The 288,358-nt window shown below is 36.5% G+C and overlaps 4 protein-coding genes across 5 annotated transcripts; 1 reads left to right on the forward strand and 3 right to left on the reverse strand.

Annotated features, from left to right (window-relative positions):
- The first annotated feature begins 33,706 nt into the window (after positions 1-33,706).
- Positions 33,707-61,377, forward strand: LOC139687996 (sialin-like). 2 transcript variants are annotated; one of them, XM_071585386.1, is made up of 10 exons: positions 33,707-34,077; positions 45,875-46,068; positions 47,965-48,207; positions 48,302-48,389; positions 49,508-49,722; positions 53,143-53,292; positions 54,842-54,971; positions 56,863-57,018; positions 59,432-59,517; positions 60,600-61,377. In XM_071585386.1, exons 1-10 carry the CDS (start codon positions 34,053-34,055, stop codon positions 60,786-60,788), a joined length of 1,476 nt encoding a protein of 491 aa, XP_071441487.1. In that variant the 5' UTR covers positions 33,707-34,052; the 3' UTR covers positions 60,789-61,377. The 2 variants fall into 2 exon arrangements, with proteins under 2 accessions (XP_071441487.1, XP_071441488.1); XM_071585387.1 differs by lacking the exon at positions 33,707-34,077 and adding an exon at positions 44,605-44,633.
- Positions 60,984-65,991, reverse strand: LOC139687997 (uncharacterized). The gene is made up of 4 exons (XM_071585388.1): positions 65,508-65,991; positions 65,161-65,410; positions 62,115-62,312; positions 60,984-61,322 (listed from the first exon to the last, which is right to left on the reverse strand). Exons 1-4 carry the CDS (start codon positions 65,597-65,599, stop codon positions 60,984-60,986), a joined length of 879 nt encoding a protein of 292 aa, XP_071441489.1. The 5' UTR covers positions 65,600-65,991.
- Positions 65,992-73,971: 7,980 nt separating this feature from the next.
- Sgt1 (suppressor of G2 allele of skp1) lies at positions 73,972-82,356 on the reverse strand. Its single transcript, XM_071584643.1, has 6 exons — positions 82,292-82,356; positions 82,010-82,204; positions 81,766-81,873; positions 78,687-78,777; positions 75,274-75,479; positions 73,972-74,633 (listed from the first exon to the last, which is right to left on the reverse strand). The coding sequence occupies exons 2-6, from the start codon at positions 82,181-82,183 to the stop codon at positions 74,526-74,528; spliced, it is 687 nt and encodes a 228-aa protein (XP_071440744.1). The 5' UTR covers positions 82,184-82,204; positions 82,292-82,356; the 3' UTR covers positions 73,972-74,525.
- A 4,676-nt stretch (positions 82,357-87,032) lies between these two features.
- htt (huntingtin) lies at positions 87,033-175,757 on the reverse strand. The gene is made up of 53 exons (XM_071585390.1): positions 175,550-175,757; positions 175,070-175,253; positions 174,839-174,963; positions 174,280-174,436; positions 173,387-173,528; positions 173,044-173,279; positions 171,887-172,046; positions 166,793-166,981; positions 162,649-162,740; positions 161,797-162,079; positions 161,174-161,376; positions 157,998-158,153; positions 155,482-155,684; positions 154,174-154,465; positions 153,001-153,113; positions 152,055-152,215; positions 149,520-149,617; positions 148,097-148,466; positions 146,240-146,361; positions 145,511-145,696; positions 144,520-144,812; positions 140,770-140,905; positions 140,274-140,434; positions 133,767-133,915; positions 132,811-132,977; positions 131,125-131,415; positions 128,735-129,018; positions 127,076-127,215; positions 123,786-124,029; positions 123,187-123,277; positions 120,643-120,828; positions 119,205-119,536; positions 118,928-119,080; positions 118,238-118,388; positions 115,626-115,772; positions 112,926-113,225; positions 112,537-112,795; positions 110,570-110,708; positions 105,449-105,625; positions 104,735-104,858; positions 102,716-102,849; positions 102,068-102,202; positions 101,843-101,955; positions 101,624-101,733; positions 99,886-100,104; positions 98,606-98,985; positions 97,375-97,696; positions 96,114-96,261; positions 95,019-95,151; positions 94,343-94,505; positions 93,257-93,417; positions 91,777-91,864; positions 87,033-89,472 (listed from the first exon to the last, which is right to left on the reverse strand). Exons 1-53 carry the CDS (start codon positions 175,633-175,635, stop codon positions 89,368-89,370), a joined length of 9,693 nt encoding a protein of 3,230 aa, XP_071441491.1. The 5' UTR covers positions 175,636-175,757; the 3' UTR covers positions 87,033-89,367.
- Positions 175,758-288,358: the final 112,601 nt, after the last annotated feature.

The raw sequence follows: 288,358 nt of genomic DNA on the forward strand, positions 1-288,358 counted from the left end.
ATGCTTCTAGCTTTGCGAGTAGTTTACTATGAGGTACTTTGTCGAAGGCTTTCTAAATATCTAGAAAAATTGCGTCCACTGGAACATTTCTCTCTCCCAAAGTAAGAACATAATGAACTAAACGCGCAAGTTGTCTCACAGAATCTACCTTTTCGGTAACCATGCTGATTTTTCAATAATAGCTCCTGATTATCGAGGTGTCTCACTAGATTGAACTAGCGACTATATGTTCCACAACCTTGCATGAAATGGATGTGAGGGGAATTAGGTCTGTAATTGCTCGGTTCCTCCTTTTCTCCGTTTTAAAATATTGGCGTTACGTTAGCTGTTTTCCAATCTCTGGGAACCTTGCGAGTCTGTAGAAATCAGCGACTTCATAAATATTATTTCTTGATACGGCGCTATTTCCGAAGTTAGATCCTTAAATATACGAGCGGGTATTTGATCTAGCCCGGAGGATTTATTAGGCTTGATATTTTTCAGCGAACGTTCTATTCCATTATTTGTGATTTCAATTTTATGCATCGGTTGACCGGAACGATTTGGCAAGCTACCGGAGTTAATCTGTGAGATATTGGTGAAGACGCTTTAAAAGAAGGAATTCAATAAGTTAGCCTATTCCAAACGGCTGGTTACTCTTTCCCCTTTATCTTTTTTGAGTGAATTAACAGTTGACTAATTTCCCTGAATTTCTCTGACGTATGACCAAAATGCTTTCGGATTCTCTTTCAAATTTTCCGCTTATCTTTTCCTTTTGAATTCACTTAACGCTTTCCGAAATTCATTCTTAGCATTCGCCCTGGATATCTTATTCTTTTATCTTATAAGTGATCTCATTCTTTTTGTCGCTACAGAATTCACTATAATATTTTTCAACTTGGCGTGACATAGCCTTTAACGTCATAATGCCTTCCTAACATCCGCGTTGTACCATCTAGGTTCCCCGTTTTCTTTTATAAATTTACTGGGAATGAACTTGTTGATTGCTGAGCGCGTGAACTCAAGGAAGTGATTCCACGTATCCTCAGTATTTCGGTGATTATTATCTTTCTTAAAACTAGCAAATTGATTCTGTAGCACGCACTTTAGGCTACTTGCAGTCCCCTTCTTTTAAACAAGTAAATTTTTCTTTTAGGCTTCTTATATTGGACACCGTGGAGCGAAAACTTAGCATTTACTGCCCTAGGGTCACTAAATCCTTCTATAGTTTCTGTAGTTAAGACTTTTTCGGGAAATTCTTAGCTAACAAGTCAAAAATATTATCGCCCCTAGTATAATAACATTGTCCGTGTCATGTTCGGGTAAAAATTAGTCTAGTGTCTATTCACCCCTGCCTCAGAGCCTAGCGGTGGCTTGCAGGGGACATAGATGAACTCGCTGAACTCCCTTAAAAAAATTATTACTTCTCGAGCCTGAAGTCCTCTGTTTTATGTATCATATTCATAAGTAGGTAAGTATCAATCCCATTTACGCATCCCAATTTCTCAGAGCCTCCTTCGCCGCTAAGTTAGACGTCCAATTTCTGACTCTTACAACATTTTCAATAACTCCTTATCTTGAAACTTACTGCTGTACATAAGCAGTGATGAACTAAAATCTTATGATTCTGATATTTGTAGCGAACTAAAACAAATGTTTCTGGATCAGAGATAGTTAGTGTATAGCATCACTTTAATAATGAAAAAAGAAATACATTCACAAGAAGCTTGATCAGAATCCCGATTGATATCTTGGTGTCATCAATTTTCGATTGCGCCGTGAGATGTCACTCAAACGTCATTCCCGTAGTTCGAGTGAGCGAATCACTATTTTTTTAACTGTAGTAGAAGTATTATTGACAAGCGTTAATTAAAAACATTTGTCCATTTTGTTAATGCCGCAACTATTGGCCTGAGGCAGCCATGGTATTGGGCCACCACACCTTATATTGCTAATAATTTCTAAAAACCTCAGGATGAAGTGTTATACAATCTTTTGGCGAAAGACCTTCAAGGGAGGAAGAACGGAGAGAGAAAGCGAGTTCTCTCCACTCATTGAAATTCCTTCGGGGTGTGGAGGATACATATGCGCTGCACACACAAGCGGTCCGCGCCATAGCGTCACCACAGGTAATGCTTGTACATCCGCATTTGAGTGGGCCGGAGTTCCCGGGCTGGATGTGCTCAAGTAAGAAAAAGCTGCGCCGTGCAATAAATAACATTCGTGTAATATTTTTATTCTTGTTTTAGACCGATTGCTCGTTTCTCTCTGGTGCAAATCAACATCGTTGAAGATTATCGTCCTGGTGGAAGATGGCTGTTTTTACTATTCTTGTTATATTCTTTTGGTTAATGTGACTGTTACATCCTATTATTCATACATGTATTGATGTTATCTACGTATCCTATCTATGCTCCTTATATCCTCATTTCTTATCCTGTTCTTTAATGTTTTGAAACATCCTTTAATATCAAATATTTAAAAAAAATCGATTAACATTCACTCTTGTTGACTTTTATTACCAACTTGTGGCTCTGTGGCATAACATTTCTGGGAAATACAGGGAAATTTATGATAAAAATAATGCATGTATGGCTTTCTATACAAATCATTGCGATGGTGCCATGTTGCCAAGGATGTCTTAAATTCTTCAAATTACATTCAAGTTCAAGGTCGTTTTGCACATGTACTGGTTCTTCGACGAAGGAGAATTTTCCGCACAATTCTCGGTGACCGCAACCCATACGGAAATCGTAATTCAACGTGACCTTGATCGACGAGATTTTGAGCTTCGCACTTGCGTTATCTGCAGGGTTATCTTCGGAAATGTTTACAAGTGAATTCTTAACATTATCCCGACTAGTAATATTCTAAGCATAGCTCCAAAACTGTATTATTGTACCTAATAACTTTTCTTAGCTTACGCTCGTTATTTGAATTTTTGTAAATATGTAAAATCATTTGGTAAAAATATAATTAAGCCAAGTCTATTCAGCAGAAAACGCCGCGCAATGTTGGCACACAGTAGATTATACAATATTTTATCAAAGTCTCCGTATTAGTACACTGCCGATTATTTCGAAACGAAAAAGTGAATGACTTCCAATTGCCGCGGGAGTCCAAACACAAGTTTTTCTAGGCCCGACTCTCCCTCACTTTTTCGGATGCCACTGTTTCGATCGTCCACAATACTTTTCATTGCGCTTGAAATCTTCATCTTGATTGTGTTTTACTGCTTTTTTCAGAGTTAAATAAAACATTTACCATTACTTAGGCTCGAGAATAAAGGACATTGAAACATGATGCTGGTGGCGGAGGTGGTGAGGAGGAAATGGGCAGATGAAGTGAGAAATGAGGATTTCAAAAAAATACCAGAAAAAGGAGGGAAGCATTGAGTTCTGTCCGGAAAAAGAAGAACCAGATGGATTGGACACATTGTGATATATTTGTTAGCGATAAAATAAAAGGGAAAACAGGAGGAAAGGTTTCTTGAGGAAGATCATAGGGCAAATGCGCAGACCATATGAATGACGTGGGAAGGTGTAAGTTAGTTATGTAAGAGAAATTGCATTGAATAGGAAAGAATGGAGGGCTGCCAAACTAACTTCGAGCTGAATGACTAATGAATGAATGCATCTGGGTATTTGAAATCAATGAATTGCTCTTTTGCATTTCTCAGTATTAAGTTTCTTATATAAGTCCTGTATTTCTCGTCTGCCTATTCACATTTAGCTCCCTCCACAAAGGTAAACCAGCACGGTCTTTCACATCAGTTCACATTGACAAGAATATACTTCCAAAATGAAAGAACTAAAAGGATGGAATAAATGCAAAAGTATCGTTTTTAAATGACTGCTATGTTTTTAAGACATCTTAATCTTTCCAGCACATCCAAGTAGTAGGCAGTGTTAACAGTCTGTCCTTGAGGAACAAACTCCTTATGGACCACTCCTTTACTGTCCAAAAAGACAATGAGATTTGTTTTCACTTTAGATTAGCTCATTCTTGCCTTTTTGGGCTTGCGGGACTGGTCGGTGTTCCACTCAGTATTTAAAAGAGCTTGGCGCACACTTTCCTCATCGTTAAATCTTCAGTAATAATACGAAACACAAAAGTAGGCGACAAGTTCAGTTCATTGGCAACCATCTTGATACTAAATCGACGGTCAGAGTTCAACAATTGTCGAACACGTGCCACATAGTTGTCGGTTTTGCTGGCCGCCCACAGCGTTGTTAGTTGTGAACCTCTTCGCGGCCCTCTTCAAAGGCCTTCAACAACCTCGAAACTTATGAGGAGGACAGGGCAGAGTCCCCGTAAGCGTCACGAATCATTTAGTTAGTCTCCTAAAGAGAATTTTTCAGTTTAGCAATAAACTTAGTAATCGCGTAACGCTGCTCGATCGTCCATTCCATTTTTTTCGTGACACGGTCGGTGCGCAGAGGTCTCCAATGACCGACGTCCTGCCGCTTCCACCGCTTGGAGAGCGCTGAAACCGATTTCTCGGCAAAGCTTAGCGTCCGTTCCACCTGCTACAAGTGGTCGATCCGACTCCGACCAAAAGGAGCGGTGCGGCAAATTTAATTGCATTACTTTCGGAACGCACCATTTTTGATAACATATATATATTTATATATGTATATAGCATATATATAGAGAGAGAAATACGGAGATTTTATGGCTTTTCCATCGCTGTTTTCTCCGTTTTCTTATATTTTCTGATCTATTTTCACGTTCCCAACATATTCCTTTCCATTTTTTATTTCGTAGTATTATCTCATTTTGACTTCATTCCTCACACCTTATATTTCACTTAACTGTCCCCTTTTTGCCTTAACCAAATGCAGACATTGTATATTTGTATCCCTACCTGACCAACTCACTTTCTCCACCCAACACAAAACTCGAATCTCGAAAAAAATAATTTTTTTCACATTCTCTTTCCTCTTATCCTCGTCAGTCGATGCTGATCTCCCCATTAAAGCTTCAACTACCTAATTATTTGTCACCTCTCCTCTCAGGATCTTAAGTACGTGTGCTCGTACCCCTCCCTTAACGTAAATGGTTATTTTCACATTCCAAATGCCTTCCTAATACTCATTTTTGATCTTTGAGGTAGAGGTGCCCCATGTATCAGCTACACATAATAAAATTAAACTACTGAGACTTTTGGTATTTAACAAGCGAATGTGCTTTATCTGAATTTTCCATGTACACGAAAATAGCGTTCCTCTCTCAAAAATGAATTTGTAATTTCTCCTGCTCAATCAAAACATAATAATATATTCAACAGATTCAGGCGATTTGTAAAGGAAGATCGTCATTTTGAGAAAAACTAGATTTGCACTTTTCCACTGATTTACTTAATCTTTAGAAAATTGCAAATTTCATTTTTCTCATAAAATATAATAAAATCGAGCCGTGAGTTGTTAATATTATTTTTGTATGAGTAACTAACAAAAAATTAGAATTCAGTGGAAATCACAAATGATGTAAATTTAAAACGGAAATATAAAACATAGTGTGACATTGATAACAGTTGTTAGATCATACATTACGTCATGCTGATGATGATTGTGCAAGATCTGAATTTAGGCTGCAATGAAGAGTCAAGGAGTATATATATCTGCATTCAATCAACGAAGGATAAAATTATTCAACGAAGTTCAGCGGCAGCGTAAACTGTACGAGTTGGCCCGCAAGGGAGACACGTCAGTACTGTCAAAGGGGAATTAAAACTAGAGCAAAAGTCAACTGAAATTAGGAGTACTGAGTTAATGGATGGCGAAATAATTTTGCTATGCCTTAGTCGTCAACCTTATTTGCCTTGGAGCCCTCTGTGACATCAAGGACAATAATGAGTCCACGTTTTCATTACTACAGCACGTGAAAACTTATGAAGAGTCGTTTATTATACTTTATTATATATTATATTATTCAAATTATAATTTCCTATTTTGTAAATTTCAATTGGAACAAGTGGATTTTATATTAGTCTGATAAATTATGGAGGGCGTTAAAAAAGGAGAATTGGATATTTTTCCTTTGGACCAGTTATCCTGAAGGGAAGGTACTGGAAATTTTGTGGGTCTACAATCCGTCTTGGATGTGTTTAATACAATGTTTTCGTTTACTAAGTTCAATGAAGAAAATTTACCGAGAAATTCAATAGTGCAATAATAATGTGTCCAGATGTCTGGACCTGAACAATAAACTTACCATGGGCATGTAGTAAACTAACCGTTAACTTGGCCTCTATGTCTAATCACTACGGAAGCCGTGCAGATACTCTCATCAAAATGCGAGTTGCATCTTTGCATTGTTGCGTAGAATGCGTAAACAGCATATTCTGACAAGCACGCATGATTCAAGAAGCTACATCTGTGTGCGTTCTTTTGGTGGTCGACTGCAAATTAGTGTTAAGGTTTAAGTGCCTATTGACTCCATCCATTCATCGGAGACCATTACGTAAGATTACCTACCAGTAAGTAACATATCCCAGTAGATTCGGGGGCACAGTAGCCATATACCGGATATTTAATTAGAACTATCAATCAAAAGACATTCCATGGATCATGAGGGCAACCGTAATTGTAGCTTTGCTCGCATCTCCGCGGCATCGTATTTGACTCCCATCATCCGTGGGAAACAAGAAGTTGGTAAATTCCCATTCCAAAATTGAACAGTTTTTCCCTACTTAACTGCAATGTAATAAGCAGTACTAAAACAGCAGCCTGAATACCATCTATTATTTTTCCATTCGCCTCGCAACCTTCTTCCTGGGTCGGAATGAAATTGAAAGGTCTCGTCAGTTGTTTTCCTATGCTCACTTAGATATTTACCGAGTTATTCCTGGACTCCTCATCTTAAGATCAATAACCCACAGGATACACCGAAAACTTTTTTATTCATTTGGATACCAATATTGAAAATATGTATATATTATAAGAGACTATACATAGAGTAGCAATCGAAAATGTTTTGGCTTTAATTTTGAAGAAGGTCGTTTATAACGTGCGGAAGTGATCGGATAATGGTGTTTCCAGCCAGGTGTTTCCACATTTAAAATGAAATTCTATTTGTCCAGGGTTTGTTTGCGTACAAGGTTGGCAACTTAAGACGAAAAAATTCATTCGAAGTCGATTCTTGGCGAATCCATCCTTGGGTGGCGAAGCGGGACAGAGGCAGATGCGCAGGAAGGAGGAAGGGGGAGGGATGGGACCTCGGCTGGCAAATTGGGAGTCCGTGTATCACCGCGGGTGAAAGGAAACAGGTGGCCGGGGAAGAGGTGAAGAAGATAGAGGGAGGGGACGCGACACGTGTCCCTCCTTATCCGTCTCTATTCCGTATTCTCAGCCGGGAAAAAAATAAAGGGCGAACTCGACGTGAACGTCCAACCTGAAGACGCTCCTTTATAACGCAAACAACGTCGGTTATTCAACGTAAAAAGGGAAACTTAGTATTATTTAGTTGATCATCCACCTAATCATAAAGAGCGATTCCTTACGTTGGATGTGAAGCTCAAAGATGAAAATGCCAAAATATTCATAGTTTTGTCATGCGTCACGTATTTGAAATTTTAACTAGTTTGCAGCACCTGCAACTACCTACTGAGTGTAGCCATGACGCTCTGCAGTTTGGTTCATTGATGATTTTTTTCTCTTTTTTACGTACATTTTTTTACACTTATATAAGAGAAAACCCACAACTGGATGAGCACAGGCGCCATTTTTTCATAGCGGTATGTCCGAAATCAAACAAATAAAATCGAAGAGTCTTTGTAATTCTGCATGCAAATTTGATTTTAATGATCATCTCAATCATTCATTTAATCATCATTCATTTAATGACTCTCATGATGCTAATACGGTTTTATGACCAGCGAATTATCCCGAAGGACCTCGTGACATTCAACCCTTTGTGTATGTTTCCCTTTGCCCATCTCGAGACCATAAAAATCAAAAATAAGTTGTAAATTTGACAAAGGAATTGTAAAAGTTCAATATTTTTATAAAAGATTTCGCCACCATGAGTTATCAGAAAAAAATACAATGCATTATGAAAGAAAACGCTATCCCGTAATGAATGGCATGATTAATTGCTCCAGCATGAATGCATTGGGTGGACACAAAGACCACTTTTTTGGACAATTCAACTTTAATAATATTCGATTTTCCTCATGTAAAAAATCTCATAGCCGTACAGTGCAAATAATTAAATCAGTCTAATGACCACAGAAGATTAACTTAAAAATCAATCGATTGCATTTACAATTGAATTTTATTATTTTGCTGAAGTGTGCTTTTATGTTTATGGATGACGTGGAGGAAGTGATTAGAACATATTTTTGACGAATACCGTTCGAATTGTTCCGCTTTTTATGTGCCTATTCAGCGAATGATTTCCTCCTCTGCATACATGCACGCATAAGTATAATTGAAATAATCGGCCCCGTGGTGCTTACAGTTCAATTGATTCATTTTAAAAGCTCGTTACCTAGGCAGAAAATACTCTATATGTATTAAGCACGAATCTATCAGGATTAAACGGAGGAGAAACCCAAGCCAAAGGCTTTCTGTTGGAATATCAACAATAGTTTGAGCGCTTTCAAGATGTGGATATTAAGAAGAATGGAGAGTGAAGATCAAAAAGAAGTGCTAGGAATGGCAAGCGAATAGAAAAGGTTGCTGGAAGAATTTGAAGCAGGCAAAAAAATTGGAGGAAGGAGTGTGAGGGTCAGTGGAATGTCGAAGACCTTGATAAAAGGGAGATGACAAGCGAGTTAGAGGGAGAAGAAGAAAAGAATTTTCGATGGTACGAAGGGACTTGGGCAGTATGTGGATTTGGAAAATGCTTTAGTGTGATGAAAGTTATATACATGCCTAACAGTGGTCTAATCCTTAGAAGACCACAGAATTGTGCAACAAAATTCATGATCCACTAAAACCTCTCTCTTACCTGTCGACTATTATTGATAATAAAAATGTTAATTACGGGGATCCCACATGACTTATATTTAGGCAGGTCTATCCAAAGTTCTATGCGAGAGATTCGCAACATTATTTGTGAGAATATATATTGATTTATATATATATGTATAATAAATATTGATTTGGCAGAAAAGAATAGGAATGCACACAGAAAATGCAGCAGGAAGTACCGATACTAAACAGCATATTTTTTTAATTGGCTACAAAAATTTCATTCTCGTAAAAACGATAAGAATAAAATAAATAGAATTAAAATATGGCTGCAAATTTAGTTCTTTGCGTATTCAACAATACACTATTACTCAAGCATATTATACTAATACACATTATATTAATACACTATTATACAAGAATACACTACAAAGTGTATTTAACTCTCGACTATTACACAACAGTATTATACTAATACCTATTATTATATTGATACACTATCATACAAAAATCCCCTACAAAGCTTATTCAACAATACACTATTGCACGCTACATACAACAATACACATTGTTGAATCGTTCAAGCACCAATTGGCGGAAGCAGCGCGCGTCCGTTTTTGGTAAATTTGGACCTTTTTATGAGGATAAACCGTTACTTAATAAACAAGTGAGCGTTTTTCAATGACCAGAGTTAGCATAGCATGAAGATCGTATGCAAAAAGTACATGGGTAAGGTTTGCAATCTTAATGGAGAACGAATTTTATTAGTATATACATAAATTCTGTGCACGATGGCATTTCAGGGTGGTCAACATCTGATTCAGAATGACACCCCAATGTCTAGGATGCTGTAATTAATTCAGGTTAGGCAGTTGTAACTTATGACAAGTAATGTTTTACATTATATATAATACTTGTGACTGTTATCAATTGTAGCATGCCAAGAAAATGAGAAAAAAATCGACAATTCGTCAACATTAGTAGTATTTTAAAAAGCAGCGGTGATGTGACTTGCAAGACAAAGTTTGCACTGATAAAAGTAGCAGACACTCTCAATATACATTAATTTTACGCAATAGGAGCATAGAATTCAAGAAAAAAGACAAGAGGAACTACTAATTAACTGGTAGACTGCAGTTCAAATGCTGCTAGTGGAAGAGTGACCATTATTGAGGCCTTGCGAAACAAAACCCTTCTTTAATCAAGTGATTGATAATCGGAATTTTTGAGCTGTGCGCTAAAGGCTTCAGAGAGGACGCACAGATTGAAAACGGAAAAACAACTGTCGAGAATCACGGCGTTTTGGGGCGGGAAACTCCTCGGACGAGAACGCTGTACTAGTATAATTGTTTATATGGATGGAGAGGGATAAAGGTGAAGTGCCATGCCCACGACGAGGGACACAGGGACACAGGAAAGATTTGTTCACACCATTCAGAAGCGCGCTACGGCGATACTAAGAGCATCCGCTTTGAAAAGGAAATCAAGAAAACTGCCTTCTCCGCATTTCGCCCCGCCTCTTTTCCGATAGATAAGAACTTCCATGGTAAGAAACTTCACGTGTTCAGATCCATTCCTGCGTAGTCGGATACAGTCGATGGACGTTTTTTATACACAGTTGTTTAAATGTTGACACTCGCCGCGTCGACATTGATATTTATTCGAGATTGATGATTCTTGACTAGTTGTTTGTGGTCATTGTACTCCACTATCGTGAACTATACACGGTTCAGGGGATTAGTGATATAGGTATGGCCTAATAAATGAAAACTGTTGGAGGGAAATGGGACAGCTAAGAAAGATAACGAGGCTCTAAAAATGCTATCTCAGTGATTTATTGCTAATTATGTAGTGAATACATTTGTGTATCCTTTCCCTCAAAGGGAAAATTAGAATGAAATGAAGTTGGATGAAGATAAATGAAATTGGAAGAGTAGACCTATTTCAGCAGTATCCGAGGTTTCGTTCTATTCCAATGAGTACATACATTGGAGAGTGGAATAAGTTATCTCCTTGTACAAGTGCCCCTAAACGATACCTCTCGTTAGTCTTCTACTATAATTTTACATTCTAAAGTAAAAATTGATGATCTTCATACTAATTGGATGATGGAAACTGCATTAACTTCGCATTAACGGAGAGAAATGCACGAAAAGATGTCGGCATCTTACACTGAAATGATAAAGGTTTCACCACACAACAGAATCGTCCAGGTCCCGTAAATTTATCTCTGCCTATACATTCACCCACATCGTTATCTTTCCAACCAATATTGCAACTTTAAATCGAACAGTGTATTCTCATTTTCGTTTTACTGTTTACCAACCTAGGAAAAACCACTAAGTGCCCTTTACCAATATTTCTTGGTGACACACGATGCTCAGCTCTTCATTACATTATAAATAAATGAAAGGACTAACTTTGTAGTTCCACACGAAAAAGTAGTTCGTGTAGTTCCACACGTTTTCGTGTGGAACGACAAAGTTAGTCCTTTCATTTATTTATAATGAATCGGTTCCATAAAGTTACGCCAGAAACCATTAATTCTTCATTACATGTTTCAACAGAATATTTTAATTAATCAGAATTGCTACAGAATTCTTTCTACTTTTCAACATTTCAACAGAATCTCTAAATTCAAAATATATAAGCATCTTAAGGAAGCATTCTAAATGAAGCTTTAGATGTATCCTCACGGCCACACAAATCCTCAATCCGTGTGGCCTCACAATGCTTCTGGTTTTCGGATCTAGTTCGTTTTAATCATAGTTTGATATCTATTATCGCGGATCCAAATCTATTTTTCCGTTGCCTCAAGTTGTCTGTTACATCTAGGTGGAAACCAACTGGCCAAAGTATTGTCTTCAATAAAATCAAGTCAGCTCAATCAACTAAAGCAGTCTTAACCTTTCCATCAGAAGAGTCTTACCGGACATTTCCTCGCCAAATCTCTCTTCGCGGTGATTTCGACAGCTTCGCCGAACTTTTGAAAAAAATGATCAGTCTTTTACAATGTAACACGTAATCTTGATGTCAAATTTCTAACATTTTATAAAATTTTTGATGTGCTCTTCTCGTTGAATTAAATGGAAAGTTTGACGAGGCCGACGGATTCAGTGGGGAACGGATGACACGACATGCCTACACGGACAGGATCAAGGCACTCTGCGGGTGTGGGAGTTGTGGAGGGAGGAAGGTTTCCGCGTAGAATTTTGTGCAGATTGGATGGTTATTCATAGACGGTGAGAGGGTATTGGAGAAGTTTGAGAAAAAGAGGGCTGTTTGCAGGGCGGTTGAAAGATTTATACGTCATTATTTCAGCCTCAATTTCGAAGATGAAGGTGCTGCAGGGGTTCAGCATTGTCTTAGGATCGGATGAGGGGAGTGGCGTGTGTGGAGAAGGAAAATGTTATGTGCGGTGATTAGAAGGCATGACGGATAGGAAATTTTCAGAAATGAAGTTTTGAGAATTTTGCTGAAGAATATCGTGTGATGATTGGGAACGGTAAGTGCAACGAGCACGGATCGAGTGATCGGGGAATCGCACGCGAGTGTTTGTGTATGCATGCGTAGTTGGGTAGTATTGTATTAGAGTGCAATACTTTAGTTCTCGTTTATATCATGTATTTTATTGTTTTCATAAAATAATATTATATATAATATTATTTTGTATAGATTATTTAATATTTTCTTGATTCAATTATCTTTTTTTCTATGAAAACAATAAAATAGAGAATATAATTGCTGGCCTTCATTAGTAAAACCCTCGCGTGACTCGCCAAATAGACTGAAAAAAAACAGTTCTTTACAAAAAAAGGAGAGCCTCATTAGTTATTAATGGGATTCTCGTGATTTCATCCAAACTCCAATGAGGAAATGGCGAAAACCATCCTCGTATTATGAAGCAAAAAGATTGGCAGATAAACACGTAACAGACACGGAAGGTTTGGAAGAATTTTAGGGGTTTGTTTCTCTTTCATTTTTCGTTACATAAGCGGATAGAAGGGTAGAGAGTATCGGAAAAGAAAACAAGTTTAGGGTTACGTAATTTACGATCGATCCCAAGGTGTTTAGGAAAAGTGGGTATGTGAGTCGTCCATTATAACCACTTTTTCGGCTCCTGTTTTATTCAAAATCCTCGTCGCGAAGTTTATCCCAACGAACAAATTTTACGATTTAAAATGTTGACCACAATGTAATCGTCTTAACGGGTCGTTCAGACAAGACTGACCAATGGAGAATTTATGAGATGGGGATAATTTTTGCGACGGGAAAGAGCTGGCGTATCTCGCTGTTGTGGCAAGACTCCCACCGCCCGATCGTGAAAGCCTATTCACGAGAGTTACGAATTAATCGTCTGATAGTTCCAACGTGCGCAAGCCTTAAGGACCTCCGAAATCACGTCACGTAACAATCGAGCCCTCTACCTACCCGATCTCCCACCCACGAGAGACGGCGACTCGAATAAACTTCGACCCTCAAACCCGCTCCACACTAAACCGACAAGGACTGGTCGTCGGGAGAAGGTGGGGGAGGGAGTTGGTAGCCTGGCTAGGTGAAAGGAAGAGCCTACTACAACGTAGTTTGAGAGTACCGTCAAATTTCCTATAACTAATTCCTTCTCTCCTCTTTTCAGACTCTGGAAATACAATAACAAACGCTATCGATGATTTTCTTGTGTCCTCTATCTCTCGAGAGAAAAGCCATGACGCCGCCGCAAAGAAGGACAAAGAGGCGGATCCCGGATGAGTGGGTTTAAGGATTATAGGACATATTTTTGTCGTCCATGTTGTTTGCTCAAGGCAATGGAGCATTTGGATAGGTTTCGAGGGTATGGGGCTACTTTCTAGTGTGGTGATTAAATCCTTGTGTACTTTTTCCAGCCTGAATTCCGGAGATGAAGTTGTTACAGGGGTTTTATCTTTGGATCGGATTAGGAGAGTGGCTTTAATGGGAGTATGAAACGGTAATATGCGTTCACATGGTTAGTAGGATGAATATGTGAAGGTCGTGTGATGATCAGGAACTGCAAATGCGAACGGTACGTAGCGATAGTGATTAGGGGATTGCGCGAGTGTGCTGTGTATTCATTCCACGTGGAATTTGATGAGACTGGAATTAAGTTAGATTTAACCCCCCCCCCATGAGTCACCTCATATGAATTGATGTCTTATATCTCATTCGCTTCCACTAAATTGTCTAAAATCATCAAGAACACAAAAAAGTGTTCTAATTTGATTTTATGAAACTTTTAAAGCAATCCTTACTGTCTTCAGTTTTCTTCCCAACGGGTAAACCGAGTCAGGGAAATGTGGCGCTCGGATTGTCGTTCTAGGTTTGCAACGACCGTCTCGTATTTGAAATTCGGGACATTTGGCAGAGCCTCGACTTTTCGGAGAAATTAAGGCATGCTTGGGGGCCCGATTTCGGTGGACACTGAACGAGTCGCGCAGGGTCACTTGCCAAAAATATTGCGAGTTTTTCAGTTCTAACATGGGTAACTTGGCTCAAACAAACGCGAAGAGTTCGCCTATACGTGGAGGCAACGGGTACACCCACACCCCGCTCGAAATTCAAGTGCGCGTGCCGTTCTCCGAAGGCGGGCATTACGCAATCCGCCAGCAGTCCGACAAAGGCTTGACTCGATGGCTGCCTTAGGAAATTAAAACGTCCCCAAAAACGGTCTGACTAAGAGAAAACGAAATCTTACAACGGATGCCTTGTCCTCTTGGTTACACGTCTCGCGTTTTATGCGACCACAACGAATCGTGTGCACCTCATGGAAGGTTTGTTTGATTAATATACTGAAGTTTTAAGATGTGGCCCAATGCATTGCATCTAAAAGTGGTCTTAGAATTTTGTCCATTTCATTCAAATGTCTCTTTTAAAATCTACTTCAGTTCAATCAATTCAACATTTCTTGCTATTAGCACTGATGTCAATATTAAGCCAAACTAATTGAAATATAAGTCAGTAAAAATTTTCTGTCAACTTTTCACGTTCTCAGCACAAGTTGAGGATTAAAAGGGATATAATAAAGGGGTCAATGCAGGTAACAATAAATATCGAATTACAATCTAAAAGAATATAATAATATAAAATTTACTCTGAAAAATTGGGGGAAAAAATCACGATTCCCGTTATGGATGACACAAATGAAAAGGTAAAACTTAAAAGAATATGGAATAACAGGATTGAAGCGAAAAAATGCAAGAGATACTAGGGCTGAAGGAAATAAAATACATATAATTATGTGAGTTGAGCAGATGAAAAATCTTCGCCCAGGATGATAATAGTAAAAATATGCCTGGAAGTTACAAGCAGCGAATCGTGATGGTGCGATGGCTAATGAACTGGCTTCCCACCGAGAGGGCCCGGGTTTGAATCCTGGAGACTGCAGATATTTTTCATTGGTATCCTGTTCTCTACTTGAGGTGCTTTGAGGAGAGCACAACAGAATGAGAACGCCGTCCGCCAGATGGGACGTAAAACTGCGGACCCCTTGGCGCCTTTCGATAAAAATAGAAACCCAGCGTAGGCTAATGCCGACGCCGGGCTTCTCTCCACCCTTCCCCTCCTCTCCCATCCATTCATAAAGGCGCAAATGGTCGCCTACCCTAAAAACAACAGGTACAACCAGATGATAAATATAACAAAACAAGTTATTTATTGGCGCCAAAGCGTATAACGTGTGGGAAAATATGTTTCAGAGAGGTAACGTCGTAACTTGACCTTGAAGACACGAATCAAGGGTAATGTATCTACGCGATGAAATCTCGCCAAGACTGGCTAGGCCATTCCTAACGAAAGGATGGCAGTCTAATCAGCATATGGCTGGTATATGGTATGGTATATAGAGTTTATGGCTGGGAAGATAGGGGTAGACCGAGAAAATGATGAGTGAATGCGGTGGAAGTGACTATAATAGACGAAGTCTCAGGAATACACGAATATTTATAAAACGATACATGAATGCGATGGAGACGCAAGATGCTCGCGAGAATGGAGTAGCATTGAATAAATTAGTGAAAGGGAGTGGCCCTTGCCGTAAAAATACTCCACCATTCACTGCTTTCATGACTAGCGTGAGGCACGAAACGCAGAAAAGTGCGTAAATGGTTTAAAGACGACTAACAGGTTTAGTAACTGCCCACCCCACGCCCATAAGTAGCCGTGATGTTTGGGGTCCACTTGCTCCCCTGCCTCGACTAAATCCGCTATCCGATTACTCGCGGCGAGAAACCCGAAACTTTCTGCGGGATTTCATTTCTAAGGCTTTCGAATTTCAGGGACGAACAACCAAAAACTTTCTTTGGGATTGGCAGGAAATATTTTTAACACCAACATTTAAAGCTGATGAGTAATGCGTCTGGATGTATCTACGTCCAGACGCATTAAATTATTACAAATAAAAATTGAATGTGTTATCTCTCACGAACTTTTACCTCTAAAATATTCCCTTCGATTAACTGCCAAGTAATGGTAACTTAACATATTTTAATCGGTTTATGAGACTATTATACGCGCGTGAAATACGTAGAACTAAAATTGAAATTGCTCGAGTACAAACCAGGTTACACATATTTATCATCACATTTTTTTCTTTATAGTAACGTTGGCTCTTCAATTTAAAAAATGGCCATCAAATAAAATATGCATCCGTAGACTGACTTGGCTTGCAATGAAATACTTCCCCTTTAAAAAAACAAAACTAAAAATCTGACTGGGCTTATTTGCGAATCCCTCCGGTTTTGCAATGTTAACATAATTGTGAAGCAAGAAATAAAAATGGTATTTTGATTTACCCCAATCGTAAATGGATTTTCTAGCCTATACTTCGGGAAAAAGTAATCAAAGTAAAAATTTCCGTATGCATGGGCAGAATGAAGACTGCGTATACTAAAATGTGCTACTGACGAAATGCATTAAGTTTTCAGACAACTTGTAATAATGCTATTAATCGCTGCGAAATGGCGGTCTCGTCGAAATCATTCAATTTTTTTAAAAGTATTTATTACAGCGGAAAAACCCAGGGACCGTCTGGATATAAAATATCACAAGGAATGTTCACGCTGTATTTATAATAAGGACACATTTTTTACAGTCACTCGTTATTTTTGCATTCCTAGGAATTGTTTATGAAGTGTCCATACTACTGCAATCCCTTCCTGCTGGCGTCTTAGGATTTTTATACGTAGAGCCATCAATTTACCTCAACTCTCGAAATTTTCCATTTTCATTGGCAATATTAGGCTTCCAAAAACTAGCCGTTAAAAAAATTCAGAAACTTAAATGAATGACTCCTAACCTTCTGTCTCGACTTCGCGTTAATTTCCATTCTTCAAGCCCGTAAATCTTGTACGCGGTTAAATCTCCGTATAAACCGAAGTGAACACTTTTGAAAGAAACCTCAATGATTTCAGACAGATAGTGCTGAACATGATAAGATGAAATGCTGTTTAAAATTAAAAGCAACAAATATTTAATAAATTTAAAAAATAAGTTTACAATTTTGGTAAATGTATGTTGGCAATTGTAAAGCCATTCAACTCATCATCTCTTGGAATCAATGTTGCTGTCGGAATCAATTTTACTTTTTAGGGTTGATCTGATTTTGAAGAATATCAAAAAGTATTTTTTGCGGTGCAAAAGTCCCTTTTGATTGAGATACCGGAAAAAGTCCGCTTTAATTTTGATGGGTACTTTTCATGCTGAGCATCACTACACAGACGACGATAAACGCATGTGTATAATACCCGCACGTGTACACTCAGCAGGAAATTCCCCCTGCGCCGCACCTCTTCTTTGTTTCCCTCTCCACGCTCCCCTCCACCCCACCATCCTTCTTAACTGTTTCAACCCCCTCCGCAAACTAGTGAAGAAGTTTTGGTTTTTATATTTCCCCTCTTGGCAAACAATATCGAATAATGCGTTCTCCAGCCCGTGCCATCACTTCCTATTCATACCAAAAATAATAATTAAGATCCACTTAGAAGTTCTCAAGTTATATCGGAACCTACACAGAGATATAGATGAAAATGTGAGCACGGGGAGGAACTCATAGCTCAAACTTTGCTCCATAATACAAACGCATGAATAAAAAGCAAAATAATGAGAAACGCTGAACTAGAGTTTTATATATCAACATTAGTCGTTAAGCAAATTTATTCTCCAATTAGGAATGTCACAGGTTGTGTCTAAATCGCGTTGGTATGCTGGCAAAACGAGTGGGTGTTGATTTACGGAGTTAACAAAATGATTCATAATTCTGATGTGACACTTAGGGATGAAAAGCTGAATCGGATTGTCGTAGTTTAGAATCGGTTTCCCACTCCAATGCCCGGGTTTGAATTCTTGAGTGGTTTTCAGCTGAGCGTGTTACACGGGTTTTGCGACCCCGACTTGTGTACTGTGTCGAGAGCTCACTTAAATGAAGACTCGGGTGTCGGCTGGGATGTTAAAAAGAAGATCCCTTGGTGCCTTTCGCTAGTATTCAGCTAAACATGACCGACGCCGGAGTTTCTTTCAACATCTCCCTTTAACTCCCTCCTAATAACTACGAGTGTAATTAGTCAAGTTCTCGGAATGAAAAACAAATAAACGACTTACCTCATTGAACATTTGTATGTAGTTTCCCTGTACACTAATGCACTTGATCCAGCGATGTTCCAACGCCTTGGTCCCATCTTGAAAGTTAGATTCCTTCAGGCCTGCGAAACACTCGTCCACTTCGGCTGTTAGTTCTTTGTTTCAAGAGAATTTCCGTCCTTCGAGGGAAAATTTGAGCTTGGAGATGAGATGGAAAGCTGGTGGAGTCAAATCAGGCTTAAAAGGCGGGTGTGGTAACACTTTGTTTCTAAGTTCACGTATTTTTGCCTTGGCAACCACACTTTTATGAGGGCGTGCACTGTCTTGATGGATTCTGACACTTTCTTCCATGCCAAACCCTGCCTTTTTCGTGTATCTTTTGCTGAAGTTAGTCCAGGAGGTTATCGTAGTATTTTCCAGCAATTATTTGACCAGTGCAAAGATAATCTACCAGCAGAATCCCTTTCGCATCCCAGAAAACTGAAGCCATCACCTTTTCGACCGACCGCATTGCCTTTGCTTTCTTTGGTGATGATTAATCAACATGCGTCAACTGCGTCAAGAGTCGCGACGGCCATCTAGCAGTAATTTTCGCATATCCAATTCCACTGTTAAATTTCGATATGCCCCTCCAGATGACATCCCAGGAGCTCCAGCGCTTTCTCGCACCTTCAGTCGGCGATCCTCCATGAACACTTTTTGCACTTTAGTAATAATTTTTGGACTAGTGGCAAATTTTGGCCGACCACTACGCGGATAATCATCTAAGCTGTCCCGACCAAACTTAAACTCGTTTCTCATCTTGGAGTTAGTTGAATATGAAGGGGAAGAGTCTTCGCTTTCAAGCATTCCATCTAGAAGCATTTAATCACTGCTCGAATCTCAATTTCTTCCATATTCACAAATCACTAGACGGGAGCCACGACATAGAGGTGTCGGCACCACAGATCTCTTCCCAGAGCACTGACGCGTTACGTGTTTACTCGTAAAGGATTACTTTTTACTACGCGGGAAACTCGTTGCATTAGAGCTGACCTCTGGTGGTGATTCCGAGGACCTTACTTACTACTCTCGTATAATACCTATCTTTTACTGCGCGGAATAACCTCGGGCTTTGACCGCCTCCGGAAAAACTGCCACCAAGTGCGCCCCTTACGAACGGGAGCTGAAGGAGGGGAAATTCAAATGCGAAGGACGTTCGCAGTCGCTGGCCCACCCATCTGCCTCTCCTCCGCCCACCTTTTCTCGATTCGACTCAAGAGCACCAAGCCTGCGGCATTGACATCCAGCTTAGTTAAATTGACCCAGAGTTATCCATTCTGATTATCAAGTGTATTCAGCACGGATACGCCAAGAGTAATCTTAAGCCATGGTTCTGCCAGGTAAAGAGAAGATCTGGTGCTTTCCCGGCGTATTAGTTGGGTGAATTCTTCTCGGGTCTTACACCGGGTCAATGGCTCCATAGCTGCCTATGCAGCTATGGAGCCATTGACCCGGTGGAAGACCCGAGAAGAATTCACCCTTCTCGTAACTTTCTAAAAATTCACAAAAACTAAACTTGGCTCCTGAAGGCAGCCGCCTAGGCCGATTGCCAGAATAGAATGTGCAAGGTGAGTCGGTCGCCCTCAGATTAGAGCTTTCGTCGGAGTTTTGCGATCATATTAACACTGCATTGTATTCACGTTTGCTTAAATTTCCAGTATAATTGATCTTCGTTAAACTGAGCATCGCAAAGATATTCTATGAAGGATCCCTAATGATTGAACATTTCGTAGAGCAGGAAGAATGACACAGTTTTCAACAAAAAATGCCGAGATGAGTGATTTTTTCCGCGCATATCAATTATGAATCAATATTTTTGATCAAATAAATATTACTGCCCTTTTTTGAGCAACTTATACATTAGTCATCAATTAAGCTTTTTAAGGTGTATAGAAACCTTTTCATCAGAACCTACCACCGCTTTTACATGAAATGACACCGTTAGGTACATTTCAACAGCAGAGTGAAAGAATAAGGGGACAGAGAGAAGGATTAGTGACAATCCAGAGGTTAATCAGGGATACGACAAAGATATTTCCCGGGAGTTAAAATAGCAGTTTCATGCAGGAGGAAAAATTAAGGATTCAGGGATAATATATGTTGAATTTTAAATAGCGCAAGTAGGGATTTAGGCAGGATACCCCATAATTGATTACTTTAGGAAATAAGGAAGATAGAAAATGTTTATGATTTCCTTGAAGAACACGAACTTCATGCCTCCTCATCAAAGCCGAGGACATATTTCATTCTTACGAAGGGCTGGCAGGGTCTTAGAACTGAACCGATAAGCGTATTGCCTCGATAGTCAACGTCAAGTCCGTAATCACGCCTCCACAACCTTTTAACCTCCAAGCTCTGTATCTCCTCTGGCTCATTTCTGTCTCAAATCGATTTCTGCCGCACTCATCACACCGTAAAATGCATACCATATGATCTCCATAAAGCAATCCCAGGACCGTAGGAAGAACGCTGAAATAATACGTCGAATGTGGTACTTTGAAGGACAGGCTGGACGGCCTCTAAATTTTAAACGCCAAAAGGAGTGTCGTTTATGGAATTATGCGTACGAAAGGTACCGAGTGGACACACTTACAGTGTTTTCGGATCCCTTCGCAATTTCTGATACCCTCTTCGGAAAAGGCCATAAAGTGCGAGGTATGGCAACAATGGGCGCCTTTTCACTCAAAACCTACTGGTCGAAAAGTTAAGAAACCTTTCTACTTCCCAGCCGTTGGGGCATGAGTGAGTTCCAAGGGTGGAGTCACATGGTGATTCTATTCGAGCGCAGAGCTGACGCTCGAGGGGTACATCACTCAAATGTCAACCTGGGACAGTTGCTTGCGGCGGCAATTAATTAAATTCTTTTCGAAGCGGCAATTCAATTAAATAATCACGTTTTAGTAATTCAGTGATTTCAATCAATTGCCTGAATGGTTTTAAGTAAACGTTTTACATACCCGTCAGGAGCCAACAGTCACCAATGTGAAACGTGAGCAAACTCTCCCAGAATAATATTCTGCAGCAATTCACGGAAGGCTCGGCTGTTAAAATTTATTTTCCAACTGAAATATTAAATAACATTTTGAAGACATGTCTTTCGCGAATTTTAAACGAATATGTTTTCATTAAACAAAATAATTGAAAATTTAAGTTCACTTCACAATGATTTTTACAATTTGAAAATTCTGTATTTTCAAAATTTGCAGCAAAGAGGTCCAAAATTCATGGGAGCCCTACGGACTATCCTATCCGTTTATGAAGAATACACGAAAAGAGACAAGAAAGCTAATTTGATTACTTAGTAAAGACTTAATAAAATAGCACGAAATATTTTTTAAATTTAATTTTAAAAGTAAAAAAGCACTTCATACCATAATGAAATAATGTACACCTGTATTTCATCATGATTTGTAAAAAGCTGATGTAAAGAATACGGAAATCCAAAAAGCCGAGACATATTCAGCTGCAGAAAAAAATTATATGTCTTCTAAGGAAGTCTGATGTTATCTAAGGAATTCCAATTCCTTTGAACATTAGAAAAATTAAGTTTACTTCATATCTTTTCCTAACATATATGGCTTTCTTCTTGAAAGGATCAAATCGGTACGGGATTGATCTGATCTTGAAGAGTAAGGTCTATTTTGATATATGTATATATCAAAATAGACCTTACTCTTCAAGATCAGATCAATATATATATATATATATATATATATATATATATATATATATATATATATATATATATAAATATATATATATATATATATCAAAATAGACCTTACTCTTCAAGATCAGATCAACCTATATATATATATATATATATATATATATATATACATACATACATATATATATACATATATATATATATATATATATATACACACATATATATATATATATACATATATATATATATATATATATATATATATATATATATATATATATATAGAAAACGATGGATAACTTCTATCTTGGTAAAGGTAACGGAACCATGACGAAAAACCTTAATTGTAATATTAAATCTCATAAAATGTATGGGATGCAAAATAATCTTAATGATGACACTGAAAGTAAAAAATGTGAAACAATATAAATAATTTGCTGGCATGGTATATGTCAATAATAGTGACAATGAAGTCAATAAAAATGGTGAAACTGTGGGTTTAAACCTTCGTTTCCAAAATAACCGCAAAAAATGGTTTTCGTCTGAATCCCACCAAGCTAGCGATTGAATTATCTGCTAACGACTTCCAAAAAGGATATAAATGCACGCATTTATTTTTCGACCAAACCAAATTTATTTCTTCGGGTGCGTAGAACTCATTAAGTTATTCATGAAAACTTCCTCCAGATGTGATATCTCCGCAAAATGCGGTGATACGGGGGCGACTTCGGATAAAAAACAACATATGGAATTCGAAGGTCAGTCATCTCTCGAGTAAGAGCAACTCATGGCACTAAGCCCAACGCGAGTTGTCGTCTCGGTTACCTAGTTGTTCGGGTATGCCACATAACCAGTGTTGCGTATCACACTCAGTTGTGTCCGAGAGGTTTCCGGTGCCCCTTTGTTCGGCAGAGCCGAGCCACGAGAAGCTGGCTAATCCAGCCACGGTGTGAGGGTGTTCGAATGTAGTAATTCGTGAGCATTCAGAAGTGGGTGTTCCCCTCATGCTTCTTCCACAGCCCCTGCTGTCCCTTCCCCGGGGCCGGTGGACCGCCGAAATTGCTGCTGTTGTTTGAATGATTGTTGCCGATCTGTCTCCTTCTGAGTAGGCGTTGGGGTAGGTTAAAAGCCCGGTGGAAGTCTCATATTTCGCTAGGGACATTTGGAACTAATACAATGGTGTGGGGCCATTCCAGAGAGGCCACCGGGAGAAGAATACGTCCCTTGTTCAAACTACTTTCTATGCAATTGGTAGAAGATTCTCCCAGCAAGAGGCAATGACAAAGTAACTGTCTGCCTCATGAGCATCATCACGACTTTTTAAGCGATGAGAGGAGCGGTGATTTTTTGAAATGGGTATAGGGGATAGTTCGCCGTGGGGTGGGTCAGTGCCTGTTGAAGAGTCCGATGATTTGACTGCCCAGGTGGCCGGTTGCTCCTGCGATGCGGGCTTTGCTTGCGCTAACTTCTAGACCGATTGCATTCCCACATTGCGTCCGCATTGTGAGTGCGGACTCACATGCGGCGGAAATATCAAACATAGTCAGATATAAAAGTTACCCGGCCCCTTTCTCTCTTGTTCTCAATTACAGTAGTTATAACTCAAAAATGCAGTTATTTCAATTTGCGAGAGTTATACGGGGTGCAGACATTTGATGCCACTCGCCCTATGCCTGGAAACTGATAAAATACGTTAACCTACCGCTTTATCCGTAATTATCCTTAGGCCCAGTCAGCTGGTGGTTTGAGAATGATTTCAGAATCCTCCAAATACGAATTAAAAAGAACATACTAGAGTGAAAACTGGAAGGCAAACGGAAAAGAGAGGTAGCTATATGCGTATGATGATTGTCAGGTGTGATCGGAGATGAGACACCTGGGAAAGAGATATTGGAGACTAAAGGTGAAATATTAGAGCGAGCGGAATAATATGAGCATTATCGGGAGCTAAGCTCATCTGTGGCTGCTTTAGCATTCGGAAGGAAAAGAATGAAACCATATTCAATCCTAAATGAGAGAAACACATGTAATGCATGCAAAAGCTATTATCCCGAAACAAACCGGCTTCTGCCAGTTCTCATGACGTTGTTACGTCATGGAAACCTAGATATTACTTGAACTGTAATTTTTAGTAGTTTACCGGAATTGGGTAAGTTTTTGATAGATTCTGGCACACATACTACTGCTGCCCTGACTAATGTCATGCAAAATATCCTTAGATCTATACTTTGTATTATCCTATAACTCATTCTTTAGCATACAAGGTCTGTGCCAAAAGTAGTATGATTTATTTTTTCCCGGAAAGACGGACGGACAGAGGGGCAGCGGTTTCTCTGGCTGGGTTCGAGGGAGGGGAGCCTCAGAAAAGGTTGGAGGCTGATGGTAGTTGGCTTCCAGCCTTTGCGGAGTGCGGATCTTTAGTTAGCGAAACCTCTATGACGTGCTCTCGTAACGCTCCGCCATGATCCGGTTATTGGAACAGCGAAATGCGATCAAATTTTGCGTGAAACAGGACAAAACCGGTAAAGAGATTCATGGTATGCTTAAGGCAGCCTATGGTGATAACGTCACGAGTAGATAGAGAGATAAACGTCTGTGTTCAGGCGAAATTGAGACCATAAGGTGCCTTCTTACATTTAACCCTAAACGGATCGGATGATTTTGAGTGGCACGAGTTGTTTTGGGAGAATAGAGAAGGTGTTGAAGACGCCGAACATTCAGGACGCTGTTTGACCTCAAACAGAATAACTTTGACGAATATTTCGCAAAAGAGAAGGCTTTGTTGGACAGGGATCGCCGATTAAGTGTTCACATAGTTTCTGATAAACTTCGCATCCCTAAAAGTGATGTGCATGGACTTGTGAGCGAAAACATGAGAAAGGTGTGTGCGAAGTTGGTGCCGCGAATGCTCTCGGACGAATAAAAGTAAACTCGCCCACGGATTTGTGAAGAGCTTCTCAACCACGCGAGTGAGTATCCAATTTTTTAGACATTACCCCACCAGACTTCTTCCTTTCCCCCGCCTCCCAATATATGTTTTTAATCGAATGAGTCCATCTACTTTGGGGACAGACCTTGAACATTTTATATCCCTTATATGACCAAAAATTCCTATTCATATCCTCCCTATTTCGTTTTCCCTTATTTTTTCACTTTAGTTTTCGCTAATCTTTTCTTTACTTAAGTTGTCTGTCATCAACTCCCGCCTCTTTGTAGATGCCTCTTTACTTAAAGGAGTCCTTCTAATGTCCCAACTACTTTTCCTGTCTTACCCCCAAACAGATAACTACTACAAAATAGGAGATCTGTTCTACGTACATGTTCTTGTCCATGTATGTAAACTTTTTAGTTTATTTTAGCTTTACTATAACAAAATAATCTATTACCTTACTTTTCTTAGGACGAATTAAACCTTATAACATCCCTTTCACACCGATTCCGCAATGCGCTAAGTAATGATTGATGCCATTTGGCTGTCTTGACAAACTATCGTTTGATCATCCAAGAATCTAACTGATTTGATGAGTTCCCGTTCTATCGTACATTTAAACCTGTATATGTATGTATATATATACATACATATATATATATATATATATATATATATATATATATATATATATATATATATATATATATATATACACACACATACATATATTACCCAATAACAGCGTGTATATTCTTACTGGGTTGTAATGCTACCTTTTCAAGGCAGAAACATTTTCATCAAGTAGATACGAAGAAATTCCCTTCCTTTTCACTTTCTGGAGTGCTTTAATTGGTTAAATAATAAATGGGTACGCGTTGGGTGAGATAGAGCCCTAGCAAGTATTAGGTGTTCTCCCATGCCATGCACGAAGCAGTCCACCAAACAACCGCAACCACAAGATCTTTTCGAAGAGGATGAGGAGGAAGAACGTCATACAGGTACCATCGTCCGCTCTACCCCACACCGGTTCTAAAAAATATACATGAGCAGCTGAGAAACATATCGCAGAAAATTGCGCAATTAAGGCAATTGGTCCAGAAGTTAGCGCAAGCAAAGCCCGCATCGCAGGAGCAACCGGCCACCTTTGCAGTCTTAGCAGCGGACTCTTCAGCAGGCACTGACCCACCCCACGGCGAACTATCCCTCTATACCCATTTCAAAAAATCACCGCTCCTCTCATCGCTTAAAATGTCGTGATGCACATGAGGCAGACAGTTACTTTGTCATTGCCTCTTGCTGGGGGAATCTCCTACTTCCTGCATAGAAAGTAATTTTAATAAGGGACGTATTCTTCTCCCAGTGGCATCTCTTGAATGGTCCGAAGCCATTATATTAGTTCCAAATGTCCTTAACGAAATATGAGACTTCCACCGGACTTTTAACCTACCCCAACGCTTCCTCAGAAGTAGGCAGATCGGCAACAATCAGTTAACAACATCAATTTCGGCAGCCCACTGGCCCTGGGGAAGGGGCAACAGGGGCTGTCGAACAAGCATGAGGGGAACACCCACTTCTGAATGCTCACAAATTTGTATACATATTCGAACGTCCTCACACCGTGGCTGGATTAGCCAATATCCCGTGGCTCGGCTCTGCCAAACCAAGGGGCGCCGTAAACCTCTCAGACACAACTACATCTCCGACGACTAAGACTCCGGCCATCAGGAGGAGGCAAGCAACGATTGCGAAGTGGACGATTGCAGACCAGAGAGCAATGAGGCGGATCAAAAAAGAGATACCTGGCAGTGGCTGCAAGTACCAAGCAGAGGAGCAGCAGGCAAAAATATAATACATATATATTATTATAGAACCATTTTACACTGAGACAAACAAAACACATTATGTCCTTCTTGAATTTTCTGGGGTAGGTAGATATTTAGATTAGTGCGTGCCTCAAAAGCGATGGTCACTTCCCATAAATTACAACCTAAATTTCCTAATGATCGGCCCAAACATTAATCCATAAAACGCTAATAATATCAAGTATTTTCTTTTCATGTTTAAGAAAACATCTTCCATATTGAATATTTCAGCTTCAAGAAATTACTTGCTGGAGATTTCCTTTAAATACGATACTCCCAAGTTACCGGTTTTGGAGCCGTGCGAAACAAATCTCTCTATATGCGGGAGAAGACGATCAGATTAGAACCGGTTCAGGGAGTAAGCAAATCACCCACCCATTAAGATCTTCTCAACAGGCTCAATCGTCAATTACAACGTACCATATTCGGTCATGCAACGGAAGTCTACATACTGCACCAAAGAGAAGATCTTAGTTATTTTTCTACAAAGCAGACTTTCCAAGACTCATAAGCCAATCAAAGCATACATAGCCGACCGCCGAAGACTTCGAAGTAGTCGCGGGGTAGTAAGCCGAAGACAAATTACGGACGATAGTTTATCAAAGTCAAAACAAATTACCACTACCATCCAAAATGGCCAGCAATAGTTAGGCGAATTACACGGAGTGTCATCAAAGGCGTAACGTCGAGGAGTAGATTTTTTCGGGGGACTATCTTTATAAATTGCAACGTCTAAAGAACAGAAAAGTAGGTCCAAGAGCGTAGCAGGGACAACCTTCATATCGCTATCAACTATAGTAATCAACCTGAAGGTTGGTTTGACAGGTGAGAGCAGAGCTCATCTGGTACTGTGCCCTAGGGTGCGTGAAATTCACGTATCAGGGTAGTTATGGGCCGTTCTTCAAAAAGACCTGCTCACGAAAAAAACGAAAAGTACAAATATTAAGAGTTAGGAGTTTCCAAAGCAGGAAAAATTGGAACCGAGTTCGCCATCAGTGGATTAATGCTCAACTGTGCTGGCAATACAATGACAGGATTCTAATGATTAAGTTAGCCGGAGACGCTACGGGCACAGAGCTGGTACAGATGTGCAAGCCAACGTCCCAGCTTCATGGAAATGGAAGAAGTGTACGAAAAACTGGACGAGGCTCTTGGAGCAGAAAAAAGGAAGGAGGACCCAATTATGATGGAGCATTGGAACTCTGTTGTTGGAGAGGGTCGAGAGGGAAGCAGTGTGGGACAGTTCGGATTGGGACAACGAACACCGTGGTAGAAGGACTGATAAAATTTTGGAAAGAAAAAACATGTTGGCGGCAAGCACCCTTTTCGATTACAATCGGAGAAAAAGACACACATGAAAAAGATGTCGGAGGCCAGGGCAAGATACCAAATGGACTTTATCTCAGTCAGAACGAGATAATAGAACCAAGTTAAGCAATGTAGGAGCAACCCTGGTGCAGATATTAATAGTGACCACAACCTGGTGGTCATGGTCAGCAGACTCCGATACAGGAATCCAGATTGAACTCAAGGATACTGAAGGAAAAGCAAGCAAGAGAGACGTTCTCCGTAACTTTCGCCAGAAAATAAAAATTATAATATGAGACTAGCATAAAATGATGAGGGAATGAAATGAAAAATACGATATCCGAAGTAGAAGATGAGCAACTCGTAAGTGAGGCGACGAAATATAAGCAGCCATAGAGACGTAACATAAAATATGAGATGCCATAGAGGCGAGAAGAAAATATGGCAATCCATGAAATGAAATTGGGGTAAGCCTTTACAAGAAGCTGCGGAACCAAGTCATTCGTGAGTGCAAGAAGTTCAAGGAAGATAGGATGGAAACCTGTTTCAAGGAAATCAAGAAAAATATGAAAGGTAAGTTAAGAAAACAGCTTATATACTAGTGAAAATATAATTCGGAGACTGAAAAACACCATCCCACAGTGTCTGAGTGACTAATGGATAGATGCAAATAGAAGATAAAGATATTGGGAAAAGATGGAGGAAGTACATGCATTGAAGAACTCTTATGAAGAGCCAAAATTTCTAATTTAAGAAGAAATCGTAAAAGTAGAGGACGAATGGGTCCTGGAGACACTGACAAGCGAATTTGACAGAGTTGTGAAAGACTTGGAGAACAACAAGGCATCAGGAATTGACAAAATAAACGGCGAAATAAACAAGGCACTTGGAGTCAAAGCGAGATATACCCTTTTTGGAATAATAAAAGATAGCTAGGACTGAGGAAAACTACTAGTGGACTTCGAGAAGAGTGTTGTTGATTACGATCCCCAAGAAACGAGGGACAAATATCCGCGAAGATCACAGAACATTGAGCTTGATGTCTCTCACATCGAAAATACGCACCTGGATAATTAGTCAAAGAATAAAAGGAAATATAGAAAAAAGGCCTAAAAGGGAAACCAATCCGGATTCAGGAAAAACCGAGGAGCAAGAGGGTACTGACCGAAAAATAATTTGAGGGTACTGACCGAAATAATGACATACGCACACACGCCATTATTCGTGGACTTGGAGAAGGCCTTCGACAAGGTCAAATGGAACAAGATGTTCAAGATACTAGAAGCATTTGGAATGGACTACAACAAAAGAAGAATAATCCATCCTCTTCTGGAAAGGAAAAACAGAAGGAAAACATAAGAGTTAGACAAGGATACGACCTCTCGCCAGCACTGTTCAACATATATCTAGAAGAGGCAATAAAATAAGCCCAAGGATTGGGCACCGAAGGATTAAAGGTGAATAAATAAGAAACTAACGTGCTCTGGTTTGCAGTAGTTGCGGAAACGCGAGAGGACCTGCAAGTAACTCTGAATACTATGGAAGAAGTACTTCGGGAATATTATATGAGTATCAGCAAGAAGAAAATTAAAAAAACCTTGTGTATGGAAGAGAGAAGTTGAAGGTAGATATCACGCTTCGAGGAATGAAACTAGAGCTGGTGGAATCCTTCATCTGCATTGCCAGATGTACAACTTGGGACAGGAAAATTTCGACCGGCACTAAGCGAAGAATAGCTTAAGCTAAAATGACGTCCATGACGAAGAGGCAATTAATATGTCCAAAGAACCTAAAATTGCAAGCAATAAAACAGTTCGTCAAAACGAACTCTCTGGCTCATTAATATGAATCATTAGAAAAAGGTATCAGCGAAGAATATATGCTGAAGATTAAATGGACAAAGTAAGGAACCACAAACGCAGTAATCAACCCGATGGTCGGTTTGGTAGGTGATGGTAGAATTCACCCAGTACTAAGCCCGACGGCGTGTGAAATTCACACATCAGGATAAGGGGGCCGGTTGCTTTCCCTGTGCCAGTTACAGTTTTACAGGAAGATCTGTTTCCAGAAACATCACATAGCTCGGGTGAAGCCGAGGGTGCCCGGGAATTGAACCCGCGCCCTTCGGTTAGTAGTCCAACCATCTACCCCTGGACTACCGCGACCCACGAAGCAAGGAGCAAAGATAAAAGCATAGATAAATACAAAACATTTTTTTTTCCTATCACAATTATCTCGACTTCGCACGACCATTATTTATAAATTAATTTCGCAAAAGAAATAAAGCAATGAACTCATAAAAATAATCTTAAAATGTATTTCTCATGGAAGTACGTAGGTTTGGAAAGGATACAAACTGAGCAACATAAAATTTCTTTGCCTCTCCTAACAAAACCAACTGACATCCGTGTTCCCGCCAGCACAATTCTAGGATCATCAGAACATAGGACACAGTGAAATAAAGGGAAATAATGAAAATGGGAAAACAGAGAGAAAACAAACGACGGAGGTTACATCCCAAACTCCATAAAACTGCCAATAGGCCAAATGTGTTCAAAAATGGATTTTACCCACTGGACCTAATTTAATGCAATATTTTGCAGCAATAATTGCTATAATAATTGTTGGTCGTATGCTATCAAAAAATGCCAGAAAATAAATATTTAGGCTTTGTATGGCGATGAATTAAGGAATATTTTGCCATATTTGTCCGCATTTCCCTAACTTTGGAAGCTTCTGATTCCTAATCCCTTCGTCCGTTATCCGGTTGTGATATCGAAGACCCCTTGACGATACGTATTGACTGACTTCGAGTGCTTCGCACGACGACACGTCCGCACTTACCAACTCTCCTTGGGACCGACCCCGTGGAATCAGGCTTTTGCCCTCTTTTCCGCATAAACTCGAGTGGTTACCCCCACACGCAACGATGGCAATGCGATAGCTTTGTAGCCTGACCAAATTGGGGCGCATTAAACCCGTGTATGTTAATGCCCTCCTAAGCTAACGGGTGAAAATACGTCTGGATTGCAACATCATGAGAGCTTAGAGGATACTTGTGCGCTATTTCATCAGAGCGAGACGTGTTATATACTAAGACCCTAGCATCGCGTACCATGGGTGGTCATGGGTGGACCTTGACATGCGTACAGCTATTATTACTCATTTCATTTGTTTATTTATTATGTCGTTCTGTCCGTCGGACATGTAACACAGAATAAATATATTCATAAATAAATATATACAAGCAATGGAATTTGAACAATGAACGAATATTTAAAAAAATACGGAAAGCTAACCAAACGTTTTTTGATTTTTAATAAAATTTATTTATATTTTATACATTTTAGCTACTGAAAAAAAATATCATCGTCATTCACTATGGATTTTCCAACCGAAAATAAGGACCATCACGTATCATGACGCTGTGAATTGCAATGCATTATGTGGAATGTGCTAATTTTTTCCAGAATAACATGACTATAATCGTGCTCGTAGAAGTAACTTGCTGATGTTTCTTGTCTCAGAAATAAATTGCTTTGTTTTACTTCTTCAATTCTATTGGCATAACCCAAAGAACGCTGAACGAAGAATTAATTCCATAAAAGTATAGGAAAACATCCACTAGGCGGAACTTAAAAGCAATAAAATAGAGGAGTTCAATGAAAAAATGGCACTGGGAATTAGCTAACCAGTTCAAAATTTTAAGTGATTACAATGAGAAGCTCTGTGTTTCGAGTCCCGGTCAAGACAAACTCTTATTCGCTCTGAATTTTAACTCGTCCCCATCTCACCATTTGGTTGCCATTTGCTTGTTTTCCTGTGTCTTTCCCCTCTTTTTATGTATCACAATCGAGATATCCTGCGACGAGAACCGACGTAGAAAACGAAACAAAACCTACCGGCCAAATTTTTTCACATTAAACCCTACATCTACTGGGACATTTGCATGACATTGATAAGAGCGATTGTAAATCTAGAGCATCCAAAACTTCCCTGTCTTATAAGTTAAGCTGCAGTTTCAGCTACCTTCCACCATAAAAAGCTCTAATCACTGTTATACGGCTAATACTAATGTGTTTCAGCATCGGCTACATAGAATACCTGCAGGTTGGTTCTACTACATTCGGAACGCTGTTAACACGGAGATATGGTAAAATACTAAAGATCGATTTGCAAATGATATAATTTGATTTCGGGAAAGGACGGTATATTTAGACATTTAATGAGGGAACATTAAAAAATGTCGCACGGGAAAAGCTGCACATTTCGCCAATTTTTGAAATGATGGACATTGAAGCAATCTGAAGTTATGATAATTCCTCGTGTGAACTATTGAATCTATCACTTTGTTTACAACTCAATACTAAATTACTAACAACGAATAAATGATCCATGAGAAAAGTTTATTCTTCCTTGATAACTAAAGTTATCAATGAAATAATTACCTGAAATACGCATGACGCATGGGATCCACTCGTGCAATCGGGCCTTTAAAACCTATTCCGGGTCAGTGTAACGTCAAAACGTCAATTTATGTTCTATTTAATGAACGTGAGCAAGTTCATTCTTGTTTCAACAAAAGGACGTAATGGAAAGCGTTCCCCGAGTTAATATGAAGACTTCAATGCTTCGTCACCTGCAAATGAGATGCGCCTCCTCTACCGACGGAGCGCTAATTCAAGATGGGGCAGAACATCTACCGTGCAGAAAAACCGCAAGGGGCGGCTGTCATCTCACTACCCGATGGGCATGAAGTTCCGACGTCTGGTACAGCGGAGAATCGAGTTTGAAACCCACGTGATTTTGTCCGTTAATGGTACAGTAATACAAAAACATTCTTACATCTCTTTTGCGTAAAACAATATCTTCCAAATAAAAAATTAACACCGAACTTTACCCTCACAAAGTTAATATTGGAAAGAAATGTTACCTAAGGTCTTACATAAGGTCGAACGGATCATCAGAGGTGGTTAATTATATAAGGGCGAATTACATAAAGCTTAAGGCTGATTTCGATCAGAAACAAGGCATCCCGAATATTTTCATTCGGGATGCCTGTTATGTTTGAAAACTTGCAACAGTTCAAAAAGTATTTCAGATCAAAAAAGTCGTTTCTTTGGACCAGCGTCAATAGGGTTTGGTACCGAGGGGCGCTGCACTAAGGTCACAAAGGGTGGGATCCTCGAGGAAAGTATGCCCGTTTCGAGCTAGCTTATCGGAAGTTGACACCACAAGTGCAAGACTCACCCCTTCGAGAACTAAGCGTTACGTAATGTCCTATGAGATCGGTGATTGGGAAGACTGAAGAGGGAGAAGCAGGAGGGATGGAGGGGGAGGAATGAGGGGAAGAAAAAAAGGCCTTGGAGCGATGAAGAAGCGGCGTGCTCCGGTAGTACGGGGGCGGTCGACGTGAACGCTGTGTGTGTGCTTTGGATAGGTACGCTTGGAGTGAACGCTCGCGATCTTCCCGCGCGACCAGAGCGCATCCGTACCCTCCCGCGTGGCGAAGGCTATGGGTCCCCGCCATCGGCCAGAGTGCGTACTCTCAGGACCGGAACAACGCGATATATCCGACATCCGAAGACCCAACGTAAAGACTTGAGAACCGTATGTCGGATGTAGTTTAGGCAATTTCCACACATCGTTTCATCAACGCGCCCAAATGTCGCAGCTCAAACATTGAGGTATTTCCTTCGTGTATTACAAAAATCGAATTTGTGGAAATTATATACAGAGCACCTGCAGACATGGGACGCTTCAATAAGCTGAAAGGTATTTGCTAATTTTACCTCAATCTAGCTCCATTAATATATATTTTATTTCAGGCTACTATTAACACGCAATGCAAAATCCTTACGCATATTTTGTATTTTTATTATCCGTATGCCTATTTTGCGAATAACGCCAGTTCTTCTGGGCAAACTTTTATCATTCAATGTCTTTCAAAAACACTGGACAATATTTTTGGCTCAGAAACAGTGCGACTTTGTTTCTCACGTCAGGCCTCTACATTGCATTGTTTTTGAGGAAGATTTGAGTTGGTGATTGAATTATTGACATTAGAGAATTTCCCGCCGTGTTGGCTCGAGTAATTTAACAGTTGAAGCGCATATCCAGTCGAAAGCTTGACATCATTTCTTCACAGTAGAAGGGTCTGGACACAACTAATTGTTCGCTTTTTGTCACGATATAATTGACTACCGACCAACTGGTATCTTATCCTTAAGCGGATACAAAGAAAAGGACAGCCTTGAGAAAATCAGGCTGTACTCGTAGTTGCGTTAAAAATCGAACTCTCATTATCCTTTCCATATTTTTATGACTGGAATGGAACCTTACCTTTTTCAGCAATGACATTATTATACATTTCTTGCAATAGAAGCGAAGATACTTTGATGACGTTTTTTCCACCAAAGGAACTAAATTCTCGATAAGAATCAATTCTGACGACTTTATTAGAACCGATCTACTTGAGGATTTTGGATCGGCGGCTACGGCTCGCCAACTCCACTGTTGAGTCAATTAAAACATCCTCAGTCACCAAATCGCTCTCAGTGTGAGATTCGGATATGATCCAATTACCACTTTATGCATTTAGGAGGAACGATAACTGGAAAAAATCTTCCCGGAGAAAATATGGTACCGACCGCCAGGGTTTGAAAAAATTAACATCACTCGCGTTTTGGCAATTTGTTCATTAATTCCGAGTTATAGCTTCAGCACTTATTTGTAAATATTCGGCATAAAAGTAGTGGAAGACTATCTTTCAATATTTCACGGATATTTTTCCTCAGTTCCGTGTTTTAAGCTGTGATCAACGTATTTTTTTACATCTTTAAATTGGGATCACATTAATGTGCAGTATTAATATGTAATTGATCATTTGTTCATGGAAGTATTTCAGAACTGCAGGTAGTAGTCGCTTATAGCTGTGAATTCATCAATAACCGTAAAGTCAAGAATTGATGTTAACGAGGCATTTTTACAGCAATGCAATTGGTTCCCCCGTTGAATCCCTCTTAATGCCTTCCCTTCTGTTACCTGCACTCGAAAGGATTGGAGTGAGACTTGCTAAACGAATAAAATTTTGTAACAAGTAATTTTGAGTCATCACGTCATTGAGTAATCCAAAAATGCATAGCCCACGCGCATCATTTAATACCTCGAAGAAAATCATCGCCGTAGTTAATTTACCGATTAGCGGCAGGTTTTTAATGATCCCTGAAACCTATCGCACATTATCGTGTGCTTTAAAGCTATCATGCGGTTTACAAATATGCGATGGGACGGACTATAGCTTGGAAATATAATAAAACTGAAGCAAATATGACATTTCTATTTAGCTAGACATACGTGAATGTATTACTAGTACTTGAAGGTTCGCCTTTGAAAAAAATACTGAACACTTAAATAAAATAGAGGGGAAAGGTGGCCTAAATTATTGAATACTTGAATAAAATAGAGGGAATGCGCATTAGGTTATGAATGGGAACGAAGGTTGTACGGGGAGTCGGTCCGTCTTGGGGGGAAGGGGTGATGGAGTTTTGGGGCGATAGTGAACGCCCCTCGGGACTCATGGGGGTGGGAGGCGCGGGGGGTGGCGGGATTTTCGGGTGCGCAAGGGTTAAGGCAATGGGTGTGGTTGGGGGGGTGGTCGGTTTGGGAAGTGTTCAATCGGTTGGGTGCGTGCGTTGGGCGGTTGAAACTCCTGTGCGTTTGGCTTTGTGCGGGCGACGTTGTGTGGGAGAGATGTCCGTTTCTTAAAAGTTGTCGTTGAAGGGCAGATGGTTGCATATTCCGGGGTGGGAGACAGGAAACAAAGATTCAGCTTGAAATGAAACGCTTCATAGTAGTCGAAAGCGTTCACTGAAGGCACAAGGCCTACAAAATACCCACAAAACACGCAACGTTGACAAAGAAAGAAAGAGATCTGACTGCTAAACAGAAGGATTCTTTATTCTCCGAACGCCGTATTCGCAACCAAAACACGAGCACGTGGGGGCCTTAACCTCTTCCTTTTGCGAATTTCTTTTATTTCATGACTGCTACAAGCCTTTGCGGCGGCAGGCGAGGGACGCACACCATCGTTGAAGACGCACGCTCCGTTAGGCTGGTACGCACTGGGATTCTTTGTTCGGACTCCTTTGTCGCGCGAGCTCCATCTGGGATTCATTGCTAGCATCCGGGACGCTCCGCAACAATGAATCTTGCATCTCGTGTGATGCGTTTTGATATTTTTTGAATCCCATCCGAAAAAAGGATTCTGTACGCAATGTCGCGCAACATTGAGTCAGTGCGTACGTGAATCTTAAACAAGGTGAACCTCTCTACTATTTTCGCACTTTCCTGATTGTTTTTTTTCGCTTTTCTGTTGATAGCAGTGATAATGTGGACAACAGATTCCACTTTATAGTTAATTGAGAAGTGGAAAGTGCGGACAGCCTACCAGAGAGTCCGATTCTTCTACCACCCAAGCGCAAAAGAGTATGCAACACTCCTGATTATATCAGCGTTTAAGGCTTTGCAATGTATGATATCTTTGACTGAGGCGGTTGCGAAAAGGGACAGTCATTCAATTTTTACCGATTTCATAAGTGATTCTGTATGAACCGCCAACAGACCACAATACGAAGTTAATTTTGGCAAAAAAGAATATAACTCTAATTATTTCTAATTTACGAAACGGTTTATACGCTCATAATTCACATTCATAGCCTACTACTCCTCACTCCACCGCACCCTACTGTGATGGCCCTATTATTATTGCAGTTCCTTCACCGAGTGGGAGTGATAGCACACTCGACTACGACATGCATTCATTGTCCTCCTACATGAACAATTACATGCCAATGTAAACTTAACGTTAAATCTCCTATTTTTACATTTCTAAAAATAATATTTCTTTTTTATTTTAAATGAGAATTCAATTATTAGAAATAAAAAACAATTTTTGCTTTTTTATTGCAAATTGAGCAATAAAATAAACATATACCTACTCCATACAATTAAAAAAATTACATTTATACACGTTCTCAACACAATGGTGGTGGCTATGCAGACTCCAGGAGCAAACTCGGATATTATAGGTTTAGCAATTTTGAAAGTATGCATGAGACTTTTTTATGAGTCTCCACTTGCGAGGAAACGGAGAGTGACTGCAAGCCTGTTGGTAGTAGAGACTGCCACCCTAAAATTCGTCTCCTTATTCGGAATACGTGGTCCGACTATTTCCAGAAGTCATTCAAAATCGACTGGGTTCATGCGAACAAAATTTCTTAATCCCATTTCATCCTCCGATCTAAGAGTGTCAATAAGTTTGTGCCCATGCTTATTCCGATCCTTGAATAAACCACGCATCCACCAACGCTGTAGCTTCCTGTTAGCTTTTTTATTACTCCGTAGAGTGATGCACTGTGCTCCTGCAATCTCTGAAAGCGCGACCTCGTTCGACATGGCTCAGATTCAAACTAGATGCGTACACGATTTCCAGGGCGACAATGTTGCGGGGTAAACAGTCTGCGAAATGAATCCGAGCGTCTGCGACAAAGATTCCGAACAAAGAATCCCAGTTCGTACTAGCCTTTGAGTTCATTTCTTAAATGCTCTTACACTAAAATTTCCTAAATGCTTCTTGAAATTAGCCATCAATTTAAAAGCTTCTCCAGTTAAATCTTTACTAATTATCCATCCGTTATCGACACGATATGGAGCGTGGTTGACGAGTGTGCAGAGCGTTCTGCTACAAACTGGCGGACCCCAGTTTTAACCTGGGAGGCACTGGGCACAATTGCACTCCAACTGCATGATATTTTTGCGTACCAGAGACTGTTTCCTAAAGCTCCAAATCAATTTACGAGTCCTCTTAAATGTAGACGCGATAGATATTGGAACATAATTGCATCCATTTGAAGGTCCACGAATAAACTATGAAGATTGTAAATTTACTTATAGCTTGTAGCAACTGGCTCCAAATCTTCCTCGGGAACCTTGGGCAGCATAGGGAAAGTAACTGGACCACTACCCTGATGATTGATTTTCTGAAGCCTAGGGCTTAGTGCGAGGTTAGCTCCAGCCCCTGCTAAGAAATCAACCTTCAGGCTGATTGCTGTATTTCGGTTATTAACACGAGCATGGGAAGGTGCATTTGAAGTTTGCTTTAATCACAAAGTATCTACTCATGGCAAGAGCATATTATTGAAACACGAAGCAAAGGGACTTGGGTGGAGTTAAATAATTTGAATCTCTTCCTTCATTTTACTACATATCTTAAGACCAATGTGAAAACAATAATGCGCAGAATACGCGAAAGTATTTACTGTTGTAATTCTGAATTGCTATTAACTTAAAACATAAGGTCCTTCAACATTCTCTTGTCCTCTGTGCTGCATTTCAGTGAACAAATATTACCAGTTGGTAGAATCAAAGACACAGGCATTTTAACCGGTATTTTCCGGTTTTTTATTCATTAATGTGGAAAATTTTGTCCGAAACTCCGAGTCTAATTATTCACTTTGCCTGATAAGGCACTCGCCTGTTAAGGTGTTTGGAGATGTTATCGCGAGTTATTTTTCAAGCAAGCAGGGAAGCAAGTGTTTCTCTCTTTACTGATATTTCATTTCAACCCACGAAACGTAATAACCTAATTAAAGCCAATTCTTTATATAAGCAAAAGTAAGAGAAATGTGAGCATTCACCAGAAGGTAGTTGACTCCGCTGAGCACCGAAATTTGATCGCACGAAATGCAAAGGAATGGGAAACGAGTCTTTGCGAAAATTCAAATTATTCAGATCAAAACGTCTACGTGTGACTTATATAGCCTTTTAGCAAGCATTTACATTAAGTTACGAGGAATAATAAACATTGAAACCTCGGTTAACGAGTACCCGGTACAGCGAGTAATTAGCATAACGAGCAAGAATATTGGTCCTAAAACGACTCACTTAACGAGCGACTTTTCCTATAATGAGTGACGAGAGGGGAATACCCGGATTCATTGCACGCCTGCTACCGCAGTTTGTCTCTAGCACTCGTTCCGCTAGAATCTTAAGAGTCGTTAGTAATCACACATTTTTCCAAATTTGTGTTCAAACATATTATTAGTGATTTTTTGGGCAAAGTTAAATAATATTTTGTGCATATTTTTAAAAATGACCCTAGAAAAAAATCCATGAAAAGAAAGCTGCGGGAGAATAAAAATAACAGTAGAAATGAAAAGTAAAATCATTGAAAATCAGGAACAAGGTGAGAGCGTGGATGATCGAGTGTGCACATCAACAATTGGTTGACATCAGCGATTGGCCTTTTCTTCAAGAACACGGACTGGACTAAGGAGATAGATGCTTTTCAAACAAGAGTATCTGGGCAACGGCTACCAACGATGTTGAAAGGTTGCTTCTCATATACATAAACGAAAAGCAATTGTAATGCAATCCATTGACGAGAATTTAAATTTTGAAAAGGGCTAAGTGATTTTCGCCGATTTCATTAATCTGGATAATTAACGGGTGAGCAAGAATTTAAGGGGAACCGTGCGTGGTTCGTGAGGTTGACGAGAAGAACCGTCATCCAACGGCATTGTGAGGCATGGATAAATATATAAAAATAAAGGAGAGTCAAAGGCAGCAGAGAACAGGGACTTCAAAAAGCTCGTAGATTCTGAAGGATACCTGCCACAACATGTTTTTAATGGTGACGTGACGGTTCTCTTCGGGAAGAGCCTATATTTGTGCACATAACAGTGTATGAGAATTCATTGCCCCAACACAAGGCAATGAAAGGCCGTCTCACGCTGCTATTTTGCACAAATGCGAGCGGCGATTTAAACGTCAAATCCCTGCTTTTTTACCTTTCAGAAACTCCACGAGCCTTCAAGAAGTGTCAAATCCAAAACAGCAAGCTAAATGAGATGTGGAGGCCACGGTAAACTTTTACATCGCACGAGCCATTGCCCTTTTAAGGCAGGGGAGATGCCCGCTATAAATTTATTTAACGATCAGTCTGAGTCGTATTTTTACCAAATTTTGAAGTGTTGACGAAAACAAATGTCTCCAGACAGCTTTCTAGTAAAAATGAATTTGGTACGTATCATAAATAATTAACAATTTATTTCGATTCTTTTTTGCTTTTGCAAATCGAGTTCGAAATCCCGGTTGCTTCATTCCGCGATTGAAGAAAAGGTGAACGTGATCCACAATCCTAAAATATATATATATATACGTACTTTTCTTTGAAAATAAAATAATTTTCGCGGAACGGATTTCGTTCGCATGATGAGGTTCCATTGTACAGTTTGTCTCTAGGATACCTACTTTTCATAGAATTTTAGGAACACATGCCAGATTTTGGTGGTATGAACACGCAAACGACAACCAGTTCAACGAATTAGCATGCGTGGATTCTTTTCCCACTGCGGATATGGTTACAGTATGGTTAAGGTACGGTCATCGCGAAACGGAATATTCTGAATGAATAATGCAATGCAAACTGTCATCTACGGTAGGAGCGTCGCCAGCACCGTTGATTTACGAGTACCAGTACCGAGAAATCTAGCGGGGAATCTCATATAGCCTGTAAAATGAATTTTGGATGCATAGAAGGACATTTTTTTACCTTTTCTCCCAAATCCATTGTCTACTGGCATTGTTAGTTGTAATTTCTTCCAAATATGTGTATAGTTAGCAATCGCTCCTACGAACAAAGATGTCCTTCAAAAGGGATTCATTTTGCTGCAGAAAATTGTGTAAATTATCCCAGAAGTAGCAACATTTTCCCGTGATCCATCTCCAGCAAGCATCGCGAAGCATAAAAATATTGGTATTTCAGGTTATGATGAAGCCCTTTCTTAGGTGGATCAGTCAATATTCCTTTTTCTATTCCTACTCTACCTTGTACCTTTCGTTCTTGTGTCCATTCTTTTCAATATCCTACCAACACCCACAGAGAAAAAACAAACCTCTTCAACACAGGTATTACTACTCCTGAATTAGGAAAATTAGTGTTGCGTTCTTAGCAATTTTTTCATTATTTTATTTCCATTTGTTATGTTAACAAAACATAATCAAATACGTGTTTATGCTCTTTGATCAAATCGACCATTTCTGGATAATGATTTTGGTCAATAATTTATTGATTTCGGAAAATTCATTCACTACGAAACACTAAAATTTCAAATTCGTTATGGGCTTCTGGCTTCCCCGGGTATTTTATGATGGGGGCGTCATGATTTGCGACATTTTCAACGAGGTTGTTACGGCTCTCCATTCGACTTTGATAGCTGCGCCCAATACTAACACTGGCATATTTAGTAAATGTTTTGCTTAAAATTCTCTCGTCTGAGTATGGATTTATATTTACTGAAATAGAAATGTAGTCGTGGCGAAATTTTTTAGGATATTTTAGTGCCCTGTAAGCCACCGCTAGGGTGTGTGGCAGGGGGTGAATACACACCAGATGAACGTTGACCCAAATAATGACCCTACCGCGATCGGACAATGTTATTCCAATCTGTTATCGTTCGTGGAAAAAATGACATACAATGACAAATGACTGTACGCTCTTGCCCTCATAAAACTATTCTAAAAACTCTTACCACATAGAAATAAAAGTACTTGAGTAAAAGTAAATGGTCTGAAGTAGAAAAATACCGGGAAATTCGCATTTTGAGAGTATAATAATACTATTCGTACTAAATAGCGAATTCCGTGATATTCACCAAAAATTCTCTAAGTACGCATTCAAAATATAGTTAATGCATTTATGAGTGTTCTAACACACTACAAGTCACTCGGCGACTAAACTACAATTAAAAAGTCTGCTGACACTGCTTAATGAAGTAGGCTTACGAAAGTAGGCGAACGGCAAATCATCCATTAGACCCCCCAAGAGTTCCACAAAGAGCGCCAAGGTTATCACTAAACTCCGGTGGCGTCGAATGTCTCCAGGCTTCCCAGACAGGCAGGTTCTGAGGGACTCAGACTGGGCTTATCCAGCAACAAACGATATTTCAAAGCTATATTTCATTGGCGGCCATCCTCTAGATTTTCGTCGGATAGTTGTGGGTCCAAACTTAAACGTGGGACGTGAGCGGCATGTTTTATAGTGTTGTCCCGATCATGACCAATGGTGTTTCCGCGTTAATGTGGTTTTGGTGATGAGCGGCTTTGTAGAAGAAACGCAGATGTCAGGATAAAAAAGAAGAAAATATTAAAATCCTGTAACGATTTTTTATAGAAATTAGATCAACTATCAAGTTTCTCCTAAATTTCACATTTTATTTGAAACGAAAAGGCCACCAAAACCTCCACACGTTTGTGCACAAATTTCCGCGTAAATATTAATAAAACCGGATCTTGGTTAAATTTTTGCACGATCCCTTCTAAATATTATTTAGCCCACTGCATAGAGGGGCAGGTAGGGCTATACATTTTGCAAAAGCCAAAGAGCTCTTACAGAAACTCGATATTTTTAGATATTTTAGTACCCTGTAAGCCACCGATTCCCAAGCCATCAATTAGGCAGTACACCTTTTTCGGTTGATAAATATTTTTCTTTTCCAGGATAAATTCCTAAAATCGGCTAGAAGACTGGACTAATGCCCTTATTCTACGCAAAGGATATGTTCTGGGCCGTATTTTCACCACAAAAACGCATAAATAATGCCTAAAATAATATGTTTGACTCGTACCCATACCAGCACCATATCCGAACTTATTTTTATGGAAAACAAATGCAGTATTTATCTTTATAACCTATGTAAACAACTAATACTACTTTATTTAGCTTTAACCATTACTATTTAGCTGTGAATTAAAACCAACTGAAGGCAAGTTCCAACTTTTTTTCGTCAAAAACATTAAGATTAAATACCAAAATTCTTGAAAATTTTTGGTAACTTGATTTTTCTTATTTTTTGGCAAAAATCAAACAAAATAATTAAAGCGTATAATAGCGAATTGTTCAGCTACCTAACAGAGGCTCCAGGTTCGAATTGCAATGACTGTGGACACCACCAGTTACACCCATGCTGGGTTAGTTTTCTTCCACCAGATCTACCTCAGAGACCACATCCGGCACATGGAAAGGATCTGACCCCTCTATCTCAATGTACATGTATGATTAACATGCCATACACTCCGACCAAACCAACCTCCCAGTTGATTAATGTTCTTGATTTTTCACCAAAAATTCGATTCAATATTGATAAAATATCTTTTCAGAAGTAAAATTTAAAGATAGATTTAACCTGCCATTTTGCCCACGAACGGTAAGGGATCAGAAAAACGTTGTCCGCCCACCCTAGGGGGGCTGACAAATTTACTCTTTACTCTATGTTATAATATTTGGGGCAAAATAAGTCTGGAGTGTATTCACTCCCTGCCACCCTAGCGGTGGCTAGCAGGGTACTAAAAAATAATAAAATACCGCACGTATTTCGCGGCCCATAAGACGTACCCGGCTCACAGGACGCACCCATATTTTTCGGTTTAGACGCTGAGAAAAATACTTGGATCTAAAAGAAAAGGATCAAAGTATTTCGATTTTAGCACGTAATACGAAGATAATTGGAAATTTTCATGTAAAAACTAGCAACTACACCCATATCAACGTTTATTCATCGTATAATCCCAGAATATCGTCATCACTGCCGCTTAATCGTTCCCGAAGTTATTTTTACTGGGGTTGTCACTTTCCTCTTACAAAATGTCATCCTCACTTCTAATATATAGCGCGTTGCTAATTGAGCATTTAAAAAAAATACACTATAGTAGCCTCAGTTTTAATTTTCCGACAGGAATTTTTCAATCACAACCCTAGAAATCGACGGCCGTTTCGTTCTTCCCGTAATACGAAAAGAGGTCAACCTTTCTTTTGCATCCAAGTGGAAGTTTTGACCATTTAGGAGCACATGAGCGTACTTCTTTTTCATTGACTGCATTCACTAAATCCATGGTCTGCTTCCTCTATTCTCGTATCATCTTCTGTTTTTATTGATGCTGCTTCTGTTATTCCACGAACGATAAGGGATCAGAATAATATAATCCGACCGAGGTGGGGTCATATTCGGGTCAAAATTAGTTTAGTGTGTATTCACCCCCTGCCAAGCATCATAGTGGTGGCTTGCAAGGTACTAAAATAAATAAATATCGAAATTTGTATTGAAAGCAATCATTTTCTATGCCTTTACGATATTCTCTTACTATTCAAGGTTGAAGGTCTGTAGACTCTTGGAGTTCATCGGGAAAGATACAATGTACGTACGTATTATGTAATGACAGAGGGGCGACATCCACGTTAGCCTAACGCGATTAGTTTCGCGGAAGTGTCACATGTGAGATGAAATTAAACGCGCTAAACTGTATACATTAACTATTTATTTGGGAATTTTTAAATGAGTTATTAGGGAGGGAGCAAAGTATTTAAAATCGGTTGCTTTCTGCTGTCTCAAAAGATTGTATTACAGAAATATGTATTCAAGGCAACCATTTCCATGCCAGATGCAAGGAATGTAACTTAATAATAAGTATTTTTCCAGAGAATTGGCTTGAGCTTATAGGTCAAAGCTATACCCCTGACCCATTAGACACAGGCTGATTTTAAAGCACATTTTAGAGAAAAAGTGTCTTATAGGCCGAGAAATATGATAATAGCAAATGCAAAACATCTGTCATCAGGAGTGCTTTGTCTATTTCTCACCTTTATGCAAAGCTATCTTGGTATTATGTGGTATTAGATAGAGCCAAGTAAAAGGATAGGGGTGAAATCTAATTTTATAATATGGGGTCACAAGTGCAGCTTGGGATAATAAAAAATTGTGAATACCCTATGTGCATATCATGTGGATTTGCATCAATACACATTTCCTTTATAGAAATTGTAATATAGCTCATGATACGACTGTGGACGTGGTTTAATTGAAAATGAAGCTAATTTTTATGATGCAAGTAAATGTTGTTTGTAAATACTTTCATTGAGAAAAGCATTGAAAGAGCTTTTAGGGGCTATTTTTTTCCAAAGCAAAACGTTTTCTTGTTCATATTGGATTAATCAACTTTTAGACAGCTATGGCCAGGATGGAAAAATGTTTGACTATTCTTATATGAGGAGTGTTCTCACCAGTTGAACTATAGATTCTGATCTGTTGTGCACATATTGTGTTCAAATTATAAATTCAACTTTCTCAGAACCTAGAGATCAATTACATAATTCATTATGATGCTGAGAGAGTAGGTACTCTGACCATTTCTCTTTGGCTATTTGAAACATAAAACTACATGCATCAAATGAACAAAAGCATTCAGCTCACCTTAGATAATTATAAATACATAAAATGTCAGGACGGTGGTGTCATAGGTGGCAAATGAGATAGTTGAGGTTCTCATACGTGTCCCATAAAGTAGGATAGCTCATAAATATTAAATAATCCATTATTTAATATTTATGAGCTATAATCCACTAACTATGCAAGCACTGTACCCCACATCATCAAACCTAATGTCATGATGTAGTGGAGTATAGGAAGATTACTTGATTCAATATTTTTTACTAACGCTGTGATATCTTATTTTACAGGTGGAATCCCAGCTAGGCATGTCTTGTGCCTACTCCTTTTCTTTGGATTTGCACTGGCATTTACAATGAGAATAAACCTTAGCATAGCAATTGTTGCTATGGTAAAGGAACAGCCATTTGAAAGTGAATATAATCATACTGGTAACAAATGTAATGAAGATGCCAATGAATTGATCAATGGCACCACAAATAAGGTTAGTCTCCTGAATATGAATCTACTCAAGAATTCTAAGAAAGAGACAAGGGTATGATAAATTGACTTGGTGCACCAACTCTACAAGGGGCAATTCTGTCAATTTGTCAACAATGCTTACAGTGTTTGATATGGGTCAAAAGAAAAAGGAGGAATAATGCAGTATTGTTCATGTACAGAGCGTGGCACATATATTATGCATACTTATAGGACTACTGATAGTTGTAGTGCATACTCATTGACTTAAAATCATCCCACAGTATAAACACTATCATGAACAGAAAGAAATCTCCTTTCCACATAGTTGCCAATATGTACTATAAGGCTTGAAAATAAATTGCTTACATACCTACTCTGTTCAAAAGCCATAGAACCACATAATTTCCCCTGGATTCTCCATAAGATGACTGGTTTATCCTTTTATTTGGAGTGATTGTTTCTGTGATTCTTCTTAGCCTCTGACCCAATTGAAAATTATCCCTGAAATTATAATTTAATTTATTATTATAGTGAAGTTAACGAATTGATGGAATGGGGGCCAGTTTCTTTTAGTGTCACCAGCATATTTCCACAAAGTTTAATTACCCACAAAACCACAATGCTTGGATCTTGGGGTTTATAAAAAAAAATATGAAAAAATATTTTTACGGGTTTATTAAAACTTAAAATAAGTCGCATCATACAGTTTCAACCCAAAAAAGATGCAAAACTATTTTTAGAACAAAAATAAGATGAGATGTCTTAGATCTGGGAAAGATTTGTAACAGTTTCCCTCCATAGCATAGATGTGCATTAGTTTAAGCATACGGTGCATGTCTAGCTTCCCTTGGAAATACTTTTTGCAGTATGCAATGCAAAAAACATTCTATAACTATGTGTTGTGCCATCACTTTTGACCACCTCCTGAGCCCTAGTCCTCACAGTCCCCCCCCCCCCCCCCAGAAACCTTCACCACCAGGTAGTTTCCTTATTTTTCAGCATCCTCAATGCTGGTGTAGCTAATGGGGGAGGATGGAGGGGTAGTTTCACTCTAGGTGACTCTCACTTTGCTACAGTATTCAGGGAACCAAGGCAGCCCTGAATGGAGTAAAAATGAAAATCCTCCAGGTCCTGATGGCCCAAAAACACAAATAAATTTTTGCATGCATTCAGATTCAATTCAGCAAAATTTTATTCATGACCTTTTTCTTCCGTTTGATTTGTCATTTTTGTGTTTTGTAGCAAGCTTACAAAGTCTGTAGCAAATTATTTGCCTTAAATTGACCTCGATGGCGTATATTGAACACATTTGTACAACTGGTCATCTCAAGCTCATTTAACTTTACCCCAAGGCATTTACACTCTGTATTTTTCCATTTTCGAATCTCACAAAGTGGAATTTTATCTATTTCCATTAAAAGGAAATATTTCAGGAATTGAAAGGGATGGAAAATGCAGGGATCAACCTGGAAAGTACAAACTCTAGATACTCTTATGATCAGCGATGTTAGTGCCAGTTAATAATATTAAGTCGTAGTACCAATGATTCCATCTGGGTACTAGGATAGTTTTCCAAAATGGCGTGATCAAACTCTTGCCACCCTCTCAACTTGGCAAATTAACTCTCTCTCTCCAAATATATGATATCACTTCTGGTCAATATCTCAGGTTATAAACTGAAAGTCAGCAGTGTACAACTACACCTAATAATGAGTGCAGCTTGTTCAATGAATGGGATGTCAAACTGTGAACTGTTCGGTACTTCCAATTGAAAGTAAAGACCTGCTAATTTCACATTTCTCTCAGCCTCTCCAATCACTGTATATCCACAATTAATGATGAAAAATTAATGATAATTACAAGAATGCTTTAATGTTCAATTACTCATGCCTTATAACAATTTTTTATCATTACCAAGGTTGGCATTGATGGTGAATTTGACTGGAATGAAATGCAGCAGGGAATAGTGTTTGGTTCATTCTTCTGGGGCTATTTGCTATCACAAGTTCCAGGAGGCCGTCTTGCTGAAACAATTGGAATTAAGAAAGTATTTGGAGCAGCTATTATTTCCAATGGAATTCTTTGCATCCTATTACCTTTACTAGCAAACATTCATTGGTCTTTTATCCTAATCATTCGAGCTGTTCAAGGACTTGGACAGGTAGGTTAATATTTTGCTCTCTCCTTTTGCTAACCAATTTGCCTGAAATTTTTAGTTGTTAACATCCTAATTACATTTTTGACATATTTTAAAGGGAGTGCTGTTTCCAGCTTTGAACGCAGCAGTTGGGCAATGGATACCTCTGGAGGAAAGAGATCGTTTCATCTCTTTTGCTGTGCAAGGTATGTGTCCCAAAAATCAAAGGATTCATAATGTGTTTAATGACACCTTTTTAAAGTTGAATTTATGGCATACACAGTTGGATGAACAAAATTTAAATCTGCTGAAATAACAAGTATTCATTTGAATTCATTATTTGTTAGATAAATGTGAATTACTATCAGAGAGTAAAATATGTATACAATACGTAGGGGTCATTCATTATTTGTTTTCTCTCCTGTACTAGTCATATAACTCATACATATACTATCATATGAAAGTGATACATTATGGCACTATGTTTTTCATATTTGATAAGAACTTGACTTTCATTTTCCATCGAATATTCACTGGTAATAAAATGTAAGCTAACTCATTTATTAACTCGCAAAATATTTCCTAAATTTTAAATTGATAATTATATTATTGCATGATGTTGCTTATACTGATACTATTGCATGGATATTGATATAATAGATTACATTATTACTATTTCGTATTCTACTGGTCAAGGTAGATATTGGCTAGATATAAAATAATTTTATATAAATAGATTTTGATATAAAGTAATTGCCAGTGAGATTTATTATTTATTAAAACTATATTATAAGCTCATAAACCCAAAATAAACATTTAAAGTTTTTTATTTCATAGATTCATTCCCCTTTCATGATTCTTTTGTCTTAATAATTAGTAGTGCAAATATGATTACCCAAGAGAATAAAAGGACAATAGAGCTGAGCTCTCCATTTCTTTCACATTTCAATGATTGCTTTGGGTATTTTGCATTCGAACTTTTAGAAACGATCGCATAACTCTCAATTATTTTAATATATTTTCCTTGCCATTTTATTACCGAGTTTACAAATCATCCTGGTACATTGTCATGCTCAGGATTACCTATTCATGTTTATAAATTACTCAACAAATGTTTCTTGCTTTCACTCTTAACTAATACTAATATTTCAGACAAAACAGTGTAATACATTGATGTGCACCATCCACATTTCCAAGAAACTCTTATACATTTTTGACTTGGAAAAATGATGATCTAATCCCACTGAAGACACAAACAGATGTACTTATTCTTCAGAATGAGGTACTATTGTATTCCACATCATAATCAATTGGTTGCCATTAGGTGCAACCCTGGGTACTGTGGCTTCACTGCCTCTCTGTGGAATAATATTGACATCCTGGGGATGGAGAGCAGTTTTCTACATAAGTGGATTATTGGCATTGTGCTGGGGAATACCATGGTTCTTACTGGTCTATGATTCTCCATCTTCACATCCCCGTATATCCAAAAGTGAGCATGACTACCTTAAGAGTAAGGTGCCTTCCATTTCAAAAGAGGTGAGTAAATTTATAAAGTAGAGCTATTATTGAAGAAACATTTGTAGCTGTTAAGAAAATAGGATCAAGTTCTTTTAAGAGAGTTGGAAAATCAAATTATTCTAGAGATAATTCTGTGGGTACCATCCAGGAAAAAATTATTCAAGCTAGAAATCTGAAATTTCCTACTGAACCAGAGTAAATTTGAAAATTCCCTCATTAATAACATTATTGGCCTGCTATAGTATCATATATATTACTAGGACATTTTGTTTCATCGCTTACATTAGATCTCTTTCATTTATCAAAATGATAATTTTCCGGTAGTCCTCATTCCAACTTGTAAATGCAATTTATGATCCAAGAAAATAAGAGTTGACACCAACTCTTGCTGCCATAATACTACAAGTAATGCCATTAGAACATGCCATAATGTTACCAGTAGTGGCATAAGCAAAAAATAATACAAAAGGTACTTCTCTGATCAGAACATGTGTTGTCTAATTTGTTTTGCTTGAAGTAAATTAACAAAATCTTTGAATATAGTACTTCTACTCCACCTATGTATACTATTTTGACATCTGTTTTCCCCTTATCCTGAAGCATACCAAAAACTGAAGCTTGTCTGTTAAGTAATTCATTGACTTTCAGAGAAAATGAAAGATACAGTAAAACTAAAAACAAGTTATCGATAAACCTAACAGTGTGCTACAATCCTTTAACAACCATAGACTTAGCAATGCAGATAATAAATCTTAAAAGATCTAGAAAATTACTAACAATCCAAGAGTACACATAATTTACAAGAAGATCTTCAACTTCATGACTCTTCTGGGAATTCTATTCATGATTTTACCGAAATGGACTCCATACTGAATGGTTTTTACCTAATCCATCTAAATCCCATAGTTTCAGCCAATTATTCCCATATTCCTAACAAATGCAATTCATTATATCTCTTCCCTTAGTCAGCTATGGAACTGACTAACATTATCAATAAAATCTTTTCATTCATGAGTCCCTAAATATTGGAATTTTCCCAAGCCTTCTTAAATCAGCCAAAATAGTGCTAATATACCATGGCCAAGTTTGTGAAATGGCCATGAATTCTTATAGACCAATATCCCTGCTGAACCAGTATGGAAAACATTTGAAATAGTTCTCTATCATCGTCCAGTCTCATATCTCAAAACACAATACCTATTCTCCACTTTTCAACATGGATTTAGAAAAACCAGGTCCACCACAACAGCTGCATATCACATGGTGAATCTAATACTTTTTGGTTTGGATGATATAACTGAAACTAAAAGATTATTTTTTGATTTCACAAAAGCTTTTGATTGCATGAATCATAATCTACTCTTGTATAAACTGAATGTTATGGTTTAAGAGGTATATCCTCCAAATGGATTGAATCATATCTAAGTGAATGGCATCAGCACGTGGAGGTAACACTGGGTTTTCCCCAGGTTTCTGTACTTGGCTGTATTTTATTTTTAATGTACATTAATGATAACAGATAAGCTTTAGCCCTCTGAGGGAATAGACCGATTATTGTATGCTTGCGATACAAATATTATTGTGTCAGCCTCTTCAGTGGACAGTTTGACAGAAATAGCACAGATAGCTGAAGTAGCACAGTTTTCCAATGCATGATGTAAAATTCCTTAAACCCAATAAAAAAAAAGTCCAGACTGATTTATTTCACAAATAAAAACAAAGTTTTCCCTGCAACCTCAGTAGCTGCAGCAGGTGTAAGCATCCCCTGGAACAAATTCCTGGGAGTTGTCTTGCATGGAAACATGTCTTGGGAGGAACACATTACCAAATTACGTAGAACTATACTTCCTTGTAAGAAATATCAGATATTCTGTAAATCAGAGGTCCTTCTATTCATACATAATAGTGAATTTTATTCTCATGTTACTTTTAGAATCCTCTTCTGGGGTTCTCCCAAAGTAGGCATAATCTTCAAAATCCAAAAGAGAATAATAGGTGTTGTGAGCAATACTCCCTGTGATACACCCACCATGATTTAAAAAGATTTGGTTTATCACCCTCCATGTATATATTTAATATCATCTTGCATGCAAAGGGTAATATTTCTCAATACATGTCAAACTGCAATTACCATAGTAACTATACAAGAGCCTGCAATGACCGACGCCAAACATTGGTCAGAATACACATTACCACTTCTGGACCCAAAGCATTGGGCTTCAGGTTATTTAATAACTTCCCCATGAAATCAAAGATGGAAAGAAAGCACCCGTTTTCAAGAAATAGCTGTTCAACCTTTTGAAAAATAACATTCTATTCTGTAAATGAATTTCTGGAATTGCCACTACACATTCAATGCGGACCAAACAAATGCTTTTGTTAATATAGTAGTATATTGGTAGGTTTCAGTGTATATATATATAGTATTTTTTTTAAATTGTGAAGTTTATATCTGCCGTGCCCTGTATTTTAGCATGTGTGAATATGCACCATATCTCTGGACAAATACATGCGTTATTATTATTATTATTAACCAAACAAGTGAGAGCTCATAATAAGCTTCATACCTTTAAGAATAGGTTCCATCAAGTTATATGAGGAAGTAAAACACTAATAAGATTTATATAACAGTTTTCTCATGATCCCACGATTTGCATCTCTTGAAATTCGAAGGCAAGCGTTCTCTCGAATATCTCGAAATGTCCAATCACCGTCGGATAACTAATCGATCTTTCCATGCCGCGAAGTATGATTTGAGGTTGAGGGATAAGCTTTCATTTGAAATTGATAATTGGTTATCGTAGTATTATGAAAACAGACATATTTAAAAACTGAGGTTTCGGAACTAAAACTATATCTGTAGCAAAATCATTCATCAAAAATATTATTTGCGTTTCATTGTGCGAATTTAAATGTATTTCGAATTGCATAAAATATGCGGTATTTTTTACTGTATGGATGATGGAGTTAACTCGTGCAATATTTCAAATTGACTAAGTGTATACTACACAAAAGAGATGCGACTTGTAGAATTGAAAAATATATATTTTGGTTCATTCATATAAAATATTATACAAGGGAAAAGAGGACATGTGCTAGGACAAAAAAATCTGCTAGTTTATTCAACATGAACATCTTTATGCATTTAAAGGGAATGAGAATGGATCAGTGGAAATTTCCAAAGCTCTCTGGGATACTCAGATTAAATGGTTAATGAATGGCTTTTCCAATGAGTAGCTGGGTGAACACACATTCATAAATAAACATGTTCACCTAGTATTTTTTTCTAAATCACGTCTTTGTTTTTTCACAAGGCCATTGGAACAACTAATTAAACACTTAATGCAAAGCATAACTGTTGTGAACTCGCTTAGCTTACACAAAAATTTGATAATGGAAGATGGATAAGTGACAGCAATTATAATTTCTATTTTACAGAAGACAGCAATGCCTTGGTGCGCAGCCTTGACATCAATGCAATTTTGGCTTGGGTGCATTCCAGCCTTAGGTAATGATTGGGGATTCCATACACTTCTAACTCTGGGTCCTAAATTTATGCAAGCAGCACTTGGTTTTGATATAACACAGGTAAGTTTTCATTAAAATATTTCAGTTTTTCAAACTATTGTGATTGAAAATTAGGGTTGACAATTATTTCTGATTTCACTATTCCCTGATATCTCCAGATCATAAATCATGTAGTTCCCAAAAAATTACTGGGAAGCATCATACACTGTAACCAGATGTTACTGGATTAAGATTGAAAGTTTCAAGATTGATGTAGTGGAATACGTTAAAAAATTTGCACTCTTCACCAAATAAAAGATTAATTATAATGACCAGTGCAGCTCACTGAGCCATCATCAGGTCCAAGACAAGAGATCTTTCCTGTTATGATTGCTCTTTAAGCTGAAATATATGTTGTTATATTTTTTTATTTGGCTGAAAAGGGCAATACTTTTAATCCTTTATATTATTTACTGAAATACACAAATATACTTTCACTTTTCCATTTCATAATCAAAATGTTTATCTTGTAAATTTTATTGAAATAATTTTGAAGACAACTGTTTAATAAGTAGGTATCTAATTGAGGAGAGAAGTAATTGATTCCCATTTTGTCTTAAAGGTGAATTATTACTATTAACCACTCTATTCAAAAGAATTATTATTATCTCTTCTATGGATGGATATGTCAACCTCTTTTGTTGTTATTATTGTAGCTTTTGACATCCTTTTCCATTGATTAATTATAGCACTGCAGCAAGCAAAATGTTTAAATCTATAGATTAAATACTAAGGAATAAAAAATAATCAAAAGGAAATGCCCATTTTTTCAGAGTATTTCTCTTCCCTTTTTCATAAATGGAGCATACCTAAACTGTCACCAAAAAACCACACCAACGGCCTGGCCATTAATGGTTTTTCTTTCACAATAATTATTTTTTTACCTTACACAAGGTTTATAAAGGGATTTTTTAAGATGATGTACAATCCTGGCTTCAGATGTTTACAGAAAGCCAAAGGAGAGGGATAGTCAGTTATCTCATTGAATTCCTATGCAATAAAAATGAATAAAGCAGCAATTATTAAGGTACATACTATGTTAATGTGTATGCATATATCCTACTTGATTCCGCCTTCCCCACATTTCCTGTATTTTATTTGTGTTCCTATCCCTTGTATCTATTCCCATGCGAATGAATATTTGTTCGCCATGCAGTGGGTTTTTGTATCTGAATGTGTATTTGTCCAGTGAAGCTTGTCTTCTTCTCCTAGCAATACATGCCATAAAACTCAATGTTCCTATCATTTATGACATAGTATGATTGCTTTCCTTACTAGCCCCTTTCCTCTTGTCGATTTCTCCTTTGGTGGTTGAAACAGCTCCCAAACGCCATCTCCTGGTCAAATAATCTGGGCACATGGTTAAATAAACCTCTCTGCAGATTTCAATATACATTACATTTCTTCGATAACTCAAGTGGTTAGAGCCGGGAATATTTTTGCACTTGTGATCTGCTCGATTCCATATTCCCCACCTCTCCTGTGTTTGTATTTTACATGTGCTCCCATCCCTTTTCCTTATACCACGTGAATGATTATATAATCCCACAGGTACATATTTTTTTTACAGAGCAGCTTTCTTTCAAGCCTACCATTCCTCTGCCAATATGGTTTTGCTCTGATTTATGGCTCAGTGATGGACGTTCTTCTGGAAAAAAAATTCCCTGTGATTTGGGTTAGAAGAATTTCAATTACAATTTGTGAGTAACATAAATTTCATATCTTTGCTTGTAAATACTCTATCCAATGGTGGTAATAAAAAATAGAATGCCATAAAAATTAGTTTCCTAACCTTGAATTTTTTTAATATTTTGGTTGTCCTTCCTGACCACATGAAAGTGACATTATTTACTGAGCACAGGAATTAATATATTGTTCAATTGTGGTATGACCAAAAAATTGAAGAATGATTCTGAAAGGCATCATTTTTTTTTTTTAAAGTAAACATACCCATTCTCTCTCATTTTTAGTCTTCTGCCTTAGTATTGCCACAATACCCTACATAAAAATCAAATGCAGACTAATAAAGTGAGAAAAAACTAGTTTTATTTCATATACATGGATAAAATAAGTATATAATTTTGAATACTTACGAGGGTCATCCGGAAAGTAGTACCCGTTCGTGAAATAAAGACACAAAAGTAAATATTAACAAACATAAAAAATTTTATTTGAAAGAGGATACTTTAAACTACTTCTCAACATAATCTCCAAGCAAATTAAGGCATTTGTCATAACGTGTGACAAGTTTCTGTATTCCTGCTGCATAGTCCTTCGCCGCCAGCTCATTGAGATACGCGAGGGACCCATCTTGCACAAATTTTTGCATAATGCAGATGGTGTTTAACAATTTCATGAACAATTGGGAAAATGCTCACAGATGTCATCAATTGTGACGCGCCGATCGTTCCTCACGAATTCGTCAACTGAGCTCACCAGTTGGTCTGTAATGACAGACGGTCTCTCCGAACGCTCATCGTCGTGTGTGTTCCCCCTCCCCATGTTGAAGTTGCGACACCACCGCCGAACAGACGACTCGTCCATTATATTGTCTCCATACACCTCCTTTAATTGGCGATGAATATCACATGGGCGAACGTTTCTTGCATTGAGGAATTAAATCACTGCCCTCACTTCACAACTGGCGGCGTTCTCAATTTTTTTAAACATTGTAAACAATCACAGAAACAACACAGGCAATGCTAGCGTCACGCAACTTGGCTCAGAGAAGGCAGACAAGCCACTGAAGCTATCTGACCTCGTCCAGCGGCTACTCGCGTCGTCAGCACTTCATGCGGCACGAACGGGTACTACTTTCCGGATGACCCTCGTAAAATTGTTAATTTGCATTCATGACAAAAAAGCAAGTGAATTCCCACTTATTTTCTAATCCATTGATAGGGCTGTGAATGTAAAGAATAGCCAAAAAGATGGCCAAAAAAATAAATGCCAAGTCTACCAAGAGAAAGAAAAACCCTTAATAAATATTCCCTAAGTGTTTCATAAAGTGAATAGCAGGGAGAACACATACTGGCCACACAAAAGAATGATGGCTTATGACTGAGTAATGTATTACACTCACAAAAACCTTTAAAATAAATGCGAATGCCATCTTGGGGTTTGTGTTTATCTGAAATGATATTAAAATTGGCCTAGTTGCTAAGGATAAAGCTGGGGTAAATAGTAGCCAAACAATATATGTTTCATATAGGAGAAACAGTTCTGACCCAATCACCATCACAGAAATGAGTGGATAGAAGAAACGGAATTCGATCACCAAGTTTTGAATTCTCAATTGGGTTCTATCACATTACACATGTTTATGTGTGAAAATCAATTCACAGTTATCTGTTTGTAGTCAAACTTGAGTCTATCTAGTTTATAAGTCAAACTAATGTTAATGACAAAGCCATTGAATTTAAAAGGATTCTACTGTACATCCAGAATAGATGATTTTTGCAAACTTTACAGGATTAAAGGTTGTGAGGATGTTAGAATATGATGGATTTATGTATGTGTATTTGAATATAACAAGAGCTCTACTTTAAGTGACAAAGCCAATGAATGCTTGGAAAAAAATTCTTTTTATAGCTCACATCCTCCCTGCCCTTGGATTAATTGCCATCACTACAACTGGATGCAATGTTACACTGTCAGTTGCCATATTGACATTCTCTGTGAGCATGATAGGAGCCTTTTCCTGTGGATATTTTCAGAACCCCCTTGATGTTGCACCAAACTTTGCAGGTAAACCACACAGAAGAATATAAATGAACCAAAAATCATTTTGAAATTGTATAACCACTACGCTGTACCAATAGGTTGAAAGGTATGTAAACATCAAGTTAGGGACAGATTCTTTAAAAAAAAATAACTTGTGTATTTTAAATGATAGAACAAGTCATCAGTGTCCTAAATTTTCTTTTATTGTTAAATTTGAAAAATTGGAGCACCTTTCTCAGGACTTATTTTGAATGAGAGCCTTTTTTCTGTAGCCAAAGTAACGCTTCATCTGTCTGTGGTAGCATCTGAAGATTAAATCTTAAATCTCTTTTTTTGTGTACATGCAACTGGATTTAAAAGTTATGGAGTTGCCATAAAATTTGCTGCAAGATCAAGTCCATCAGATCTTCTACGCAAAGATTTACTCCTCTGGCATCTTATGTTAAACTATAATACTGGACCAACAAAAATGGGAAATCCAATTGCATAAGGCTGGCTATTACTCTACCCCCTCTGCGTTTCTCACAGCACTCTTGCAACATTGGCTTGATGCTACAAGGGAACCACAAAGAACATGTACCTCCTTACTAATGGGAACTATGATGCAGAAAGCACACTACTGCTTCGAGGACAACAGCAATGGTATAAGGGATCTCAAAACAGGCGTGACATGAATGGCGAAGATCAGTGGCAATAGTGTAGCCAGGAATAGTAACTCAGCTGAAGTGATTAGCCCTGGAAAAGAGGAAGTGTTTTTGGCAAAGGATTAAAATATATCATGTGATGGACCATAAGATGGTCGGTCAGAAAAATAAAAATTATTCAAGGGGTTCCAACTCATATGGATTTTGCCCATCAAAAGGACGTTTGTTTAGAAATAACACTTACAATATGGTGTACAATCAGGAGTGTATGAAAGATATCAGTGCCATTATACAAATCAATTCTTACTGTTGCCGATGATAAACCAAAATTTTTCTCAATTTCCAATTTAAAATATCACATTTGAGATAAAATTACCTCCTCTGTTTAGTGTTTAGGTAGATCCCTCTTTCCTAAATCACCCTAAGGAAATGGGTCGCATTTCATTTTAAAAAGAAATTTTTGCAAACTTGAAAAAAAAAAATCATTTTTCAGCAGAACTGATTAAGCAGGGGATCAGTTTGATACCTGATCAATATATGGTCTAGATAATAGTAATTAAATTAAAACAAAATGAAATGGGTGACATGAGAACAGAATGGCCTATTATTGTTAACAATGCAAGAAGAAAATAAAATGAGCAAGAGTGGGCTTAGGAAATAAAAATTATGAGTACTTATATCTGCTCTTCTTCATATGACTCCATGACTGGTTTTCAAACCTGCCTTTGCCTAAGTAAAAATCATGAACGATGGAGGCCCATTGGGTGTGGGGTTATTGAGAGCTGCTGAAGTGAAAAACACCAAATGCAGTAGTACCCAATCATAAAAGGCAGACAATGGGATGCCAACCAGAACATTTGACTTAAGATGTCTTTCCTATATCCACCATGTTCCTACAGTTCATTTATCAACAAGTATACTTGATTTGGCCCATGATACTTGTAGGCATGGATACTTTGGCATGTGATGATGATATGGTCTGCTTAGTGTTCTAGTTCCAGCATCTGAATTTTCCAAGGAGTGACACCTAAAAAATCTAAGTGCCAGGAAATGAAATATTGAAACATTTTAATGTTTAAAACCTATACTTGTGTTACATTTCTGATTTAACCTTTCGAATCTCCTACTTCTTATATCATGTGTATTTAAAATACCCCTAAAAACATACCGTATACATTTTCATGTAAATCAGATGAAAATGGGCAATTTCTAAGTTTTCAGATCATCTTAATTTCTGTGAAAGAACATGAGATGGGTGCGGTGGGTGTGTAGGAAGGCCCTGGAAGTGCTTATTTGGGATTGTGTGAAACTGATGGTATGCAGAAGGAGAGAGTTCAAGGATGACATGATTTAAAGGCAAACATCATTTACTGGCCCTAGTGGCGACGCTCCATCTGCAAACCCAGAAGTCATGGATTTGATTCCCACCTGGGACTAGGTTGTTTGTCCTTGTGTCTATTGCTATACTTACATATCATCATTAAAAGTCCGATGCAAAGGCAAAAAAATTGTATTTCAGATTAATCTAAATAAATCAAGTTTGTGTGGTGCTTTAAAGGCATTAAGCTCTCTATAATGTCGGGACATTGAGCAACAAGTGTCGTGGTCTAGTCAATCCCAACCCCTAATTGACAGAATATATACTTATATTAACAAAACTGATGATTTCACTTGAGAGAAATTCAAGAGAACAAGAATAAAATTTTTCATGACTACCTACCTAATGATATTGTATTTCTTTAGATACATAATCAGGAAAAATACATTCATTCATACTTTTTTCTCTTATTAAGGATCATTAACAGGAATTATGAATGGAGTTGGGGCATCCACTGGACTTTTCTCTACTCCTGTGGCTGGAGCCCTTCTATACGTACAGGTAAGTAAACATGGCACTCTGGGATTCATTTTAAGTGAAAGAATTAATTGAAGAACTGTGGGAAATGCCAGGCGGGTTCTTTTGATAAAGACATCTGCTGATGTGAACTAAAATGCATGGATTTCACAGCATAAAAATCATTCTCTTAGGGAATCAAACCCACATCTCTTAATAACTAAATATGTCAAAGCACTTAGTGGGAGATATAGGGGTCCGAGTTTGACTCCTGGCCAAAGTGAATGATTTACAGTGAAATTCCTGCATTGAAAGGTTTATTTCACAAACACGCCTCTCGAGATGATACCTCTTTTTTATTTTAGAGGTAAGGTTAAATCTTAGTTTGTTTAAAGTAAGGCATTTCAATTACACAGCTTACCTGGAAAGGTTGAATCAAAACAGAATATTATCTATTACACCTTAACTGAAAAAAACCAATGATCTGAATTATGGAAAAGCAACATTTCTTGTGTTCTATAAAACACACCAATGAAAGGTGACTTCTGGAAAGATATCCCAATGTATATACATGTTTATTAAGTAAAAGCCATTTGTTACTTTGAAACCCTATTAACTGTTGGCCTCTTCTATTTTGTCATAATTTATTATTATTATGAAGAAGAATATCTTACACCCTTTCAGGATTTTTAAAACTAATTGATTAATAATTTGACATTATGATAGCAACTGGAGAGCTGGCATACATGGCACCATTCCATCATTTAATCACATAATTTATGGCAACCCTCATTTATCAATGATGATATTGATTTCAATAGTGGAATATCAACTTGTAGCAATGTTTTGGTTAGTATTCCACAACTTGACATTTCATGATGAAACAATGGCCTAACTCTCAAAGATGACCCAATAATAATCGTAAAGACTCTTGCAGCTCCTTTCTTGTGTCAATGCCCAAATACAGAGATAATCAGTAGAGGAAAACATGTCAATCTAAGGGTATAACTTTTTGAAACAATATTTATAGCGATGATCTAACAGCCTCCAGCAGTTATCCCACAGGTGAAGCCGGTAGAGCTATAGTCTTAATTTTAATGGCACTCTTACAAAAAATTTATTTTCAGGGTACACCAAATGGATGGCATTCAATTTTCTGGATAGCTGCTGCTATATACATCACCACAAGTTTACCATATTTATTGTTTGCCACTGCTAAGGTGCAGCCATGGAATGAAAGGAAGGAAATAAAGGAAATGCACCCAATAAACATAATTGCGGATGAAAAATCAAACGAAGACATTGAAGGATATTGAATGGACACAATGTTTTGATTTCATGAAAAAATAATGAGAAGAAATTTTTAAAAAATCTGAATGATATTACGAAACCAAATATTAAAAATATATTAATGTGCTTACAAAAAAAAACATTTAGGCTGTGATTCAAACCTTTCATTGACATTTTTCAAAGTCTTATTGTCATTAAACAATTAAGTTAACATGTTTTAATCATAAACTACTTAAAAATTTAGATAATGGGCTCTCAGAACTTGAGCTAGCACATGAAAACATATTACCCATTTTTTTATTTTTCACAAGCTTAGTTATAGCACTTTGTCGAGATGAATCATCACGATTTTTCATTATTTTCGGTGTGTAGTGGTTCTTCACACTCAACAGCTCACTAGCATCTTTCAACGTTTCCTTTTTTTTCTTTTTTGACTTGGAATTCACAAACTCTTTTGCTACACATGATTTCTGATTTTCAACAGCTTTCTTAGAGGATGTGTGGCCAACAGATGGATTCTTGCTGTCACTTTCATTAGAATTAAAGCAGCCAGTTGCCTTCTGTCAAAATGTAGAGCGTAAAAAAGTACATGAATAAAATTACCAAGAAACGCTATCTCATATTTTTAACAACACTCGTGAAATGGTTTAAAAAATAAGCCAATCAGGCCAATCTAAAATTGGTTACAACTGACCCATCACTGCAGAAAAGACAAGTGCCTCATACATAAGTTTTATATAATATACATAAGTTGAACAAATACATACATATTAGGGCAATTGGCTAGATTCTTATGTTTACATATTGGCGCTGTTGAAAAAACCGTGTGTTAAAACCCTGGTTCTAGAAAACCTATTTCCCAAAATCCATGGTTTATAAATATGAATTTAAACCTGGCAGGATAGACACTGCGAAGTGTGTTACAGAAGACAGATAATAGGTTGTGCCATCAGGGAGGAAAGGATTAGCCATTGAAGAAAAATTTGTGACATTTTGAAGCCAAGGTCATTGGCTGTGCAGGAGGAATTATTTTGCAGGGAGGGTTCAGAGAGGAACATTGGTGGACAAGAGTGGAAATTTTGGTGCAATTAATATATTTGTTGAAGAAGGTGGAGGTATAGGTAAGGGGAGTGGAAAGAGCATATGAAATCTGTGATTTATGTTAGGTATTGTTTTTCTGATGTACACAATTTTAGAATGGAAAGTCTTGTCTCCACTAAGTTGCCTTGGGACTTGATACATTTCACAACATTTTCCAATGGTGTCTAATCTTATTTATGAAATAATGATAATTGTTAAAGTTATATTATAAAGATATTATCTTTTAAGAATGAATTAGAATTCCAAATTACCTTAATCTTGTCTACTTTTTTCTGGGTATCAGGTGGGATTATTAGACCTGCCGTGCGATCTCTAGAACACCTTTTCTTTTTCTTCTTTGTTTCACTTTGTGGTTCTTCCATGTAAGACTCATTCTCAGGTTTGATCTTTTTTTCAGGCTTGAAAAGATCCAATTTTGTTTCCTTGTGGCAAATACCACATGTTACAACCTTGAAAAGAATTATTTACAAAATGTAGACTTTCCTATTGCTTAGAAGAATAGATGAAATGAACTTAGATATTTTATCTGGTTGTCCTGAAGAAAATAGCAGAAGGATAGTACAGAATCCTCATTTCCACTAAAAAAATTGTTGTCTAGGTCAGACAAAATGATACATCATCCTCCCTGGGAATTCCTGATTTTTATCCCATACTATTTAATTCTTTTACTAAGCCCCGCGTAAGCTCCTACATTCATAATCAAATTGTTGATTTCACCAAAAAATGATAATGCTAATCACGAATTTCAAATACGAGGGTCATCCGGAAAGTAGTACCCGTTCGTGCCGCATGAAGTGCTGACGACGCGAGTAGCCGCTGGACGAGGTCAGATAGCTTCAGTGGCTTGTCTGCCTTCTCTGAGCCAAGTTGCGTGACGCTAGCATTGCCTGTGTTGTTTCTGTGATTGTTTACAATGTTTAAAAAAATTGAGAACGCCGCCAGTTGTGAAGTGAGGGCAGTGATTAAATTCCTCAATGCAAGAAACGTTCGCCCATGTGATATTCATCGCCAATTAAAGGAGGTGTATGGAGACAATGTAATGGACGAGTCGTCTGTTCGGCGGTGGTGTCGCAACTTCAACATGGGGAGGGGGAACACACACGACGATGAGCGTTCGGGGAGACCGTCTGTCATTACAGACCAACTGGTGAGCTCAGTTGACGAATTCGTGAGGAACGATCGGCGCGTCACAATTGATGACATCTGTGAGCATTTTCCCAATGTTTCTCGAACAATTGTTCATGAAATTGTTAAACACCATCTGCATTATGCAAAAATTTGTGCAAGATGGGTCCCTCGCGTATCTCAATGAGCTGGCGGCGAAGGACTATGCAGCAGGAATACAGAAACTTGTCACACGTTATGACAAATGCCTTAATTTGCTTGGAGATTATGTTGAGAAGTAGTTTAAAGTATCCTCTTTCAAATAAAATTTTTTATGTTTGTTAATATTTACTTTTGTGTCTTTATTTCACGAACGGGTACTACTTTCCGGATGACCCTCGTACATAATAACAAATGCCGAAAAAAATGACAATGACTGAATATCACCAATGGAGCGCCAGTGAACATTATCATTAAAAGTTAAGCCATCATAATTGATCATGTAGTTATTTTATGGCTAAAAAGTGCTCTAGTTCAGCCATTTTGAGTACTGCTGCACAATATTTTGCCAGACACAACTGTTTTATATTACACAGTGTGTGCTATATGGGTATCCAATAAGTATATCAGATGTTAAAGTAGATGCACAATTTAGTGGGTATCTAATAAACATAGCTGGATGCCCTTAAATAATTTACTACAAATAATGCCAGAATGATTACTCAACACTCGAAATGGATGATAATTCCTGGATTCAATTATATACATTTCTAAAGATTTTATTTCAACCAAATTGTTAGAGCACATAAAGTACATACCAGCTTCATTTATTGAGGTTATGAATTAGTGTACCTCTAGAGGGAAAATAATCGGACACATAAGGAGACATGAATGATTTGGGTTGGTGTTAAAAGGGATGCCTTTGAAAAATTGTTAGGGCTATTTGGAGGCCCACCTCCCCTCCTGGGTTGAGACCACTGGTTATAGGTGATATGTGGAGTATATCAAGATATTTTTATATATGGCAAAAGTAATTACAAGTGGTATGAGATTTTTAAAAATATTTCCCACATGAAAGGGAACTTGGGAACCTGAGAAGCATAAATGTTCAATTGATACGATGGGTATGGGGTACTTCAGGTAAAAATAAGAGTTGTTGAGATGAGTGCGTTATGAAAGAAAGTGGATTGGATTGACAGGTAACAAGACTAGTTTAAAAGAAGTCCTCAACTCGGATTTGGTCATGTCGAGAGAATGGGTGAGAGACAAATTACCACAGAAATCAGTGAGATTAGAGTGATTAGTTAAATATGAAGGAAGGCGCCAAGACAGGATTGGAGGAATGTAATTGAAAAGAATCTCATGGTAAATAATAATGAAATAGCATGAACAACGGAGTATGCATGTAATCAGAGTAACTCCTTCAACAAAAATTAATCAGAACTACTTAGACTGTGCCAAACCTGAAAGGAATGGCTTTAAAAAGTTAATGTGCATATACATGACAACTTCGCTGTTGATTTTGCCTACTCCAGGTGGACTGTTTTTCTTTGAGTCTCTTACTGTAATGATGATACTATTACTACTATCAGGGTCATGGCTGTCATAGTTCAACTGACTTATGTTTCAACCACATTCAACCATGACTTTCTTAGTCTACTCCTTCTCAAGCCATTCAACTTACTCTAACGTATGTTTGGTTATTCAACTCTTATCCATTCTATCAGCACGACCAAACAAGCACATCACACTTCTCTATTGCAGGTGAATTCAACCCACATTCTTTCATAACCCATGCATTAAACTTACTCCAACACTTTTTTCCCCAAATTCTCGGATATCCCGATCACAACGCATTTATTTGGCATTATGCTTGTCCTGGCAAACCCAAGTTTCACTGGCATACAATAATATGTTGTGGGAGTATATTTTTATAGGCATTATTCCAATAACAAAGAGAAGACCAGGAGGCATCTCTGAATGCAATGGACCAATTTCTACAAGAATATAACGAGAACATGATCACAATGGAAAGAACAAAGGATTGACTCCAAACGATATATTTTCATAGCAACTAAATAAAAGAAGGGAATGAACTGGAAAAGCTGCCGTTATGAAACCTTGGCAGTCGTTGTTAAGGTAAGAAGAAACTAATGAAAAAGTCAGCTTCGTTGGTACAGCTAGCACACTTACTAACGTATTTTTCCTCCGGGCGTACTTCTTTGCTAAACCCACTTCAAACTTCCTAAGGCAGCTGGGGTCTTTATTGTACCTCGAAATAATTTTCCTTATGGATGCTGGCCGCTTTCTTTCTGGTACCACTTTAGTTGAACACTTCCCATTTTTCCACATATTGGAACAATATTGACACATAGCAGACTTTTGGGTATACTTCGTGGGTAATTTGGCATCACCTACGCCATCCAAACTTCTGCAGGCAGACCTGATGTCATTTAAATAATTAAAAAAATATTGCATTTGTATAAGTCGATACCGATCCTTAACCTTCAGAATCGTAGAAAGTTTTTGTAACCACTTACATGAAGTGACAACGTAAAACATTGCATGCTTCCTGATTCCCTGGTAATAATGCCATGGCCTTCCATAAAAATTCTATTTGGGCAGATTCCATGGTTTTTACCTCCGTTGGTATACAATGAATTAACTCGGCGTTCAAACTAGTCAAGAATTACAGTTATAGGCGAACATTTACCCCAAGACAGTTACTTATGCACTCAGCCAAAACAGAAGTAACTTTAATACCGTGCAACCATCGCACGTAACTAATTTAAAACAGCACATGAATCAAGATAGAATATCAACGATGGAACGTCTTCAAATTCACTTGATGCCGAGGCTTCAGTTTTTTCATTCTTATTCTCTAGACGCAATTAGCTTCTGAATCACAATTTTAAAAACATCAGCTAATTAGGACTCTTAGAATAAGACAATAAAAACAATATTGATCAGGAATAGGTATCATCATCGGTGTACAGTAAACAAAACATTGCCTAATTTAGAAAATAACAAATGAGAAACTCTCTCCATCATTCAAAATATGTAAATTCGATCATCAACTGTTTTTTCCTTACCCTTAGCGACTTAGTTCACAGTACTACTGCGTAGAGGTTCCAAACTCGAGCTAACTTTCTTTAAGGCAATAATTTCATAAATTAACAGGTAGGCACTTGATAGCCCGCCCCCTAATTCTTAACCAGTTTGGACGTAGCCATTTACGCGAAATATAAACGAAATGTATTGCGGAGAGCACAAGTCACGACACGTCTTTGAAGAACGCGATTACTCAAGTTCCTCGAAATTCGATTTCACTAAGTTTGGTCAAAATTATCGCGCATTAAGTACCAGGGCCAGAAGGATTTCTCGAAGTTACCATACTTCATTGAGACTCGATACTTGGACACTGCACCTTAGAACCTGTGCGCTCCACATATTTGTGGACCTAATATATTCTTGGCATTACGTTAGGGCACCTCTACGGATTTTAAACGTTGAAATGACAACCCAACATCCTACTCTTCAAGAAGTCCCTCGTCATCTCTGTGCACTTCCTTCCTCCCGTCCAACATCCCTATCCTGTTCCTGCCCTTTCCTCGGTTGCCTAGCATTCTCCCCTATGATAGTCTTTAAAATCTTACTGCTTTTCATCCAATTTTCCTATCTCCTTATGGCTTCCCCCAAAAGTCCCCTCCTCTCCAAACATACCCAGCACTGCCTCATTTGTTTCCCTTTTCACTTCCATCCTACTCCACACCCACCTTTCAAAAGCCTCCAATCCACTGCTTCAGTGACCATGTTACCGCGCCGTATATAACTAGGCTCCTTACAAAAGTTTTAACCTAAAAACATCATAGCCTCTTCCTAGCATCCTAACTCAACGTCCCTGTCATCAACTCCCTCCTCTTTGACCAGTGCAAATTCTCTCCTTACGTCCCTACCACTTAAATCATTTGGGTCCAAAATATCTCTGAGATACGTAAACTGTTTCACCTGCTCTAGTTTTTGCCCTCCTATTTTAATGTAAAGATTAGCCTTCCTCTTTCTGGAAAATCGCATAACGTTTGTTTCAATAATATTGATTCTCATCCCATATCTGTTGCTCTGAATTTCCAATTCACTCAGCAATGCTTTCAGCCCCTTGGCTCACTGACAAACTAAAGCTTGGTTGTCAGCAAACCCAACTAATTTTACGAATTCACAGCCGACTTTCATTCCTACCTACACTTCTTCCCATGCCTCTTTAATCTTTACTCTTCATACAGGTTGAACAGCAATGGTGATAATGGGCAACCCTGCATTACACCTCTTCCTAACACTGCCCATCCATACTCCCCGTTCCCCACCCGCACCTGAGCAGTCTGGGACATGTACAGGTTGCGGATTAGCCTCCTTTCCCTCCAATCTATTCCTATTTTCTTCAATATACTCATTAGTTTTTCCCAAATCACTCTATCAAATGCTTTTTCGAAATCTACTAAACAGGCAAATACCTCCTGGTCGTGTTCTATATTCCTCTCGATTAATAATCTCATTACTGCAATTGCATCACGCGTACCTCTCCCCTTCCTAAACCCAAACTGATCATCCCCTAAGTAAACATTTGCCCTACTCTCTATCCTTTTGTTTATGATCCTGAGTACAACTTTAGCTGCGTGGGGTATCAAACTTATTGTCCTGTTGTCGTCACATGATGCAGCCTTTACCTTCTTCAGAATTGGAACTAACAGTGATCTCACAAAATCTTCTGGCCAGATTCCTTCCTCATAGATAATGCGAATCAGCCCATATAGCCTCTTCCTCCCACATTTTACTAAACTTTCTAGTAGTTCCGCATGAATGTTATCCATCTCTCACGGCCTTATTTTGTTTCATCTCCCTTAATGTCCTTTCTATCTCATCGCCTTGTATGTCTGGACCCAAGCTATCTTCATCTACATCATATTCTTTAAGTCTAAGTTTGCTGGCCTCAAGTTCTTTACCATACAGTTCTTACATATATTCCTTCTATCTCTTTTGGATTTATTCTGTTAAAACTATTATCTTAACCACTGTTAACACCAATCTTACTTTTTTACTTCCTAAGAGTTTTTTAACCTTCTTGTAAAGTGCACTAATTTCACCCTCCCACTGCAAACTTTCCATATCCTTGCACTGCATCTTCCACCATGCTTCTTCCGCTTTATTTGTTACCCGTCTCAAATTATTATTTAACTCTGTTAATGGCGATAATTAATGGTGATGTTGATGGTGATAATTGACTTTCCAATTTTTACTTACCCACAAACAATGATAATTGCGTACTAGGTGGGATATTCTTTACTAGCATGGGGGTTGGTTTCTTAAACAGTAATGCATAAGCATGTAAAAATTGATGGATACCATTAAAATGAAGGAGGCAATCCAACTGATAAAAGGTAGTAACTGCTTTCAATTATTCTTGGTCCTAATTCTCCAATTCTATGCTTAAGGTTTGGTGCCAAACCTATCACATGCTTGATGATTTGACCCTGAAAAATCTGATGAAAAGATGCACATGACCGAACTGCACTTGCTAATTTTAATAAAATTTTATTTTCGATACTAAGAATAATATGGTTTGAAAAATACAAAATATAAGTCAGCCATTTAACATGGATTTCCACTAAGTTCATTCTAAAACAATGGAATTCATTTGGATAGAGCTAAGGCATTTTTTTTACACAAGAAGCACCTAGTCGATCAAATGTAAGAAAACATAAAGAGCATTCAATTATAATTTTTCACCAGAGTCAGGTAGCCCTAAAATTTTCCATCACAGAACCATACATGGAATATAGTTACATAAATTAGGGAATTTCAGGGTAAAAAATATAAGATTTTTTACCACTGTGAGATTCCTGCATTTGCCTACAAAGCATGGGTTGACACTGCTAAAATGACTGCAATGGCATTCCCTGCAGTTCAATTTAATATATACAATAGGTTATACAGGGCCATGACAAACCATAGAAAACAAATTTAATTGAATTCCAGATCATAAAGGCACTCCTAGCCATCACACTATCACTGAAATTAAAAATGGAGTAACTGGTTTGACTCAAGTACAGAACCAATTTTATCAATTATCCCTGTAATAAGTCTGGGATTATAGGCTCTTTAATTCCACCAGAGACCATGGGCACTGATGCGGCAACCTCTGAGGGAGCTAATATGGTTATCATGGATATAGGCAGATGATATTCCCAAAGTCAATGACTGTCCTCTTGTTTCTTGCACAATCAATTGTAAATGCAGTTTTATCCATAATTTTTCATAAATTTTAAGATAATTAGTGGAAAGAGCCAAATGTCCACCATCTTGACGCACACAGTAGGTCAGTATGCCTTGAGCTGCAGAGGTTGGAAGGTTGCACCGCTTATCATTTGTTTACAGCAGCAAGTTAAATGAACAATACAATTGAAATTCCAGTCATATCTGAAGTTTGTTCAGGGATTAGGTTTCTCCTGATTAAAAACTTCAAAGCTGCTGACATTCATCAGGAAATTTATGCTCTGTACGGACCAAGTGTGATGAGTAACAAGAGTTGTGTCTCTGTGTTGTTGTTCATACTACCTTGATCAAAAATTTCCCGGAATTTATTCAGAAAATTAAAAATACAAGTTTATTCATCTAAATCTATATTGTCCCCTTCAAAGTAATCCCCATCGACTGCAACACACTTATGCCAGCGCTTGATCCAATCCTCGAAACATTTTTTATATTCGGTTTTCGGTATGTCCATCAGTGCTTCCTGCGATTTTTCCATTACTTCCTCTCGGCTGCTAAAACGCGTTCCCCGTAATGGTTTTTTAACTCGATTGAACAGAAAGAAGTCACAGGGAGCCAAATCAGGTGAATTCGGTGGCTGTTGGATGGTATTTGTTGCATTTTTCGTCAAAAAATTACGAATAATGATAGCACTGTGCGACGGTGCGTTATCATGGTGCAAAATCCACGAGTTTTCTGCCCACATTTCTGGTCTCTTTCGGCGAATTGCTTCACGCAAACGTCTCATAACGCCCAAATAATACTCTTTGTTTACTGTCTGGCCTTCTGGCAAAAATTCATGATGCACTACACCGTTGTAATCCATGAAAACCGTCAGCATTGCCTTCTTTTTTGACTGAAAACGACGTGGTTTTTTTGGTCTCGGCTCATTTGGTGAACGCCATTCACTTGCCTGATGTCTGGATTGCGTGTCGTACTCATAAACCCACGTCTCGTCTCCAGTAATGATCCTTTTGATGAATGTGGGATCGGATTCAGCCTCGCAAATCATGTCTTTTGCGACGTCAACACGGTCTCTTTTTTGCATGAAATTGAGGTCTTTTGGCACCAACTTTGCTGCTACACGACGGAAACCCAAATCATTAACCACAATGTCTTGGGCGGATCCATAGGCAATGTTCAAGTCCTCCGCTATTTCTCTGATGATTAATTTGCGGTTATTGACCAACATTTCTTTTACTTTATCAATATTTTCACCGACTTTCGATGTCGATGGTCTGCCACTGCGTTCATCATCTTCGATTGACTCACGACCACTTCTGAACCGCTCGTGCCACTGGTAAACGACCGTTTTTTTAGAGAATCGTTGCCGAAACACTTTTCCAACATTTCCAACGTCCGTGCGCCACTAAATCCGTTTTTTACGCAAAATTTAATACAAGTTCGTTGTTGCAAATTTAAATCCATTTCTGCAATTGTAAAAAATCGCCAACACACACAGAGATAGATGTACTCTTGGCTACGTAACTTTTGCAAATGTCAAGTTATGACACTAAGATTTAAAGGGAATATCAACAACAGATGTACCAATTTAACAAAAAAAACAGAACTCAAATCGGAACGATGGGAGCGCCACACGGTGGTTATTCCGGGAACTTTTTGATCAAGGTGTATATAAGAGTGAACATAAATGCCCATGATGACGACAAAAATAGCCGCCCATCTGTGGTGAACAATGATCTGCACCTGAAAATTGACGAAAAGTTCGGGAAAACCGGTATTTTACAATACCCGACATCTTTCGAGAGTTTTCCACAGATTTCTATCACTCTTGTTACATGGAAACAAAACTGCAAATTTAGGCTACTACATGTTTTGTGCTCGTCTTGACGAGGAACTTCAAGATGCTGTTGGTTAGCTATTACCTCAGGCAACAGAATTTTATGCTGAAGGAATTTGAAAACTAGTCCAGAGATATGATAAATGTTTAAATCTGTTAGGTGAACATGTATAAAATAGTTGTGATCAGGCAACAGGCAACAGAATTTTATGCTGAAGGAATTTGAAAACTAGTCCAGAGATATGATAAATGTTTAAATCTGTTAGGTGAACATGTATAAAATAGTAGTGATATTTAGTTTTGAGATGAAAATAATAAATTTTCTTTATCTATTCCAGAGTATATTTTATAGCATAACAGAGGTTAACTTTCTAGACAGCCCTCATATGATGATTTTTAATGATTCACTGCTATTCAAAGCTGCATGCTATTACTTTACAATTACGATAAGTTGATTAAATTTATGCTCTTGTATCTTCATAATCAAAAAATAAACTTACAAAATGGCATGCAACAATTAATCATTGGAGTAACTGAGAGCTGTTACAGAGTTCATGTATGTGACAAGAAGTATTGATTGGTAACAAAAATTCACACTGGAGGCTGCTTCTACCAGAAAATTAAAGATTGACATGAGAAAAAATAAGTTTTTCAACTTTTCACATAATATGAGTAGGCTTAAGGATTATTTAGTAATTTCATTAATTTGGAGGAAGTGATGAACAACTCTCTACATATTAATGCAAGAGATTTTTAAGAGGGCCAACTAGTAGCTAAACATCATTTACATTGTTATGCAATGATACATATGGTCCATTATGAAAGTATTGCATGATTTTATTGTGACGTGACTATCCATGGATGCGCGTAAAACTGGTTGGGAAATGTGGTGGAGGGTCAGCCCTTTCAACGCAGGTGGTCACCAGTTTGCTCAGAGCAGTCTGAGTGTAAAGATGTGTCTCCGCGTGAAGTGCGTTTTTCGACTGTGTAACATTGGAGCACCCAGCCATACATCCTTCATTGTTACCAACTTCATGGCCCAGAGCACAGGTTGTCCCCCAGCCCCCTTACAGTCCTGACTTGGCTCTGTGCAACTTTTTTTCCCCTGACTGAAGGGAGAGCTGAAAGAAAAGCAATAGGAGACCAAAGGAAACATCCAAAAGCATGTTCCTGAGAGACATTCCCGTAGAGGAGTTTCAGGGTGCCTTCCAGGTGTGGTAGACATGTCTCCACAAGTGTATTGATGCACGGGGAGAGTATATTGAAGAATTTTAAGCATTTGTACAAGTACGATCAATACATCTATATTTCCCAGAGAATGTGCATTACTTTGATAGTGAACCCTGTATTTTGCATAGCTTATTACACTGAAAAGCCTTCCTAATGTTCAGAGGTGTTATTAGATAAAAAACAATGTGATTGTGTATTACCTAATAAATTGAGTCTTTGTGATTGTGTATTCACCTGCACTTAATATCCACTCCTTCTGCATTAATGAAACTAAAAAGTATATACAAAGCTTAGATTAAGTTTTATATACAAGTTAAAGATTTAAATGTAGACTTAGCAGTAGTGTTTGAGCTGAGTAGTGAAAAAAGTGTGCAAATTTATAGTTTTAATAGTTTTATGCAATGACATTCTAATTTAATTTTTCCTATTAACTACTCGCTTTTAATAGATTTTTATACCTTATTACATGCAGCATTAATAATAAATTTAACTTGTGATATTTTCCCATTCCTATCAATGGCTAAACAACACTTTTATTAAGGCAACATATGAATCATATTCCAAAAATAAGGGGTTTTCTTATATTTAAATATTGGCAGGTTTGAACAAAGCTGTGTGCATGCAGGGGCATCTATTGATTGTTTCTAAAGTTACTGAAGTTATTGCTTTGATTCAGTAGTCATCTGCTTGTCGGTGAATACAGATAAAAATGTCTGCAAACATCACTGCCTCCATCAGTTGTCAGGTGCTTGCTGTAATTCAATTGCTGTGTGCAAAAGGATCATCAGCAGCCCAAATTCATCGGGAGATGTGCCTAGTTTATGGACTTACAGTAATGGGTGAAGGAAAGATAAGAAAATAATGTTGTGTTTCTGAAAATGATGCAAAGTGAAGTGGCAGGCCCAGAATCCAGACTGATGAAATCGCTCAAACTGCGGACCAAGACCTACCATCTGAACAACGATAGACGATTAGTGCTCTGGCTAATAAATTTTTTCTTGTTGGACACACCACTATTTACACAAACATAAAAGAAAACCTCGGATATCACAAATTGTTTGCAAGGTGGCTACTGACATTGCTTACTGACAAACAAAAACAGCAAAGAATATTTTATGTTTTATCACCCACCCTACAGTTCTGACCTTGCACCTAGCAACTATTTCCTGTTCTTACACAAAATATAGTGGCTTGATTGATGGACAACTGTTTGAAGATGAGGAGGAACTCAAGACCACCGTTGTCACATGGTTCAATTCCTGGGTGGTAAACTTCTATGCTGATGGATTCAAGAAGCTGAGGCATCATTCGGGAAAGTGCTTAGAAAAGAATGGCCAGGCATTTAGAAAAGTAAAGTAAGTGTGTAGAAAACTTAAATCCATCATTAATAAACTATTTCTAATGAATGTATTTTTTTTAAATAACCAAACGGCCCTTTCTTTTTGAGTACGTTTTGTACAGTCAAATTATCAAAACTGACACTAAAAGAAAGCCACAATTTTTCCAATTAGACTCCATTAGTATCACAATGTACACGTTTAGCATAGCTGTAACTTAGAAATTTTATCATATTGCATTAGCCTTACGTTAGCATAAATATATAAAATTATATTATCATTAGAATATTTTTGAACAAGTAATTATGAATGTAAAGTTATACAAAAGCCATCTGTAATTGATACAAATTTTATTTATCAAAATTTGTCATTTCTGACCTTAACAAAAAAAGTTACAGGGTCATGCATAACTTTTAACGCAGCAACTTTCCCAGCACTTTGACTAATGCAAAATCTTTTACAATTTGAACTTAATGAGATGAAATTGATGTTTTCTCATATTCATGGATAAGGTGAAATTTTATGCTGATAATTTTTGCTTGAAAGGTACAGAAAGGCAATAGCAGATTCCACAGGAAGCTAAAAAAAGTATGAAAAACCAACACAATCTATGAAACTTGCAGGTTTTCAAAGTAATCAATTCGTCTCTTCCAAGTACTCGACATATCACAAAGTACAAATCTGCAGCGTGATATGTGTTTTTCACACCCCTTATAATAAAGAACGACAATAAAATAATTACAATTGACAATGACAAAGGGAAGTATTACTACTTGCCAGAAACAATATTTGAGTGAAATTAGAGCGACTTTAGCAGATTTAATATTCAGTCTTGCAGCTGCTTAAGAGCCATTCCAAGACAATGATTGACACATGCCTCAGGGCTCTCATTTGTCCCACTTACGCCACTCCAAGCCATCAGGAGGTTTCATGTCTACCTTATCCTTTCCTACCTCTGACCAATTAGTGCTCAATACTGTGCCTCCGGATTCCATCTGAAAATAAAATAATCATATGTAATTTATCACCCAGAGATACATCCAAAGAAACCTTAAGTTTTTAATGCTGATGCTAACATTTAAAATGCCATGAATTAATAGTAACAGCAAACAAATTACTTAAGAAACCTAAATGAAAATTGCACAGGGTGCGAAAGCGTGAATCAAATGGAAGACTTTACAAAAAGGGTTATTATGGCTATTTTTGCATAGAAAATTTTCACAAGTAATCAATTCATTTGACTTTAGATTATTATTTGTATGCAAATGCACTTTTTAGATGACCTTTCCGATTCCATACTAGTGAATGCATATTTAATGTTATTTCCATTATACTTTGCGGACACTCTCCTTGATTTTACATATTATTATTGAGGTGTGCCACAAGTGTAAATGGTGATTTTTTAGTGAATAAAATAATAGTTTGATAACTGATAATGAAACTTTCACTACAAACCACCTTAATATTAACCAAGTCCAATTTCACTTAAGCACTCATAAAGATTGCCACTGTACTTTAAAATATAAAAACAAGATTTCTTTCACTGAAATGAGAAATATTTTATACAGGGAAGAGAAATACTGGGAGACAAGAAACTTTATCATAACTACAAATAAGAAATAATTATTCACTCACAAATGATTTATTCATGGCCTTCTTAACCTCATCATTTCCTTCAGTGTATATCTTCTGAAAGAGAGCATTAAGAGCAGCATCACCCTCGGGTTTCTCTTCTTCCTCCTCCTTGCTGAGTTGTCCAACTAATTTGTCCCAATCATGAGCCTTCAATGCAGAGCTTGGGTATTTTGGTGGGCCTGAGCTTGTAGGGGCATTAAGAAAGGCTGAAACAATTAAGTTAAAATAAATAGATGGTAGATAAAATATATGAAGGTAGAGCATCAAACTTGACACCATATAACATCATATGTTATACTATTTCTACAACTAATCTGGTTGACAGTTGTTGTGATTGTTCATAAGATTATACTCAATATAGAATAAATTATTCCTAAATCAAAAATCCATTAATTCACTCAAATGACTCAATTAACTCATACTAATTCATTCATAAACCAACAATTGTCTTAGAATTGAATGAAAAGAGAAATTCAAAAGGACAATTTTATAATAACAGCACAATTCAGGGGCCTACGGCTGTAACTCGCTTCTCTTGAGAATGTGCTTCCCAATCTTCCACGAGATAAGAATCTCCAAATCCAAGACTTTAACTTGTTTCTCCTGAGGTAGGAGAAAGATGGATCTCTCATAGAAAATGAGTCTCCCACCACAAGTCCATAACTTGCGAAGCAACAGACTCAGATGGGAATCTATTGCATCAAACCAGAGAGGGAGACAGTCCTTAAGTTTTCTCCTTAGGAGAAAATGCATACTCCAAGAGTGATTGTTCAATTATTTCAGGAATTGTAAGCTATGCTATGGACCTGTGAGATTAAATTCTACATCTTAGGAGTAATTAGATGAAAATAATGAGATATAATTCAGAGGAAGAATTTTCGATATTTCTCAAAAATGTTTTCTTGGATTATCAAATCCCTACCTTGCCCATCACAATGTTATTGTGTTTTGGTGTAGTGCCAATATTCAGCTGGTTGGTTTGTTTAAGATTAAAGAATTTCCATTTCAGGTAAACAATAATTATAATTTATGTGACGAGCAGGATTTAGTTGTTGGATATTGTTAATAGTTGTAAACATACAACAATCACTATTCCTACATTGCAAACACGCAAGATAGCAGCACAGCTAATGTTGGTAGTATTGGTTGCATTAAAATAAAAATATCAATTAGCTTGAATGTTTGAATATGAAAATACCTTCAATTGTTCCAGGCTCAACCTTATGGAAATTCATTTTAATTAAATTAAGAATGCAATGTATCTTTCAATCCATGGTATTCTTAATTTAATTATGAAAATGCCTATTTTCTACTTCCAAAAATAACTTTGTTGATACTAATATAACAATGGCATATCTTTAGGAATTATTCTTCCTATTCAAATGTTCCGGTAGATTGATTCTGTAACATTCTCAAACAATTTATCATAATATTTATCATCTATAAAATGTACCAACTCTTTCATACAAGCCATTATGTACAATCTGCCCATAATGGAACCTGGTAATGTAATATGCAAAGAGCTAGCAACAAATGACTTCATTGGCTTGTGAAATGCTTCCCAATCAGAACTTCTCCTCTTCCATAAACTTCTTTGAATCCAAAATATCCTACACCTTCCGGTTAGCAGAAAGAGTTTTCATGTCAGATACAGACTTGCTACAGGATAATTCTACAGAAGAAAATGTCTTCCTTTATCATTGGAGAGAAAATTTACTGACTTGGGCCACAGGTGCAAAATATACCTCATACATTTTGGTAAACTAGTACCTAATTATTGCCATGTCACTAATGGGTTCTCTACTGTTAATAGAAAATATGTAAGCTGATTTTGTTAACCAGTGAGCATGAATCTACATTAAAGGGTGATGTGATGCCAAAATAAGAAGAGATTTCAGGCATGATATGACGGAATATCATGATTCATTAAAAATTGGCAATTTTCCACAAAATCAAATTTTATGTGAGTGGTTTCAATGTAACTACATCATCATCAGGTAACAGTAATCACTCAGAGTCCAGTGTATATGCTGAAAAGCAAGTAAGGGGAGGGTAGTGGAAAAGAGGAGAAGAGGGAGGAAAGGTGGAACGTAGCATGGGCAACTATGTATGTGAGTGGGGGAGGGGAAAGGGATGGAGAAGACAAAGTAAGTAGGTGCAGAGACCTTCGAAGTTCGGAGAGAACGTCATAGCTGGATGGAGGGGGAATTCCTGTTGGGAGTGTGTCCCACGCCATACTCCTAGGGCCGTGGAGAAAGTGGGTGACGTCGGGGGGGTTTTCACCTGTGGCCGTTGACTGAGCGCATGTTATCAATCTACAAAGGAGCACAGTGCACAAATGGCAAAACAGTGCAAAGGGTATAACTGGTTATTAGGGGTTTGGGATCACTTGTATATTATGGTTCCGAGGGGGATGCCCAAGTGAGGTTTAGCGGATGGGTGGAGGAGGGATATTCCTTACTTTTAAATTGCCGATGAGGGGGTTGGTCCTGCGGTGTAGAACTTACCCTCCTGGTCCGTGAAGAAAGAAGGAGGGGAGTCAGGGCTTCCCACCTTGGTCGGGAAAGCATCGTCTTCGTATGCACTGGTAAGGGGGGGAATTCCTATGAGTAGGGACAAGGGATCACATATCACATGAACGTTGTAGGAAGGAGAAAGAGAGGAAGGGGAAGGGCGAAGATAAAAATTGGACTTCATTGATGAGCTCCAAGTCCTTGCGACACATGATTTCTAATTGTTCCATGGCATCTAGCTTCTTCCCTATATCCAAGTTGTGAAGCACTTTGAAGTCGAAGTCACAGAAATTGTTGGAATCAAGTAGATGTTTGGCAAATAAAGAATTAGTATGACCTGTAATATAGCCTTTCCTATGTTCCTCACTACGTGTCGACTTTTATCTGCCTAAATAACTTCTGCCTGCCTAACCAATGTAAATTGCTCCACACTCACAATGAATTTCATATACACCACTTTTTTTATTGCATTCTATAGGATCTTTGCTCGAACTTTAGACATAGTAGTGAGGGTATAAAATGAAATGCGGATGCAATAAAATGCAATAAAAAAGTGATGCCAAAATGTTTTCTCATAAATCTAAATTAACGTAAAACCACCTAAAGCCAGTGCTCTTGCACAAATAAACAGCATCTATTCTGTGATTAGGAAATGGTGAATCACCAACTAGCCTGCATAGAAAACTTGATGCTTAAAGTAAGGATATAAGTTGGGATAAGGGCAATTCTGGCTAACAAAAGCCCATGGGAATATTTCCACATTGCGACCACAATCAATAGAGCAAAAAAAAGTAGAGCTGTAAAGCTTTGATGATGTTGGCTAATGTGGTCAGATCCACTATATAAAAGTTTGTGAAAGAAAAATTAATAAGAAGAATAAAAATTTAAATTTTCCTTTACCTGCCGGGATTGGTGTTACAACAGAAGCTTTAGCATCACCTTCCAGTGCAGCCCATCGGAATCCATCCCTTTTCTTCAACTTGATTTCAATCTAACAAAAATAAAAAGTAGAACAAATGATAAAAATGCACTTTCTGGCTAGATGATCCTTAATATAACCTAAGTGTCCCCAAAATTTGCATTGCCAAGAAAATTCAGGACTGTTTAGTTCAACTTTAAATAAAAGCTAAACAAGACAATAAGGACTACTCTTTTACTACATAATCAAGTAACTTCTTAGTATCAAAAAAATAAACATTTCTAAATGTCATGTCAGGAGGGTGTGGAAAACGCTCTCTCAAATATAAAGCAGCATTTTGAAGAACAGTTGATTAAAAATATCTCCTACATTTATAGTGGTGATCATTATAATTTCTGGCTTATCTACTAGGTCTTATTTATATTTTATCCAATTAGTATTTTACACGATGTGAACCACAGCATTATATACAGTCATGAAATGCAATATTAATGTTTAAACAGCAAGCATTCCAAGACATTTTCTTGCTTTAAGGCTGAATTCTGAGAAAAATGTCATGCCTCATGAACTTGCCGGAAAGCATTATTAAGGATATTAAACTTACACAGATATAGCTTAAGCAGTTGAGAGATTTTTAAAAGCTGTAATGGAGGCATTACAAAAAATGAAGTAAATCAAGAAGCATTACATAAGAACCACACACCACAAATTGTAGACCAATGGGGGGGCTAGTAAGAACCATACACCACCAATAGAGTTCACCTTTCCACGGTATGATACCATTTGAAATGAGTCTCACATGAGTTTCGAAATGGGTATAGGTGGAAAATCATATGATAATAGACAATATATGAATATTGACACTATTTTGGTGATTTGTATTCTACCCTACAGCATTGAGGGGGGTCAAAGTTATGCTCAATGACTTATGTTATGAAAATGACTGAATATGATTACATGTTTTCATGGTTATAGTTGAAGTTATTCTACGTTCAAATAAGTTTTGATGTGAATGTATTTTTTCAAAGAGACAAATTTGTATGTGACAAGTTTGATGGATTAGGAAAAACACACTTTAGACATCCCAAAGTTTCATACATATGTTTCCCATTTATATATTTCTTTACTTGGAGAGTTAACAGTGCATCAAAATACTCCTGTGGAGCATGGCTGTCAAATGGACAAGAGGCAGCGTAACAAATTCTAAAATATTTTGAAAAACGGCACTCGAGGTAGATGGCACAGATCAATGGGCAGATGTTGTGCAATGATGCATACAAAAGAGGAGATGGCATAGAGCATTATGTGGAAACAAATAACAATAACCATGGATTCAACAATAATACCTCAAGGGATGATGGATTAGGAGCATAATAAATGGAAAAAAGAGAACGGACAATTCGATATTGAAAACTAATTCAAAGGCCAAAGAAAAAGGAATTTGAGAAGGAAAAATTAACAGCAGTATTAATCAGTATTAATAAATTGTCACTGCATAGAGAAAAATGGATGGCTACAGATAACCAGTCTTGCATCCAATTGGAAAACTAATAAACGAACCATTTTAAACCAATCAAATGAAGGCTCATTCAATAAAGTTTAGCTTGAAACTTACATAATTTTAAAGGTTTCAACCATGCAACTATTAGAGAATATATTACATAAATCAGTATCAATGAATGGAACTAAATATTGTCGCTTGCAATATTTTTAATGACTTTTTATAACCATCCTTTGCTGAGCCTAGCATGTGCAGGTGAAGTAAAATAATTTTTATTTTGCATGACTTCGTAAAACTATCACTTGGACCTTTCATATAGATTATAAGCACAGATGGACAATCACAAACCCCCTGGGTATTGGTGGAGGGAGACCAAGCTAGGCGGTAATTGAACCCACTAGCTCTGGATTGAAAGGCTAAGTTGAAGCCCCAACGTTCACCAGGGCCAGCTCAAATGTTCAAACTTACGAATTTTGGCAGTTGCAACTGGATATACCGTTCGTAGTTGGTGTAACAGGCGCCTTCATTTTGGAAAAAAACCACTGAAGTAATGGGTTACACTCATTTTTCTGTTTCCTCCTCGTTCCTCTTATCTTTTATCCCCAGGAATTGCACCAGCTTGCAAAAGTGCATTTACCGTATTCTATTTTGCCATGGAATAATGTACTATTTTTATTGTGAAATTGGAAAGAAATCCCGTTGTCGCGCAATGTACGAAACTTTTTCCGCAAAGAAAAATATTGGGATCGCGAAAACTGAGCTGATTGGGGAATATTACAATCCCAAGCAGAAATATACTTTATTTTTTGTTACTTTCATTTTATTTATGTTAATCTATTAACACAAAAGAGAAAGAAGCCGCAAGTTTTTCATACAAGTAATTTGTCAGCCCGTGACAAGTCATCGGGCGGCTGAAACACGAACTGTCATGACACACATTTTAGTGCTGCTTTGCAAGAGTCGCATAAAATTAAGCGTTGCAGTAGTAGTAAAATCAGGGTAACACTTACATTACACAATGGGCTAATATATGTTCGTTCTGTGGTATTTCCTAGCCTTAATAAAATTCGCTCGTAGGTTATACAGGCAGAAAGAATAAGTTAATCTGCAACACGAAACAAGTTAAAATGCTACCAAAAATTATTGGCGTTTATCAGTTCCCTAAACTCGGATAAAATAATGGTACACGAATACAAACTTAATATAACTGACGTTAAGAAATTTTGTAACACAATTTTCCTCCCAAACTATTTTAGCTGGTTTTGTTTCTAATGGGAAAACTTTTTTGTGCCAGGAAAAACTGACTTTCCACATATTTCCGTCTTTTCTGGCTTTCTAGCTCCCATTTTTAACGATTTGTAAGTAGGTTTACTATTTCATAAAAAATACAAATAATTATTTATTAATCGATGTATTATAGTGTAAATTTAGAATTACAATAAAATTACGATAGAATTATACGATATCACATAAAATTTGTAACTAGTGCTGTGAGGTATAATATCGTGTTTGATTATAAAACATGGGGTATTAAAAAATAAAAATAATGCATAGCAAACCTTTGAGGTGAGCACCCGATGGGAGCATTCCGCTGGTACAACACTGTGCGCCAGATCTAATTCTAGAGAATATTCATTTCCATTAGGAAGTTTAGCCGAGCAACTAAGCTGAAATAGTGATAGAGATTAGAATTATTTGATGTGCCGTAAGCGTACGATAAGTTCACCATTTTTATTTTATTTAAGGTCCTCAGAAGTAACTAGAGGAAATAGAAGAGCACACGTAAGATAAAGTGGCACCTACAGCTGTCTCGTGGTAGTTAATTTTCACATCTTCCGGATTAACATTTTTCGCAAGAATCGTCAAAACGACATGATTTTCAGTCTGATACCAATCGTACTTTATCTTTATCGCTGTTACTTGACTGGTCAGCCTATCAGTGTCACGTTTACTTGGCTCCGTTGACGCATCGGTCATGACTCCTGTTAAGAGTATAACCTAAAAGGAAGGCACATAAGAAGGCAAAAATTAAACAAATTGATTTTCAAATGTCGCGACTCAAAGACGATTCTGCAAGTAAATTACCCCGATCCTTGATTTCTGAGCAGTCAGCCTCTTGGTGTTTACACTTTATAGTTACTCAATTTTCGTCACTTAGAAGAGGGCAGCATCGGCCGAACGGATTTACGGCAAGGATACATATAATATTCGTCAATCCATTTGTAGATAAAATTCTGAATGCTTGCTTTGAAACGATAAATCGTTATTATTTTAAAAACAATAATGGACGCGAAATATAAGGCAGTCACAACAAACTGTATGCAATACTATAGCTGATACGAAGGCGCGGTTTACAAACTTAAAATGGCAGCCTCCATAACTTCGTTTAACCTCAAGTTGAACTCATTATTTGAATATTCAATCATTGATTCTATTTTTACCATTTGACACGTAATATAATTGCTTAAATTGTTTATATTGTTTCTATGATCATAGTCAAGTTTGAAGTCATATTAAATTTAATAATAAATATTAGATGAAACTTCGAGATCAATGAGTAGCCGTAAAATTTAAGTTATTGGTAATTTGTTATCGCTCATAAAGCCAAAATAAAGGAAATATACCTTTCGAAGAAATCTTTAAACCGATTAAATTAGTCAGTCCTTTCCATTTGATTTGAGCCTGGGAAATCGTGCTGGCATTGGAGCTTGCTACTTAATTGTGAAGGGGCTCTAGTCTTCCAAGTGAAGTATTAGGCATCAAATTCCATCTCCCTTTTCTATTTTGACGATCGTATCTTTGAATTCTAGCTGCATCTAAGACATTTGTGGCATGAAATGGCTTCTCATGTGGAGCATCTATGGGCTATGTACACTTCCATTAAACAACTTCTGTCTTCATGCTCAGCTATTTTTTTTCTTTGTTGAAGTCTCTGGTACCTACACCCTAGGAAGTCTCTCATCTGGGAAATTTTATTATCATATTGGTTTTAATTGTATATTGAGAAGGCAATTAATGATAACAAGAAAAATGAAATGGAATATGAATACACAAAGGACAATATAGTCATACTAGCAGGGAAGAAGTAAGATCTGACAAGGATTCCGGTCAAGATGGGGATCAAGATGTACAATCTTAAGGTAAAGAAGATTATAACTGAAGTAATGGTATGCAGTTGAAATAGAGAATCCCCAAGTAATAGCGGAGAAAGAAACACTGGAAGCATTCTGCTTTTTCGGCTGCAAGATCACTAGTGTTAGGAGAAGTAAGGGGGGTATAGAAAGCAGTTAAGAAATGGTGAATATGGCTTACTTAGAGAGGAAACAACTGCTAATTGCAAATATCACTATCATAGGCATGATAAAGCCGTTTAAAAATTATTTCTGGAGCCTACTTTTCTCTATTAGTGAGATATTAATTATTGGGATAGAAGATGAAATAAAATTGGAGGCAATGGAAAGTTTTCCTACAAAAGGGTGATAAAAATTGAGTTAGAGAAAATTGTTTGCAGTGTTTGTAAGTGCAGTGAAGAGTGAAGCTTAAGGAAATCAGAAGAAGAAGAAACCTATTGGACACATTCTGAATTATAGCTTCCTGAAGACCATAATTAAAGGAAACATAGAGGAAAAGGATTATGGAGGAAAGCCAAGGAAGAACTGTAAGGAATAGGTAATTGAATACATATGTCAGTGCTAGGAGTTATGAAGAAATAATCAGGTAACCACATAGTTTTAATAATGGATAATAAGAATACAATCACTGTTCTCCATTTTTAATGTGATATATCCCAACGTAATGTAATGTTTGATGCAACCATCAGAATTTGATCAAAAGACGTGTAATTGCAAGCTGTGCCGCTGAGAAAAATTGTTTCGTTGGTAACATTATTACAAGACAAATTCTTCATCTCCTAGAAATCAATTTCCAAATCTTTGGTTTGCCAACCACAATTTATTACTTTCAGTTTCCATGGAAAAGTTTGTAAACCATCATTTTCAATGAATTTAAGGTTTATTTGCTGGAATAATTTTTATCTCTTTTAACATTATTTATAGTACACAACTTGAAAAATGAGAGAAACCAAATAATACAGCCCTTTTTAATACAGAATACAGTATCTTTTTTAAAAAAAGAAATACAAAATTGATTTTTTATCATCCAAGCCATCACTGGGTTAATGCATGGGCAGGAAACAGATCTGGAGATGAGTCAAGAATTGCATGGTCACTCTATCCTCAAACTTGAGTTTGGATTAATGTCCGTGGATGACATTCACCTTGCTCACATACGTTGGTAGTGAGTGAAAATGTAACCTTGCCAGTTCCAACTGTAAGAAAAGGTTTTGACCATCTTGAAACCAATTAAAACAGCCTGGTCAAATTATCTTTGATGAAATATTGCCAAAATTTAAGATGCAGGCGAAGAAAATGTTTTTAAATGGTAAATATCCACCTTTTAATGAGTGATTCCCAAAACTTTATGAAAAACCCATACATTTTGTGATGCAGAGCAGTTCCACTAACTACGTATGTATCAATAAATATGATTGTTTCTTCCATCTTACAAGATTAATTTTCGTCAATTCTAATGATCCCTCCAATGAGATTTTTACACGTCAATCTTCATCCATTTGAAGAATTAGGGCTCTTCCAACTAAAAGGGGTCTACAAAACATTACTCCCAGAAACTGTTAATGCCTATATTCTATTGGCTCAGTAGACTACATAATGCTAATGTTCAAATGTAGAATAATAACCTAAAAACCAATGATAAATAGAGATTGAAATTGAAAATTGGCTTTTCCACATAGAATTTGTGTTTCTGTGGAAAAGCCAAGTTGTTTATTTTCAATACGAAGATTTTCTACCAAGCCATGCCAGAAACTGTTTTATTAATAAATAGAGATGATAATTGGCAGAATTCCTGAGCAATGCGAAAACATCCACCTTCTACACACCTTTGCTCTTCTGCTTGGCAACAAAAGTTTGAAGTTTAGCCATCCCATCCAATGTCTAATTGTATTATCTATATTTAATGAATCTGTGGTTCGTCAAAGGCTATTTAATGTGAGGACTACATGACTATAAGTTCTGCAGGCAGCTATAGTAGTTCTCAGGATCAACAAAAGGGTGGACAGCAGAGCAAATGACTACTAGGGGGATGATCATTTTGGGTTTAGGAAGGGGAGAGGCACACACGATGCAATTGCAGCAATGAGATCACTAATCAAGAGGAATATAGAATACAATCAGGACATATTTCCCTGTTTTGTAGATTTCGGAAAGGCATTTGGTAGAGTGAATTGGGAAAACTAATGAGTTAATTGCAGAAAATCAGAATAGATTGGAGGGACAGGAGGCTAATTCGCAACCTGTACAAGTCTCAGACTGCTCAGGTGTGAGTGGGGAATGGAAAGTCTGGATGAGCAGTCTTAGAAGTGGTGTTAGGCAGGGTTGCCCATTATCATTGGTGCTGTTCAATGTATATGTGGAGGAAATGATTAAAGAGGCATTGGAAGAACTGGAGGTGGGAATAAAAGTCGGAGGGGAATTCTTCAAATCAGTAATGTTTGGTGATGACCAAGCTCTAGTTTATCGGTCAGCCAAGGGGTTGCAAGCATTGCTGAGTGAATTGGAAATCCAATGTGATAGATATGGTATGAGAATCAAAATGAATAAAGCTAAGGTTATTTGATTTTCCAGAAAGAGGAAGGCTACGGTTAAATTCGAATAGGACAAAAACTAGAACAGGTACAACAGTTTACGTATCTCAAAAGATTTTTGGAGCAACATGGTCAAAATAGTAGGGACGCTAGGGGGAGAATTGCACTAGGCAAAGAAGCTTTCATAAAAAGAAGGGAACTGATTATAGGGACGTTGGGTAAGGATGTTAAGAAAAGGCTCGTCAAAACTTTGATATGGAGGGTAAATATGTAGGGTGCAGGAACATGGTCACTGTGGCAGGGTGATAGGCACAAATTGGAGGCTTTTGAAATGTGAAATAGATGGAAAGGAAAAAAATGAAGTGCTAGGTATGGTGGGCAAAGAATTGAAGAAAGAGGATTGTTGGGAGAAATCATGAGGAGGTAAGAAAAATGGATGAAGGGCATATTGACCAGCAGTGGGATGTTAAGGACTGTGATAGAGGGGAGAATGTTAGGAAAGCAAAGAAGGGGTCAAAATAGGATTAGGGTGTTGGATGAAATGCTACCACTTTTGTGCTCGTCTTGACAAGACACTTCAAGATGCTGTCAGTTGGCTATGATCTCAGGCAGCAGAATTTTATGCTGAAGGAATCGGAAAACTAGTTCAAGGATATGACAAAAGTTTGAATCTATTTGGCGAATATGTATAAAATAGTAGTAGATATGCAGTTTTGAGAAGAAAGCAATAAATTCCATGTATTTTTGATAGACTAATGGAGGTTACTTTCTGGACAGCCCTCATAATTTGATGAAGGTGTTGCCATGAAATTTGAAAATTTCTAGTAGGCCAGGGTTTTCATTGCAAGAGATAAGAGCAACCAATTTTCACACTAACTTTTCTATCAACACTTGGAAAATATCTGCAATGAAATACATGCCATACATTCCTTCAAACCACAATATGATTACATTCAGAAAATGATGCATTTGCACCTTCACCTTGCACCATGATGCACCTTCATGAGGTAATATGATCATAGAACAAATTAGTCCATAAGACTTTTAAATAGCCATTCACCTTATGTGACCATGCAATCATGGAGGTATATTTCTCCAAATAAACAACAGTGGTAATCAAAATTTGAAAGAATTATTACACAAAGATAAATAAATTCACCTCAGAATTTTTATTTACTATTTTATTTGACATAGAATAACAAAAACTAAAAATTACAACAGAAGGAAGGGCAATAAGCGACAACATTAATTCAAGCTTTTGAGAAATTGATTTCTATAGTAAGAATTTAATAAATACCAACCTAGAAAGCAAAGTAAACGGTAACAAAGTTCTGTATAGTTATCTATGAAAGCCACAGTAATTACATGGTATATATAATAGTAATAAAAAGAAAAATAGTTCTGAATATAACAGGCTTTATACTTCTGGAGTTCATATTTCTATGTAAAACAATGCAATAAATTTGAATCAGAGAAATTTGTTAAAATATATGAAGGCATGCTAATATAATTTGATTCCCTGGTAAGAAGATAATAAATACTATTTTTATACTATTTTTTTCTATGAAAATCTTATCTCAAATGAAATTTATAGTACAGCATTTATCAACCAGTTTTAAGAAAAAATTGATTTAAAATTTCTTTAACATTTAAATTTAGCACATGTATTTACACTGTATACCTACGTGGAAAAGCAAGGAATGCTTTACTATGTATGTCAAACATTAGTTTAACAAGAAATACTTCTTCAAGTACCACAGCCAAAGATAATTTCATACTTCTACATAGAACATGAAATATGTAACTATGTGAAGTCAAAAGTCATAAAATGCTCTGACTTATTAACCAATCAATTTTTCTGACAAAGATACATAGTTCATATGTTCCATTTTATTTTTATAACTTTTAGATAAAATAATCTCTCATGTTTCAAACAGTTAATTGCTAAAACAAAGCAGAAACCCACATCTGAAGACATCAATTTAACTCATGCGTGATCCCATACCTATTCAATAAAAAGTCAATATCCATTCTCTTGATTTCTCTAAATGATAAGTAATCAATAACACTAAGTATTTTAAAAAACTTTCTGTCCTTCATTCAAATTATGAATATACAACTCTTGATCATTGAATATGAATATACAACTCTTCACACAACAAAATAAAAAGTATATTTTGAAGCAATGTCATTCTTAATTGTTAATGACAATAAATCACCTTCTATTATGCATGTTAATGGCATGAATCAAGTTTTGATGACATAATAATAGAAAACCAGATATAATCTTCCCTTCAACAAGCATACAGTTCCATTTCATGCACTTTATATAGTGCTAATGGAAAATAAGCGATACAGTGACATGTACAGACAATTTTACATATTTACAAAGTTTAAAAATGACTTAGAAGGAGAATTAATTCTCCATAAAATAGAATGTGAAACTTTTCCGTGAGACAAGGAAAGGAAATTTTTCAGACTTCACCATACAACTTAATACACATGCAATGTAAATGCATTTTTAAGAGAAATCATCAAGTATTTATAGAGCATCCCTGAAAATATAATAAAAAATGCAAGCATGTGAACCTACACCAGAAAAGATTTATGAGAGAGAAAGAAATTTAAGGATTCACTACGTTCTTCCTAGAAACAGAAACTCTCCTACTTTCTCCTAGAGACTATCATAATTGTTCTCTTAATAAAAGATCATATGTGAAATCTTTTGGGAATGTACACTTTAGGATTGTCTCAAACGATAATTAAAATAAGAATAACATTTATAATTTTGACTAATAATGCCCGCCAAGAATGAATACTAAGAATGATAAGGCCAAACAGGTACCAATTAAACCGAGAAAAATTATAGCCTAAATTAAAAAATATGTTTTTATTTATGAGGTGACAAGTTCAACATAAATAACTTATGGTGGGAGGGGGAAAGTGATGGGAAACAATATAATTTCACATTAAAGCATTTCAAGTTGTGTAATAGAATGGCAACTTGCTACTGCTTATCAATAATCCACAATCAAAATCATAAAAAAAGTTTGATTGCGTTGATTTCTCACTTCTTCAGGCTAAATTATTGCTCCATCTAACATTGCAACAAGTGAAAAAAAATGTAACAAAAAAATTGAAATATTAAAAAATATTTGGCATATGCACATGAAACAGTAAAACACAACCACATTATTTGCAGCAAGTATCTACAAAACCATTTTGAACCAATAGGCGCACTAACCTTTCTGAGTTTTTAATCGAAATGTGAAATAATTTAAAATAATTGGTACAGCAAAGATTCACTTCCTCTTATAAAAAGCAATGAGCATAACATATGAGTATGTACTCTTTATAGTTAGTCTAATGCATTTTTATAATTCGAAACCTACTAAATCACTGGAGTTCTAATACAGCAATGAACAATCATCAGACTTCTACATTCATTACAACCTTATCATTCATATTACTATTGATATGGACTGTACTTCAAAGATGTTTAGGTTAGACAAGTGACAATGTCTGAAAAAGGGGACTGTGGATGGACATTTGCCGCGGTTCCAAATGTTGATAGGAAAGTTTGCTTCTGGCTGTCATTAGTTAGCTGAAATAGAAAAACTTCATTAAATTTCATCTATAGCTTTGTTAGGGTTAAACAAGAATTTTTAAATCGTCATTCATAACATAATAGATTATGCTAACTCTTTAAAGAAAGCACATAATAAAGTAATTTAAGACTAATTTGCCTTAATTATTTCGAATATTTGATTATTTAATATTAATAAATGTGGTATTCACAGAAATTAAAGATCCAATTGCACTCCATTCATACTTCTCAATAATTGTCCTTCCCATCATATCATATTGCTCCCCCATTTGGTCCACCTCATCCCCAACTAACTTTAAATCCCTTGATTGCATCTCTCACTTCTTTGCCAAAATAGTCAAACACAGAGTCCCACATTACCGCAATATGTCCTCAAATGCTGTTCTGTCTTCCCTATCCATTTCTAGTCCCCAAAGCTGATTTAAAATTCCTCTACAACACCCTAAACTCGGCTATTGATTACCCTGAACTGCTATCTTTCTTCCACTTCAGGATACCAACCCGATCCACCCGCACCCACTCCCTACTCCATCTGCCTATTCCTAGAATATCTCTCACCAAGCGCTCACTGTTATTTCGCCTCTCCTCCCTTCTAAATTCACTCCCTCACACTGTCGACCCCTTTAACTTATCATGCCACAACTTCACCACCGAGGCTTTATCCCACCTTTCAGTAAATTAAAATTTTCCCCGGTCCATGCTTGGTTCTCGTTGTTATTGTTATGCTGTTATTGTCTTTTGTCCTCTTTTATGTTTGTTATATTTTTCACTGTAAAATGGCGCCACTGCTGTATGTGAACAATGTTTTAAAATAAATAAATAAAATACGCATTAATCTCATATTGACCAACAGTTGAAAAAAAGAAATATTTAAGCATAATAGAAATGAATTAGAAATTTTATAGAACAGTATCTGTAATTATATTTAATCAAATTGTAGTTTTAAGCATGGAGAATTCATATAGCCACTTAAAAAAGGATCCATATGACTTCCAACCAAGTCTTGACTCATGACCTCTCCATTTTCATGGAAATTGTGAATGACTTTGAAAGTGGACAATACTGCCAGATATTAATGGGGAGTAATTGATATTTTGATGTAAAACATGGAAAATCAAGTGATTTTAATTCTTGATAGGAACTTTTACCATTTAAAATACTTCATTTATGTTTTGTAATGAAAAATATCAAAGACTTAACTTAGCTATTGCTTGTGTCAGCCCATTTGCCCAATAAGGTATTTTACATTACATATACTACATAAAAAGCTTATGCATTCAACTTGAATGATAGATATTATAGTTTTATTGGTTATATGTGGTAATTATTTCAAATTATTTATTGCCTAAACTGTCAAGATACTTTTCAAGTGTGTATTATATTGAAACTGGTATTCAGTAAACTCTTGATTATCCGTGCAAAATATTGTTGTGATATAAATGGATAAACATTCATGCAGACACTCCTTTTCTAGTCATGTAGATTAATTGTCATTTTTTAGCCATCTAAGTAAATTTTTTCCATTTGCATCAGGGTGGAATTATAGTTTTTACAAGAACACAGAATTATCATAAAGTGAAAGCAGGATGTATTTTCCTCAGAGAACTAAACCAATCACGTAGCCAGGAAAAAACATTTGACAGGCAAAGGATGAATGTTGACAAAGGATGTCTGATATGGATTCATGTGTTTAAATTAAAGCATTAAATACAATTGACACCTTTTGATTCTCTGAAAAAACATTTAAGAAAGCCCAGGTATTCCAAACTAGTACTTTAAAAAGTAAATTGAAATTTCAAAGCATTTAATTAAATTTACCATGGTAATTTTATTAAAATCTTGAGGTGCTGGGAGTAAATAGCATGGATAATTGAGAGTTTACCTTATATTAATTGAACCTTTAACATAACTAAGTTTAAAATTTATTGAAGTAACTTAAATTAATTAAGTTTATAAAACTAACATCCCCAAGTAAGGAAATTATTACACAACATATATTTTTTTCCTTAAACAGGCTCTAAAATGCCACAATTTACACACACATTGTGTACACCAACTTTTTTTCCCTCAAGTATTAATACTCGGTAAAGTAAAAGTAAAACATTTTTTTGAGGTGCCTTTTGCATCTTATGAATCATACTAGTTTGTCAACATGCAGAACAAATTAGGGAAATATTGTTGCAAATAGTGCAGGCATTTCATGTGAAATGGGGAGTTCAAAAAGTGGACGACTTTTACCTTAAAAAACATATGGCAGTAAAAAAAGACCAATTTTTTATTTAAATCTTGATTCAACATTACCTCATGGTAGAAGTCAGAGGCAGCAATGCATAGCAATCGCCGGTCTTCAAACTCGCATCTGCCAATTCGAGATTGAACATGTGGAAATCTATTACAATGTCAAGGGATTTCAAATATAAACATGCCTAGAATTGAAAAAAAACGGCATATATAATGCCTGGACTTTAGGGCTGGCCCAGAAATATGCAACGAAAAAGTTGCACGACAAAATGATAGATGAGCAGTGTGAACATATCCTTTGTATTTTATTCATTAATGTTGAATACTGATAAAGGGAAGGATGTTATGCAGTTGAGGTAGGGGTAGGAAAAAGATATGTAGGATGAAATTAAGGGAGGTGGAATGTAAGCGGAATTGAAGAAATTTATTCTAGTCTGGGATTTCAGATTGTCTTGTTAGGTGAGGCCAAGAAAATTCGGAGTGTCCATCCAAAAGCTACCTTAAATGTTAATTACCTAATAATAATAATAATAGCTATAATTCACGGATAACCAATTTTTAAAATAATTATGCACAACAATAGTGGGACTACTGATTGTTTGCTATTAAGTTAACACGGACATTATTTCCAGGATATCTATAGGTATGTGGGAGTAGATGGTTAAAAGAAATGGATCACACAATGACTGATTTCTGTGAATGATCTGTGGTAGTAAGAATACCAATAATTTTTCCAAAGAATTATTTCTAATGGATGGATACCTAATGGAGTGGGAGACAACCCCACAAGAGAAACTCTGACCTTCAGCAACACCAAAAGGCTCCATTTGAGATGGAATTATGGGGGATGATGAAACATCTGTTTCAAGTTCTGGGCCCTACTCTTAAGTGGGAAGTCCACCACACTCTTGAAATCAATCATTACATTTTAATATAGCTCCTAATTTTTACACTGACAGAGGCAAATATTTTGACTGCCATGACAAAAAACTTTTCAATCATGCTCCTTGAGTTATTTAAATGTATTAAACTTACAAAAGCTTTATAATGGTTGAATTAAAAATTCATCACAATGCAACTAAATGTAATATTCAAATGAAAAGTTCTTTCATGAGTGATATAATTCCTTCTTGAACCAAGAGATATTAGAAACTTCTATCGGTGAAATAGTAGATGCCTAAGGTGCTACTGAAGTGATAAAAATTTAGTGTAGCATACCATTTGAAGTTTAAATGCAAATATATCTGATTTCAACCAAACCATCCCTAAAATTAATTCATGGGAAAGCTGGTTTTCAGCCCCTTAAAGATGACAATAAAAGTAATCCATTTGAAGTGTCCGAGGACAATTTTGAAAGGTATGTCTACAGGTCTGCAAACAATGAAAGTTGTTCATAAACACACTTACTTATACCTGAAGTAACTAAGTGGCTGATTCCAAAATATTATCAATAATTGTACCATTAAACCATTGACCATTATAATAAAAACTAATGTTTTCAAAATTGACAATTCATTATCCATATATAGAAAAAGGATACATAGCTCGAAGCCAAGGATTAGTTGAGGCACTTATGAAGAAGCATGTGAGACACCATGTGGCCATGCCCATTGGAGAACACTGAGTGAAGTTTGACAAGCTCAGAACAACCCACTCTTGTAAAAGAGGTAGTTGGGACTGCTGACAAGCACTTTCAAAAACCTGTAATTATTTTTCATGTAAAATATTCAATTACATTATCATAATTATAATTGATGTGTTGATAATTCTAAGTTAATAAAATTTAAAAAATAATCATATCATAGTCAAGGAATGCTATCACTCACAATAAACCTTAATTGACCCATGACCATTAAAAAAATAAAATGCTGATCCATTTTCAAACTACAATTTAAACTACATGAATGAAATTCATGCAGTTTAGGTCATACCAATTTTCAAGTTAAGTAATAGCATTTTAAGGCATAGGACAATTATATCAGTATCTTATAACATGATGAATTGTAAGATTATCTGCACATATGTAGCTGAAAATACACAGGTAGAAGGTTTCTAATATCTTTGATAAATATATTAAACACTGAATAAAATGGAGTGAATAGAAATGATCTAAACCATTTGAATCCTATTAAAAAAGTAAATTGTCAGCCAATAAAGTAGGGCTATGCTAACAGTTTTCCTTTTCCATGTGAGACGTAACTCTCCCATGTGAACGGAAAAAAAACTATTTTCTAGTTCTATTTCATCAATGAAAAGGGCTCACTGGTGAATTTAAGTAAATAAATGAGCTGCAGAATTCTTTTTGATTCTTTTTAAAAATATACGTGAGCGACAAGTATAGCAGTAATGAAAAATATTGAAGAAAGAGCTTCTATTTATATCGTAAATGCATCATACAGTTATCCTAGCACTGTTGGATGGCACAATTTAGTCAATCTATGTTACGCTGACATTATTCCCTTGAGACAAAGATGGGACATTGGGATGGCAAAAATGAGATGGAGGTTATGAGTATTCTGTTATTGTGGCACATTCTTCGTGATGCATTCAAAAGTAATCCTGCTGTAAATAAAACATAGATCACTCCACCATCTAGGGAAAATTGAAGCAAAGTATGACCTATTACCTGAAAGAGCACAGCTGCCAGTAGTCGAGGGTGGGGCTGCTGGCTGGAGAGAAATTCACCAATTACTTTGGTGAGAATTTCTGATGGTGGGAAGAAATGAGTCAGGAGCAGAGGGAGGACACCACATACAACTTCCACTTCAAATGGATAGCCTCTCTTGACCCTAAAGAATACAGATATGCATGCTTAAAACTTCCATGATTTTTAAGACGATGCTTTCAAGTTCTCTTCATTGTGATGATAATATGCCAAGGTCAACACTCGTCAGTCCCCAAAAATATGGTGACTGCTAAAATAAAATTTTAGCTACATTTCAAACATTTAAGATGAAAGAATAATGGTTTTATGACACATGATGTGGCTAAAAATTCCAAGACTGATTTCACTGTGGAGTAATTATATATCAGTTCACACTGAAGGTCAAATCAGACAAAAATGTAACATTTAAGTTTTTCCCACTTTATACTGGAAAAGCAGTAAAATAGATGTTTGGGAAATAATTTTTACTGATTTAAAATGTGACTAAACACTTAGGTAACTTTGAAATTATTCTTTATTAACAATTAAGTCACTTTTTTATGATAATTAATTTCCATTTAAAATTCAGCAAAGCATATTTGACGAGGAAAATAAAGCATATTTAGCATGAAAAAATAAATACATGAGGATCACTAACCTGTCAAACAGAGCTGAAGCCTGTTCCATTGCATGCAGAAGATGTTCTGGATTTGGAGAATCTACTGCATCAGGACCAGGCACTTCTCCCTTCTGATCTATACTGCTCCATTCTCTCTGCACATTATTCAAACCTGAAATGAATTTAGAGTCTTAAAAAGTGACCTCAAATACAAAAACTATATTTGTCCTTTCTTCAATAGTAGGTTAAGTAAATTAGGAAATAGAAGAAAATAAAACTTTTTGTAAATTGTATGCCCAAAGAGGAAGGTAATGGATTTCCATGGATTAATAAAATTAGTTCCTAATTTCACGAGGACAATGTAATTTTCCCATGGCACATGCCAAATTTTCTGCTATCAGCTCTCATGATTTTATTTTAATTCACTAGCTTGTTTGACCTGATTTAATTATTGTAATTTTGGTTTCCTTGGAACATTCGTAAAGTTATAGCTAAGCCTAGAGGGCCAATACTACAGAAGGTTTGAGTAACTCTAAATGTGACATGATAGGGAATCCTCTCTCACCTCCCTAATACAAATTTTGCTTTGCTATCAGGATCAACTACTGATTTCAATTCATTAAACATTTAATATTTGATTTGATGTCATATTTTCACTCAAGGTACCCAGAAATTTTGTCTTATTAACCAACAATTATTATGTCATTCGTGCCAAAAAATCATAACAACAGGGCAAATATGCTTGAGCCAAGACCATGATAGCTCAGGTAGTCAGCAGTAACTCTTTTTACATAATGCCCAAAGCAATCTACTGCCAAAAGCACCTGTTTTATATAACTAAAACTATATTCATACACTGGCAAACCCAATTCATATATTTGCAGGCCTAATAAGCTTTTAATTGAGACCCAAAATGTTTTATAATAATGACCTCACAGGTTTCTATCAGTAATAAGCTCCCTTCTAGGAAATCAAAACCTGAAAATAGATAATAACATCACCTAATTTCATAATTCTTTGCACCTCCCTCATTGAATTTCCTTTGCTATTGAATACTAAGATACCTTGTTTTGAGATAAACTAGATGGTGGATTATTTGTTTGAAAATTATAAATTAGGTTTATTATTTCGTACCCATATACATGCAGGAAAGAAGGAGTTGCAATGCTGGAAGAGCTACAACTGGACTTGTATGCCTGAGAAGTTCTGCAGCTAAACTGGCAGCACTTATCCTCACACGGCTTCCAACAGGACATCCAGAAACAATGAGGCGCTCCAATCCCTTGAGATATATAATGTGAGAAGTTCATTAAGATTCAACATCAAACAATTTTGAAGCAATAACCTTGATGCAAGTTGGTTTGAATATGATCTATTTATGATAAGAGAATGGAATAAAGCAGGTGGTGTCCAGTCAATCAGCTGTTAGATTTGACATGTTTTATTTATGGCAATAATGCCTTTTACAATAATACTGAAATGCACAGACACACAATGAGGCAAACAAATGAAAAGTGAACATACAATAGAATGATTAAATAATAAAAATATAATGCAACAATATCAGAGCGTAAAAATCATTCGCCTTGACTGGGATTCGAACCCAGATCCCTCAATATCCGGTCGAGTGCTTTAGCCACTTAAGCTACCGAGGCGTCCTCTTAAACTCTGAAATTTTGGGGCTTTTAAAGGAACAAGATGTTGTGACGAAACACCGTATATACAATGTCACAGGCATTCGTAGTCATGGTAGAAATGCAATTTTGAGAAATTGTGAAAATATAATAAAAGTGTGTTGCGTAAGAAAACATACAAAATTGTTATGTGAATATAAACATTTTAGGATTGAAAAGAACAATAAAAATGAAGAGAACAGTAATTTCATTAATTGTCATTTTATGTATATAGTGAAAATATATTATATAGGTAAAATATTCAGTAAGGTTTATCATTTGAGTAAAGGTTATGATGAAATTGAATTTAATTGGGTTCTTCAAAGGCCAAATCAAACTATTAAATAAACATTGTTTATGTTGCAATCAGCAATTCTTTGCAAACGGTCCACAGATGAGAAGGCTTTCATAAGAGGTATCATGAAGGAAGCAAGAATGCTTTCCTCATAAGAAAATACTGTCTATCACAAAGGAGCCAAGTAACATTTTTGACTTATCATTCAATCTCAACCATTGCTTCACACCCATATGGCCTGACTGGCAGCAACCTTTATATATGCATACCAACACCATTTATCACTGCAAACACACTCATTTGAACATAAAAGAAAACTGGATATTATCACTTGATTTAATTTAGTGGCTGGAACAACTGCATATGACAGATACTCTACACTATCGGCCCAAAGCATATATTAAACTGATTAACATATAATCCATACCTGCATTAGTGCCAAATATATCCTTAGAGTAATGGAGTGAGATTTTGATGGGGAGGAAGAGAAAGGGTTGAAAGGCCCACAAGATGTGGGGGATGATGCAGGTGTGGAAGCAACATGAGAAAGCATGGATAGTGCAAGACGGAGAATTGGTGGCAGTGAAGCAGTGCCCTCTCTGCCATCGGAATGGTGTGCTGATGCTGATGGCTGTGAAGAAAGAAGTGGTATGGTTTCTTCTCGACCTTCTTCCAAAGACTGCAACAGGGTGAATATCAATGCCCATAGGAGCAATGTATGTTCTTCATGGTGTTCCAATTCGTATGATCTGTAAAAAAAACCATTCATTAGGTAATTCAGCATTCTGGGCCCATTTTGCAAGCATGTCATTTCAGAAGTGATAGACTAATGTGTTAATTTTTAAATCACATATTTTGAAATACCTGAGTGATATATGGCATAATATTTATTATCAATAGTGGGATCTGCATGCACTACCTACCAGGAATTAAAAATTGGCTGTTAGTTTATAAAAATGGGTCTTGATGAATTCTTAATTAAAACTGCAGCAAAAGAACTGTGAAAAGGTGAAACTAGAGAGTGTTATTCTCCTTATTACTTATTTCTATAGTCTTAGATAATCTCCTCCGAGTCTCTGGCAAACATTGCGCTTTGCTGCTATCATAATGGAGGGAAACTCATTGAGATGAGTTGACAGGAGTTGCGTTTAATATAACCAAACCCACAAGAGCTGGATAGGAGCTAGGAAGCTGTACTCAGATAAGGCAAAGGAATCCTAGGAGGATTTGCTTAGCTGTCTGCTATTGGTGCATCTATATTTGCCCTGCAGTCTGTTATGCACTTTAAGTTCTCAAACGGAGTCTTTCACCACACAGAACACATCTACAATCAGAACAACTAACTTTAATGAGTTATACTTATAACCATGAACTGAGGCTAAAAACAAAAACTGGAGCCAAAACTAAAAAAGAAGTGGAATCAACACATCAATAGCTTAGATATAAAATAAATATACAACAATAATATGAAATTGGACATATTCCTGGCAAAATATGGGAGTATCAAACTCAAATGAAAATATGATTATTTGGCACACTATCATGGGATTGATATTCTATTTTTTCAGTAGTGCGATATAATTGATCTCTTTTAATGTATTTCAAGATAAAAGAATCTTCAGCAGATATGGCCACAGTTCTATAAAATAAAAACTCACCCCAAATCATCCCCAAAATTCCTTTGAATATAATCCATTGCAATAGGAAGTAGAAGCTGCAATTCACTGCCCAAAGGAGCCTGAACGATTCCAACACCACTAGCAACAGCCCTGCGTACCACTTCTCCAGCCTTTCCTGATAACTGCTGCATGTTTATTTCTCCTCTTGACTGACGAGTGGTATTTCGTTTCAAACTACCCATGCCAAGGGACTCATCACGATTCCCTATGGGACCAACTCCACCCACAATGTGGTTTCGTGAAAATGCTGCCTGAAGCAAATAAAGCAAACCATGAATTGAGGCAAGCCTAGTGGGCATGAATGAACTCCTGAGTCCCAATTCAAGAGCACGACGAACTCTGTCTTGTGCCTCCATATCCTGAGGGAAAATAAATTATTGTTAGAAAGCAATGCATACACAGGAATAGAATCAATAATAATACATAACACTCATCAATTCATACCAATGCACTTTTAATCTCAGAGAAAATGAGTGCTGTATAGCTTCATGTATAAGGCAAGAAATTTCTACCTTCTTCAGGTCAATGAAAATCTTAATTTGACTAAGAGTTAAGTGAGAAAAATAATCTGACTTGACCTGAATCAATGATTTAACAGTGGATAGCTCTAGAAATTGAATGGTTCTACTTTATTCAAGAGCTACAGTGAACATTGTAGGAAATTTTAATTAAAAAAATTGCCTTCCCACCATTTTTATTTATTCACTTAGCTATTTAATTTTGACTGAAAATTATTCATTTACTTGTAGTTTATTCCATAAAATTTCCAAAACTAATTTTTCCCGTCCTCAACTAATACTCGAGCCATGGATTTCAGATTGGTAGTTTGAAACTGGAAAGTACACTTAAAATCATCTTCGCAGTGCCATGTACTCGAAGACATATAGTATGCCACAATATGCAAATTATTATTTGTACTCTTACTCCTTAATAAACTTGCTCCAGGCTCAAAATTGAAGTCTCGTTTACTTTAAAAAAACTTTGGCACTTTGCTGTTTCACAACACTTTACAAGTGTAAATGTTGGAAATTAGAATGTGTGGTTTTAAATTAATCTCGATGCTAAGTTTCTTTTGTGCCCCTTTAACTATCCTTTCAAGCCAATTTTGAAGACAAAAAAAGGGAATATGTACAAATCTTAATTTAACATTATAATATGGAAACGTAAAAGCCATTCAACAAGCATGATTTACGAATATTATGGTTATAAAATTGAAGTGAAGGTTTTTCAGCTTGTGATAGAGAGCACAATATACTTACAGGGCTTGCTGGGGACATATTAGCAACCAGCACAGCTGCTGCCTTGCAGGCTCCTAACACCAAATACTGAGATGTAAGCTGATCTTCAGGAGCATGTATTCGTAGAAGACTTAGACTCGAGCGTAACATCCTAGCAAACTGCATGCCATCCGTGAACAAGTCAGATAAAGCCAACAATGATCGAATACTTTCTCCTATAATGTGCAGAGGGACTGGAGACTACATGAAAATATCAGAATATCACATTTAAGTTTGGATTATGTTAAATGATAATCTCTGTTTTAAGAATTAATTATAATAGGAAACAACTCGTCTGTACATAAACTAATTTCTTTAGGATTTAAGCCTGTCCTAATATGAAGATATTTTGATAAATTTATTCAATGGAAATTAACCATTTGAGAATAACATTTCTTAAACAAAATAGTACACAGTTTAGACAAATTTAAAAATTTGTAAAAAGAGATTGAATCAATTACATTGTCTCTATGTCCAAATAGTTCAACAGTATTTAAAGCAAATTGAATAATAATAGGAGAATAAAGTGATCACCAATATTCATAGAAATGAAAAATGTTGTCAATCTATTTCATTAAATTAAAAACAAAATTAAACGAACAATTTTATTTGAAATTTAAATCATTTTCATGTTACCCAGGAATTTTTTTAAGCTACAAGAAGATTGGTCTCAATCACATTTATTTTTATAAAACATGATAGATGAAAAATGTAATATACTTTTTAAGATCTTTTGAACATGCTGCCATGGGAAACCATGTAACAGGAAATAATGCAGGCATACATATTCTAAAATGATTTGAAATAAAAATAATATCAATTCAGCGTAGCATATGATATATAATTTTCATGCCTTATAAAGATACTAGGTTTCAGCTGCATTAAGAATTTTGGAGTTTATATTATGAAACACACATGCTTCACATAATAAAGTGCAATGACACTGAAATATAATACCTTAGGGATGTAATTGGGTATGGGGCTATTCAGAATCAGCTTATGCAACAAATACATAGAGTTATTTGATGCAGTGCAAACATTTTCTCTTACTGCTGTTTGACAGAGAGTATAAGACTCAGTCTCAGGCATTACTCGGTGGCAGTCTTTCATAGTAAATGAATGAAGACTAACTTTGCCATTTCCTCAGGACTTTTTATTTTTCACGACCATGGTTTCGTCACAAGGCAACATAATCACTGATGATGTTGCCTTGCGATGAAACCATGGCTGTGAAAAATAAAAAGTCCTGTGGAAATGGCAAAATTAGTCTGCATTCATTTACAGGGAGCATATAATATAAAAAAATCATCCCATATAAGAATTAATTAATTTTTATGGAATTTAATAAACTATATGAAAGAAGAAAAAATTGTTTTTTGTTTCCTTACAATACAGTAATTGAGGAAAAGAGGTGAACAGAGGCAGAATAGGGGTAATTGAGAATCATTAAACTTCACACATCATTTGACAAAAAGACAAACTTTTTTATTCCCTTGGGATAACCTAATACAGTGTTAAATTCCCATTCCTACATATTACAATGTGTGTTAACATGCAGATTTATCTATTAAAAGAGTGCTTTAATTTTACATAATTTAGGTATAAAACTAAGGTATAAAAATCAATCTGAAATATAAAGCATGATGGTTGTCCTTAGACAGATTTTGAGAGAGCATAAATAATATAAGTTAACACAGCCATTGAAAATAAACTCACTTACTTGAGAGTTTGACCACTGAGAGTAAAGATCAAGGAGAAAAAATAAGCAAGATGGTAGGTCAAGGCCACTCTCACTCAAACGTTGGGCACGCTCCAAGCATTGCTTCGATGCTAGAGAAAAGAAGGAAATACATATATCATTATTTCATCAAGCAATAAAAACAAAAAAAAGTGGATGAAGCAGTACATAATATATTGAATCCACTTAGCATTAACCTACCTTTATTCTCTGGTTGAATATTATTTTCATTGCCTTCCTCATTTGAGTCTGACTCAGTAAAAGCTCCAGTAGATGTCCAGAGGTATTCCAAAGATACTTGGCTGTGTCCATATCTACATCAAAGATATCATCATTCTATTTTGTAGGATTGATATTATATGAACAGTGCCATTACGAAAAAAAGATTTCTAGAAAATTAAATATAGGATTGATTGAAAACCCTACCTGAAAGGATTGTTAACCTTCTCAAGGTTTCCTTGGTGAAAAACATCTTGCAGATGAATGCCACTTCCAAGTAAGCCAAAGTCACGTATCCTCCAGCATAGAAGTTCATGTATTGACGCTAACTTCTGACCAATGCTTATGTGATAATGAAATAATACCAAAGAATTAGAACCACTTTTTGACAGTTAAGATAACTGAAAATTTCTGTTTATACTAATGTCTACCATTGACTTAATAAACTACTAAATTACTTATGAAAATAGCATACAAGTAACCTGTGATAAAGCAAGATTTAGAGGATTTTGTTTCTTTCTTTACATGAAAACTGTGGGTGTCTTTTATGGATGTCCTTAAAGTGATTTCCTTTTGTTTCAACAAACAGAAGTCCGGTAAAGGAAGAATGCTGTCACAAAAACAGAACTTTGAATGACAAACACAAAAAAGCCTACACATAAATAAGTTATTCTTAATATTTTGCACAATGTCTCAATGACAACAGTACACCTCATTTAAAAATTAACTAAATGAAATGTTACACATGATAATATTAGAGGCATGAGAAATAGCCTCGGGACAAAGTATGTCATTGATGAGGCAAGTGTCAGAAAAGACCCTTCCCTCTTTTGCATTTATCTTTTAAACACTCACCTAGAATTACGAAATTCCAGAGGATTATCTCTCGACTGGTGAATGAGGTGACTGACACTAGGGTTCCCTGGCATGGGCAACAATAAGGTCTGCATCAAAAGTGCAGTCATTGACTGTACCGCTAAGCTATTAGCCTAAAACAGCCAGAAACAAAGAATGAAATATGAGAATTAAATAGTAAACAAAAGATTTCAAAAGAACTACAGTTATGCATAGAACATGATACACATCACTTTAAATCATAAAATGAACAAAATTAGGGCTGAAATAATTGAGTATAAGAGTATTGAGCTAGCTGAAATATCCTTATTTACAGTGCTCATTTTGAGGATAGCAGTGAAAAGACGTGGGTCACTGTATACATCATCAGCATCAATATTTAAACCCTCAGAATGGTGCATTGCAGCCCTCCATCCTTCTCTGAGTTCACTCCCTCACCCCCTGATATCTCCTCCTTATCACAGCAAACCGAATTTTTTCATTTTTAAAATTTTTCTTTCCCCAATAATTTTCAGTAGAATTTAAATAAAATTCAGAATTTGTGCATCCATTAAGAATATGAAATAATGTAATGGGGTTATTGACCTCTTTTCCCATTCTAGGTGTTTCTTCAGCAAATATTCAACCATTTTAAGTCTTGATAATAAAATTGTTAAATGCCATAGCCTCAAATAAACCATTTTGTGTTCACCCAATATTGATTAGCTTAATTTACTGAGGCCTGGAAAATTCATAATAATAATTTAGAGGGCTAGACACTTCATTAGAGAATACTGCTCCTGGCTCTGTCCCTTAACCAGATTGCTGATTCAATTCAGTAGATATATAATTTAAGTCATGAAATGAATTTGGAAAAAATTAAGGAACCTTGAAGCTTACATGGGAATTTTACATCCGTATATATCATAAGTCAAGATATAGCTTATTAAACTTCACAAAAATAGTCATGTTGATGTGTAATGAATCAGAGCAGGAAAATTTCTCTTCAGTTTCCCATTGCATTAACCTTTTATTTATCAACTAATTAACCTTTATGGGAGAGATCATCCCCAGTCGTACTCTTCATGGTGGGCAAAGGATATGGCGAGGGAATATTCAGGGTTAAAAATAAATATAAAATTAAATTAAACGAAAAATGATAGTGGGTTAGGATGGTACAAACGATTAAATCAACACGCAATAACAAAACACACTCTAGCTAAGGTGTACCAGATAGCATTGACTCTCGCCCGTCGCAAGCACTCAAAACACACAGGGCTTACGAGAGATTTCTCCCTACGCCAATCGCACGTAATAAAATAAAAATAAATACAAATAAATAAATCACACACTCTCTAGCTTGGATATACTAGATAGTATCTCCTAGCCAAGTGTGTTTTGAGAGCTTGCAACGGGCAAGGGCCAATGCCATCTAGCACACCTTAGCTAGAGTGTGTTTTGTTATTGTATGTTGATTTAATTGTTTGCTCCGTCCTAACCCACTATCATTTTTCATTTAATTTGATTTTATACGTTTTTTTTACTCTTCACCACATCCTTTGCCCACCATTAAGAGTACGGCTTGGGTTGATCTTTCCCATAATACTTACACCGCCATAGTTACCGTTTCTTTTAATTCACTAATTAACAAAACAACAAGTCCCCGGAAAGAGTAAGGGTAAAATCAGAATGACAAGAAGATACATTTTGTGTTTTTTGATGCAATGTAGGAACAATTGAATAATGTCTGGTTAAATGTGGGAATATGTTGGATTCAATTCAAAAGAACAGAAATGTAACTGATATGCAGATTTCAGACTCCAATGAAGATGGGTAGATCTGATTTGTACTTAAAAAATACTGGGAAATTGAGATAAGAAAGTCGTAAGAATGTTTGCTAAGCCTATTAATCATTAATCTATTTCCCAAACAAATGCTCAGGAGGTTATCTTTGGCATGGTATTTTTCCCAATTCAGAGGGATCTTGTTTTCCCGTAAACAATTTACCTAGTATTGTTTGGGCATTTGAGCAGTCCATACCTGTGCCATTAGGAGGGTTTCATCAGGACTAGTGCCTTCATTTGGACTGGAACTTAGCACACTCAAGAATGCTACCCACATTTCTTCAAACTGTTGCCTGCTTATCCATCCCAAAAGTGCCACACTTTGGAATCAATGAAATTGAAACATTAAATTTAATAAAATTAATATTCTCACTTAGATATCCATTTTTTTGCAGCTAAAAGCAATGGACAAAACAAAATACTAACAGGATTACTATAAACTAGAGAATAATGTTTAGTGATGGAGCAATTATTATGTAATATTAAACTGTGACTGGGTATGAAAAATTTAGAAATTCAAATCCTTTCATGCATTGCAATTCCCTATCACAGGGTATATCCCAAAAATAAGTAGACTCCAAAATAATGTCTTTTTTGATTTAAATGGCAAAAAAAACTAGAACCCACTGAGGTTCCCTGTCACCACCCCAAACCAAAAAATAATGATTATACATAAGCACATTACATAATGATTCACTGAAAACTGACATGGATAGCTTTAGAATATTATCATCAATGGACTCAAAGCTTTAATCACAAAGGGGTGAAATTCCATGTTTAAAGATGATAATTACAAAAAAAATCCTTTTAACTTGTGTTTAATAATTGCCTAATGACTTTCATTTTCATGACCAGAGATAATTAACTATCAATTTTTGACATCCCCAGTACCTATATAAAATAACTTTACCGGAATATAAACTGCTCCAGCACCTCCACTTCCTGTAGATACTCGATTGGGAGCGGTGGTAACTGAGTTTTGTAGGAACCAGTAGGCTCCACCTTCCAACCTTGCTTCAACGCTTCTGGAGGGACCAGAGCGTAAGAATTAACAAGAGGCATCCTGGCCAGTCCAATTACAATGCACCTAGAATTAAGAGGATGATTTCCTCTAAATTATCATACTCCAGAAATGGCACAATAAATCTTTTGACATTATATGAATAGAAAATTATTTCTTTTAGCAATTCTGTGACTATCATATAAAAGTGGTTAAATCTATATGCACAAATAATACAAATTAAAATCACCTGAAAAAATAAAACTAAACGTAAAATGTTGCACTGAAATAAAATATGTTGATTGTTCAATAAATCCTTAGGAAAAAAAGGAAAAATTATTTTGGGTAATATTTAAAAATGTTTCAATGTAATCTCCTTTTAGCTAGATACAGTGGCCCCAGCATTCTCTAACTTTTTCAAGTGTCAAAAAGTATGATTTCTGAAGGCCTTCAAAATAGGAACCTGTGTAAGCGATGACCACCTCATTTGACATGAATTATTTTCCACGGAGCCAAGTTCAAGTTTGGAAATAAAAACAGAAAAATTCAAACATTAATTCCATGATTTTTATCATTCAAGTGAGGCAGGTGCATTGTCTTTATGGAAGAAAATTTTTTTCTTAGCCTATGTAAAAATGAGAACATTTTTCCTTGATTTCTTCGCTGTACTGGTGCAATAACGATGCATTATACTCTCCATTTATTGTTTGTCCTTTTTGTAAGTCATTGAAAAAGATGATTCCACATGCATCCCAAAAAATCATTGCCATCATCTTGTTGGCCGATTTTTCTGTGTTCCCCTTCTTCGAAGGTGAAGGTGAAGGTGAAGAGAAGCGGTGAAAAATGATAAATTGTAAATACCACGTTAGGTAATACTCCTGCATTTAACAAAACTCCAAGGTGTTTTGTAAATGTCCGACAACAGTTTTGTAACAACAGTGGGGAAAACTCACTCATAGGAGCGTGCTGTCAGGATGCCTGACAGTTGTCTGGGTGATGTCATACCACCGAATTTCCTTAACAAAGGAAAAAATATCAACAAAGGAATTTATTTGCATGTTGACCAATGCAGTGAAGCCATGGTTGGAAACTGCGTCAGCTGGAAGGCCGTATATTTTCCAGCAGGATGGTGTGCCAGCCAATAAGTCATTTGGTGCACAATTGGTTGCTTGACAACATGGATATGTTTTGGTCTTAAGAATTCTGGCCTTCCAACAGCCCAGATTTAAATCCACTGGACTACTCTGAGTGGAGTGTGGTTGAAAGGGCCACAATTAAGTTCAGACATCCATTATTGAGACGACATTTGCCGATATGGACCGTGGTGCATTAAAATGGACCTGTGAATGCTTCAGACCGAGAATAAAGGCTGTCAGTCAAGCAAGTGGGGGATACATAGAATAAATTTATTGTTTATGATCATACAAACAATTTAGTACAAAAAATTTTGGAAAAATTTTCATTTTGTAATAAAAAATGTTTGGAAAAATTGCTTAATTTGTCTGCATTTTTGCAATGCTTCCCATATAGTACAGCTCTATGTTTGTATTTAATGTGATAAATTATTAGTGTATCAACTGATGAGGGATTGAGTGACCATAAAGCAATTAATGTCCACTTGGACATAGAAATAAAAAAGATTGTTAAACCAAAAAGAAAAATTTATAATTACCATAAAGCAGACTTTGAATCTTTTGCCAATCAATTAAACTCTTCACTACCCGAGTTCAAAACCCGCTTAAGTCATGTCAACGTGGAAGAAACTTGGACAGAATTCGTCAATATCATGCAAAAAGGAATCGTAGATTTCATACCTATAAAATACGTTAAAGCAAATCGCGACCCCAGGTGGTACAATAAAGACGTTAGAAAAGCCCTTCGAAAGCAGAGAATGCTACAGTCTAGGGTAAAGAGGGCAGGCGTGAACACATCATCCCCTGAGAATAAACAATTATGGGACACATATAGATCCTCTAAAATTGAAACCAAAACACAATTACGTAGCGCCTTACTGGACTTTAAACGCAAAGTACTTTGCGAGCACTTGGACACTGACCCCAAAGCTTTCTGGTCATATGTTAGGGAAGTAAATGGGAGTAAACAAACCGTGGCTTGCTTAAGGGATTGTAGCAATATAATTCATACAGACAGCGAGGGTAAAGCTAACATCCTAAATTCATTCTTCCAAAGCGTTTTCTCGAATGATGTTGCCACCGCATATCTCCAAGAAACAATACATACTCCACCCATGGAAAAAATAACAGTGGACCAACAAGGAATTCTAAAATTGCTTAATGAGATTAAACCCAACAAATCCCCGGGTCCCGAAAATATACCAGCTAGGGTGATAAAATATTTAGCTCCAAACATTGCCCCGTACCTTGAATTTATATTTAACAAATCCCTCACAGAGTGCAAAGTACCTAAGATTTGGAAAACCGTGCAAATAACGCCTATTTTAAAAAGTGGTGACAGGGAGGATCCCAGTAATTACAGACCTATATCTCTCACTTCCATCTGTTGCAAAATCTTAGAGCACATAATTGTCAGTTCAATAATGAGACACCTTGACAATATTAACTTTTTAAGTGACAATCAACACGGATTCAGGAAAACCCGCTCCTGCGAAACCCAATTAGGATTATTTACACATGATTTACTTGTATCTGGTGAGAGAGGTAGGCAAGTGGATGCCATCTTCTTAGATTTTCAAAAGGCATTTGATAAGGTCCCACATGGTAAACTCATTCATAAATTAAAGGTCGCGGGTATAAACAAGGGTGCCATAAGTTGGGTTAAAGATTTTCTTTCAGAGCGGGAACAGAGGGTAGTCCTTGATGGCGCTAGTTCCGACAGCGTTCGAGTCACGTCGGGGGTACTTCAGGGAAGTGTGATCGGGCCGTTGCTTTTCTTGATTTTTGTTAACAATTTGAACCGCGAAGTGAAAAGTAAAATTAGGATGTTCGCGGATGACACGGTGATCTATCGGGAGATATCTGGGGATGAGGATCGTTTTATTCTAGCGCAGGATTTAAATTGCATTACTAAATAGTGTTCTAACTGGGGATTGACTCTAAATTATAATAAATGTTCAGTGGTAAATTTCTTTAAAAGATCAACGGGATTTGCTTACAAATTAGCTGGAGGTGACCTAGCAGTAGTTGATACGGTAAAATACCTAGGTGTCACATTCACAAAAGACTTAACTTGGGGGACTCACATACGTAAAGTCTGCGGTCAAGTATATAAAAAATTGGGATTCATTAGACGCGTTGTCGGCAAAAGTGACTCGAAGGTCAAGGAACGTTGTTACCACGCTCTTGTAAGGCCTCATTTAGAATACGCATGCAGCGTGTGGGATCCGAGTGAAAAAGGTCTCATTCGGGAAATTGAGAAGGTTCAACGCCGGGCAGCCCGTTTTGTAAAAAATTCCTACGATAAAACGCAAAGCGTCACCGAAATGCTCATGGATTTGGGGTGGGAATCATAGGCTGAGAGACGATTCAATGCAAGATTGAAATTATTAAATAAATTTAGATCCGCATGTTTTACCACCGAGGTCTTGCAAATTATTCGTACTCCTACATACATTGGTCGCTTGGATCATGCATATAAAATTCGGGAAATAGATGCCAGAACTAGCCGACTCAAGGACTCCTTCTTCCCACGGACAATACGGGATAGCAACTGCAGTGTTATACATAGCAAAAATTCCACTTACCACCCTCAGCGTCTAAAAAATAGTTAGTTGTATTTAAATGCATGCTCTTCCACTAACCTTGTGTGTTTTGTTATAATAACCCATTCTTTCCGAATGACCTCATTCGTGTTCTGTTCATCTGTTTTTAAGTTTCTCTTTCAATCCCTCGTCCCTCTCCGCGGGGGGAAATTCCTGCTACCTGCAACGTTGGGTCGCATTCCCGGCCTTTTACAGACTCTTTGGGGGTAGAGTGTTTCGTGGTGCATTTTCATGTGGTAGTGATGTTTCAATTTCTTGCTTGTTGCGTCCTGGCTTCCGTGTTGTAGGATGGCTTTCGTGCTGCATCATGGGGTGCAGTTTTTTAGTTGTTTTGCGGTATATGTGTTTGCATGAGTATTGGATGAAGGGATTTTTGCATGAGTGTGTGCGCTGCTGTGGGTGTGATTTTCCGTGTTGTTTTTTTTCATGTGGTATTTTTCCTTTTACGGTTGGTGACCTAACACCCCCCGCCACACGCCCTTGCGGCAGATTGCGGGGTATTATGTAGATATATATGTAGATATGATATTACTGGTAATTTATTCAAATTTGGTAAGTCTTGAATCCTGCATTAAAGAAACATTAGTGGTGCGTGGAGTTTCTCCATTTCGAAAGAAAAGGCCCCCGGTTGGACATTTTGGAAAATATGGAGATATTGGAAAGAGCGAATTCTACCTGTAATATAGTGAACGACGTGCTATGTAACTCCCGGTCACCCCTCCTCAACCTTAAACTCCCAAACTCTTTGTCCTATCTCCACTAACCCCAAGGCGGACCCCCGCCAGGTAACCCTTTCCCTACCATGCTTCCTTAACCTCCCCCACCCCTCCCTCCCCCCCGGAGGCTAACCTTGGCTCCTCCTTCACAGTAATACCCCAATCCCGCTCCTTTCCCTCCCCCACCATCTCCTCTTCCTTTCTTACATCCATACACCCACCCCCCACCTCCCCATTCCTTCTGTTATATAAGAAAGATTTTGGCCTGTATTTCACCTGAAGATGACGCTGAGCGTCGAAACCTAGGTCGTGAATAAATATTTTACGTGGAAAAACCAAGTTTTCTTTTTCAATTACTAAGAAAACTTGGAATTCTAGGAAAATGAAATTTGCTTTGCAGAGACATAATAGTTATTCCTTTCTTTTCTAAATAATGTATTTTAAAATTCAGATACAATGAGCATAAAGAATGAGGATGACTGCAACCCTCTGAACACCAAATAGTGCTGAGAATTTATAATAAAATGTACATCTTACTACATTACAGCAAGCATCACCGAAATAATTGAAACTTACTTCAATGGAGTGGCCAAAAACTTGGGTATATTTGGCATCTTTACTTTGGTCCTTTCTAACCAGTGGATCAGAGCAGCGATCTGGAGGCATGGGTGAGCACTTGTGATTTTCTCAGGGTCCTCAAGAGCACCAGCGAGTCCTGTATTTTTGTGAAAGAAAGATTATAGCAGAAAATATATCAAACTTAATACTAGTTAATAATAACTAACTGATGAATTTTGAAGCATGGTCACAAAATTGTAATATATGCATATAGTATTGTGAAAAAAACCACTTACGTAAAAAAAGGCAAGACTGGAATATGAATCAAAACACAAAATATTTATAAAAGCTTTAAAGTTCTTGTAGACTAGGACTTTTCAACTTGACAAGTAAGTTTCAATTAAATTTATACCAGTGAATGCATATATGTATATTGAATGCACTAAAATCTATTCATTTTCACCTACATATTATCCCTGCAATAAGTAGAAATTTAAATTACGCACTGTTGATATTACGGTTGAGAATGTAAAGTTACTCATCATTTAAGTCACTCTTTGAGACTATATTTTGAAAGCAAATTGCAGGAGACTCCACAAAGTAAATACCCCAATATCATTATGGAAATGGCTGTTTTACAAGATCACAAATTGAATAAAGAAAGTGCAGTTAAGCACATGAGAGAATAAGTTTAGAATAAGAACTGAATAAAGAGCATTCTCTAATATCAGCAGTAGTAAGTTATGCCTGTATCAGGTTAAAGGAAAAAGAAAAGTAGAGAGTGTTTACATGCATAACTAAACCACAGTAATCAATCCAAGGATTGGTTTCATATGGGATGCTAGGGCTCACCTAATACTAATTATAAATTATAAAAGCCCTATAGGGCAAGTAAAATCACACACATCAAGGTTGGAGGCTCATTTACATCTCCTGTGTTTCCCAAGGTTACCAGCATGATTTAGTACCCAAAACAAACATCCAACTTGGATAAACCTTACGGTACTATTGCAAATTCGTAACACCATCACTAAGTATTTCCCTCAATTGATTAGACTGAAACCATGTAAATAGAGAAAAAGTATAACATGCTGTTCTCATACATTAATGATGCCATTTTAAGTATTTAAAAGACTTCTCACTATAGTGGCAACTATGCAAACCTTGTGCACTGTATAGTGCACAACCTCTTGTATTAATAAGGAGCAACTGCATATTTTAAGCTCAACCACATATTACTATCTACACCCTGTCCTGAGAAAAAAAAGGTAACCTTAGAACTTGAATGAACTTTTTTACTTCACATGGACAATTTTTCACAGTCCTGGTTAATCTAAGTAAAAAATTGCAGATAAGAATTTTCGAACAGGAGTGAATTTGCATGGTGATTCTCCATATGCAATTTCCTCTATTTTGCAAAATTTGCTCTACTATCAGGACATGGAAAAGTCAAATATCTAATTAAGCTTCTGCAAAGGATTTTATTACATTTAACATTAATAGATTCAAAGTGACTCACTTATCAGTATATTTAAAATTATTCTTACATCAACAAGTACCACCATGAAAAATGGATGTTAAATGTTAAATGTTTCGTACTCTGTAGTTATATTCAGCAGCTAGGAAGTTACGATAATACTCTACAAAAGACAATCATGTGCTACTATTCACAGTCATGAATTGGTACTCACAATTATAAATATGATTATTACATTAAATAAGCAGTTTATTGGGCTCATTTGACATCATCAGCTTCTCTTTCTTAATTTGAAATAAACATAATTTTGCATACAATATATTCAATATGTTGACTATCTAAAATTAGGTCAGAGTGTTAAAGATAAATGAACTTTAATTGCAGTTATTAATACATATATAAAGATATAATGAATTAATATTTGAAATTTAGGTTTCCTTCACTCTTGGGAAGAATTGAACCTGAAAACAAAGCATCAATCTCAATTAAAATGCCCTTATTATCTTACCAGATGAAGCTATGCTAAACGGATAGGGTAGGTGTTGCTCTCCCCCAAGGAGAAATGTAGTGAGGCGTGTGACGGCTGACACTCCAGAGGCAATCCAAGTTACAGATAGATGGCTACTGTTGTTTGAAGATGGGTCGCCAGCTAGCCATGCACTAAGAACAGAGCAGCTAAGCATCGCTGCTGCACCTTCTAGTGCATAATGTAAGCTCTGTGGTTTGGGATGAGAACCATTTTCTTGCATGACCAGCCAATTGGCAGCCTATAAGCCAAAAATACGAGTGCTACAATTGAAGTAATTCCAAAACCCCATTTCCATTGGTAATACAGATAAAATAATAACAGGAATGCACAAAAAATGACCACTCCAATGATTAAAATACAAATCGTACCTCAAGGCAAAGAATTCCAAATTTTGAGAGATCTTCAATAGATTCTTCTGGGACTTGGTATAATGAATTTTTGGATGGAATGGGCTTTTCTTGATTTTCAACATTACTTTCCCCATCTTGTTCTTGTGTTACTGAGGAGAGCGTGGAGCTCAAACGTGGCAGTCCATGGAGGTAGCATGTGAGTGAGGGGATTATTTGAAACAGGGCATCCCAAAATTCAGAGTCTGCAAACAGCTCTCCCAAGCGGGAGGAATAACGGTCCTCTTTTTGAGTAGGAGCACGGCCAACTGGAAGGAAGACCTAAAGAGAATTAAGAATACTTGTTTTGAATCATGAATTAAAATCAAACGAATCATCAAATCATGAATAAAAATAAAAATTTGGACCTCAAATTAATGCCATTAAGGGTTATACTTGGGCAAAGGTTTTTGAACTGGAAATTTGCAGATGTATACATAAAACTATGGACAAAAGTAAATAAAAATAATTAAGGGAAAATGATAAGAAAAAATTAAGGAGTCAACAGGAGTTACTCGGAATCGAGGATTCAGCATGACAATTAGAATGTCATTGTCTTATTTTCTTTCACTTCCCTCGCACAAAAATCTTTATCTAATTACCTTCAGATCTGTATCACTGAATCACCATTGAAGTATATTTTAGGAATAAATACCTACATGTACAGTAATTTTTCTGAGAAACAGAGAAACTCATTTAAAATTTCACCAATTAATGCACTACCCTTCCCAAAACATGCTTATCCAATTCCCTCAAACATTAATAAAACAAATAATAAAAAATGTTAATTAAAATTCATTACTAACCACTTATTTCAAGCCAATTTTTCCTATCCATGCTGGATTTGCTGTCTAAATTAGTAATCATAATTTTGTCTCAGTTGGTAGAAAGTAGCGTATCATTTTAAACTGGCTTACATTATCTGAAGTGATACCTTCTTTGAGACCCCATGGAATTTAATGCAGCAGAACACTAAATTAAATTTACTCTACTTTAAAGTATTTTATTACTCAATTCTTACAACAGGTAACATTTTATTGCTGCTGAACAAATACTATTAAGGTGCAGTAACAAAGAAACATGCTCTACCTAAACAAAACTTCCCCATTTTCCAGAAAATGACTAGAAGGCTATCATGCTAGCTCATTAACAATTTGTGGATATACTGGATGCCCCACATTATACACCATCAAAATTATTAACAAACACAGAAATACACCTTGTGTGGGCGATTTTCACATAAAGAGAATAAATTTTAAAACATGGAGATTTGGAACTCTCCAAATCATCACATTTGAATCGTTATTGGTGATAAGGCCATAATTTCAAAATATTTTATTTCATAATTATTTCTGTGGGAATTGTAAGCCGTGTTCTTATTCTTTCTTCAAATACTATGGATATATATTACAATATTTACTGAATCTGAATATCCATAATTCACGCTTCCCATCTCTATTCACAGGAAACATATGTACATTGGGAACCAAGGTTGGAATAACTATTGCTCAGTCTCAGTTCCAGATCAATACATAAATTGTAAACCCAATTATCATAATACAACATTCAGAATTGCATACTGTGACTGCAAAATAATGCTTGTGTAATGAAATATATCCTGCAACAAGGATACAATAAGATTCAAACCACAATCACTACCATTTTCAATTGTTGCACGTTAATACCTATCTTAATTCAAAAAGCAACCATTATGATGTCAGTAGGAAATACATCAATGAAACAACATATCATTTTCACAATTTCAAGCCTTTCTGTTTATATTTATTGGACATTTATATAATACAGTAATAAATAAACATTGTGTTTATTTACTAAATAGAGTTACCATTAACATTGTATTCAATCCCACATGCATTAAAATGCGGCCTTTTCCCAGCCAAATTCTTTTTATTAATACACTATTTCCCACCAAGTTCAGCTCTTCCTACCAAAATGTTTTGTCGTAAGCTAAATCCTAATGTCACATGTACATTTCCCTTTAGAAACTTTTTGAAATAAATAAATAATAACAATATAGAAAATAGACCATTGTGAGATTTGAAAAATTGATATAGTCATATGGTTTATTACCTAAATGAAAAAAAGTTATTCAAGATGCACAGAAATTGACCTATTTCTGATAATAATTCCAGCTTATAAGTACTGCCACTCATCTTAATGAACAAGTTTCAATCTTTACCTTTTACCTTTAGTGAGAAATGTTTGATTCTTTATCAAGGGGTTAATTCTGTTCCCGAAAATTGCCCTACCATTTTTATATAATTTCAATAAACCAACAATAATCACAATAAGAAAACAAATGCATATAACATATAAGAACTTCATTTGAAAATTTGAGGCATTTACTACAATGATGAAGATTTAAAACCTATGATAATTCTACAAAGTTATGTAAATCAAGAGTGCTCCAATTCAAGGTTTCACTGTATAGATATAGTCAAGTGCTGAACAATTATGCTTATTTAATTCCTTTGCCGACAAAACTATAATAGTACCCTCACTGAGGAGGTATTGAATTAGTAAAAACCTTATGAACATGTTACTTGAAAACATAACAATGAATTTCTCCCTTTCAGAAGCATACCTTCCATCTTCCATGATTACTTCCAAAATATATTAAACATTCCAAGGCTACGAAGAGAAAAAATAAAATAAACTCACTTGGTGGGGCCTCGGAACCAATCCGTTCAGGCGAGTGATGCTCTGAAGCAGTGTGATCTTTGATGCTTTGTAAAGAGGTGATGCAGCGTCTGGGGATTTTAAATCTTCAAATGATCCAAAATTAGATTTGGACCAGCCTTGGAGAGCCTGGGAAAAACAAGTTTTTATTTCACTATGGCATAAGCATAAGTAAGCACCACAAAAATCCAGAGAAATCCCAATGCTAATGCCTTCTCGACAAGTTTTTTGGCCCTGAAATGTATTAAATATTTCAATGGGGTTTTATCTGTCAGTGACCTTGGAAGGGCCTGCAGCAAAATAATTAACCAAGCCAAAATTTTTTAATAGACAATCTTCACACAGAGATAACATTGCATCAAATTTAATAAAATCAAGGTATTATAGAAAAGGATAATTCAATAATTCTATCAGGGGTGATCAAATAGAGAATGCCAGTCTACCGAAACCCAAAAGTTTACTTGGTAGATAAGAACTCACAAATCTTAGGGCTAATCAAAAATCCCTGCTAATCTTCAGGCCTGTAGCCATATGTTCTGCCTCCTGTGCAACAAGCCATCAACTTTGAAAAGTCAAGAACTACAAATCAGAATCATTGTGAAACAAATAGCAATATTAAATTCCCAGTAACTCCAAAGTGGCTTCTTTAAAATACTTACTGTATAGATATACTACCAAGGCATAGCTGGTGATTTTACAGGTGGACCATGTCCAATTAGAGGAAAAATTACCAACAAGCTATTTTTTTAATTTTATTAGATGAGTCGCTTAACAGACAACAGCCCTGAACCTTTTTTGACCCATAAAAACGAGCATTATCCCAGCTCCAGCATATTACAGGTTAAGAAGCCCTGCTCTTCCACTTGAATCTTTATTGAAATTAATGACAAATCTCTGAAATTGTTTCTTCTCTGCATGAAATTCAGAAGTGTCAATAGGCCGATTCAAATAATAAATCATTTAATGAAATAACTGTGTACTGTTATACATAACTTACAGAAACAAAGGCTATGAAATAAACATTAGAAAGCCATGAATCACAGAACATATTAAATAACATACCCATCGGCCCATTTTCCCATCGATAACGCGCGGAACTTATGCATAACGTGCACCCAGAACTTTGTAGCTATCATTAATTTGTATAGATACCGCGTGCCCAGAGCTTCATAGTTATCTTGAACGTCTATTGATGACGTGCATATGTATATACATATACATGCGAATAAAAATTATATATATTGTGTGTAAAAATACGTCTATATCCATACACTAATAGATGGTTATAACCATGGAATAAATAAAATCATAATTGCCAGTGGCCATATCTACCATAAGTATACAGAAGATTAGAGCCAGGCGATTGAAATATTCTAAACAACAGAAGGATAAAAAAATAAACAATATTAACAAGCCAACCCAACATGCCCCCTTATTGTTTTTTCGCTATTATTCGTAAGTCAAAATGAGACATAGGTTTGTGTGCTGTTTTATTTGCTACATAAATTAACTTTCAGCAAATCAAATATAAAAAGATAAGAGAATGAATGAAATAGAATTTTCTTATTTTGTTTGCTTTACTTTGCTTTGTTAGTATCGGCACTCAGCTGTCATAGACACCCTCCAAGTTCTATGAAAGTGCCGTCTACATGATGATTGTTTCAAACCTGAATTGAGTTAAGCTTTCGTAATTTAGAATTTTCTCAAGAAAATTACCCATGGAGAAGAAAAATGTATACAGCGATGTTTAAGCCAGAGGTCATCAATTTTGCGAAAGAAAGAGGAAATCGCGAGGCTGCCAGGATGTATCCATTTATAAATCTTTTAAATCAAACTCACATTCTAGTCAGGAAAAGTGGATCATGTCTGGTATGAAAGACTACACAGAACCAGGAAGGATTAAAAAAGGGTCTTATGAAGAAATAAGTTGGTGGATCCTGGAAAGTTGGCAGGGTGTCAGAATGACTTGGGTAAAAATGGATTTGAAAAAGCTTTAGGCAATATTTCAACACCAGGGCTAGAAGATGAGGAAAGGTTAACTTCGGTGATTGAACTCGGTGATATGCCTGAAGAAATAATAAATGCACTTAATTCATTTAATTGTGATTCAGGTGACAAATTTCTTGGATTCGAGTGAGCTACCTATGCTATCATATATTTGTACGTACATGTATATAATACGACGTACTCTACATATACGTGAAGTACTTTGCTTTAGAATAAAGAAGTACTAATTATTAGAATAAATGAAGTATAGAAATTATATATTTCTTCTTTTTCTCATGGATTTATGAGATGAAATAACTGTAACAGCAGCAGATCTGTATAAAATAGAATGCAATTAGAAAGGCATGCTTCCAATTACTTTTCTAGTACTAACAAGACACAATTTTTTTGCGAGACTCTTCTTTAAATGATTGTGTACATAGGTATGTAAATGTTTGAATTTTTTCAATTTTCATTACATAACGTGCATCATCATTTTTTTGATCATCTGAACATTTTTGTATAGATAACGTGCGCATTATCGATGGAAAAATACAGTAATTTCTTTATGTTAACTCTAATTTCAGTATTGCACTTTTTATACTAACTTGTAAAGTGAGCTGCAGGCCTAGTTTCAAACAGTTCTCAAGAACAGATCCATTAAAATCTTTGCAGGACATAATGGATATTATGTCATCAAATTCAAGTTTACTTAGTAGCTGAGCCACTTCCTGTCCAGAGCACTTGGATTCACAACATCTGAAAAATGAAAGTACGTCTAAAACAATGAAGTAACATACATTTTATGAAAATATCACTACCAGATCTACTTTAGTACTCTATCAGGCTATACCCAAAAATTCAAGGAATTGAAAACTTGGCTCTAAAAAAAGAACATAGGCAATGCCATTATGAACACATCCTAGAATATAACACATGAATATTTTTTAATTATCCACCGTATAAAGATATAAACCATAAACAAAGTAATCAACCCGATGGTCGGTTTGGTAAGTGATGATAGCGTTCACCCAGTACTAAGCCTGACGGAGTGTGAAATTTACAAATCAGGGTAGGGGGCCAGTTCCTTTCCCTGTGCCGGTTATGGTTTCCCAGGAAGATCTGGTACCCAAAAAATCATATGGCTTGGGTGGAGCTGCAGGTGCCCAGAGACTTGCCTGGGAATCAAACCCAGGACCCTTCAGTCAGTAGTCCAACGCTCTAACCCCTGGACTACCATGACCCACCGTATAAAGATATATATTGTGAATATCATTTCAAGAAAACTATTTACAAACCTCCTTTTTACTTGTCCCAAGTACCAATTTTTATTTGCTGTGATGTTACGAACATTTGCAGGGTTGAATGATCGGCCATGTTCAACATCAATCGGTGAAAGATCATAACAATGAGACCCTAATTTGTTCAGCAGGCTCACAAGACGGCTGTGCCTGGGAATTCAAATAATAATATTATATACTGAATCAGAATTGACTTGAAAGTGATCAAAATCTCTAGCATTAAGATATTTGCCAATCAAGTCTCTTAATTTTTCTTCTTTATAGGATAACTCACTTTCTCATTAGCCTAGCTTCCTGCATAACTTCAAGCAAATTTTCAAGTTCTTCTTTGGGTAACTGGCCTACTGTTGGAGTTGGCACTGGAGTGGTATCCAGCAAATCACCAGGAGACAGAGACAGGGGTGATGCTGGTCTTGGTGGTGGCTGATGCATGTGTTGAACAAGAAGAAGTTCGGCACGACGGCAAGCAAGAGCTGATGCTCGTCTTGAAAGGGCCAGATGAGGGCAAGACAAAAGACGAGGGACCAGCAACTGGGATAACAGAGCTCCACTCTGAGAAGGGTGGACTCCTTCGATGCATCGTAAGAGATTCCAGGCAAAACTGGGCTGAATACAATAAAAAATGCCAATTACAACATTAACAACAGAATGGAAATTTTTAAGTGCATTATCCCCAGAGTTTAGAATTCACTGACTTTTCTTTATTTTAAAGAACAAGAATATTTTCTTTTTTGGGTCTATTTAATATAATGGCTGATATGATTTAGCCAAGGATGAATCTTAGACATTGGACATTAAAACAGTGATATTTAACACAGTGAACATGGGAGAAACACGATTTTCAGTTTTAGAGTTTCCTTTTGAGGAGTGGGAGATATTTCCATAATTATTTAAATTGGAGCATTGATCATCTCATGAATGTTTCATGCCAAATATAATGTCCAATCAAATCCTGCAATAAAATAAATATCATTCCATTTCTATCAAATTACTTTACTGCCATCTGCCCCAAGTGGGATAAAATTGGAATGCTTCAAACTACAATGAACATCTTGGTACCACATGAATTGGCCCTCATAATCCTATCAACTTTGAAACATCTTCCTGTACCTCCCTTTGGTTTTCAAGATTTTATAAATGCAAATTTTAATTCCTCGCCCTGTATATGTATCTTATGGATACAGTACGAGTTAGCTAATTAAAACAGTAAAATGTTTGCATAAGCTGCCATTCATGGAATGAATTCCCGAATTTAATTCAAATGAGTGTAAAACTTTCACCACTTCCTTAGCTGTGAAAATCTAATTTAATGTTTTTAAAGTAAAATGCCATGGAAGTAGTCAATTATGGTACTGGGCCATCCTATACCAAAGAGAATTGCAATCTTGATGCAAAATTAAATCTACAAACAGTATTTCTCTGAATCATAATTTCTTACACTTAACCATAAAATAGCTTACTAAGATCGCTAAGAATATTTTGGTGGATAGATTTTTTAATTATTCATTAACAGTGTTTATCCCATCATTTCGACACTAAATTCAATTCATGAATAAATTAGTTAGGAATAATGCATTCACATACCCCTTACAGTTACTCAAATGTCCAATGCCATCATTTGAGTACTTTAATGAAACCAAATCCAGCATTAAAAGTGACATTCCTAGGTTTATGCCATTTTTGTCTCTTATGAACTTAAACAATATACTTACACTAGAGAGGTCTTGACATCGTGATGCAAGAGCTTGGACTAGAAGGCCACTTGCAGCTGAGTTCTGATGTACAGCTGCTATAAAATCCCGAACAGGAGGTTCCCCGCTTAATCGAACCACAGCCTCTGTATGACCAACCAATAACCAAGCCGCATGCTCAGCCATTACACCCCTAACACCACCACGCTATAAATACACAGAAACACAAACTCTCAAATATACCATCATTGTGAAAATAAAAAAAAATTCATGTGATAAATCTCTTTTTTTTTAAGGAAGTAATTTACTCTAATGCAATATTTAATAGTAAGTGAAACTCAATAAATTTTAATTACAACATATTCCATATACCGTACTTTCCAGCCCATAAGACCGGCGCATAAGACGCTTTATGATTTTTCAGGCTAGAATTCAGGAAAAATTCTTAGATCAGTCCTAAAAGTATTTTAATGTTAGCACTTAATAGGAAAAAAATAATTATTATATTAAAAAAATTAGCAATAATATAAACGTTTATTTAAGGTAGAAACCCAGACATTCATCATCACTGCTCCACAATCACACTCACATCAATAAAAAGTCAACATGCATACATGCAGTTATTTTCACCATGTAATTCTACTTGCAGAACATTTCTTCTATACTTGAGTGGCAGTTTTGATAATATTTTAGTTCTGGTATGAATGCAGAGACCATTTCTCTTCGTGAATCCTTCGCACAATAACAAAGTCCCCAAACAATTGGCACTAGACATTCCTATCACTAACTTTCTTGTTTCAATTGAAATTATTTTTGTCAAAACAGCAACCCTGTTCTTCCTGAGTTTTATCCAGTTCTTAACATGATCCTCAAGCTTTGGTCATCTAGGAACACATGAATGTACATTTTTTACTCCTATCCATATTTACAACATCAATTTCCTACTTCCATTATTCTCATGGCATCTTCTCAGTTGGAGGCGAGACAAATGTTTATTTTCACGCTCTGAAGTGTAATTCATTACTTTTTTACTGCATGAAGTTTAAATGCGATACCTTATGACAATCTTCTTTCTCTTGATTTCATACAATTATTCTAATTTTAACTTTTTAAGAAGCACTTAGTTTCTATGCATAAAAGCAGATACGTGAACTAAGTAGAAAGTACACGTTGAACGACACTATCACTCTACTTACAATGAGTGCCCACAGACTCAGAGTTTGCTGCGAGAAATACAATGTTTGAACAGAGGAGTGAAATCTCCATTATACCAATTTGTATGAGTTTTGCAGCAGCACCACACGTGAGATGAAATTAAACGCCCTACATTGTTTACAGTTATGATTTATTTGGGAATTTTTAGGAAGTACTTTCAAGGAAATATTAAAGTACTATTGATTAATACTGACTCAAAACAGTGTTATTATTGAAACTTGTATGAAGACATCCATTTTCTGTACCGAGGAGGGAAAAAATTCTTAACAGAAATTTTTTCCCAAGGAATCGGCTTACAACTCATAGAACTAAGTCATACTCATACTCATGGCCCATAAGATGCAGGCTGATTTTACGGTAAAAAAAGTACATCTTTTCCAGGAAATACTGTAATTTTGTAATGGGCCAGGAAATACTGTATCATTTGAATTGCATTAATTTCAGCGATTGCACTTTTCATTCAATCCCATCTAATATCAAATTAAAAAATAATGTTATAATTTTGGTTATGAAATCTCAATTTTGCACTTGATGCAGACTTAAAGCTCATAAATACTAACTTCAATACAAATCTCAGCCTCCTCCCATGACAACTCAGTAAACTGAACGCTGGTACTCCAAACTTGTTTTACATACATAAAGCTTGAATAGAAGTATGGTACTAGAGGACAATGCAGTTGAATTTCTGTAATAATATTTTTAGACCAATAACTTGGGTTGTGTTAGAATTTACTGGGATATTCATTTAAAAAAATGATTACATACGTTGGAAATGCATTGCAAATATCAAGCGTAAAAATTTCAAAATTTCAAACATTAATCTCACTAAGTAAAGCCATTTCAAGCAGTCATTAAAAAAGGCATTTCAAGCAGTAATCTAACTATGTATAGAACCCATTACATCAATTATTATTCTATTTTAAGATAATACAATAATTCATGGGTGTGAATCACCAGGAAGAATATGACACAAAGTAGTGAGCAATCCAAAAATATGAGTTCCATTACCTCTGTAAGAATAAAGGTGGATTGCCCTCCAAATCTTCCAATGATATGATATTTTTATTTTGATACTTCCCCTATCAATATAAATTAAGTACTTCCATTTATAATTTTACCCTTTAATGAAAGGAAGAAGAAATTTGGAATGTGCTCTTAGGATAAGAATAATACCTAGGAAATATAGAAATTTTCATCAAGAGAGTCCCAGAGTACATTGGTCTACTTTGTCTACAGAAGATGACATTGAAAATAAAAAAATATAGAGAACTTAATATAAATAAAAATGATCCTTCAAAACAAACATCTCAGTTACATGGCCTTTAGTACGTCACATATCACTCCACTTACCAGAAACCCACAGAATAAAATGGTTCCTGCTTTTTTCACCACCTCAATGTTGCAACAAGGAGAGGTGCCCAAACTTTTGGTCTGCAATGGGCTGTATGGAAAGTAATACAATTATTAATATATATATACTTTAAAAATGAGAAGCTTTTGCCAACTTAATATTAGCTAATAATTTGGCATTGGGTAATCAGTGAGCAGTCTCACAAGCATTCTTATTGTTAAGATCACATATTATGTGTTGTGTATGGATTTTTATAACCCCATTTCTCTGAATTTAGTACCCTTTTTTGCCCAAAATATTGGTGAAAGAAGAACGGGAGATGATCATAATAGCGCTCATCAAATAAACAACCAAAACTATAAACACCAGTAGCAAGTACAGGCAATAATTACGTTTTAAGTCAACTTCAATGCTTAATGGATGATTTCTTGGCACATAGGCTACCTATTTAAAATATTTAATGTACGGCCTGTAGCGAGATTCAAAATTATTTCAAAAAAGAGGTTTCAGGAAAGGAGGAGGTATATATTAGTGGAAATACAGTATTTGAGATTTGCAATAGATCATGTTACACTTAAAACGAGTATCACCAACCAACCTGTGAGCAGAACCATTCAATGGAGAGGGCTCTTCATGCAGACCGAGCATTTGAGACCAAAGGGATTTATCACTGACTTCTAACAAAACAAGAATGTAGCACCAGAGACTTGATAGCAGTGGGCAAACAGGTGTCAGCTCCAGGAAAAGTTTGCTCAAGCCACTGCGGACACCTTCACCTTCATTACCGGGCCCTTCAGACTTGACTAGCTCAATTGCCACAGTAGTGACTCTGCTATAACTTCCTGAAACATTTAATATGATACATACCTTGTACATATTATGGAATATCAATTCATAACAACAAGATATTGGAGAATGCCACTATGTATAAATAATTTCAGTTTGTTTGGAGATCTATTATGGAGCAACTGGTTGAGTAACATTGATTTTAAGATAGAAAACACATGTGTAAGTCAGCATAAATAACAGAAAAGTGGAATATAATGCAAACGTTAATCTGCAAATGCATTAGGCAATTTTAAAAGTTTTGTCATCATGAAAATAATGATGATGATCTAAAATTCACAAGAAATTACAAATTTTATCTAGACAGCATGGATACTTCATAAATCTATTGGATGAATAGGGAAATGCAAAGTTTTATTCAATTATTAAATTTGCGTTTATATACACCATACTAATTAAATAAGCAAAGAGAAACTAATTGAGAACCAGTTGAGTAAGGAGGTGGACTGAAAATGGACTGAGAGTGATTTAATTGCTGATTATTTAATCACCTCTTACTTGATAGCTCATTTCACTTTGTTAGAAAAAAACTCCATGATAATTGATGATTGCACAAATATGCATCGTGATCACCATATAAAAATGACATCCAATCTGATTACTGTATATAAATTACAAATTACAGGGTATTCATGATTTAAACGATGCACCCATACCTTTTCCTACCACCATCTCTCATGGTATCTCTTGGGAAGGGAATGGGAGGGGAAATAAAGAAAACTTGCAAAGATGTGTACGTATACCATGAGGGAAATAACTCTCATACTATAGTTAGAACTGAAATAAAACATTCATTTTTCAAAATTAAGGTAGAGATCAATTGAATACAATTCATAATGAACATGAGTTCATTCTAATACAGTGCATGATTTTAAACAGTTTAATTAAATGGCATTATTTAATTTTTCTCTCTGAGTGACATGCTCTACTATATATGCACATATTTTTCAAATGTTCATTAAAGTTTATTAAGAAGTACAGTGGAACCTTGCCTAACAAGCACCTCATATAATGAGTAATTGCATCACAAGCAAAATAGTTGGTCCTGAAAATGACTCACTTAACAAGTGACTCTTTGCATACAAAATGACAAGGAGAGGGGAATTCCCTTAATGATTGCACACCAGCTACTTTAGTATGTGTTTAGCCCTCAATCCACTAGCCTAAGTGTGTCTAATAATTACAATTTTTTTCAAATTTGTGTTCAGGCTTAATATTGATGATTCTTCACTGCAAAGTATAATAATATTTTGTGTATAATTATAAAAATGACCCAAAAGAAAAATCCTTACAGAGAAAGCAACAAAAGAATAAAAATAAGAGTAGAAATGAAAAGTGAAGACATTGTAAATCACGATCAAGGTGTGAGCATGGCTGATCTTGCACGCACATCAACAATCAGTTGACATCAAAAATTTGCATTTTCTATCACAACAAAGACAAAATTAAATAGACAGATGATTCAGAGCGTGACAAGAATATTCATGCAATGGGCACATATTCTAAATGATGTTGAAAGCTTGCTTCTCATATGCATAAAGGAAAAGCAATTATAATGCAAAACTATTTATTGGAATATCATTCGTGAGAAGGGAAAGTGACTTTCGCGGACCTTATTAGAAAATGTCAAGATGATCAATGGCTGAAGAAGTATTTAAAGGGAGCTGTTGACCATGATTTGAGAAGTTTACAAGAAGAACCAGCATCCACGGCATCGTGGGGCATGATAAAGCGGCAAGCTCAAAGTCAAAGGCAGAGAGAACTTCATCGGTGATTTCAAGAAACTCATAGATTCTGAGGGTTACCAGCCCGAGAAGGATTTTCATTGTGATGAGATGGGTCTCTTCTGGAAGAAGATACTGAAGTGAACCTATATTTCTGCAGTTAACAGTACAAGAGAATATGCTACCCGGCCAAAAGCCAATGAAATGCTGTCTCACGCTGCTATTTTGTACAAATGCAAGCGGCAATATGGAAGTTAAACCCCTGCTTGTTTACAATTTAGAAAATCCAGCAGCCTTTTAGAAGTATTAGGTCCAATACAGCAGGCTAAATATGATGTGGAGATCATGGCAAACTGTTGCAATACCATGTGTACGAGGCATTGCCCTAATAAGGAAGTGGCAATGCGCACCAGAAATTTATTTAATGATAATTCCACAGTACATTTTTACAAAATTTTGAAGCATTAGCAAAATTAAACCTCTTTACACAGCTTTCTGATAAAAAAGCATTACTTATATATTATAAATAATAAAATATTTATTTTGATTTTTTTGCAGATCAAGTTTGAATTCCCGCTAGCTTCATTTAGTGATAGAAGAAAAGATAAACATGACCCACAATTCTAAATAATGTATGCATAATTATTTTTCCCCATGGAACGCATTATCGTATTTCACTTTAAATTATATGTCAAAAAGTTTTTTCACAAAAGAGTGTTTTGCTTTACGAGAAAGAAAGAACGTGGAGCAAATGATGGTCATTATACTAGGCTCTAGTGTAAGTACAAAGCAGATATTACTTTGTACGGCATCTATTTGAAAAGGAAAGTCAACAACTAATTTTAACCACAGTTAAGTTGTTTTTATCTGGTTTGTTACGCAATATGTACACAATGATAATGTTGACCATTTACACAGTAATCACCCCGAAGGTCGGTTTGGTAGGTGATGATAGAGTTCACCTGGTACTAAACTCAATGGCATATGAAATTCACACATCTGGGTAAGATTCCAATTCCTTTCCCTGAGCCAGTTATGGTTTCCCAGGAAAATCTGGTACCCAAAAAATCACATAGCTTGGCTGTAACTGAGGGTGCCCAGAGAAGCTTGCCCAAGAATCGAACCTGGGCCCTCCAGTTAGTAGTCCAATGCTCACGCAATTAATTTTTTGGAAAAATTTCATTTTCAAATCTTATCCAGTTAGCTATTGTGAAATACTATTTGGTTGGCTCTTTTGAAAACGAAGGACTCGCATATAATGTACTGGCTATAAGCAAGCACAAATGAAGAAATAATATATTACTAAAAAACTACATACCAGATTCAAACATATGAATACAATAAAGCAGGAAGTGGCAGAATTGTTCTTGCAAGTAAGTTGAATCTCTTTGAGAGGCAGGGTCAAACACAATATGATGGATCTTCTTCACAACAACTCTCATCACATGAAAGATGAACCTGGGAAAGAAAGTATCAGTCGTTAAAAATAAAAAAAGCAGAAACATAATTCATTCTCAATAGCATTTACAATACAAGCACAATCAGGATTTCCTTGGGTGACAATAGTTTATATACTACCACTTGCTGGGAACTGTAAAGATCAATTGAACAGGTAATTGGCAGTATAGCAAAAGTAGATTGGAATGTAATGAGTAGGTAAGTAGCATTCATAGGTATTCAAAAAGTTAGCAGAAAAATAATCACAAAACTATCTCAGAATTTTTATAATACTGAGGATATTAAAATTTACAATAAAAGTTTTAATCTGATCTATATTAATCAGTTATCTCAATATTTATTACAAGAAAAACATCAGCATTATGCATTTCAGGTTGAACTGATTAGGTATATTATAGTACTGGGTCTGCCTCAAACAGAGGTCAAATTATTTTTTCCCACCAATACAGATGGCGGGCGCATGGCGGGAAAGGTGGTGGGTGGTCTTAGGAAATCAACGATATCTGTATCAGTTGTTTGCGGGCTCTTAGTGTATGAATTATGGATAGACTGGACCCCTGTTCGATGGTGCCACATCCCATGGATCAAAGATGCACAGTAAAATTTTGTATTAAGCTGGGAAAATCAGGTTTGGAGACCATTACCATGATCAAAGATGCTTACAGAGATGAAGCCCCAAGGAATGGTTTGCTGCTGGTACAAGTGATTCTGAGAGGATAGAGAGAACATTGATGATGAGGATATCCATCAATGCCACAGTGCAACAAAAATGTGCAAAAACTGAGAGACATGCTCAATTCCAATCGATGCTCAAGTATCAGAATGTTAGCAAAAAAGTGCAATATTCTGAAAAACACAGTGCATCACATTCTTACAGAAGATTTAGCCATGAGGAAGGTGTGCTAAGATGGTCCCCAAGGTGCTGTCAGAAGATCAGAAGGCTGCTTGTATGACAATCTCACGTGATCTCTTAGACTTCTGAGAAAGTGACCTACAGCCCCAACGTGGCACCACCACTTCTTTTTGTTACCAAGAATAAAAAGGAGCTTGAAAGGCAACCATTTTGGAATGCTGGGTAATGTCAAAGAGGCCGTGACAATTTGCCTGATCAAGGTTCCCATCAATGCCGGGCAGGAGGGTTCCAGTGTAGCTGTAATCCATGCAATCTAATGGCCTGCAGACAACTGGGACATATCCTGTATATATATTCAATTCATAAATGCATAATTATAAGGATAATATGGAAAACAACAAATACATAACATCATTAGAATACGTAATTCATAATGAAATCATGAAGGGCTACACATGATGGGATCAGGCATACAATTGCATAAGGTTACTCTTTAATTTCCAGGAAACAATATTTTTAGTCATATACAATTATAGAATGCATTATTAATGTAAAATGTTGACTTATTAACAAAAAAATTACTCTCAGAATATAATTAAAATTACTACTTCTTGAGATTGATCTTTCTTTAAGTCATGACTAAGACTGTCAAATAGCTATTCTTACTTGGCCATTATTAATTCTGGAGCCAGTGGTTCAGGTGAGTCAGACACTGGAGTGAGAACGAGTGCAGCTCCCAGTGGATCTGCAGGGGGTGCTGTGGATTCATTTTTTAAGGGTTCAGGTCCTATGTGGGGCCCCAATGAGAGCCCAAGAGCCTCCAATCGGGCTAGAATGGCCTCTTCTTTTGCTTGTTGCGGTGAGAGTAACGCCAAGAAGACACCAAGCACCATCCCTAGCCATCTCTCGACTCCCACAACCTCCCCTTCTTTTCCTGATGGTGCATATTCCTTAAAAATCAATTTAAATACACTTGTTAAAATATTAGACAATTATTTGGCCTCTGAATTAACAAATTTATTCGTGTTCTTATTGTTTAAAGTTATTTAACGTTCTTAGTGTTTTATTGGCTGTGAGATAGTGTAGTGCATATATCATTCAACTTCCAGCAGGAGAAAGGGACCTTACTCACCTGGATCTGAGATGAGGGATTTTCAGGTCATTAGATATTCCTGAGAAACCTCAGGCAAGACAAGGAAATATACTGACACCTCTGCCCTGAATTTCTCTTGCTTTTAGGTTTACTATCAGCTGATCTGTAAATACAGGGTGCGGCAACATAACTTCCTTTTTTGAAAGTGTTTTGCTTTTGAAAAAAGGAATTTATGTTGCCACACCCTGTACTAATAAATACAATCTTTGTCCTGAAGACTGCAAGTTTGTATCACATTTGAAAATATTAACTGAATATTATGTCTGGAATTCATGAGGTATTTTGGCAAATGGACTAAATTTTGCAAAGTAAAGTTTTTATGACCGCAGTTTGCATATTTATTGGACAGACCTCAATAGTCTTTCTGTACACTAATGCACTTGGTCCAGCAATGTTCAAATGTCTTGATCCAATCTGGAAGATTAGATTACTTCAGGCCTGCAAAATAAACATCTACTTCAGCTGTTAGCCCTTTGTTTGAAGAGAATCTCTCTCCATTGAGGGAAATTTTGAGCTTGGGAAGTTAGAAATCTGATGGAGCCAAATTAGGCGAACAAGGCGGGTGTGGCAAAAAATTTCATCTTAGTTCACATATTTTTGCCATGGCAACGACACTTGTGTGTGGGCCTTCATTGTCTTGATGAAAGAATACTCTCTTCCTTGCGAAACCTGGCCTTTTTTCATGTATCTTTTGCTGTAGTTGGTCCAGGAAGTTAGCACAGGATTGTCCGGTAATTGTTTGACCAGCCGGTAGATAATCTATCTTTAGAATCTCTTTGGCATCCACAAAACTGAATCCATCACTTTTCTGGCTGACTGTATCGCCTTTGCTGTATTTGGTGGTGGTGAATCAAAATGCTTCAACTGCTTTGACTGCTGTTTTGTCTCTGGGTTATAGTAGTGAACCCAAGTTTCAACCATGGTCACAAACGGGCACAAAATATCTTGTGTGGCACCCATCTAGCAGATAATTTTCTCATATCCAATTCCATTAAAAATGTGATATGCATGTACAGATGACATTCCTACAGCTTCAGTGATTTCTCACACTTTCAGTCAGTGATCTTCCATGAACATTATGAACTTTTGCAATAATTTCTGGGGTAGTGGCACATTTACCTTACCATTGATCATGGATCATGATCACTGGATCATCATCTAAGCTGTCCTGACCAAACAAATTCATTTGTCCACTTGACAACAGTTGAAAATGAAGGAGTAGATTCCCTTAGAGTGTTCTGAAAGTCTGTATGAATTTCTTTTACTTTCATACATTTCTTCACAAGGTATTTAATCAGAGCTTGAATCTCAATTTATTCCATCCGTTACCATCTTTGAAGTCAGACAATTATTGTGCTAGCGCTAACTTATGGTGATGATTCTGAGAACCTTTCAAACTACCCCTGTATTTGAAGCAATCCAATTTGATATTCAAGGTTAGTTTTCAACCTAGAAATATGAAAATCTTTGCCTGAAATACATATACAAAATTCACACTATAGAAATGAGTAGCTTTAAAGGACCAACCATTTTGTCACAGGAATAAATGCACAATCATTACTCACCCCATGAAAAGTTAATTCATGCTGTGCTTTCAATTAACCTTATTAAATTAAAAAGTGAGGTAAGCTTTTACATACTATTTAAAGTACTCTAGATTTCAAATTGAATTTAAAACCAATTCAAACAGGACAGCTAATAAAATGTACCATTAAGGTAATTTCAGTTATGTTGACTTTGAATGATGCAAGGTTTCTAACATCAACATTGACATTACAAAGAACTATATACAAGCCTTTGCTACAAATTCCAGATACATAATTGAAAACATTTTAACTACCACGCAATTGGTTACATATAAGTTAAGAGAAACGGTAGATAAAAGGCCAGAAAGGTGGCTTACAATGGCAGCCATTTGTGAGGGATGATTAGATGTGGAAAACAGGGTTCGCAACAATGGATCCACAGGACGTAGTACGGGAGGTGCTAATGCAGCAAGGAACCGGTGGAGAGACGCTTGAGGGCAACCAGGTCCATACATTGCCATTCTCTCATCTCTTTCCCCTTCAAGACGCACCCGACCCCAAGCTACAAGGGGCAGGACGGCATCTGCAGCATTACGGGACCAGCGCCGCCACAGCTCTTCACTTTCCGTCCGACTCTCTCTCACTACCACTGCAAGGAGGTCCAGAACCTGAAATGGATATTCCAGTAGTAAGCATGGCATGTAATATTTCCTTTCCAAGTATATAAAGGGCAAAATTTCCAAATGGCTAAGAGTGCATCAGTCAAATGTGTTAATTCAGTTGAAATCAGGGATTAGATTGTTTGGTCTCTCCAGACACATGGTAGGTCTCTCGACATAATAATACTTATGTCAAGATTCATGAAATGAAGTAAGCCATCTTAGGTTTGCATTCAATGAAATTACCCATAGATGGGACTTTTGGAACAAAAGCTGCAAGATCATTCCCACAGGCTCTGTAAATGTAAATGTAGCAGTACGTCCAATGCTCTGAAAGAGTATTGCAACGCTTCCTACAATATAATGAAAAAATCAATATGATGAATATAACAACAAAACCAACATATACTGTAGTGATACAAATTTACATTCTAATGACAGACTATGATATTGATCATAATCTTTATTCATCTATTCCATATACGTGCAGATATCTATGTGGACGCCGTCAAACAGTACAATGATATAACAAGATGGTGAGCAAGTATAGAATGGACAACAGTACACTTAAATACAATACTTTCAAAGCCCACCTCAAAATACTCATTGATCGAGTACAGGGGGTTGGTGCACCACAATTTTTCAACGACATTTTTGAGCCTTTTGCAGCTTACTGAGGTCTTGCTGGGGATCTTGTTGAAAAATTTTAATGTCAAGTTGTCAAATTGATAGTAAGTCTTAAACAGCCTACATTGGTGTATATCAAGATTGTGCTTTGATCTTGTGCCATGTGAGTGAACTGATGTGACAAGAAAAAAATGTGAAGAGAGAAAAACTATTATTTTTTGGAATACATTAGTTTAAAAAAAATATGAGTAGATATATAAAATAAAACAAGGAGAGAAGCATTTTGGAGTTCTGCCAGCAGTAAAAATAGTGGTAGCAAACAAGACACTTTCAAAAGTAATAATGAAGATGGAAGAAGCCATGATGTAAGAAGCTACCAAAATTATGGTATTCTTGCAAAAAAGAGATTCAGGAATCACTCTTGGCAACTAAGAATTAAGAAGCTGGAGAAAAGAATTAAGAATGATGCGTAGGATAGATTGAAGAATAATGAGCAATGCATGGATTTCTGATGGACAGTAGAGAAGGAAGTAGAAAAATATGCAACGGATTGGTTGAAGAAAGATCAAAAACTAAAATAATGACACTAAAATCACATGGGTTGGGTGAAACTGAGGGTGTTCTGAGGTGGCCACTGGAATTGAAAAAGGGCTCCCTGGTCAATACCCCCAGCACTCCACCGTATGGATTATACCACCCCTTCGGACCCTCATATTTTGTAAATAAATATAGTCAAATTATTTAATTGCATTATTTATAGCACAACTTTGAAGTTACCTGAGGATATTCGGAAAGTCTTAACAGCATAGAAAATAGAACTTCTCGTTGTGTGTCTAGTTCCTTCAGTTCAGCTGCTTGGGTACTTGAGCCACTTCCGCCACCACCTAATCCTTTTCCTCTTACCACAAAGACATCTTCCACTACTGGAACTAATGCAGGAACACCTACAAAGGACATTGAATTTATTAACAGGATAAATAGAGCCGACACTTTTGAGGATGAGAATTACAAAGACAAGATAAAAGCAAACTTTTGGCAGACTAAAATATCATCATATTAGTTTTTACAGTGTTGATCATAAAAGAAATGAACCAGGACACAATAAAGCCATGACAAAGCATAACCAATATATGGTGGGTTTAGCAATGAAATTTCAGAACTATGGAGAATTATTGTTTTCCAAAGGTCCCTAAGTGTACATTTGCCAATATCTCAAGGAAATTCTTCCAATAATAAAGTACACTGCTTGGGATTAAGAAATGTGGGCATTAAAATGCCAAATTCCATCACAATCAAAAATGATGAGGCAATGACTATTTGTTGACTTTGAATGGAATGACTTCTGATAGTATCAACACAGTTCACAAGACTAACTTTGAAACTTTAACTAGATTATTTTCAAAATGCTAATAATATATGGGGAGTATCATGTAAACAAAATAACTTAAAATTTACCTCTTAAACAAGATGCGATGGGCTAGTTGGCTATTAACTATTAATTGCTGCTGATTGAAGGCATTTAAATAGGATTAGCTCATGTATGGGATATATCATATGCTGGCCAATTACGATACTAATTCATACTTCATTTCATTCATAACAATTGTAATAAAGAGAAACTAACATAAATTTGCATTATTAAATGAAGTGTAGGGTGAGGAATCAACATAAGGCTACAGCTAATTCAATTACAGTTGTGAAGATAGGTGATGGAAAGAAATTGTAGTACTTACAGTGAGTAACATGAGGCTGTCCACTGGCCATTAAGCCATCACATAGTTGAATGATTTTTGGAACTCCTATTATTGCCTTTGAATGTTGCTTCTCATATGACAAATGAACGAGGAAATAAAATATGCAAGGGATAAGTTCCTCTGCTTGTCTGAAAGGGATTAATTGCATTTATTAATTAATATAAGGACTTAGGTAGCAAAAGAGAACAAATGGGAATTGCTCATGATTTAGGAAATTAATATTTAACAATATAGTGGCACTACATTATCATGTCAAATGAAGATGAAAAATGTTTCCCTATTGCACTGTAAAGATTTTATGTTCAATATGGTACCATACTGCTCAGCACTTTGAAAGAAAATTTATATTTTATAGTATTTTTCAGTTAGATGGGCAAGTCTATCAAGCATGCGAGCTATAAAATATTGATAGTTAAAAAATTACTGTAATTTTGGGTAAGGTCAATGTATTACAGGTTATACAAATTCAGTGGATATTCATTAAAATGAACAATGAAGGCTCAATTTCTACATGACTATGGCAATCAAAACTAATACATGGTATGGGAAAATTAATAACATGGTACGGATAAAAAGTATTGGGAACAAATTTTTCCTGGTGTAACTGTACTACCTTGATCAAAAAGTTCCCGGAATAACCACCGTGTGGCGCTCCCATCGTTCCGATTTGAGTTCTGTTTTTTTTGTTAAATTGGTACATCTGTTGTTGATATTCCCTTTAAATCTTAGTGTCATAACTTGACATTTGCAAAAGTTACGTAGCCAAGAGTACATCTATCTCTGTGTGTGTTGGCGATTTTTTACAATTGCAGAAATGGATTTAAATTTGCAACAACGAACTTGTATTAAATTTTGCGTAAAAAACGGATTTAGTGGCGCACGGACGTTGGAAATGTTGGAAAAGTGTTTCGGCAACGATTCTCTAAAAAAAACGGTCGTTTACCAGTGGCACGAGCGGTTCAGAAGTGGTCGTGAGTCAATCGAAGATGATGAACGCAGTGGCAGACCATCGACATCGAAAGTTGGTGAAAAAATTGATAAAGTAAAAGAAATGTTGGTCAATAACCACAAATTAACCATCAGAGAAATAGCGGAGGACTTGAACATTGCCTATGGATCCGCCCAAGACATTGTGGTTAATGATTTGGGTTTCCGTCGTGTAGCAGCAAAGTTGGTGCCAAAAGACCTCAATTTCATGCAAAAAAGAGACCGTGTTGACGTCGCAAAAGACATGATTTGCGAGGCTGAATCCGATCCCACATTCATCAAAAGGATCATTACTGGAGACGAGACGTGGGTTTATGAGTACGACACGCAATCCAGACATCAGGCAAGTGAATGGCGTTCACCAAATGAGCCGAGACCAAAAAAACCACGTCGTTTTCAGTCAAAAAAGAAGGCAATGCTGACGGTTTTCATGGATTACAACGGTGTAGTGCATCATGAATTTTTGCCAGAAGGCCAGACAGTAAACAAAGAGTATTATTTGGGCGTTATGAGACGTTTGCGTGAAGCAATTCGCCGAAAGAGACCAGAAATGTGGGCAGAAAACTCGTGGATTTTGCACCATGATAACGCACCGTCGCACAGTGCTATCATTATTCGTAATTTTTTGACGAAAAATGCAACAAATACCATCCAACAGCCACCGAATTCACCTGATTTGGCTCCCTGTGACTTCTTTCTGTTCAATCGAGTTAAAAAACCATTACGGGGAACGCGTTTTAGCAGCCGAGAGGAAGTAATGGAAAAATCGCAGGAAGCACTGATGGACATACCGAAAACCGAATATAAAAAATGTTTTGAGGATTGGATCAAGCGCTGGCATAAGTGTGTTGCAGTCGATGGGGATTACTTTGAAGGGGACAATATAGATTTAGATGAATAAACTTGTATTTTTAATTTTCTGAATAAATTCCGGGAAATTTTTGATCAAGGTAGTATGTTGCAGTGCTCTCACACCGCACAGGGTCAGTGGTTGGGGGTCTGACCTTCAACATGCGCCAAATACCAATTGCCTCAGAGCTTTTGTTCACGCTAGATCGTGTTTTTAGTGTACCTTTGCTGAGTGTCTTGATGCAAGCGCAAAATGCAGCAAATGATTGAACGTGTGCATGATAAGCTCACAGGGCACATCATTATCAATGAAAATTTGGCGATGCAGAAGATCTGCGCTCAACTTGTCCTGAAGGCCTTGAAAGATGACCAAAAGTAGAGTCAAGGGTCTGCTTGCAAAGACCTGCAACGAGATGTGGCCATTCCCCAAATTCCTTACAGTCCCAAATTGGCACCACCTATTCCCAAAAGTGAAATTCTCCCTCAAAGGACACCACCATGGGACCCAAATGCCATCAAAGAAGCTTGCAAGCATACCCTTCAGGATCTTCCAGAATCCACCAACCAGGGAGCCTTTGATTTGTGGAAAAGCCATGGGCAAAAGTGTGTCGACACTCGAGGGATGTACTTGAAGAATTTTGAGCTATTGCATAGACATCTAAAATAAAACTTTTTTCCTTAACTTTTCCCGATACTTTTTATACAAACCTTGTAACAACAAGTGGCACATTTCCAGACTTAACCTAGTGAAAACTTTCCATATTGGAGAGAAACGATAATTAACATTCGTGATTTACACTATAGTAATAGTATAGTGGAAATCACAAGTGTTAAATATCATTTCTCTCAATTAACAAGAAAATTTTATATTGCAATGACTGGTCAAGCTGCTCTCATGATGTGTGCATTTGGTTAATCATCAAACACTAGATTGCGTTCTGTACCCAGGAATGTGTTGTCTATTTCTTGTTAAGTAATATTGATTTCTTCCATTTTGCAATTACATCCACCATGAATCCTCAAACTTAATTACAGACTTAACAGTAATAACTTATTTTATTTTGATACAACGAACAAAGTCACTGAAGCATTCACATATAAACACCTTTTTTGGCAGTAAAATAAAGGAAGATTAAAAAAGTTTATTTTCAATAATCAAATATGATTGTACTTTTACAACTCACATAGTGATAGACCACCTTAAACTTAATCTGTGCAAATGTCAGTCAGCGCATTGCTCATAGGTAAAGTGTAGATAGGAAATTTTTAATTGCTAAAATATGAAAATGTAAGTGAAGTAGATGATTATCATTTTTCATTTACTCTCATCCAACTAAGGATGATCAGGATTGGCCAGATTAGTAGTAGTTATTACAGAAGGTGAATAATGGCTGATGTTATTAATACTATCAGGGATAATGGGTAAGATAAAAGGATGATAAGGAGCAGAGGAAGGAGAGCAACCTGTCATTAGCTTTGACTTAAAATTAAAGAAAGAGGCCAAGGGATCCACATTTTAATGCTATGGATGGAAGCTCTGACAGTACTGTAATTGAATGTTCTACCCAAGAATAGACCAGAATCCACCACATTCTCTCACACCATCAGGACCTGAGCCAGGGATCTTGATATAGGAAGCCAGCACATTTGGTGCACTAATTTAGCTCAAAATCTACTAGTGATCTGTAGCAACTGAAAGCCATATCTGGGGCTAGTTTGCCACAAAAATGGTGACTTCATTAATAATACAAAATATGCTTTCTAAAGATAAATAAATCAATACACAATGCTGCAAAGCACACACATCCATGACATTTAAAAAAATTTTTGGCCTATATATTTGTAATATGTTATTTTTACATGACTGATTTTCTATCCTGAAAAGTGCACTGGATTTTACAGGTCAGGAGATTCAGTGGAGTAGGGGCATTGAACATTGGGGCAACATATGCCTCCAAGTTGTATCTCTTGGGAGACATCCTATTCATCTTGAGGAACAGAAGGGCAGTCAGCTAGCTAAATGCTCAACTTCAATTTTAAAAGGTCATGATTAAATTCATGGCACCTAAACCTTAATCACAGTCAGCAGAGGAGATAAGCACAAAATGAACAGCCAACTGGTGGGGGAGCAGTTCTTGAGGCATTTTCTTGCCCCAGTTTCTATTAATGTGCAGTAGCTTTCACCTTAGAAAGACTGAATTGATGCACTGACATCATCTCAGAAGATAACACATTCTAAATATTACTCAAAGCCAAATTAGAGGGACCTCATGCCTCCCTGGAGAAATCCATACTCTGAAAGTTGCACTTCATCTTAAAATTTAGCATCCCACAGAACTGAAGTAAGAAGATCCACATGGTTTGAAAATGCACAGGAAGGCAAAGTAGCGAGAGGATAGCCTCCATGATCATTGGCTGGAGAATAATAAAATTTGATCAAATCAATTATGTACTTTATTACATTTCCAGCATGGTGAGAACTCCAGTTCTATGAAATAATGATTGCTGAATAATTGTTGATCCATTTGAGAGAAAGATCCTGTTCCTCTTTAATGCAACAAAGAAAACTACCGTCCTTGAAACAATGTTAAGAGCTTTTGTTAGCATGAAATACTTGAAGGTAGAACTTGTACAATTCTGTCAAATGGTCGTACAGGACAACCAAATTATTCAGATTCCAGTTAATCAGCTGGTCTCAGGAACCTTTCCTTACTGTCCTTCATCTCATCCTGTAAGTACTTAGAAAAGCGAACATACTCTATGCCACTCTTAAACACTCTCTGGTTATCCAGCCTGAGATTAAACATCTCAGTAATATAGTTGCCAATACTTTTTTATCAGCAACCTCCAATACATCAAACGGCTCTCTATGATTTTAGTCACTATCAACAAAATTCCCCCAGAGATAGATGCCAGCCCAATAAAGGCCAGGAAACCATGCTTGCCCATAATTGTTGACTCCTAGGTGGCTAGATGTCAGGCTCTTATGTGGTTGTTTGCCTCAAAGTAGTAAAAAATTATGGGCAAGTATGGCTTTGGGTTCTTCATTAGGCCAGCTAGTTGCTTCTGCATTTCAGCACCTAGTAGTTAACATATGCTTCCACAAAAGAATCTTAAGGGCAAAACATAGCTTAAGTCCATACTGTTAACCCTTTGCAATTCCACCTCATCTTAAAACTAGCAAATGACTGACAATCTTTGGTTGGCTTATAGGCTGTAATTTATTTAACAAATGCTCTGAGCTTGAAGCCAGGACTTGGGTGAACTCTTTGTTTGTAAATTTTGTTCAAAGTTATTTCATGTGGCTGGGTTTTTTTTTCCCTGCAGTAAATCAGAGACCCCCTCCACTCAATCTTTCGAAATACAAGATCCTTACTTGCAACCATATAAGCCTGAAGTTACAGAATCTATGAACACTGGTCACTGAAGTTTCCTGTTGACAATAGCTACCCAAATTTTGGCTTCCTTGAACTCAACAGCTAGCTGAATTTACCACAAGTCTGGCATATTTTCAGGAAAGGACAGCTGCAACATCACTACTACCATTTTCATATCCTTTTAGACTACCCCAGTAATATCACTACCACTCTCCTGCTGCTTTAGCCAAATTACTGCATCTGCTATTCTCTCTTGAAGCAGGACAGTCTAACTTGATGTAATCCATAGGCTCATGATCATGTGCAACAAGAGAATCATGACCACATGAAACCAGACTGAAATTTTAGTGGAAACCATCATATCCTAATTTTCACCACCTATGGCAGATGCACTGCTCTTGGTAAAAACGTATGTCAGCATAACTCTATTGCTGAAGATGACATCCTAACTTCACGATTATTGGTCAAAAGTGCTAGGCATTATTGTCACCGTTACACTGAACTGGGAACTACCACAGGTTGCTGTAACATACCTCACACATGACGTACCACCACATGGAACACTTCTCCAAACATTAGAGACCAATCAAAAAAACTTCGAAAGTAACCAGTATTATCAAAAATATTTTGAATATGGCATACAATTCATGAGACTTAGTCCAATGTGATGAACCCTGTGAGACAGGGAGAGGTGAGCACAATAGAGGCTGGTGATTAGCAGGAGGGAATGAGTAGAGGCGAGTCAGGCTAGGGCTAGATGAAGTGGAAGGGAAGAGGAAGTTAGCTGGGAAGTGAATCAATTGGGTTGAAATCAGCTGGTAGGCAGAAAGCAGTACAGGGTCATATACTTGGCCTGCAACAAAGCAGGCAACTTTGTGACTGTGTGGGACAAAAATCAAGTCAGAGCCTGATGAGGACGAGTGGGAACTGAAAATGTGGGTGTGGCCATGACATATATTATGTGTACTTTCACTAATAAACGAGTAGACTAGCTCAGCCAGCTCATGCTAGGCCTGAAAAAAGCCCTAAGTTTAATTCATCTAATATGAGATAATCACACATTTTACTAAATGACCATATGTAGACACTAGCAGTTGGAATGACCACTACTGACATATACCATATTAACTTTTTGTAATTCATTTGAAAGTAGATATCACTAACAACAACTCATAGGCACAATGATACAAATATAATCAATATCATCAGTGCACTAATTCTGAATATGAAATTATGGCACTTCTATAAATATAAGATATTATCATTTTCTTACGGAATTTGTCCAGATTCGATGAACTCAAATTGTTTCAGCACAAATCCAATGAATATCTGCTCTGAATCTAGGAGACAGTAATTAACACGCAGTTGAACTAATTGGCTTAGCAGAAGTAAAACACGACATTGAAGCTGCACATCACTGGTTACAGTGTATTGCTACATATGAGAGAATAAAGAAGAATTATATTTACCCAATTTTTTACCAGATGATTTAATCTTATGAATAACCTATTTAGCAAACTTAAGTTATGTATAAATTACAAAGTCATAAATAATGAAATTAAGAACCTACAAGAAAATAAAGAATCAGAACTACCATATCACACATGAAAAATGTATAGGTAAAAATTTATCCTAAGATCAACTAATTTATTACATACAAATAGAATAAATGGAAAATCTTCTGAATAACTTAGGAAAATTAATAATTCTTATATGTATAAATATAAGTTTTGTTCAAGTACGCAAAGAATTGGAATATAATAAAATACCTTCAGTGCTTTGATGACCATAGGCTCAAAGAGACGGATGTAGGATGCCAAGGATGCCTTGTCTGAACTTCTCCCGAAATTCTTAAAAATAGATGAAACTTTCCTTTCACTTCTTCGTTTCAAAGAGTTCAGCCATCTTAGAAGGTTTCAAGAAAAAGAAACAAATCAAGAGTAAACACCTGTAGGGATATTTCATTGAAAAGATCATAGCTTGGGTATCCATGTTACATTGATCATGGAGATAAATATATATTAGCACAGCAACAGAGCAAATTAAACATCTACTAAGATAGGGTGAACTATAATTTCAATCAACATGGAATTGGGATTGCCAAGAGAATCATCATACCTAGGAATCATACCCAAATATTTAATGGATCCATAATGTGCCCAATTTTAACACTTTTTCCATGCTGACTAACATCATCTCACATTCTGTAGATGTAATTTTTGCATTTGTTTTCATTCTTCACCATCTCATAGATGGAATATATTCTTGTCATACATATTAATGACTTCATCACCAATTTCCTTTCTTTTTAAATCAAGTTCAGAATATGTTCTTTTTACTGATGATAAGCATTACATGATTTCCTAAGGTTTTGATGAACTGACATCACTGCTTTTGAATTTAAGGTTAATGTATAAAGAAAAATTAAAGTTAATTTTTTAAATTAACACTTGAATACCAAGGTAAAAATTACAGATACTTTTAATTCTCAAATCCTACTAGATATATGAGGTCTATTCAAAAGGTATCACGAATAATGTGTTTTTTCAAAAATTATTTATTTATTCATGAATATCTATTTTGTCCCTTTCAAAATAATCCCCATTAGATATTAGACACTGGTACCAATGTTTTTTACAATCCTCGAAGCACTTAAAAAAATCATTTTTTTTATCTTATTCAGCTCCTCCTTCGATGCAGTTTTTATCTCGTCTATCGTCCCGTGGAGTCGTCCTTTCATGGGCCTCTTCAGTTTCGGGAATAAGAAAAAGTCACTGGAGGCCAGATCTGGAGAATACGGTGGCTCATCATTAATGTGTTGTTTTTTGCCAAAAATTTGTGCACAAGTAACAATGTGTGAGCAGGGGCGCTGTCATGGTGCAAAAGCCAATTTTAGTTCTTCCACAAATCCGGGCATTTGTGGTAGATTACTTTGTGCAAATTGCACATAACATGCAGGTAATATTCCTTACTTACAGTTCTACCTGTGGTAAGAACTCATGATGCACCAAACCCCTGCAATCGAAAAAACTGCAAGCAAAACTTTCACATCTGACCGAACTTTGCGCACTTTTTTCGGTCTTGGCTCGTGCTGCAGCTTCCATTAGGATGATTGGGAGCTTCCATGTCATAACCATAAATCCATGATTCATCACCAGTTATGACCCTCTGGAGCAAATTTGGGTCATTGCGGACAGAGTCTTTTGCAAAGTTTTTGCATTGCTGTTTTTAGTCGAAATTGAGCAATTTTGGTATGAATTTCGCGGCGACTCGTGTCATGCCCAAATCAATGGTAAAAATCGAATGGCACGGGCCAATCGATATGTTTAGGTCCTCAGCAACTTCTCCAACGGTGATTACTCGACAATTGGCCAATACTATTTTCTTCACTTCATCTATGTTTTCGTCTGTCGTTGACGTGCTCGGGCACCTGGCACGCTCTTCATCGTTCAGATCTTCTTGGCCCTCTAAGAACATTTTGTACCACCATTAAATGTTGCTTTGGTCCAAGGAAGCTTCTCCATATGCCACAGTCAACATTTGGAATGCGTTCGCGCACTTAATTTCATTTTTCACACAAAATTTGATATAGATTCTTTGATCCATTTTTTGGAACAGGCAATAATCGAAGACAAGCCAAAACAGGTCCCAGCAAAACGGCTGTCAAAAATTAACGGAACATTCAAAATGGCTGAACTTTTCAGCATAAGGGAGAGACATAAGTACCATACATGTTGCTACAAAAAAAATCAAATATACGTAACCCGTGGAAATTCAAAATTCGCGATACTTTTTGGACAGACCTTGTGCATAGGTCATTTAATAAGTCCTTAGGAAGAAATAGAAAAACAAATTATTTTGGGTAGATTTTTTAATTTTTCTATATTATGTCCTTTGAGCCCGATACACTTTTTTTTGAGTGTTTCTCCAACTTTTTTAAGCCATCTAAAAGTTGGATTTTGGAAGGTCCTCAAAATAGGCATCTATGTTGGCAATGATCATATTGTTTGATATGAATTATTTTCCACCATGCCATTTTCTCAAGTTTAGAAATTAATAAAGTCACCGGAGACCAAATCTGGTGAATACAGTGGATGTTGTAACAATTTGAGCATTGAATCCATAATTTTTGCCGTAGAAACTGTGCAGGTGTGCACCTGTCCATTGTCTTGACAGAAAAGAATTTTTCTTTGCCAAAGAAGGATGTTTTTTCTTGATTTCATTGCTCAACTGGTGCAATAATTATGCATAATACTCTCCATTTTTCATATCCTTTTTGCAAATAATCAATGTGGATGATTCTGGGTGCAGCCCAAAGAACCGTGGTGATCACCTTGTCGACCAATTTCACTGTCATTACCTTCTTTGGAGCCAGATCACCTTTAGAAACCAACTGTTCCTTTGACTCTGGAACGCAGTAATGTATCCATGTTTCATCCACAGTTATCAACACAAAAACTAATCATGACTGCAATGGTTAAGTGCCAAACTAGTCTCCAAATCAATCCATATCATTGCATTACTCTTCACTGAGAGCAAATGTGGCAATGCACTTGCTAAAATTTTTTCCATACCCAATTTTGCATGTAAAATTGAAAACACTGTACCTTGTAACATGACTGTGCCCTCAACTATTTCACAAACTTTGATTGGTCAATCATTGAAAATCTTTTTGTGGATTATGTCAATCATTTTGGTGGAAGTCACTTCCACTAGACTTCCTGGATGATGTTCATTATTTTGGGATACACGGTCACATTTACACTCAGTTACCCAATTACAAACAGTCGCATATAAAGGAGTAGATGTGCCATGAACTTCATCTAGCTTGGCTTTGATCTCTTTAAGTGTTGAGTCTTTAGAATAGAAGCATTAAATCACGGCACATAAAACATATTCCTTCATTTTTCTAAATAAAAAAATTTTGTTTGCTTCAACCAACCATGAAAACAAAACTAAGTGATTGATCGCTGAAAATTGAACAGCCGTCAAGTGAAAGATGAAGCTTAATAAAAGCAAATCGTTTCCGATACTATGAGTGCCGAAGCATGGATTTTCTAAGATTTATTGAATAGCCTAAGTATATCTAATGAACTAGGGGGACAAAAAGGTGAAAAAAGATGAACATTGAACTAAGTACTAGGGGATGAGGTTTTATCATCACCAAGGCATACGCTTGAAAGCTAATTATTTCTGAAATTTCTGAGTCCAGTGGACCAAGAATACCAAGTCCACAGATAAGGGGTTTGTACTTTAAGTTAAGTGTCAGCAAAACTCTTTAGTAGTATTTATATTTACTAAACTCAAAATCATTATACATCCCTGGCTAGTATCTGTTACATTATACTTAGTAAATGAGAATTTTTTCATAACAGTTTCTGCTCCTGTATTTTGATGAGTAGCTGTCTATATTTTTATTGCCCTAGCTCATATGTATATGACATCCATTGCATCTTAAATACTTAATGATCAATTAATTATTATCATTATTTAAACAAATATTTTGAATATTATCTTACCCTGGTCCTTCATCACGACTGCTTAAGATACTGGATGCAGCAGTCCCAGGTGGAAGAGAGCTTGCGCTGGGGGGCATTTGTGAAGTCAGGGACATGCGATCGGTCACAAAAGGAATGGGCCTCCCTAAAGAATGTGCCAGCTCATGGCAAGCATTTTGAAAGCAGACTGAGTAGAAACCATCACCTGGTTGTCGAGTCGATAAGGGAGGTTGATGCTCAAGACCAATTCCAAGGACTGCCTGATCTTCTTCCCACTGAGCACAGAGGTTGCTTCCAAACAAACATTTTAGAAGCTATAAGAAAGTACAAAAATAAATAAACTATAATAACTCTAAGGTGACTGAGAGCAATCCATATACATATCCATTGTGGAAAATGAAAAGCATTTATGAAGTTAAGATCTATTTTACTTATTTGCAAATTCCAGGAATACAGGATTGGAAAGCAATTTTTTATCTATAATCCGAAATCAACTAATTTTATGAAGCTGGAACCATTAATTATTACTGCAACATAAATATGACACATTGATTTACCAAATAAATTGAGCATAACTTTGTGGATTAGTTTGGCATGGTGACTAGTGTACTGACTTCCCAAACAGCCTGAGTTCAAATCCCAATGGTGGCAGAATTTTCCGGAGTTATCCTTTCCCTTAATTAGGTGTTATGTTGAGAGCATTCAAAGTGGAATATGCCATTTACTGGACGGTGTGTTAAACTGTGGACCTCTTGGTGTCTTTAGTTGGGAGAAGGCTAATGCCTACACTGGATTTCTCTCCACCTTCCCACATTTTCTGAGCATCCAATCTCCACAAAATTACTCAGCTGTCCCTAATGGCAAAAATGACCTAAGCTCGCAGTTGCCCTTTCCTAATAACTACAACAAAAGTGTACTCAATTATAAAATTACCACAAAGTTATGCATATTTTTCTCAGGAACATTTTCTTTTAAATAGTGAAGAATTTAAATACAGATAACATTCACCTACCTGATGAACACAGGTCACAGTGGGAGTTGGAGCTAAGGAGACAGTAGATTTTAAGTGTCCTAACAATTCATCTGCACCCCTTCCTATCTCATGCAGGGAAGCAATTTCCAGTAACTGTGATAATGCTTCCAAAGTAATTACCAAGAGTCGCACAAATTTTTCACTGGCATTCTGGTCTAGGGTTATCTAAAAAAATTGCGAGAGAACCAAGTAAATTACCTCCTAATGAGAGAAACTTCAAATTCATAATAATATTATCGAAAGCTGTAACTCTTCACATTGAGACAATGGTATAATATGCAAAATTTTGCAGAAAAATATCAATACAATTGAAAACAGGGCTAGCAAGTTTAAGAAATCGATTTTTGCTAAATTAAAAATGTCAACACAAATTTTATTTTGAACTATCAGCAGAATAACAACTTATATTTGAAAGTCTATGCTGGTAAATTCATAGTAATCATGTTTAAATGTAGATGCCCTCATTTTAGTTACTTAGGCACATTATAGAATAACATTTTATCAAGAAAAAAAAGGAATCAATCAAATGAACAACTATGCATGAAGCGTGAAATTTCACATAGAGTAATTTGAAATAAAATTTTATGATATCACAGTCTACAACAGCTGTTTCAAAGAATTGAAAGAAATCTCCAAAATCAATCAAGAGGCTAAATTAGACCTGAAAAAGAAGCAAATGCACTATGAATACTTTCTTCAGCATTTTACCTTATAATTTACATATGCACTCTTGAGGATGTCATAGATTTTCATATAATGTGGGGTAATGGTGGAGAGACTGAAGTATGAGCCCTTTCCTCCTTTTCTCTCTTCCAATTTATCTTCCTTATCTGTTCCATAAGAAGAAGAGAAGTAAGAGCATGAGAAAAACATATGTTAACTGAGGTTACATAATTTGAATGACAGCAATAAAATCTTTAATTTCTTAGTTGTTTGAAAGAAAAACATATTTGGAAATATATACATCTTAATCACCGAAATTTCTATTAGAATGGATTTAGAAACCAATCAGAAATTCAACTATTATTGCATACAGCATAAATTGACAAAACTGGAGGACAAACTTTCATTCAGGTACAAATAAACTCTGGAAATGTATTTATATAAGCACTCAGGACATACAAGTGCAGTACAGTATATTCTAGTACAGCATGATAGTTACACTCTTCAGAGCCTTAATGAAATTGTACTATTTGAAAAAGAAAAAAATGAAGAAATCTCCTTCTTTAATTCAAAACTCCTTGGCTTTTTAAAAAAAATTTGTTTCAACAAATTTTTAATTTTTGAAAAACACAAGTTTGAAATACCTTCACTATTTTAAAAGCTTTTATTTTGATCACAAAATGAAGAGTTGCCAACAGTGTTTAACATGTGAAAAGTTTTAGTTCAAACATATTTGCACTAACTGTACCTCCTCTCTATCATTTTCCCTCGCACTCATTAGCCCTGAGAATTCCATATTCTCCATTTAGGCGAGCAAATATATAGTTTAACAATGCAGGATGTAAGTCATTAATTAACGATACTGCATTATTTTAATCAGTATCACATGACAAATATGATTATGTGTCAGTGATCCTTTATCAATATTTGTCCTTCATCGGTCATTAGTTTTTTTTCTTGGCAATGTGATTGATTTAGCTTTCAGACAATGCATGCCGCTATTCCCTTGATAATAGTTGTGCTCTTCTAAAAATATAACTCCACCCTTATAAAAATGGCTGAAAAACAGGAAAGAATTGCACTTTCCAGTTCTAAAAAAACTCAAATTAATCGCAATGAATGAAAAAGGTTAGTTCATTTGTTTCCAAATCACAGACACTTGTTTTTAAAAACTATTTTGAATTAATATGAATTGAATCTGTTCATATCACGACCATATTTTCACTGCATTTATGTTATCAATGGTTTTTGATTATCTGTGCATCATCATGCATCCATTAGCACAGAAAACTGAGAGTTTACTGCATACGTAGAATATTGGAAAACATTACCAACTTTATTGAGAGTAGATATAGGGTAGAGAGTAGGTGTAGATAGGTATTTAGAATATCAAGTAAGCACCATCAAACATTGAACCTAAACATTAAAGAACCACAACAGAAAACAAGTAGATAACCTTAATGCTGTAACCTTATTAGTTTCAACAACTTCAATAAACAGTGACAAGAAATTGAAGATGAGAGCTTTATGTTTCTAGAAAGATATCCTAATTCAGTACATTTATAACAAAGAAAATACTTCTACACCAGTATTTCAGTCGACTCTGTTCAAATTCCCATGAACAAAGTCCATGCTTTGTTAGTGTCTTCTCTGAGCTATGGTGTTCTTAAGACAACATTCCTCCTACAAGCAGATGGTCCTCTTGTTGACAGAAATACTAGCATAGGAGTATTTTATTTGATATAATTATATCAACTTAGGATATTTTTCCAGCAGTCACAAGAAGAAGCATAAATGGAAGGAGCACAGTCTTCATTATGGGTAATGATTATTTTGATGAAAGCCATACTTAACGTCAAGTCAATTTAAGCAATAACCATTCCAACAAAGAGAGATACTCACCTAATGAAGATTTTGATGGCGACATGGCTCTTCCCCTATCCAACGACAGACTTGATGGTATGGATAAGCCATCTACTGATACACCAGAGGACTGGGATGACATGGCCCCAACAGTTCCTCGTCGCTTGATTGGAGATGCCAATGCAGCAGCAGCCACAGCAGGGAGGGATGGAGCTGATGCACTTGACGTGGAGATGGCAGAGGTGGGTGTGGAAATAGTGGATCCAGGAGAAGGGTTGGGTGAAGGAGAAGGACTGGAAGAGATTGGGTGAGGGGTTAAATGAGGGGGAGGGGTCTCATCCAAAACATGAGCAAAAGTGGCCGTAATTTTGGCCACATGTCCTAAGAACACATCTGCTGAAGCAGCCAACTGTGGTAATGCAAAGAAAATTGTCTAGAAGTATAGATGCATCTGACAAAGAGGGATGAGATAATATTATTGAAATTTAACATATTGAGAAACATAAATTGGGCATCCACAGCCCTTATATAGCAATGACTACATTAAGATTTCATTGATTGAGATCTAAAGGAAGCCAAAATAAAATTCATGTAATGTGCATTGCACATAAATGTAGTTTCTCTATAGGTACTGTGTTATTATCTGATCATATGCTTTTGGGATGGATGAAGGACATTCTGTTAGATTGTATCAGTGCTACTAGTGTGCAGCAGACTTATTACAGAATGAGATAAATATAAATCAGGGGACTACTTTCTCCTTTAAAAATATATCACTGCTATACAATAAGCATAATCATGTGAAACAATTCCTGCCCGAATGAGTGCATGCCTTTCATGATTGATAATATGACATACACATAAGCATCTTTATTTTCTACAAGAGTATGAGGTGAGGGAACGACAAATAGGTTATCTACTAACAGTTATTTAAATTTGTGAACATTTTTGCAAGGGTGAATGGAATGAACAAATTGATTCAAGAGATAAAAATAACCCAATGATTTATTAAAAGATTCATCAGAGACTTTTTTATCCAATATTCCATCGAACATTAAGCCTAGAATATATATCCATCATTTTCAATTGCCTACCAATGCATTCCCACTATATAACAAGGATAATAAGTTCTCTATGCTATCTTTATGGAAGGCTTTGGTTATCTATCAATAAGTGTAAACCACAATAAGTCATGCCATCCATAACTCAGGAGCCACTAGTATTTTGAATGTTTTGGTGAGGCAATTATCACCCACTCTACTTCTCATTAGACAATTATTTACAGGACATTAAGTGTTACTTAAAAAGTATTTGATTTGTAATGAAATTAATTAACAAATTTTCCCATTTACAGAATTGTAAAAAAATTCAACTATTTTACAGTGTCTTTTCGAAAACTTACTGCACAACACAGGAGAACTTCTACTACATGGTATTCAATGAGAACTATTCATTGACTTACTTGTCTATCACCCAGCACAGACCATGATTGTCTAGGAGTATTATCTCCATCAAGAGAACCTCCACTGTCCACTCTATGATTGCAGTAAACAGCCATACCTAAAACATAAGAAAAGAAAATTAAGTTAGATGACTACAAAAAGTATGCATGCATGACATTTAGTTTTTACCGGATTTAAATCTTCTTCATGCCATTTGAATTTTTGTACCATGTTAATATGATCTCATCCTGCGACTTAAAATTTCAAATGCTCAAATTTCAATGACCTGCAATTGATGACAGTCATGAGAAGGAAGATGTCTACTGAAACACATTACCCATAGCAAATGATGATTGGTGGAATGGCCGTGGTAATAATTGTATGAATCCTATATAAGCTCGCACATATATGAATAATATTAAGCTTGAAATTAAAAATAAGTTTAAACATGTAAATTAAAATTTCATAATGTTTTGCAAGATTCCATACCAAATATATTACTATATTTGATGACGTTGCTTTACATCACCAGTATTGCTGAAAACATACACGAGGGTAGTTTGAAAAGTTCTCAGAATGAAATGGAAATAAACGACTTACCTCAGGGAAACTTTTTTATTTTTCAATGTAGTCTCCCTGCACACTAATGCACTTGGTCCGGCGATGTTCCAATGCCTTGATCTCATCTCGAAAATTAGATTCCTTCAGGCCAGCAAAATACCCATCTACTTCAGCTGTTAGTTCTTTGCTTGAAGAGAATCTCCGTCCAATGGGGACAATTTTGAGCTTGGGGAAGAATTGGAAATCTGATGGAGCTAAATTAGGTGAATAGGTCGGGTGTGGCAACAATTCATATCTTAGTTTAGCTATTTTGCCATGGCCACAACACTTCTGTGCGGGCATGCCATGCCTTGATGAAAGATGACTTTCTCCTTTGTCAAACCTGGCCTTTTTACATGTGTCTTTTGCTGCAGTTGGTCCAGGAGGTTAGCACAGTATTGTCCAGCAATTGTTTGACCAGTGGGATGATAATCTATCAGCAGAATAACTTTCACATCCCAGAAAACTGAAGCCATCACCTTCCAGCTGACTGTATTGCCTTTTCCTTTTTGGTGGTGGCGAATTAACACGTTTCCACTGCTTTGACTGCTGCTTTGTCTCAGGGGTATAGTAAAGGACCCAAATTTCATCCATGGTTACAAACTGGCACAGAAAAACTTTTTGGGTCAAATATTGTTTGGACTTTGAAATATAAATTTACATTCTGATGCGTTTGTGATCCTGCATCAAGAGTGGCAACACTAATCTAGTAGATAATTTTCTCATATCCAATTCCACTATTGAAATATGATATGACCGTTCAGATGACATCCTTACAGCTACAATAATTTCTCGCACTTTCAGTCGGCAATCTTCCATTTCCATTTTTGCAATAATTTCAGGGGTGGTGGCACATATTGGCCGACCACTATGTGGATCATCATCTAAGCTGTCCTGACCAAACTTAAACTTGTTCGTCCACTTTGCAATGGTTGAATTAAAGGAGCAGAGCCCCTAGAGTGTTCTGAAAGTCTGCATGAATTTCCTTTGCTTTCATAGCTTTTTTTTACGAAGAATTCAATCACTGCTCGAATTTCAATTTTTTCCATCTTCACATATCACTAAATGGGAACAACAACAGAGAGGCGTCCGCATCACAAATATCTTCCCAGAACACTGAAGTGTTACGTTTCTACTCATAAAGAATTACCTTTTCCAATGCGGGAAAATCATTGAGCTAGCGCTGAAATCTGGTGGTGATTCTGAGGACCTTTCGAACTACCCTCGTTTTTCAAGCATTGTAATGGTAGTGATTCAATGTATTTATTTTTTATTTCCAGACACTAGAGCAAAATGAAACAATTTCATCAAAAGGTACCTGTAAAAATTTAGCTGAGCTTATAAAGAGTAAAATTTTGTGGTATTCTCCCTTCTTTTTCTCTTATAATTCATGCAATTTTACCATTAAAGTAAATAGGTGTACATTCAATTGGAGATTTGAAATGATTTAACATTATTGTCTCTTAACAGGTCAAATTTACTTAAGTAAGACATTGCAATGATTAGTTAATTTTGGTCATAACTGGAATACTTTAATTAGGTCATCTGGAAACTTGAGCAAAAATGGTCTTGGGAACCGAAATCTGAAATCCAAAATCTGAAACAGATTATTTAGTTTAAGACTCTGAATAAACATTGAAACGAAAAAAAAAACAATTAGCTTTGCTTCAAGCTTGCATTCATTTGCTTATCAGAAGATGACACGAAAAAGATGGGCCAAACTAAAAGTTTTTTCAGCTGATTCTGAGGCAGTCAACTGAAAAAGTGACTCTGAAGTAATTTCTACCCATTGAAAACAGCTGCATGCAACTTGCAAGCAGTAGTTAATTTATGAAATAATTTGATAGTTAGATATTTTGAAAAAATCGCTTCTTCACTTGACAAAAATAACAATGATTTCCAATTAGGTACCACAAAAACACAAGGTATATAATGAACCAAATTAATTACATTACCAGATATGAGATTTCCAGCTAATTTGATGAGCCAAGTCTGAGCAGATAAGTCAAGGGAGACAGATGTTGATGTGAGAAGCGTCAATGCAGTTGAAAGAAGACCGCAGGCTGGACTAACTGCTGGACTTTTGTAGCTTGATCCAATATCATTGCTTTCTTTGCTGTAATTGGGGACAAATTATTACGTATTTTCTGGTACCCAACTGGTATCTCTTCACTATATGAATTCCCAGTACGTAGTGTAAGAGTATATTGCACAAAACTTATCAAAACATATTTTTGCATTCATTTATATTTATTACAGAATTATTATTTTTTTTTCATTTATTTTTAGTATTCTAACGTGTCAGTACAATGCATATACTGCCTAGCGAAAAGGTGCTGGAAATAGTAGGCTGGTTATCAAAGTAGTCACAGCAGAAGGGATTGTAGATTGGTAAGAATTATGAAAGTGAACCTAAAGTACACTAGAATTTAGTCTTAATTTTGTCATGCAGGCAAATATGTGCCAAAACTGCCCAGTAGAGTGCCATGACCACTAACAGAAAATGAGCAGATCCTGGTAACCTTGCAAACCAACTAATTGCCAATGTATAAATATAGATGAAATTATTCATATACACATGATGATTACGTGTATCTGACCATCAGATTCTTTTCTACCTTAAGCATGCAGTGAATAAATACCAAATGAGTTCATTTGGGAACTATATTTTGCCATAGAGTTAACAAACATATTGCTGCCACTTCGGATTAATATTAACAGCAGTCGGTGATAGGAAAGAATAATTTACTCTTTAATACAGTTAGAGACAAAGAACCAAAAGCGACATACACAACATATGCAATTTGAATTGAATTTCAATGGAAGGCATGGCTTTGTCATTCCAGAACTAACATTTCAAATAGAATTGTCTGATGTTTATTAACTTTTTCAAAGACATACCTGGGATTATGCTTTTCTGATGATCTGTCAGCCAGGATACAACTCCAGGCCCATGGATAAATGGTGGTTAAATACTCTTCAGAGAGCATGGAAAGAGCCTCACAGCACCCATGCTATGATAAAATAAATGCAAAAGCATTTACTTAAGTAAAGAATACAATGATATTGTTTTATGGCATTCCTAGACACAACATTTTAATATTGTCTCCATTAAGGTAAAAATTTCCTTCGTGATAGGGCCTGGGTATAGTACATACTCTTGTAGTTTTAGTATTTAGCATGCAAATCTTACTGCAAAACTACATAATGATCATGTAAAATATGGTAATAAGGGCCTTTTTGCTTGCATCTTTTCCTCGCCAAGTCTGAAGAACAGAATATCATACATGAAATAATGTGTGAGACAGAGGCAAGAGACTAATTCAAGCATAGAGCAGAATGGTAGAAGTTTCTCTCTAATTAGTGGAACAACATTTCTCTGTAAATGTGCCTGTAACAGAATAAATTATATATGCAATGAGGTGTAAAATGTGTGCTAAAAGAACTTGAGAAAAGAGACAAGATACCAATCATAAATGGTTATTTATGACTGAGTATTGTGTTTTAAAATATATATCACACAGAACAAATCTTACATTCTCTCTTGATTTATTATACAGGTACATATATTAAAACTACTATCTGCCTTGAGTTAATGATGCCCCTTTGGGATTGATATTCTTCATTAAATGTTTTGCATTGTGAAGTAGTATTCATCTCTACACAGAATAGAAGAAATATTTGAATTTAAAGGAGTTATATATTTGCTACATTTGACTAATTCTTAGGCATGCAAAAAATAATCATTGAAGAAATAGGAACATAAAAAAAAAACATTAACACAGTAATCAACCCGAAGGTCGGTTTAGTAGGTGATGGTAGAGATCATCCAGTACTAAGCCCTATACGGCGTGTGAAATTCACACATCAGGGTAGGGGGGCCAGTTCCTTTCCCTGTGCCGGTTATGGTTTCCCAGGGAGACCTGGTACCCGAAAAATCACTTTAGCTTGGGTTGAGCATGAAAGTTCTAAAAATTCAATGAAAATGGGAGACACGATTTAATATGACATGCACACTAAAACTTCATCAATTGTGTTCTCATAAAACTCCCTGCTCTGCAAATTTATACTTACAGTCAAATACCTAGATGTGGACATGAGGAGAGATTGTGATAGTAGATCTACCACTCTTGACAGAGCATCTTCAATTTGTGCTACCCTTCGCAAGGAACTATTATGACTAATCCCCCCAAAAGGAGAGGGTGGGCCATTGAGATGTGCAGTTGGGGATGGAAGAGGCAAACTACCCCCTGGGCCCCAACCTGCAGCCACTGGAAGCAGAAATCGAGAGACAAGGCAGGAGGCTCTTGCTGTGGCAGGATCTTGGCCAGGATAGTCAGCTGGGAAGAACAAATGTGGGATGATCCTGTGTGGCAAAACATTTTATTAGACACAGCAATCATTAAATTACCTCTTCAATTTACCTCTGGTAAATTGGAGTGAGAATATTTTTGAAAACTTCTACACCATTTAATAGTTACACACCACAAGATTTCCATAGCATCAAAAACACATTCCACCTAAGGAGAATGATAGAGCCTGCCCATTTAAATTAGAATGGTAAGTCTTTAGTTCTTGCAATACTTTTGGTGAATCCACCTTTGTCCATTATAAATAATTGTGAAAATAGTGTGGTATAAATAACTGCACAAACATGCTCACAGTTTGGACTATTGTCTCATCTGCTTCTTGCCTTGGTAACTTACATCATTCATCTAAATCCTAGATATAACAACTACATTGCCTCATTCACCCTGGCATTAAAATCTTCTTGAAAATGAAAAATAAGATTTTCTTTGTTTAACAACAAAGTAAATACATTTTTTCAGTAGAATTTCTTCCTGAGTATTTTATTTCAAACTGTAATTCGCTAATTCATGTTTTAATGGTAAGCAAGTGTATTAAATATGGTCTCCTGCAAACATAAGATTTCATTCCCATAATAAGGAGATCACAAGGATCTTATTACTATTATAAAAATATTTAAAATGAAAAATATGTGAGAGCAATTCCTCACAATTACACGTTAACTTACACATTTGTTCTTCACCCATAATTTTATTCCATAAGTAATATTTCTTATCTTTTTCCATCTCAGTTTACACCCAATGTCATATTGTTTTGGGCAATGTCTTGCAAAACATTTAAAATAATATAAAATCAATAATGAATGGTACAATTAATGATAAATTTGAAATGTTTTAATTTTGTTTATTCTCACTTGGAGTGCATTTACTTAATAAAAATTTTTGTTATTCAAAGAGCACCAAAAATTATTTGGGTGCCATATCAATAAAATCAAGCTTGCAAGAATAATGGGAGAATTGACGTCAAGTGTTCTTGTACCAGCATAAAAAATGCCGTGCAAGAAAGATAGATCACCTGACAAATGCAGCTGCAGCTGCATGCCTGACACGGTTATCTTCATCACCCAGGAGAGGAAGAAGAATTTCATGCAAAACTTGATCTTGAAAATCAGATCTGTGACCTTGCTCCATATATCCTTTGTTTTTATTCAAAGATGTAGACAGCATGTGACTCAAGGATACCATAGGGAGTTCACTTACAACCTCCAGTAATTTTACCTGCAAAGGAAATAAAAACCATTATTTAACAGGTTCATTTCCATCAATAGTGCCATCTAAACACAAACCTACATACCTCCTGAATGTCACCAATGACTGAGATGTAACCAAACATTAGTCAAAAGAGACAAAAAAATTGAAATAAAATGTTTAGTTCATCTTGCTACCAACTCTATTATATGTCAAAAAGTAGTTCTAAACCTGAAGGTGGATAATATAATTTTTTTCTCAAAATTGCAATAATCCCCTTGCCCAATTTTTGAGCGAATCAAATAAATAGCAAAAAGGTCTTTTTCTGAAACACACATTTTTCACCCTTTTTTAAGCAAAATTTTACCAAATTAGGATTTCCAAAGGCCATCAAAATAAGTATCTGTTTTGGCAATGAATTCCTCTATTCAAAGTGAATTTGTTTCCGTAGAGCAATTTTTTCAAGTTTGGAAATAAAAAAAGTCACTGGAGGCTAATTTTGGTGAATAAGTTGGATGCTTTTATGATTCAAACTTTAATTTCATAATTTTTGCAATCAAAACTGCACCGATGTGAACCAGTTCATTGTCTTGATGGTTGAGAAATTTTTTTATTTTCAAATGAAAATGTTTATTCTTGATTTATTTACTCAAACAGCGCAATAATGATGCATAATACTCTCCATTTATTGTTGTCCTTTTTTGCAAGTAGTCAATGTAGATGATTCCATACAAGTCCCAAAATAGGGTGTCCATTATCTTGTCTACTGATTTCACTGTCTTCAACTTCTTTGGATCTGAAATGCCTTCACAAACCCCTTGCTCTGACTGTTCCTTTGTCTCTGGAGTGTAGGATTGCATTCATTTTTCATTCACATTTATGAATTAATGTAGAAACTCACCAGGATTGCACCAGAAAAGTGCCCAACCAGCCTCTGAATTGACCACATGATTGCATTTATTCTCCGCTGAGAGCAAACTACCCATCTTGCCAAGATTATTTTCACCACCAATTTTTCTAGCAAGCTTGAAAACACTGTATCTTATAATTTGCCTGTGGCCTTAATTACTTCATGAACTTTAATTCCTCAATTACTCAAAATCATATTGTGGATTTCGTCAATCATTTCGGGAGAAGTCACTTCCACTAGAAATCCTGAACGATGTTCATCATTTGTGGATGCATGGCCATGTTTATACTCCTTTATCCAATTTTAAACAGTCGAAACACAGGATCAGATGTGCCATTAATATCATCAAACTTGGCTTTGATCGTTTTCAGTGTTGAGCCTTTTCAATAGAAGTGTCTAAATGCCACTAAAAACTATTTTTTTTTCACTTTTCTAAATGAACCAAATTTGTTGCTTCAATCGACAATGAAAGTGAAACCACAAGATGGATATAGCTGAAACTTTTACAGCAGTCTAATGAGGGACGATGTTCACTAAAAACAAACCTTTTTTGATACTATGAGTGCCATCTCATGGATTTTCATACGAGTTATTGAACAACGAACATATTATCTTCAGACTGGGATCTAGATTTAAGCAACTTTTTTATGTACACATTTCCTCTGATCCACATTAGCTGACCATCACCTAACATGGAAGCTATCTCTATTTAATGATGCAGCTGATGTGAAGGACATTATCCAGCTAAGGATCTTTGATGACATCAACTGAAAAACATGGATGATGTTATGTCCAGAAGTTTAATCTTTATCTATGCATGAGACATGATGGTGCCGTGGTTTTACTGAAATGGCTATCTTCTACAGAAAACAAACAAGCCACGGAAAGCACATATACCCAGAAATTATGGAGGGGCAGGTGGTGGAAAATATGTTTAATTGAGTATGAATTGGATTTTTTCAATTTTCATTACATAAAATGCATCGTCATTTTTTTCGATCATCTGAACATTTTAGTATAGATAATGCACGTGTTATTGATGGGAAAATATGGCACATATATAGCAACAAATTGCATAGCGGGCATTACTCATTGCATTTATTACAATTCTTATTATATGCTGTACTTGATATGACAGGATGCCATAATACTAAAAATGAAGTTATAAACTAGCAGCTAAAAAACACTAATTTAGTAACAGATCTGCTTTGGCTCTGAATTTTAAAAAATCTTAGCTCTCTCCCAAAAAAGTAGCATTTATTACAACTCCAGTAAATATTGAATGCATCACACAGGATAATTTTATGAAAAATAAATCCCAGTCATCATCTTTTAAAAAGGACAACTTTAGAGACACTAACTTCTTCAAGAACTGAGAAAAGGAAATTATGTAAAATAAGTAGTTATTATAGCATAAACTCTTCATTTCATACCTTAACCAGCCAGTATGGATTTTTATGAAGAGGCAGAAGTGATGTAAGCAAGGTCTTGACTGAGGGACTTCCTTGACTTTCAAGTAGTGATCCAAGGCACATTTGTATTGCTCCTAATGTCTGGCGACAGCACAGAGATGATTCGTCTTCAAGACCCTGAAATAATGAAGATCATTAATAATAAAAATCAATATGAAAACACTTTTGAATGTTTTCTATTAAATTAAGGTTGTCTAACAGGTTTCATAGTTAATTTTTTGAGGGAGCATTCAACACAATCCTTTTGTCAATCAAATTTAGAATATTTTCAGTCATGTGTAACACACAGTAAACTCGCATTATTTCATAAATGTCAAAAATGGGCTAAAAATTAATTGGTTCAAAATAAAGAAAGCACTTTGACAATTCAATGAAAAACTAAAAAATCAATGCCGATCTGCAAGAGAGATTCTGTGAATTATGGACACTAATCCACTGGCCTAAGACCACGAAATATATTTTTTGGAGGAGATATTGAAATAATACCCTCATTAAGCTATCTTATTCTTCAACTCTCACTTCAGTAAAGGAGGACAAATAGCGTATCCTACATTTTTAGTTATTGCATGATTTTCTTTCATTATCACTCACAGGAGGTTCAGTTTTTCCCTTATATTTTTCCTTCCATCCTTCTCCAAGATAGTACGGGCATCTAATATTTGTCAAAATTAACAATACTGCTTTCTCATTTAATGCTAAAAACATTTTTCACCATCCATTGGATATGATTTCAGACTTTGGAAAACTCTAAAAATTAAAAATATGACAACTACAAGCACCGGGCATTCAAATTATATGATGCAGTATTTTTATGCTTTCTGGAATATGCAAAGAATGTTACTCTTACAGTTCATCTGCTGAGGAGAAATACATCTTATTATTCACTGCACAACATAAAAAAAATAAGCATCAAGCTTCAAACAAGAGTCACCATATTGCTCCTATTACCCTTCATTTCGTTCGTCTAGTGCTAGAAGTACCTTCAAGAGTACTTCTGGCACTAGATGAACCATAATAAAAAAATTGCTGCTTCTTTCAATCTGCGAATGCACTTGGAAGTATTTAAGTTGATATCTCCACAGGGCTATGAGAGGACAGGGGGCACTAATATGTCACTTAGCCATATTAATATATGTATACTTAGTCAAATAATCTTTCATTGTTTACTTCTCTTCCGTGAGTGACCTTCACCTACCACCATTCCTCACGAGGCGACTAATTCTGCCTCCACCGTCTACCCTTCAACAGCAGAGTGACTTGGACATATTTAATGTCAACAACATTCATTAGGCAGGTAAAAAAGTTATCGAGAGCATTAAATACTGGATGGTAAGTTATATGATGTACGAGTCTGCCCATTGGCAGACCTTGAAGGAGGAACAACGGACTAAGTTGATTGGATTATGGCATTACTCAAAGAAAGGGTAAACAGATTCAAATTAGGGTCTAGTAGTTCTAGGTTCACCTAGTACATCTATTTGTATTATATCCAATATATTTTCATGTTGTTTAATGGCTTAGCAATAAGAAGAGATTTGCAAACTGTGGAGTTGCTTTTCCAAATGACCAGGAGAAGCGTGATGCTTACACAATGAATATCTAGAAATAACTTTACAATATGCAAATGCATAATGGCATGCAATATCTTGGAGGACACTTCTACATAAAGGACACATTTTCCAGATGTGGGACCAGATAACGGCTTCTAAAATGATGAATTTCAATTTATCTGTTGAAAAAAGGAGGCAAAGTCCTATGCTTTAACAAATTCCAAAGAAACTGCAGGAGATGACGCAACTGTAACTTTTAACAGAGTCATCCACTAATGTGCATTTCAATGCAACAATTTCAGAGTGTAAAAATCATTCGCCTTGACTGGGATCCGAACCCAGATCCCTCAATATCCGGTCGAGTGCTTTATCCACTTAAGCTACCAAGGCGTCCTCTTAAACTCATTGTCACAACATCTTGTTCCTTAAAAAGCCCCAAAATTTCAGAGTTTAAGAGGACGCCTCGGTAGCTTAAGTGGCTAAAGCACTCGACCGGATATTGAGGGATCTGGGTTCGAATCCCAGTCAAGGTGAATGATTTTTACACTCTGAAATTGTTGCATTCCTATGCTTTAAGCTAGGGTCTACTCTTGGCTTTGAAATGGTGACACAATGAATTAAGTGGGATCAAAATAAAGTTATTTAACTGTATTGTATTAGACTCACCTTTATGATAGAAAGAGGGAGAATATTTTTGTTTTAAATTAAGATTTGACCACAATAAAAGTTGGTTAAAAATGATACAAAAGTGATGAAAAACATATAAACCATGATGGAAGTAAAGGAAGTCGATTTTTTTTCACTTACCGTTACATTAAAAGGGTAAAGAGGTTCTAGGTTGAGTGGGAAATGTTAAAAGCAACAAAATTAGTGATTCATCCACAGGCTGAAATAAATGAAGTGTGTATGCAAGCTGATGCATTGGCCCAATGGTCATTCAGATTAATGATCATTGAAATCACCATTACTGGCTAAAAATCTTCCCATAATTACATGAGATTATTTGGGTAGGAGAAAGGTAGCCGTAAAATTTAAGCTACTAGCCAGCATGCCAGTGTTGGTAGCTACATCACATTGTCAACCATTTATTGATGGAGACTTCTGGAAGTATGACAATTCCAACTTTTGTCTTATGGTTTCTACCTGATTCTGAACTACTTTTATCATTCCAAGTTCAAACATTCTATCAAAACTTGGGAAACAATACTTTATTACAGCTTTTTGTTCTATTTTGTAATCATGACAAAAAACCATATTTTGTTCTCCCAAATTAATGGAATTGTTTTAATCATTTTTATCTATCATATTGATGAAATATGTACACATGTTGATGAAGACTTAGTATATTAACCATTAACAAGAGTGTAGACCTAAAAATGGAGCTATGTATCAGTACTTCCACAGCAAATCAGTGGTGAAATTTTCAGATGTGGGATGCAACACAAGGAAATTGTAAGTTTAATGAAAAATTTAAATTGCTACTTCACTTCATTTTGTCAGGTTAACTTCCAAGTTATATATGCTCTTTATTAACCCAGGTACACCAAAATGATAGCATTAAAAGCACATAGTCATAAAATATCTCACCTGAACAAGAAGGCTGACAAGTTTATCCAGGGAAACTGAGCCCTTAGAAAATGCCTGAAAATCACCACCAGATTGAACAAGAGCTGCCCAAATGAGATTTCCAATGAGAACACAAGTGAGACCTCTCAACTGGGGGTCAGTATGCATGGCAAAGAGGAGAATATCACTAATAGGCTGACCAGTCATCTGAATGGAGGTATTACCTGCAACAAAAGAACATCTGATAGCAGAAACAGAAATAAGCCTTCCAAGCAATGCATAACCTCTTTTATTTTATCTTCCTTATCGTGGAACTAACCACATTCACTTAGATATGTCTGGCAGGTGTTGATGATTAAAACTGAATCAACAAATTCTGGATAGGTATAAATGTAGACTGGTATAATAAATTTTGTATTTTTGTGACTATCAAAATTTTGTACAAACTTTTGACTTAGTTGAATTTTCCAACTTGACTCAGCCAATTGACAGTCTCAACTATGCATAACTTTGCTGCCTATGAGAAAATGAAGGTAGAGGCAATTCTGCAAGCAAAACTTAATGAATAAATGGCGACAAAAATTTGCCAATTCTGCCAGAATGCAAGTTTCATGAAGAAAACTATAACCACTGATTGAACTTACCCTTTGGATCCTCAGACTGTGCTGAAAATCTGACATATTCATCAGAATCTGGTTCAAGGGATAGGAAAAAAAGGTGGGGGCTCAGTGCCAGAGCATTGGCAACACAACCCAATGCAAGTGCTTTCACACTGACACGAACAGCTGAGTCTGGGACTGTGTGAGTCTCAAGGATTTGGATCCCTTCTGATTTCACTTGTGAGTTGCTTTTATCACTCTTTTGTAAAAGGAATGATGCTACCAAGAATCTCAAACAACCGTTCAGTCTAGAAACTCCTTCTTTGGCCTGTAGGGAAACAGGAAATACATAATCAAAAGTGAAAAACTGGGTAATTTCAAATTTTACAAAAAAAGAATTCAAAGACAATGTTTTATGGCATAGCATTTTGGTTTACAATTAAAAGTTAATTAAATTGAAGAAATGTATAGTCAACCACAATTACGTTTTATTTATTATAAAAAGGGTATAATTTATATGATGTGGTTCCCATATACCAATGCGTGCAACCCATTTTTAATATAAAAAAAATATTACTAAAACTTATTATTTATCGCTGAAATATTATTTCTTTCATGCATTCATAATAAAATCAGGAATATTTTGAAATATAAGGAAGTAATTCATTCTTTCAAAATATTCACCAATGAAAATCCAAATGTGCTAGCTTGCAATTTTAACATAGGTGAAACTTTAATTCATGTCATAAAACCTTTTACAATACGAAACTATTTTGCAAAAAGAAGACGTTTTTGCACACTAATCACCAAAACCATATTTTTCATCATTAGCACACATCTCTTTTTGTGAACTATTAATAAACAATATAAGTGAAGTTCTATTTTTAAAGTGCTTACTACAAGGTATTTATGACCCTTGAGTAACTCCATGGGCCGTTGAGGAACTTCAGTCTTATTCTCGATGAGCCTTGTTTCCATCACTGCACTTCCTGAAAAGCACCCATAATTATATAAGAATTCAACAAAGCCACACACGTAAACTCATCACCCTAGAGTGACTTCTCCATAAGGTGATAAATGGGGTAGTATAATGAAACACCATGATAAACTCTTTGTGTGCAGGAGAAGAAAATATTTCTTTTCATTCATATATAATGTCAAGTACATAACATATTTACCGTCTCACTAAATAGTACAGTAATTCATACCATACAAAATACAACATTCAAACTGACATTTCACGGAGACCACACAAACAGTGCTTTAATTCATGTTAATCCACCATTTTAAGGTCAGAATTGCAGTTATCTATGAAGACGTTCACAATTGTGAATTTATATTAAACATGACAGTTTAGTAATGTTATGATAATACATAGTAGGTCAGTCAGGAACATCCTATCATTGATCCAATAAATGGCTCAAAATCATACAAATTAGTATGTTTTGGATTGCTGATTATTTTATTAATATGAAGGAAGCATTAGATGATTAAGTATGGATATTTGTGTTTCCTGGATATATAAAAAATATTAGCAATTTTCATCAAACTTTTGCCTCAATCATTCTCAAGATAAAAAAAATTTAAATCATAGCAATGACATATTATACCTTTAAATTATTTTAACCTCAAGCACCATCAATTTCCTGCATCAACATGCCCATTTCTTGTTCCAAACCCAGACCCATTATGTTTTAAATAGCATTTAATGCAAAAAATGAAAATAATTTGTGCAGAAAATGTTTTAACCACTTTTTAAAATATCATATAATCAAGCTACAAGCATAATCCTAGAACAAAAATGCAGCTACTGTATTAAATTAAAATTCTTTTAATCCTTTTTCATAACTGACTATTTCAGAACATATTTCAGTCAAAGGTAAAGGTAAATTGTTGATGATTTTTCCTTTTTTTTTGAGACTGATCACTGGATACAAATGTTTCCCTGAGTCTGATAGCCCAAAATGTAGTGGGAGTGATTTTTGAATGCCTTAGCTAATATGCAATTTCCATGATTCCGTGAGGTTTTTCATGACATTCTAAGAGAATAAGAAATTGATACCTAAAATATGAGGTATATGTAGGTCATTCTTCTGTCAAAAGGTAAAACTGAGAGAAATATTTTTGTGTTCCTTTGGGGTGCTCTACCCTCATTCTAACCATCCTCCAGAAAAGTACTATGCTGACAGCATACTAATTACAGGTTTTATACTAGGATCTTACGGATATATGTGAATAAGAAATATAAATGTCTTGTTAAGAAAGGTAATATAAAACCTAATATTTGTATCTGATTGGCACATTGTAATTGGCGAAGAGCAAAATATGAGTGAGAAAGTGAAGTATGGTGTAGAAGGAAATTTTGAAATTGACAAAATGCAACTCAATTAACAAAGTGAAATTATAGATAAAAATAGAAGAAAATCAACAGAGCTATATATCAACAGAAATTGAATTCATGGATTAGAAAACAGATGTTCAAGAAAATGGAAAAGACAAGAATATTTGTCATTTTTAGTGAATTGGGCATACTCTTTCTGTGACTTTGTGATTTACCTACCCGACATCCTTCCTGGCAGAGATAGACAAGTGCTGTAGTATGTGATTCAGCCACATTGAGCATTATTGACTAAAAATCGTCCCATTGATTGAAGATCTCCTTCCAAATTTAAGTAGAAACTGGGAACATGCAATGATAAACCTAAAATATGATTTCTGCTGCTTACCCCATAATCTTGTACGGAAGAGTAATACAATGGGAACCCCCCTTTCCTCCAGAAGCCTTAGTCAAGGGATCGAGATGGTGCGGGGGCTAATGTACTGGCTTCCCACCCAGAGGGCGCGATCGCTACTTGAGGTGCTTTGTGGAGGGCACTTTGAGTGAGTACGCCGTCCGTTGGATGGGACGTTAAACTGCGGACCCCTTGGCGCCTTTCGTAAAGAGTAGGCTAATGCCGACACCGGGTTTCTCTCCACCCTTCATCCTTTCCTGTCCATCCCCTATGGTGCAAATGACCTTAGCTGTCGGTCGCCTCCCTTAAAAACTACTACTACTACTGCCTTATTCAATTAAAGGACAGTCCTTAATTATTCAAGCAAGCATCGCAAACCAATGCCTATGGCCCAAATTGCAGTTTAACGGCACCCACAGCGGCTCACACCCCTGCATCTTACCACCACACCTGACCTTCACTAGGTGTTCACTGAGTCATAGATTTAAATCTGAGCATAGATTTAAGAAATACAGCTTCAGGACAAATTGCCACTTGCAAAATGTAAAGATATGCTGTTGGGGAAAGCAAACTCAAAAAAAGCTCAACTCTCCAATTGCAGTCGATTGACTTGGAAGTTATACAATGTAAAAGGTTTACATAAATAGTCGGAAACAATTTTTTCTTGCCGTGACAGTACATGACAGTGCACTTGCACCACACAGGCTTCGAGGTGGGGGGTCTGACCTTCAACACGTGCCAAGTGCCAATCACCTACGAGTATTCATTCAGGCTAGATCATGTTTTTAATAGACCCCTGTCGAGTGACATGGTGCAAGGGCAAAATGCAGTACACAATTGAACAGTGGTACACCATCAAATTTTGTGCAGGACAGCAAAAATTAGGAGAGGAGATATTGGGCACGCCAAGTGTTTAAGGATGAAAGCATATCACAAATTGCAGTTTTTAAGAGGCACAAGCTCTTCAAAGATGGCCGAGAGAGTGTAGAGGGCAAGCCCCACGTGGGACAGTTGTCAATTTCAAGAACCAAGGGAAATGTGTGCGTGAGGTGGTGAGGTTCAGATGGTCTGTTAAGTGTGCGCATGATCGCAAATCATATTGCATTGATAAAATGACAATGCACACCATTATTACTGAAAATTTGCCAAAGTTTAAGATCTGTGCTGCACTGTGGCTGCGTGTTTCCCTAACCCCTTACAGTCCTGACTTGGTACTGGCTGATTATTTCCTATTCCCAAAAGAGAAATCTTCCCTCAAAGGACACCACCTTGGACCCTAAGAGCCATTAAAGAAGCTTGCAGGCGTACCCTTAAGGACCTTCAGGAATCCACCTAACAGTGAGCCTTTGAGTCATGGAAAAGCCACAGGCAGAAGTGTGTTGATGCTCAAGGAATGTACCTTGAAGAATTTTGAGGTATTATAGCAAAATAGGAAATAAATCTATTTTTTCCAAAACTTTTCATGATACTTTTTATACAAACCTTGTATTCTTGGTTCTTAAATGCCAGAGATTCACATCACCTCTAATAGACAAGGAATCTGCATTCACAAGTTTACACCATGTGACCTGTACCTCAGTGTCTACCTACGTGATTTATTATGTTCCAGAAACACTTTGAAGAGAGGTGCATGCTTTCCTTACTAAAGATTATGAGGTTTTGAAGGTGTGTCAGTCAAGGGAAAGAGGATAATAAAATAAGAGTAAAAGCAAAGGTGAGCAAGTCAATAAGTGTGAGCATGCCAGGATTCCAGCTTGAAATAAAAAAATACAGGGCTCAATTTACAGGCTTCTGGCCCCTGACCAAAGTGATAAGTAAAAGTTTATTTGTCCTACATTTCTTCTTTGTGCACAACTATTCATGCCAAATTCACGATTTCATCAGAAATATTTAGGTACATAATGATGAAAATAAATGCAGTAAATATGCTGTTTAATTATGGGGAAAAGTACTTCGATCAGTTATTCATCATGTTCGACTTCCACCACATCATGCCTGAAGCTACTCAATTTATTAAAGAGTACTCTTCAACCTGCTACTAATAACAATGGAGGTTTTCCTTTTCCCAACAAGTATTTATGCATATAACATTATTAATTACTCAATAAACTGTGAAATTTACAATGACTGAATATAGCATTGAAGGTTTAAAAAAGACAAAGACCAAAGTCCAGCATGCACAACATATAAAGAGCAACTTAAAAGTTACTCATGCTACAGTTAATTACAAGTTATGCAGGTACACATTAGGATTAATGACATGCATGTATAAAATAAAAGGAAACAGGTTAAAGTTAATGCATTAATACCTGAAATGCTATCTGACTCCCCATCACCAAGGTCACACTCTTTGTTTCGTTTGTCAAAATCAATTTCACAAAAGATTTCTTCATTGCTGTCCTGTGAATCACTCTTATCACCTAAACTCCTCTTATTCTCTTCCAACGAATCATCACACAATGAGCAATTTTTCGTGGGTGAGCCCAAATGAACATCACCTATGATCAAAGAGCATACATGGAAAAAATTCTCTTTTTATTTAAATTAGAGATGATGTATTCATAAACATACAGACAGTTATATTGCTACAGAGAGTATTAAGTTTCATGTAATTAAATTAATTGACCAAGTTAAACACCCAAAATATAACACCAATTTTATATTTTCATGCAGTTTATTAAAGATCTACAGGTAGAATTTGGGTTAATAATGATTGATTCTTGGGCATAGAAGAGTGTACAGTAAAATCTCTGTATTTAAATTACACTTAATTTGAAATACCATGTAATTGGAAGCAAAGATCAGCTCCCAATCAAAAGGATGGTACATTGCATTCTTTTCTGTGTGGATAAATTTATACATGCCCATTAAAATTTAAAGCCATGATCTGGTCCAGTAATTGACAAACATTCTGTTTATTTTGAAATTTTTTTGAAGATAATGAACAAGGGAACTACCAATATTTCCTGGTTATTAGAAAACTCAAAATATCTTTCAAAAGTGCATTCTTACAGGAAAGATATGCATTCTTATTCACTACTCCATAGTAAGAGAGGAAACTGTACATTATTAAACTTTGATCACCCAAGTCATTTCACACCATCAACACATTTCATGAGCAACAATTGTACGAGGGTCATCCGGAAAGTAGTACCCGTTCGTGCCGCATGAAATGCTGACGACGCGAGTAGCCGCTGGACGAGGTCAGATAGCTTCAGTGGCTTGTCTGCCTTCTCTGAGCCAAGTTGCGTGACGCTAGCATTGCCTGTGTTGTTTCTGTGATTGTTTACAATGTTTAAAAAAATTGAGAACGCCGCCAGTTGTGAAGTGAGGGCAGTGATTAAATTCCTCAATGCAAGAAACGTTCGCCCATGTGATATTCATCGCCAATTAAAGGAGGTGTATGGAGACAATGTAATGGACGAGTCGTCTGTTCGGCGGTGGTGTCGCAACTTCAACATGGGGAGGGGGAACACACACGACGATGAGCGTTCGGGGAGACCGTCTGTCAGTACAGACCAACTGGTGAGCTCAGTTGACGAATTCGTGAGGAACGATCGGCGCGTCACAATTGATGACATCTGTGAGCATTTTCCCAATGTTTCTCGAACAATTGTTCATGAAATTGTTAAACACCATCTGCATTATGCAAAAATTTGTGCAAGATGGGTCCCTCGCGTATCTCAATGAGCTGGCGGCGAAGGACTATGCAGCAGGAATACAGAAACTTGTCACACGTTATGACAAATGCCTTAATTTGCTTGGAGATTATGTTGAGAAGTAGTTTAAAGTATCCTCTTTCAAATAAAATTTTTTATGTTTGTTAATATTTACTTTTGTGTCTTTATTTCACGAACGGGTACTACTTTCCGGATGACCCTCGTATTTTCACAAAACTCTTCCCTGATGCGTTCTATCCCAATTTTCACCTTCAAATTCCACATAGTTATATTTTATTTTTCATTGAAAACTACCACCACGATTACACCAATAGCAAGAGATTGAAGCAGAGAAAAGATTGTGTATAATGATAGATATATAAGAGAAAAAGGAAAACAAGCATAAGTGCAGCTTAAGGGACAGTACTGCAATGGAGCCTTGCTTAATGAGCATAATTCATCCTGGACTATTTCTCATAGCCCAAAAAATATTTTATTAATGTGAAATATAATAATGAATTCCATGGCAAAAAATAAATAGTCTACAAGTTAGAAGAAAACTATATGCACATTGTTCAGGTCATCTTTCCGTCTATCGTGGAATGAAACAACCTGGAATGTGAATTCGATTTGCATAAAAAAAAGAATCAAAATAATAAGTTCATTATTTATGATACATTCCTGATTCTTTTTTACTAGAATACCATCTAGGGATATTTGTTTTAGCTGATGCTTCAAAATGTTGTGTAAATTCAACCCAGCATTACCATTAAAATAAATTTGAAGCATGCATAGCCACTAGCTTATTAGGGTAATGCTACTTTGGCCATCGATGATCTAGGCATTTTATAAACTAGGTTAGCAAAAATCATTTCCATCTTCTCAAAAATGATACTGTCATTAAAAGTGTCACATTGCAATTGCTTTTTGTTTATCCATATGAGAAGCAACCTTTCAACATAATTGAGAATGTAAAAGTTGTGTGTACATGTATTTGCCACCCAATTGGAAGCACCTATCTCCTTATTCTTCAGGATAGAGCATATCTTTCATGTTGACTGATTGTATGTGCATGATAAATCAAACATGATCACAACTTGCCTTCACATTTCAAATATTTTACTTTTCATTTCTACGATACTTTCATTTCTTTATGGCTATCTTCTATTGACGTTTTATTGAGGAACGATTCCCAAACTTCCCACAAAAAAAAATGTTTCAACACAAGTTAGGAAAAATGCATGATCACTAGCTGAATGAATGCTAAACACATACTGAGCAGCAGGTATATCATCATTTCCGGAATTCCCCTTTCCTCGCCACTCGTTCTGCGAAACATTTCTTCTCAAGCAAGTCATTTTTGTAAAAACATTTTTGCTCATCATACAAATTACTTGCTCCACTGTGTGCTCATTAAGCAAGGTTTCATTGTATATGCAGGAAAAGGACTGTTTCATCCACCTTAGATCCTTAATAATACCCAGAAACTCAAAGTAATCATATTCACTAATGCATAAACTGTTCAGAACAGTATGCACAAGCATTTTCTTCAGAATGTAAGGCTAGTAAAACTGACAGGTAAATGTAAATTATAACTCCCCTGACATAGGACACTGGAAATATATTTTCCGTTCTTAATAATGTCTCTTACATTCCACCGTATGAGATCAACAGAAAGTCAATAATTTCTAAGTTCCATGATCATTAAGTTTCCAAGTTCACCAGTTATAATCTTGAACAAAAAATCAACAGGATTAAATATTTCTCGTGGACTTCATCAAACCCAAAAAAAATCATTATAAATGGCACCCATTGCCAAAACTGCATTGCTATAGGAATAGTGCAGCCAGGAATTGACATTGAAGGGGTGACCATTAGTAGACTACCTACCTTCAAAATGTACAAAATATCTCTTCTACATGAAAAAAATTAGCTAAACTGAATACTCAAGTTTGACAAGACATAATTTATGAGCAAAGTGTTTAAATCTTCTTTCAAAGATATTATTTAATCGCCTGTCTCAGTGGTGGCAGTACAATGTCCTTGTCTACAAACTCAGGGGTCACAAGTTTGATTCACATCCAGGTGGATTTTCCTCCTCCACCTAGGGATTGGGTGCTTATGATTGCCTTTGTTATTTATATTACCGCATTTACCCATCGATAATGCACGCGTTATCTACACAAAAATGTTCAGATGATCGATAAAATGACAATGCGCATTATGTAATGAAAATTGAAAACATCCAAACGTAAATGTATTTTTACACACATTGTTTTTAATTTTTACGCGCACATATATATGTATGTAAATACAAATGCACGGCATCTATACGCGTTCAAAATAACTATGAAGCCCTGGGCACATGGTATCTATACAATTTCATGATAACTACAAAGTGCTGGGTGCACATTACACATAAGGTGCGTGTTATCGATGGGAAAATACGGTAATTGCAAAGCAGTAAAACACATAAGAGTGCACCAGCCATAAGACCCTAATTCCACCAAAAAATAAATGCAATCATCATTTTTTTACTCTCGCAGGTTTGAAACCACTTATTTGATTTTAGACAAGGGTTCAAGGGTTTGAGTGAATTTGGTTATACTATTTGTATTTTCCACATCTCTGCGTCCATGAGTACACAGAACTATGCCACTGAGACTATTCATGCCTTGGTGCAAAGTAATCAATGAGGAATGAATTTTTTGGGGGCTCACTTTTACAATGAACGAAGTTAAATGCTGCTTATTGAGAAAAGACTTCTGGAAATAAAATGTGTTTCATAATATATGATTTAGTGGAAATAACTATACTACTGACATCAGTTATGTTCCTTCTTTGAAATGGGAATTAGATAGAAAATAAAGTCATTGAAAACTCTTTCTACTGACCTGCTGGCAACTTTCAGCTGAAATACTTAACGAGAGGCACCTTTTACTTTTGATTCATAAATTTAATACAATTTTTTGCGAACTGGCGATCATAACTCATGCTCAAAATGTCAATATTTCATTAAAAAGGTTTACTACCGAGAGGGCCCAGGTTTAACTCCTGGAGATAGCAAATATTTTTCAGTGGTATCTCGATCCTTACTTGAGATGCTTCGTATAGAGCAGTTTGAGTTAGTACGATGTCCCCTGGATGGGACATTAAACTGGACCCCTGGGCGCCTTACAACAAGAGCACTTGAAGGCTAAAGCCGACGCCGGGTTTCTCTCCACCCTTCCTTTCCCAACCATCCCTAATTGCATAAATGACCTTTGCTGTCAGTTGCCTCCCATAAAAACTACCACCATTGAAAGGTCAACTAGATGAAAAACAAAATATTTAAGTTAAGTCACACTTCATTAGACATAACAGCCAAATTTCAGAAGCTTTCCACAAAGCCTAAATATCTAGTTATGCCCAAATTTACAGCAGTCAAATTAGCAAGATATATTTCCCCTTGTAAACTATAGCAATTTTGATTTGGCTAATACATGAGTGGAAATATTTTCTTGCAAGAAGCCAAAAAAGATTACAAGCTACCAGAATCAAGTCATTCATAAAATAGAAAAGGCAAATACATCATGAAAGTTCCACGCTGCTGGGAATTTGCATTCTGTAGGATGGCTTGTTGGACTAATAAGAATTTCCCAGAAGCAGCATGGAACATCCATCAAACAGATGTCATGGAAGCCTTAAGATTAATTTTAAAAACATCTTGCACACACATTTATTTATTCAATCAAGAATGATTACCTGAAAATTGTGTACTATTGGTCACAGAAGAGGAGCTATCCTGCAGTAATGAGATCAACCCTGATGGAGGACATCGAAGAAGTTGCTGCAATGTTTCAAGAGCAGCATTCACCACATTGTGATCCTCATGTTGAGCACACAGCAGACACAATTCATAAACCTGTTAAAATACAAGCATTGAGTCCTTGAGAAAAGTACATTAATAAATAACATAGTACATAGTAATAAGTAACATAGTACAATAACATAGTACTTTGGATGATGATGTCAACCCAAACACAAAAATGAACACAATGAATGAATTAATATTGCCAACCTTCTTTATCAGCAGAAAAGATTGTGCCAAATACTATTGTGTTTAAAGCTGGCTTTAACCCATGGACTAAAGTGCTGTAGTAATGACCACTATTACATAGTTGATGACATTTTATGCGTGAAAATTCGACCGAACAACTTTTTTTTTTAAACCAACATACATATACAGTTTGATATTACTTACAGTATTCCTTAAAAGCTTAATTGGCTTACACACAATGGAAAATTAAGGGATCCAGCTGTGTAACGGTCAAGATAGATAATGTTTCCATTAAAAAATTCTCACATTTTTGAGTAAATAAAAGGGAAAATGTGGCAGCATTACCCAAGGTTTATTTAATGTGGCCAATATAATATGAATTGTTTTTCTAAAAAAAATTCAATGATATTTTATCCTAAAATTGAGATTGATTTTTCTATAAAAATCATAAAGCCAGATAGGTATTAACCAACACAACTGGTTGGAATAGGTGATGTTATTCAAAAGTTATCATGAAACAAAAACATATTAATAGGGACACACACTGAATAATGATGCCACAAATGCATGAATTAATATAATGTTTACCAATCAATGCTAGTCGTAACAATATGCGATCGTCTCGCACTTCAATAGCAATTAGTATACGTGTGAGGATAGAGTAATGCAAAGAGCAAAGAAAAAAATGCAGCTCCTTGGTCAATGAAGATAACTGGTGACAATTTTGAAAGCCATTGCATCAAGCTTAAAAGCAATTAGCTTTGTTTCATGAGGGAATTTCAATAGCAATGATTAATGATTCATGAATGTGCCTCATTTAGCTAATTTTTGCAGGCAACAATCCTTACAACCAGTAAGTTACCTGAAGAATTTTTTCGATTCTTGGCAAGTGACTCCCATCTTGAGCATGGCGCAGTAAACCTGCACTACCTTCAGTAGCAGCACCTGGAGCAGCAGTTTTACTAGATGTTGCAGACCCATAGAAATGAGGCAGAATGTATCTCAAACATCCCAGCACTCCCAATATTGGTCCAGCATCCACAGGAAAGGTAGTTTTGCCATTTTCTAATCCTTTCACTAAAATTGGGTTTACAATATCTGTAATGCAACCAAAGAAAAGATAGAATAATTGTCTGGTAAAGTATAAGAAGCAAAACTCAACATTCACGTTCCAAAATTACTAAAAAAAAAGGATGTCTTCTTACCCAGGAGACACTGCAGGGCCCAGTCCAAAGAGGCTAGTGGCTTCCGGCAATGCAGGCAAACAGATAAAATTGATGAAGCTGCAGTTCTTCGAGCAACAGCTGATGATGAGCTCAAATTTTGCAGGAAGGCATTCAACAAAATCTAGTTGAATGAGGACAAATTGCATTAGAACATCATAATAATAAAACAATTAAATATGAGTTCATTCACTAATCATTGATGGGTGCAAAAAAATGTAAAAAATAATTATTTTATTGTGTTTGCTATTGGACCGAGTCATATATGCGTGTCATACAATTATGTATTGCTCTATGGCGAATAAATCTATCTATCTGTCATTTGGCTGGTAAGATTAGGCATTTAAAACCACATTACAAATATGTCAAATTTACATTATTTGAGCTAACAGGGAGTGTGGCAGCTCTTTGTTATATGAAGGAAAAAGAATCAGGGTATCAATACTCAATATATACTACTGCTGTGCTCTTTCCATAAAAAGTTGATCATTCTGGGAAAAGTAAAATGCTTTAGATTTTCTGCAATGTTTTATTATTTGTCTACAATGAATGGTTTGTTCTTCTTGTCACAAGGTATATTTCCATTATAAGTGATTTTCCACCTTCTCTCATTGCAATTTGAACAACCAGATATGTATAATCTACAGTTGCATTATAGTTACTGAGGTGGAAATGGTTACTTTTACCCAAACATACTGCATTGAAATAAATAAAGGGGGAAAGGCAGTACCAGGATGCAAAATGTGAAATTTGCTGACAGCAATGGAGTTAATCCATATAATTCAAGACTGGCTAACTCATGATGATTATTCTTATCAAAAGATAATGAAATCTTAGCGCCAAAAGAAAATTCTATTTGAATATAAATAATTCACCTTTATTTCATTGTCGGTGGTGAAACTTCCCAGAGATTTAAATATTTTTTGTAGCGCTGCAGCAAGAGTTTCCAGTACTGCTTCTTCATCAGTTCGTTTAGCAATTTGAACAATGCATGGTATCAGGTAGACTACATATGGTTTCCCTTTGGCAGGCCTATGAGTGAAACATAAATATCATGTATTTAAGTGATGTTTCAGCAAGAATATAGCATAATGATCATTCAAGCTATAAAACAGTTGCCCAAATTAGGCACTTGGTATAATATTCCAATATCATTAATAATTGAGGTATGCACATTAATAAGCATTTGCATGACTAATGACAAGGAGATGTTCAGTGAAATATATTTCACCCAAAATTTTAATCAGTCATATGAAATATAAGGAAGAAATGGGCGAACAAAGTCATACTTTTTTAGTAAAGATTACCTTCTTCTGACAGTTTTCAGTAGGTGGAAGAAAGGACTATAGGTCTCAACCTTGCCCAATTAAGTCGATAAATAAATAAATTACAGTAAACGGGGTGCAATAAGAATGATTAACAATTTAAACATACCGAATCATATGACACAATTCAGCAAATCTCCATAAAGCGGCTCTCAGAGTTCTAGCATTGCCATTCTTTTTTATTTCTTTATGAAGTTCAACTTGAATCTTCACCACGTTTGTATCTGTCAATGCCTGAAAACAAAAATAGACAATAATACGACACATATATTATGTCTAGTTAAATAATACATATTCCTGAATTACTATTACTTTAAACGCAAGGGATACGTTGACATACCCGAATAATTCTGTTGAGACTCTCATCAGCTATCATCCTCACATTTGAATCCTGGTCATCACAGAGTTGTAGCAATGTTTCGATAGCTACACTGATTAGCTGGGAGAAGTCATGAGAACCCTTTACACCAGAATTACACATGGCATCAGCAATGGTTATACAGTGGGTAATTTTTTCCTTTTTCCTGTCAAGATAGAGTACATTGGTCAGGCTAGTTCACTCGTTCATAATTAAAGCATTTCTTTAATTTTCAAAACTAAAGTGGACTGGATTCTTATATCGACTAAATGAAAAATAAAATATCCCAACGCCTCATGAAGAGATTTTTTTAAATTATAGAGGCGACACAAAACAAAAATAAAACAGAATGGGTTCCAGAAATAAACAAAATAAATAACTTAGGTTCAGGAAAATATAAAGACACAAGACATATATAAAATAGCTAAAATAATCTTTGCTACAATATGCATCAACAACAACCTGACAGATTCATCATAAACAGGGGAAGACAATTGAACAGTTTTCAGTCCTTCAAACGCCTTTACTAGTTTTTCTAACGTAGCCATGACGAAACTTGTTGATCACCGATTTTCAAGGTATTTCACTCATCTTATACGTTTACGGAGAAAACTGTGCACGTCGCAATATTATTTTCATTTCCAATCAGTCAACGTTTCATTTTATAAGACATACAACCACTACCATCCCTACCATAACAAAAACTTTGAGTGCGCAATTACGATTTTTCGAATGTCCTTTGTTTCTGTCTGCAAAGAGGCGTTACTTTTAAATCCAACAGTCATGCGTTCGAACGCGTCGATAGTTCTGTAGAAAGTTATAATGGTTATTACATTTACATATAATTTTGGATGAGCTATCAACGTACCACATACATCCTATGTATGAAGAGTTACAAGGTGTTGACCGTATTGAAAATTTACTTTAAGGTACCTAACCTACATACTTAATAAAATGGTCGTCAGACAAATGGTTTCATTTGACCTTTCGAGAGTTATTCACTGCGTATGTGACCTTAATTGACTGATTTTAAACAGTTTTTGACGCTTTAACAAGTAAAGTAGTGGTAGTAATAAATAATTAACAGTGTCAATGTTGCTTCCTTTCGATATGCTCGTAGGTAAAATTGTACAGTTGAATAGGCTCTCTCCATTCAAACCTACCGTAACCGATGTAATGCGTCAAAAGTAATAATAACAGATATAGTGAATGCTTCTAGAAGATCAAAAGTTGAAGTGCCCTGAATTATATTTCAACTCGAGAAAAGCCACATTGTCTTTCAATGAGTTTGAAATCCAGACCAGGTCCTAATGGTTTGGTCGCCAACTGCTTCCATCATTCCCACAGGTCAGTATTGATAATGATCTTTATATATCACATCGCCAGTCTTTAGTATTTTAACAAAACTCATTCTGCTATTATCCGTTTATGAATATTTATGCTGGTAACGTTTAACTGCCAATTACTTCTGTAATTATATGTATCTGTTGCATATCTCTCTTAGTGATAATGCCACATAGTTGATGTTAAAAGTATTAATGAGATAGAGGTGACCATTTTTTTAAGAATACTGTATCAATATAGAGATTTTAAGGTTCATTCCAGACCAAGTTTAGGATATGTATTATATGAATGGGGTTTAAGAGTTAGCTTATTACTTTCATTAGAAAGGATTACTAGTGACAAAAAGGAAGGAGGAGTTTCTTTATGAAATTTCTGCACTTTTGTACAGTTAAATAGATTTTTGAGTACCTTGAGGTAAGAATGCTAGATTTTTTTGCGTGGAACAACCATTAATGAAGCTAAATAATCATTGAACAGTATTCAAGAAGAGGTTCCGAATGTGACAGCATTCATCAAATTTTCAGAGTGAAAAGAGCCAGTGTATTTTATACTAATATTTTCAGTTATTTTGCTGTACAAATAAGATATCAAATTTAGAGTTTCCCTCTCTTTAGAAATCTAGTTGAATGGTAATGGATGGATTTTAAAATGGGTTTATGATGATTATTAGTTGGGGGAGGGCTTTGCCTGGATCCCTAGTCTCTTGGTCCATTGTACTAACCCATGTCGAACCAGTCCGCTTGGATGGGAGATTTGAGACAAAAACACCATGATAAATGTATGGAGGTGGTGAGACATGTTTAACTTCTATCATTCTATCAGCAATTTTATTCTGTTTGTGCCATGCATTTTACTTTTTGGTTTTATTTGTCTTTTCATTGTAATTTGTACTCATGACATCATCATAGTTGATACTTTCGATGAATTAAGAATAATATAATTCTCTCTCCTATCATATCATTTAAAATTCCAATACTGCTGAATATTTCCACCACCGACTTTTTCTGTCATTTTTGAAACTACCCACTACTCTCTGCCCACCATATTTAAAACTTCATATTTTGTCTCTCTCCCTTACCAATGTACATGTATTCTCCATTCTCCTCCACATCTATGTCTCAAAATCCTCCAATTTCCACACATCCTTTTTCCTCAATGACCAAGATTCTGAGTCATTTAAAACTATGCTCCAAATAAAATTTTTCACTAGGCTTTTCTACATTTTTACTCAAAGTGTGCCTATACTCACCTCCTGCATCGTTGAAGGTATGTCTTTACCTAATGTAATTCTTCTTTTAATGCCCTTACTCCTCTCCTCATTCTCCTTCAGAATTTTTCAAAATAGTTGAACTGTTCTACCTTACATTATGTAACTCCAATGTTTATGCCGATGTGAAGTTGAGTGGTAAACAAGTATGAATTAAGACTTTAGTTTGTGCTGCACCAAATTTTTATACCTGCTAAACAAAATATTTGGGCTTCATTTTTAAGAAGCTCCTTTTGGATTCATTCTATGTTCTATGATTTAATGAACTGGTGTATAGCAAAGGATGTAAGGAAGGCCAAACCAGTGTTGGTCCATTTAGTGGGATAAAGTTTTGCTCAGCTATTATTCCAGGTAGAACCATTTTTCATTGTTTGTGCAACAGGTGAGATTCTGAACATTTATCTCATGCTTACTTTGGCAAAAGCCAACTTGTCTGTGGAAGTATGAAATTTGGCAAATGTTGTCAATTGATTGTTATAATATTAATAAGCCTGAGAATAAATTGATGAACAGTGTACTTCCAATCAAAGCACTAATGTAGCTTAGGGACATGTAATGCCCCTGCCACCCAATGTGCTTTTCAGACAGAGCTTTAGCGATTAGGAATAGGCATTAGTCAGTTTGCAATTTCAGCATTAAATTTTTATATGGTCGCTTGTAAATCTGAAGGATCACTCCAAAGTGTCCTGAAAGTCCTGCTGGCAATCCCTGAGCTATTCAACTCCAGATGACCTATGTTGAACATAAACCACTGATAGATTCTGAACAGTAACTTGTTTCTGCAGAATATTTCTTCTATCACATTTCTAAGAGTTGGTGTCCTATTTTGAAGAAATTGATGGAAAGATGGTCATCCCATGGAATTTTTAAGATTCTTAAAGATTCATCTTCAAAATCAGTGCTTGTACTTGTGACTGTGATAGTACTAAGTTATTCTTACACTTTTTGGTGTATGTCAGATGTAAGATCCTTTTTTTCACAGTATCTATGAATGACTGTGATGGTTGCTATCATGATTGTAATTTTATATCAAAAGGCAATTGTATACATTCATTTCGTCAAAGTTACTCCCAATGAATCTCTTACCACTGATGAACACTAGGTGTAGTGAAAACACTGTAGCATTGATTATCAGATGAAGGATGTAGATGACCTGGTTTTTATGAAAAAAGCTCAGGATCATTTTAAAGCTTCTCCAAATTATTTACTCAAGAAATTTATTTTATTCAAGTCAGAAATAAAATTTAATTTGCCTGAAACTCATCGTGTGCACCAGAAGAGAATTTGAAACTAATTTAGGTGGCTCACACTCTACAAATCAAGGAAAAAATGGAAATTGAGGGCATGGTAATATATTCTTATTTCTGAAGGCACAAGTTCTCAAATTGGCATATTGTTGAATATTAATGGAAGAAATATATTTGCCCTTAGGAATGAAGTCAGGGAAGTATTTTTCTATTGCCAAAGTGTTAAAGATTTCTCTGATTTTGCCGGCCCTTGGAAAGGTCGATGCAAAAGAGTATTCTCAGTATCTGGGCACATGCTAACTCCAGAAATCAGTCATGGATACTCTTGCACAGAAACACTCGTGAATAGAAACATTGAAGCCAAATTGATTATCGAAGCCATTATGAAAAGGGTTAGTGGAAAACCTGATCCTACCCATTTAAATGTAAAACAACACACACCAGAAGATCCACAGCCAGAAACTGTGAGGAGTAAAATGAAAGATGGGAATTAGTGAAAATTGCATTAAAGCAAAGGGAAGTAGAAATAAGACTCTAGGAGAAGTAACATAAGGAAATTTAAAAGTCAGTTAGCATTTTTAGATCCATGAAAAGAATTGTCCAATAAGGCACATTATTCAGTGAAAATCAGGGCTTCAAATAAACTTTTCGATGAGGGGGTATGCACTCCAATTCTCGAAAGCATGTTCAAAACAGCTTCTTTATACATACGAGGGTCATCCGGAAAGTAGTACCCGTTCGTGCCGCATGAAGTGCTGACGACGCGAGTAGCCGCTGGACGAGGTCAGATAGCTTCAGTGGCTTGTCTGCCTTCTCTGAGCCAAGTTGCGTGACGCTAGCATTGCCTGTGTTGTTTCTGTGATTGTTTACAATGTTTAAAAAAATTGAGAACGCCGCCAGTTGTGAAGTGAGGGCAGTGATTAAATTCCTCAATGCAAGAAACGTTCGCCCATGTGATATTCATCGCCAATTAAAGGAGGTGTATGGAGACAATGTAATGGACGAGTCGTCTGTTCGGCGGTGGTGTCGCAACTTCAACATGGGGAGGGGGAACACACACGACGATGAGCGTTCGGGGAGACCGTCTGTCAGTACAGACCAACTGGTGAGCTCAGTTGACGAATTCGTGAGGAACGATCGGCGCGTCACAATTGATGACATCTGTGAGCATTTTCCCAATGTTTCTCGAACAATTGTTCATGAAATTGTTAAACACCATCTGCATTATGCAAAAATTTGTGCAAGATGGGTCCCTCGCGTATCTCAATGAGCTGGCGGCGAAGGACTATGCAGCAGGAATACAGAAACTTGTCACACGTTATGACAAATGCCTTAATTTGCTTGGAGATTATGTTGAGAAGTAGTTTAAAGTATCCTCTTTCAAATAAAATTTTTTATGTTTGTTAATATTTACTTTTGTGTCTTTATTTCACGAACGGGTACTACTTTCCGTATGACCCTCGTAGTTTTATTCAGTTTTGTCTTATAATTATCAAGAATAGTTACAAATTCGTCCATTTTGCAGCTTGATCTGTTGCTGCTAGATACTTGTAGATGATTTCATGGCTTAATTTTTTGATGTTGCTTAATGTCAACAAAATTTATTGCCCTGCTCTCTTGGAAAAGTTGGAATTTTCTTTACTTGTTTTGGGAATAAGATGACCATTTCTCTTCAGTATTCCTTTTTGTCAGAGGTGCGGTAGAATCATTGAAAACAAGTAATTATTGCATACCATTAGCAGAAAGGAACATTGAATCAGGTTGATTGTGCTTGGCGGAAGGGCGAATCAAACTCATCTTAGGTCACCCATGAGGCATGCAATTCCTGTCATCAGCAGTATGCTAGTACTATGCCATGTTAACAAATACCTTACTGATCCCTGAGTCATTCATTAAAATAATGATGCTGTTCTAGGGAGTGGATCCATCCAATTCAAATGGTTTAAAAAAGGGAACCGTAGTTTAGAGGAACAGCCATTATCTTTCAAACTGTTTTTAACATTATATTTACCACAATTGAACTAATAAATGAAAAATGCTGCTGTAATAGTAAGTAGATTACAAATTAATGGTTGTAAGAATCAGTCAAATTTAACAAAATGCTAATTATTTTACATTTGTTGAACAGTATTTATACTATCTAGGATTTATTAATGCTTAGCTAGATGGTATAGAGTTTATATATACAGCAGCATGTTTGAGAGTCAATTATTGACTACTGAATATTATCTATTAGAATAAATGTAATATTTTTCAAAAAATCAATTAGACCAGAATACAATACCTAATCATATAGGATGGAAGCAGTTATTTTCTATTAATAATAATAATAATATACTTTATTCATCTTATAATCATATTCACATATGGTAGATGTCATCATTTAGGAACATACAGTTGTTCATAGATAATAAAGTATACAGCACAATATACAATCACATAAAATACTTATTTGAAAATATTTGCATACATACACTTAGTATTCTACTCATGCTAGATCTTATAATTTGAGGCTAGTAAAGTCGAGCTCATAATACTCCTCTATTGAGTATAAAGGATTGGAGGTAAGCCAATCACGCAGCACCCTGCGGAACACTACATTGCGGGCTGACTTTACAGATTTTGGAAGCATATTAAACAATTTGATAGGTAGACCTTCAACTTTGTAAGTCCTATCTAGCCTACAGTATGGAAAATCCATATTAGACTTTGCTCTGGTGTTATGGCTGTGAACGTCAGCCCTAGTGGAGTACATACTCGTATTTTCTTTTACATGAACTAATGAATAGAATATATATAAATTGTAGACAGTCATAATTTTTAAATTTAAAAAGAGAGGTCTACAGTGTTCAAGTGGACATGAATTAGATAAGGTACGGACTGCCTTTTTCTGCATCACAAAGATTAGCTTAATATCAGATGCATGCCCCCAAAGTCTAATGCCATAAGTAATATGTGAGTGAAAGAATGCATAGTAGGCATTAATTAAGTAGTCCTTACTAACATATAATATCAATTTCTTGAGCAGAAATAACGCTCGTGCAAGTTTCTTCCTAATGTATAGAATATGAGTACTCCATGTTAACTTGGAGTCTAAATAAAATCCCAGCAGTTTCACAGGGACAGTATCTGGTGTAGCACATTTTAGAGTACATAGAAGATGCTGAGTTTTATCGGGATTCATATGGAGATTGTTGGCAGAAAACCTGTCCACTGCCTTTTAAGTATAATAGGAATTCATCGCATCAGAATGATGGGGGGAACTATGTAGGAAAGTAGTATCATCCGCATGGAGGACACAGTCAGTAATCATATTGGGGCACAAGTCATTAATCATGACCAGAAATAAAAGAGGTCTAAGCACAGAGCCCTGAGGCACACCGTATTTAATATTTAATGGTTTTGACTGTTTACCATTTACATAAACTGACTGCTTACGATCAGATAAGTAGGAAGAAATAAATTTTAGTTCAGTATCCTTAAAACCATAATATTTCAACTTATTTATGAGAATTGTGTGATTAACACAGTCAAAAGCCGAAGAGAGATCACATAGTGAGAGAGCCAAACATTGATTACCTTCAAAAGCCTTAATGATTTGCTTTATAACATATTCAACAGCTTGAGTTGTACATTTGTTGGGTCTGAAACCAAGCTGAGTCGGTGTAAATAGATTTAAAGATTCAAAATAGTCTATTGCTGGTGTTGAGTACCAAACTCCTTGGTGAATGTACTAATTTGATATGATAATTAAATCATCAGTTGACATCAGATAAAATCATGCATTAGTTTTCATTTTGGAGAGTGAGGTGATATTCATAGGAAGTATGAATAAAGTGACTTTAGCAGGAGGGAGGAGATGTAGATAGGGAAAGGCTCAGATGGAGAGTAAGAGCAGGGTAAGGTATCAGGCTAATGATAATGATTTTGCTCAGAATTATGGTGGAGGTGGGTGAAGTGCAGGACTGAGGATGAAGAGATTAAACTTTATGGATTTGAAGAAACTGTTATTGTAGTGTTTTCAAGTTTCTAAATTTTCTACCTTTAAGACTTCTCTTGTCCATTAAACAATGTTGTGAAAGAGACATTGCAGTTTTCATCAACTCACAGACTATGCAAAAATAATGAAAGATCTGGTGCTTTCCCGGCGTATTAGTTGGGTGAATTCTTCTCGGGTCTTCCAGCGGGTCAATGGCTCCATAGCTGCCGACGTTTCGATTCCCGACTCGGTCATCATCATCAGCCCTGATGATGATGACCGAGTCGGGAATCGAAACGTCGGCAGCTATGGAGCCATTGACCCGGTGGAAGGCCCGAGAAGAATTCACCCACCTATGCAAAAATATTTACTCCTACCTGTAATTAATGTTGAAGGTCAGTAGTTCTTGGTGCTATGCATGACTTAGTAGGATGGTTGGGCACAGGGCAAATGCCCCCTTGATCCTCCATGCCCATATAAGCCCTAATTTAGAGATGTTTACTTTTAATAGCAATGTATGTATATTGTCATTATACCATGATTAGCTCCAGTGTACATGTTGTCACCAAAGGAACCTTAAATGTAGGAGACCTTATCCAATTTATAAGAAGAGAATTTTGTACAAGTTCACATTATCCAATTATATGACAGATGCAGTAAATATCATATTTAAAACTGAATAATTTTACTCTTATAATTCATGCTATGGTGTTTATGGTAGGATTTCCTGATAGAAGAAGGCTGAGTTTGGTGATCATATATTTTCGATCAGAAAACTCAGCTTTCTTCAACTGTACCCAATCTACCATGTACTCCTGGATTTTATTAATTGAAATACCTATGTATTTAAGAATCTATGCCTACATAATATTTGCATCGTCAACTGGCTAATGATATTGTCATTATCTTAATATGTACAAATCCACCTCTAAGCCTCCGGGAAACAACTGGTTTCATTGTCATCATAATGCATGGACATTCAGGAGGGTTATTGTGCCAATGTAGCCAAATCCACCACCACTGAATTGATGACTATCGTGCTGATGGGTCATGTACCTGGAGCAGATGTGGGGATCTTAAGAGGATGTCCTTTTGCAGGACCACTGCCAACTCTTCTGCCTTCACCCTGCAGGCTGAGATGGACGTGGTGTTATCAATCAGTGAGTGATTATTATTGTTATTATATCTTCTACATTTGTGGAAATCCTTCTCCAAGTCTATGGTAAACATCCGGTTTTATTGCTGTCATTATGGTCAGAGACTTAAGGGGAGTTGTGCTAGGGAGAGCCATGTCCATTACTGCCAGATGGACGTCCACTAGATGCCTGCTGCAAGTTCGTTCACCCATTACCATTCAGGCCAGGATGCATTTGATGCTATTTATCAATGAGCCTCTCACTACACCAAGCAAGCATATCATGTGCTGAATTAGTTCAATAAAGTATCTTGAGAACATATTTTTCAGTTTTTACAGCAGATCAGCCTAAAATTTTTTCATTTTTTCCATCTTCTTCCTAATGTTATGTATTTGCTTCAGCTAGAGCTGAAAGCTCAATAACGAGCATGGAATCTGTCGGATTATTGAGGAGAATCATGTGATGCTTGGTTGCCTACAAATTCCTAACTGTGGGAATATAATTATTCCACTAGAGTGTACATTTATTATTCTCTATGATGGTCTCAATATCTCAAAGGACATAGGGCAGTACTGATATTGCATTGATGTTACAATGGTGTTGAAAATAATAATATAAATAATGCAGAGCCTCATTTTGTGGTGAACAAATGGTGACCTTATTTAGTGACGACAGCCGGAAAGAAGATTACCCAAGGTGTCCAGCTGGCCTTGGCAAACATTGAATCTTATGTCTGCCACATTCACACTGAAAATGTGATATTTGTACATTCCCACCTACAGGTTCTGGGTTCGAATCTTGGAGATGACAGATATTTTTCAGTGGTATCCTGAACCCCACTTGAGGTGATTTCTGGAGAGCTTTTTGAGTGAGTAATAGGATAATGCCAATGCCTGATTTCTCTGTACCTTTCCTCCTTTCCCATCCATTCCTAATGGTGCAAAAAACCTTAGCTGTCGGTCACCTCCCCTAAAACTACTACCACCCAGGTATTATAGTTCATTTATTTGTATATGGACCTTTAATAGCTTAATGCTAAGTGCTTACACATTATTAATTAACCACCACCAACCACAATAATAAACCCAAAAGCTGGTTTTACAAGTGAGAGAAGAGCTCACCTAATATTTAGTCCAACGGTGTGTGAAGTCTGCATATCATAGTAGGTTGGGCCAGTTCCTTCCCTGTGCTATCTTCAGTTTCTCAGTAAGATGTGATAACCCAAACAATCACAACAATTGGGTAAAGCTGTTGGTACCAGGAGTTGTCAACCTGAATCAAACCCATAGTAGTAGTTATTTAGGGAGGTAACTGACAGCTAAGGTCAATTGTGCTATCAAGGATAGGTGGGTAAATTGATAGAGATAGGATGTTCAGGAAATGGAGAAAGAGTGATGAGAAACCCAGAATTGGCATTAGCTGACTGATAATGCCAAGTAGACCACAGAGTCAACTCCAAACGAGGGGTACACAATTTGATGTCCATCCAATGGGAAGAAGACTCCACTTTAAGTGCTCTTTACATAACACTCAAGTTAGGATTGGGATGTCACTGAAAATTTTTGCTACCTCCAGGATTTGAACTGTGTACTTGGGTGAAATGCATCATTACATTTACCACCATCCAAAACCCATAAAAGCTACACCCTCTGTTTGTTAGCCTGAAATATTGCTGTATTCACTGAACTACTAAATCCCATCAGTTCACCATATTAATAAAATTCATTGTGTAAAATGGACTCTATTTCAGAGATTGAAACCATCACCTTCACCATTGTGTTAGAAATACAGCAAAACCACTTACTATTTAGTCAAGACAACTGGAAAAACATATAATAAACTAAAATTCATTGATATATGGAAGGATATAAAATTTTTTTCATGTGGCACACATGTACTGTACACTCATATACATACTTGCATATCATGTGCTGAGGCAAATAAGTTATTAAAAACTGAAACGGAACTGCAAAAATTATTTAATTCTCTATTGCGGTCTCCTTGAAACAGGCTCCAGAAATCAAGAATTTTGAATCCCAACTAAAAGAAGTGGCAGAGTATAGTTTAAGTTTGAGTCATTATTTTTATTGTATATATAGGTGATTATAGCTATTTTATTATAGGTGATTATGGGTGTTACTGATAGGTATCGTACCTTCAGAAATTGTGGCTACCGACTTTTAAAACCATGAAAAGGTTGATATTAAGACGAAAAAGAGTGAGAACCGGAATGAAGCAAGTTGGAGTGAAAGATTGGGGAACGGCAATGAATGGAGGTGAGAATAAGGAGAATGGGTATAATGGAATGGGAAATGGAATTCAAACAGGTAGATCTTACACCTTCTCCTCTCGGATCTGTTAATTTGTTCTCAGCATCTTAGACAATCTTTCGCGCATCCTTTCCGTTTCCAACTCCCCTTCCAATCCCCCTCTTAATCCTACCCATCCCCTTTTCATTTTTGTTTATTTCAAAACGCTACAATGTCTCTGGTCTCTGCCAAGCTCAAATTTCTGGGGTTGTTTTCGTCATCTTTTTTCCCGTTTGCCGTTGTTCCTTTTTCTCTTTGTTTTATTGAAGCCGTCTTCGCCATTTTATCTTCTCTTTTTCCCCCGAGATCTTAACGAGGTTTCCAGGGGAATGAGGTAGGGTGAAAGGGTCTTAATTGGGAACGTCAATCTGAAAAATATATACGGATCGCTTCTCCTTTTTTCCCTCTCTTTCGAAGACAAATGAAATGTTTTTAGATAGCGGCGATCAGTCACACTCAGTTAATGGCCAGAGAGAAGATTTTTCCTCGATAATAATCATAAGTTCACTTAATTATCATAATTCGATTTGTTTAGGTTATTCGCCCAGCGGGTTTTGTTAGCAAAGTGAGAGGCTTCTTTCAAAAGTGACTGCTAATCTCGAAAAATTAAAATGGAATAGAAGAAATAAGCTGTTTGTCAAAGAGCTCGGGGATGAAAAATACATCTTATAATCTTCAAAATAATAAGTAAACACAAATAAGCTTTCGGCAACTTGAAAATGTACGTTTTTCATTAACAGGGAGATTTTTGCCCGAGGTTTAATAAACACGATGACCACACAAGCGTTTTTTTTAGTGAAAAGATTTAATAATTTTTTTGGAAATGAATTGAGTAGATATGGCGTCATCTGTGATCAAACTTACTCCAAGGATACATTGGAAAATGCAGACAGTGTAGGAGAAAGAGAGTGATTCAGTATTTAGGAAAAATATGATTGAATAATACACCATTCCCTCGTTATCCGTGTACCGTAGAGTTATTGGGATTAGGTTGAGCCCCATATCATGGTAGAGCCGCGCTAAAGCTGATGCTTACAATTTTTTTGTAACTGATGCCTACAATATCTATTTGTCTGAGGATCAAGTCGTGTCACTACTGAATCACCCGCGAATCGTAGCTTTGTATAAGGTATAAGCATAACTGAGAAAAATTCTGGTATCCTAGACAGTACCGATGAGCAACAACTCCTCTGGTGTATATAGTCCATGTACAAGGGTTATTTTTTGAGTTAAGTTCGTATGGTCATAAAAATACATTCGTTAGAAAGTTTTTATTGATTGTTTTGTATCTTACAAACCGATACAATTAATATGCATAATCGCTGTTCACTTTTAAGCCATATTTCGTAACGCTCTACCAGCTTCTTTAATCTCTCAGCATTGAGGTTCGCCGCCTGGGAATTGAACCAGGTGCCAAGGGCGGTGTTGAATTCCTCGCACTCTCCGAACCGTTGTTCACCAAGCCACTGTTTCAAGTGCAAAAACAAACTGGGTGGGAAAACACTTGTTCACTCAACATTCTTGGATCTTTAAGTACATTAACTTGTTTAAGTATATTACTTGGACATAAGCATATACGGTACCCACCATATTTGTGATATCAGCGCTTTTCTGTTACAATTGTGTTATTAGTGGTGCTTTCAAAAAGAGTGAAATATCAGCCAGAGCACTAATCTTCAATCGCGGATCAGATCACAGTTTTTGGCCCATTTGTTAAACTATTTCATCGGTCCGGATCACGGGCTTGTCACTCCGCTCTTCATCATGCATATTAGTGCGGCCATTGACGAAGTCTCGATACCATTTTCTACCCTTGCCTTCGCCAATTAATTCGTCCATAAAATAGCTCTTTCCTTCACTCATTACTTCGTCCATAAACTAGGCAGAATTCCCAAAGGATTTGAGGAGCTAATGATTCTTCAGCAGGCAAAAATCTAATCACAGCACGAACTTTGTAAATGGTCGGAGCAACGATTTTCGCGAAGATTGTTATTTGCATTACCGACTACTGAATCATAACAATTGTTTCGATAAACAGTCAATTAATGGCGCTACATGCGTACAACTATTTATGACCCGCCGATATGTACATGTGGCCCATAATAATGATAAGTTTTAATGTATTGCTTCATCATGCCTATGCTAGTATTTTATGCGGTTGGTCGTTTTTTCTCCTGATAGAAAGACTTTTATGGCATTCCTATTCTATTTACTATATTCTTCTCACAGCTTCCTTCGTTAATGATTTGCTGTCTAAATAGTTAAACGCTGCCATTGGTTCAAGTATGTATTTGGTATTGAGCAATACTAAATGATTATCTTTCCTGCTTCAACCGAAGTCCATTGCCTTATTTTTTATCTTGTTTATCTAGAGGTTATACTTTTATTCCCTTTTCAATAGCGGGTAATATCCACATCATGTCTTCTTTCTTCTCTGCAAGTATAGCTATGGCATCCACAAATTGCAGCACACTTATCCTTTCTCCTTAAATATGCACTCAATCTCTTACATTTTTCTTGCTCTCATTAATTGCCCTGCCGATGTAGAATGAAATATAAATGACGATAATTAGCCACCTTGCATTAATATTTTCTTTGAGTCTCTTACCTAATTTCACTTAATCTAATACCGTTCTCGAGCAGCATATAGAGCGTGTATCAAGTGGAGAAACCTAATTCAGGGTAGGGTAATTTTTGAACCAATCGTTTATGTAATCAGTATCACATTCCAATATTTTTAGATGATTACTTCAAAAAATATATTTTAACCTAATTAAGTAATAAATCATTACTTTCTATTTGCTCAATAATTACTCTTAACAAATCCCAATGACAAACCTGAAAACTTAACTGGTTAGAGCAGCAATTTAAACATTCAAATAAAAGTATGGATCATAATTTAGCAAAGATTACGGTAGCATTATTATATTTTAGCTCTTCACTATCGAGTATGAATGTTCCAAGTTTAGATTGTCTCAGATTTTCGGGCAAATTTCCTTTAGAACATTATGTGAACTTTTTTGGGTGAAAAACTCTTACTGAAAAGAAGTTCCACTCTCAGCTTCTATTCCAGTACTTAATAAAGAGCTGAGTGTCGCAAGAGCGTCGTGTTAGGTAAAAGTTTCCGAGGGAAGGGATGGGATTATGCCGATGGTGGAATTGAGTAAGTCCGGATAAGCGCGCAGGAATGTTAATAAAAGGGGAACACAAAAAGTTTCTTCCTGCAAAAGGAAACCAAATTTTTCAAGACAGCATGAAAACAAAAAGGTTGTTTTCAATAATAAGGACCAGACTTTGATCCAACCAGATGCCTTCGTAGACTTTTGCGTAGTTTCTGCGTCAGCCGCGCTCAATGCTTCGAGAATTGGCTGCACCAAAAGCAGCGTTTTTTCTTCTGTTGAAAACATTTAACTGAGAGACCATTGGGAAAAATTCAGATAGGCGGAGTAGGTCCTGGTATTGGGGAGGATTTACCTTTTTTTGAAGGATGCTAAATCATCTACGAGGACTAAAAGAGGGTAGATAAAGTCTAAAGTAAAATTGTTCATGTATAAATGATTGGAGCGTGGGAAAGCTGCTGTTTAAATTTATCATTGCGACGGGCTATTTCTCTCATTTTATTCTGTTTGTCTGATCTTACGTTAGAGTAGAACACCTTTATATCTCCCTAGGTGTCATAGGTGAACGTCTTCCATTATTTTGCTTTCGTCGTGATTGGACAACTTTAGCGAATAAAAAACAATACAAATCTTCCATTAACTCTCTTAAGAATTTAAAATATTTATTTGCTAAATATTCATTCTAAATAATACAAAAATTAGTATAAATTGAGACGCAATGCTCATAAATAACAGAAAAATATTTTAGCTGTCTTTTTGGGGTAAAATGCGAAATTTTTGGGTTAAAAAAATCAACTAGCGAGTTACATACTTAGTTAGGGTCTGTGTGATTTGAAAATGTATCAGAGGAGAAACTTGTCTTTTCAGTTGTTCTAATGTACTATCGAGCCAACTTTCAAATTCAATTCCCGTCTCCACAGTTACTAAGCCGAATGTTTGTGTAGATGTAGAATGCTAGAGTAGGCCTTGGAGTAAGCGGGTCGATCTGTTAAATATTCTTATATTCAGGGCAAGGAGCCCAGTTCTCTCCCCCGAGCTAATTTAGGTTCCAGAATGATCTGGTTCGCAGAAGGATACAGGGGTTGAGTTAAGATGAGATGTGCAAGGGAATCATCTGTATTTGAACCCAGGGTCTTCAATTTAGTAGCCGAACTCCGCCTCCAATGTATATATATATATATATATATATATATATATATATATATATATATATATATATATATACAGGGTTCGTCCGGAAAATAAGTGTACAGAGCTCAGGAAAAAAAATTTATGCACTTTTACATATCTTAAGCTAATATTCCTCAAAATAGGACCCTTGTGAGTCGATACACTTGTTCCAGCGGCGTTCCCATTCCTGGAACGCTCCCGCGAAGGCATCATCGGGAACCTCTCGAAGACACGTCGTCACGGCCTCTTTGACGGAGTCCAAAGTCCCGTATCGCGTTCCTTTCAAACTCCTCTTTATCTTCGGGAACAGAAAGAATTTCAACAACGTTCTCTAAAAAATGTGGATCATTTTTGCAGTGATCCGCAAGTTGTGTCGCGATTTCCAAACGATTGAGTCTTTGATCATCACTGAGCACTTTCGGCACCAACTTTGCACAAATTTTTCGCATCTGTAATTGCTCCCTAATAATCTCGTGCACCATTGTTTTTGGCACATTACACTGCTCTGCTATCATCCGAACACTAAGACGACGACCAGAGTTCAGTACATCGCGAACTTTTCGCACATTTTCGTCGGTGAGTGTCGTTGATGGGCGTCCAGGCCGTGGTTCGTCGTCGACCTCTTCTCTGCCCTCGACGAACATCTTGTGCCACCGAAAGATCATGTTTCTGGACATGGCTGACTCCCCGTAAGCCTGGTTAATCATACCGACAGTTTCGGTAGACGATTTCCCAAGCTTTACCGCAAATTTGATGGAATAACGCTGCTCCAAAAACTTCGGCATCGCGTTCCATGACGTGGGTCGAGCGTGGAGGTTCGCGTTAACAGAGCTCCTCACTACACCCCAGCTCAGAGCCGACTGCCTTTTTCAGCGTCGCTTGCCAACATACCCCCCTCCAATCGCAGCCCGTCAGAGCGGTGCTGGGCGCGCCTGGAGCGGCGGGAAAAAATCAGTACACTTATTTTCCGGACGAACCCTGTATATATGTGTGTGTGTGTATATATATATATATGTGTGTGTATATATATATATATATATATATATATATATATATATATATATATATATATATATATATATATATTGCGTGCCTTCATTAAAAGTGGAATTTGTGCCTCTTTTATTTGAACATAAACATTATTCGATAGTAATTTTTATTTTTAAACAGTTACATAGTAATGCTTGTTTTTTTCGATAAATGCCTAGATGCTAAATAATGTGCTAGGGTTTTCTCTTCAAATATGTATGGAAACGTGGACTGGGTAAAATACGAGGATCGGGGGCTAAGAAAAAAGTTTCCGGCGACAAAGTATAAAATATCATTTTCCGAACCGCGATTTCAAAATATTCCAAAAAGTAAGACTAATCAAATTAAGTTGGACTCGGTGGACACTCTCCACCATTTCATTTTCTCTTAAACGCCATAGCTCTCGAAACTTTTTTCGATTCCTGACGTCAATTCAGTAGCGTGCCGCAGAGTGCGGACGGAATGATGGCCATGCGTCCATTCTCAATTAGCTTCCCGGGGAAGTAGTCGAAGTTAGGGGGTTGAAAAATAGAGTGGGAGCTCGAATGGACCTCACCCTCTGCGTCTAATAACTTTCGATCGCTCCCTATTTAAGCATCCAAATTTGAAAAACACCGTCGGTTAATAGCAGAGTATATTTTAAAAGATGGGATGCAAAACAATTGAAACGTTCTCTTTTTCTTCTTCCGATTCTAGGGATGGGGGAGGTTAGTCCCGTGGCCACGCCTTTTTTTATCTTCGTATTTTTGTTTTCTCGAAAAATTTGAGTTATCCTGGCGACGAGAGGAAGCGTGATGGAAGGTACAGGGGGAAGGGGGGGGGTCGGTGGGAAGGAAGTGGGGGGCATAGTGGAGTCGAAAGAGGTGGGCGGCCAGCTCTAGGGAGGATGAAAGGGGAGCTTGGTATGGGGTCGGTCGCACTCTTGGCGCCTATGTGTGGCACCTGCGAGGCGCCTCCCTGGCCTCCAGACTCATAATGCACAGTACCGAAATTAATGGCCGGTTTCGGGGTCTTTATTCCGATCCCCTTTCCCATTCCCCTCTCGGTTTCACCACCCCTCTATGTCCCACGATCCTCCTTGTTCGTTTTTTTTATTTAATTTTGGGTCCCCGAAAAGTGCAAAATGGCGGAGCGGGATTCGTTTGGTAATACGGTTTTTAATGACCGCCGCTCGTTCCATTTTTTTAGGTAAGCTTTTTTTTTCATTCTTCATTTTTACCCCACCCAATCCACGGGCTCATTCCCACCCTCACAGGTCCGCCTCTCCCATCTGCCTCACGTCTCACTCTAAAACATTTTCCCATCCCCGTTCTTTATTTCTTCTCTCTCCGACTCTTATTCCTACCAAATTTCCCTTCTCGTCTCCCCCTCCTGTACCCTCCCTTGACTTTTCGCATCCTGGCGCCGATACCACTCTCCATCATGATCCTTACCCTTTTCAGTATCCCTTCAATTTTCCAACTCTTCGTTTTCTCCTCTCTTGCTGATCTCTACATCTTCCTGCCTCGTGTTACAGAGCTTGTATATATATATATATATATATATATATATATATATATATATATATATATATAAAATACGCATACACACACACACCGTGCCCTGCAGTTAACGTTGTCAAGTCACGAAAGTCTTTTATTTTATTAATACATGTGTTTATCTCATGTGCAAAAATACTTATTTTTCTAAAACTGTTTCTTTCGGTTGTTTGTGCTGATGTGGACTTTGAAATATTGATGCAGCAGAACTGAAAAAACGATTGACAATTATTAATAGTGGAGCCGATTATTTACTCTAATGTCATTTGCTATTCCATGTTTATGTTTTATAAATATAACTTCACAATTCTTGTTTTTTTGTACGACACGTATTTCAACGTTTGAATGTCATCTTCATATTCTGAAACGATGATGATCAAAAATCGAAAATTAGGTCGTGCTAAAAAATAAAACGATGGGAAATTTTACTAAGTTAAGTTAATTTGTTTATTCCTTTTCACATTTCTCTCGGCTTCTTCAATCCTCTGCCCATTAGCTTTGGAGTATTTAAGGGCTTACTTATCTTAAAGTGGTGGAAAATTTCTTAAAAACCACGTTTAAATGCTGAGACTTCAGTCGATGGTTAATAATGTCTGTGGAGAAGTGCAATGGTTATACTGGCATTGTGACGGATGGTCTAACCTCACTCTGTCTTATGTCAGTTTCTGTGGCGCGCCATGACATCTCTTGAATGGCATGGCATCTATCTGAAGTGTACCGTGCGACATACAGTTGCCTACATAATGCAGAAGAGAGATGAATCTTTTGTGGAATTAATGTCCACTATGAACTCTCGTTGTCTATGTGGTTTAACAAACTTTTACATTACTTCATTTTAGAGTCCTTGCCACCTATCCAAAAGTCATAAGCTTGAGGGACTGGGAAGTTAAGGTCTTCCTGGAGTCACACCCGCGATAACTTCATTGAAGTGCCTTCCTGCCCACGGGGCCTCCTCATCCGAGGGTCTAAGGGCGAGTGCAAGGATCCATGTATTAGGCGCTGTGAAGGAAAGCTCTTGCTGGGTCCCGAACCGCGGTAATCTGGTTAGAGTAACGAAATCATCCCGGCGCGACCTCCACACCCTAGGGCGAGTGGCATACACTTCACCTAAGGGTTTAAAATGATCCGAAAGAAGGCATTCATTATATGAATTCCAAGGATGATTCGAGTTGTACGGGGGCATTGACACTCGTGGGTTGAGTAACGCCTTTCCAATTTTACTTATTTTACTGGAAGTAACAAATACTATGACATAACTGCATATATTAAAGGTGTCTGGATGAGAATCGGATGGTCGCCAACACGTTATATAAATATATAAATAAATATATATATATATATATATACATATATATATATATATAATATATATATATATATATATATATATATATACATATATATATATATATATCCAGTAATGGAACTATTGTTCTTGCCTTGGTCCACCAGCAGAGGCGGTTGATATGTAGGTTTTTTATTGCAAGGATAACCTCCCTTTTAAATACATGTCATTTGATTCCCTAGCTAAAGCTCCCTTACTCACAGTCATTTCTTTCTAGGAGCTTGTTTTGAACACCTATGTAGTTTGAAAAGTTTCATTTTCATCGCTTGCTACTTTTTCAAAGTTCCATATCAATTGGCGTAAATGTAATACTATCGACAGAATCATTGAAATGACCAATGTAAGCATAATAATCTCGCGTATATTAATTGATTTGAATCCAATGCCAGTTATAAACTCCCGTTAATAAAATATTAAAGCGTAGCGAGGATTCAAAAAACGCTTGGATTAGTACTGTTACAATATCAAAGTCCTGCTTATAGAGCAAGGTGTGATGTTGTCTCAGTCTAAGACTTTCCCATTAACCACTATGAAGATGGTGAGAAAAGAAATGAAATCAACTGGTATATATGCATCTGCGCGATATCCAAAATTAGAAATTTCTTCGTACTCTTTCCTAGGATTGTAAAAATTATGCATTAGAGTAGTAGTTAGTGCGGTGGAATAGTTGGCTGAACGATCAGCTACTGGCTACTGGATCAATCCCTGGTTCAATTCCGGATGGTATCTCTCAACACACCTAGCTGTATCCTATCTGTGGGATTTCATGAGTGGGTACCATAGGCTTTGGAAAATCGCAAGCGGCATAGGGAAAGACTCCCCACCCTAAATGTATAAATTTTACTCCTCCTTGAGTTTAGGACTCGATGCGGTTCACACTCATTGAGCTTTTGTTGGATAACTGGTTTTTAAAAGAGTACCCATTTACGTGTGAAAAAAATTAATTTATTCAATGGAGTATGTTTGCGTTCGGGTCTTACGGAAGAATGGCGCATATGAAAATACCCAGAGCGAATCACCAATGACAAATTACTACCAGGGATGGAGGCAGAAAGAAGTTGGGGGTTGTGAGACGTAATGAAGGAATGAAGTGGCTTTCTACATCTACATAATACCCCAAAAGCCGCCGCAAGGGCGTGTGGCGGGGGGTGTTAGGTCACCAACCGAAAAAAGGAACAATACCTCATGCAAAACCACAACGTGGAAAATTACACCCACAGCAGCGCTCACACTCATGCAAAAAGCCCTTCATCCAACACTCATGCAAACACATATACCGCAAACCAACAAAAAACTGCACCCGAGGATGCAGCACGAAAGCCATCCTACAACACGCAAGCCAGGACACAACAAGCAAGAATGTGAAACACCACTACCACATGAACATGCACCACAAAACACTCTACCCCCCGAGGAGACAGTAAAAGCAGGGAATGCGAACCAACGTTGCAGGTAGCAGGAATTTCCCCCCGCGGAGAGGGACGAGGGATTGAAAGGGAGACTTAAAAACAGATGAACAGAACACGAATGAGGTCATTCGGAAAGAATGGGTTATTATAACACAACACACAAGGTTAGTGGAAGAGCATGCATTTAAGTAGAACTAATTATTCCCTAGACGCTGAGGGTGGCAAGACGAATTTTTGACATCTATAACCCTGCAGTTGCTATCCCGTATTGTCCGTGGGAAGAAGGAGTCCTTGAGGTGGCTAGTTCTGGCATCTATTTCCCGAATTTTATATGCATGATCCAAGCGACCAATGTATGTAGGAGTACGAATAATTTGCGAGACCTCGGTGCTGAAACATGCGGATCTGAATTTATTAATTTCAATCTTGCATTGAATCGTCTCTCTTCTAATGATTCCCACCCCAAATCCATGAGCATTTCGGTGACGCTTTGCGTTTTACCGTAAGAATTTTTTACGAGGACGCAGTGGAGAGCTGTAACGGATCAACCTTCGAGTTGGTCTGCTGATGATGTTTTCTCTCAAATCAACCAGATAAGAACGCGTGAGGATCCATAAGAGTGGTCGGTACATGATTTTTTTAAATAATGACTTATCTTGGGAAGTGCAGAGAAATAGTTGAAGCTTTATCACAAAATATTTGGTTCGTTTATTCCCCTCTCCAGATTGAGCCTATTGCGTTCGCTAATGATTAAGAAGTTATGTACGTGAATGCAACGGGATTAGATTTCAAGTGCCGTTTTCAGTTTGACAGCTAGAGTTTTATTATTTTCTCAAAATGAACGCGGAGTTTAGACGCGAATGGTTTACTGTGATTGAGTAGGGTATGTGGTGACTTTAGTGTTGACGTTGTCTCGGGAGTTGTAAAAGAACCCATGCACTTGTACCATGCGCAGAGTTCACGGACTTCACAACTTGTGAGTGGTTCAGTAATATTTTATCGCTGCTCCACCAGGTTTAGCTGACTTTTATTCCTTCACTTATCCTTACTGTTGCCAATTGGTGGGTTTGATTGAAGGTTTTCCCTTCGAGAAACACGATACTTAAATATTGTACTGCTCAGAGGAAACTAATTGGATTTCTTTGCCAGCCGACTAAGAGTTTTCGCGCAGGTTGGCGAATATTTGCGCCGGGTGTTTGCCTTTCCGCGCGCAGTTGTATGTGTGTGCACCTTGGTGAGCCCGCGGTTTCCTGCAGGAGGGTCTGTGTAATTTTCTCGCTTAGCGTTCAGCTGACCGAGATTAAAAAAGAGAGAAATCGCTGAAAATAAAAAAAGCCGCGCGAAAGTGGTTTATGCGCACTGAAATTCCATTTTTTTTTTCAAAACTTTTATGTTTAATTCTCGGAGTGCACACTTGGGCTGGTCGCAAATTGAACGGGCAAGCGGGGAGTCTGTTATATTCGCCGCACACGGTCACTTTTCGTGAAAGAGACGCCGAGGTAGTGCCGACGTAAATCGGGAGAACAGTGCAAGCTGGGAACTTGAACAGGCAAGGCCGATATTTCAATCAAACCCACGCTCGGTGACGGAGCTGGTCTAAAACCAAGGTTTTACTCTAGAATATTCTTTATCTTCAGAATATATCTAGAGTTCTTAGACCAGGACTTACAGAGGACAGCTGTATATGCCAATTTTTATTCTGCATGAGGGATTTGGTATCTACTGATATGCGCCAGAAAATTACTTGAAAAAATGGTATTCTCATGATCGTGTGATTCTCCATGATAATAATTATTTCGTGGGGCGTGGCGACTTTAAGCATCAAGATGAAGAAAACAATGATAGTTAATTTAGTGTTCATAGGCAAATTTCATTAAATAAGCTATGACACAGGACTCACCGTACGATATTTGCCAGCCGTTTATCAGCTGATTTTAAGTTCTCATATATTTTACTGCAATGTGACTTTTAGCTTTTAAGTATTCCATCTGTAAAAATTTAGGGTTTTCGCTGTTCCAAATATCAAGACACACAGTTCATTATTTCAAATACCCTAATACTACGACGTAAACGTCTTTTACCTTGCAATGTGCTCGTGGGCAGCTTTCCATAATATCTACCGTTTATGCTGTCCAAAATTATTATTTTCCTTATTATTTCCCGCTTGTCCAAAACTGTTCATCTTATAAAATTTTAATATTAACGTTTACACGTCCTCATTATCTCCATCAATCATTTTCCGCCTTTTCTAATTACTCCAACGAGTCATTTTCATCTAAAATAATGTGTAACTAAAATCATGCATTCAATTTTATTCCTCTTCATTCTGAATGTTTTCTCTGTCCTCCCTGTGGTCAAGGATGGTACATTTTTGCTATGTTCCGTCCTTTGCAATTTAAATTTCATTAGTACGCCAATTTCTAGGACTTCTTGTTTAATAACTTTGAAATGCTTTTTAATCATTTCGTAAATTGGCTGTAATTTATGACGAAGCCCTCGATGAGCAAGTTCAGCGAACTGTTGCAAAAGTACTCTTTATTAACTGTGTCTATCCTCAAAGAGGTAGAAACAAAGGATATTAAGGAGAAAAATTATGGCACAACTTATATGAAAATGGTTCTTATTTAAGTGACGTGATCAAGGTAATGTATCATTTTATTCCAACTTTTTCGTGACTCCCCGTTACTATTTACACTGCTTGGTGGGAGTGCGACGTGTGAGCGAGCCTCTGGTTGTTTTTGTACTTCGTAATAGTCAACAGACTTAATTAATGCTCACTAGGTGTTGACAGAAAATGGATGGATAAGCAAAGTTTGACTGCATAGAAAAATAACGCCTTTAAGAAGTGGAATAAGATGCTCATATTTAGCGTGTGCCATTAATTTGAAGGTTAAACCTTCCGTATTCATTTTAAAACGATTTTGAGTACTGGTGAGAAAATTGCTGCAAAATCCTGAAACAATGTGTAGAGAAGGCGTGTCTTCATGTGAAACGTTTGCATTATTTACAGCTATTTTTTGTCTCACACTGTCCTAGTCCTTGTTTTTGACGTTTGTCTGTGAAACTCTACCGTAAAAATTTGGAACTCCAGATGACCAATTGAACAGAAGGGGCACGTTGGACCGATTTTAAAATAATAATAAATCCATTTTTATTATTTTTGGATTAAGACTTCATAAGTGAACTATATTTTCATTTGATAGGAATTTAATTGATATAAATAATGGCAATATTTTGCAAGCAATTGTTACATTGCATTAATTTACTTTAAATTGATTTCATTAAAATACATAATTATACATTACTGTTTACTCATACTCTCTTTCGAGTTTCCGAAGAAAACTTCCAAAATACAATGAAAGAAGGACGACATTAATGAAAGGATATTCTTATTTTTTATTATTTACAATGGAATGGTTTCTCCTGGGTAGATTTACCAGAGGTGTTGGCTGAAATATTGTAATTTCCTTTTCCTTGAAAATGATTTAAGTTTTGTGTATTATTTTCGTTTGAAGGGGAAAAGGAGGGCCAACATGCGATGAAAAAGTATTGTATTTATACTGAACATTTTTATCAAATTGGAATTTCTGTTCACCCTTCCTATATGCATAAGCATCCTATGTTGCACCTGTTTATTACTCGCTTTGGTTTTCACCCTCCCCCTATAGAAAGCGTACTGACCAGTTCCAATTGCACTCTCATATCAGAAATATCGCTTTATTCTCTCACTTGTCCGTTAAATACCGCGTTCTGGGCTTGTTCATGAATGATCCATTTCAAAGTCCATCGACTAATTTTTTCCTATTAGCGCAGAGTCACGGTAAGAATTTTCCTCTTTGTAAATAAAGCTAATGGTAACGCATGCTCTTTCTGTCCTTGCTATTGATCTGGTTTTTGTTTAAAATACTGTCCACGTGGGTCAGTCGTACCACCTGTTCTAAAATATTTCTACTTGCTGAAACGTTTAGTCTAATTTTAGAAAATATATTTACTTTCGTGTTTCAATGATTTATGTTTCACACCTCTCACATTAACCCTGAAATGCGCTTATTGTGGCTCCATTCTGATGGCTGATGATATAATAAAGCCTAATCATCCGAAAATTTAACTGACTCAACCATCTTAACGCCTATTTTAATTCCTACTATTTCCATGCTTATCCTACTGTTTCCTCGGCTTTTAAAATCAAGATCACTGGCGATAGCGATAAATTCACCAATTATAGACCTTTTTATCCCGATTTTCTTTCATAGTCTAAATTGTGGAGAACTTTCAAATGAGGTTTCTTCATCCTCCATTCTAATCTTATACTCTGCAACTTTTATTAATTTTGCCAACGCTATCCACGGCGTAAAGGGAGACATCTGATGCTTCCTACACCATGAAAATAGTAGTCTCATTACTGTTTTGGCGTTGAGGTTTCCTTCCCATTCTTAAACCCAATCTTGTCTCCCTCAGTATTTTTTTAATCTATTCTCCAGCGATTGGTTGATACTTCTTACAACTTATTTTCTGCGGGTGAAATTAAGCTTGGCCCTATATACTTCCGTTTTGCCGTTTAACTTATTTTTGGAATGAGGCATGAAATAGACCTAACGACGTGCTCGGGCCTTTGTCGTAAATGTTTCAGGTCCAAAAGACTTTTACTTGCATTTTTCCAAAATTTTTCAGTAATCCTGCGGGATATTATCTTTTTATAAAAAATGGAAAATACGCAGTTCCCTCATTATTTTACTAATGCAATCGAAGTTAATATTTTGCCAGCCCTTTATAAAAAATTAATATATATCCGTAGTTGAATTATTCAACAAATATTAATTTTTAAAGCATCCGAATAAGGTACTGGAAAAACCTACTTCACCATAATGTTTCCATGCCATTCAAAATAACTTGATTTGTTAGTGAACTAAGGTTGGATCGGCTTTTATTATTATAAGTTATGAAAACCATACCTTGATAATTAGAAGGAACATTTTTAAAAAGATGTTGTCTCTATGGTCACGTTAAATTATCCTTTGTCTTAATCCAAGAAATGTACCAATTAGATCAAAAATGGAAAATAAAAACTAATATTTGACTCGGTATCAAAGTACACAGCTGTAATTAAGGATTCTTTAATCGTTGAATATTTTTTTCTGAAAATGGCTAGCTATAGACCAGTGAATTTTGTCATAAACACTTAAAATTGAGGAAATTACGGGGAGTGTATTTTTGAAGAAATACTTTATCAAACAATTGAAGGTAAAAGGAAATTGAAACGATTTTATGCCTAAACCTTAACAGAGTAAGAATGAATACATTGTTGAAAGCCGGCGGTGAAAGATTTTTTGCCTCGTTGCATTTTATTTCATTGTGTTCCTGAAGTATCTCAGAAAAAATATCCAAACTCGCCAATAATATTACAGTCACGGCAAAGAAAAAGTAGGTTTTCTTCTGCACGTTTTTCACAAGAATTAATTAGCATTTAATGATGATTTCTATATAATATCTTTATTTCTTACTGTATTGTCAGCCAGTTGGGAATATGGTCTGATGTGCAACAATTTCAGAGTGCAAAAATCATTCGCCTTGACCGGGATTCAAACCCGGATCCCTCAATATCCGGTCGAGTGCTTTAGCTAGTTAAGCTACCGAGGTTGTCCTCTTATACTCCGAAATTTTGAAGCACTCGACCGGACATTGAGGGATCCGGGTTCGAATCCCGGTCAAGGCAAATGATTTTTACATTATGAAATTTTTGCATTGAAATTGCGGATGACTCCGTTTATAGTTACTGCTGCGGGGTCTCCCGCAGTTTCCTTGGAATGATCTGATGTAACGTATTGGACGATATATGTCGGGAGAAATTTTAACTCGTCACCTCCCCCATGTTAAATGGTAGGAGTTACTTTCTTTTACATCTCAGAGAGTGTTAAATTACCTGTAAAACTTCCTAATACATTACTTATTCTGTTAAATACTCTTTTTAGCCGGAAAAATAGTTTGAAAGAGTTCAGATAGAACTGAAAACTGCCAAAATCATTTAAAATATCCTTATATTTGTTTAGCCCCTAAGTAATAGAATAAGTAATAGAATAAAGTTACCCCTAAGTAATAGAATAAGAATGACGGAACGAAGGGGCTTTTAGGTCGGAGACATGAGTATTTAATGTTTGTAAATTTTCTTTCACACTAATATCTTATGCGTCTTTTAACGAACGTTTTCTCCTAATCTTATCTATCTGAACAGGAGATTTAAAGAATGAGTCGAATAGCCATTTAGGGGGAAGCTCTTTAATTAAATAAATTATACATTTAATGAAAAGTAAAATAAACTTAATATAAATACCTAAAATAATTTTGTACTCTAATATTTTCACATGGTAATTTTTCGGTATAATACAGTTAAAAATAACGATGAACTGAGAAAAAGTATCTTCGTCGGTTGAATTCGGTGAGAAGAAGTTACTTGCCTATAGGTACTAAGGGACGGAGGGATATCCACATCAAGAGGAGATACAGGAATATGTATCTGATGATAATGAGTTTAGAATCCCGGTAGGAGAAGTTCTTGAAGAAACGTTCCAAGAGCTTAAACAGTCTGGCACCCCTTTTAACAGATACTTCACGGTCAGAAAAGTCCAACAGAACGTGGTCGGCCATGATGGAAAATCCTAGTGGGACAGATATCGGGCACTCGGAAGGTCGATGAAACTCCTCATTTAACCAGCCTTCAGATTTACCGGGGTGGTTTATCTCGGCAGAGTTTCACGCGCCTCTCTGGGGTTCTTTGTTTTCTTTTTCTAACCTCACCGTCTCGTATCGCCACATGGGATCCTCTGCTCGCCCCCAAGATGAACGTGCTTCTCTTTGTTTATGAACGGGAGGAATAAATAAGTGACTCGCACAAAGGGCGCCCGTCACTTGGGAAAACTGTGGAGCTCGTATTCGAAAAAGAGCCATCACACGCGCCTCTGAAAAGATAAAAAGCAGTGCCCAAGCCTTCGTTTCACTTCTTAAACTTTTCATTATTAACGGTTTCAGGCGCCTTGGGCGCGTGACATTGACCCGCTCCATCTCTTTGCCAGTCTCTTTCTCACTCGAAACCGTTGTTTGCCCGCTTGATCGAGCAACGAGGTTAAATCCCGGCGGAGGTTGGTAGTTTGAATGAGAATTCTCCAGCTGCGCCTTCAAGCACTAACATTGCCCTCCTGGAATCTAAATATTACAGCGAGTCTTCTGCTGCTTAACGTGAGCCATCAAGGTAGCCATCACTAATGTTCATGTCGTAAGACTGATTCATAGGAAGTAGACGTGAGCGGCCAATAATATGCTATTATGCTCCTCTATTAATAGGATTAGTGTATTATTGTATTTTGTGATTCCATATCCCACTCCAATTTCTTTAAAATATGGTATTATATGTGTATAAGTATATATGTACATATACACACCCAAATTAATTTCCAGATTCATATAATACTAGGATTATATATATGTACATTATGTGTATATTACTATATATTACAATTAATCTAATCACTTCACGCACACGTAAGGAAAAAATGTAGGTGATATGATATATATATATATATATATATATCTATGTATGTATATGTACTCATTTATATGGAAACAGATGTAAGGAAAAGGGATAGGAACTCACATAAAGGACGAACACAGGAGAGGTGGGGAAGGTGGAATCAAGCAGATCACGAGAGTAAAAATATTTCCTAGACCAGGATATGAAATCCGGATCTTTCCACTTGCCGGGCGGAGGCTGTTAACCACTTGAGCTGTCCAGGAAACGTAATTTACACTGAGATCTGCGATGCTTTATGCAACCAAGTGCCCCGATTCTTTGGCCAAGAGATGGCGTTAGGGAGCTGTTTCACCCACCAAAGGAGAAATAGACGAGACACACAGAGGAAGGGAGAGTAGTAAAGGAATCATACAACATCACAAAGGATAAGAACAGTGCGTTTCGTGGCACGTATAGCCAGAAGAAGAGACGAGCCACATTGGCCTAATACACATTCAAACACAAAATCCCGCCAAACGGCGAACAAATACTCATATAGAAACGGATGTAAGAAAAAGGGATAGGAACACACACAAAGGACGAACACAGGAGAAGGGGAAATGGGGACACAGGAAGAGGGGACGTGGGGAAGGCGGAATCAAGTAGATCACGAGAGTAAAAATATTTCCTAGACCGGAATGTGTGTATATATATATATATATATATATATATATATATATATATATGTATATGTATTCCTTCATAACCGAATAGGATTATACCTTACGTAGTTCCTGTTGAAACATAATCTAACTTTCCGGCATACCTGCGGCGTCAGAGGTGGGGGACCTCAAGTTGCGTGACCGTTACTCAAGCAAATGTTTCCCCTTCTTGCTTTCCAGTTCTGCTTGACCTAACTGTGTGACACTGACTTTTGGTTGAAGCTTTTGTAGGTTGTAGAAAATCTTACATTATATTATTGCATAAAAAACCCAAAAATCTCCAGATAGTATAGGGCGTAAAAGAGCAGGAAAGAGAACAATCCGAAAGGAAACAACAATTGTATTTAAATACCTGCAAGTCAATAATAAACACAATGCCTCAATGAAAAAAAACTTTTTTCCTGTTTTCCGAATCGAATGAATAATGACTTTTAAAATATTTCATCATTTATGAGGTGTCCCTCTGTTATTGATCCTTACGGTCCCCTTCCTCGTAGGAATGTCCGATTTAATGTGATTTAAGGTAGAAGTATTAACTATTATAAACCACTTAATAGATTCACTGAATGAACGAATGTTGATGTAAATAGGCGGATGGAGGAGCAAATGTTACATAAAAATCACAGGAAATGTTGATGAGGATATATGAAGAAATTGAATAGGAGCTGTAGGTTGTCAAAACCTTTCATTTGTTGTCAAATTGAAGGATTTTTGATCTTCTATGGTTATGGAATGCACCAAGCTATTTGTGAACAGTTAAGGAAATTCCAAGGGAATTTTATTTGAAACTAACATAGCATCCAAAAAAATTGCTTTTGTTATGTGAACCCAGGGATGCGCCTAAGTAGCAGACTTCATGGCAGTACAAATCTCTCAAAGGTGGTTGTCTAAATGCAGGATACAATAAAATTCCGAAGCCATTTTGTGGCGGAATAGCACTTTTTAACACACCATCGCACTTATTTATTAATTGTGAATTTGTCTATTGAGTATTGGAGATTTTCAATTCTGTCAAGATATGAATGGATGCGGGTATTCCTATCCCATCATGTTTCCAAATTTCTACCCTTTTCTTCAGTTCTGGCTTATTTGCATACGATTCAAGGCTTCCTTCTGTGAGCTTGCATTAGGTGATATATTTGAGAGTAAAGTTGGCCAATAGGTATTTCGCTAGGGAATGAGCCCAAAAACTACCGCAAAAATTCTTCATAATACGATATGCTTACCGATTTCACTCGAGTGGTATTCTGTCCACTACTAACCCGTAATTATTTCTTGGCTATATCGTTCGCTCTAATGAAAGAATTGACGTGGCTTAGACTTTTTGGGAAAATGTGTAACATATATAATTTTAAACGTTTCCAGATTAAAGCAGATTGACCATAATGTTCTACTTAGAGCAACTTTTTATGACATAAGAGTTAATTACCGAGCAAGTTTCAATGAACTTCATCTTCAGGTACAGAATGAGTACAAGTATCGTCTTATATACATAACTGGGAAGAAAGGAAATGGGGGGACGGTTTTGAAAGGATGTAGGTAAGAAAAGGAGGGAAGGGTGGCTTATTATTGAGAAAAATGTGGAGTTACAACTTAGACATCTAAGTTACTTAGTTATCTGGGAATAGGAGCAAACTCTCTCACGTGTAGTATTGGTACAAATTTAGGAGGTAACGAAAATCCGTGAAAAATGAAAATTGCAGTGTTGAGGGAGAGCAAAGTATTCGACAAAGGAAATCTTTACTTCTTTGTTCTATCATTTTAACGAAAAAACACGCCAAGCATTTTTCATATTTCTGTACTCAGCAGCACTTGAGTCTGATTCACTTGAAGAATCCGCCCGGAACATAGGTAAAACTGTAGTTTTATGTAAATTACTCAAGAATGAAATACGTTTTTCATTTTACGTCTTTGTTGTCTGCTTACAAATGCCTTTTACAAGTCTCCTTTCGTCTACTAATGCCGGTCGTTCATTAATACTTGGGTACAATATTCCATATTTTTTCTCAAATATTTCTGTTCTATGAAAAATTGTTTCTCCCCTTATGAGTTTAAAACTGTAATTTATCAGTAGAGCAACTAGTTTGAAATTGAATAAAAATTATTGAAATATTTGCAAATTGTAAAAAATACAGCCTTGTATTATCGCCGGTATCGCCGGTATTATCTATGTATCGTTATAGAAACCCAGAAAATGTTGGCATATCCGTATCCATTGACGTTGTTTAATGATTTTTACACTTTTGGACAGACAACTATGTCTCCCAGTATCTAATACTACTCGTAAATATGGTGCATGCATTCCGTTACTACTTGTTTTAAAATGGATCTAGAATTTTCCCCATAAGCCCATGCCATTCAAAATCTGTTTATCAGTAGGACACAATTTTCTTCCCATCGAAGGGAAAAGTTGAAGGAAAAATCCTAGATTGAAGAGACTAGTACATAGGCTAAGTTAAGAAGAACATAAAGCACTGAAGGGTGAAGGAAATAACACTGAATAGAGAAGGGTGGAGGGCTGCAGTAAACATATCTTAGTATTAAAATACTGATGAAAATCATAGAATAGTTCATAAATTCATGTTCGTGAGTTTTTGAATCAATATACACGCACACACGCATACTATACATACATATATATATTATATATATATATACATATATATATATTATATATATATGTATGTATATATATATATATATATATATATATATATATATATATATAGTATATGTAGCTATTAGAGCTTGTGCCATGAGGGTTTACTACTTGATCATTAAAGAGTAAGACCGTTCGCCAATTGGCTGCCTTTAAAAGTTAATTAAAAAAAACAATTATTTTTTCCCTCCTCTCACTGGTCATGATCTGTCAGTGTCCGCTTATCAAACAATTATCCGACTATACTTGATTATTAACTGTAGTAATAAACTGAAATAAGTCATTATTATGGTGTAAAATGAACAAATGCGTCACATATAAATTATTAATAGTTAAATAAATTAACACACACACGCACAAATACACACAAATGTGTGTGTTTGTGTGTATATATATATATATATATATATATATATATATATATATATATATATATATATATATATATATAAAAGGTATATTTCCATAAATTTTGTTTTTCATATCACCGGGAAATTTTGACTTATCATTCAGATTTGCTACAATGAATGTACATCGACGTTAAGTAATCGATAACTTCGCTGAGAACTATGGAATAATTTTATACCGCTTTGCTCGTAGAAATGGGGTAAGGTGAGAGAATTCCCGCTTCGAAAAATTCCGATAGGCTTCAATATTACGAGGACTCGAGTTATGAAACACACACCTACGATCTCTTCTATTGTCAATTATCTTTCAATCAGAGCCTACTAATTGCATATTACGCGTTTTGTTTTTCATCAGGGCGGAATTTCAGCGATGCCCTGCGAAATCGTTATCGATGCGCATTCCGCGGCCGCCCTTAAGCACTTGGTGCACAGCGGCAGGATCGAGGGTCTTGGAAGGTGGGGAGAGGGTCGGTGAGAGCGTAGGGGGGGGACGGCGAGGAGAGTTCGGGGAAGGGAGAGGAAATGGGAGGAACGACGACGGCAGAATGATGGAGGGAGACGGGAGGGGAGGGGAAGTGGAGTGAGAACGGGAGTCGAGTGGGTTCTCTCGCCAACAAACGAGCGCCACTCATGTCCGCGAGACTGCGACAGGTTGGATAAATTAAAACACTCCTCCATCCCCCCCCCTCTCTCCCCCCTCCCTGCACCCTCTCATGCCCCCTTCCCTCCTCAAACTCGTCCGCCATTTTTCCCTCTGCTTCAGGTTTATTTATTTCTGTAAATAAACTCCCCTTCTTGTCTACTCTCTCCCTGTCTCTCATTCATTCCTCCCTCTCTCTCTCATTTCACTCTCTCTTCCTCTTCTCTTGCTCTCTCCTCCCACTTACTCCCAATCATCCATTTCTTTTTCCTATCCCTCCCTCCTCTCCCCCACTCCCTCTCTTTCTCTGCACCCAGACGTTTCCATCCGCGTCCCCTCGCCGACCGAGAGGCGGGTAGATTAATGAATTCCGGGCTTCGCTTATTTTCTCCCTTTTATGTACGCCAGCCCGTTTGCCAGTTTCCTCCACTTCCCCTCCTCTGCCCCTCTTGTACTCCATTTTCCTTCGTCGACTCCCCGTCCCTACCTTTACAGCCGCCGTTACTCCCATTTCCCCCCATCAACCCCGTTCCCAGCCACGCCGTGACGCTCAGTTGGCGCCTCTTTCAGCGCCCGGTGCACCACACTACCACCACCAACACCACACGGCCTTCCCTCCGACAGTTTTTGCTCTCGCCCCCCGTTGCAACCCCTTTTTAAAGGCTGGGCCCTTTGCGCCTTCTCCTGCATGTATACTTCGATCTCTCTTTCACTTTTCAGCTTCGCTAATAACGACCCTCTCTCCTTCGCTTCCTCCTGACGTCAAAATCTAGTGCTATTTGCGTGCAATGGCGTGAGTTTATAGTAATATCAAGGAAATTTGGTAGGATATAGCAACTATTTCATTATTTGTAAATAAATTGTATCATCTCAAACTAGCTCCAATGAAAAGCAGATCAAATCAAATATAAGAACGACATTTTCAAATTTCGCATAAAAATTTCGCGAATACCATCAAACCATTGACATTAATTTACCATGTAGTAGGCTCATGTGCTTAGAAGAACTAGGGCATATATTACCAAATAATTCCTATTCCTACCTTTAGGAGCGCACTATTTAAATGCTTGGGCATGGTTAAAATGCAGAAGATTGCCTGAAACCTGGATAAATGAGAGTATGAGTATTTACTAGTTTCCTCGTACATAGAAACATTTGAAATATGATGATGACGTTTCAAAGTATTTTCATCTAAAGTTTTCAATCTTGGGGTTCCAAGGAAACATTCTATCCATTTATTGTTAACCTAAACAGAAAACAAAGCTTGCATGTTCTGTCTATGAACGGAAAATACAACTTATATTTCATATGAAGAACTAATTCTGAAATTATTATGAAGATATGTGAATCGTAATCATTACGATAAATTATTGATTTTGCATGTGGTTGTGTTCCTTTTTACGGAGGGTGACCTGACACCCCCCCGCCACACGCCCTTACGGCGGCTTGCGGGGTAATATGTAGATGTAGATATGTATATGCAGATGTGAAATCGTGTTGTAGAAGCAAAGGGTGATGAAGTTACCGAGGGAAGTTTTTGCCCTGATACCCAATGATTTCGTTAGCCAAAATTTATACTTGTGGAATGAGAAAATTTGAAATTTTGTTGTGTTCATATTTAACTTATTTTTAAATAATTTTTATGATAACTTAACCAAAGGGGTTGTAGCGCGGAGCGTAGTAATGAAAACACATATATACTGTATCTATGCATCGTTCACCTAGTACCTTAAAAAATTAAATTTTATTATTAGAATATTTTTGAATTAAATTGACAGTAAGCATGCGTATTGTAAGCCCTTTGTCTCGAATTGGTGGATTTTAACGTTTGCTACACGTAATGGGAGATATGAAATAAACACTTCAGACTTCTAAATGAGCAGTCGAAGTTTTTTCTATTTGCTGAGTACTCTTATTATATAATGAGAAGAAATGAAAAAAATACTATAAGGCAATCTTGGTATCGATCAGCTACTGGTCCTAATTTCTAACATTGAAAAATAGTTTTTCGTATGCTTGATCATTGGTGATTCCTTAATGTTTAATTTTATATTTAATGAGTGGAAAATATGGTTTTAATAGATAATCTTCTTCTGTTAGGTAGGTAGTCCTTTTTATCTATTTATGTGTCTATTATAGTATTTTAGCATCAGAGGATTATTTGATACAATTTATCAATATGTATAGGCAGTAAAATTTCATTAGAGCCGCGCCGGAGGATAATATGCATCGGTGGTCACGAAAAAGGTGGCAGCATTACTTCGTTAACTTTTGGGCCAACAAAAAATTTTATGCATAGAGCAATTAATAAATGCTGGAAGCAAATTTTTAAAAGATATAAAGGGGGTTAATAAGGTTAATAATATCGTTTAATTATTTACCTAACCTAATTTATACTATTATATTTTATTGATGTGCAAAATCATCAGGTTTAATATCTTCCAAATATACGAAACTGCCGTATGCTCGTATTAAAGAAACAAAGAATTTTTCAATCTCAAAATTCGACAATGTCGGACACTTTCGAGCAATAGACGGAAAGTCTAGCCATAAGGAGTTATATACAACCCGGATTGAATAAGGACATGTCTTACGGTTTATGGTGCAGGAGTTTTAAAAGAGGATATGTTTTATCCATTGCAGCCTAGTAGCGAAACCACTCTCTAAATTACCTTCCTTTCAAGTGCATCGCAATCGTCGAGTTTGCCATTCAACATTTTAATGCGTCCGTTTCCCTCGGGAACGAACTAGCCGCCAATCTTTATCTCGTTCTAATATTTTCGTTTCCATTATTTTAATTTTTCCCCTTTAATCATTTCGTCTGTCTCGTTCGATCTCTTTTTGCAAGCGTCATCGGAGTTCTTAGGCAGTCTTTCGCTAGGCACCCGTGCCCTCAGGCCTTAATACACGCACTCTCATCTCTCTGCCTCTTTCCCACACTTGTGCCCGTCCCTCCCTCCGCTCACTGGTCCTTTCCTTCCATCCTGTACCTCTTTCCGACGTGTTTCCGGGCCGTTTCCTGCAGCGGTGGCTGTCGACTGTCCCCGCAACGCGCCTCTCCCGCTGCCATCTGAGTGGGCTTTCGAGAGAAATCAAGCACGATTTGGTTACGCTCCTTTGTTTCAGTACGGGCGCGGTGGGGCGTTCCATTTACGCGCCTGCGGTATGTTTATAAATTAAAGCCATCGCGACAACGGCGAAACGAAAATTAACATATGCAATCAATTACACCAACGTAGAAGTGGTTTTGCCACCCGGCTAAGAATAGCATTTATTCTAATATCCCCGCATGAGTTGGCGATCTAACGCATTTATTAAGCAGCTTTTACAATCTGGTACGCATTCTGCGTATGCCTAGATGATAAATGAATGAATCTTGGGAAGTATATATTTTTTGGTTAAAATATAAGGCGCAGTATCATTTATTATGGAGAGAGTGAAGTTTTTATGCAAATAATAGGGTTTACTTCTCAGTTTCATCACAATGTCGTCTCCTTAGATGACTTTGATTTCAGGCTTAGTAACCATCAAAAGATAGCATTCAAGCAGAAAATTGATGAAAATATTGAGTAAAGATAGATGGCGAATTGCTGCTGGTTAGTAGAGAGTGAACCTGCGCGTGAAATTGCTTTTAAGTTATTTGAACATTAATAAGTGCAGTATTTTTTGCATAAATTTTATAGTGTTTTGAATCTGCCACGACATTGCCGGTGTAAAGTAATATCGTATTCGTGTATTACAAAATGTAAAATCCTCATATTGAGTGGTACTTATCCAAACTGAATGTGCAAGAGGTAATTTAGAACAGGCTTGTTCTCACATTTGTAAGAGATGTTAACAGACCTCTGTTCAATGTAATAGACACATGCACTACATGGAAAAAGTGCAAAGATATTTGAAATTTAAACGCTTAAAAATTCACTCATATGCCAGGTAAACTACAATAAATTATTACTAATTCCATCAAAGTTATTTGCTTTTTTTGGCTTTAGTCATACTTTTTTTTATCACGAGCGATTCAAGATAAAAAAATATTTCCCTCGATATACTTTTAGACACTGTTGAACGATGAGGAGGCGAAGATTCTTTGAGTAATGTAGAGGAGGTGATTTATAGCCAATGAAATGGTCATTGAAAATTTAGCTGATTCTAGATCTTGTGAAGAAACTGTAATGAAAATTGAGGCTTTTCTTGTCGGTCAATTACAAGTGTGGCCTTTTGCAGTTTAATATTTGATGTGCAATAAATTTTCCTAAAGGAAGTTCATCGGAAGTTAGTTAAATTAAACTTTGAGCGGGAGGTCTAGGAAAAGTTTTAGGAATTGGCTTACCTCAGGGGACCTAAGATTCTACTGTGGATTCCCCATAATATTCCATACGAGAAAAATTTCTGCGTTTGCACCAAAATAAGAGGAATGATGAGGTGAAGTTATCGAGGTTTTTTATATGACGTCAGTACGCTTCTGAAACCGTGAAATCATGTTAGTAACTGGGATTTAACTCCAGAATTTTTGAGTTTCCTGTTTTCCAATAAGTAGCTTGAAATTTGTCAAGATTTGAAATTTTAATCTTTTCGTACTCGTAGATTGACTAAAGCCAATTTCTATGTTTCCTGGACTTTATTTACCGAATAAAGTTGAGTCTTTGAAGGAATTCACATACCTTAATACGCTCGTGCAGACGACGATCAATTAGTTAAATGCTATTATTTACATTCATGTTTGTTACCTTATTACTGAAAAACATGACGTAATGAATTCTAAAGTAAAAGAACTGGAGGGAGATGGTTTTCCCTTTTATGTTTCTGTCTTACATTTTATCTTTCCTGAAGTTGAACTCAAAATTAAATGAAATTAAATAGAGCATTTAGGAATCATTTGCAGATAGACTGATTGCCAAAAACTTATAGGCAGCGATGGTATTCAAGAACGGCGTCAGCAATTTATTCGGAAATGTTCTAGAATGAACTGCATCAACAACTTATTTTTACCAATAAAATAATTTGTATATATATATATATATATATATATATATATATATACATTATTTTTTTAATTTCTGTAAAACGTATGTTTGGTATGCCTAAATAAAATCTAATATCGAAGTTAGGCAGCGATGTCCGAGCAAATCGCTCAAATTGACCAAATTGACCGAATTGGTGGCGTGTGCATTCATAACAAATTTATCGTCAATTTTACGCTATTCTGATCCAATGCATGCTTCATAGTATTTATACAGATAAAATTTACCCTAGAATTTTGGAATCAAATTTTGAATCATGGAATCAAGTGAAATTGTGATACGAGCGTAACTAGCGAACGTAAGTAGTATTTGTGTATTAGGTATTGACGAATTGATATTTCGTATTTTAGTTGAGGGAGTCTTTTAAAGTTAATTATTGTAAGAAATTGATAGTTTTGTGAATGTAACAGTTTTAGTTTATTATCTATTTTCTCCTCTTTCCCTTATTCCTTTTAGGATAGATTCTTTCCAATTACTCTCTGATTTTATCAATAAGTTTCCTATGAAGTCTTTTTCATTGGTCTAAACGTGTTTTGCTAAATATTTTCATAATCATTATGGTAGTAAGAGTGATAGAAATTATGTAATTCACGATGACACTTCAATTCTATATGGAATATTTTCATTAAACGGTACTTCATATCGGATGTGTTGTTGAAAGAAATTTAAAATTTCACGTCATGTATAAGGGAAAAAAAAGTTTTGAAAAGGTAAAGTGTTCCATTGTGGCCAGAAAGAAATCGTTTCATCCAGTAAATATTACGCTTATGACCATTATTGAATCATGAGTGTACGAGTTTTTTCTCCCCTCTCCAAATGAGTAAATCTTTGACCCACGGCCTCATTAAAATTATGAGAATAATGTACGTCCTTTTGACTGTTTTTTGAAAAATAGTTTAAAAATAAAAATTTGATTTTTAATTTTGAAATTCTTTTGATATATTAATAAGATGTATACTTGTATATACAGGCTTTCGAGATAGAAATAAGGAATCTATAGCGTATTTTATGAGCTTATACTAAAATGAAACTGAGATTTTATATCAGTATTACTAGGGATTATTATATTTCCTTTTTAAGGGACGAGGAAGAAACCATTATACTCGTCAAGTGAATTTCTTGAGAAAACTTGCGAATATATATGCATACTTCCATTTGAACTTCTCAGATTGAAATGGTAATCGTTTTTTCACTAGCTGATTTTGTATATTGCCTATATAGAGTGAAAGCATGGTTTACGTGGGAATACCTGAATATTTTCCCACCAGCAGACAATAAAAATTCTAAAATATTCGTATTTATTCCAATTGTCTTTGTCTTCTTAACTAACTCTGAAAATCGGCGGTGGTTCAACTTGGTAATAACATCTAATTCTAAAATATTATAATAAGGGAGTATTTCGCTAAATTAACTCTATCCTCTTTCGCGAATATTAACTCTGGAGAGTGGTGAATTTCTACTCGAAGGGACTTGAAGGGTTAAACTCTCTTTGATGAACCCTGCTCATCCTACTTCTCCTTTCACTTCATCCCCTCAATCTCCCTCCCCGTCCTCTTTCCTTTGCATCCCTCAGTCTGCCATTTCCCTCCGTGTCCCACTCACGACCTCATCCCTCTTACTTCCCTTTCCTTTTTTATGGCGTCTCGCTTCCCCCGTCCTTTTAAGCGTCAATCCCCTTCGCTTCACGCCGTCTGTCGAAACCTTCTTGCAACCTTCTTTCACCCCTCCTCCCGCTTATTCCACTCACCTTGCTTCCTCTCCTCTAATCCATTTTTACTCTCTCAGCATCCATTCAGTGCTCGAATCTTTTAATAGTCAGTACCCTAAGGTGGTGGTTGAATTATCACGTGACAATAAGCATTCAAGATGATTAATATCTATTAGTTTTATCATGTATGCTGCTATTGTCAGAGCCATAATGTTATAAATTGTATTGAAATAGTTTTAGTGAGTTTTTGAACTTCATGCAAAGGTTTTCCATTTCCGTTTCTTTCGGTTGGTGCTCAGGAAATTTCAATGGTCAAAATGGAGGATGAAAGCTTCATGAAATATGGGAAAATCTATTTAATCTAATGTAAATTTTATTGATGTAAATGTTATTGTATAATCTTTTGAATGTTTTAATCAAATCGAGCAAAATTATCGAAAACATTTAAAATAAAGAAATTTAATGGTGTCGTTAAGAGAAATCAGTAATGTTAGAGGGTATAAATTCACACTTTTTACATGAATTTCCTAAATTTGACAAAGTTTTAGTTTTTAAGCATTCGTATTTAGAGAGTTATTCTATCAGGAACTGAGTATAATGTCACAGGTTCAAAGGATACTATTTCAAAGACTGTAGAACTGTGGTTGACGGTACATATCTGACGTAAACTACGATGAGGAAGCGACTCAATTGTGTTGAAAACACCAGTCGTTTCAGTGAGATAAGAGACAAAAAATTCATGAGGCATTGTGTAACTTATCCATAAATAAATCTCAAACGGAGATCCTTCCTTTCTGTAGGAAAATGGAACATTTAATACTCAGGAGAGTAAAAATACATCCACAAAAGTAAGGAACAATACGTTCTTCTTTTTCATAATAAAATGCTCAAGTAAATAGTGCGCCTCCTGTAAAGTATTGAACACTACCTTAATTAAAAAAATGTTTAACCATTATAAACCACTTCGAGTTTATATTTCGATTCAAATACTAGGATTTATTCCTAGACCGATGAATATTAGTTCAATTATAAAACTTATATTTCTGCTAATGATTGGTGTCTATATATTCTCATTTATGCTTTTATCAAACCATGAGCATTATTTGAACTGGCGTTCAGTACACACTTTTTAATACTATTGTATTTTTTATTCATGATTGCAAGAAAATAATATTTGTCCAGCTATTATTCGACTCTATCAAAATTTTAATAACAATATATTTTTTACCTTTTATCGTGGGGTTTATTAATTGTCGATGAATAAATATTCTTCATTCTTATTTTTCATCCATCGGCTAATCATAGTTTCGTAATAATATATTTTTTATCAATTCCAAAAAATACTATTGGGCTTGTTTTATTGACATCTGAGCAAACTGTAGTGACTAAAGACTGTGATTTTCAGCATCATCAGATGCATGCATATTGCTTCTGGAAACGCTTTAGCCCATTCTAAAGTAGCGCATCTGGGAAGTATTATGTTGTTTTTTCGGATGATTAAAGTCATAAAATAAAAAAAATAATAAAAATTTGAAATCATTAAAAATCATTTATCGTATTTTTCCTTAGTATCTTTAAAGTCTTAGGATTGAATATGAGGTATAAAATTATCTCTATCAATTACTATTGAGGTTGGAAGGCAGAAAATATGATTTGACACATCGTAAAAAAGGCGGTTATTCATTCAAAAAATTTGTACGGAAGATGCCTTTAAAAAATATTTGACTCTGAAAACTGTATTAAATTATCTCATTTGAGAAGAAAAAGCGCCCGTGCAACAATTTTGAGTGGAATTATTGGGGTTATGTGAAACTCGTTTATTTAATTGAAGTGAAATGACCCACACATCATCATTAATATCAGACGATCATTCAGCCATCATCGATTATCTATTAATTAACTCAAACGAGAAACTAACCTTCCCACAAGATAATTATTTTATACTTTCAGGAAAGAATTTCGCATTATCCGAGTGAGCCGGAAGTAGCTGTTACGGTAGGACCTCGAGCGCTGAGATAATCTCATTTCCAATCTTCGAGTTGTGTATTTTTCTGAAGACGAATGGTGGAAAAGAGGAAAATAGCAAGTGGACTGGAAAATGAAACCCAACTTCAGAATCTCAATTCTGCCGCTAAATAAATTTTACAGGCTGAGCCACGAACTTCCGTCTCATTCCGCGGATGTTGCGTTTTCTGAATCAAAGACTATTCATCGTTTTTTGCCAAATCTTACGTATTCAAAATTCCAGTTTCAATTTTTTTTATCAAATACAGTGCGTATCACGATTTATTGACCAAAAGGGTTTCAAAATAAAAAAAAAACAAGGAGATTGGAAGATTTTCGAAACAGCGCTGGGGACATGTTGAAAAGCAAGCCTTAGAAAGGAGGAATGAGATGGCCTTGGGAGAGAAATAAATGCCTATTTGAGTTCAAGGTACTAGTGAGAAACAGAAGCTTGGGACGAAAAATTTGAAATTGTGTGCTTGAGACGTTTAATAAAAGGGAAAAATGCAAAGGAAAATTTCAGGTTAGTGGCCGAAGGAAAAATGATAACAGAAAATTGAGAAAGTGTGTGCGCTAGAAAGGGATAAGGAGAAGTAATAAAGTAAAGAAGAACCACGAGAAAGGAAGAAAAACTAAACGATGACAAATGAACCAGCAAACCATAGAGAAGAGCCGAGATCTGTGGTTTCCAACCTTCAGTCTAAAACGCGTAAGCAAGCATTAAAGTATAAAATAGACATAATACTCGAATTTAAAAATAACTTAGAATTATTAAAGCTAATGTTTAAAGAAGGATTTCATTTAAAGTAGGTGTAAATTAAAATAGACGAAAAAGAATAATATTGTGCTTAGAGGAGTTTTTCTTAATGCTAAACATAGTTTCTATGACCTCTCTCAAAACCATGAATATGCCGTCTGTAAATGAAACTGTTATTATAGGATAAATTCATTAGTTTTTAGGGAACGTTTATGAAAATCAGTGACCATGACCTGTTCACTCTGTAAATGTGAAGTGTCAATTGGGTGCGCCCTTGAAGTATTTCTCCCTCCAATCCTCATTCTCTGATAGATTATCCCCTTATTACTTTGAGCCCCTTTTTTATGTTCTTGCTGTTGTGAGATAAATGGACCGTGTTTATCTGACAGGTGGTAGCAACACCATGAAATCCCGCCGTAATATTCCGTCTTGCGTATGCGTATCGGTTACTTATCGATGATATTGGTAGTTAGCGCCCTTGAAAAATCAAGAACACCGAAATTTTTGGTGTGTAGGAATTATGAGATATAAAATTTATCAACAAGCTTGCGTACAAGAAACAATAAAGGTGATATTTTTTCTATACGATTAGGCTCTTTATGAACGGGAAGGGAAGCATACAGGGTAAAGGAAACATACACCTGTAAACGTTATATCTACACATAAATGCATATTAATATGTATTCTTAGTCTATATACATGAAGAGAACCGTTATTTATAGTGTATATTTTTAGGTGTAGTTCATGTGTTAAGATAGATTAAAAATTTAATTAATTTTATCCATTTGACCTGCGTATGTGTCACTAAACTATGAGCCACAGGATATGAGCTTTTAGAGAAGTACCAACAAAACGCCACAAAAAAATCGAAAATTAAATATATGTAACCCGCGAAAATTCAAAATTCGCGATACTTTTTGAACAGACCTCGTATGCTCGATTCAGAGCAGGCTAAGCTGATTTCTTTCGGTTCCGTTGCTAAATACTGTTACAGGAATCTTACAGGATCATACATAAATGAGAAAAGTCACATAACGGATAACCTGAGATGGTAAATAGTAACAGTTCCTAAATTTATTATGCATAATTTATATTTTTATAGCCATTCAATATGTTACAGTCAACGTGAATAAAGTTGAGAAGACCATCTCCATACTCCCAAGGTTTGAGGGATTCAATTCCCGAAATCCCAACTACTCCGCTAGATTTCAATCTTGAACTTAATCTACTTTGCAGGTGTCATTAATTTCAATGAGCTGTTTATTTTCTTATTTATAAAATTGTGTAAACTATTAGAGTCATTAGTAGAGCCATTGTGTGCAATTATGTATTAGTAATTACCAATCTTTTGCATTGGATAGATAATTGATGACGTGAACTAGACATTTCCCTTCAGTTTTTTTCATAAGCGACCTTGATTTTGCGAGAATAGATTAAGATATTGTTTAATTTTATTTTTAAGGGTTTCAGATTACACAAAATATTTCTTTGCCAATTATTTATTGTACCGTAATATTTTAATAATGTTTTCCAGGAACCGCTAACCGAAATGCGAGCCATTTAAGGTTTCTAAGTATCACATATTTTCAGTAAAGTTTTCATATGGTTTTTAATAACTTTTTTGCTATTACTTTGATTTGCTTGAACAATATTGGTATTCAGGTTATCCTTGGAAGCAATAACAAATTTTTTGGAATGTTCGCATTACAAGTTAGTTTGTGTTTTCTGCCCGAATCTTTTTCTTTTGAATAACCTTCGCGGGAGGTATGTTAATCTCAGGAAATACTACAAAAGGTATATTTAAAAACCAGTGATGCCGTCACACAAGTGAAACTCAGTTTTTGCTGCCATTATGATATGTAACGTCAAGTGAACTTCGTTAAACAACAGTGCTGGACATATTTTCATACATTTGTATTTCATAAACCCTGAAACATTCCACGGAGGGTTAAATTCGTCACGCTATAAACCTCTTCCGTTTCTCTCTCTCTATATTCCATATCTGAAAGGTCTTGCACCTTTAAAAAATTATCCAAAAAGATAAAATCCATCTATTCAGGATTAAAATATTCTCAAATCACCCAATGTCTCCCTAGTTCTGTAATTTTTTTTCTGGAAAAAAGTGTTTCGTTCATCATGCAACTCTTAGCAAGTCCATGGTTAAATTTTGGGCTGCATAAATTATTTCTGGATGAAAATTAATACTTTATATACAATTTTTGTGTAAAAACTGGATGTTTATGAATGAAAGGTATGAGGATCTAGATAGAAAGGCGTTTATTTCATTGTTTGATTTACATTTTGGCGGAAGAAAAATGCGCGGAGAGTAAAACTTTGTTTATAATATATCTTGCCCAAACTGGTAAAACTTCAGAATTGAAATTTTGGAAACTTTAAAATTAAATGCATTGACTCTATCTAATACCTTCTTTCAGTATTAAAATTCCCAATTTATATTTGAAACACTAAAATAAAAATTAATAATCGTCGGGTTTTTGATTTTTTGTTTAAACTCATTGCCATCGTAGCACACTCGAGTCTTTCCAATTAAAGCGTGCATTCTGTTTTTCTTTCTAATGCATTAGTTAATAACTCATTGCGTCTTTGGATGTGATTTTTTTGGTCTTATTCATACATTTCCGCATTTCATTTTCCATCGTCTCCTCTCCTATAAACTTCCTCGTTATGCAATTTTATCCATTTGATATTCAGCATCCGCCTCTAGCAATATTTTTCAAAGGCTTTTGTTATTCTTTAGCCTCCTTCTAACGGTCCACAATGATTGGTCAATTACCTCACTCCGCACAAATGTTTTCAAGCTCTGATTTCTTGTTTTTTACGGTATGTTCTTTAAAAATAGCAATTTTCCTACAATAATATCGTAATATATGTGCTTTTTCTTCCAAAAATTATATAAAAAACATGATTAGAGGAGATTAATCAATCCATGAGAGTTCATATTCCTTTATATAGCTTGGTACTGCCAAAACATATCCCTATATACTGAGGTGTGCCTTCTTTATAAAATACTACTCAATACACTAATTGAAAGCATCAGCTCCTCTATAGAAATGTTTTTTTTTTGAAAGTGAAATTTTCAACTTGGTGACTATCTCTGAAGGAATTTATTTAATATTGAGCTATGTTACTCTCCAAGGGTGGAACATTTTCACATTTCGAGCCAAATTTGTATATCACTCAGGAAGTGAAGGACGAATCTTAACTTGATACCTCCTTTTGAGACGTTATCATCGCCTATGAGGAATGAATTTCAATTCGAAGGTTTTAAATGGAAATATAAGAGAAACACTTTCATCATATATTTCCATTATCTTTTCTTGTAATGTTTCACGCCCAAACCTAGCAGGTGGCCTTGGACGTTCATGGACGTTTTGTTGCCGGGAATTTTGTCTTTTGAAGGGAGAGTGTGTTTTACTCATACCAGGAAAAGCCTGGGAATGTTGAAACTGAATTTTGCTGGCCACCTTGTTCAAAATCACTTTATTTGATAACTTTTTTATGACATAGGTCATGGAAATTCAAATAGAGTATTTGGAGATTTTTTAGTATTTAAGAGAAATGAGCAGTTAATTAAAGTTTAAATATTCACATTTGCATTGATAAACTTTCGCCTTTTATTAGTCCAGTTGTTTTATTTTACTTACTTTCTGTCTCTTCACATTTGCTTCCCCTCTCGGTGATGCACTGCCCCATCTGATCGCACTCCTGAGAACGTTTCCAAAAATTTAATGTATTTCTCTCTGTATAATAGGTAGTATTTATTTGCAGATGCGGGGCTTTTAGCCAAATTATTCACATTCTAAATATCCGGCATAGTTCTGACCTATTGCATCCTAACGCATTAATTTTTGCTTATTTTTAAAAAATTAATCCACTAATTTATTTCCTATTTGACGAGGAATATTTTGACGCATTTCTCAAGAAGCTTCTATATGCTTTTTTATTTGGCTGAAATTATTTCTACTACTTTATCTAAACACCAAAAATTTATAACTGCTTTGATATTAGTGCAGTTTTTGATAAACAATTACTATTTTTGTATTGCCAAAGAAGCTAGCTTGATATTATTTGTTTCATCATGGCAAACAGATGTGGTAATTGAGAAATTAAGGTACAGGAGCACTTGATCATGATTCACACTCATTTAAATAAAAGACATCTCGGGGTCCAAAGCATTATATTGTTACATCTTTCTTGCGGAAATCACATTTCTGGGCATCCATTGTATTTCCCTTGATATCCACTTCAAAAATCATGTTTTCCCGTCATGCAGAATTTGGGCATTTAATGGTTGTCAATGGATCGTAAAACAAACAGTAGACTCAATTTCATTCGGCCTCGTTTTTACCGCCCGGCGCATTATCCGGTCTCAGTTTCTCCTGAGGGTGAATCATAAAAAAACTCTATACTATATATATTGCGTATATTATTCATGTTTGCCAAGTCACGGGCTCCTCAGGAAGCAGAAAAGTTTTAAGGAAATATTTCGGTGGAAAGTAGTGAAAGCTTCCTGCCTAATATCCGTTTATGAGGAAAACTTTCGTAAAAACAAAGTGCTTGCGTTGATGAGACCATTAACCTCTTATTTAAAATTGAGTGTGGCCATGGATTGTCAATGTGTATAATTAGTATCTGAAAATATTAGATGAAGGGGTCTTAGTGTATTAGATACACGTATTGTATAAATTTTCCTTTCTTTTATGTTGGAAGGATCACAACCGCTAAATTTTAACTTCATGTTTAGCACTGAAACGCTTTTGAGAATTGTTTTAGTGTTACTAGTGATTTTTAAATCTCAGATGTCAGATAAGGAGGTGCTAACGGTTTACATGTACGTGCATGTTAGGAATTATCTATACTTTATAAACTTGATATTGAACTCCTGGTGAAATAAATTCACTTGAAATAGTAACCAATCTCATTGTATGCTATTATGGTAAAGGAAATTTTTTTTAAATTCTTGAAAAACATCCAAACCTCTTATCGATTAATGTTTGCTTTATTGAAGTAATATTTTGCAATGAAATGTAGCCCTGGTCCATTTGCGTTATACAAAGGGAGAGTAATCTTTAAGTTATAAAGAAACTTCGTTTTACTGCTAATATCTTGTACAATATGACTTCATGAATCAGTTACTTACCCCTAAAGCCGAAATGTTGCCGTGTGAAAATTCTATATTTATCTATAAATTGCCTCTAATACGTTAAGTTTTTATTGACGTTCATTAATTATAACGTACTATAATGTGCTTAGTAGTTAGAAGACTATGAGAACATTTGGCATGCTACAAGACGATTTTTGTGGCACAGTAGTCTTAAAAATTTATTTAAATGAAACGAAATGTTTACAAAAGTGAAATTCCTGAAACTTGAGCTTAAAAGTTTTGTTTGTTCATGTGCTTAAATGGTAAAAACAGTTATAATTGTTTGTAATTATATTGTTTGGTACAACAATGTTTTGTTTTGTTATATAATATTTTTCAGTATGCGTGTGTAAATAATGTATTGATGTACGATAGCACAAACAGTCATGAACATATATTTTTTAAATCTTTTTACGCATTTAGTTTATTTTTACTTCGAATAATATGTTTCCAGAGAAATGAGAATTAATTTAATTTTAGTTTATTCTATAGCAAACTAATCCCCCATCCCCATATTTTATTCCTATTTCCTCTCTTTCCTTATGAGCTACTCATCTTAATCCACACAACCCTCCCCTTTACTCGTGTTTTTCACCTAAAGGTTCCACTTCGCCTGTTCTTTTTTCATTCACCTCTCCCTTCTCCTGCCTCTTTCTTCTTTTCCACTTTATGATCCGCTACAAGAAAGGATGTATATAATCTCTATCTAAACCTACCTCCGCTTCTCCCATCCTCTTGCCCCGTCTCACTCTCACCCCTGAGCGTTTTTACACAAGTTCCATCTCCTCAGTCTTGTCGTCCTCATCTTCCTCTTATCTTCACCATCTCACATTTCCCATCCTTTTTCCCCTCTCACTCCTCCCCTCCCATCTCCCTTCCTTTCCTCCCTTCTGGTACTCCTCCGACCATTTCTTCTTATTCATTTCCGCTGAGGCAGTTTCTTCCTTTGTGCATAAAAAGCCCTCTCCCCCTTCTCCTTCAAACCCCCTACTTAAACAAAAACGATAAAATTCAGGCACCAAGTTAGGTTTTCATTGGACGTATTTTCACGAGAAGGAATGTTAGATCCCTTCCTCCCTTAATTAGTTATTCTTTCACGATTATTTGTCTTTCCTTTCGAAACTATTAATTGCCGTTTAGTTTGCTCTCTCAACTTGATTGTGAAGGCTAGTTTCGCTTCTCTTCTTTTCTGTGTCCTGAATTACCTAAGTCTCTGCGGCTTTAGTGCCAAGAGTGTAATTTTCACGTCACAATTCAAGGGGTGTCTAATTAAAGGCGCTATTTTCCTTATTTTTTCGTAAAACTGCTACGAGTTTGATTAAATCTGTCACTTTTCACGCCCTTCTCTCTATTAGTCTCCAAACTTCTCATCTCGGTTTGCTGGCTTAAGTTAATGCGTAACAGGATCATAATATGCTCATGCTTTTGAAATAAATACCGCATTATTAATGACATGCGCGTGGAATGTCGTGCGCGACTCTCTTAATTTGATTTATAACATTATGCTCAAAAATAAACACATTAAAGATGAAAAATACTCGTAGCTCAATTTTTCAAGCAGGTGTTTTTGATGCGGCACTGGAAAACATACTCAGCCAATTAAATAATCGCAGTGAGTGAGGGTTGAGAGAGCGAAATAATTTATAGGGAGTTGGTCATTTTTGCGAGGGACACGGCGAACAATTTATCTCTTAGAAAAGACCCAGTTCCCGGGCAGTTAAGAAATAAAACAGCTCTTTAGCGGCATGGTTTTCGCACAGTACCTCCCAGTTATTCCCTCCTTCATCGCCGTAACGCGTGCTCCACAGACCGGAGAGTCATTATTCCTCCTCACGTATGAGGCGAAAACTGAGCCCGACGGACAGTCAAGTAGACAGGTTAACCCGAAAGCTCGCGTGGCATTTGCTTCCGCTCGGGGGAAGTAGGTTACGGAGAATTATCTCCTAGAGAGAAGCGTCTTCCTGGAGGCTAATTCTAAAAACGCAAACTACTCTCGGGGACACAAAAAAATGAAGCCTTTTCAGGTAGGATACCTTCCACCTCTCTCTAGGAAATCAGGCCAGGGAAACGAATACTTACGAAAGTAAGACTAGGCCGAAAGGGGGGGGGAGTCGAAAGTGGGAGATTTTTATCGGGGTTATCTCTTTTTAAAACGGGATGCAAGAGTATAAAAGAACTAAAATGAAATCTTTGCCGAACGTCTAATCCTGAGGACATTAATTTCACCAATTTAATTACGTATTCCATTGTTCTGAATTCAACTGAGAGGGGGGAATATATATTCGTTGCCATATTTTTTATCAGTAAATCTTTCTCCGAAACTCTTGACGCACCCCCGCATCCCCTTTTCTTCTCTCCTCTCTCCTCCCTTTTTCCTTCCCGCTCTCTCACCCCTCACCCCCCACCCCCACGAAAGAAAAGCCCCACCCCTTGAGTGCTCACATTGGCACCACACCACCACCATCACCAGGCACAGCCTCCCAAACCGTATTCAACCCCATCTAAAGCATTAGCTGTTCCATCCTCATACCCCTCCGGCGTCTCCGTAATCCCCATCGCCCCATTCCTGTCCTCCTTTGACCCCTCCTCCTCGTCTCCTTCCACCTCCTAGTCTTCCCCGAACACCCCTGCCGCACTCCCCGCAATTTTCTCACCGTTCCGCCGCTGCCTCTGCGCGCTCTATGCAGATCTCGCGCAGCCCACCGAACTCTTTCATTCCGAGAGCGAAACCATAGGACAAAAACCCTTTGGGAAATCCACTCTGCCGCCCCAAACCACCCCTTTCCCCCCACGTCGTCCGTGGGCATGGCCTCCACCTCTTTTTCATGTCCCTCCCTTTCTTCACCTTCCTTCTCCTCTCCTGTCTTTATTTTCTCTCGCCTTTCCATCGTCGCCTTCTCACCCTCCTGTTTTCTCTCCCAACGAACCCAATTTTTAGTGCCGAAAATTCACAAAAAAAAGACAAGAAAATTGTATTCCCAGGCAACGTGGTGGATTCGCTATTGGGAAATACTGTCGCGGAGGAAATGGATATTCGAAAAAAATTGAGGCGGTGGAGGGATTGGATAGATAATTGAAGGAAAGGGAATGGCGGTGGATGGTTTTCGGGGCAATAATCAAGAGCATCGGCTCACGGCGATATGCGGAATGGATAACCACCTTTCAAATATGGGTTAATGTATGTCGTGACTCTTTCGTTAAATGATTTATTGACATGTATTGAGGTTTGACAAAGTAATAATTGTCTGATGGTTTTAAGGTGATTCCTTAGTATTGGAATTTTTTTACCTTATCAGTTCGTTGTGGTAGTCTAATGATAAAACGTGGGACATATGCTATATAGTAGTTCAATTGCCCCTCTGAATACAGCGGTGTTTGAGAATTATCATTTTGTAAAATCAAAGCAGACGGGTATTAAATGTTTTGAGAATGATATGAGTTTCATGTTTAATTAGCGTCTCATTTTTACGTGATAATTCAATACATATAATATTCACTGATGGTCTCCATTGTGCAATCGTTGTACGGCATCAGTGTCCATATCGAAAAAAGTATTGCAATGAAAGTAAAAAATTAACAAGTGAAAAAAGCTTTGCCTATAACATTTAAGGATCGAACATAAGAATGTTTCATAATGAATGGGTAATAAAATGCTTAAATACCTCCTAGTTTGGCAAAACGTTGCCGAATTTACTTGCATGCTATTTTATCATAATTGGTGGTTACAGCGGTCATAGGAGTGGCGCGATATAGTTTACAACGTTGACAATCTTCGTTCCTCTTCCGTTAAGATATCGTGCAAACATCGATTGCAAAGCAATCGATTTTTGGGCCATATGTTATAGAATCACGTATGGGTGAGAAAAGAGAGGAATCCCAGAAGGTAGTGGGTGATAAACTTGATGGGGAGGGTGAAGGTTGAGTTATTTACATTTTATTTTCGCCTTGGAGTTCTTCCTTTATTTTTTTATGCTCTTCAGGTCATGGCAGTTCTGTGGAAGTCAGAACCGCCAAGATAACCCGCCTCTATCGGCGCAGCCTCCCCACGGTCTCCTCTTTCTCCCTCCCTCTCTCTCTCTTCTTCCCGACCTCTGCCTCCCCTTTGCTATGTTGACCGTGCGGTGGTGCAGACGTGAATATTTCTGTTTTCCATGTCGCCTCTCTCATGCTTTCCTCAGGGCTTTGATTTATTCGCTAAGCGATTATTAAGGGTTTTTTGGAGCGGTTGCTTTCAACAGTCCTGGAAAAGGTATGGCTGGCTTTACCCTTTGAAATGAATTCGGATTTTTAAGCGAATTATTTATGGCCCCTACTCACTTGGTGAGCAGTTTTATAGTTGAAAACCTTAAATTTGAGGGCCGAGGGATTTCTTACATATATTTTGGTAAGGAGCGCAAGCCCACTTTAGCGACGATCCATGGTGCAAATAATTTACAATATACAAGATAAGTACAAGATCCACGGTACGAAAATTTAGGATTTTTCGACGTCGATCCATTGCATGAAAATTTGAGAACCTTAGAGTTTTGATGGACATTCTTTGCTCTCATCAGCATTTTATCTGAGTAACTACTTTCAAAATTTTCGCGGGATATGTGAAAAATATCTGATGTCTGAAAACGAATTAGTTTGTTTACTTGTGTAAACCACGCCAATACGGTACGGAGGGGTGGGACTTGTTGTAGAAACTAGTAAAAATACACAACGTTACATACATGTACACGAGGTTTGATTTGGATGAACTTATCAGGAAATGTTTGGGATAAAAAAATAAATATTTTGAAAGATAATTCTTTTTCACATAACGGAGGTGGCACATGTTTTCACCAAAAATTGAGATTTTAATGCATTTACTTCAAGGAGGAGCGACAATCAAATTACATAATATAATGATACATTATAATTTTATATTGGCAAATTGTATATTTATTGATAAAATTAATTTTTTTGTGCGTTTGGTCTGAAAGTAAATTAAGGAAACGAAAGTAAATGTAATGATGCGCACCGAATGCTACAATTTCCCTGGCGTGATGCTTATAATTAATTAGTTAGGGAGAATTAATATTTTATTCTAAGACTTTTTTCAACCTAAAATTTCTAAGTAATGAGACTTATTACTATGAATTGAGTTTTCATTGACATACTTATTCAGATGGTATACCTGTATTTAAAAAAGCTACTTCTTAAAATGGATTCAATTCTTAAAGAACAATTAGATTCGTGGGTAATGTAAATATATATTATCCCAGGTGACAAAGCTTTGAGTACTTAACTTTTCAAGGTCTCAAGTAGGTATGAATATTGCGTCCTGTAAGCATCGGAGGGGGGTATGTTATGATTACTATTGCGAAGCAGTCTACTATCCATGATCTGATGTGACACAAATTTGTGGTACTTAAATTGACAAAAGGATTTCTAGTGGGAATAGAGTTCATGGAAAAATACTAAAAATAATGATGAATGAGTACGTTTTTGTCATATTAGCTATTATATAAGTTGATATTTCATCATCCTAACTTTTTACACAAAAAAAGCTTTGCACTAAAATAAATACGCAGGCTGGCTCTAGGCAGACATCCCTCAAACACCGAAATACTACAAGTATTTGTGGGGCGATTTAACTATAGTATTCCAAAGGAAACGCTAAACTCATTTGTAATATCTAGAGGAATTAGAGAGCATGATTTCTGTGCCTGCATTTCACTGAAACCGTACATCTTTTGCCGCTTGTTCATTTCCTCTAGCTGACTCGACTCCACCTTTCCCATTCTCCGCACCTTCCGTCCAAACTTCCATCTTTTTTGATCTCTTCATGCCCTCATCCCTCTTTACTTTTAATTTCCTCTCGGAACTCCTGCCTCCCTTTTACCTTTAATTGCCCAACTCTCATGAATACAAGCCAAGGGATGAGTATTGGGGGAGGGGAAGGTCGGGGGGTTTTTATAGGTGTAGTCGAAGGGCACGCGTTTGATGCTCGACCTACCTACCCTTAAAAAAATATTGAGCGGTCGCAAGGGCAGGGACGGGGAGGGTCGATTAACTTTGAAGAAGGAATATGAGAAGAACTAATGAAGAGTAATTAAGTTCCGTTTCGTTGCTTTGCTGCTTCTGACGAGGAGGAATGGTGTTTTAGATAAACGCATGTGGAAGGTAGATGAAAATTAAGGGTGGTAGAAATTATGAGGAATATGAAGGAGCATCCATAATTAGCATGTGCGTGCATGAAAATGAGTTTTAAAGAGTTCGCAATTATCCTAAGGTCGTTTTTCAAAGTAGGAATCTGTCATTTTCCGTAAAGATATTCCTATATGCAGGCCTGCTTACAGGTCTGTATTTCCAATTGACTGCGTAGAACTATGAAAGTAATGCACGGTGTGTAAAATTAGAGGGAAGTGCCGCGCTCTTTTGTTGTACTTGTGCGAAAAAAATATTTGTTCAAAGACTAGCTTCTCGCAAACACCATGAAAAAATTGTTTCAGACTTTAGAATACCCGTACTTTTGACGTTTTAGAGCTCCAAGCATAAACTAATATTTGAAATTTACGTGTATATTTTCCGAAATTAGCTAAGTTTGCTCAGCAAAAACTCTATTTGCTCTCAATTACTATTAAAAAACGTTAAGAAATAAAAAAATGGAATGTAATCCTCATTGCAAGAAACGAAATCAATATGGGGAAATCCGTGAACTTCGAGTATTGCAATGCAACACGAACATTGAGCAATCTTAACGTAATTAAATTTTCTTATGCGTAAATGAAACCCTAGATAACCTCAAAAAGGCATGAAATATTATAATAGATTGTTGTTAATATAGTTTTAGTAATTTGGTTTGTAACAATAATTCAATCCCATCCTCAATGGATGAATGTCTTTTCCATTAAATATGCTATTTTTCGTCAAGTGCAATTAATGCCAAAATTGATTCGCAATATAATGACACTGCACCTCAGTACATCATATTTTTACATTTTCCTAGCAAAACATTCTACGCCAAGATGTTGAATATTGAATGAAGTGTTTCATCTTTTATAAATTGTTCAAAATAAATAACATCATAGTTGTCATTATTAGTTATGAAATCATATTTGTAACAGATGAATTTTACCTTGGTTGGCAAAATATTTAATTTCGAATGATTTATACGTCTTTTACAATGTACGTTGGTATATAAGTTGTATTAATATTAAAACGAAAAATAATGATATTTAAATTCTTGTGAGAAAATTGCCATTTTACCAGTTAAATTTATCTGGATCTTTAAATAGGGCCTTTTCTTTTTATTCGGGTTTTAATGTTTACTTTTCTTGTATCTACCTAAATACCAGGCAATTAAATGATAATAATTGGTAGATGAATCGTAAAAATAGCTCAGTTGGAAAAATTATGATGAGCAGTGTTTTTCTGTTTTAATGTTGACAATATTCATGTTCCACTTCCAAAAGTTTCTTTTCCGTGCTTGTGCTCACAGAGATCTGACTTTTTCGTTCTCTTATCAAAATATTTATCACATTTTGCTCTTACAGGCCCCGAATGTGAAAAATTCATATTCTATACGTACGAGTATATGGCACGGATCGATGGGAGCGTGCATCACTGTGGGATGACGCAGGCGGAGCTGTTCGATATTACTGTCGTTATTGGAAAGATTTATACATGCCACCAATGAGTTTTTCTGCGGCAACTGAAACTTCAGCCTAATCCAATGAGCCCGTTGTAAAATGATCGTGTAAGTGGGTGTAGGGTTTTCGTTTTGCAAAGCGGTCGCAAAGTCCTGCTCTTGTGGCAATAATCCGTGAGAGTTCCGTTGACAGCACTTAAACTCAGCCTCCTCTCCCATTTGCGGTGGGTTTCATCTTCTCAAATCGGTTTCCCGTTTGCCACGCTGCGCGGGGATGCGGCACTTGGGCGAACGTGGGAGGGAGAGTTCGGGGAGCGGCGTCGGCAGACGAGTGGCAGTGGGTTTTTTCTGTGGAGTGCGTCCCTTCTCGTCCATTAGACATACTCTCAGGCATATTCACGAGGGGCGTTTTTTTCAAAAGAAAAGCGTCATCGGCTCCTGGAACCCCTCGGGTATGCATTTCCCGTAATTGCCTCCGCTCCACCAACCCGCGAATATCTGCCCGCATCCCGCTCCTTAGGTTCAGGGCCTAATCTGGCTACTTCCCATCAGTGCGCCACCATCCACCTCACGCGGCTTAAGTAAGTTTCATTGGCAGACCACCGTACGTGTCGCCGTGAAGTAATTGCATCTTACGCTTCGTCTTCCAGAGAGCGGAAATAAAATAAAACGAAGGGACGAACATCATTAGTTGCAGTAATACCAGTCAGCTGTTGGAGGGGACACGATCTGAATTAAGTTCAGCCTGCGGGTCATTCGTGCTAAGACTATCATTCATAGATTCGGGTAAGACTGCGTTCTGACCGCAGCTTAATCTCGTCACAATCCAGGTTTTTTATTCAGATTTAACACTTTACCAGTCAGGTATATTTAAGGTATTAAGCTATCAAGGCATTTACTATCTCAACACTTAATGTATAAGAAAATAAATAAATGCAAGAAGAGACAATTTTAAACGGATTTTTGACAGCAAAATTCCATGAATTTCATGATAGTATTGGTAGGGTAAAATAAAAATGAGATACGAGCGTACACAGAAGCATAACATTTTTTCGTGATTAGTGTGATCGGTTAAATGCATACGTTTAACCTTGAAAATTATTCTGCGTGCAACAACAGTTGATTCAACGAATGGCGTTTGGAATACAAATATAACAATCAAAACCAAACTGAGGGGTTTGAAACATTTTCCTGCCCATCGATGACATTTTTTTGATCGATTGGTTCCCATAGATCCATTAATGGCCACTTGAACGAAATGTGATTGAATGTGATTGAGTTTAGGATGATATAAGAGTTCTTTATAACGGTCCTGGAAATTACTGGGACTAAGCTAGCACTGGAAATTGAGTACTATTCTTTGACCTATAACTGAAAACAAATAAGTTGGCATTGATAGGCTCTGAAATTTTCATAAATTTTACTATCACCCAATATCTTCTAAATGTTACAATTAAATACTCTTGTAAGAATAGATTGATGGACTCAATTATAGGAATTTACACGAACTTGGCAGAATTGTACGACATTGATGCATAATATCCTTCATGTTAGAGATAGTCAGAACCGCCCATTCCGTTTTTGATTATGCACACAATTTTTGATTTATACCAAATACACGCTAATATCCACACAAAAATTTGTAGCTGCATTGATAATTCTGTTAATTCAGATATCTATGAGCAAATTATTTTATATGGCCATACTGATAGAATTCAAATTAAACTATTGTTTTACATTTGTACAAAAGCTAATAAAATGACTAAAAGCCGATGTACTTCATCTGAAAAATCTTCAAGTAATTGCAAAAAAAACTCGTTTTGATCAAGAAGACTAATGTTGACAAATTGGTCTCGTAAATTGAATCACATTGCTATCAAATTTTTGGTTTGTGTAAATTTGGCACATTGAAAAGCGATTAGAGCATGCGAATATGATGTATTTACGGGAAATCATATTTCTAAAGATTAATAATGTAAGCGTAATTATTTTAAGGATAAAATTTCAAAAATAGGATACACTAGTGCATACAATAATAACAAAGTGACATTTACACCTAACATATAAACGAGTCAAATACAGCAAAAAAGTTGTAATTTTATAGAATAAAAGAAATTAAATCGTAATATTTTTACAAATCGTAAAAATATGATTTTCACTTATTTAGAATGTTCATATTTATTTAGGGAAAAGGTGGTAGGAATCATTTCTCTTTCTATGGATTTATTCTTAGCACTTATGAGAGAGGAATTTGACTGGAAGCCTTTTTCAGATCTGCGTTAGTTCCTATTTAAAAAAAATAAAGGCAGCCGTATCTGAGGACTACTGGTCAATTAGTTTGAATTCGCAAGCAGCTGAAGTGGTTCTCAGAATCACAGCCTAGCATTAATGAGGCTACTAATTAGAGAGGAATATAGAATAAAATCAAGATCTATTTGTTTCTTACGAAGATTCCAAGAAGACATTTGTAAGAGTGAATTGGGTAGACTTAATTAATATGCTGCAGAAAATAAGAGTAGATTGGATGCATAGAAGAGATCCTCAAACCTTCCCATTATATCTGTGCTGTTCAACGTGAATGTGGAGGAAATTGTGAAAGAGACATGGGAAGAACTGGACATAGGAAAGAAATTCGGTGGGGAGCTGTAAACTCTGCTGTGTGCATTGAAATCAGTGCGAAAGGCATTGGATGAGAAGAAATCTAAGCAAACGAAGGCTGTGCGGCTTTCTAGGAAGAGAAAGGCTGGGTTAAATATTAAAATTAGTTTATTAACTGGAATAGGTAGAAACTATTATTTACCTATCTTGGGAGTGTTCTGGACCGAAATGGTCAAAGTAGTAGTGGCATAAGAATTAGGTATTTTGTTAGGCAAAGAAGCTTTCTTAAGGAGGAGACAATTAATGACAGGGTGTTAAGGAAAGGCTTGTTAAAACTTTCATATGAGCCGTAGTTTTGTAAGCCGCATAAACAGGTCATTGCATGAGATTAATAGGCATAGATTGGAGGCTTTTGAAATATGGGTGTGGAACAGGATGGATAAGGCGAAGTGGACAGAAAGGAAAACAAACGAGGAAGTGCCTGGCATAGTAAGGGAAGAGAGAGTATTGATGAGAGCATGATGTATCTAATATTAGATTCAGATAAACAAAATAAGAATACGCTATCTGTATTATTCATTGAATTGTATTTAGTTCGTTATCTTCCGTAGATACAGGTCCTGTACCTAAACCTCTGCGCGATATACTTTAAAACAGTGTTGTTCTCTTGGAAAAATTACATTTGTCGATCGGATGGATACCATTAAATCCGAATATTTCTAAAAACAATAGATTTAATGTTTCTATTGTCTTCTTAGGGATTCGGTATTGTAAAACTTTCTAGTACGCAGAAAAATAATTAAAAATACCTTTTTTCGAGCTGCTATCTCAATAAATTATCACTCCTATTCAATCCCGTATTTCTCTTTTTGATTTAATAATTTGCAATTCGCAGCGATGACCTACGTGGTATGCTTGTGTAAATAAATAGTTCATTTAAGGATATAGTGAGCATGAAATAAAATGTACGTAAATACATTATAAAAACAGCTCATCATTTTTCTCGTACTTTATTCTCTCTTTGAAAAAACGAGTGGTTTGGTTGTAAAGGAAATTTCTCGATTGAGAATCGATTCCCAGTGTCAAGTGTCAGTGTCAGTGCCAAGTGAAAATTAAGCTACTGATATCGGCGTAAAATAGTGCATTCTCCTTATTAAAACGCGTAATGTTAAGGAATTCAGTGTTTTTAGATTAATTTAATGTCCATGCAGTTGAAGTTTTCAAGTCTGGAGATTTTCGCTGAGGAAAGGTGAGGCTAAATCCATATTTCAAAAACGTCAGCCACTCGAAGGGCAGGGATTAGAGCTTGGGCACGGAAACGGACATAGGGGGAATATTTCTAATTTCCGGTGTGCGCTTGAAGTGCTGCCATCATTTACTCCTCGCCAAAATTTTACCTCAGGCTGCTTATTTCCACGTATGAGCTAGCATTACAATAAAAGTTATCATTAAAGCACTAAAACATTCTAACATGCTCTCAAGGTTAAATGGGAGGATGAAAGTGAGTATTATTAATTATAATTACCTAGGCTAGTCAAGTTTGGCACTCTTGTTTAAAATTTCAAAATAAATAATGAGTAGTTAGAAGGATGGAGTGAATATCATCTGATGTCAAAACTGACCCATTGAACGAAGGCAGAGAAAGACCGTTTACGGCGAGTTATTCGTCGTAGGAATCGTCGAAATCATTACTAATCTTAGTTTTTATATTTGAGTTGCTTGCTCTCCCGCAATAATCTGAGCAAAATCGTAATATCACAATCGTTAAAATGGCTGATTTTCAAATTACTGACTTTGAAAGTGCACAAAGATCCAAATTTATACTATCGTTAAATATACCGTATCGTTTTGCCTATTATTTATCCAGTGTCTCAAATTTACCGTGTTCTGGAAATCAATCAAATAAAAATTTTGCCAAACATCTCCTACGTGTAATCTTTCTAGAGATATTCAGCTGTGCTCCACCACTTATTTAAGGGAAAAGGAAACTGACGCTGAATTTATTCCTTACGATCGCCCGATCACTCCCCGATAACACCACTATTAGATCGGTCATAAACAGTCGCCAATGGAAGGTGTAATGGAGTCTAATGGATAGAAGTTTGGTGTCTGGTTTTCCCCTCATTTGTGGCTTTTTCTAGCATGCACACTTTTGACGCTAAATCCAGCCTTAGAATTTTAGAAAAAATATGATCAATATTCTTAGTAAGAGTTAGGATATGAATGTCGTCGCCTGTTAGGTGTGTTATGACCTTCCACTTGTGCCCTTGGTTATATAAACTTTTCCTGAGGTTCAAATGCCATTAACGACTTGAATAGTTTTTTTTTAAATATTCTCCTAGGCGAATTATTGATGCATGCATTTTATGTCAACACTTGAGATGAACATTTGAGAAGATTGAAAGTGCAATCATACTTATTGCATTGCTCAATTTTTTCTTTTTTTTGAGGGAAATCACATGTATAAAGGTTTTCATGAGGAGATTTCCTTATTTGCAAAATTACCTTAATTCTCGTGGCCTTCTCATCCCAAACATTTTGCCATGTGAAAGAATTCCTCGGGTAGAAATGAAATAGGATAAGAAGCTTAATAAATCCACTCGATGCTAAGACCTTGACTTACTCTAGATAAGCTGCTGTTAAGAGCACATACATTGGCAAAGCTTTAGAAATATCGAAAAAAGAATATCTTTTTATCTACAATAATGGCCATACTTGTAAATCCAAAGATAAAGACATGAGATACAGAATAAACGCCACTGCCTGAGAGTTTGGGAGGAATTTTGCAGAGCTCTTGTGCATTCATTTTGTAACCTTGTTTAATCACTTAAAGTCAAGATTTATTCAAGACCACCTGATTTATAAAGGATATAGAGCATTCTTATGGCTTTAATACGTTATTGTGTGTTTATTCAAATATGAAGAATTGTTTCAGTTTGTATTATTGAACACTTTTCCAGATTCACAAGTGAAGTGTAGTTCTGTTGATCCCTTTCAATTCTCTTTCTTGTTAGTAGCTTATTGACAAAAAACGCCAATGTACCTCTGTTCATCCTAATTGAAAAAATATCCATGGGATAATAGACTAATAATATCATAGCCTTAACAATCTGCAATGTTGCCTTTGGACACAAGTGCATCTAACTCATGTGTATTGGGATTTTAGAATGTGACCATTTGAAAGTCAGAGGCTTGAAAATTCCCATTGATTCCTGATGGGAAGGACTGCAATGAAAAGAATTGTTTGGAAGAAAGGCATATTGGTCAACATTTTTTATCTTCTGAGCTCTTTCATTCTGAAACTGGTGCACTCTATGACGAAATGACTAGAGGATTGGAAAACTTTGAGAAATTATTTTTGATACATCTTGTTCATTTGCAAGCAGTGTATATACAGGTAACCTGTAATATTACTGTTACCTGTAATATTACAGGCTGGTATATACCTGTAATATTACTGTTTTAATAATGGAAATAATTAATGTATTTGTCAACTATGGAGCGCTAAGAATCGATGGCGACGATTTGAAAATTTACCGAATAGGATGATACGCTTCTAACATTTTGAATAGAATTGATTGTTGCATACTAGAGTTATAGTAACTGCAACAGATTCTCTCAATAATTATTTAGTACATTATTCATTATGACTTAAATAATGTTACACATGTTAATCTGTTTATAACTTATTTGAGTCGCACATTTTATACTTATTTTACTATTTCTAATCGTTTAGAAGTACGTATTACTCATTAAGCTACATAGTGATACACTGAGGTACTTCTGAAAATATTTACAGACTTCCACGTGTAGAGCGTGGTTAGGGTAGGGACGTGGTTTTTATCGGGAGATATTTTTATTATTGATTTCGCCGTTAAAATAATGAAACTATAAAAAGTATATAATTTTGCATATTAAATAAGCGTAAAAACATGGAAAAAACAATCAAGAATATGCAATAAATTGAGATTATCTGTCATAGGTATAATTTACCTTATCATATGATTAAAATTAAAACGAAGGTAGAATTTGCATACATTAAGGTGATATTTCATGAATTCTTCGTTATCCTTAGAACTTGTGTTATATTTTCAGGTTAATTTTTTCTGATTTGTTTAAATGCACTTCTTTCTTGAAACGATGCCCTAGCCGTGGTAAAAATAAAAAGAACAGTAGGATATATCATAATCTCGAATAATTTAGGAAGAATTATTATTTTGCAGCCACTTCTAGTAATTAAGCATTCTATTTATCTAAAATTAAAACTAAATTAAATTACATTAAACTAAAAATACTAGTCATTAATAATCAAAGTTCATCCTAGACAAGCCAGGGCAATTTCAATTAGCAAAAACAAAGTTAAGAAAAATGTTTGAGAAAAAATGCGTCATAAAGTATCTCGAAAATGCCTAAAGAGAATTTTAGTATTATTATGGCGTTTCTACAAACTATATTTTCCGGTGGTGTATTCAACTTTAAAAAATTATTTAGTACCTGCCGCCGTATTTTTTAAAGCCATTTAATTATTTTTCACTGGTTATTTTCTCACATCACGTAGAACGAAGTGATTTCATGCTTACTTCAGTGCACGATAAAAGTTAGTTTTTCGCTCTAATGATTTAAAGTTACCATAAAGCTTAGTCGTAAAGTTATTCAAACTATCTCACCAATAAATCCTTTATGTAAGATTTAAATAAATGGGGTGTAATTTTGGTATGAAAAATCGTGTGGAAAATAATTTACGGTGCTCGGTAGAGCTGTTTTTCAATTAAGACGTAGCATTTTTTTATGATCCGTTTCTAAAAATTTAATTTCGTTCAGCATGAAACATTCAGACCTTGAAATTGAGACGAAACGTTTTAATCTGCCGACGGTGATGAAGGGGTTTTCGAGTAATGAATAATTAATATCCTCATTTGTGGTATAATCACCGCCGCTGTCATGCATTGCAGAAAATTCACACAGGACTGTTCAAGGGTGCTAGAGAACTGTGTTAAAGGATATTCAAACTCTTAGAAATAACTGATGGAGAATCAGATGCTTATTAACAGGATTATGAAAACCGCAAAAGTATCTATTCCTTGTAGTTTAGGCTCCCCTTGGCGTAATTCATTTTATCGGTCATTATGGATTCATTTCATTACATAGCAATGAAAACGTGCTGTCATTATAGTATAACCGCCTTCTCTGAACATTAGATATTTTACCGACTATCTATAAACTGCTAATTAGTTTTTTCCTGAATTTTCTAATGAAATAGCTCTACCTGCTGTGCAGCCATTTTGCTCTACGAGTATTTCTTATCATTCAGAGGAATCGATGCATACCGCAAGATATTTACTTCTTTATTGATGCTTCTTATTCATTCGACCGAAAAATTTAAAAGTGAGCCACATGTAGAATTTTTCAATTATGCCAGGAAAAAAGGAAAAGCAATGGCCATGAGTAGAATTTCTTCCTCTCAGCCTCCATTGTCCTCCAAACCTGAAAATCCTCGTAATAAACTACTTACAAAGCTAGAAGCATTTGGCATAGAGAAAAATATCCTGTTTTTTTAATAGTGTACCATACAAGCCACCGCCAGGGTGCGTGGCAGGGGGTGAATACACACCACACCAATATTTACCCGAACATGACCCTACCGCGGCAAGTTAATGCTATTTTGGTACCCCACCGCTCGTGGAAAAAATGACATCCTTTCCATCCAAATCCATCCTTTCTACACTTAATCTCTCTTATTTTATTTAAATGATCTCTCCTTATCATGGTATGATGATACATTTTTGGGGTAATAATACATTGTCAACATCACTGCTAAAGAGACGCCCTTTCAATATATGCAAGAGATTTAATCTGTAATTTAACCTTCGCTCCGTGAGTAATTCCCAGCCTAGCTCCTCTAATATTTTGGATACACTACTAATTTTATCATGACAATGTTTTACAAATCTAGCTCCTATATACTGCACGCGATCCAATTCGGCAATCAATGCAACTTCATAAGGATCCCATACGTGTATACTAGTAGCATATTCTAAATGAGACCTAACCAGCTAATGATAACATTTCTCTTTCACCTTTTCGTCACATTTACCGGGTAATATTCCAGTAAATCCTAATTTTTGTTAGCCTGCCCACAGATTCCTCGTATGTGTTTCAACGAGGAGAGGTAATGAGTGAGGGTAACGCCTAGGTATTTAATTTAGCCTACACGTACACATTCCATTTCGGTGTTCCAGATGCAGTGGGCGTTTGAGAGGGAATTGATCTTTTTTAGTTTAGAGGGAGTTTAATTCTAATTGCCATGTGTTGAACCAGCGATGTATAGCATTAAAGCCATCTGATAATGCTGCTGTGTTCTCTGTATCACGGTAAACCACGACATCATCGGCAAATAAACGTTCTTACTAGTGACTACGGAATCAATGTCGTTAATGTTAAGTAGGAATAAAAAAAGGTCTGTTATCACTATTTTGAAGAAGACCTGAAGTAACTTCTATTGCTTTTGAGCTAACTCCCATCTATCACTTCTCTTTGTACCCGGTCATTCAAAAAGTCTTCCATCCAACCCTGGATATTTTTATCTATGCCATATGCTTCTAGCTTCACGAGTAGTTTACTATGAGGTACTTTGTCGAAGGATTTCTTAGAATCTAGAAAAATCGCTTGCACTAGAGCATTGCTCTCTCCCGAAGTAGAAATATCTTGAACAAAAAGCGCAAATTGTTCCTCGTAGGCTCTATCCTTTCGGAATCCGTGCTGGTGTTTCATTATTTTTTCCTGATTATCGAGGTGCATCACAATGGAACCAGCAATTATATGTTCCATATTTGGCACGAAATAGATGTGAGGGAAATAGATCTGTAAATGCTCGGTTCCTCCCTGTCTCCATTTTTAAATATTGGTGTGACGTTACCCGTTTTCCAATCCCTGGGAACCTTGTGATCTACCAGCGACTTCTTAATTACGTGCATTATTTCTAGATACGGCGCAAATTTTGAAGCTAGATGCCCAAATATACGAGCGGGATTTATTCGGCTTAATATTTTTCAGCAAACGTTCTATTCCATTATATGAGATTTCAATTTTGGGCATGGTTGACCGGCACGATTTGGTAAGCTATTGAAGGCTGTCAGCAAAGAGGGAATTACAAAGGCCACCCACTGTTCCTTCGGTTAAAGACTACCCGGACAATATTTGAAGAGTCTCGAGAACGGACGAATTTGAATACTCTTTCCTTGTCTCACATAATCGCGATGGCAGGAAAACCATGGTTGAGTTCCGCGACTTTGATTGAAGAACCTAATTCTGAATTAAAATTCCTATTAAACTGCTGGTTACTCTTTCGCCTTTATAAATTTTGAGTGAATCAATTCTTGACTCCTTATTTCTCTGAACTTCTCTGACGTATGACCAAAATGCTTTCGGGATTCTATTTCAAATGTCCTGCTAACTTTTCCCTTTTGAATCCGCTAACCTTTTGAACGCTTTCAGAAATTCATTCTTGACATTCACCTTATATATCTTGTAATCATAAGTGGTATCATTATTTTTGTCTCTAGAGATATCATCCCCAATACAGTGTGTGTTCCGAAAGTAATGCAAAATTTCCCGCGCTGTTCATTTTGGTCGGAGTGGGGTCAAACCACTTGGAGTAGGTGGGAGGCAGCCTAAGCTTTGCCGCGAAACCAGTCTCAGTGCTCTCAAATCTGTGAAAGAGGCAGGACGTTAGTTATAGTTAACCTCTGGGCGCCAACCTTGTCACAAAAAAAATAGAATCGACGATCGAGCAACGTTACGCGATTACTAAGTTTTGTGCTTAACTGAAAAAAACCTCGTTAGGAGACGAACAAAATGATTTGTGAGGCTTACTTTGACTCTGCTATGTCCTACTCTCAAGTTTCGAGGTGGTTAAAGGCCTTTAAGGTAGGCCAGGAAGAGGTTGACGACGAACAACGCTCTGGGCGGCCGTCAACCAGCAAAACCGACAACAATGTTCCTCGTGTTCGACAATTGTTGGACTCTGACCGTCGATTGAGTATCAAGGTGGTTGGCAATGAACTGAACTTGTCGTCTGCTATTGTGTTTCGCATTGTTACTGAAGATTTAGCGATGAGGAGAGAGTGCGCAAAGCTCGGCCCAAGGCTGTCAGACCACCGAAAGACCAACCGAGCGGAAATTTCAAGTGAACTTATGCAAAATATTGGAAATGAACCTGATGATTTGGACTACGCCATCACGGGTGATGAAACCTGGGTTTTTGAATACGACCCATAAACAGAACGCCAAAGCTCTGAGTGGCACACCGACTAGTCCCCCAAGCCCAAACCTGATCAAGACAAAGTAGAACCAAACCTGATTTCCAAAGATTTAATTTTAAGGCACAACGCGTTTCACCGCAAGTCGGCGAAACTCGTTGTACCTCAAAAAATTTTTTTGGAAAATTACAAACTCACATTCTATGGATATCGAACGATTCCACGAAGTGAAGCCTGAAAGTGTAAAGTATACATATTAGCCATGAAATGTTAAATAATTATATTGTTTTTTTAGGTTCACATGGTATTGGGAATTATTTCGTCTGGTGACTGGGCCGGGTACTCCGTGTGTGCTTGTCAATTTAAAAACGTGTGCGGATTGGAATTACTTCAGTCCCTTGTTCCACTCTTTTCTCATAGGGCATTTCATCAGTGCAGAGGCTTAATAGTAGTGTTTGGCAATTCATGAAAAGAGTTCTTTTATTCTGACCTGACTTAATCATTTGCCTGCTCGTAGCTCGAATAGAACTCCGAATACTATGTATTCCCCCTTTTGTGTATAGTTTGGTTGACTTTTGGTAAAAAAGCTTGTACAAAATATTCACTGCAAAAAAGGTAAATTCTTAATTAAAGAAAAATTCTACATATTGACGTGCGTTTTGGCTTAGAAAGTCATTTTCAAGTAAAAACTACTTGTTTGAATCTGAGGATGGATGTGCGAGTCGAAACCTGCGAACTTTATGAAACTTATTTTGTGGAAATAGGCTTAAATTATTTAAAAAATATGAATTCATTCCACCACATAAAGCAGGAAACTGTGAATATTTAAGGGTAAAAATCGTGAAAATAACAGTTATCAATAATTTTTCAAACCTGGGATCACTCTGGCGGAGCTCCCTAATCAATTCTATTATTTATTTTCAAGAATTTCTTTATTTGTTTGTATGAAAGACTGGTGATGAGAATACTACATGAAATGTTAATTATCTAGAAAATTAGTTCTTTCGTCAAAAATTAATGAAAGTCGACTCAATGAGCGTAAACATAAAGAAGAATATGTGAGGAATTAATAAATGCCATTTGATCAATATTTTTAATTTAAGCAACAAGTGCATGTGACCTCATATCCATATATATGTTTTATTATTTTGGTAAAAATGAACCAAAAATCATACAATAATGGGAGAAGAGAGGTTTCAGAACAGTTTTTGAAGATTAGGCGTTCAATTAATGTAATATATTTCAGTTTCTACTTTAGCTTAAAGGAAATACTTATGATTTATAAGGCAAAAATACTTCAAAAAATTTATTATAGTGTTTGCCAAGTATTTAAATATTTGATAAATTTTGAGAGATTTTATGAATATTTTTTTTGTGGGAGAAATTGTGGTCTTTTAAATGTTTATCCTATGCATATTTGTTTAGGCGAGTCTAGGATTCTCCTAAACGTGGGGTGCGAGGGTGGGGTGCGAGGCGGTCATAATCACATCGACACAAATACATATATTCACCTTTGTTAAGAACACCTGTTGCATCAAGAGGGTAAAATACAAGTATTCTGTAGCATGTTAAATAGACCTTTTAGGCATGGACTATCCTTTGATCATTCTATTTTTTCCATCAACTAAAATCCTTTATTTATAAAATAATTACAATGAAAAAAATATTGAAATGTAATGAAATAATTGACTTTGTAATTCCACACACTTTATTTAAAAACACACGACCCAGGTTTCGACGTTGAACGTCATCATCAGGATCTGATGACCTGATGATGACGTTCAACGTCGAAACCTGGGTCGTGTGTTTTTAAATAAAGTGTGTGGAATTACAAAGTCAATTATTTCATTACATTTCAATATGTTATGCAAATTCCACAAAGTTACGCCTGAGACAACAAATTTTCGAAAAAAATATTGTTCTAGTGCATTTTATGCTCTCAATAAATGGCGATTTTATGTTTCCTGCGTTTGTTTCAAAACATCTGAGCATATTCATAACAAAACCCATTCAAGCATATTGATAACAAAAACCATTCAAGTATCTCAACCTCAATGTTATCCCGAATACCGATATGGGCTGGCGTTTTAGTGATGGAAAATTGACAAAAACCAATAAAATGAAACTTTTTAGCCTGAAAAAAGTCAAAAATGGAAATCCAGAAAATGAGGGACCTTCTTGGAAGGTGATGAATTTTTTCGATGCAAATATTAGATATTTTAGTACCATACAAGCCATCGCTAGGGTATGTGGCAGGGGGTGAATGTACACCAGACTAATTTAAGCCCTTATTTAACCTTTTTTTAACCCGAGTATGACTCTACCGCTGTCGGACAGTTATTCTGATCCCTTATCGTTCGTGGAAAAAATGACACCCTACATCTATTTATGAGCGTTATTAGGACCTATTCACTCCGGCAAGGTGGGAAAGATAAATTTAAAGAACGGGTTCATCCTCCGTCGCTAGAGAGCCTTAGAATTTGTAGCGCCGGGAAGCGAGAAAAATGGACATTTTCAAAAACTTTACTTGTATGAAAGTTGCGACATGGCGGGTTTGAGGCGATCACATTTTGGAGCGGTGGTAAAAATCAGGGTTCCGGCGGACGCTAATACGGGCAAAGAGGTTGTTGGATGGGATAGCTTCGGGGTTTGGAAAGCTGGAAATGGATTGGTGTGGGGCATGGCCTGGAAACGTGTCCCTCTTCACGGCCGTATCTTTGTAACCACAGAGCTGGATAACCGCGGTTGGCCGAAGGGCTTTTGAGGATTAATATGAAAAGAAAAAATCAAACGGCTTATCTCCGTGGAGCTTAAAATTTGATGCGAATTTTTTAATTTAAAAAAAATATCCTAATCCTAATTTCACGTTGTGGGTTGACTGTTGAAAAAAAAGGAGTTTCGGAACGGCCAAAAGCGTGTGGAGTTAGTGTTTGGTGTGCTTTTAGTCAGCATATATAATTTTGAGCCCATATTTTGTGAAGGCCTTAAAGCATTAAGTCTGCAAAGTGTTCTAATAACGCATGAGGATATAGGCATCTATATATGATGAAATCACACCGCTTATAAAATTGGGATTGGTAAGTATAGCCTCTCTAAAAAAGGCCCACTCCTGTTTTCAGTGAATATTTTGAAATTAACTAATTAATCTTCCAAGGAATTATTTTTCCAAGGCAGAAAATATTTTCGTTATAACAAATAATGTTAATATACGTTAATAGTAACGACCCAGTTAATGCAAAGACGTGAAAATGTTGAGATAAATGAAGCCGTTATTTAATATTTCGTAATTTCTAGACCTTGGATCATTTTAATTTACAAAACCTCTTTAAAACACCAGAAATAATAATTAACTGATTTTGAAAGAATATGATCACTAATCAAACATTGAATTAATCATAGAATGAGATACAGCACAACGCCTGCCTTCCTAGTAAATAATAATACATGAGCTTCTCAGGTTTAACAAAATTGTCTTATTCCGCGTTAATATATTCAGGAAAGATCTTTGCCGTGAGAATATATTATTTTGTACTTGACTCATTACCGAACTCATTGCTTTTGAGCTGATTGGGAAGATATCCATGTCCATTAGTTTTCTTTTTAATATTATTATTTAATATTTGGATTTCGGGCAGCTGAGTTTCACTTAAATGAATATAGGCTCAAAGTAACTGCTGGTAGAAAGGTACCTAATGAAAGGAAAACCGTGAATTGCCTGTAGGTATTCCCGCATTCATTTAGAAAAGTATGCATTATGCTAATTTACGCACGGATATATTTTAGCATGCTAAAAATGGAAATGCTTCTGTAGCTTCTGTGAAGTGCGACCCTACGATGTTCATTGGTTTCATTCACACCAGCTGAATATATTCTGTTTTTAGTGTAAAAATCTCGTCCTTTTTCCGATAACGAGAGCATTGTTTTGCTTCAGTAAGTCATAATGATGCACTTAGTGAGTTTTCCCAGTACACGGGGAAAATTCTTTTTAATATAGTTTAAATTTGACACATATTTTGACTATGCCAACACACGTAAGTGGAAATTCAAGACATTCTGATCTTTATTGATTTAAATTCCCTTTATAATTGATCATGGTAAATTTAAAACACGAAAGGAGTTATCGGTGAATGCTTGCGTTTTTTATGGCAATGCATTTATAATTGTGTTTAAGGACAAGTGTTTGTAAGTAGGTTATGCATACGTATTAATTATACGTAATGTTGGTATTAAGTTACTGATTCCATACAAGATCCTCGTCAAGCAGTAATATCGATGGTAAAAAAATTGATTTTTAATATGTGTCAATTAGATATATGAGCACTAAAAGTTACAAAACTGAGGATGAAAAACTCTATCAGGATAAGGAAAAGTGAAAAATATCTGATTCTGATACACATTAGGGGGATTGGTGGCTTTGAGTAAACCAACCATTCCTAGACTTGTTGTGTGGTGTCATAGTGGAGAATACGAGCAAGATAAAATGAGGAATACAGCTTTTGAAAGCCAAATACTCACTTCATACTGCCTCCAGCTTCCCAAAGGATTAATGAGGTGAGCCCAAAGATATTGCTGAATTGCAGCTCTACATAATCCAGGTAACAAAAGAACTCTTAAATGACAAAATAGGCCACCAAGCCGTTAAGGAAGAACTTCATCCGTGTGGAGTGTAGCGTACTACATATCAGCAGTGAGGCTTATTGGGACAATGTGCATCGATGGCTAGGATATTGAGAGTTATATCCATAGAAATTTATAAGAAGAATTGATAGACAAAGTGAGGGATGAAATACATGCAAAAAAGACGTGAATTATCTTTGAGACGGTATAAGATACCCGAGAAAGAGATTAATTCTGTGTACTAATGAGACACTTTAGGGAGTTGAAGGGAATTACATGACCAAATTATGAATTTAAAAATGTGAGGGAGAAAAATGAGGGAACATTGGTAAGAAGTATTGGAAAACAGGCATGATTGTTGGGAAAATAAATCCTATGATATTTTTGTACATTAACCAATGAATATGTATTTGGGTGGAAGTTTTAATATTTATATTACTATTTGATGACCGTAGATTTAAACGTTATCACTCTTGTCCCCTATATAAAAGAATAATCCAGCCTACGAATTCAGGATTCATTGGTCACTTTAGGGTCTTTGGGAAAGTGAAATTTCTCGTCACCTCTTGTTTTCCGTACTGTCGAGTGAGTCTTCTGTCTTCAATTTTGCACCCATATAGTATATCATAGGTAAATCTTAAGTAAAAATTTCCTCCTTCATCATCCAAAGTCAAAGGGGAAACAGTATATAGACACTTCCGCAACGTAGCTATATTTCTTCTTTCCTTCTTTGTCTTCACTTGGTGGTGCACATGCATTGGATGTATAAAATTCCGGAGTTTCCGTCCCGTTTCTAGGATCTCGCAACATTATCCCGAGGCGTTCTCTCCCTCCCTCCACATCAACAGCCGCTGCTCGACCTCCCTATTATTTCCAGGGCAGGGAGAAGGAGATCGGGGCATTAATCCACGCGCACACAAGCACACACACGCGCGCACACACACGCAAACACAGCTACATGCGGCCTCCAAAACGCACACGCTGTATGCCGTGTCGCTTGTTTTGTGCTTTGGAGCTTTTTGCAAACCACAGGGTCGCCCTCTTTATCTCCTCCTCCCACATCCCTCCCCTCCGCCCTTAAGCTACGGGATAGAGTAGGAGAGTGAGAGAAAAAGAGGAGAAAAAACTCCCTCTCCACCCGCGAGGTCCACCCTTTCCCCTGCGCTTCCCCTCGATATCTTTCACCCGGTCGACTTTGCTTGTCTGCTTACTTCCTCTCCCACATTTTTTCCTGCATTGCTTCCAGGCCAACCCCCACTCACCCCCATTTTGCATGTTTTTCGAATCTCTATTCCGTCATCTTTCCTCGTCTTCCTCCCATGCTTCTATTATTCGCATTTTTCCCCCAAGCTTCTATTCTTTGCCTCTCTCTCATCCCTATATTTTCCCTGCCGGCACGCCTCTTAGCCCAACTCCGAGTTTTCCCCACCATGGATTTCCCCGCCTCCCTCTATCCACCTTCTTTCTATCCTCCTTTTTTTGCGTTTCCTTTCCGTCCCTGCTGTCTCCGCAATATAACCATACCTCATTCGTGCACCTTCTGCGTATGTTTTCAATTTAATGATATTTTACTATTATTTACATTTCATTATTTTTGTTAAATTCTGAGGGGTAAAGAGGAGAGTAATTTAGTCGCGGTTGAGCTAATTCCAATTTTGAATTAATACTTTTTTGTCCTCGAATATCTAAAAGCTTAGAATTCCTATAAAAGTAAAGGGAAAGTATTGACAGAGTCTGTGTTGAAAATTAATGAAAAAATATGTTCAATTTTTAACAATGATTAAGAAGTATTAAATATGTATATGAATTCAGTATTTCAGCAATTCAAAGACTAAATTAACTCAATGGATATTTGATATAGTAATGGCATTTATGAATATACCAAGTTATTGATTGAACCCGAAATAAATCTAAATTTTTTTAAGAATATGTATAGGTTTCCATTTAAAAACTTTCCTCATTTTTTACGTAATTAAGATAATTCTGGTTGTGCCATAATGTGTAAAATTATTTTTCAAATGCGTAAAAATGATGATATAGGGTCAATTTATTTAATATTTAAAAATACCATTCTTTATTCTAAATAATTGGTTTGATAAATTAAAACTATAATTTTCACGTGGTTTTGCCACTATTAAGAGCATATGAATTCTATTCACGACAAGTACTGATAAAAAAATACTAAGGCTTATTCCGTTTCCCTATGAGCCTACATAATAAACTTTCGAAAAATTTTTAATGGTATGGAATACATTTTTCTGAAAACATTCTACTATTGAATCCAAGTCTTCAGTGGAAAATAATGGGGCAGCAGCAGTAATCTCCAGTTGTCGTATGGCTCATTTAGAGTGTTCATTAGAAAATCCATGATTTGATATTTTCCATCTTGAAAGAACTACGTTTTACCTTTTACACCCCTAAGGCAGTCTCTTTTTCCTGTGCTCCTTGTCTAAAACACACTAGGAGGGATGGGGAGAGGGGGAGAATGTTGACGTGAAGGATAAGGGAGAAGAGGAATAAAAAACAATACTCGCGTTGTTTGTCGCTATATATTTCTTTCTCCTGAGTGGTTTACTCCCTGCGCCGTAGGACTCAAGTGGTAGAAATGGCTCTCTGAGACGGGGAGGGGATAAAAAGGGAGAGGACAACAAAAGTGAAGGAAGATGAAAAGTGTGGATGGGGTAAAAATGGGAGCGCTGGGTAGAGGCAATGTGGACGGAGCTCCAAATGAGTTATACCGTGAGGGTAGGTAGATAAGTGCTGGCAATTTGGAGGCCTCGCATAATTCGGATGTGAAGAAATAGAATAAGTTGGATACCGCGGTGGCCTAGTCATTTTTACACAATATATAAATGCGCAATATGTATACGTGTATATGTATGTTATTTACCGAAACATGCCCTTGTTTTAATGGATATTACTTATTTTTATTCTATAGTATATGTGCTTTTCTGTATACGCTTTCGCCTTTAAAATTGCATTACTTTAAAATGATAAATATTAATATGTAAGCCATATGCGTTGATATTTGTATATTTTATTTGATATCGCGCTCTTTCGCGAATCTTGACTTCTGTTTAGACTGTTGCTGCCACGTGAATATAAAAAATATTGGTGGTGTAAAATTGTGGTGGAGGGTAGAAAAGGGTAAAGAGGCATTTTATAAGGGTAGAAGGTTAAGTAAACCAAAGGAAGAGAGGGGGAAATAGTAAAGACAACGTATTAAGGCGTGGGCGAAGATAAAAGAGCATAAACTGATGGATTGGAATGTAATGGAGGAAAGACAGCTTAAGTTTTCTTTAAGGTAAAGAGAACAATAACTTCCGAGGCATAGATCTTTAAAACACAGAGACACAAAGAAAGGACACTCACACATGTAGTTTTGACGTTTCGACGGCAAGGCCGTCATCATCGGAATGTCGTTCTCGGGGGAAGAGCGGGGAGGAAATGTGCGGGGAAGGGTGAAGGGAGGAGAGGTAAGGGACGAATAGGAAACGGACAAGGGGGTGGAAGGGGATACATAGGGGGCTATTGGATGGATTCAGTGGGCTTGATTCAGCCCGGGAGGTTTAAATGCCTAGGACATCCAGATATGCGCCATCTCGCGGGTCCTCACCTCTATGCTACTTGCAGATTTAGGAAGGGTTTCTATCACCGAAAGAGAGAGGCAGTTATCGAAGGAATGGCTTTGGGAAGCAGTGTGAGTAGGGATGGGATAATTAAGGAAGGTGGGAGATTTAGTGGAATAGCGGTGGTTATTCATGCGGAGGGAAAGGGTGGTGGTGCATTCACCCATATAGAAGGCAGGACAGAAGTTACAGGAGAGGCGGTATATAATGTTTTTTGAGGTGCAGGTGGTGTCGGGCTGGGAATTGGTAGTAAGGGAGGTGGCGGGTCTTAGAAGATGGCAGAATTTGCAGCGTGGGCGGTCGCATGTTGCGGACAGGGGCGCCCGCAGCTGGTCTTGTCGACTTGATGATGTCTCGCAAGTTCAGCTGGCGTTCAAACGAAACGGTGGGACAGTGTTGAAATAAAGGTGATGTGGACTGACTGTTATTGATAATTGGGTAGAGTTCACGGATTATATGTTATATTTTGTGGGTGTCAGGGAAGAAAGTGGTGATAAGGTCAGGGCATTTGGGGTGGTTTGGTTTGGGGAGAGGAGTGCATTGGGTTGACGGTTTGAGAATTTCTGAAGCATAGAGGTAAGAACTCGCGAAATGGCACTTATCTGAGTGCTCCTTCATTTAAAATTCCCACCCTTAACCACTATTTTTAATTTTCTTCCCGGCATACAGGGTCCGTACAATAACTACCGTGACTGGTTCGCTGTAGCCTCAACGGAGCGGTGGATGGGGGTCCAACCGGTCGGCTCGGTAGACGGGTCCGCCATCACTCAGGCGTACTCAGGCAGGCGCATTTTTTTGCCAAAAAGTAAACAGCGAAAGTACTTTAGTGGAAAACCTACATATATCTGTAAATTACTTCTACCATTCTCGACTGTGATTTTTCGCCAAGGATAAGGTGGCACGACATGGGCATAAAATATAATTTGTCAATGGCATTTAACATCATTTTAATATATTCAAATTTTTATCAAATCGGCTTTTCACCCAGGAGCAACAACGAAACCTAATTGGTATATATAATAGAAATTCTAGTAAACATAATTGGCAAAGAGTGATCGTTAAAATAACACATAAATAGACTTTCTAAATAAAGCAATAAACAGTAATTAATCTTTTAGGATGCTTTTTCAATTTTTTTATATCAGGTGCATTTTGATACGCTTGCATGGGAAAATTCGCCGATTTATCAGGAACTAGGGCAATACGCAAGCATAATTTGTTATTAAGATATGAATAATTAACAACTGCAATTGACATACAGTCACCCAGTTGCTAAAACATTTGTTGAACGTAGCTTAAAACAAAGAGAAAAAAAGATTTGGTGTGCCTTTTGTATGGCAATTAAAGTTCCAGTTTTGAAAACAGGGAAATATTATGGTTATTCATAACGCGCACCTTATAGTTAAGAAAAGCAGTGTTACGAAAACTTCATAACTATTCTTTTAAATTCCACGCTATTTATGGTAACATTCTCAAAGCACTACATTGGAATGAGCGTTAAGGTTCACGAGCGAGCATAAGCGTTCTATTGGTAGCGTTAGTGAAAACGGCCAAGAAAAATAAGAATTTCTTTCCCCAGGTTTTTTGATAAAGACAATGGGCATAGGTTTGAGGTCTTTGTGGGTTCAGCATGGAGAAGGATGGAGACGATAGTCAAGTCAGTAATACAGATAACAGACAAAAATCTGAACCAGATAGGGTCACAAAGTATTGGCATTGTTAGGGGTATCACTTATGGAATATTCGGGAATTTTGATGGGGTGGATGTCAGTTATCCTGGATGTCTGAAGATGGACAAAGGCAGTGATGAATAGACATAATTGGCGATATCTTGGAGATAGAATAAGTAAGAGCTGAAACAACCGCAGATTTGTTATGCGGACTCATCTCCTTAAATGCGTGCATGTTTTGAGGAGATACTTTAGAAGCCCTCAACTATGCGCAATGACATCATTAGCTGTCTTGAGCCTACTTCTGTGAGAAAAAAACAATTAATAATAGACGGCCAAGTATTAATTATTAAGGATCTCAGAAATATATACATGAAATATCCAGGTTTTTCTACATTTTGCTAACAAGTAGGTCTCAAAAGATATGGAAATATACTTTATTCTATAGAAATATAAAATTCTCAAAATCGTTGCGCTTGAATAATTCATTTTTTCACTTGTACATCGTGGGATAGACAAGAGGAACAAAATTATATTCATGAAAGGTCAGGATTAATCGGAATAATAGTAACTAGAATGCGTATCCAATAAAGTCATTTGATCCAAGGCGTTCGTGCTTGCATTGGTTCTAAAGGTACCTTGAGGTACTTGCTATGAAAGTGCCATCTTTACACATTTCTTCTAAAATAATAAAGATGCGTATTAGATGATCTGATGGACTGTAAAACGTTTTAAAACGCAAATTAATTTTTCCATGGCATAATGAGTTGATTCAGGTGGAATGAGGCTACGAAAAACAGAATATATTGGAAGATGTGAGCCAGCATGAAGGGAAGGGCTGGAGAAGATACACCTGCAATTTGTTATCTTTTTCATAAGTATGCATTCATTATTCTTGGAACTACTCGCTCTTTTATGCCGTTATTTATACACTTCCGCATGCCTCAGTCGGCGCAAATACCTGTGACGAAGCCGCTAATAATTTAACATGCCTATGCTCCCCATATTTTGGTTATACAAATTTTGTAGTAAACTCGCTGCACTACCCAATATTAAAGCAACATTTTATTCAGTGTTTTATTAAGCTAAATTTTACTTATTTAAGATTAATGTAGTAAAACGCTGTTTTCATATAACTTTTTGTTTGTTTTAAATAACGCGTGTTTCGGAACAAGAAACGGAAATTCTACAGGAAATTCCTGTATGATGTTGTTTCTAGAAACACGACTTATGATTTTGATGGGTGTCCAGGTAACAACATCTAATGACGTTCATTTGTGACATCACTCACTGCTAATTTATCTTGTATGTACGAAGAATACGTACTTATCTATAATAGTCATGTATATTAACGTATAAATCCACCGTTTAGCCATTATACATGGTTATTCATATAAAAAGGAGGTTTTTGAAGCAGTTTCCAGTTTACGGAAATTTAACCTGTTTGGCAAACTCTTCAGAAACTCACTTTTTTATGCCAATAGTTTTATCAGAATTTCTTTAGATGAATACCTTATAATTCAGTAAAGGGGAAGGTTGGAATTGCAGAAAAGAAAATTACAGGGTGCGTAGCACTCAACCAGTATATTGACTGGTGGGACTCGAGTCAGTACTCATTATTCCGTCCCTTACCGGGTCTTACGGAAAGTCCCCCTTGCGAGTCTAACACTCGTCTCTCTGTCCTTAACCTGCTCTCTCCCGCGGGATCTTCATTCGACATCATAACCCTCTCTCTAAATGTGTATTTTCATTCCTACTCGCCGTCATCACTTGAGTCGTAAAAGTGCGCTGAACGAGGAACGATTCCCTTAAAAGTCACCCCTTCCACAGTTCCCTCTTCCCCTCAATTCCTTCCTTGCCTCCACATCTCTATTATCCTTATGCCTGTCTCTTTTAATTTAATTTACCTCCCTTCCTCCTTTAATGTCTTTTCCCATTTTGGCTTTGGATTCACTCCCGTATACGGTCATATATTTGGAAAGCCATTATTTAATCACTTTAAACTCTTGTACTTCATTGTACTTCCTTAGCATTTCTTCTTAACTTCAAATTATTTCTGTTGTGAATTAATCGATGACACATGCCCATGTATGGTTATTTTCCACTTACTTCACTTACTATGCATAAGTCTCATCTCGTCAAATTTCATCAGTCTGATATTTTACTATTGATTCAATCAGTGGTTAGAGAATTAGAGCATACAACTTGTTGGGATTATTTATATGGTGGCTTGTATGCACCTGGGATTGCATATGCATTGCACGCATGCTGCATATGCATGGCCATCCATTCCATCTCTGGATCTGCATGGACATCCATTCCATCGCATGATTAGATATTGTTTCATACTCTCTCCGACTATGCTCGTTGCCCTCTAGGCTACTTTTGATGTATTATTTTGATCTATCTTCCTCTCTAGGATATTATAGTTTCACTTAGTCGTTCCTTATACACTTTAGATAATATATGTGCTTGTAATTATTTCGTCCATCAAAATCTATGATACTGAAATATTTACGAGAGAATTAATATTTCCACTGTAATGAATTTGCATAATTTTTGTTTGGAATTCAGCAGAGCGATCCTCCCTACATTGGCAGTCAACGGGTACCCCTTAACACATCAGCTATGTTTTCATCGCTTCCAGCTAATAAGTTACCCAATTATTCGCATGAATTACTTTACGGAAACCTCGGAAGTGTTTTGGACAAACACGGTCAAAGTAGTAGGGACAAAAGGAGAAGAATCGCGCTAGGCAAAGGAGCTTTCACAAGGAGGAGAGAGTTGATGGCAGGGACGTTGAGTAAGGATATTAAGAAAAGACTCATAAAAACTTTGGTATGGAGCGTAGCTATGTACGGCGCGGAAACGTGGTCATTGAAGCAGGAGGATATACGTAGACTGGAGGCTTTTGAAATGTGAGTGTGGAGAAGAATGGAGAAGGTGAAATGGACCGAGAAAAAAGAAATGAGGGAGTACTTGGTATGGTGGGGGAAGAGAGGGGTTTGTTGGGAGAAATCCTATGGAGGCAGGAAAAATGGATGAGGGGCGTATTGATAGGCAGTGGGATGTTGAAGACTTTAATAGAGGGGAGAATGTTAGGCAAACGAGGAAAGGGAAGGAACATGATAGGGATGTAGGACGGGATGAAGGGAGGAAGGAAGTACCCAGAGGTTAGGAGGGACCTGATGTAGACTAGGCTGCTGGATGATGTTTTGTTAGGAGTCACAAAATATTTATTTATTTATTGGGTAGCTGTGTCCATCCAAAAACCTACCTTAACCGGTAGATTACCTAAAAATAATAACAATTATTATTATTATATATAATACATATCTGTATGCATATCTATATACATACATATATATATATATATATATATATATATATATATATATATATATATATATTAAAAAACCATAAACACAGTAATCAACCCGAAGGTCGGTTTGGTAGGTGATGGTAGAGTTCACCCAGTACTAAGCCCTATACGGCATGTGAATATTCACACATCAGGGTAGGGGGGCCAGTTCCTTTCCCTGTGCCGGTTATGGTTTCCCAGGAAGACCTGGTACCCAAAAAATCACATAGCTTGGGTGGAGCTGCAGCTATGCACCCAAGCTATGTGATTTTTTGGATATATATATATATATATATATATATATATATATATATATATATATATATATGAGGAAATAATCTTAATCGCGATGTATCATGTTTGTTACTTAATTTAGCTTCGTGTGACAAAGAACTTTGTTGTGTTTAAAAAGATAGTTAACATTTCACTATCAAAAATCTACGCCGTTGAACGCCATTCGATAGCAGACCAGCATCACATTGACACACCAAATATGCAATCTAATGTAGAGTGTAATTGACTAGTGAAAAGGGAATTCAAAAATTGTAATCGAACTTAATAATAATAGACATGGTCGCAGAAAGACCGGCGGTTTGGCTTTCTTAAGCAACCAAATGAAATGGCTTCTTTTACGACTTTCATCACTGACGTTTCATAAATTTAATTTTTCAATTTAAAATTTGGCAATGACCTTACAAGAGTTATAATAAATTTTGCCTGAGAATCAATTTTGTTTTTATCGAATGATTAATAATTTTTAATTCCTTGATTTGATTTTCATTGATTATACCTGCGTTTTCATTGATTATACCTACGAAAAGGTTTATTAATAAATCTTAATTAAAGCACTAAAGTGGACAAAGTGTTTGTATACAATCTACTTATATACAGCAGGACAATTTATTAACGAGTATAGAAGCCATGGTATTTTAAAAACGGTATGTACCACTCATCTTTCAAGTGAAGCATATTTAACCTTTCTCTGGGTTTATATCATACGCTTTTCTTATTTAAATAATATTTGGAGAAATATATAAACCTCGTGGCGTTGTTTTGATTAACCTGTACTTAGATGGGATTTTATTGATTAGAAGGGGAAAATTGGGAAGTGCAGTATATACTATCCATTAACCAACCTGAATATGCTGATGGTATTAATTTTAGACCCGTCAAATAGTTGGTGACAGTCTTGTTGAAATGGACCCTTCTCAGGAAAATTTGTTTCTTCTATGCTAATGTGTCTATGCTATTGTCCCAGCTTTGCTATGTTTCTTTCAGTTTTGTCATTCATAATATTTCCATGGCCCGTATAATTTTTGTGCTATCAAATTTCTGATGGAAGAACTTTACTTGCTAAAATTAGCTGCTATTTAATATGAAGCTTCCATAAAGTTTTGTCGAATGCCCACAAAGATGTATTGCCTTGGTAACTTATTTGGTTGCCTAACATGTATTTCAGTAAGAACACGAACGTTGTTAAATATTTTGGATGTAGATCAATTCTGTGGTACGAAAATAATTTCATGAACAATAATGAAATGCGTGAGAAATGAGCATTGTTAATCACCTGAGAAATTTTGTATTTAATCAGCTCATCCAATTGCATTTTTTAATGTCGCTCAAAATATGTTTTATCCTTTCTCTTGATCATATGTTATTTTTTTATCCTTCTTTTATCATCTATTTTCGCATCCATGCATGCTTACCTCCACTTACAAGACATTTCCCTCAGATTTCATCCTATTACTCTCTCCTTATCACTTGGCCCATTCGCCAGGGTGGCCATATGAAGTTTGCGAGAATCACGCTTGCCCTTTTTTCCCGTTATCTCCCAACAAATTTTATTTAATATTCTCTCCAGTCGCTCTTTTTTATGTATCAATTTGCTTATCACTGCTTCCTTCATCTCGGGACTTCCTCTTTTCCTCCATTCCTCCCTTATAGTTTACGTTGTGCTACTCTTCCTCATTTCTGACCCGTGCTTAGTTTTCTAATGCACTGAAATGCCCTTAAAGTCGCGCGTATGGCAATGTTTTGAGCTCAAAAAGAGGGACATTCTGTCTCAACCTCATTAAACGTATCTTATGTGCCATGGGCCGGCCATAACGCCCAAATATAGATATTAAAACTTAAAAATTACGGAAACTATTCGTAAACTGGGGCATGAATGAGGATTTCTCAGAAGTTTCTTTTAAATAAATATAATGGCAGCTGTAATAGTGTGAACCAAATACCGAAGAAATTTGAAATATGTTTTAAGGTGTAAAAGTTTACGCTGAAAGATGAATAGTTGAATTTAAATGAAACTCTGTTTCAATATTTTTACACGTCGTGATTTATTTTATAAATATCCAAAATAAGATGACAGTTCCATCAGTCTGAAATCTGAAACGAAAACTTAATTTTTCCTAATTTTTACGTTATAGGGATGTAAATATGAGTCAGCTTTGCCTCAAAACGTTACTTTTTACTTAACCTTTTAAATTTAATTCAAATTATCGAGTATTTTATAGGTGAATATTTTACTACGCCAATGAACTTGCTTTGATTCATTTAATTTATATTATAAATTTTAGTCAGAGTCCTATGGATGGGTTATTTTTTTGGGAGAATTTCTTTAAAGCTTTTTAATTATTTTGATGTTGAATTTAAATAAAAAACATTATAGAATTTAGAAGGTATATATAATTTATCAAAGGATATTAATACGCATGATGGTACATTATATCTATTGATATGACCAATATGCTACATGTAATACAAATGTATCTTCGAAGTAGATAAATATGTCGACATGAAAGGGTTAGCGAATATTAGAATTAAGTAGGGCTGCTGTGAAGATCAATTATAGGATTGATGCCCAGTTATGATGGGATAACATTAATGTATTTTATTAATGTTACGATCAAATAACCATATATAGGGTAGCCGTCACTAACGGTTCTTGTAGTTCCAGATGAGGGTCTGTTATTTAAAACAACCTCCAATGCAATATCACCAAAGCCATAAGCCTCTTGTTCGTACTGTGTATTTATTTGAGCGCTGTTATTGAAAGTTGAGTTTTAATGTCCCTGCTGGTATGGGAACCAGAAACGCCAGTAAAATTTTCAATCACATTTCCAATCTTACCCGACGGATACAGCGTACATTTGTAATTTTCTCAGAAATCATTTTACGATGCTATATCCTAAATTTTACTTCCATTTCAAGTTGAATTCCTGACGTCATTGACGTTTCTGCGTTTCACTCAATTCATCGCTTCTCCCATATATCGTCCTCTATATGCAATATCGGCATACATATATATATATATATATATATATATATATATTTATCTCTCTCTTAAGTATATATATATATATATATATATGTATGTGTATATATATATATATACACACACACATACATATATATATATATATATATATATATATATATATATATATACTTAAGAGAGAGATAAATATATATACATACCTCTGTCTTTAGTTAATTTTGTATTTACACTAGTTATACTTGGGGAATTATCCAGTTGATTTATCGTAATTAAAATTGATATCATTTTATGCAATGTATATTCAAATGACTCCTCAGTGCTGAACTATTTTTAGTGTTTTTCTTTATTTTTTGTAAAAGCTCTTTTCTGTTGCCTCGTTTTTTTGTAAATAAGGAGTAACCGCGTAAATACCGCGCGAATTTCATCTTGTGGCATTGAATTTGATTTATATTTAGTTATTTATGTAAACATTCCTTTAATTAAAACGGATATGTAGTAGGTTATTCATGCGGTTTCATCATACTTAAACATTGATATTGATATTATCTCAAGGACAGTCCTCTCTTGATCGTTCTCCAATATATAGTCTATAATCGACGTGGGCAATATCCACGTGGTCCATCCATAGTCGATCTCAACGAGCAGAATGTTAATAAGGGTGGGGATTACCAAGTTTCCCCAGGGTCTCGCCAAGGCAACGCTTGCGTCACTACGCGGACCAAATTAACAGCTACTTTATGGAGGAAAAAAGAAAATTTCTTCAAACGTTTAGGTGTAAAGAATGAAAATATATACATTTATGAAAACTAAAAAAAACTCAGATTGACTTTTTTGCATGTTACCAACTAGTCGAGAACATATTTATTGTTTGGGAAAGGTGCTTGAGATTTTAAATCGTTGTTTATAAAGTGTATTTTTATTTCCAAGAAACAAGCATGTACAAGTAGTTGCCTTAGGTCTGTGAAACACGCCCTCGAACGACCGGTCCCATTACTTAAGGGGACGTATTGAGTTGTGAAAGGGGAACAAGAGATACTCGTATTTCTCAAGGGTAAAAGGAGAACATAAAAACGGATATCATACAGAACTAATAAGTAATATTTGGAAAGTTCGAATTGTTTGCACGGTAGTTTATTGTAATTGTATTTACATCTTTAATTACGCAATTATTTAAATGATGCAGAAAAATAATACACCGTCTAGGCGTAATCATAATGCATGAACAATATTTTTCTTGTAATCACATTAAAAGACCTTTCTCGGAAGCTCTGTGAAATGCCGTCGATAAGGCTTGGAGGCAGGTCCATGGGCGATCATAGCGGGTAAAATTCACCCATTTCCAAGTTTCTACTCTATTCCTCCAAGATAGTACTAGCATCGCTAGCTTGGCCAATAGGGTTAACATTTACATCGCGTTTAGTGTAAAAAAACCTTTTTCTTCAAAAAGATTTATGTCACAGAACCAAAGAGATGTATTTCTAAAAACAAGCCCCAGTTGAAATTTTTTTAAATTAAAGAGCTTCCACATACACCGTTGAAGGTACTTTTCATTTTAAAGTGTTGATTATGAGATACGAGTAAATACCGGTATGAATGAAACGTGTCACTCAAAGCCTGGGAAAGGAGCTTCAGGACGATTCTTTCTTAATAGATGTAATCAGTTGTCAAGTGTAATAGGGATCACACGCAAAGGGATCTAGAATTAATATATCCTGTATGATGATTGAATAGTAAGATATAGCACATGGTATCTCTGACTATGGTTTTTCCTATGGGGAATGGCAAACCCATCGGAAACTGAACCTTAGTTGAAGCAATAATAATTATTGGCCATGTGAGCCTAAAGGTGGTCACGGTTTCTGCGATGATACACTTTTTTTCAATCTGGTTAGCATACAACTTTCATTGCCATGCTTTAGAGTATTTAGGGTTATTTTAAACTTATATCGTTATTGTAAAATTACATCGTGAAATAACTGTGTAGGAATATTTATTTATTCCCTCGCATGATGCATATTCAAATTGAAATTGGCGTGCATAATTTCTGAGCTCAATGATCGAATTTATTTTATTTTTTGTCATTCAATGCATTCAAATGAAAACGCACGCCGTATTCCTTGGCTGTAAATTGAGTTCTAAAAGCATGCTTCCCGCGTCATTTTTTTCAGTCGATGGCGGAAATATCGTTCGATTTCACATGCTGAAACTCTCGGGACACATTTTCGCGGTAGCAACTCATGATTTATGGATGCAATTCTCTTCACAATCACAGTTTTATTACCGAGCTCCAGGTGTTCACGTGGGAGAGACGATTCTCGTTATTTGACTTTCGAATCCCGCGTCGGATCGAAACAAATACGACCAATTTCCGCGGCAATGAACGTCTCCCCGGACAAACGGCTCATGTACTGTTGTCACATGATGTGGGAGACAGGGCAGGGAGGACGGGAACGTGGAGGTAATGCCGTTATTCATCCACTATTTTTTCATAGCATGCATCCCGTCGGGGAATAGGTATTCCTCGTATTCCCTCTCCCATCCTCTCTCCCCCCCTCCTCCCCCCCTGCGCTCAATTCCTCCCGGCGAGCGAATTCGTTTTTCATCCCGAGAGGAGAATCGCAATTAACCGTCGGAACTCGCCCTCGAGCGCGCGCCAAGAATCAACTGTCAGGCGACTGCATCGGTGTCCGGGAGGACACTTAGCACAATTGAGCCGCACTCTGCTCGGCGTCCCCCGGGGGACGCGGGCCGTAGCTTTGGGTCGGGTGGCGATACAGTCCCTCGCCAACTTCTCGCCAGCAGGTGGAAAGCCGGGCCATGTATTTTCCCCGGATGTTGGGATGGGGTTTAGGAGTATTGGCCCGGGCCATTAGCGTCTGTCGCTCTATAAATACTCGGTAATGATATGCATGTCAGGTGCGTGCGCATTCACTAGGTGATTTTCCTGATATTGTGACTGGTGATATCGTACCAAACTAGAAGAGTACGGAACATATTAATTTTGAATGCATATATCAATAAATTATAATCTAAAATTGAGAATTTTTAACAAAAATGTTTCGTTCTTATACTTTTTTGTTTGGTATACCTATAAGTTTTTGGACTAAATTTAATTGATGATAATATATTCGATGCATTGCCTTAGGATTAGGGTAAGGGCAATGGTATAAGTTTAATTTCGAAAATATGAAATTCCGAGCAAAACATTTCCTCCTTTTTCCTTTGATAATATGTCCAAGGATTCCTAAGGACTTCTTCTCAAGGAATTTGTTTGACTTGGAGTGACCTTAAAAAACGGTAAAAAATACTCAATTTTCAATCGCATTATGAGCAAATCAACTGCCTACGGGCTTCTCTTTTGAGCTCACTATTCTTATTCTAGAGCAAAATTATTAGTGATACAGAATACTAAATTCATTCCTATCTGCCGTGCGAAAGCAGTGTATTTGCATTATATTACATACAGTAGGCTGTGGGTCCCATATTCTTCTTTCAGCTCGAGATTCCGCTTCGGGCTAATAGAAAAATGACGTCAATCAAACCTTAATTATTGAAGAATTTGCGGTGGAAGATATATCGAGAGAAACTTAATATAATTATTATTCAATATTTATGAAGAAAAGATATTGGTGTATTTTGTGAGGTTCCAGGATTCTTATACTACACCTTTAGGAGATAGCGTATATTTATTTCGCTGATCTCATGTATAAAGATGTTTGCGTGTGTATATGCTTATGCACACTTATATATGATCTACCTTTTTGTTACATACCATTTCTAATACATATATCGTACAATTGTTTTACACACTTTCTTGTATTTATACCATTACTCGTTGAGCGACGAAAATGCTGGAAAAGGAAACCACACGTCAGAAAATATTTTGATAAACGTAATGTATATTTCCAAGTACGAATGCAGTTTTTTTACTAAATTTATAAAAAAGGGGTTTAATAAAGCAACCAGGGCCAATTTGAGGAACAATTTGTGGTAACAGATTCATGCCTTTGAGAAAATACAATTTTGACAGTACAGGTGAACATTTGTTCACTCAAGTATGATTACATTAAACGAAAGTACATATCAGCACGAATGTTAAGATTTTGTAGAGACCTACCGTTTGCCACAATATGTGCTTTTTAAAACTCCTCTCGTGCTCACGTCGTGCCTCCTGTATGATTGTACTCCGTGTCACAATCAAATATTAAACCACTTGTGAAAATTATATAGGTATTTCGTACATAGTTCTAGACTTACTCATTCATCTTAATTCATCTGATACAGCTTTTCTTAGAATAAGTGGTTTTTGTCATTTTTTCTTTTTTGCTAATTTTTTTTCGATGCTTCCGGTTAAATTTGAATAGTTTTCGAAGAAAATGAGAACCCACATCCGAGATCCAGTAAATAGTAGGCATCGGATTTTTAACAAATTCGAACAACTGCGGGTAATCCTTAAATTTTGGGTTGAAAATTGAGTTGAATTTAAATTTTGAGGTTGAAATCTCAAATGAGTGATTAGTTAATCGGTACGATAATTACTCGCAACTATCTTTTGCAATATTCTGATATTCTCACCACGCGCGTAGGGAATTCAGTCAAAGGACTTTCCATGTAGGTTTATTCATCAATGAGCAATTATAGTCGATAGTCTTGTTGAAATCTTTATCGTAAACTTTAAGAAACTCTTTCCATTGCATAAAAAATTGCTATAGTTTTATTCAACTTGTCATGTTCACATATGTCTTGTCTGCCCCAATAATCTCTGAAGTGATCTTTTTAATTTTTAAAATATTATTTACAGAGAAAGAACGGATGCTGACAAATTGATTTAATTAGCGATAAATGAAATATTAGTTCTATGAAGAAATTTTCAAATTGGCGATTAATGGAAAACGATAAATAAAGCTGATTGTTATTCAACCTGTCTGAACCTACATATAACGTAGAAATAATGCAAGAACAAGCGCGGGATTATAGTTAGAGTATCTAGGATCCATCGGGGAAATTGAGGTATAAGATGAGTTCATAATGATTACACACAAGGCGAACAATAGAATACTATTGGTGGAGATAGCAGACAATCCGTGAAAATCTCTGGAAATACACGAACTTCTGCCGATAATTAGTAACCGGTGAGTATAAGTAGACAGTTTGTAATACTAGCAAAAATTGTAGCTATATTTGAACTCGTGCGCATTACCTGCATTTGGTGTCATTATTAATTCTATCTTTTTGGCCTTCTGAAAATGGTGATGATTGAAGAGAAATATTTTATTTCTTCAGCATACAGTCAAATGTAACGTTGCCATTTCGAGAAACTTATACTGCTCATTTACTCAAAATGGGTTATTAAAGATCATTAAAAGAATCGTGCCTAGAAAAATAAGTTTAAATCCTTCTCCAGTTGTTGGCAGATGACTTCACGTTCCCATAGTTTGGAGCATGCCAAACAATTACAGTGCTGCAATCTCGGAAGTTCAACTCAGACACGAATGTCACACCTTTCGCACACCTAACACCTCGTCAGGCAGTATGTTCTCTTCTTTCCTAAGCCGGCAAACTATGCTTCACTGTGATCACAACAGCACAGTCTTCCTATTTCAAAGGTAGCTCACACTCCCTCATTACTCGCATGTAAATATTGTGTGCTCTGGATGAGACTTTGCTCTGTGGATAAATTCAGTAAACGCTCAGTTTGTGTTCATCTCCTGAGTCCTCACATTATTTCCAGGCTATAACGTTTCGCCCATCATATTCAACTGATGTGGCGAGAACAAGCGGGCGCCTCTGCAACGTCCGACAGCGTATATTAATTAAATAAACATGTCGATTCTAATCCTAAACTATTGAATTATTTACATAAAACTACTTTGTTATGACATTTTTGTCACCATACTTTTAAGAACTTGATTTATTGGAATTTTTCTGCCTACGTTGACAGAATGGCTCGTGAAATACGGAATACACACCTTGTAAGGCTCATACTTTTGTTTTCGTGGTTCATAATATATTACGCATGCATACATATTATATTCAATATTTTTCATTCCGAAAAACATTCCTCTGTAGGATTGTGATGTTCTTAACCTATTTTTATCAATTTAAATTAAAACACAAACCCGTAAGATAATATTAATAATTTTCAAAGAAAAATTGTCAATAATTATTGAACAGAAAATAATTTTAAATATCTTAACATTAATCACGCTTTTTTCATGGCCATGTCGCTAATAACTTCATTAGGACTAATGAAACCTGTAAATTCTGAGAAAAACTACGAAAATGCATGTAGGTGCATATTTAATAAGCATAACCAGAAATAGTCATTATGGAGAAATGTCATTGGTAACAAAGTTCATATGCACTAATTTTTTTATACTTGGAGTCACGGAATGTCATCCTAAATCAACATCGCAAGGGGGAATCATTGGTATAAGAAAGCCTTCATAACACGTGTCAAAATCAAAGTTTACTCTACATTTGTCATTAGTTAAAATATGTTTGTACCAAATTATTTCTGTTCCTCACCCAGTTTTCCAAATTTACATTTCAAATTACATTTCTTTATTAGGTAAAGTGACTTATAAAAAGTTACGCCCTTATTAAAATCTTACGCCCTTAATTTATGACCTTTCTCCATGGACCAAGTACTATAGATCTCCAAATATTTGTCTCATGGGTCCAGATAGAGCTCTTAGTACCGTCCCTATTGGTGCATATCTAACGAAACTCGATCTATTTTTTTATCAACTCTTCCGCGTTTTATCAACTGCAGATAAATTTGCGATATTGGAAATTATACGGCATAAAGTATGAAAAGGACACCTACCCTTTACTAGGTTGCCAATGGGACACCCATTAAGCCCGGCGATCTTGCAAAGGTGGGCCGACGACTGCGAAAAATTCTTGCAGCAAAAGTTTTCAGTTCATGACATGTAGGCGATTGGCTGCTCTATTCTCTCCAGAAATTCTGCACATTTTCTTGTGTTCTATGGTTAGATAATCCTCTCGGTGTCACCATTGATTTGCAAAAATCTCAATTGACCTTAGCGAAATCAATCAAGAATTTAGGTCACCATCAATAAATGAATGAAAATAGAGTATTACAATTGACCCCAAGTGTGCGTAAATGAGTACTCAGTGTAATCCCAGTGCTTCCCCTACTGCGGCAGATCGATATTCTCAGGGTGGCAGGATATTTGGCTTTGGAATACTGCGTGTTAAGACTGCCAATGTACCTCGTTAATCATGATTTCAAGCGTAAAACAAGTGGTGGCAAGTGCCACAAGAATCTGCGGATTTTAATAGAGGAGTGCCGTGGGCGCGTGCATCAGAACAAATAAATGTGTATACGGATGCTACACTAAGGCGGAGTGGTCATTCCTATTGGGGAGTTATCTCAGACAGTTCCTATTCTTCACCTCTCTTCAATCAATGCAGCTGAAACTTACGCAGCTCTTACGGGCCTTTAAGAAGCAATGAACCTACTTTTCAAGTTTCATTAAACAAATATCTGTATCAACATGTATGCGGACTCACAGACTGCTATGTATAGCTTGTAAAAAAGGCTAGGAGATGCGTTCCATTTAAACCAATGCTTGATTACTATTTATATGTAAATAATAAAAACCAATATATACAGTCCTACACCTTGACTTGGGCTTGGACATCATCCACCACCAATCCGGCCGACGAGCCCTATCGGGCCGTGCTGTAAATACGTTTGTGTGTGCGCCGGCCATATTGGGTGACAGCATATATAAGCGGGAGCGCGTGCGCGCAGGATATCGTCCAGTTTAAAGAATTTGTACGATTTGGGGTGGTGGCCGTGCCCAGCAGCCACGGCATCAGGTATGAACAGGACACTTTGATGCCTTGATGGACACCTTGACACAATCATCTCAATAGCATACAGGGTTCGTCCGGAAAATAAGTGTACTGATTTTTTCCCGCCGCTCCAGGCGCGCCCAGCACCGCTCTGACGGGCTGCGATTGGAGGGGGGTATGTTGGCAAGCGACGCTGAAAAAGGCAGTCGGCTCTGAGCTGGGGTGTAGTGAGGAGCTCTGTTAACGCGAACCTCCACGCTCGACCCACGTCACGGAACGCGATGCCGAAGTTTTTGGAGCAGCGTTATTCCATCAAATTTGCGGTAAAGCTTGGGAAATCGTCTACCGAAACTGTCGGTATGATTAACCAGGCTTACGGGGAGTCAGCCATGTCCAGAAACATGATCTTTCGGTGGCACAAGATGTTCGTGGAGGGCAGAGAAGAGGTCGACGACGAACCACGGCCTGGACGCCCATCAACGACACTCACCGACGAAAATGTGCGAAAAGTTCGCGATGTACTGAACTCTGATCGTCGTCTTAGTGTTCGGATGATAGCAGAGCAGTGTAATGTGCCAAAAACAATGGTGCACGAGATTATTAGGGAGCAATTACAGATGCGAAAAATTTGTGCAAAGTTGGTGCCGAAAGTGCTCAGTGATGATCAAAGACTCAATCGTTTGGAAATCGCGACATAACTTGCGGATCACTGCAAAAATGGACTTGGCACCACCGGACTTCTTTCTGTTCCCGAAGATAAAGAGGAGTTTGAAAGGAACGCGATACGGGACTTTGGACGCCGTCAAAGAGGCCGTGACGACGTGTCTTCGAGAGGTTCCCGATGGTGCCTTCGCGGGAGCGTTCCAGGAATGGGAACGCCGCTGGAACAATTGTATCGACTCACAAGGGTCCTATTTTGAGGAATATTAGCTTAAGATATGTAAAAGTGAAATAAATTTTTTTTCCTGAGCTTAGTACACGTATTTTCCGGACGAACCCTGTATGACGTGAACTGAAAAGTTTTACTGCAAGAATTCTTTGCAGTCGTCGGCCCACCTTTGCCAGATCGCTGGGCTTGATGGGTGTCCCATTGGCAACCTAGTAAAGGCGTAGGTGTCCTGTTCATACTCTATGCTGTAAAATTTCCAATGTAGGAATTAATCTGCAGTTTATAAAACGCGGAAGATAGATTGACTTTCACTAGATATGCACCAATAGGGGTGGTACTAAGGGCTCTTCCTGGACCCAAAATTTTGAAGTTCTATAGCACTTGGTCAATAGAGAAAGGTCATAAATTAAATAAGACTCACGTTTTGACGTTTTTATCTTCACTTGATTCATGCATGATTACGGCCAAAATTGCTGTCAATCAATCAGCCAGTAGTGAGCATGTTTTGAAACTATTTGCATAGCGACGGTGGCGATAGAGAAATTGCGAGGTATGTAGATGTATATTTACATAAGATACGTCCGAGGATACGAAGAAAAGTGTAATAACTTAAAAGTTAAAAAAGTTACATGGAGTGGCAATTAACGTATTTTCATTTTTGTTGAAGGTATTTTGCAGCTCATCTTGCTGTATATATATCACTATGATTTACGCGTAATTTATTCAGGATGTTCACCCGTAAAACCGATAAATACTAGAAAACTGAAATAATTTGGAAGTTTTTCTAGAAGAACTGGTATTTGATACTTCGCATCCCTTCTCCTGATTGTTCGTCAATTTAGAGAGACTATGAAATAGGACTATACTTCAGTCATACTATACGTGAGATTGAGAGGGTAAACATTTTGTCCTCTGAATATTTTTATCCTAACAGTTTTATTCCATGCTTAATTTCACTGTAGCTTCAAATTTTTTTCAATTTTGGTTACTTTAGGATAGTTTTTAATTTTACTCCTCGGTTATGTAGTTGGAAGTTATTTTATTGTTCAGCGGTTATATTTCAGAATCCTTTTCCCAGTTATATTTCAGAATCCCTGTTGATTGCTGTGAATGATGAATTTATAATACGACTGATATGATACAAATCCATGTCCGTCATTTTTGGATTCTTTAAATACCCTATGGAAAACTCAGGGCATTTCCCGATAGTTGGGTGGAGTACATGCTGTTCATTTCCCTGCCGGGCATTTAAAAAAAATCTACCACCGCCGCGGTCTTCATTTTTCTCCTGATCTCCATGTTAAAGTTCTTCCTCATCCTTCTTTCTCTCTCTCGCCAACCTCTACTCTATGGTTTCTGACGTGTTTATTTCCGTTGTTGCTGTTTACCATGCCTATTGGATCCTTTGCTTCTCTTTCCATCCCATATTTAACAGTTTCCAGCCTTATTTCAATAGTTACTTTCATCTCCTTCCCAGTGGAATGGTAGGCAGGGATTCATTGGATTTATTAAAAGTATCAATGGGAAAGTAGTTGGCCAGGGAACTTCATTAGATCAATATTTATCCCAATTCTGAAATAATGTTAAGTTTCAAAGAAACTGCGGGAGATGCCTCAACAGTAACTTTTAACGGAGTCATCCGCTAATGTGCATTTCAATGCAACAATTTCAGAGTGTAAAAATCATTCGCCTTGACTGGGATTCGAACCCAGATCCCTCAATATCCGGTCGAGTGCTTTAGCCACTTAAGCTACCGAGGCGTCCTCTTTAACGCTGAAATTTTAGGGCTTTTAAAGGAACTAGATGTTGTGACGAAATGCCGTACATACGATGTCACAGGCACGAATACGAATGCCTGTGACATTGTATGTACGGCATTTCGTCACAACATCTAGTTCCTTTAAAAAAAGCCCCAAAATTCAGAGTTTAAGAGGACGCCTCGGTAGCTTAAGTGGCTAAAGCACTCGACCGGATATTGAGGGATATGGGTTCGAACCCCAGTCAAGGCGAATGATTTTTACACTCTGAAATTGTTGCATTATAATGTTAAGTGGCAGCATGAATGATCAGTTTGATTTCACATAACATTCACCCAAGGTAGTTCTGATAATTATCAGTAAAATGTTAGATCATCGCGCAAACAACTACCAAGGCAATGATTTTGGCTGGCCTTGAAAAGGTATGGGAACATGTGAACCCATTTCCGCAATGAAAAAATTGATAGAAATACTAAAAATATAGACATGATGTCTTTTTGCGTTTACTCGAGTGATATGCTATTTATTTAAAATGTATTTTTTAAACAAACAGCTCAGGTAAGGGAAGTGGAAGGAAAATTTGTTGGAAAAGAATAAATAGGGTTGCCCGTTACTGCTAGAACTTTTTGGCTTTTAGCCCGAGGAAATGCTTAGGTCATACAGTTCGAGTGGAGGGCCGTGCGGTGGGTTACGTCCGGGATGCAGATGGCCGAACAATCAGTATTTTTCTATTGCAGTTGTTGGAGTTATTGTTGCATGCTTCAAAGAATCATTGCGAGAAATATGCCATGAGGGTTTAAAAGAAGAAATGAAACCAATGGTGTTCTCAAGAAGGAGAGTGGTTAGCTCAAATATTAAATCAGAAGAATTTAACAAAATAAGTGACTAAATTCACGAGTTCGGAAAGCATTTGGAGGGAAATGGATGTATTGGCAGCGGTAGCATAGGAAAATATACGTTTTAGGAAGAGGAATTTTGAATAGGACACCAAAATCCTATCCTTTTTATCATAAAACATTCTAGGTAGCATTATTAATGAAATATTTCCCTTCTATAAAACCTGATTTAAATAAAAACTGATGAAACCTCTAAGATGATCTTTGCACGTTCCAAACATATTTAAAATCCTACAACTATATATTTATTCGAATTATCGCACCCGCGTAGGTTACCCTATTTCCCCCTTCTTAGCTTATAATTTCTTAAACAATATTTAATACAGCATGTTTAAATACCTCCTTCGGATATTTTTCATCAACTTACGTCCGTTACTTTGACCACGTTTACCATCTTTGGTACTTTCATAGGAAACATACAAGGCATACTTCCACAGGAAACGCTTCCTCAATTACCTCAATATTGTTTTCCTACTCATTTCCTACAACATGGAAACCGAATCAACAATTCCCTACCCATTTCGGCCCAGATCTCTAAAACACTTTGTATTTTGAAATGTGTATAGGAGACTATCATATGCAGACCTTAAATCCCTAATACTCTTTCCATCGCTTTATAAACAAATATTCTGCTTTTAGTTTCTGCATAAATTGCCTGCTTTCGATCCAATTTCATGGACATGATTTTTCTAAGCTTTTTAAACTGAAAGCACAACCATTACCATAGGTTAGCATACCTATTTGAACCATATCCTCAAGAATCTAACCTAAAAATTATTCAACCCAAACCCCCTTTCTCCAGTTTCCAAGAAAAAATGTATTAAATTACATTAAATATTTCTGTTTAATCAAATTTTAACCAAAAGTTTTTTCTCTATTTGTGAACACCCCAATAGATCCATCAGATTTTTATGTGAATCATAGAAATCTTTGCCTAGTCAAAGATATTTCTTTAAACTTCAGAAATATCATATCATATACCATATCAAATGTCTCACACCTTGCAATAAAACGTATTACGGAGGGTAAAAGGTCAACTCCTCATTCAATTAGCGTCTTTCAGGTGCAGTAGACTAAAAGTTCAGAATAGGAAAGCCCTAATTAAAACGTACCAATCCATATCGCCCTCTGACTTTTACCATGCGAAAAGCTTCCTTCCCCTGATCGCCTTCTTGACCCCTATCATTTTACCTGAGCCACCAACGTAATAGTGGAAGTGATTTCAACAACATACTCAGTGGTCCTGTAGCCATCACCTACGGATTCTTCAGCGAGCGACCTAGGTCTTCGGATTTTCTTCCTTTTTAGACCATATCTTTGCCCTAATCTTATTCCTTCGTCTCACCCAGATTGTTGAGTAATGTCAACATCCTTATTCAATTTTATCGACTTTTTTGGTATTTCCTCTTTTCATTCTTTTCTTCATCATATTACTGGCCTCTCTTCCTTCGACGCTTTGGGATTATTTGTGATTTAAATGGTAATCGTGCCACTTTAAGATCGTTAATTGTTTAAATCTTTAACTTATCAGCATATTTAATCAATACTTAAAATGCAGTGGTACACAAGATTGGCACAATAGCGAGATGCACTGTTACAAATGAAGTTCTCAACATGGATGCAGCTGGCTGTCCATACCTACGGACGAAGTTTCATGCTATTACTCACGGAAACTATACATGGAATGTCGAACAAAACAACGAAAAATTAATTCTTGTAATCTGAAAATCAGTGCAGATTCCATGAGTCAAGGGCAGTTTGAAAGCGTAAGCATATAAGTTGGATTATAAAAGGTACACATTGTTAATTCTTCAAACTGGATGGTATCGGGCTCGACTCCGTGGAAATCTATTTAGAAGAGAGGAACACCAGTCAATTTTCCTTGTAATTTATTTCGAGGCCCTTGTAACACATGGACCTAAATATGTGCGAGTGTAAGCACTTTGAGCCTAGTTAATCTTTTGGAAATTACTGAACAAAGTTGAGACGAATTAACGAAGAGAAGATTAAGGGATCGCAATCATTTTTTGGCTTTCGATTTATTCCATATCATGCTTCCACGTCTCTATGCCCTCCACGTCTCTTCGTCCCTTACCCCAACTCAGCCATCCACTCCCTATTCTTGTCGGAGCGCGTGGCATTCACGCCTCCAACATTCTCGCACTTTTCGAGGAAGAGAAAAGTTTTGGCTGCGGGGAGGCGGCTGTGTGAGGAGGCCGGTGATGAAATTGGGGATAAATTGGAGCGGAGCTCTGTGGGGTGGGAGGAACCGGGTGCGGTCGTGATTGGTGGATAGCAGGGAGGGTTTGGGGCGGGAAATGTTTTTTGGTGGGGCGTTTGCTATCGATATGGTGGGAACAGCTGGTCCTCGGAAAAAAGCCCAACGATTACTCGAGACTTTCCCGAACAAATCTCTTTCCCGCCGTTAGTTGTCTCCGTTATTTTTTTGCGACCGTGGCTCAATGTGTGGACGAGAGTGGGCTGGGCGTCGAGGGACTGAGATAGGGAGGAGGAGGGGGAGAACGGTTGTGAGATGAAGGGCGATTTCTCTCGGCCAGGAGAGGAAGGGAGGGTGGGAATGAAGCGTTCGCCCGGGCTGGAGCCGTGGGTCCCTCGGATGATCGAGGTAACACGTGGTAAGCGGAGAACAACGTCGGTGGAACAATCGGGACACGGTGGGCGAAAATTGGATCTTCATACCGAAGGGCGTGTGTGTGGAGGATGAGATGCTCCCCCTCGCATGCTGACGAAATCGCGAATCATGCACATTGGGATCCATAAACTGCAGCACGGTGTAGGATCATCAACGACAGCACGCGCTGGGAGTGGTCCGTGACCTCATCGCGTTACTTTTTTCCTAATTAAGGATACAGAACATACTTGCCTTGAACTAACGTCCCTTCAACTTAACTCAGCATAGAGATAGTTCTATAAGCTTCCTCATCCAGATCTTGACTCGTTGTTTCAAGGTATTTTTCCGATCACCAATAGTGATTTTAAAATAAAAAAAACAAAGATTGTCTTTAGCTTAACAGACCAGATAGTAATCATAACCCGTTTAGATTACATATACAGGAATGCTTTCCTCGTGTGGTAATAATAAGTGGGATATTTGTCTACTTTATAAACGTTTAAGCTTCTTATAAGCGTTTAAGCTTGGCATTCAAGACTTTCAAAGAACCCAAAGATACCGTCGTCAATAATGGTCCAAACAAGAGTCGCTACGGCCAGTGAAATTATTTATATTATCAGTGGAATGGGACGGGGAATGCGAATAGTGTTTCCGCTACTTATTTCAGTGTTATCAAGTTTATAGTGACAAACTCTTAAGGTCGTGATGTAAATTTCCATGAAAGTAAACTACTCCATCGAGGAATCTGCTCGCATGCGATAGTAAAAGCAATTGTTTCTCCCCAGTGTTTTTAACAAACAATACATATGCTAAGAGATGCTCTAAAATTTCTTCCTCTACGTATTCACATTATTCTAAATCATATCGCTACAATGAGTAATGGGAAACATTTAAGTAGATACTATTTGACAGAAATATTGGCGGCATGCCCAATGATCATGGTCTACAAATTATTATTTGACTGAACGTGACAAATTATACTCTTTTCTAATGAAAAAGCGAAAAGTTATGACACTTTATTATTAAAAGACCTCCAATATATTTTCATAAGTTTTATTGCTGTTAAGGTAATGTTACTTATAATAAATAATCGGTAAGGAATATCTATGCATTTATAAGAGCGGGCGGTGCCTCTTTATGAAAAGTTTTCAATGTTTGCTTAAATATTTAAAGCTCTTGATCCGAACTATCTTTATTTTATATCTGAAGAAAACTACTTGTTATTTTTAAGTAAATCCTGACTTCATCTAAAATAAATCTATTTAATTAAAATCTTGTTAAAAAAACAAAGTAACACTACGGAAAAAGTTCACTATTTCTCCGTTCATCAATAAAGAATAGTATCAATTACTTATTAATAATATTAATAAAAATAATTATTAATGTGTTAAAAAAAAGACAAAGAATATTCCCAGCTGAAATCAGAGTCCTCAATCGGCTTTACGTTCTCTGGCGTACAAGAAAAATAATGCCTAACTAAATGGATTCTTATTAATAACGAAATTCCAGCTTTTATACGAGTTTATCGTCCTGGTAAAAAAATATTTTCTGCTCAATTGTATTTTTGCAAATGTGCTTGCAATATTTCACAACATTTATCCGAACAATTTAAACGAAGAGGATTTAGATGGCGAGGAATTTCATGGCATATTAAAACGGCTTCTAGAAAACAACAAAACCCTTGTGTCAACTTACAGCTTTATTCCCCTACAATCATGTTTTACTCAACACACATTTCTCTCTTACTCACTTGCTCAAAACCATTTCAATCCCTTAAAAGCACATGCCCCGAAAAATCCCGCCAACTATTCTTCCCTCCTCCATCTAAACAAAAATATGCAAAATCGATAACATTTTAACCGTATCTGTGACCATTGCAGCTTACCATGTTATTGAAGCTTTTGTGGAGAAATTCACTGGATAGAATCAAGTGTATGGAACATTGAAAAGTGTTTTATTTGAGCAATTGATGCTTCACGAAAGTAAGCCAAAGGGGATACGTAAAATCTAATGCAGCTCCCAACTACCAATCAGCTTCCATATAAAAGTGGTATTTTTGTGGAAGTATATTTTTGTTTGTAGACTTTTGCTCCTGTCTTGTGGTATGGTCTTGAGTAACAAGTGTTATCAGAGTTTAAAATATTCAGTTTAATTTATCATAGGAAGCGTTTCAGCTCAAAATCAAACATGAATTATTTTTTGCGTTGTGTTAAGCAAGAAGAAAGGACATGATAGTTATTAAAGGCCATTATCATACCAAATATTATTTTAGGAAGATTAACAGCTATAAGATCGTTAATAGTGTATTAAAATCTTATATTCTTTCATTTTAGCACCTTTTACTGGTATCGCAAATACAATTAGGCATATTTATACTGCGTCAATTATATAACTCTGTGCCAACATATGTTCCATTCCTTTTCATAAGTTTTTCAATGCATGATTCCTTACATTGCCTTCGTAACGCATTGCATTACTCTCTTTTCTGGTAAAAATGTACTCTCTGAACTTATCAGTTGATAACACAGTTTCTCTGGTTTTAATCATGGTTCAATCGTCAAATATGACAAAAAATAAAAAAGTTGATTGGATTTTGAGTTTAAATTCTCATGTTTTAATTTTTTTACAACCATTTCCATGTATATTAATTCTTACTATCTCTACTGAATCTTCACCTTTGATTCAACCGTTCAATTTTAAATTCACCAATGCCTATTTTTAAGTTCATGCACATTCTTTAATTCTCTCCATTAACAAAAATCTTGTTGAAAATATACTATCTCAGCCGTTTGCAAACGAAAATATCGCCTTTTTCATGAGGTTAACGTTTCTTGCGTTTTGTTGTCATCATTGTCAGGATAGAAGAATATTACTCCATGGGAAGACATCCGTGTCTTTGAAGAAACGTTCAGCCACAAAATGCTCCGCGGTCAGCATTAAATATTGATGCTGAATAATTGCGTTATCATGAACATTAGTCTTCATCATTTTGTTTAGAGATTCACTAGTTGTAACAGTTGCCAAATAATTGCGTATTTGAACGTGGTTGAGTATTGATTACACACAGTATATATAACTGATCTATTTCATATAAAAATACTCAAATCCGCATAACTTATAAAACACGTTTTGTCTACGGGATGAAAACTTCATCAACAAAGATGAGGAGGTAACCGTGTTAAAACGAATCTAGTCGTCAGTCACAAATTTTCGGGATAAAGTACTTATATAATAAATGTAGACAGTTAATAATGTATATATTACAGTATATATGAATTAATTAAATGTTGCTGGGAGCTCATAAGTAAAAAGTGCGCTGATCACGATTTTAATATGAAAACCCGAATGGTTTGCCTGAAATAATGGATCTCCTTCGGATGGCCATTAATTGAAAGACGACGAATAGCCCATTCGAGTATCGGGATCGACCGCAGGTCGATGGTGGATTTGTATAGGAATGGGCGTGATAAGCGTAATGGTTGACCCTCCAAGTGGACTCCTGCACGAGTTAGCTCGCGTATAATCGCCAACACGTGGCTTGCCCTATTGCACCGCGGGAGAGATCACCGGTGAAGCAATAGGATTCCAGTGGGGGCAATCCCATAAGAATGTCATCTTCTAAAATTTGCGGCTGTAACGCTTCGAATTTAAGATTTCAAGTGAGATATTAGGAACATTAGCAAAAAAGAAAATCTAATCTCATTGGCATTTTAGTTCAACTGTTAAAATTTCTTAAGCAATTCGTTTCCTTCGTATTGGGAAAATAATTGTCTTATGCTTGACGGAAAATCATTCTCGGCAAAAAATTACGTAAATTACTGCGTCAGACTCAGGACTAGTACTTTAATTTTTCATTTTATTTTCCAATGACAATCGGAAAACTTGTGACAAATGGATGCTTAATGTCCTATTTCCTGGTTGATTTTTAACCGATGATTCCACCAGTCCCTTAAGTTGCCCGATTCAAGTCGCGTATTCCGTCTTGTGCTTCTTTCAATGTTTGCATTGTTAAAATATATTTCTCTTTAAGAAAATCCTCACACACACAACAGGCATAATACATTTCTCTATATTTAAGATGCATAGGTTCTGATTTTCATGGAAATATTCTAGTTTTGCTTTCCCACCTCCTTTCACCATTATCTTTTCTCTAATTTTGAGAATTAATTTGACGATATACTGGCGAATTATATACTCAAGTTAGCTCAATTCTTCTTCGGTATTGAAATCAAATATTTAATTCGATGACTGATAGTGTGTAGTATAAGTTATTTTGAAATCTTCCGAGGGAGACGTATGATAAATTTATAATACGATTGGGGTTTCTATACTACTTCCGTTTTATTTCCATGAGTACGAACACATCAATTTGTCCCTCAGGGTCTCTTCAACATTTATGTCTGTGTCTCGGAGTGTGTGCAATGGTCAAATATAATTTTGTTCTCACGAGCGACTTAGAGCAGAGTTTGCTGAGTTTATTTTTGCTTTTTAATATAAATTTTGCTATAAAGGTGGAAATTATTTAAAGACTAATGAAAATAATAATCAATGTTAAAAAGCAGGAATTGCAGGTCATTTAAGTTTTTATTATCTAGCTTTTCCAGGCCTTTTTCTGTGCGGTAGATGAAATATTTGTTTTCATAAATTTCCTATCAATCACAACATCAAAAGTTACTCATTCTTATCAAACATCTAACGTGTGCGGTTTCAACGTAGCATTTCTGTAGGTGCCATCATGATAGTAATTGAATACCCTCAACATAGCAATTCATATTCTACTTGGCCGTCGTCATGCGGTTGTAACAAGTACAGATAGACCATTCCGTTGGAAGAAACGGTCTAGCCGTGACGTTTTCTTAAAATGTCTTTCCAGCTATAGTTCTTAAATTTATCTATGATATTTTTGTATTCTGTGGATTGACTAGCCTTGCCATTCAAATGCAAATAATAAGTTATTCTTGCAACATTTGATATTTTAAAACTAGCAATTAAGTATAATTTAACGTGGGTTGACAAAAATTATCTTTCTTCTCTCGGGGAACTTAACGTCGGAACTAAAGTATTTTGGTGCTGCACCCCATGCCACACACCTTTTTGGTGGATCGTATGGTATTGATGTAGATGTGTAAGTAACGAGAAGCGCGCGAACAAGCAAACGCTGTTAACCTTGAATTCTATGTTTTATCTGTTACTAAGACTCGCTTACTGCATTGTCCTTTTTTGACGCCATTAAGGAGTCAAGATATTTATTCAGTGGAGCTTGCATGTATATTTAATGCTCAGTCGCAATGCTTAATCGTCAAGTCAGCAAAAACATGGCCAAAAACATGTGGTGTTGAAGGCATCGCAAAGGATCAGACTACGCAGCTCAATTTGGGACAAAATTGAAAATATTATTATCTTGAGTAACGAATGTTTTCTCATTGATAATAAACAATATGTCTGAGAGAACGTTTTCCAAGTCAACTCCGTGAAATTTTATGCGCTCTACTCTTGTAAATATTTATTTTTATGGGTAATATTTTCGACATATTGTGGCAGCTTTAATTGGCTAACAAAATGTATAAGGAATTCCATGTATTTTTCGGAACAAACTAAATATCACTAAAGACATTTTTTCTGGAACTTAATTTATTTTTGCTACCTTACCATAGTCACAAAGGGTCCAAACATCTGTGATGAACAAGTAAAACACACATGCACCCTCAATTCATGAGAGGGCAATTACCCTCTGAACAATCATAATTTAAAAAAAGTTTACTGAAAAATTTCTTTTAATTTGTTTTAGACGATAGAGTACCGAATAAGTTAGCCTTTTGCATTGAAAGAAAGTATATATTTGTAGAGGAGAGTTTTCAGCTCTCCGCATGAGCGCTAGTGTTTAAATTCGGGTTTTGCCACTGGACACTTTTCGCTTTAACTAGGCTGTGTAATTTTTTGAATACCGCATCTTCCTGGGACATTACAAGCGGCACAGAAAGCAGAACCTTCCTTTTTACCCTGTTATCTGAATTTCAACCCATGTTAGCACTTGAAATGAAGGGAACTACTCTCACTTATCATACTAAACCTACGATTGAATGCTATAATCTTTTAATGCAGGTAAGTGAATATTATTGAAAATGCTCGTAATTTTATATCTTTTCTGATTTTGAAGTAATGCTTTAATATGCTCCAAAACGTAATACGAATTCTGCTAATTTTAATATTTCTTGTATTATTCCATAGAAAATGAGTTAGATAACCTGAAGTATACCTGATCGATAACTTTTAAAATAGGTTTGAGAACTTCATCTTTCCATTATTGATTCAATCCAACCTCCCCGCGCAAGCAAATATATATATTTTACATCTGTAGCAGACATATGATTGTTATTACGTATCTGTCTGAGATCATCTACATAACGAATAAAATAGTTTTAGCTTTTATCTAATGTTGTTTCTTATGTTCTAATTATAATCTTCTTTAGTAGTAAGAATTCAAATATCGTACCTTTTCTCTCATCTTAAAGCTGTAATCAGTATTCAGTATTTTGACTTAAAGTATATTATTACTTTAAAAATATTACGTTGTATTTATATTATTCATTTATCCAGGAAAATAATTAGTCATTTCTTAGTGCATCGGCTTTAGCGCTTTTAAATAATTTTTTTATTCCAATGAAAAAGTTTTCTTCCTATGTTCCAATAAATATTTTCTGTCGTTAATTTAGTGAGTTTAGCATTAAATTACTAATAATTAATGAATAAAAGTAATAGTTACGGGAATGTCTTACTCGTAGAAAAGTTCTCGAGGTGAAGTTTTCATATTAATTTTCTCTTGACTGCTTAGTGATAATTGAAAATTATTTTTTGGTGTCGTAAGAATGCCCTACTTTCTGAGTAAGGGTTTATGTAGAGGTGAATTGTATGCATTTTTATCTCCCGCTTGACAAGAAATGAATTCGCCGAAAAAATGGCTCTCCTTATCCCTCGTCGGAAATGAAAGAGCACCTAGGTCATTTTTTTTATTTTAACTCTCACGTAAAGATGGGTGGTGGCACATTCAGAGAAACAAAACGCATTCACATTCGTCGTCCCCTCTGAGTTTCTCTTATTTTAAGAGATTTTTGCTCCAGCCCCATCGCCATAAACTCCTGCATTAAAAGCAGTAGCGGCGATGTGTGTGTTTTATTTTACGGAGGCACTTGCTTGTGGGTTTCAGCTTAGGCAGCGAGATGATTTATTGTATGAAAGGGTGTAGGGTGTGAAATTCTTCCTTATACTTAGGTTTTCGGTACACGTATTTCTTTGAACTACAGCGAAATTACCAATTATATTCATTCGACCTTTCATGGTTGGTTGTTGTAAATATTAAAAATGTTTCAAAGTCATTTTTATAATATCTCTCTTAGGTGCCTATCTCGCAACTATACTTATTTAAAGGTATCCTGCACACGCTTTTAAACACCAGTTTTCAGCGAGCCATACGTTAGTTATGAAAAATAAATTTCAGGAGTATGTAAAGCAGATTCCTAGTGCCTCATTTGCTCGTTGTACGAAATTCCGCACCTATCAAAACTTTTAAAGATATCGTTGAAGGTTTTAACTGTAAATGAAAATATATTTGTTACAAGATTAAAATTTTACTCTAGGATATGTTTACTTTCCAATATGATATCACGCTTTTGTCTCCTTTGAGGAGTCTTGAGATTTGGCGAACTGTCTACTCCGTCGGTTTAGCGATCCCAAAAAATCAATACCTGTATTTTTATCAACATTTTTTGCTGCGGCTTGCAAATTTAAAGCCATTATTTTTGCGTAGAAAATAATAGTTCAGGAGCATATTTTGATGCCGAATAGGTGATAAGTAAGTGGGTTTATTGCTGCTAAGGCGGGTGACGCACCTTCATTAGTATCCAAAAAAATGGGAGGTCTGGATGCAGTTTCTTCACCGAATTTATCTGTTCAATATAGAGATACCTACACAATTTTGGTTCAGTTTAAAGTTTTTTTTAAGAATGGTGTGAGTACATGACAAATGATCGATGATTCAGCGAAAAATTGTTTGTGTTGAAAAGTTGGCAGGGAGCATAGATTATTGCTTACAGTATTTTCCCTCGTAGATAGTACATGCAGTGAATAGGCGTCATATTGCACAATAATATATATAAAATAATTTCAGAAATATTTTAGAATTTACAAAAAACCGATAATTTTGCAATGATATACATGTTGTAATATGTATCCAGTTCATGGATACGAAAAAGATTACGTATATATTATTGCTTCTCTCTTCCAGAAATCACAAAATTGAAAAGTCAATTATTATTTAACCATATACTACACAAATATTTAATCAAGGGAATGAAGTGAATCATAGGTTATAATTTTTAGGGTAAAGATGCAATCCCCATGGGACCGATGTGGGCTAAGTTTTGACTTTACCTAAATTCTCGCGGTAATACTTTCTGTTCAGGAGTATTATTTTAATTCGGGACAATTTATATTTTCAATTAAGTTGACATGGTTGCTGTAATTGAGCTCTTGAATTGAATTAGTTTCTTGGGATGAATACAAGTTCACAGCTTGATCTTATCGCTAGTCGGATTAGTTTTATACTACTACTTGCAATTTAGCCATTTGATGACTGCGAAGGCAAAGAGTACCAAAATAAACTCAAAGAAAGCACGAAAACATGAAATATATCTAAACAATTTGAACCTAAGAATGATGTGTTAGCTGGCGGAAGCTTTTGCTAAAGTTCTGGCTTATTTGTCTTTTGTTGCAATTTGAATTTTTGGCTCAATTTTTCATTGGGTTTCGTGTTACAATATTTTTTGCCGGGGCTTGCTTTTTGAGTATTGCCACAGGATAGGACCCCTCGCTAGGCTATATGACCTACAAAAACTTATTTTTAGGGACAGAAATTTCGGCATTGTCGTTCAGCCTTTGCCGCATAATTTACTCCAGTAATATTCACCTGTTTTCTTTAATCAGATAAAGAGATTAGTGAAAATGAACAAAAATAAATAAAATGAATGAAATATTTGATATTCAATCTCATTATATTAATTGCTTCATTTAACTCGTGAGTCGTCAATATAGGCGATTTCAAGGCCATAAAATGTGTTTATTAATCCGAAAATTAAAATAATTATAAACAGAAAAAAATGCTTGTAAATTGACGGAAAATTTATATTTTAATATCATTTTAAATCACTAACTTTTGAAATTTTTGTAGCCGCCACTGCCTTATAGCTATCATGTATCGACAATAATTTATTGAACATACGAGATATAGCACGTTGTTAAAAATATACTGAAATCAACGCGCTATACGAGCTATCTATAACGTGCTATTGCATAGCCAGTTGGAGGTCAATGCACCCATGGTTTCAAAAAAAAATATTTTTTAGGATGTACACCTAAAATTTGGAATTGAGTGTGACCTCTTTATATTTTATTGGTGTTTATGTTTTCTAGGAACATTAAATGCCATTTTTTTAAAATGTTAAATATAACACCGTAATTAATTGATCGTTCATCACGTTTATGAGATAAAAGGAAATTCAGCTTTTTAAAAGATGCACATGTAACTTCTAATTGGATATATTCATATAAGGAGATGCAGAGTTACCTTCAGGGCATGCTAAATTTGCACATGATGTGAAATATTCAATTCAATCCTGCGATATGTAAAATTTTGGAGAAAAATACAAATTCAGTTTTTTTCTTTCCGCATTCGATACTTAATTGGGGAACTTAATGGAATTCAAGCATAGTAAGAATGCGTGTGAAATTGAATGAGGGTTCCCGTAATTATTATTTGTAAAAAGGTACGATAAATATTGAGAAATTCCTGACTACGGAGTACCTTTGAAGGTATAATTTAAGAAATTTCATTGTAGAATTTATTTGCGGGATTTACGTGAGGTTTGCAATTCATAGAATTATGATTTTCAGTGATGAAAGAAAGATAGATTAGTCGATATTAAAGTTTCCTCAATTTTTCCCCTCGTGAATATTGACTTTGACCTCGCCGTTCTGAGCTATCCGACGTGAAAACTAGCGCTAGCGGCTCTCATTTGCTCTTCATGCAGCGCCGAGTAAATCGTGGCCTCTAACTGCGAAAGTGGCGTGCCGCGCTTAGGGGCACGAGCGTGCTCTCTTAACCTTGACTTTTATGCGCCACCTGTTCCCTCGCCTCGCTGATTAATTCAATTACCTGCATTGAGCGCGAAAACGGAAAGGAGTACGTCATGTGCGTTGTCCCGGAAGTGTTTGGGAATGGAAATAACTCCCCTGCAAAGGAGATAAATACGTAGTTATCTCTTATTTTCTTGTGATATGAGTGAATGTAATCGCAGCAATTTCAGTAAAATTATCCATCTCTCAATTTATTTTAACCGTTCGTAAATTTCTAAAATAATCAACCTTGTGTTTTCTGTCTCATTATTGAGGCTTTGGAAGCATGCTAGGTTTATGGCTGTCTCACTATATTTATGGCGTTTTCGTTATGGATACGTTTTATAGAACGTTATAGGGTATTGGGAAAGTTAGATCAGTGTAAGTGATTGGTTTTTTCCAAATTTATTTTCGAAACAGAAATAATCTCGTATTGCATTACATGAAACAAAAGTTTGGGAAACTGAGTGACTTCATTGCTACTAAACTAATCTCAGAAGTCTTTAGTTAGTCATTAATTTAATAGTTCACGTCAAAACCTAAGTTCAAAAATCAGTATACAATATTATTTTACATAGTTCCCCTCAGGATTTTTGCAAACATCGTCGCGGGTATCTTAGTTTAACCGATCCAGTAAACGTTTCAGTGATCTGACTAAAGCTGCTAACACTAAGTTGACACATAAGCAAATATGTATATGGTATGAATGTGCGCTTATATGTATGCAGCATCAAAATAACAGTTGACTAAATTCTAATATCATGGAGTTTAGAAATACTTACTAAATGAAGCGGGACCTAATATCTTGCCTCTGAGTTTCTTGGAATTATTGTTTGGTTTTTTAAATTTTGTATGCAAGCGATTTAAATCTTTGTAATTTTTGGAAAAAATTGACTTTAATTTGCGGGCCGTGTCTTATTATTTGAAGCATTATCTACTTCATATAAAGAACAGTAAAACACGTCTAGTGTAACAGGCTTCTGTAGCTTGATACTGACGGTAGACCCTGAAAGTCACTTAAGTACGAATGCCATACACAATATTAAATCGAATGACGTGTGGGAAAGGAAATTAGAGTTGAGACGGGATATGGAATGAAAAATGGACATTTTGATTATATTTATGCTCGATTAATAATTTTTTCCGGCTCGGAAATTATGACAACCTTTGATTTGTTGCTTTTGCTTTGCATTGCGGGAAAATAGGACCACCTAAATCTCCTCGCTTTATTGCAAAATCTGGAAATAAGTTATAGTTCATTTAATGAAAACAGTTGAAGTTTGCGGGTAGTATAGTACAAAAATAGCTCTTGTTTGAGGAAACATTGTCCTGATATTTTAGGTTTCCTTTAAATGCAGACCTCAGTAACAGCCAAAATTAATCGATCGCTTGACTTTACCACCGTTCTAGATGCCTAAATTTAAACGGACATCGCCTCCTTACCTTCATTTGCTCTCTTCCGGTTTTCATAACATGCGAATATATATTAGAATTTAAATATCTTGATTTTCAATATAATTGTTCCTTTAAATAAATACGAGTGATTACTTTTGGCATTAAATTTTTGATAACTTTTTAGCCTTAATGACTGTTTTAAGTAACTAGGCCTCTTCTAGACAGTTCCCGTTTTTATGAAATTTTTTGCGGAAAAGCGGCGTAATATTCCATCTCATTACGATCCTTATATTTTTACCTTTTTCATTTCTCGGGAACTTGATGCTCCTTGAAAACGGTGCTGGTCTCATAATTAGTAATTTTTAAAAGAAAAACCTATCTCCAATCAAGTTATTACATGAAGAACTACATAGTTTTCTCTCTACATTTCGAAAGCCAGAAATGTGCCCCTAAAACGCCATCATAATCTGTTACTTGTGATTTTAACTAGACATAGTTTCTCCATGCGCATGCAATGCCTTTATGGACGCTAGTTTCGAACCTAAAATTTCTATTCTTCGAGCAAAGCAATTAGGGCTCGAAATGGCTTAGTAGGGTGAGGGTGTTATTTACGACACATATGAGAATAATTAGCAAGGAATATGTAGTAAAAGGACGAGGAGTAAGAAAAACTAAGTATATGATAGCCAAACAAAATTGTGGAAACTTCTCCAAGCTCGTGAAAGCAATAATTATGAACAGTATTAGTGTTGGAATACTAGGAATACTTTTTACAGAGTTTTTTACGGAAATGTATTATTCAACTTTGGAAATTGATTGTAAAATTGACTTAACTAACTTGGAAAAATGTTATTTCCTCGTGGAATAAAATATTTTGATGATATTATCTAATAACTTATTCTTTACCTTGTCACATTACCAAAATGCTTTCTAGCCTTGCAGACAGCGCCATAATCATTGCGCAACGAGCTGTCCACTAAATTTTTTATATGTCTATCTTCAATACGGTTTAATATTCAAGCCCACCTCCCACAACTTAGCTCTCTACCACAGCACAAGTAGACAAATATTTTCCTATGGCAAGTATATCAAAATTCCATTCCTTACGCAGGTTATCTCTCCCACTGATTTACACGCTATCTTGTTTACCTAAAATACTATAATATTTGCTATTGCTGCCATAGATACCAGTGGAAAATAATGTGGAAAAATTAATAATGGTGTTATTATTGGAGAGACAGTTTTGATACAAAAACTTCAGTTTTCATTAATTATACGCATGAAAGTGCAACCGTTTTTGGAATAATTCTCAAGCATATTTCTTCGTATATGCAATCTTAAAGACTTTTTTGAATTCTCTAATGGTGGAAATTAGGACCCTTCCTATATCGCACATTGTTCGCAGACCGTATAGAACACCAGCTGCAAGTAAACCATATTTGAGAATGTTAATTTTAAGAAACTTTAAAACATGCGTGTAGATGATGCATATTTTTAACTTACAGGCGACAAATGTGATTATAGATAAAATACCTATGGATATGAACCTTGTCCTCGTCGGTCACTTCATGTGTGACCTAGCCTACTCCAAGACGAGATTACCCAATACAACAGTGGGGTGAGCTTGCAGTTGAACTTTAGAAATTATGGCTTAGTTATATTAGTATCAATGTCCTAAAAAATAAAAAAAAATTTTAAGTCTGAGTAATGGTGACTATCAAAACGAGTATATTCCCTTAGGATGCGTCATGGGAAAATAGTTTAAAAGTTGGGTGAAGGTTCAACCATATTTAAATGTCTAAATAATTAGTCGCCTAAAACATAGGGCCTTCGTAAGGGTAAGAAGACAAGGAGAAATTGATTAAGTGCTTGAGATGAAATGCTCTGTAGGCCTACGATCCCAGGAAAGCATAATGAAAATTGGGTCCTTGTATATGAAAGTTTTTGTTTTTATTGCATTTAAAAGTTCACTTTTCTCACCAAACACCATTGCTCTCTTTTCATCCACTTTATTTAAGCATCTAGCAGTACATAAATTAAGCCAGTTTGATGATATCTACAATAGTAGCACCGCTAATGGTAATCCATTTAAAATGAATATTATATCTCTGTTAAGATAATCATGTGCATATTTAGAATATTAGTCTTTCGTGGGGTTTTATGGATGATGTTCTATCCAAGTGTATTGTGTTCGAATTTGGAGAATTAAATACGACAGGGATGAGAAAAGCGATTAGGTGGAGATTAGTCAATAAGAAAATATCGAAAGAGGGGAGAGATTAACTAAAGAGGGAGTGAAGAAAGGAGCTAGAAAGAGGAAAGAAAGCGGAGGGAGAGTGGCGAATGAGGAAAAGTAGGTAGGAGTTAGTAGGAGACGTGTTTTCCCAAGGACTTTTGAGAAGTGGATTTATGAGTAGGGTTAGCCTCGCAAATTCTCCACCGCGCGCGCACCCGACAGCAGCAACTTTTGGGGGGATGTGTGTGAGTGTGGCAGAGAGGGGGTTGTAGGGAGAGAAAACGGGTGCGGGGGCTTTAAGAATAGCAGCGGATTGGAGGCGAGAAGCAGAGATAACACACGCCTTAGAATGCTGAGCAGAGGAGTCAGATGTTGGTTATGTAGCGATACCAAGTTCTGTTACGGAGTGAACGGTGCGGGGGAAGTGGGTGAGATCTGGTCTGGCTGGGAGGAAAGGTACTAAGGTGTGGAACATGGTGGGTGGGACTGAGTTTGATGGAGGGTTGCGATGGGAAACTGTGGGTGGTGGGATGCGGGGGTAGTAAGAGGAAGAGCTACGATGAGAGAGGGTGAGTTAAATAGTTCGGTCGAAGAGGTTGAAAGGGGCCTGGAGTGATTGCGAGGAAGAGAAAGAGAGAGGGTGGAAAGCGTTAGGGCGAGTTTTGGCGAGAGGGAAGCCGCTGCTATTGCTTCGAATCAAGAAGGATGAGAAGCTAAAGAGCTGTGCCTAGGGCAAGCATCTACACCGAAATCCACACTGGGGCCGAATGAAAAGGAATGTATGGCTATCAAGGGAAATTTTCTATTCAACCAAGCATTGGAGGGAATAGAGTAAAGTTTTATTTTCAAGTAATTTGAATGGTTTTGCCTGATATTTTTTAATGAACTGTATATTGGATGGTGTTTGGGATAAAAGGGTTTTTTGTATCGACTTTTTCTGGTCTTATACCCTTGATTTCTCATTATTGCCTAGCCTACGTGAAATAACGTCTATCTTAATCTTTTTCATTCGAATATTCGGTGACTGCTGTTTAAATGACGCTATTTCCTTAATTAACTGCTCAAATATTTTACATGTTCCGCTAAAGTTGAACTCGTAGCTCCTAGTGTAGAGGTGATTTATCTAAGATAGATATATTATTGTGAATGTTAATTTTTGTTTGCTGGAGCACGAGCTTACCAAGGGATAATATTTTTTAAAATCGTGCTCTTACCGTTAAATCAGACATCTTTCGGAAGGTGAAAGTATTATCAATAATTAACATAATCTTATTTCTTGTTTTAGAACTCATTTTAACGGCATAAAAGAACAATTGAAGAGGAGGAAGAGCATCTGTTGGGGATGCCGTGTAAGGTATTATCACAAAATCGGAATGCCTTCCGTCATTTATTATATGTTATGTTTAAGAAAATCGCGAACAAAAGCCGATCATTCAACATTATCATTCATTTTGTCGATCATACAACCTGGTTGCCAATTGGGAATCGATTTGTTTTTATCTGCCAAAAATTTTTCCAATCCAAGCTTCTCCTTATTTTTTCTCCCGATTTGGGAACGTTGCGAATGAATAACGCCACTGGTTGTTTGGGAAATATTTTCTTTCTGAAGAAGCGTTAATTATTTTTGAAAAAAGTAGTCGTCTAGGAATCAGGTAGTAGAGCTCACAATTATGCTTAAAAGGGATGCTAATATTTTGGGTCTCTAATTTATGGAAATATTTTGTTTCCTTTGTTTTTTATTATGGAAATGAATTATTTTTCACACTGTGAACAAGCTTACTGCTAGAGATATGCCTTCTAGGACACAGGCAATGTTTGACGCTCTCTCTTTGAGCTTATTGTTTATTTCGGTTGTATTTGTTAGCTCTGGTGTGTTGCAGTTGTTTAATTAACTCTTTTATGAGCTTTGACTTCGCCACTCACCGGTTTATTAAAATAAAGGTAATTCTATGGTGATTTTATCCATTGCCATTGTTTGTAAGCTTAAGTTAGTTATTTAAAGTATTAATTATCGTAGCCATTAATACTTCACCATTTTGGTTCTTTAATGACTCAAAGGTTCAGAGTTTGTAACTTCCTATTGTTATACGAAATGCCCCAAGGGAGAATTATTTATCCTTGAAGTATCGTAAGGCAAAATAAAACAGAGTTTTGCCTTTTGAATTTGTTGCAATATTTTTTCTTTACGTTAAACTCGAGTGCTACTTCATGAATTTTAAGGGACTTTTTAAACCTACGTATAATGAAAACTCTTTTGTCTATGCTTATTAACTCGCCTAGCGTCTGTCTTTATTTTTTCTTTCATGTATAAACTTGCTTGACAGATTTTCAAGAATTTATTTCATGGCGTTATTCATAGTAATTTTCATACGTTTATAACTATTTCATTTCGTATAACGGGTAAAAATTCTATGACGATGAAACCAGTGCTACTTCAGAGTAGTTCTGTTTTTTCTTGCCGTGAGAAGAAACAAACTTCTATTTTGACTGAAACTAGTCATATATTTAGTTGAGCAGGTTGTTTTTACGACTAATCAATATATGAAGAACATAATGAAGGTTAAAGTGAAAAACATATTCAGATGCTGTCGTTGCTTTCTACGGCAGTATCTGATAACAAAAAGGAATAATTGTGTAAATCAACATATATGCATTGGAAGACTAAAACAAATTTAAGTATTGATTATTTGTCAGTTCTTTCAAAGAAACCTTTTACATAAGCTACGTAATCTCTGATTCAAGATCAAAAAGTGACGAAGTTAAGTGTAAACCCGCCACGCATGGAGTTAAGTCCGGCGTGGCGCTACCAAGAAGTCTGCGTTAAATGACAATTGTTTTCCTTGAACAATGAATAATTCTGTATTTATCATGTATAACAGAACATCAAATGACATTTACTGACAATCTTCATCATATACAATAGTTTCATAAATTGAGAGAGGTACAAAATGAATACTTATTCTTATCCT

Source organism: Hetaerina americana, unplaced genomic scaffold, assembly GCF_022747635.1.
Source record: "Hetaerina americana unplaced genomic scaffold, ioHetAmer1.1.p SCAF_2, whole genome shotgun sequence".
Lineage (NCBI taxonomy): Eukaryota > Metazoa > Arthropoda > Insecta > Odonata > Calopterygidae > Hetaerina > Hetaerina americana.

Coding starts and splice junctions, on each gene's coding strand:
- LOC139687997 (XM_071585388.1), bottom strand. CDS start 65,599: ATGGAATCTGCCCAAATAGAATTTTTATGGAAGGCCATGGCATTATTA. Junction 65,411..65,507: donor GTTTTACGTTGTCACTTCAT/GTAAGTGGTTAC, acceptor AAATGACATCAG/GTCTGCCTGCAGAAGTTTGG. Junction 62,313..65,160: donor CCCGGAGGAAAAATACGTTA/GTAAGTGTGCTA, acceptor ATTCTTTTCAAG/GTTGTAACATGTGGTATTTG.
- LOC139687996 (XM_071585386.1), top strand. CDS start 34,053: ATGGGACGCTTCAATAAGCTGAAAG. Junction 48,390..49,507: donor CATCTCTTTTGCTGTGCAAG/GTATGTGTCCCA, acceptor GGTTGCCATTAG/GTGCAACCCTGGGTACTGTG. Junction 54,972..56,862: donor AAGAATTTCAATTACAATTT/GTGAGTAACATA, acceptor TTCTTTTTATAG/CTCACATCCTCCCTGCCCTT.
- htt (XM_071585390.1), bottom strand. CDS start 175,635: ATGGCTACGTTAGAAAAACTAGTAAAGGCGTTTGAAGGACTGAAAACT. Junction 148,467..149,519: donor CTGTGCTGGGTGATAGACAA/GTAAGTCAATGA, acceptor GCATTACCACAG/TTGGCTGCTTCAGCAGATGT. Junction 101,956..102,067: donor AAGGTTAACAATCCTTTCAG/GTAGGGTTTTCA, acceptor TCTTTGATGTAG/ATATGGACACAGCCAAGTAT.
- Sgt1 (XM_071584643.1), bottom strand. CDS start 82,183: ATGACCGATGCGTCAACGGAGCCAAGTAAACGTGACACTGATAGGCTG. Junction 81,874..82,009: donor TTAACTACCACGAGACAGCT/GTAGGTGCCACT, acceptor TCACTATTTCAG/CTTAGTTGCTCGGCTAAACT. Junction 75,480..78,686: donor TGTAACACCAATCCCGGCAG/GTAAAGGAAAAT, acceptor TAATTGTTTCAG/CCTTTCTTAATGCCCCTACA.